This window comes from Crotalus tigris, unplaced genomic scaffold, assembly GCF_016545835.1.
Source record: "Crotalus tigris isolate CLP2741 ecotype Arizona unplaced genomic scaffold, ASM1654583v1 scf7180000017545.3456711, whole genome shotgun sequence".
Classification (NCBI taxonomy): domain Eukaryota; kingdom Metazoa; phylum Chordata; class Lepidosauria; order Squamata; family Viperidae; genus Crotalus; species Crotalus tigris.
This window is the reverse complement of record NW_024096464.1, coordinates 2,286,100-2,574,457: the sequence shown is the minus strand read 5'-3', so window position 1 is coordinate 2,574,457 and position 288,358 is coordinate 2,286,100. Positions and strand designations below refer to the sequence as shown.

The window sequence follows — 288,358 nt, the reverse complement described above, 5'->3', positions numbered from 1 at the left end:
TTCTTTTGCCACAAATTTCAGAGAAGATAAAAAGGACCTGTATGTATGTATGTATGTATGTATGTATGTATGTATGTATGTATTTATTTATTTGTTTGTTTATTTATTTATTTATTTATTTATTATGACCTTTAATGTTTTCACAAATAACTCAAGGTGGTGGACAACTCCAACACACTTTCTTCCTGTGAGGTGAGTTGGGCTGAGAGAGAGAATAACTCTCTCTCTCAGCTGGCTTTCTAGGACTAGAGCTCATGGTGTCTTGTGTTCTAGCTTTAACTACCAGACCAAACTGGCTCTCCTTCTCAAACATTGCTTTGGATAGACTGAGTGTTGCCACAGCAGCCTTGAGTGCTGGCTCAGAGCTTCCTGTGTGCTTTTTTCAATTGCCAAAATGTAAAAGGAATTTTTGGAAGGTGTATTTTGGCAGCTCTCCCACTGAGGTGAGAGTTGTGCTGCAATTAATTTACTTAGCTACAATTGCTTTGCTTCTTTACCTAAGAGTCAATTGAAGGGACTGTTTGCACAATCACAGTTGCCTTCGAACAACTTGGGCCAAGTGACTATAAAACTCTTCAAATCAGAACCTCATTGTATTCTTTCTTTTTATAGCATTACAATTGACTGAGGAAAATGGAAGATAAGCGACAAACATGTGGCCTGTTTTGTTTTAATTCATAACTAGAGCGCTCCCTGTCCTGAATGCATTGCTGCTGCTGGAATAATTCCCAAACTTCTACAAGGCTTGAAAGACCTGGGTAAACATTCAGTGTTAAAACGTATTTCAAAGATTTAAAAAAGTATTGTCCCAATAGTTTTATTGCAAGAGGGGTATGTACCCGTATTAACAAATGAGCAGCCTCAGTTAATACTAAGAAATTTGGGGCTTACAATGGTCTGAAATAAGGACGAAAATGGTTTAAACATTTTGAATGCATATGTTCAGCGACAGCAATCCTTGAACTGATTTTTTTTCTCCCTTACACTATTTATTATCTCAAAGTGTGAGATATTGAGCCCCAGTTCTCCTTTTACAGTCCATAAGAGATACCTAGAACAAAATAACTACACCTTCCATAAATCAAATAATGCAAGCAAAGCAAAGATTTCATTTATCTCAGTCACAGCATCAAGATCAGAGACACCTCTTCTAAAAACAGAAAAGATTAGAGCAGCAGAGATCTCCACTGGCTGAAAAAGGAGGTAGATCGGGGCAATTTTAAGACCTGTGGACTTTAACTTTCAGGGGAATTTTGGAAGTTGAAGTCTACAAGTCTTAAAGTTGCCAAGGTTGAACATCTCTGGGGTAGATGGACCTCCCACCTTACAGGGATGGGGCAAGAAAATGGCAAAACCTTTCCCCACTCCCCATCCCCCTGTATTTGAGTGAATATAATCCTACTCATGGGAATCTGCAACCCATTCTGGAGTACTATTATCTGAGCTAGAACACTTTAGGGACAGGATGGTTCTTTTCAAATCAGATTTCACTTACAAGTAGCCCTCGACGTGCGACCACAACTGAATCCAAAATTTCTGTTGTTACGCAAAATATTTATTGTGTTTTACCCCATTTTACAGCCTTTCTTGTCACAGTTGTTAAGTGAATCATTACAGTTGTTAAATTAGTAATATTGTTGTTAAGTGAATCTGGTTCCCCCCCCCCATTGACTTTGCTTGTCAGGACACAAAAGGTAATCACATGACCCCGGGACACGGCAACTGTCATAAAAATGAGCCAATTGCCAAGAGTCCAAATTTGGATCACATGACTATGAGATGCTGCAATGGTTGTAAGTGGGAAAAACAGTCATAAGCCATTTTTTTCAATGCTGTTGTAACTTTGAACGGTCACTAGATGAATGATTGTAAGTCAAAGACTACCTCTATTTCCTTTTTTAAAATAAAGCATAAGGCTGTATGTAAAGCAAATATAAATGTATTGGCTATTAAAAGACTCAAAAGAAGGCAAATTCCAGATTGCAGGCATAATAGAAGGCAGAAGTTGGAAAGTGAAAAAAAACAACTTTGTTTTCTTTTGAGTTCTTCTAATCTTTCATTTAACAGGATTGGATGTTGGAATTTTGACAACGTTGTGAAACTTAAGCCTTTTGTTTGCTGGTTGTTGACTTTCATTCATGATTTATATTTGGTGACAAAATTCTATAAGTGAACAGTGAGATGGAAGATGTGATTTATTTCTACATACTAACTCAAAAATTTTTTGTAGAATCCTGTGATTTTTCTTCTCAAGGTCTGGCTGCCAAATATGGAAAAAATGAACAAATGAGAAATGTTGCACACAAATAAACATTTCCTGTCTGGGTAAATTAAGCTGGGCCTGATTGAAAATCTATGTACAATAGCACATAATTCACAGATATTATTATCCATTTTTAAATATTTCTTGATAATGTAAATAAGCAGGTGAGTGGATTTACAGTATGTATGTATGTATGTATGGACCAATAGGTATATTTGGGCAGGTTAAATATATATATATATATATATATATACATATATATTGGTGATGGTTACATACAAATATATATATCCTAGGAAAAGATGCATACAAAATAAGTTTATGTTACATGCAACACTTGTATGTAACTTTTACGTATTTGATATATTATAAATTTGAACAGTATTTTCTCTTTAAAAAATTGGAAAAATGATGGACACAACTAAAATCTGAATGAATGCTGACATGGACTGGAGTTTTATACATCCATAGCATGTGACATTTGTGAAATGTGGAGTGTTTTTAAGGTAAGGCTTGGGGAAATTCTAAGGCAGGGGTTCTCAGCCTTGGCAACTTTAAGACTTGTGGACTTCAACTCCCAGAATTCAATTCTGGGAGTTGAAGTCCACAAGTCTTAAAGTTGCCAAGGTTGAGAACCCCTGCAAGAGATCTCATTAGACAGCAGTAGATGGGCTGATTTTAGCAACCTTGAAGTGAGTGGAGTAAGACATACTGCCATTGGAAGACGAAAGCCTCAATGGGACGAGTATATCCAGAATCTAACATTACTTGACAGTTCTACTGTTTGCACCTCAGTAAATAAGTTCCTTGAATTTCTAAAGCTATCTAGCAAATATGTGCACTGAACTCTTCCAGCATGCATTTAGTGGTTGTACAATTCTAATTCTGTATGTAGATTAACCAGCATGGAACTCCTAAAGGTACTCCAGAGAATCATCCACATCTGAATTTCTAATCTAACAACACTTGAGATGTTCCACAACATTTGTTTTCTAGGCTACACTTGCAAAATATTTGCCATTTGAAAAAAAACGTATTCATGTAAATTATACAGTACTAGAAAATGAAGCAGGAGGTAAAAAGTAACCTGCTTTGTTTTTTCCCTTAAACAACTCTCCATCTTTCTTGAGATCTTGAAAAACTGCTAGAAAAGGAAGACCAACCTGAATGTGGCATGGATTGACTACAAAAAGGATTTGACTCTCTGCCACATGACTGGATAATCAAATGCCTAGAAATAACAGGAGTCAGTAGAAACATCAGAAAATTTGTGCAAAGATCGATGGCACAATGGAAGACACAGTTGCAGATCAATGGTGAGAGACTGGGAGAGGTTAATATCAAGAGAGGAATATTTCAAGGAGATTCATTGTCACCATTACTATTTTTTATTGCACTGTTTCCTCTGTCAACCATACTGAATAACTCAGGACATGGCTATCAAACATCAAAAACATCTACTAGACTATCCCACCTCCTTTACATGGATGATCTGAAGCTGTATGGAAAAACATCATCTGAAATAGAATCGCTGCTCAACACTGTCCATATATATAGCCAAGATATTGTTTTGGAGTTTGGCTTGGACAAATGTGCCACACTTACTATCAAACAAGGAAAAATAGTGAAAACTGAAGGAATCAAGATGCCCCACGAAAATAACATTAAGAGTCTGGATGAGGAAGATTACTACAAATACTTGGGTATCCTTCAAGCTGACAATATCAAGCACACTGAAGTCAAGAAAAAGATTAGAAGTGAATACATCAAGAGAGTGAAGAAGATCTTAAAGTCCAAACTCAATGGAGGAAATACCATAAAGGCAATCAACACCTGGGCAATTCCAGTCATTAGGTACACAGCTGAATAGTGGACTGGACTCAAGCAGAACTAAAAGCAATGGATAGGAAGACCAGAAAAATAATGACAATGAATCATGCCCTTCATCCACGCAGTGAAATTGACAGACTTTATCTACCAAGGCAAATAGATGGGCGTGGAATGCTACAAATACATCAGATGGTTGAAGAAGAAAAAAATGGCTTTGGAAGAATATCTGAAGAACAATGATGAAGATGCACTGAAATTAGTATATCAGGAAGGCTTACTAACCACTGGAGAGACCAAACTGGCCTACAAGAAAGACCAAATGAAGAACAGAATAGAGGCATGGGACGACAAAGCACTACATGGCCAATACATTAAAAAAATAGCTGGGAAAGCAGATAATAACAAGACCTGGCAATGCCTAAGAGCAGGAAAATTGAAGAAAGAGACCGAGGGACTAATTCTGGCTGCACAAGACCAAGCCTTAAGGACAAATGCATATAAAGTCAAAATTGAGAAGACAGCAAGTGCCGCCTATGCAAAGAAGCTGAAGAAACAGTGGACCACCTGGTAAGCTGTTGCAAGAAGATTGCACAGACTGACTACAAGCAGTGGCATGACAAAGTAACAACAATGGTGCATTGGAAGATCTGCAAAAAATATCATTTGCCTGTAAGCAAAAACTGGTGGGATCATAAAATAGAGAAAGTCATAGAAAATGATAAAATTAAACTGCTCTGGGACTTCAGAATTCAAACAGACAAGCACCTGCAACATAACACCCCGGACTTAACAATTGTCAATAAGAAAGACAAAAAAGTCTGGATAGTGGACGTGACAGTGCCTGGAGACAGCTGAATAGAAGAGAAAGAACTGGAGAAGATAACAAAATACAAAGACCTACAAATAGAAATAGAAAGACTGTGGCAAAAGCAAGCAAGGGTAGTACCAATAGTAATAGCTCCTTGGGTGCAATCCCAAAACAACTGGATCACCACTTGAACACCATTGGCATTGACAAATTCGCTATTAGTCAATTGCAAAAGGCGGCCTTACTAGGAACTGCTTCCATCCTGCGACGATATCTGTAATACCATCAAACATCCACATCTGCCTATCCCAGGTCCTGGTAAGGACTCGATAGGTAGACAAAATGCCAAATCCAGTCTGAACATCTGGCTGACAGTGCGATGATCGATAATAATAATAATAATAATAATAATAATAATAATAATAATAATAAAGTTGGAAGGGACCTTGGAGGTCATCGAGTCCAACCCCCTGCTCAGGTAGGAAACCCTACACCATTTCAGACAAATGGCTGTCCAGTCTCTTCTTTAAAACGTCCAGTGTTGGAGCATTCACTGCTTCTGGAGGCAGGTTGTTCCACTGGTTAATTGTTCAAACTGTCAGGAAGTTTCTCCTTAGTTCTAGGTTGCTTCCCTACTTGATTAGTTTCCATCCATTGCTTCTTGTCCTGCGTTCAGGTGCCTTGGAGAATAGCTTGACTCTCTCTTCTTTGTGGCAGCCCCTGAGATATTGGAACACTGCTATCATGTCCCCCCTTGTCCGTCTCTTCATTAAACTAGACATACCCAATTCCAACAACTGTTCCTTATATGTTTTAGCCTCCAGTCCCCTAATCATCTTTGTTGCTCTTCTCTGTACTCTTTCTAGAGTCTCAGCATCTTTTTTACATCGTGGTGACCAAATTTGGATGCAGTATTCCAAGTGTGGCCTTACCAAGGCATTGTAAAGTGGTATTAATTCTTCATGTGATCTTGATTCTATCCCTCTGTTAATGCAGCCTAGCACTGTGTTGGCTTTTTTGGCAGCTGCAGCACACTGCTGGCTCATATTTAAGTGATTGTCCACTAGGACTCCGAGATCCCTCTCACAGTTACTACTATTGAGCAAGGTACCCCCTATACTATACCTGTACGTTTGGTTTTTCTTGCCTAAATGTAGAACCTTACTTTTTTCACCATTGAATTTCATTTTGTTAGATAGCGCCCAGTGTTCAAGTCTGTCCAGGTCCTCCTGTATCTTAAGCCTGTCTTCTAGAGTGTGGACAGGCTTAAGATACAGGAGGACCTGGACTTCAATGCCAATCATGAAATGAACCGAATGCAATACAGTGTTGCTATTGGAAAAGTTCTAAAAAAATCAGTATAGGTTTGGGGGTGATGCCAAATCATCCAAAATGTGATATAGGCGCTAAAATGTTAGGCATGCATGGTGGAAAGCTGGAATCATGGAGGAGGAAGAGAACTAGGGGGTGAGCTCGGCTTCAATAGGAGTATGCTATTATGCTCCGACAATAATTCCTTTTTTTTAAAGAAAAGTATTTAACTTAGATATATTTAAAATTCCAAATCCTGAATCACATTTTTCTATTAATATTCTTCCATTTGTAATATAGTATTTGTGCCTGAGATGTATAACACTGCATTATTCTACATTCAGCTGGGTCCATGCTTACAAATGCAATAACATGCACTTATGAATATGCAAGAGCCAGAAGTTACTTGAAGGCTTCCAAAATTAGTTGGTTTTTGAAAAATCTTCTAGACAGTCTTGAAAATTTCAGAATAACTTAATCCATCCTCTCCTGACTTTTGGTTAAACTAATTAGCTGGAAAGAATTCAAAAAGCAGATTGTAGTATGATTGTACCTATTGTTGGAAAATATAACTCTTTTAAAAGATGTTTTATGTTCTCAAATGGCTCAAAAAGGGGATGAAAAATAGATATCATGTGGTTATATCATCCTTCTGGAACAATTTGGCATATCACAAATGTCGTAGAAGTTAACTCAAGAACTGCTGATATCCTTCTAAGCCAGGGGTCTTCAAGCTTGGCAACTTTAAGACTTGTGAACAAGTCTTAAAGTTGCCAAGTTTGAAGACCCCTGTTCTAAGCGATTTTGGTGGTTTAATCACTGAACTCTGAATTCTTATGGGTTTTGCCTGCCAAGTTAATTGCTGTGTACTTTCTTGAAACTGATTTCCCAATCTGGTTCCTCTTCAGATGTGGGCACTTCATTTACCAGAATTGTCAGCAATAGTTAAACTAGTTGGGGAATTTTGGGTGTTGGTCTGTAGTCTGGAGCAAGGTAGGCAACCTTTTATGACTTGTGGACTTCAACTCCTAGAATTCCTGAGCCAGCCATAAAAGAGCCAAGGTTGCTTACCCCTGGTCTGGAGGAATCCAGAGTGGTTGAGGCTTTCTTGAAAAATCCATGTACTTAACCAAGGTATAGATTTTATATGTTTAGAGGTACAAAATGTTACACATTTCTTCTGCTTATCCTGGAAAATAAGAAATCGCATTTGTACAGATGGGCATTAGAATGATGAATTATTTAATGGAGTTATGGCGTGGGTGCTGTACTTTGCACCTGTTTAAAAATATGCTGGGTTTTGTGTATGTGTGCCTTTTTTTTTGTTCAGGCTAGATTGTCTTGTGGAAAATTCCTCTGGAAATACTAGCTGTTACCATGGAAACAAATTCTTTTACTACAGAGAAGCTGGTTTATGACTCACCAGTATCCTAAGTATTCATCATCCTAAAAAAGAAATTAAAAAGTAGATGCAGGGTGACTTGGCTCTACCATTACATGGAGCGTAAGTTGGTCATCTTGGATAACTGATAGTGGAGAGTAGCAGTGGTATTCCCTCAACAATTCTTATGAATTCTCTGTTGACCTCCTAGTTTGGAGGACTTAACAATATGAACTGCACACCTTATCTTAACCCTATGAACTCAAATGTTGCTACTAGGTGACGGGGAGGAGAAGATTGAAACAGCTATTATATGTCCCACAAAGTATATGAATTCCATGTTAATTCAGTGGTGTTCCTTGCCACTGAATAACCTCTACCTATTTACTCTTGCCCGGAGGGAATGAAAATTTACTTGCCTGAAATTATGCCTTTAAATTGCAGTGCTTACATCAGGAATGGACAGAACTGGGATATGGAAAGAAGACTGGAAATGTATTCTAAATTTCTATTCCTGCCTGTTCTGTTAGGTGGGATTTATCCATAGACAAATATAGGACAGAAACTTTTGTTGAAGGAAAAAATCTTCAACAGGGTCCAGTCCAAGCAGGGAATAAACAAAATGGAGACTGCTTTAGAAAGAAGGTTGTAGTTTATTGAAGAGGAGAGCCAGATAGAAAGATGGCTCTGGAAAAACTGACCACATGGAGCAGAGTGGTGGGCTTTTATACCTTCTGGGTTCCTGTTTGAGGCTTTGTATTTCCTGTGTCATGTACTTTGACCTGAGTCTGAGTGTGCCCTTTTGGTATTGGTGGGTTAATCCTATTATGTCTCCTATCCTTAGAATTTGGGTGGGGGTATGTAGATTTTAGGTGTCTTTGTCTTCTTAATTTCTAGCTTCCTGGCTTCAACCTTCCTAAATGGATTATTGAATTTGCATTTCTAAAAGCTGGCCTCTGCCCAGGGGCTGGAGCTGATTTCTGGAGGCTGGTTTCTGTCTTTTTTAAAAGATCTTCTCCATTATTCCTTTGGGGAAATATATTCTGCCTTTTTAATATCCCCCAAAATATTTCTTTCTCTGGATTCTTCTCACATTTTCATGTTTCATAATAATTCTGTGCAAATACTCCATTCTTCATGCATTGTTTCTCAAGTCAGATAAATAGTTTGAATTAACATCTCCAGGGAAAGATGCAGGCTAGAGTCTGTAAGATTTACAGAAGCTAAAATACATTCATCAGGAACTCATTCAGTCTCAATGTCATCTTTTAAAATCAGGCATAAAAAAAGGTTGCGTCTCAAAGGAGTCTTCAGGAAAATATGTTTGTGTTGCCTGACAGTTGAGGCGCTAATATCTTTGTTGAGACCTCGTGGGTGGTAACAGGCATGGCAAATGTCTAAAGCTGCTTTAGTTATTAAGAGCTGCTAGTACTGCACTTGTAGCAGCTGGCACATGTTAAAAGGGGCCTTCCAGCAGAAGATCCAACAGAACAAAGGATGCATCTTCTCAATCAAAGAATAACAAAGTGAAGAACCTTCACATTAAACAGCAGGTGATCTTTCTTACTAAATTGCATCCGCTTCTGCCACCTTTCTAGAGATAAGGTACAAACACTTGCTGCTTTGATGGTGGCTTGATGCCGGTGGGGTCAACATCAAATAATAGCACCCAAAAAAGGAAAAAAAAACTCTGGTAGAAACATTTTGGGGATGAATAAGAAGAAAAGAAAGGGAGGAGGGAAGAGGAGCTTCTACTTACTTCTTTTATAAAAGCTGCCTGGTTATGTCATCTTCATTGGCTTGTGGGGGCTTTTGCCTACATTTTTGAAAGAAATAGTGAGATGGAGAGAAGCCAGGAGCAGTCTTTATAACTGTGGAAGGCACAGGGAAATGTGGCATGGGAACGCAGCTGGATTGCTAAATCAGAAGAATATTAGATAAGTTTGGACTATCTCCCGAAGTACACAAATTGGACTTCGTGACTAGTTTCACAACTTTTTTGAAATATTGTTGTTTAACCTTGTGTGTGTGATCATCTTAGGGGGGGGGAGTTCATTCAGAACTCGAATAAGTATGTTAATTTGGCTGCATTTCAAAAACCTAAATAAATAAATAACAGAATAACTAAATAACAATATAATAGAATTGGAAGAGATCTTGGAGGTCTGCTAGTCTAGGGGTCCCCAACCCCTAGTCCATGGACCGGAACTGGTCCGCGGCATGCCAGAAACCAGTCCGCCCAAACAAGCAAAGCCCCATCTGTGGGATGCAGACAGTACATGAAACCAAGCCCCCTCTGGTCCACAGGAAAACCTCTCTCCACAAAACTGATCTCTGGTGCTCAAAAGGCTGGGGACCACTGTTCTAGTCCAATCCCTTTCTCATGCAGGAAACCCTATATCATTTCAGACAAATGGTTATCCAATCTCTTCCTAAAAACTTCCAGTGTTGGAGCACCCACAACCTTTGGAGGCAAGTCGATTAATTGTTCTAACTGTCGGGAAATTTCTCCTTAGTTCTAGGTTGCTTCTTTCTTTGATTCATTTTCATCCTTTGCTTCTTGTCCTGCCTTCAGATGCTTTGGAGAATAGATTGACCCCCTCTTCTTTGTAGCAACCCCTGAGATATTGGAACACTGTTATCATGTCCTTCTTTTCATTAAACTAGACATACCCAATTTCTCTAACCATTCTTCATATATTTTAGCCTCCAGTCCCCTAATCATCTTTGTTGTTCTTCTCTGCACTTGTTCTACAATCTCAACATCTTTTTGTATATTGTGGCAACCAAACTGGATGCAATATTCAAAGTCTGGTCATTATGAAGGGGTATTAACATCCATGTGATCTTGATTCTATCCCTCTGTTAACGCAGCCTAGGTGTCATGCCTCCATCCGAGCCTGACTCTGAGGATGACATGGAGTTCCCTGTTGAGGCCCAGGAGGGGGTGTCTGTGGCTTCGGAGGACTGTGGGGAGGAACAGGCTGAACCAGGCCAGGGCCCTTCAAGTTTGGAACAGGGAAGGCAGAGCTCAGACAAGGAGCAAGGCCCCTCCCCACCAGATCCCAGAGCAAGGAGAGCATAGAGGAGGAGGGAACAACGGAGGCAGGCTCACTTGCTCGGGAGAAGAGCATCACGCCCCACTTCACAAGGCACACCTGGGGAGTAGGTATTTAAGGAGACGCTGTGGGGTGGGGCATTTGCCGGGAACAAACATGAACTCTTGTGATGAGAACTCTTATTCCTGGACTCTTTGTATTTTGGATCAAGTTTGTTTCCTGCTGAGTTCTCTTTGCTGTCTTCAGTTTTGCAGTTTGCAGGTTACAGGCAAGCTGGACGTGGAAAAGATCATACTTTGTTATCTGTTTTACTTTAAAGAACTGTTTAACTCCATTGACTGTTTTATTGAACTTGTGCCAGCACATGTGGGGGCTGTTGGGTGAACATTGGCAGTGCTTACAAAGACAATTATTCTGACCAGCTAAGTGCTTTGCTTCTGTTCGGGGCCCTGGGTCATCACACTAGGACTGTGTTGGCCTTTTTGGCAGCTGCAGCATACTGCTGGCTCATATATAAGTGATTGTCCACTAAGACTCCAAGATCCGTCCCACAATTACTACTATTGACCCCGGTATCATCTAGTCTGTAACTGTGCATTTGGTATTTGTTGCCTAAATGTAGAACCTCACTTTTCTCACCACTGAATTTCATTTTGTTAGATAGGACCCAGTGTTCAAGTCTGTTAAGATCGTTCTGTAGCTTGAACCTATTTTCTGGCTTTTCCTGCCAGTTTCCTGTTGTCTGCAAATTTAATGAGTTCACCTTCTATCCCCTCATCTCAATCACTGATGAAGATATTGAAGAGTACTGGACCTAGGACAGAGTCTTAGGGTATCTCACTGCATATTTCCCTCCATATAGATGCAGTTCCATTGAGGATTACAGGTTGAGTGGAAGCTGGTCAATGGGCCATATGTCTTTTGCTTTTGTTGAACCTCTCAACAGCATTTAATATTATCAGTCATAATTAAAGACCGCTGAGCTTGTCAGCTGACAGCCCAAGTTTGAGACCCAAGCACTATGGGATAGGATGAGCTCCTGTTACTTGCCCCAGCTCCTACCCACCGAGCAGTTTGAAAGCATACAAATGCAAATAGATAAATAGGTACCACTTCAGGGGAAAGATAACAGTGTTCCGTGCAACTTTGCCATATAATCATACTGCCCATATGACCACAGAAAGTGTCTTCAGACAATGCTGGTTCCTTCAGCTAAGAAACTGAGATGAGCACTGCTCCTTAGAGTTGGACATGACTGGATAGTGGAATTATCAATATTCATTCTTTACAGATGAAGTTGGATTTTTTTTTGGTCCTGGACTGCTCTCTAAAATAATAAAAACATATTTAAGAGCGCTGAATAATTATCAGTCATAATTAAAGACTGATAAAGATTTGCTCAAATGAATGGCAATGCCAAAGCATTTTCCATATGCCTTGAGTGTTTCAGGAACGTAAGTTTCTCTGGGATTAGAACTACAGTAGTAAAACATCCCCATTAAGTGATACCCTATTACAGATCTTCCCTGAGAAGATCCCATCTGTATTGTTAATTTGCTTGATCAATGCCATCTGAAGCTTAATTTCAGTGACAGCCAATAAGAGCTGAGCCTCTCTGCAATAGAGATGAAAAGGGGGCTGTTTTACAAATTGGTTGCCATTGAACTGACAGTTTTATCAAACAAGTGGGAACAAAAAGTTTATCAAATAGCACTTCCTCAACTGCTGAGAGGGGAGAAGAACTTTTGCTACACTTTCCCTACAAAACAACCCCGACGGCCACTTTTAGGATTTTCTGTACGCACATTGGATTGCTAATAATTTTGTTTTGCTTCTAATTCATTCAAAAGGAGTGTCTTAATATATCCTAGCAACAAATGGAGGGTCTAAAATAGGCTGCCACTGCTGATGATTCATGGAGAAATGTACCACCAGCTACTAATGGAGCTTCTTGCCAGGGAGTCTCACACCTTGGACTTCAAGCAATGGAAATCTTGGAAGTTGTTCAGGTGGTGTAGAACAGAGTCTAAGGCTGGAGAGGCCATGCCCAGCCCTACTATTAGGCAGGTGGTCCCTTTTTGCAGCAGCATTAAAGGTTAAATACCAATTGTGCTGTAGTGGGAGGTGCCATTTGGTTTCTGGATTTGGGCCAGAGGTAACTGATTTGTGGAAGCTATTCAGGCCGGGCTTCAGATCTGATTCAAAGAAATGCGTTTAGCAGAATGCTGCTTTTATCGGTTAATTGCAGGTGCCAAGGTAAGAGCATATTGGGGCTGGCCCGGTTTTGCATTATTTGTACTGACATTTCCTTTCCGTTTAAAGTTACTCTTGAAGTTGTTTATTTCATATGGAGTTTCACAATGCAGCCCAATCTGCGTATAGGCTGAATTAAATCCCATTATGTAAATGGCACTTAGCCATCAGGTTGAATACGTTCCACAGAAGTTGAAGCCTTTGTCCTCACAAAACAGTTACTAAATTTACCACTATTATGTAATTTGTACACATTTATGTATGTCCCATTCAGCTTGGTTAAAACTATGCCTTGCCTTTGCTTTTCTCTCAGTTCACTCGTCTTCACTAGACATTGTTGTCACTTTCTATTTATTATCAACCTAATTTTATTATATCCTAATCCCAGAGAGGCTTTCCTATCTCCTTGGTTTTAGAATTGCTGTTTGCGAAGCTGCATGATGTTAGTGATTTGGAGAGATACATTCAAACTTAATGAAAATGGAGGTGTACCATAGAAAACGTGCAGTACCGAGAACATTCTGTGTAAGAAACAGGATGTGGGTTGAACAACCAGTTTCAGATCATCTGTGCGCAAAAGAAATGGTTTGGTGTGTGTTCCAATTGGTTGGTGTCTATGGAGATTCTCATAGATACCAGCTATGGCAGTGGTTCTCAACCTGTGGGTCGGGACCCCATTTGGGGTCGAACGACCATTTCACGGGGGTCGCCAAACAAGGCTGTCTGCCATTTTTTCCCCCTTTTCTTTGGCCACGCCCCTGGCACCCACTGTATAAGTGGTTGGGGGTCACCACAACATGGGGGTCACCACAACATGGGGAACTGTATTATGGGGTCGCGGCATTAGAAAGTTTGAGAACCACTGAGCTATGGAGAGCTGAAGAAGCTACTTGGATGAAAAGCAAAACGACTTCAAAGAGAAAAAAGTTGCCTTGTGAAAAAGTACCTTTGGGTTCCACTTGGTTGGGTTGAACTGAATCTGGAATGGAGCTGTTCTGGACCAAACATGGTCATTTTGGATCACACATATGCACTATAGGTTGTTTTATGTTTTGCCTGCTATAATTGGACGTTGTTCATATCTTGCAGTTGGGGAGTGATCTTTCAAATTTTCCTATGAATCCTATGACAGAAGTCATGTCTGCACAGCTATTGGCTTAGGCCAGTGTTTCCCAAACGTGACAATTTTAAGGCATGTGGACTTCAACTCCCAGAATTCCACAGCCAGCAATGCTGGCTGTGGAATTCTGGGAGTTGAAGTCCACATGCCTTAAAATTGTCAAGTTTGGGAAACACTGGCTTAGGCCATGGAAATGAGGGATCTTGGTAGGATTTCCCAGGAAAGTAGCAGGTTTTTAAGGAACACATGGCATTGCAAATGGCCTATTGTGGAACTAATTGCCACTAGACAAAGATGAAAAGAAAGTTGAGAGTGATCTGTGCTCACTCAGTGATCATTCAGTATTGAACTTAAACTACCGTTGGTGATGATGGCCAAATACTTAATTTTCTTCCACCTTAAGCAGCTTCCCTTGTCCCAATCTCATTTTAGTGGAATTTAATGTTCTAAAAAAAAAAAATGAGATTGGTTCAGCGTAGCATGTTGAGATGTAGTTTTAGATGGAAAGAGAGATTCCCCCCAGTTACTCCTATTTCCTTGCTTTCTCAAATCACCCTTTTTGAATTTAAATGTTTTCTCCATTCCCCAGAATACTTCCTCCCAAAAGCCCTTTTGGCTGATTTAGACAAACTATTGATTCCAAAAAGTTTGGATGCCCTTGTATTGATAGAGGCTGCCATAAAACAATCAGCTAGAACACCAATATCCCCAGGACAAAGGTTTGCCCTGAGTTCATGAAAAGCTAGACTAGGGCTACCAGATCTGGAAAGCAAAAATCCTGGTGATTAGTAGGTGGCAGGAAAGGGTTTGGCATCTGGCGTTTTCATCCAGAGAGGCTTGTTCTGAATCACATGGTTTCCTATGTCCAAACCAACCAAAATTCTTTTGAATTCTGGATTCCCAAAACCCAGAACAGGCATTTTGCTTTGTCCCGACTGCAACCCCTCCAGAATACAGGAACTGAACTCATAGCAGGCAGCATTCTGTTTTGAACTCGGAGAAAACACCTTTCTTTTCTGCAAAGGCCTCAGCAAAATGATTAGTGCTTTGTTACAAAAATAAATAAATAAATGAAGCAGACTCAATTGCTCCAATCACTGATTAACCAGAAGCTAAAGATGAAACAGACTTATTTTTGGTTGCTTCAGACAGCAGAGCTAAAAACTAATGTCTGGACATGGCAAGAAACCAAATTTCAAATAACCTTTAAGGAAAAAGAATCCCAAGGGTAAAAGCCTGCCCTGAAAGATGATGGAGTCCCTTTGCCAGAGGCATATGAACAGAAGCATAGATGATCATTTGAAGATGCAGTATTTGCAAGATTCATGTGGGCATTCTTCCTCTCCCTCCCTCCCTCCCCCCCTCTCTCTGATGATCAAAATCTTTGCCTTCCAGTGATAAAATACAATTCTCAGAGAATGATATTAATCATAGAAAATGCTGATCCAGGAAAAGGACTGAGAAATAATAAGGTAAGAAGTGCTGCAGCTCAGCCCATGGGAATTTAAAATTAATATCCTTGGCAAAACTGAAGAACTAGCTTAAAGAGTAAGTGAGCAGATCGCATAAGTTTCGATTTCGGTAAAGCCCTGATGAGTGTAGCTCTAATTTAATTGGTATTGTTGTTCTTTGAAGAGAACAAAGGACACTTCTCAATATGTTTTCACTTATTTGCACCTTAGGGCTTAGCAATATAGCCAGAAATTTATGACAGGAAGAAGGATAAGCTGTAAATAATGTTTGTGTCTGTCAAGCATGACACTAAAGAAGAGTGACATGCAAACATTCATACTGATACATAAACATATATTGGTAGAAAATGACGATCCAGTACAGTTTGCAACCACTACAGCAAAAAGTGCTGAACGTGTTTGACGTTGAATAGCCCTTTGAGGATAAAGCTATAGAGTTGACCAATATACTTCGATACCTCACTAGAAAATAATATTCTTATGTACAGTTAGACTGCACATCAAGAAAGACATTTTCTAAGGGACAATAGAAACTATGGACAGGAATTCTGTAATTCGATGGAATTAATTTTAATTTTAAATTGATGGCTTTTAACATTTTATTTGCTTTTAGCCAAATGTCTACTTACAATACCAATATTCAGAATACAAGAAGAATAAAATATAACACAATCACTTTAAACAGATTACAAATATAACATGTTTTTCAAAACATTAGATCAGGGGTTCCCAACTGGGGGTGCTCACACCCCCTGGGGGTGTGAGATGATATTCCAGGGGGTGCGAAAAATTAGGTTTAGAAGTTTCAAAATTATAGTGTATATGCATAATTTGTTGTCGTTGTTGCAGACTTTATGAAGTGCTTGATAACAATGAATCTTATTCATTTACAACTTTATCAATAATTTGACAACATAGGACCGCATCAGAAGTTTTATAACAATTAGGTTTGCCATCGCGGCTGCCGCAGCCGCTGGAAGACAAACTCTCTCTTCCATGTTTGGTTTTGCTCCGCTGGGGGACCCTGGAAAGGGTCAAAAGTCGCCCTGTAGGGGCGATGAGCAAGGAGGGGACCCCTGCTTAATCACAGGAGGGCAGCAGCCCTTCTGCTTGATCGGGGGCAGTCCTCCAAACTGGCGGAGGAAAGACTGGCCATAGTAATATGGCCCATCACTAGGCTGCAGACAGCCAAAGTCAAACTTACCACCAGGCACTTCGAAAGCAACATGGATGAAACTGGGTGAGATCCAGTCTTCTCTTTACCCTAAGTATTTTCTTTTTCTGTAGAAGCTGCCTGAAGTATCTTTCCCACTGTGAGGAGAGAGGGAAACGAATTTCTATCCTACTCTCTAAGAATAGCAATGACTAACTACCCAGGGGAATTAAAGCACTAAAAGAGTATCTTTAATCTAATTGGATTTATATGTTCCTGAAACTTGGGGACCAAATTTTTTCCTATTTTTATTGGAGACTTTTGCTTTTATCCAGTGCTTTTTTTGTAAAAAAAAAAAAAAAAAGGTGTCGGAACTCACACACATCATACAACCCACCTTGCCTACCCTACAAGGTTCCATCCAAAAAAGGTGCTGGAACTCTGTTCTGGGCGTTCTATGATAAAAAAAGCCCTGCTTTTATCTACAAAAAAGAAATAAAATTGGAAAAAGGATTATAAAAACTTTGGATTTAAAAAACTTTAAACGGCATCAGTGACATCTTGTGGCAAAGTTTGGTATTACAACTTGTAAGGTGGGGCTTGCATTCTATTAGCTGTCTTCCTTCTTTGACACCCCTATCCTCATCCCACAGACTTCATGGAGGAAAACCAGGAAAAGTTTGGTGGGAGGTGAAAATATTTCAGTGCTTTCATCGGAATAACATTTGCTGTTCACCTGGGAAAGAGAAACTGGTTACCTTGCATTTGTACTAATTAATTAAAACCCTTACTATTCTTGACCTGATCTTGTATCTGTCACATAATTGTAATAAGCAATGGGGGCAGGGGAGACTCTAACTCAGATATGACTTTATCAATACATTTTATAGACATGCTCTCTTGGATCAATTATAAAATAGATCTGTGTAGAACTTAGTCTGTACCAAATGTTAATACTGAATGCTATATTATTATAATAAGCTTGACTATATAAGCCATTCCTTTGAGATTCCTAACCAGAGAAATCATTCCCATTGCACATTGTTTTTTCTTTTTTCCTAATTAGTGTAACAAGCGAAGCTAACAGAACATATGATCCTAGCATAAGTTTGTCTATAGCAGGAGTGTCAAACTCAATTTCACTGAGGGCCGCATCAGCATTGCGGTTGCCCTCAGGGGGCAGGGTGGGTGTGGCCAAAGTGGGTGCAGCCTACTGGGTGAGCATGGATGGAGTGGGTGTGGCCTACTTGATGTTTGCATCAAGGGTGCCTGTGGGGGCCTGGGCAGGAGTGGGATAGATCTGAGGGTCTCTGGCAGAAGGGGGTTGGACCAGGGCAAGTGCCAAGGCATGGTCCACTGGAGGAGCCTCACTGTTCCTCTCAGGCCATGCAGGGGAGGGGGCTTATGGAGCTAAGACTGAATGCGTTTCAGCATAGATGGCCACCACAAAATTATACATTGGCTCCCGGCTGGCCTGGGCCAGGGCAAGGAGAGGGGGCCATTCCCTCACTGTTTCCAGGATGGCTTCACGGGCCACATGAAAACACTTTGTGGGCCGCATCCGGCCCCCGGGCCTTGTGTTTGACATGTCTGGTCTATAGCATTTATAGTATTAGTTTCATAAGGATCTATACATAATCCTCGAGTTACAACAATTCATTTAGTGACCATTCAAAGTTACAGTGGCGCTGAAAAAAGTCACTTAGGACTGTTTTTCACACTTAAGACCGTTGCACCAGCCCCATGGTCATCTGATCAAAATTCGGATGCTTAGCAATTGACTCATACTCATGTCGGTTGCAATGTCCCAAAGTCATTTGGCAACCTTCTGGCAAGCAAAGTCAATGGGGAAGCCAGATTCACTTAACAACTGTATTACTAAGTTAACAATTGCAGCGCTTCATTTAGCAACCATGGCAAGAAAGGTCGTAAAATGGGACAAAATTCACTTAACAAATGGCTCACTTTGGGACTGAATTATAGTCATAAGTCGAGGACTACCTGAACAATTGTACATATATCAATATTCAGTAAATGTGTATAGCAAATTAATTGTTTCTGCCCAAGATCACAGCAGAAGGGAAGTTAGAAGGAAAACAATTAACTTGAATTTAATTCCAATATGAGCACTATTTAGTTTATTTCCTTTTGGGGCAGGGGTATTTCTTTATTCTTTATCATAATCTGGATGGGAAGACAGTGATTGAATTACTTTTCTGATATTACACTATTGGTTAGTTGAATGTTCTCTGAATTTTGAAGTTAGCAGGACTGAAGTTACTAATTTCACACCAATTTGTGAAGAATTGTGGGGGAGTAGTGATGTGGATGTAGTGTTAACAGTTTCCCTAATTGTGAGCAATCTATGCTTGTGAGAGTTTTGTGTGTTTATTTGTGTCTGTATGCATGCATGCAGGAGGACGCATATGTGTTCTTTCAAGTCAGTTTTTCACTCCTGACAAGTCCCTAAAATTTTTTGGGCAAAGTTCTTTGGAACTGGGTTGTCATTGCCTGTTTCCTAGGGCTGAGAGAGAATAACTGGCCTAAAGTCACCCAGCTGGTTTTGTGCGTAGGGCAGGATAGAACCCATAGTTTCCCAGATGTCTTAACCACAATACTAGATGGCCCTCTTGTGGGAATTCAGACAGGCCTATAATAAGAACGTGCACTGCACAGTATTAGCAGCTTCTGGATAAGTGATTGAGCTTATCTCATTTAGAATGCAGGGATCCAATCTCTGCTGTAGAATAAGTCAAAGAGCCGTGACACAGAAACAACAACAAGAAGAAGAAATAATGAAGTTGCTTCCTCACTGGTGATTCAAAAGCATCTTCATAACATCATCCAGTCATAAAGGAAGTGAAATAAAATCTGTCTTCATTGAAGTTATTTTGACAGAAAACATTGGATGATTCTAGAAATAGTATAAAGTGCTAGTGGGGAAATAACCCTAATGACACTAGCAAAGGAGAAAAAGTAAACTTTTTTTTTTTTTTGAAGAGTCAGAAGTTTTGGAATGCATCTGGGTGGTGGAACTGTGGCATGAAAACCACTTTTGTGTGTATTGAGATAGAAACTCATGGAAACCATGAGTCATTCGTGGCTATTGTTGCTATTGTTAATTCCAGAGAATTAACTATACTTAAACAAGAATACCATCAAATCTTTGATCCAGACCAAGTAGTTTCCTCTAGAAAAGCAACTTTTAACGCCTCAACTCCCTCAGATTGAGAAGGAACCATTGCAAAATAGATCTGCCACCGAATGAGACTAACCAGAAACTCCTGGAATTTCTCTTTGCATAGCAAACATGTTCCTATAGATCAGGGCAAGCTGGCTGAGGAATTCTGGGAGTTGAAGTCCACAAGTCATAAAAGGGCCAAGTTTGAAGACCCCTGCTGTAGATATATAAACTGATCATGTAGCTGACAAGGTATGATGGTATTTGCATGGTTTCTGTAGCAGCAGATTGAAATTCATCACCTGCATTTTAAAGTGCTAAATTTAAGAGAATTATGGCAAATTTGAGAAGTAAATGAACTATTCCAGATGGAAGAGGGTTTTTTTTTCATGATAGCAGGATGATTCCCCTAGCCATCAAGAAGGTACAGGTAAAGTCTACACTTGAATTTTCATAGGAAAATTCAGTATAATTGCTGTTTAGAAAGATTGTTATAATTTTAGTAAATGAATGATACACTTTTTGTCATTTTTACAGCTCCGTGATTTATACTTAACTTTGTCTTCTTTTTCACGCCTGATGTGTGACAGCATGGCATCTTCCACATGAACAAACTTGTCCAAGTTGCAGAAAATGTGACAAATTTTACATGAATTTACCTGTCCTGTGCCAGAGGGAGAGCAAATGTATCCTGCAGGAGACAAATGAGTCAAGGGTCACTAAAAATTGTACAAGATGCTGGAAAAAGTAGCTGTTGAAATATGCAGAGCTACATATCCTAGTTTGGTGAGCATAGTATTTAGAATTGCTGTATCATGAGAAACACTCTTTTCAACTAAGGATGTTAATTAATGTCCACAATATAAAAGGTGTACTCCAATAAAATAAATATTGAAAATAAAATAAATATGCAATAAAATAAATTAATAAAATTATTACACAATAAGTTTAGTGAGCCATTTATTATATTACAATAAAAGTTGTACTATACAGAGCTATCTCTACAAATGCAGCTATTCACTATTGAAAGTTTGGGGCTTTTTTCCAATACAGGCAATTCTTGCTTACCAACTGCCTTGTGCAGAGACAGTTCAAAGTTACAACAGTGAAAAAAAACACCCAACTTTGCAACCAATTCTTGCATTTATAGCTGTCACAGCATCCTACAAACGTGATCGCCATCCACATGAATGCACGGCTATATTTAATGCTTGAAAGGGAAGTAATATAAGTCCATCATGGTCACATGATTTTCCACTTAGTGACTGAGTTTCCAGCCCCAATTATAGTTACTAAGTGAAGACTACCTGTAGTTTTTTTCTTACCATCCTGCTACAGCCACTGGTACGTCTCTATTATTTAATGATTTTCTTGAAAAGGATACAAGTAAAAGAGGGATTTCTACATGTTGTGAGGTTGCAATGTAAATCAACCCCCAGATAATATGATAATCTAGGATAGTGGGAACTAGAGCTGATGTTTTTAAACATTTTATTTAAAAGGTATTAGAAACCTTGTCTTATATATTTGATTTTTTTTCTTCTATTTTGGCATGTAAATATAATATAGTATAAAATTGCATATCATGTGCAAGTGGTTTTTGCTCTCAGTATGTAGTTAATACGAATGAAGGTGAATATATTTGTCCTGGGATAATGCTTTTGTACAATGTATTTGTAAAGATCACTTGGAGGTTGGAGATACTTCCTATATAATCTACTGAATCCTCTGCATGGATTGCTCCTTTGACTATATGGGTGGGGAGGAAGCTAACCACCAGATTGCAAGAACACAAACGAACTGTTAGACAAGAAGACAAGAACTCAACAGCCTCACACTGCAATGAACAAGGAGACACATTCAATTTTGCAGTTACTAAGATTGTTGGATGAGCAGACACAAAAACAGCCAGGGAAGTGATTGAAGCCTGGGAAACAGGCACCTTGTCAGACTATAGGAGTGCTGATTTACCACCAGCTTATCAAGTACTTAGAAGGTGGGGGTTGGGCAGCACAAACAAATGAACACTAATGACTTAAAAGCCAGCCATCAATACACCCCAATCAACATCTAAAAAGCCACTTACAACAGGCAAAATACATATCACACACAGAACAGCACATACTCTACTGGAGAGAAGTTCCCTGAAGATTGGCTCCAGCATAAGTCTGAAAGTTGGAAGACAAAACCTCTTGTCTTGGTGCCCGACCCAGATTGGATCATGCAATTAATAGCTGGAAGAAATGTTTTTATGCAAAGCTTTGCACTAGTAAATTGTTTTATTGTCTTCTTTTTATCCTGTTCCACGGTTTATCTTTTTATTGTTGCTCTTACGATTTCAAAGCAATGTTTTAGAGATTCTGAAAAATCAATATAAAAATATCTATACCAAGAAAGAAGTATTATACTGTAGCTTGATTTTATGAATGAACTGGAGGTAAATAAATCACCCATTATGGAGCAGATACAACTACAACTATTAATCCATAAACAACAGGTTTCTGGTCTTCGATTCTTGCCTATAATTAGATATAGGAAATTAAGAAGTTCTTTTGCACGGTATTTAATTCCTGCTTCCCAGAATGTAGTCTGAAAGTTTTACAAACAACTAAAGATACTGATCCTTTTCAAAAATTCATTTTTTTATTGACTGAGACATTTAGAAAAGCTACTGCAAAATTTCTATTGAGCAAGCACCTCATTTGATCTTTATAATTGTCCTTCTGATATGCTCAAGTCATCATACAAAAGGCAGAAGTAATGGGAGGAAACTTTAGAGAGAAATCTTTCTCTTCTGAAGTGGGGATCTTTTATAGTGGGAAGAACATGGAGAAAGTCCTCAAGACCTTTAATATAAGAGTGGGGGGGGAACCTCTGTTTCCATGGAGATTCATTAGTCAGAACTGAGTTAGATGGCCCATTGGTTCAGACTACCTCTTTCATATATAGTGATTTCATACGCATAGCAGTTTCAAGCTTGGCACAGAACTGTAAACAATTATTTCCTTGTTTTTTCCATCACCAACCCAACAGCCAAAGCACTAAAAGCTACAAGGGAAAAAAACAGGAACCTGAAATTATTGCTTCCGCCCACTTATATCTGGTTGCCAGTTATGTGTTGTAACAAGGTAGTTGAACAGCCACCATTCCTGGCCTTCTCATTACAATGACAATTGTAAACTCTGTGTGGATGAAGGCAGAGAGATGCTTAATTCCAAGACCCTTTATGAGAAACAGCAGTGGTTCTGAAACCTGGAATATCATTATTATTTTAAATCACTGCATGGATTCCTAGGTAATTCTTCCTTGCACTAATGAATTTCAGTCCCACTTCGTTTCTGCCTCTTTGGTACCCCTTAACATCTCTGCCTTAAATAGTTCTTCTTCCAAGTTTCCAATAGTTCTTCCAAGTCTCCAATTTCCCTGAACCATACATCTATGATTCCTAATTCTGGGCACTACTATATTTCCACCTCAATAGTCAGAATATTTATAAATATTTCATAACCGCAGTTTGATCAATGTCATGTGAAGCTGGGAATAGACTGGCAATCATAATGTTTAGTCTACTTTATAAATATTACTTTTGGTTCAGTGTGCATGTTAATTCAGGTTAGAACATGAAAAGCATCACACTCAGAATCTGTTGAAAGAATTGTGATTAATATAAGCACTGCTAGATGAAATGCCATTTCCCTTTTCTTGTCCTGATTATTTAGGGCTGCTGGAAACTTTTATGAGTTAATCTTAAATAATTTCTGAAGTAAATTTTTCAAGATTTCACAGAAAAAAAGCTGTAAAAGCTTTCAAAAATTGCAGATAGTTACCAATAATGTTAACTTGCACATTCCATATAAAAATAACATCTGTATATCTGTCTTGGCAAGCAGATTAATTTCAATTCATATATAGTTTCATGAGATGTAAGGTTACAATTACCTTTTCTGCTTGTTGTTACATACTTATTATCTAGCTCCTAAGACCTCATATTTTAAGTGTACAGAATAACTTAACGAAGATACTAATGAGGTTATTTAAAACAAAAGAGCAAAAGTAAGTAATTATTCTAAATTGTGTAGTCATTCAGAGAAAAAATATCAATGTTTCTTTCCTTTTCTCCCCACCTAGCTGACATATGCGGCATCCTTGTTCTCTTTGTCTAATTTTTAACACATTCTTTTGTAGCTAAGATTTTGCTATCAGTTTTAGAAAGATGCATGAGAAACAATAGTAATATTCTCCTTCCTTCCTTCCTTCCTTCCTTCCTTCCTTCCTTCCTTCCTTCCTTCCTTCCTTCCTTCTTCTAAAAGCTCTCAGAGCAACCTACAATAAAAACATAAATAACATCTTTAAGTTGAATTAAAGGAACATAACAAAACAATTAAATAATAATTGAGGACAGTAATTAAAAACAACAGAGACTATTAACTCTATTATTTTAGAAAATCTAAAATTATGTCAGCTAAGACATAGGAACTGGTAGCTAAGTGAGAAATTGCAGGACCACAATGGTGCTTTCTGGCAGAAAAGACACAAGATTATGTAATTTCACACCTTTGGCTTTTGCTTGCCTCCTAACCATTGTCCCATCATTTAGGCTTGAGTGTCTTGTACACATCAAAAGCAATGTTATTGCACCACAACCTGAGTCTGGAAACTGTAGACATGCTGCACAAGCAGTGTACTCTCTTGAAATCCATTTCTCTCCAATCTTTCTATTCTGCAAAGTGGGGCAGGGAGAAAAAAGCAATCAATTTCTGTAAGAGGCCTCCTTTGCCTGACCCTTTCCTTCTGTCGACATGGTTGTATTGCCCTGAAAGTATAAAAAAGCAGACAACTTATTCTTTCTTTCTCTCCAATCTCTCTGCCTTGAAGGGTGGTGTGTGTGTGTGTGTGTGTGTGTGTGGGTGGGTCAGGCAAAGGTAATAGGACCTATAGAAATCACTTCCTTTTTAGATCATACCTGCCTGGGAGCTACAGACATGTAATGGAAATGGCTTATAGTAATCTTTTGAAATATCTCCCTTTCCAATCTCTCTATTCTGTGGGAGAGGATGGGAGAAAAAAAGCACTATAGGCAATCTTTTTCTTGCCTTACCTTTCTCCCCACCCTGCAGAGCAGAGAGCTTGGAGAGGGATTTCAAGAAAGTAAGCTGTTTGCTTGTCTATGCATTGAGAGCAATGTAAACATGCCAGCCATAGAAAAGGGTCAGGCAAATCACCTACAGAAATTTGTTGCTTTTTTTCCCTCCCCTCCCACCTCACAGTGCAGCGAGATAGAAAAATAAGAGGTTTCAAGAGCGTATGATAAGTTGTTTGTGCAACTTGTCATGGCTCCAAGTCCTGGGCTGCCAGTATGATTGCATTGCTCTTGAAGTGTAGAAGAGCAAATCCCTTTCTCTCCAATCATTCTGATCTGCAACATGGAAAAAAAATGCATAGGTCAGGCACAGAACAATATACATTTACCGTAATGGCAATCACATACTGTAACTGAGGGATGTTGCAAGGATTATAAATGTTTGTAAATGGAATGTAAAGTTATTTTTTTCAGCATTTTCATGACTTTGATGGTCACTGAACAAAAATCAGCACTGCCTGTAAAGACACTGCAAGAGAGACCAAATGGAAAGTAAGCAGTCATACATACAACCATGATGGGATTCCATTGCCTGCTGAAGAATTTTAACCACTGAATAAATTTTTTTCCCTATGGGAGTAACATAAAAATAGTGCAATGGAATGCATAAATGACCTTGAGGAAAAGGGGGGGGAGAGATGCTGTGTAGGAAACAATCTGCCAAGAGAGGCAAGAGCCCCCAGTGGCTTAACAGTCAGAGAAAGAAGCTTGGGAAAGCCCACCCTAATGGAACAAGTAATTTAAAGTGGTGGCAGAATGTTTGTGCTTTCAGACTTGCAAGATTCTATTAACATAGGCTTACAATAAAGTAAAATTAGTTCAGATAATCCTGTTTCCTGTCTGGTTTACCTGGGATAGCTGACAAACAGCGACATGACTATGAAAAGTGTACCGTAAATAAAGTTGAAATATAATAGTTGCAGAATCTTAAGTTAAAGAGCTATTTATTTATTTTTTTTGCATATTTGTGGGCAGTGGGGACAGAAAGTGGGGAAATGCTTTGGGGGAATTTCTACCCTGGCAACATTTCATGCTGAATTACTTCCATGGCTGCTTTTTGAAAAGCCATAGCCCCCAATTAAGTGCGCATTAGGTCTCACCCACAGTCCATTATGATATGGTCAATGGGCTGTGACAAATTCCCTCTCAAGTTGAAAAAGAGCCTTATCTAGAGAAAGAATGAAAGATAAGAATCAAGTCTGCACAAAATGAAGCTTTTGGCTTTCTCTCAGCATTCCAGGCATGCCTCATTAGGTTGATTTAGAACCAGGTGTGTGTGTGTGTGTGTGTGTGTGTGTGTGTGTGTGTGTGTTTTAAAAATGCTGCCTCAACCATTTCCTTGTCCTTCCCTGAATCCTTGAAAATAAAGGGTGCAGCTACAAGTGTTTTGTCTAGCTTGTGAAGTCTTTCCAGTCTCTGGATATAGGCCATTTGGCATGCAGAGCCATTGCACAAAACATTATATAGGTCTGATCCAGATGGAAACTGGCACCATGTCAGATTCTTCTTTGCATCCCTCCCCTCAGTATCTTCCCAGAATTTCCCACTTAAGTTGGGTGCATTGCAGATTCTAAACCAACTGCAAATACCATTGGAGTGGATCCAGTCTAGGTGATTAGACCCTGGGATCTGGTGTGTTTGTTGAACTCTATAACATTTCTACTACTTTGGATAAAGTGTAACTTGTTTTTACTTTTTAAAAATGGTTTGGAGACTAGCCTTCCCTAAAGAGGCTTTAAGTCACAACTTCCATCATATTTCATCAATGGCCATGCTGGGTGATTTGAACATATGCCAAATGTTTAATGAAAATTAAAAGTGAGAAAAGGCTGATTGGAAGCTGCTCCTTGGGTAAAGATCTGTTCTAACCTACAGCCTACAGCAGGGGTCCCCAGTCTGTGGCCTATTGGGAACCAGTCCATGCAAGCAGTGAGTGAGTGAGCAAAGCTTCCTCTATGCAAGTGTGGGATCTAGTTTGCACACGTGAAACCATTCCCCCCTCCCGTCCGTGAAAGACAATTTCTTCCAAAACCAGTCCTTGGAGCCAGGAAGGTTGGGGACCGCTGGCCTTCAGTAAGATTACACAAAGTGGACAATTGAAGTATGAAAAGTTTTTCCCACTTCAGAAAGTCACTGCAGCTATGTTCTTACAACACAAGCACAAATAAGCCAACCAGAATTTAGCCTAGAGCAGGCATGTCAAACTTGCAACATCACGTGACGTTGCGTGATGTATCAGGACTTTTTCCCCATTGCCGGCAATGGGGTGGGTATGGTTTCGGCGTGACGCATCTGGCCCATGGGCCGGCAGTTTGACATGCCTGGCCTAGAGCATGGTGCAAGCTCATCTTGCACAACTCAGATTATGATTCAGTGTGTTGTGCAAATGGCTTGGATGAAAAAACTGTGAATAATTTAAGGATGGGGAAGCATGTTACATGAATATGGCCAATGATTAGCCCAAGGTCCTTTAGCACTACAGCATACATTTTGGGAGTTGAGAGAGAAAGTGTCTCTCCTACACTTGATGTAAATAGTAATAGCAACAACAGCAGAAGCAGCCTAGGTTCATGCATGTTATAGCCCAGGATGTTGTATGAATCCAGCTACTAACATGCAATAAATTGTGTTTATTTAACTTACAGGGATGAGAGAGAAAAAAGAAGAAGACAGAGAATAGAGTAAAGTTTTAATCTTCTGTGGTTCCATCTTGGAAAATGAAGATAAATTGCAAGTCCGTTTCAGGTAGACTGAGAAATTTGATTCGATCGTCATACTAGAAACATTCACTATCACCTTACAGAAATAACTTGAAGACTCTGATGAAGCAAGATATGGATGAGAATGAAAACAACTACCATGCATAATGAGGAGGACTTTCCCTGATTCTTTTTGATCTCTCTTAATACATCATGAAATGCATAGCAGGGTTTGCTGTTTGTCAAAAGGCACACAAATCCCCAGTGAAGCAGGCATGTTTCTGTAATCATTGCTAAGGAAAAGGGGAAGATCAAGCCTAGCAGTGTTGTGGTGTTGGTGTGTGAAAGCGATGTAGCCAATACAATGTGATAATTGCTCCAAGCTCACTTCCTTTGCCTCTGCTGGGAATGCACATAAACTCAAGGTCAAATCTTAGCAGCAAATCTCAGCCAAGCCTGGATTAATGGAGTAAAACTGAAAGTGGTTAGTTACTTTCTTCCTTTCAGTTCTTTCAGGTCGGCCACCTCTTGGGTGAAAATTCAACTCAGTCATGCTTTTTAAGTGTCAGTGCACATCAAAAGCCAGCAGCTCTATGAACGATGGCAGCAACCTCACTTGTTCTTTTGTGGCTTTAGAAATACAAGAAAAGAATTCTGGGTTGTGAGACATTTCCTGAAGATAATTTTTTCTTTGAGTGTGTGCCATTTAATAGAAATAAGTGAAACGTAGTTCATGGGAAGAGATTGAGGAGTGAAGAGCCCCGTCAAATGATGGCAAATCAATTCCCACCTACACTCTTCTGCTGTTTTTGTACAACACACGAAACCAAAATGTCTAATCTATGTGCATTGTATTTCTCTCCCCCACCCTCCACAGCCCCCGCTCCCATTGAATATGATTCTTGAACCAGAATGATAGGTTTACCATATTATTCAAATCTGGAGAATCTGTGTGAAAATTATGGAGACATGTGAAAATTATCAGAACGCTATAACACATTTACCTAAAACAGTGGTTCTCAACCTTTTTAATTCTGCAATCCCAACCGGTCGTAAGTCGAGGACTACCCAACCAGTCGTAAGTCAAGGACTACCCAACCGGTTGTAAGTCGAGGACTTTCCCTGCCCGGGAGTGCCCCGCATGCGTGGTCCGCCCCCTGCGCCGGCTGAGGCATAGCTGGCAAGCGGCAGAGACGGCGCAGGCCGACCACCGGCTGGGCCACCAGCTGGCCCAGCCCAAGGGAGGTAAGGCACCCGCCGGGCCCCACGCGCACCAGCAACCCTCCCTGCACCCGCCGGCCTCTCACCTCCCACCCCTGGTCCTCTTTTACTTACATTTTTGGTAGTTGTTCAGCAGGGAGGGGTGGAAACTTCCAGACAGCTCGCCTTCACTGCAGACAACTTGCAGCACCATTTGCAGAATGGGACTTTTGGCGGGCTCAGCAGGGCAGAGACAGCCTGGACAATTCCTATTAGCTTTTGAAAGCCAATAGAATTAGACTCTATTCAAGAGAGTCTATTCTATTGGCTTTCAAAAGCCAATAGAATAAAGGGAGTAGCACAGCTAAGGAAAAGGGGGAAAAATGGCGGACTGCATTGTTTGGTGACCCCATGAAATGGTCATTCAACCCCAAATGGGGTCCCGACCCACAGGTTGAGAACCGCTGACCTAAAAGGAAGACTCTTTTTTCCCTCAAATAATGGCTGAAACAATAAATCTGGAAGCAATTTTTATTTTTGCTTTGGGACCTTGCACATTAGATGGTTATTTGTGGTAAAGATGTTGAGTTTCTCATTTATATTTGAAGCAAGCAGGGATGTGACCTATGGGACAAAAAGGAAGTCTGTTTTCTAGTGAAGGCGGGACAAATGCACTTTTCACCACCCTCAGAGAACAATGCCTTGCAGCAGGCCATAACCTTTCTAGTCTGATAACGTTTGGGAGAAAGCAGCCACACAGAGTGGTCAGAGAAAATTATGAATTGCAGAGAAGAATGTCCCAAAAATGGGGAAAGAAAACAATGGTGATGATGGCATTATCCATTCAGTTGTACCTGGCTCTTGGCGATTCTATGGGCCAGGTGTCTCCATTTTTTTTGACTTTGCATTACTTCTTTGACTTGTTCTATGCTGTAGCTGGTCTCAACATTAATGGTGTCCAGCCACCGCGTTCTTTGGGGGCCTGGTTTCCTTTTACTGCTAACCTTTCCAAGCAAAATTGCTTTCTCCAGTGAATTTCCCTGCACGACACAGAAAACAAATGTGGGCATAAAATTTGCTTATCATTTTGGAAATCCTGATCTCTAGATATGTGCTCATATTTGGAAATAATTGCCACCCTGCATGCCCAAGCAGGAGGCAGCATTGGAGCAAACTTATTAGGACTTCAAAATTAAGCAGGCAGGGGATATCCACAGGGAGGAGCATAAAAAAAAGCCACACCATATAGTCCAAGCCTGTGAGGGAAGTTAGCCCCCCCCCAGAAGGAAATATTAAAAAGGAAAATATATTTTTCACCAAAAGGATTTTTTGAAAAGCAGAAACCAAACCTGGCCCCAAATTTCTTTGTCCCAAGGAAGAGCTAGCTTCATACAAATGTAAATGTAAAACCATCAGGAAGGTTGGAGCCAGGGAACTCAAGAAGACAAAGAAACTCTTAAGAGTCATTAGCCCAGCCCCAGGGAAGCAGGAGATGACTTTTGGGATATAATAGGACTAACCCATTACCATCAAGTATACCATAGAGGCACACCTAAACTCAGGTCAGAATACGTGACACAGGAAATAGCCTCAAAATTCATGCCACAGGAACAGGAAACTATTCCAAACAAAAGGCTAGAGGGGGGTATAAAAACCTACTACACCATGTGCTCAGCCCTTCTCTCCTCTGCTCTTTCCTGAAGAACCATCTTTCTGCTTCTTCAATAAACTGTAACCTTCTTCCCAAAGCAGTTGCCATGTTTGCTTATTTATTCCCGGCTTGGATGAACCAGGATGAAGACTTTACTTCTAACACCTGCTTTCTATATAATGTTCCTTTCCTTGTACTGTATAGAATTTGGGGGCATGGGGAGAATCATTGCTCCTTTCTCCTTACACTGTCACCAACAGCAAACTGACACTGAGTGCTTGGAAGGATCATCATGGTGATGCATCCTGGATTTATTTATTTTTTATTTACCAAATTTAGAAACCGTCCTTCTTCCTCACAGTGGGAGGGAAATGCCTTTGCCCAGCAGGTCTGCCAGGCACCCCCTGTGCTTTTGTTCTCATTCATTGCCAAGCAAAGACCTTTTGACTTCCCTGATTCATTCACTTGCTTTCGTTACAGCTTTTCCTTCTATCTTAACCCCCCTGTGGTCTTCTTTTTATATTTTTATATTTAAGGCTCAAGCATAAATATGTCTCCTCTTCTTATTCTACATTTTTTGGGGGGGTGGATTGGCAAGGAATGGGGAAGTCACAAGCTACCTGGAGGATTTTGGCCTTTAACTTCTGCAAACACGTTTTTAAAAAGAGGAACAAAATGGTGGAGTTCTTCGCACCTTTAGCTTTTTGGATGCTAGCTCAGAAAAAGATAAAAGGAAGATAAAGTGGAGACTGGAGTTCAAAACCAGACTTAGATAATCTGGTCAGTGAAATCACAAAGACTAAGAAGCTCTTTTATTCAGTACAACAGAAACTAGAAAAATAATTTAAAAGATGTTCCAATACTTTGTGGGTGCTGCTTCTGCTATGTGCTCCTTTTAAAGTTTCTCTTATGTCAGATAAAAAAAAAACATTTACATGGAGGGAAATGTGTAGTGGGGTGCCCCAGGGCTCTGTTCTGGGCCCAGTGCTCTTCAACATCTTCATCAATGATTTGGAAGAGGGGATAGATGGGGAACTCATCAGATTTGCAAGCTGGGACCTGGGATAGGCAGATGTGGATGTTTGATGGTATTACAGATATCTTCACAGGATGGATGCAGTTCCTAGTAAGGCCGCCTTTTGCAATTGACTAATGGCAAATTTGTCAATGCCAATGATGTTCAAGTGGTGCTCCAGTTGTTTTGGGATTGCACCCAAGGCGCTTCTTCTTCTTCTTCTTCTTCTTCTTCTTCTTCTTCTTCTTCTTCTTCTTCTTCTTCTTCTTCTTCTTCTTCTTCTTCTTCTTCTTCTTCTTATTATTATTATTATTATTATTATTATTATTATTATTATTAGGCTGCATTTCCTCTGAACAAATGGTTAATAACAAGATGCAATAATAGGAAATTTTGCAAATTGGGATGCTAAGAATACTCAGATGTAAAGACACCATAAATGATAAATCTTTATGACAAGAGACATGATGTTGTTGTTGTTGTTAATTGCGAAGTCGTGTCCGACCCATCGCGACCCCATGGACAACGTTCCTCCAGGTCTTCCTGTCCTCTACCATCTTCTGGAGTCCATTTAAGTTCTCACCTACTGCTTCAGTGACTCCATCCAGCCATCTCATTCTCTGTCGTCCCCTTCTTCTATTGCCCTCAATCTTTCCCAGCATTAGGCCCTTTTTCCAGTGAGTCCTTCCTTCTCATTAGGTGGCCAAAGTATTTGAGTTTCAACTTCAGGATCTGGCCTTCTAAAGAGCAGTCGGGGTTGATCTCTTCTAGGACTGACCGGTTTGAACGCCTTGCAGTCCAAGGGACTCGCAGGAGTCTTCTCCAGCACCATAGTTCAAAGGCCTCAATTCTTTGGCGCTCAGCCTTTCTTATGGTCCAACTTTCACAGCCATACATTGCAACTGGGAAAACCATGGCCTGGACTATACGCACTTTTGTTGGCAGGGTGATGTCTCTGCTTTTTAAAAGACATGATAATGTCATTAAAATAATTAGTTAAGTATAATTGGCCTCATAACATCAATCTGTTTAAGATTTCTTGTTAGACAAATACATTGTAATCTGCTTTTTTGATCACATTTAGCATAAACAAGACAGATTCTGGCAAGTAAAAATACTAACTGCTGAAAATGTAAAAATCAGCTGATGGTCACATGTTCACACTGCTCAGATTTCCTGGGAGCAAGACTGAAGCATGATGTTATAAAAAGGAGGATCTGATTTGGGTTTATCCTTTTTTTAAACTTGTATATCTTAATGTTCTTCATATTGCTCTCTCTTAAGCAAAGGAATGACTGGCCCCAACCAAAAGATTTGTGGTCCGATCAATGTGAGCAAAATATTTGAAGAATGAATTCTGAGTTTCAATTCATGTGGCTTATCTGAATGTTTAGCTTTTCAATCCTAGACGAATTGATAAATATATACATATGTGAACTGTAGAAGAACCGGAAGTCTACATTTAATAACTGAATAATTTTAAGCTTACTGGAATAATAGTTGTAATCATATTAGGGGACTGGAGGCTAAAACATATAAGGAATGGTTGCTGGAATTGGGTATGTCTAGTTTCATGAAGAGAAGGACAAGGGGGGACATGATAGCAGTGTTCCAATATCTCAGGGGCTGCCATAAAGAAGAGGGAGTCAAGCTATTCTTCAAAGCGCCTGAAGGCAGGACAAGAAGCAATGGATGAAAAGTAACCAAGGAGAGAAGCAACCTAGAACTAAGAAGAAACTTCCTGACAGAATAATTAACCAGTGGAACAACCTGCCTCCAGAAATAGTGAATGCTCCAACACTGGAAGTTTTTAAGAAGAGACTGGACAGCCATTTGTCTGAAATAGTATAGGGTTTCCTGCCTGAGCAGGGGGTTGGACTAGATGACCTCCAAGGTCCCTTCCAACACCATCATCGTCATCATTATTAATTATTATTATCTTCTGATTTTGGGGGGAGGGAAGGAGGGTTAAATATCTGGACTATTTATAATTTACCACCCAAGAGCTGTGGTGGTGCAGTGGTTAGAATGCAGTATTGCAGGCTGACTCTGCTCACTGCCTGACTGGCTCAAGGTTGACTCAGCCTTCCATCCTTCCGAGATTGGTAAAATGAGGACCCAGATTATAGCAGACAATATGCTGACTCTGTAATCCATTTAGAGAGGGCTGTAAAGCACTATGAAGCGGTACATAAGTCTAAGTGCTATTGCTGTTGCTGTTGCTATTGTATGACTGGCATAAGAAGTTGGAAATTACACAAAATGTCCCTCTCTGAATTCTTGGTGAACAGGAACTGAGCCTTGCCATGCATGTTCCAGTGTTCAAAATGTACTTCCCACAGATCAGGAGCTCTCCGTCCTCAGCACGATGTGATGTCCCATGAGGAATAGAATAGCGATCACCAGTCCCAGCAGTGCTAGCTAGCTTTTGTTGGCTAAGATTCAGGGACAAGTAGTCCCACTTCTGTCCTTGACAGAAGAAGATGATCCAGTGGGACAAGAAGAGCCTTTCTTCTCATCCATGTTCTTGTACATTTCTCGAGTCTTTGTGTTAGAAGGAAAGTATGCCACTATAAATTGCATTGTCCCTACATCACATGTTATCAATGAAGGTAGGCAGCGTAGTTGCCTTCCCACCGTTCTGTAAGGGATGATTTCTGAATAGCAAATGATGGGTTCCATGCTGTTCTTTCCTCTGTCTCCCAGCATCTCCCATCAATGGACAAAGAAACCACCACTCACTCTCCCTTGAGACGGACAGTCTTCTGAGATGATTTTATAGACAACCTCTAGATGGCAGCTTCTATTAAACTCTTTTACAGAGCTTAAGATTAGTACATCTAGTCAAGTCTCTCTCCCTGCCCCCCTCTGAAATCTGCCTGATTGATTTGAAATACAAAACAGAAAAACTAGAAGCAGAGAGCTGTTCATGTTATTATGCCCTCTGGATTTTTCTTTTTTTTCCCTCCTGTGCTGAATTTTCCTCAAGGATAATTTTTGCTCAAGCAAAGAGCCTCTTCACCCTTGTTCCCCATTTGTATATATATGTGAATGTTTGTGCTTTCCCTACTTTACAGGCTCTTCAGCAAATATGCATTCACACACATACTTACCACAAAATATACATAATACCAAGTAGCAATTAAATGATACTCCATTATGTATTCAAAATGGACAGGAAGAGTGTAGGTATGTACTTATGTTGTATATAGCATGTTTATATGTGTGTTATGTATGTGTACACTTTTGAGACCAGACAACAGAATTTCATTTTTAATGTGTGCCCGTGTGTCCAGAAAAAAAAAATACAATAAAGGTTATCTATCTATCTATCTATCTATCTATCTATCTATCTATCTATCTATCTATCTATCTATCTATCTATCTATCTCTATTGAATTTTAATGGTTCAATGTAAACAGAAAAAGATCAAGTCTTCATCCATTCTTGCAGCCAAACTAAATTTGCCATGGAATCCCTGAGCCAACATTCTGATGAAGGATATTTCCATAGTAGACTTAATGGATCAAAGGGAATTGAGCAGATAAGTTATAGATGCCAATATCACAATACCCTTATATATATCAAGGGTATAACTGCATCTGGAATATTATGTGCAGTTCTGGTTGCCATACTTCAAAAAGGAGCTACAGAAAGTTCAGAGGTTGGCAGCTAATATGCTCTAGGGGCTGGAGCAGTTTCCCTATGAAGAAAGGTTGTGAAATTTGAGGAGGGGGGGTTGCCTAGAAAGGAGGTAAATAAGAGGGGACACGGCTAAGGTATGCAAAATTATGTATGGTGGTCAAGCTATTTCTCCCTTCCCAAAATACTAGAACCAGAGGTTGCTTTATCAAATTGAATCTTGGAAGAATCAGGATAGACCAAATGAGTTGTTTTTTTAAAAAAGAAAAAATAGAATTCCTAGTTCACCGTTGATGTCACTACCATGATATGTAGTGCTGGCTACCAACTTGGTTGGTTCCAAAAAGAATTGGACCAATTCATGGAAGATATGGGAATCAATGGCTATTAGTTTGAAAACAGGGAAGGTGCCTCTGAAGATCATCTGTTAGGAGATTAAATGGGCCTCCTTGTGTGGTTGATTAGGCATCGTGAGAACAGCCAGCTGTACTAGATGGATCAGGGATTCAATCTGGAAAGACACTGCTTATGCTCTTCTGCTTTCCCTGTCCCAGTATGTCCCCAAAGTACACGAGATTGTCTGCCTAAGTGGTTCTGAGTGTGGAGGAAGAGCAAAAAAACATTATGAGTTCATGAGAAACTGTCTTCATGCTGTGGCAAGCCGAACAAGATCATAGTCAGAAAATAGCATTGCCCGAAAACTAAAAATAATAATAATCCACAAAATAAAGAAAACTCAAATGTATGATAGAAAATGAAAAAGCTATTTTAGTTCTCTGCATTGTGGTAATCATGTTTAAAATATCGTGAACATATGGTGAACCACTGAAGAGTGTTTGTATTAATTCAGTGGCCTTTTCTGCGTTTAAAACTATAGTTAAATATTATGTGGCATAAAAAATACAGCTGAATTAAGCAGCATTTCTTTCTGCTGAAATTTTCTAAAATAAAAATGAGATAATTTAATTCTACTACGCAAAAAAAAAAAATAACTTACGGGAATCTCTGTTACCTCCAAAATACATCAGTTCAGAAAATTTTTATAATTGAATCAACTGATAATATTTGAATATTTGCTATTAGTTTGTCATGTTATTTAAGTTTATAACCCATTTTTTCATTCTTAGACATTTAAGAGGAGGGGGTCAACCTATTTTCCAAAGCACCTGAAGGCCAGACAAGCAATAACAGATGGAAATTGATCAAGGAGGGATTCAACCTGGAAATAAGGAGAAATTTCCTGACAGTGAAAACAATCAACCAAAGGAACAGGCTGCCTTCAGTTGTTGGTGGTGCTTCATCAATGGAGGCTTTCAAGAAGAGACTGGACTGCCATCTGTCAGAATTGATGTAGGGACTCCTGCTTGAGCAGGGGGTTGGACTAGGTCAGTGATGGCGAACCTTTTAGAGACTGAGTGCCCAAACTGCAACCCAAAACCCACTTATGCATCGTCAAGTGCCGGGTGGGTGTGGCCCATTGGGTGGGCGTGGCCCATTGGGTGGGCATGGCTGCGGTGATAACAGCAGACTGGGTGGGACTAAAAAGTTCAATCAATCAATTCCAACTTTGCAAGATCTTTTTTTTTCCCACGAGAAGTTGAAATTGACTGATTGATTGAAGCTTTTTTTTTTTTGCACACGGCGGCGGAGGCCTAAAGCAAAAAGGTTTTATAAAACCCAGCTGAAGGCCTAGGACTGGGGCGACGGTGCGCGTGCCCACAGAGAGGGCTCTGAGTGCCGCCTCTGGCACCTGTGACATAGGTTCGCCACCACTGGACTAGGTGACCTAAAAGATCCCTTCCAACTCTGTTATTCTATTCTAAAACGCAAAATTAAAGTATCATCCAGTTAATTTTTTTGAAAATCTAAAGAACATCTAAAATTGACAATCTCACTCAAAAGATTTCTTTGTAACATTGTTATTATTGACATTGCAACACGTGGGGTAATAAGCAGATTTTTCTGACTTTTAGTGGAAGCTGGTTGGATATAAAGCCTGAGTCAGACAAGCAGGAATGAGCACTGCTCAGATACGACAGAGCCTTTGTATAAAGCTAGAGCAGGTGCCATTTGATCCCAAGGCTGAGAAGCGAACGGCCGAAAGGTTGTTGATCCAAAAAGGTAAGAGAAAAAGGCTTAAGATTAAAACTCTGAGGCTAGGGCTTTGATTCCTGTGTTCTGCATTAGGCAGATCTATATATAAGTTATTTCTTGTCTGCCATACTGAATTTTGAAAATTTCTAGTCTTAGCTTAGTCCTGAATACAAAATTAGGTTCTAAAAAGATTTAGGGTCACGACTTACTGTCTTGGAGTGTGACCTAACCCGTTGAATTTCACATGCAGTCTACAATGTTGTTGCTATGGAACTGGTACTATCTAAGTGATTGATCCCTGGACCCTCTGTAACAATTTTTTAAAAATTCATTACTTCAAGTTGCTATAAGGTGTAAAGTATTATGTATATTTTGTGCTGTGTAAATGGCAGCCAAGGGGAGCCTGTGTAAATGGCAGCCAAGGTCTCCAAATCTATGGAAGCTGTCTTTGATATGCAAATAGCAATTCCAGGAGGATTGTATTCATTGGGCTAGTACAGGGTGATAAAAATCTGAATTTCCTTTTCTTAGGGCTTCATACAACTACTATTTGCTCAACATTAAAAAATTTATGCCAATTTTAAATAGCGCAATTAAGATTATATATAGTTTCACCTCAAGTCACCAGGAAATTATGCCAGATATCTCAAATGAACTATCGCTTAGGAATATAAACCTGAAAAAAGATTAAAGAATATGATTTAAATATTAGAGGTTAATAATCAGCTAAAACAGTGTTACATTGCAAATTCAACACGCAAATGTTCAGCCAGTTGATCTTGTCAGCCTACAAAGGCGATTCTTCTGCCACTGGGAAACCCCAATGCCAGGTGGTTTGAACATATTGATGATGATAAAGGGATATTCTTGAGGAACTCATAGATCTACTAGATTCAATAGGCTTCTGAGTTTGCGCCACCCTTTTGAAACATTTCATAGAATCAGAGCTGGAAGGGATCTCAGAGGTCATTTGACGTGCAGGATCTGCTAAAGTTTCTGTTTGAAGCTCTCCAATGAAATGGAAGCTATCACATCATGAGACAACCAATTCCACTGGCTGACATGATTTTTTTTTTGGTCAAGAAATTGCATGTAATATATTATATGAATCTGCAATTTCAACTGCTCTTCAGGGTGATTGTGAATAATGATCGATATGATCATTTTTACATATCTGAAAAGTATTAGATTTTCCTCAGTCATTTATTTCTACATAAACATACCAATTCCTTGACCTGCTCCTCATAAGACTTAGTTTCTAGCTCTTTCCCATCTTGGTAGCCTTCCTCTGAACTTGCTCATTTATTTCTGTCCCTTTAGAATCAACTGGGGTGCACAGAAGTTGACACTGGGCCCAAACAAGGCTCAATAGGATGAGATATTGACTTCCCATGGACAGGATTCTGTGTTCTTGTTCATATGTCCCAAAGTAGCACGTGCCTTTTTAACAGTTGCATCACATATTAGCATCTCATGTTATATTACAACACCCAGATTCTTTCCCATAAGTACTACTGCCAGGCCTGATGTCCTTCATTGTATATTTATGTTTAGCTGCCCCCCCCCCAATGTAGGACTTCATTTTTTCTCTTGTTAAATTTCATTCCTTTTATTTGGCTCATTCTTTTAGAATCTTATGTTCTCTTCTTCTCTTTCCTGGGAATTTTGCACCATTTACAAATCACCTTCTCAACCTTTTCATCCAGTTTATTAATAAATAGCGGTCAGTTCTCTTCTGAGAAGACATAAAACACAAGTTCTATCCGCTAATTATTGTCCATTAACAAATCTCCTCCCCATCTTCTGCCCAACAAGCCTGTACCCCTTTGTCTTTCTTTTTTTTTCTGATGTATCCTCAAAAGCCTTTTGTTGTTATTGTTTTGGTAATTTCTTGCAAGTATCAGATCATTATGAACTCTAGACACTCTGGTACATGTCCTACAGTTTCTGGCAATGGTTTTGTATACTTCTTTGATTTTCTTTTTAGCATTTTAGAAAGCTCTTAAACAATAGTCTGTTTGAATGCAATTTATTTTTCCTTTTAGCAAGAATTGTTTGCAGTTGCCCCTTTCGAATAGCACTTCACAGTGTTTCTTATTTTCTAGGCACCTTCCACCTTCATGAGTTCAAACCAGTGGATCTGACCTATCTTCTATCTGAGTACATCAAATCCAGACTTCTGAAATCCTATGTATAGTACATAAAAGTAAAGTACACATAGTACTATATGTTAGCGGACCTGGACTTAATACTTGGATAGGAGATCCCCAAGAAATCTGTGTGCTACACATTGCAGTGAGAAGATATTTTTAAAAACAAAAACAAAAGCATTCAAGAAGAAGTGAGTAGCAAACAGTTTTAGTCTTATTGCCAAGAAAATTATATGGATATAACCATGAAGGAGATTGATTTGATTTGAAAGAGAGAGATTGGCTTTATAGTGAGCTTTGATTGGTTTGGTTTTAGTACAATATGTGGACTCATTCATTGTGGGTTTCAAATTATTTATGGTTTAGCATGATGTGTGGGTCAAGCTACTGTGATTTAGTTAACAAACCATGCTGGGTGATCGTCCTAGGAGCATATGCTTATCTTTAAATGGAAAAAATGCAAGACTGCCTCTGAAGATGGCATAGTCAGGCAGCAACTATTATAAATACTGAATTTGTTTTAAAAGGCATCTACCATATGATTAATTTATTTGTTGATGAAAAATTATTTCCTAGTGGAACCAGTTAATCTGCTGAACAGCTTGGTCTGTTCTGGTCCTTCAAGAGAATGATAGCCAGGGACAGGACAGGGGAAAAGAATGAAGTGCAGCACTTCCTGTTGGTGCTTCTAGCCAGGGCTTTTTTTGTCATAGAATGCCCAGAATGGAGTTCCGGCACCTTTTTTGAATGGAACCTTGTAGGGTAGGCAAGGTGGGTTGTTATGACGTGTGTGAGTTCCGGCACCGTTTTTTTTTTTTTTTTTTTTTTTTTTACAAAAAAAGCACTGCTTCTAGCTAACAGAGCCCTACTACTGAAGGGAAGAGACAATTTGGTCTAGTGGTTAAGGCACCAGGCTAGAAACCAGGAGATGGTGTGTTCCAGTCCTGCCTTAGCATAAAGCCGGCTTGGTGACTTTGGTCACTCAGTCCTAGAAAGGAGGCAATGGCAAATCACTTCTGATTCCTTCTGATACCTTACCAAGAAAGCTGCAGGGACCAAACCAGCAGTTGTCAGAAGTGAACACTGACTCAAAGGCATGAAAAACAATAACTACTGACATATCCCATACCTACATTTTCAATATATATAGCCTGCCTCCCACTGTGTGTCTAAAATGCAGCACAACTTCTGACCATAGAGATGATGATGATGATGATAATGATAATAATAATAGTTGTTATTGTTATTATTATTATTAATAATGACAAATTTGCCATTAGTTAATTGCAAAAGGCGGCCTTACTAGGAACTGCTTCCATCCTGTGACAATATCTGTAATACCATCAAACATCCACATCTGCCTATCCCAGGTCCTTGGTAAGGACTCAATAGGTAGACAAAAATGCCAAATCCAGTCTGAACATCTGGCTGATTGTGCGATGATCAATAATAACAGTAATAATAATAAAGTTGGAAGGGACCTTGGAGGTCATCTAGTCCAATCCCCTGCTCAGGCACAAAACCCTGACAACCCAAATGGCTGTCCAGTCTCTTCTTAAAAACCTCCAGTGTTGGAGCATTCACCGCTTCTGGAGGCAGGTTGTTCCATCGGATAATTGTTCTAACTGTCAGGAAGTTTCTCCTTAGTTCTAGGTTGTTTCTCTTCTTGATTAGTTTCCATCTGTTGCTTCTTGTCCTGCCTTCAGGCGCTTTGGAGAATAGCTTCACACCCTCTTCTTTGTGGCAGCCCCTGAGATATTGGAACACTGCTATCATGTCCCCCCTTGTCCTTCTCTTCATTAAACTACACATACCCAATTCCAGCAACCGTTCCTTATATGTTTTAGCCTCCAGTCCCCTAATCATCTTTGTTGCTCTTCTCTGTACTCTTTCTAGAGTCTCAGCATCTTTTTTACATTGTGGTGACCGAAACTGGATGTCGTATTGCAGGTGTGGCCTTACCAAGGCATTGTAAAGTGTATTAACACTTCACGTGATCTTGATTCTATCCCTCTGTTAATGCAGCCTAGTGCTGTGTTGGCCTTTTTGGCAGCTGCAGCACACTGCTTGCTCATATTTAAGTGATTGTCCACTAGAACTCTGAGATCCTTCTCATACTTACTACTATTGAGCAAGGTACCCCCTATACTATACCTGTACATTTGGTTTTTCTTCCCTAAATGTAGAACCTTACTTTTTTCACCATTGAATTTCATTTTGTTGGATAGTGCCCAGTGTTCAAGTCTGTCCTGATCCTCCTGTATCTTAAGCCTGTCTTCTGGAGTGTTGGCTACACACTTCCCTCCATGTAGATGCGGTTCCATTGAGGACCACACGCTGAGTATGGCCGGTCAGCCAGCTACGAATCCATCTGGTGGTGATGCTGTCTAATCCACATTTTTCTATCTTATCAAGTAGTAGATTATGATCTATTTTATCAAATGCCTTACTGAAGTCCAAGTAAATTATATCCACAGCATTCCTCTGATCCACTAATTTTGTCACTTGGTCAAAGAATGCAATAAGATTTGTCTGGTATGATCTGTTTTTGACAAACCCATATTGGCTTTTGGTAATGACTTTGTTTGCCTCTAGGTAATTGCTGATTCATTGTTTGATTATCTTTTCCAGAATCTTCCCAGGTATTGAGGTCAGGCTGATAGGTCTGTAATTTCCTGGATCCATTTTTCCCCTTTTTTGAAGATGGGAACTACATCAGTTCTTTTCCAGTCTTCTGGTAGTTCCCCAGTGCTCCAGGATCTTTGAAAAATATAGTTCAGTGGTTCTGAGATCACATCTGCCAGTTCCTTAAGAACCTTGGGGTGTAATCCATCTGGTCCTGGTGATTTGAACTCGTCTAGGCTGGACAGGTGCTCACTTACCATTTTCTTGCCTATCTTAACTTGTGTTTCTAATCTGTTTTTTATGGCACTATTTTTGATAGGTTGGTCTGTTTTTTCCCTTTGTGTAAAGACAGATGCAAAAAACGAGTTAAATAGTTCTGCTTTCTCCCTGTTGCTTGTCACCTTCTTGCCACTTTCACCCACTAATGGACCAATCATTTTTCACTTTTTCTTGTTTTTTACATGTTAAAAGAAGCTTTTTTTGTTATTTTTGACTTTGGTCGCAAGCCTTAGTTCATTTTGAGCCTTAGCTTTCCTCACTTCATCTTTGCAAGCTCAGGCTATTTGCTGATATTCTGCCTTAGTTATGTGCCCCTCTTTCCACTTTTTATACTTGTCCTTTTTATCTTTCAATTTATCAGAGAGTTCTTTATGCAGCCATGCTGGTTTCTTTTGAGAGCTGTTATTTTTCTTCTTTGTTGGTATTGTGCTAGACTGAGTGCAGTACTGCAGGCCACTTTAGCTGACTGTGTTCAGCAGGTCAGCGGTTCAAATCTCACCGGCTCAAGGTTGACTCAGCCTTCCATCCTTCCGGGGTAGGTAAAATGAGGACCCAGATTGTTGGGGGCAATGTAAATATATATATACATTGCTTACTGGTGTACACCGCTTAGAGAGTGCTTGCACTTAAAGCGGTATATAAGTCTCATAAATAAATAAATAAATCTCACTTTTCAAAATTTTCCAAGCTTCCTCCCCATGAGGATTCTCATCCATGGAATCCTTCCCAAGCCCTCTCTAAGTTTATTGAAATTAGCTCTCTTGAAGTCCAAGACTCTAGTTTGACTGTGTTCTATTGCTTGGGCTTCCATAATGTTGAATTCCAATATTGCATGATCACTCCCCCCCCCCTCCCAAGGTTCCTGTGGCTTCAACATCTTCTATCGTTTCAGATAAATTGCCCCACATCCTACCTCTTTTCAGGTAAATGATCTAAACTACAAATTTTTCACAGGGGATAAACAAGAGCACTTCCTTGGAGACAGCTCTATGAGGAAAATGTCTAAGGTAAAATTCTCGTGTTTGTGAGTGATATTTTTAAAAATATACTTCTGACGTTCTGCCTTTTGGAATTTCCTCATATCACTCTTTATTCTTCCAGGAAAAAAAAAATGGTGCTCGACACAGGAATGTGATTGTTTGCATGATGGGTTTTTGCTTTGTTAGATTACATCAGACTGCTCATTTCCAGGAACATCCTCCAACTCTTTAACTTTCTGTGGTTGTTGTGTCTCTGTGTTCCTACAGCAGGGCAAGGAGGAGAGCCCTCCTGTTCTCCCTTTGGTGACCCCCCTGCCTGTCACTGCCTTGCCTGATGAGGTAGGGAGGGTGATTCAGAGATTACATAACAGATCTCTGCCCTCCTACGCTAGGAAGCATGTATGTGCTAACAGCATAGAGAATTGAGGATTTGACATTTCAGATGGCAGGATTTTAGGCATCCCCAAAGGTTGGCAATAAACATTCAAATCCAGAAAGGAACAGAGGACAAATTTCTTATCAGCAAGGTACTTGCAGGTACTTACTCCTCTGAAAAATATCCATGTTTGTGACATGGTCTTTTTCCTCTATTATTTAATGAGAACGGTCATGATCTCAAGCAGTGTTTCTCAACCATGGCAACTTGAACAACACTTTTCTGCCTGGGGAATTTTGGAAGTTGAAGTCCACGCATCTTCAGGTTGCCAAGGTTGAGAAACCCTGATCTAAAGTCCAATTTTTGGAATAATTTCATCAGGTTTCTCTCATTCTTGGAACATTATGCCAGGCTCACTTATCATTTAGTATAGTCACAACTAGTTCATACACTATGCTAAGTCTCAAATCGTGGCTTAAATAAACTATCCCATGCATTCTGTCATACTGTTGAGGATGAAGGGGAGTTCAGTCTTAGAATCATAAGGATTTACAGGTTCCAGTCTGGGTCAGTCACTGGGACTAGAGTCTGAAAGCTGGAGCCCATCCTCTGGGAATTTCCCTCTCACCAGAACGTGTGAAGAAGACTAAACCTCTGGTCCTGGAGACTGACCGAGATTGGATCCTGCAACATATTCCTGGAACGTGTATATTTGCCTTCATTACTCAGGATTTGATTTGAAAAGTATGCAAAACCTCAATGGAAAGTCCAGTCCTTGGCCTTTGCTGAATCCAGTTCAAGAAGACATAGAATGGTCCAGGAGGAAATGTTAGAAATGACTGATTTGAGGCAAAGCAAAACCCTAAGTGGGGTTTTACAGCTAAATTGGGATGCTTTTTGAAAAATAGGATCGTAAACTGCTACTACTAATGAAATCATGCAGACCCCATTGGGACATCCTGCCATTACCAGCTACAGAAGGTGAGGATGTACAATCGCCATGTAAAATGTATCCAACCCTTGCATGGAGTCCACCTAACAACAGGCTGCAGAAATTGCTGCTATAGTCAGATGTGGTCCTTAGTATCTTATTCTCTGATAGACAATTGTTCCTTCATTCCTGTAACATTTGTTCAGTGTGGTTGGTATGTATATATTAACTTTTTCCACTGACAAGAATTATTGTTTGCACTGCTGAGCAAACCGTAATAACCAGTGCTTTTTTTCTAAAAAGAAAAAAAAAAGGTGCTGGAACTCACACACCTCATATAACCCGCCTTGCCTAGCCTATAAGATTCCATCCAAAAAAGGTGCCAGAACTCTGTTCTGGGCGTTCTATGAGAAAAAAAGCCCTGGTGATAACATTTGCTCCTTTTTTTACATGGCCAAATGCATAGTGTACCTGATCCACACAAATCCATCCAGATTGCAATTTCCAGTATGCCTCAGCAAGCCTTATGAGCCTATCAAAAGGAAATATTTCTCTGAAGCATCTACATTCTCCTCACTTTTCCTCAGAAGGAAACTCTTAGACAGGTTTGATTCACGTGTAATACTAATCACACCACTTTGTTTCCCATAGCACATTAAATCATAAACACAGATGGCTGAGTTCATACATAGGCTTAGCATGATGTGTAAAACCAATCAGTAAAGATTTACCCATTTAAATCATACATTTATGAACTATGTGAACCTAATTTACAGGTTAGCATAATACCGTACATAAGCCACAATAGTTGTTCTCTGAACAACGCTTGTATCCAGGCTTGTTGGCTGTTGACCTTCTCTTTCCATTCCATAAGATGCCAGATAATGGAGTCTATATGAAAGTTTTCTTTCCAGAGAAAGAAATATATTGGTGGGAACAATACACTGGAAAACTGGTGAGTCAAGAGAAAGGAAGGCAGCAACAACTTTCCAAACCCAGTCTCCCTGTCTGTTGACTTCTGTAATCCAAAAGACAGCCAGAATCTGTGCACCTGGCATGTACGTTTTTGTGGTTAACTACCTCCTTCACACCCAGCTATTTGGATGGGCTCCTAGAATAAGAAGTAAAGTAGACTTTATGAAGGAAAGGAGGGCTTGGAAGCACTTCGTCTGTTTTATGCAATTCTCTACAGACTGATAGTTCACTACCTGAATCAAATTGTTGATGATTCTGTGATTGAAAGTACACACTTCGTAGTTAAATTTGTTTGGGCAATTTATCTAAAAATATAATTACCTGTCCTACTCAGATTTACTTAACAGAACTCAGATGCCTTTTCTTTTTCAGGAAAAGCCATTCAGAAATGAAGTGATCTGGAACGGAAAATGTTGGCAAATTTTGATTTTTCCTAAGTTGCTTTTTTCTCTAAAAAGGTAACATCTCGTTTGAATCAAGCTTGACTTCTTGTGATTTTAGAGACTTGGCATATAAAAATATAGCTCATATTGGAATTATATACTTTTATTGGCAGGAATATAAAAATGACTTATTATCTTTTTTTTCAGGATTTTTGTTTACATTTCCCACTATAGCCTACAAACTGCTAGTAACCTATCCAAACATATTCTGGGCCCCACTTTGAATAATTTCTTTTTTATATATATATATACTTTGAATAATTTCTTGATCAGCCAGGGTCAAATAGATGCTCCATCTGGGTAGCATCTCAAATGCCTGTGGAACATCTTGTATTTCTTCCCTGGAGCATAATACTTGTCCTTGAAACAGTATTATTCACTGGTAATGTTTCCATAACATATTCAACTACAAACTTTGCTTTTGAATCAGCATATTGTAGTTCATAAATCATGATTTATAGCATAGCACATTGTGTAAAATCAAATAATCATTGTTTATTCAACCAAACAAGGTTTATATAAATTATGACTAAGTTGCATGACTTACACCTGTGTCACAAAAGCCTGCCTGATTTCTACAAAAGATTCCTCAGGACAAGAAGACATCCAGATCCTGCTCTACAAAAAGCCATTATTTTCTTTTGCTCTTTAAGATGCTGAGCCTGACACTATACTTCCAAAACCTGGCTAAGGATTTGCAGTTAGTTTATAAATGGTTTGGAGGAACAATCCAGTGAAAATGAATCAGAAAACATCTTTGCTTTGTAGGAGTGGAAAGGCAATTCATAGGATCTTGAAGCCCAAAGTCCATTTGTTCCACAACTTCATTATCCTTGCTGTTATAGCCCAGCTTTTTATATTCTGAGGTTTTGTTTTGAAGACCTCAAGGGGGGCTATATAAGGTGTCCTCTAATTTTATTTCCACAACAAGGTTATCCCCTGTGGCTGAAAACCATGTCTCATACTTTTATCAACACGTGGCTAAATGTTTGCAATACAAAAACAGAGAAACTGGCTCTGTGGTCAAATAGAGACTTGAATCTGGATATTCTTTGTCCAGGCTTGAGGTCATAATCTCTAAGATATATTGATGCTCATGGGAAAAGGGCAGAGAAAATACTGGGCAGAAGGAAGAAATAAGAATTATGCATCACAGAGAACTTCCAATTTTACAATGGAGCTTTGCATCGTTTGACAGCCTTCTTTCCATTTCTATCCTGCTGTTCTTTGCTTAGGAAGGAAGGCAAGCTGATGTGAATCTTTTTCACCTCGCTACCCAGCATTGGACTTTCAACTGCAGCTGTCCTTGTGATTAATTAACAGACTGATATAACACTATCATCAAAAATAAACTGAAATACTCCTCCACATTTTTCCTCTTTCATCCATCTGAAACATGTCATAAAAATAATTGGCACCAGAAATGAAATTCAACTGGAAGCTAATGGAAGTTCTCCTTTCCTTAAGACCCTTTCAACCAGCTCCTTTTCTATCTCTCTTCCCTGCCAATACAGTTAAAACTGTCAGACCTGACTAGAATAGCGCAGAGGGATTTTTATTTTTGTTTTTTGCCAAGGCAGCAGGATTAAGGCATCAGGGCAAAGAATGAGAGAATCAAGGCCTGCCAATCCCAAGGCTGTGAAGCAGCAAGAGCTATGAACAAGGATTTAGGAAATCTGGTTCGGATATATTTTGACCTTGCCTGTCCTCCAGGGAGCTTAGGAAGCCATGCCAATCTCTGCCCCTCCCAGCCAGAAACTTCATTTCAGGTTTACACAGTTTTATGGGGTATCCTAGACTGAAAGGCTGAGTTCACACATCCCACTAAGTAATAATGTTTTCTGTGTGTATGAATCCAGACACTGCCATTTGTCAATCATGGCTTATGGTTACTGTTGCGTCCTTGGCGGGAAAACAGACACGAGAAGCAGCTGGAGTTCTCAGTTTCTTTTATTCAGCGTTCAGCTTACAGGAAGATGGCTTCAGCCTCGCCCAAACGCCTCGCAGCCTCTTATATAGGCAACTCCCGGGTAAATGGGTTACTTTTCCCGCGCCAGCACCCGCGCATGCGCACGGCGCTGGCGACAGCCTGTCTGGTCCCGGGCAGCTTTGCACCTGCCCGGGACTGCCTGCAAACGCCCGAGCCGTTTGCAAAGGCTCGGGACATAACACCCCTTTCCCCCGGGCTAAAACTACTACCAACATACAACATTTATTTTATATGACATTTTGTTCCCCAGTGCTCCCACTGTTTACTGGCCTTTGCCTTGCCAGCAATGTTATGTAGTCTTCTAGGTACTTGGGAGATTTCTTTGCTCTCTGTGACCTTCTTAGCTGTGGATTACTGGCATAAGTCCCCTGACTGGAGGGAGGCGTGAGCCTGTTCTCTCTATTGTGTCCTGGTGTCTTCCAAGGACTGTGCCCCGATGCCTGGCCTGCTTGCTTGCCCACCGGGCTCGTCAGGCCAGGGCTTCTGTTACTTTGTGACCTGGTTGACCTACCTAGCTGTAGACCCTCAGGCCCCTTGAAGTGATAGCCGCTGCTGGGCGTCTCTGTAGAACCTCCTAGGTCAGTCCAAGACCTGTCAGGAGGCTGTCCATTCCCTGAACCCCATTCTGTGCTCGGGCTCGTGTGGGTTTCTGTACTTTCCCAAAACTCAGGTGTTCCCTGATTTGTGCTAGGGGTGTTGTAGTCGGGACTTGGTTCCTCGACTAACTCTGTGTATGTTTGACCCCCTGTAGGATTTGGGGTAAGGTCAGGCCAACCTTGGGAATTGTGTGCCAGTTCTCTTGCGGGGAATGATTTGTTGGGATGCCCCCGGGTATCCTCCGTTGCTGGAGTGCTGTGTGATGTGTGTGGAAAGTGAGTATGCCCCCGGGGTGACTCCCTGGCTGGAGTAGGCGTGGATGCCTGGTAGTTAGGTAAGCTCATGGAATTCCTGTTCGGAGCTCTCGCGGAACCCTGGGATGGGCCGTTTGTGGCTCCCTCAGTGGAGATGGGCAGCAGCTCGTGCCCTTCCCTTTGCTCCAAAGGGTCCCCCTCCCCCCCTGGAAAAGACCCAGGAGTCTCAGCAGAAAAGTCTCGCCTAGAGCGAAGTTGGTCGATGTGCCGACGCAGGACACGACCGTTGTCCAGGGCAACCTCGTAGGAGAGAGGACCTGTGATCCTGGACACAGAAGCGGGGACCCATGTATGACCAGGCCCGTAATTGCGAGCCCAAACCGGGGCACCCACAAGTAGTTGTCTAGGTGCCCTAGGATGTGAGGTAGATGAAGGCAGTCTGTCCGGATGCAACCGGTCAAGTCTAGTAGTAAGTTGGCGCCCCCAACGAAGTTCAGCTGGACTTCTCCCTGTAGAAGTGGACGGTGTGGTGCGATAAGAAAGGAGAAAGTCAGCCAACCTGTGATGCCAGTCCCCGTAGGTGAGTCTCTTCAAGGCGTCCTTTGCGATGCGCACCATGCGTTCAGCCATACCGTTGGTGGACGGGTGAAAAGGCGCAGACGTGGCATGACGAATCAGGTTTGCCTGTAAGAAAGCTTGGAATTCGGAGGAGGTGAATTGAGGGCCGTTGTCGGACACGATGACATCTGGCAGCCCGTGTGCAGCAAAAATCCCCCTCAGTACCTGAATAGTCTTTGCAGTGGTGGTGGATGAGACAGGCACAACCTCAAGCCATTTTGAATGGCTGTCAACAAGGACCAAGAAGAACTGGCCCTGAAAGGGCCCAGCGTAGTCAATGTGCACCCTAGACCATGGGGACTGTGTGTCCTCCCATCTATGCACAGGAGCTTGGGGCATCTCTGGGCGAGATCGTTGGCACAGGTGGCATGCGTGTACCTTAGCTTCAATATCTTTATCTAAACCAGGCCACCACAAGTGGCTTCGTGCAAGAGCCTTCATACGAACAATGCCAGGATGACCCTCGTGGAGGGATTCTAAGACCCTAGTCCTCATTGAGGTGGGAATGACAACTCTGTTTCCCCAAAGCAGACAACCCTGAGAAAGGGACAGTTCGTTCCTTTTGACCAGAAACTCTGAAACTCAGGACTAGGGCAGTGCTCAGGCCACCCGGACAGGACCCAGGAGCGGACACGTGAAAGTGTGTGATCTGTACCTGTTTCAGCGGTAACATCCCTGGCACTAAGAGGGAGCTCGGGCAAGGCTTGGATTGATAGAATGTTGACAGCTGGCGCGGGGTCAGCTTCTACTACTGGCAGAGGCAACCTACTGAGGCCATCAGCATGGCCCATTTCTTTCCCAGGCTTGTGGAGTAATGAAAAATCATATGCAGACAAGAAAATAGACCACCTAAGCATTCTAGGGGAAATGATGTGGGGAGTCTGCTTACGTGTGGTAAACAGTCCCAGCAGAGGCTTATGGTCAGTGAAGACCGTGAAATGCCTGCCATATAGAAAATCGTGGAATTTTTTAATTCCAGCAACAACAGCCAGAGCCTCCCTGTCTATCTGAGCGTAGTTGCGCTCGGCAGAAGACAGTGTTCTGGAGTAGTATGCAATAGGAACCTGAGTTCCATCAGACCTGAGGTGACTCAGGACAGCTCCAACCCCGTAGGGGGATGCATCACAAGCGATGCACACAGGAAGAGACTCGTTGAAATGTGCAAGAACACTGTTAGAAGTGAGCAAGGCCTTGACTTCTTTAAAGCAAGCCTCATGTGCTTGTGACCACAGCCACACAGCTTGTTTGTCTAGTAGCCTGTGAAGAGGCTCAGCTACACTAGCTTTATGTGGAAGAAAAGAATTGTAGAAATTCAGGAGGCCTAGGAAGGCCTGAAGTTCGGCCTTAGACTTTGGCCTGGGTGCTTGTAAAATAGCAGTTAGTTTGGATTCAGCAGGATGAATCCCAGCAGCATCAATTTTGAATCCCAGAAATTCAGTAGAAGGCACCCCGATCTTGCATTTGTCTTTTCTGAGCTTGAGGCCTGATTCCCTGAATCTTAACAGGACAGCCCTAAGTCTTTCAGCTAGAATGTGTGTGGAGTCTCCTGCAATCAAGACATCGTCAAAGTAGGGGCAGACCCCTGGTATACCTCGTAGTGTGTTTTCCATTACGCTTTGGAAAATCCCAGGAGCGACATTTACTCCAAACTGTAGCCTTTTTACTTTAAAGGCTCCCCTGTGGGTCACAATGGTCTGAGCTATGGCAGCATCATCATCAACAGGCAGCTGTTGATATGCTTGAGCTAGGTCAAGCTTTGCAAAAACACGCCCCCCCTTGAGAGAGGCCAGAATGTGACTGACCACAGGAACAGGATAGGCATGTTGCTCCAATGCCTTATTGAGTGTGCATTTGTAATCAGCACAAATGCGAATGTCCCCATTTGCCTTTAGAGGCGTGACAATGGGGGTCTCCCACGGGCTGGAATCAACAGGTTCTAGGATTCCCTGTTGGATTAGTTTGTCTAATTCAGTGTCAATCTTACTTCTTAAAGCAAAAGGGACCCTTCTTGCTTTAATCCTAATGGGAGTGACAGTGGGGTCTAGCTTTAAGGACACAGGTGGTCCTTTGAATGTGCCAAGCTGGGGGCTGAAAACATCTGCAAATTCTTTGCAGACTTCCTGTAGGTCGAGTGTTTGTAAGCTGTTGAGTCCTGTGACGTGTATCCCCAGGGCCTCAAACCAATCGAGTCCTATGAGACTCGTTCGTTCACCCCCCTACTACTAATAAGTCTAGTGGACCTTCAAAACTCTTGTATTGCACGTTAAGGGTGGCCTCCCCCTTAACACACACTCTTGAGTTCTGAAAATCTGTTAATACAATATAAGAAGGCCTTAACTTGGCCTTAGACCCACTACTGGAACAAATCTTCCTAAATGTATGCAATGAAATGATGGACAGGGCAGACCCTGTGTCTAGTTCCATAGATAATGGAACCCCTTGTAGCTTCACGTTGAGTGACAGCTTTTTCTTCATGGGCTTGTGTGTGCCTGTTCTACAGATGCTTCTTCGCGAAGCGCAAAAACCTACCCTATTCTGGCTGGGAATCTGGTACCTTTCAGGCGTTCTTCTTGGGGTTGTGCCTTTCGTCGGCTCAGACACACAGCTGCAATGTGCCCTTGTTTGCCGCATGCCCGGCAGGTAGCGGAGCGGAACTTGCAGTCGGTTCTCCTGTGGCGACCTCCACAGCCGATGCACTTGAGCGGAGCCGAAGAGCTTCCCTTCTGGTTCTCTTCCTTAGCGGGGTGTAGACGGTCGACTTCCTCGTCCGGATCCTCCTCGGAGTTTCGTCGGACGTCTTCCTGGTGCACGGACGCACCCTCTGCACTGTTTCTGATCGGCCGCATGTTTTTGATGGCGCCGCCTGCTGCTTCTTCTGCGGTGACTTCCCTTAAGGCATCTTGGAAGGATAATTCTTCCTTTGCGAAAAGTCTCTGTTGTAGCTCGCGATGCCTTAACCCGCACACGAATCGGTCCCTCAGTCGTTCCTCGAGGTCCTTGAACTCGCAGGGCTTGGCGGCCTTCCGTAGCGCGGCGATGTATTCCTTGGCTGTTTCACCTGACCGTTGATCCCTCTGCTCGAAGGTGTGGCGCCATGAGATAACGGACACCTTGGGGTGGAAGTGCTCTTTCAGCAGCTTCTTCAGGTCTGCGTAGCTTACAGACTCTACTGGAACAGGTGCTACGAGATTTTCTGCGATTTCGAAGGCGTCTTGGCCGCAAACGCAAAGCAGGGTGGCGGCCTTCAAGCTATCTTCCCTCACTTGGTTTGCCTTGAAGTAGTTCTCCATTCTGGATACGTAGGACTCCCACCGCTCTGGATGTGAGACGTCGAATTCCGAAAGCCTTCCGATTTTCGCCATCTTCTGATCTTCAGGAGACGGGTCTATCAGCCAGCCTACCCCCGAATGCGCACCGGATTGGCGGGTAGCTGCCGAGTCGACGCCGTTCCTCTTCCGCCGCTCAGGACTCCTCGGGTAAGCTTACACTTCTTCCTTTCCAGGTAGTGCAAGGTATCCCACCTTCGTCGCCAGTGTTGCATCCTTGGCGGGAAAACAGACACGAGAAGCAGCTGGAGTTCTCAGTTTCTTTTATTCAGCGTTCAGCTTACAGGAAGATGGCTTCAGCATCGCCCAAACGCCTCGCAGCCTCTTATATAGGCAACTCCCGGGTAAATGGGTTACTTTTCCCGCGCCAGCACCCGCGCATGCGCACGGCGCTGGCGACAGCCTGTCTGGTCCCGGGCAGCTTTGCACCTGCCCGGGACTGCCTGCAAACGCCCGAGCCGTTTGCAAAGGCTCGGGACATAACAGTTACTATGTTATTGTAATGTATTAATTGGATTTACACTTCATACTAAATCAGGGTTTTATTAACCACTTTTGTCCCAACAGCACAAAACTTATTTGCTCTGGATATTATGCTAAATATTATTTTCCTAATAATATTAGGAAGATGTGTATCACTTTAGCGACTCCTCCCAAATGTCATCTTAGTATGCTGATATGCTTCATAGAAAACACAACAAATAATAAGTCTAGTGATAGTGAGGGTCAAAAACAGTATAGTACCTTTATTGATCCCTTTTACACAATATAAACATAACCCAGCAATCAATTTCTCACATTGGTTAAGATGATACAATTAATCTTCTAGTGGCCACAGGTTTGGTCCTCAAAAGCAGACCGTCTCTTTCTGTCTCACTGCCTGATAATTACTTGCCTCTCCAGAAAGGATGGAAAATCCATGGTGGCATGACTGGACTCAGCAATATTGTAAGCAGACTTAGGCTATCTAATAGGATTTCGCTTCCACCATCTTTTTATATTGCCAGGGTAGATGAGGGAACAAAACATAAAAGAACCACAGAGATGGAGTGCCATTTTTGAAGGCCCGCTCTAGGGTTTTATCTCAGTCATGGCTATAGATGGGGGTGGTTAACCCTCCAATAGGTTATTTTGCACTGTTGGGCAGAGGGCTTAGTTGATCATAGAAAACTTATTTCATGAAGACTAAGACTGTTGAGGTAACTTCCAGGTAATTTGGCTGGATCAATTAATGTTTAAGGGTTGTATGATGAGCTTTTCCCTCTCTTCCTTCTCCCACAAGCCATTTAAGTGTGTTGCACAAATTGGGCCATTGTGTACCAGGTTGCTGATTAGCCACTTCTCTTTCTTTTCTTTTCTTTTTTTCCCCATCTGCCTTTATGGACTCTCACATCTGAATTAACTTTAATCTTTCTGTGTTAATCTCAAGACACATAGAGATATTTTTTTTTACAAAATAATGGTGTTCCAAAACAATTAGCAACTGACAATAGACCACAATTTTTTAGCAAAACTGTTCCAGACAAAATGAATGGAATCAGACATAAAATATTATCACTATACCACTCTTACAAAATGTATTGGCTGTAATGTTTGCTCAAAGTTTCAAGAATGCTTGGTAATCAATGCCTGAAGAAATCATACTGAATATAAAACTTTTGATTTTGCAAGATAATCAGAGCAACAAGAAATCAAATGTCAATAATGTTGCTCTGAGATCATACCTTAGGATTAGAATTGGACCTTCTGGAACTTAAGTTGACAAGAAAAGTTTGCAACACAAAACTGAAAAAAGCTGAGCAATCTTCTCAAAGTGAAACTTGACACCCTGTCCAGTTGAAGAGAACAGAGAGAAAGAAGATGTGTATGATATAGTTGGAGACTCAACTGTAATTCTTGAGTTTCCACTAGCAGCACCTACTTCTGAAGTAGACAACACAACTGAAGATTGCTCCATGGTTTCTGAGTATCATTGGACATGCTGAACATTTCTGTTTCCGCTGATAGACCTGATCCCATTCACACACCATCACATGGCTAGATTTGTAAATATCGTATGGCTGCCTCTTGATAAAAAAGGAGTATATTGCATTGGATTATTGTTATTACTAACTGAATAAGTATGCTTGTGATTATTTTGTTACTTGATCACCTTATGTTGTCATTCTTGCAGACCTACTGGAACTCTTCTAGAAATTTCATTAAAAGAAGCAGCAGAAAATTCCTGACTGTTTATTTGTTTTGTACAAAAGACACAGAAGCAAGCACTAAAAGTAAATCACAAAGAACCTGACAAGGTGGAAAAGAGATAAGCTGGAAGCAAATAGAAATTCAAAAGTCTAGATTTAGACTTTTGCCACTTAGATTTGTATATAATATTCAGGCTAAATTACTATTAATTAATTTATTGGTTTATTTTTGTACCTTTAGGTCAGTATTGACCTAGTGACTACCTGATCAAGTCCCTGCAATTTTCTTGATAAGGTTTTTCGGGAGTGGTTTGTCATTGCTGTCTTTCTAGGGCTGAGAGAGAGTGACTGGACCAAGGTCATCCCATAAGCATCACGCCCAAGGTGAAACTGGAATAGACAGTCTCCTGGTTTCCAGCCAGATGCCTTAACTACTACTGCAGACTGGTTCCCAAACTACCATTTACTCATGTATAATAAATAATTGAAAAAGTTATTGCGTTTACAACTGAGCTTGTTTAATTAAACCAATGTGATTGCAGAATGAGAATATTAATGAGAATAAATCTTAGAATCGTTCAGCTTGTTGTAGTTTCTGGCTTTCAGGTAGCAGAACTGTAACAAAATCCTGGAAAACTGGCAGTATTTCTTGGCAGTTCTAATGGAAGCCATACATTATGCTTTTCAGAGGAGTGGAAAATTCTAGCACACTTACTTCTTTGGCTGAACAGGGATCCAAAAGTGGAGGGAAGATCAAATATCAGCATTAGATTTTTCTGAAAGGGAAAACTAACCAGATTGGTTCTATTTCACTGATAGGGCACTCATAATAACCGAAACACGTAGCTGCAACTAATAAGTGCCTCTTATGCAAATCTTGCTCTTCTGTAGCTTCTGGTAGACTGACCTATCCAGATCCTAATCAAAAAAGGTTTGCATTTTCCCACTTTTCTGCCAGCAGCAGCTGCTAATAGGAAACAAGGACACAAAATGGCAAACGTCAAGATGACATTGTACCTAAGGAAGTTTTATTCAGTAATATGGGAGGATGAGAGAGTAGAATGTGCAGCTGCTTTTTTCTAGAATGATCTAGCATCATTTCATCAAGAAATTATCAGTTTTCTATATACAATGTTCCAAAAATTGACATCATGGCAATATTCTCTTTCTCTGATGAAATATTGGCCAAAAGACCTTCATGGAACTATTCAGCCCTTTCTGATCTGATTGTTTAGTTGCCTTCAGTTTAGTGAGTCAGATATGATGTTGGCCAGAATGACTTTAGTTATTGCAGACAATTAAATGTAGAGGCAAGATATGGGGAGAGATAGCATACTGAAGAGATTAGTGAAAAGGGGTGTGTCAATGAAGGCAAAGGGACCAGATGATTATTAACAAAATTATACAATTCCTATTCCAGTTAATGCAAGAAAAGAGTAAATAAGTACATAGCATAAAGTTGTTGCATTTACCAGAAAAATGGTCTAGCGAAATGTATGATCCAACAGAGAAACAGACAACAGATTAGAACACCCAGAAGCAATCAAGCTTTGATTAGATTCATACCTTGCAATAAACCTGGTTCATTTCATCAGGTTACAAAGGAAATCATGATTAGTGGGATGAATTATTAACCATAATGATTGTATTCACTCATTATAGTAAACTATAATGTGGTTTTAATTTAGACTTAGCATTTTGGGAATTCTAGTCATCAAGGCTTATTCAATAAACAATGCTTACAGAAAACTATGGGCTTAGCACAAAGTGTGAAAATTCTCCTTTATAAGTTTTTATATCACAGCAAGGGCAGTATAGACACATTTCCTCAGACAGATTTTCCAAAATTGAAAATTAAGACTCATCTACAGCCCAGCAACCATTAAGTGTTCCCCTGCTGCAGACTGCTACCTTCTAAGTAGCCTTTACTTGCAAGGAGATCAGTTTTTAGGCCCTCGTATGGATATTTCTTTGTGTGCCTTTCTACAGTTATACCTTCTGATATTTACAATTCTCTTATATTGTTCTGAGATTTACATTCTCCATCAGAAGCAAAGGGAGAGGAGTTCTGAAGAAAGTGACTTCAAAAACTGGAGGAACCAGGAGTTTCCTCATTAGTCTCAAGAATGCAAGAATAGCTTTTTTTTTTTCAAAAAATTTCTTGCTCCAGAAACTCCAGATCTTCCTAAGTGATGTCCTAAAAAGGGGTGTATGGCATGACCAACTAAAGAAGCAGTAATAGGCCTAGTTTGGACTGTCCAACCAAAGGGAAGGAACTAGAACTGATGTGTTTTCATCCTTTTTTTTTTAATTTAGAGCAGTCCTTTGTTCCATTTGACCATTGTTAACATTTCCCCAGTTAATAAAGTGAACTTCAGTCAGTAAACATGGAATATTATTATTTACTTTAGGAACTGCAAGTTGTAATATTGTTCTCTGTGCTTATGTAAGTGTAATAAAGCTTTTCTTGTATAACCAGAACTGTGTGTTGTGTTGTTGTGAGTACCTATAATGATAATGTAATTTAAGTATCTGATTTCAATAATGTGCTCTCTTTTTTTTTTACTAGGGAATGTGTATGTGCGTGTCTATATGTGTGTTTTGACAGATTATATTCATGTTTCTAGATGGAAGAAAGACTCCATAGTCTCTTCAAAACTAGTTTTTTTAATGGTAATAGTAGTTAATATTAATACAACAAACTATTTTTCACCATGCTAGTTTTGTCTTCAACATCTGTAATTTCACTACTTATTACTTTTGCAGTTTGACTATTTTTTTTTCATTATTTTTTCTGTCTTAATATGATTTCTTTTGCAGATCTGCTAATGCTGTGGAAACAAGATCAAAGTAGGTTGAGAAGAAAATGCAATCCCAAAAGTTTTATTAGAGGGGAAGTTCTGTAATAGTAATTTCAAACTGTTATACAGATGCACTTCATTAGTTATTCTTAAAGAAGAGCTGCTTTAGCAATCTGAAATGTCCAGAAAATCCAAACTTTACAAATGTTTTGAAGAAAAAATCCAAGCACTCTTTGCTACTGGCAGGAAGGGGATGGTGTTTGGACTCAGAGGAAGCAAAAATAACTAGCAAGCAAAAATGAGAATAGGCAGTTTTAGTCAAGATTACCAGAGAAAAGTTGGCATAGAAATTGAGAAACAAGACAAAGGGCTGTGAGATTAGCCTGCCCAGCAGAAAAATCTGAAGATCAAGGAAAAGATCAAAATTCTGCTATCCATGTGAGGTTGCCAGTTATATTTTAAGTGAAGATCTTAATTAACTCTTTGGGGACTTTTGTGATAATTGCACACTTAGCAACCACTTAAGATAGGCATAAAGATACAATAGCAGAAATATTACCATTGCAGTCGTGGAGATAGCTAATCATCAAATTGTGGAGCAGCAATCGTATTTCAAGGCTCCTTTAGAAATTAAATATGTCTGCTTTTTTTACCCTGTCCAGGAGAAATATTTATCTTGGTAAAACCATCCTCTCTCTGCATCTGTGTATGTGTAAAAGACAAATTATCTGTCTAGCTGAATCCTAAGTGGAACATCTCTGTGTTAGATAAATGAAGGCAATGAGTTGGTAGCGAAGGGGGAGAAAACATTCCAGAAAACCAGATCTGAAAAAGTTAATCAAAATTAAACCTGCCAAGTGGGCAGAGACCAGCAAAGGCCAGGAAACTCAAACTGAGCAGCCAATCAGGAGCAGGAAGTTGTCCTTCTTTCAGGTAAATGGATCCAGGAAATTACAGACCTATCAGCCTGACCTCAATACCTGGGAAGATTCTGGAAAAGATAATCAAACAATAAATCAGCGAACACCTAGAGGCAAACAAAGTCATTACTAAAAGCCAACATGGGTTTGTCAAAAACAGATCATGCCAGACAAACTTATTGCATTCTTTTGTTAGAAGTAAAGTCTTCATCCTGGTTCATCCAAGCCGGGAATAAATAAGCAAACATGGCGACTGCTTTGGGAAGAAGGTTACAGTTTATTGCAGAAAGATGGTTCTTCAGGAAAGTGCAGAGGAGAGAAGGAGAAGGGCTGAGCACATGGGGCAGTAGGCTTTTATACCCCCTCTAGCCTTGTTTGGAATAGTTTCCTGTTCCTGTGGCATGAACCTTGAGGCTGTTTCTGAGTGTTTGTCTAGGCCTTGATATATGTGGTTTAATTCTATTATCATATCCTGCTTCCCAGGTGATGGGGCTGACTCCTAGAGTTTGGGTGGGGTATGCAGATCTTCTCTTTTGTCTTCTTGATTGCTCTAGCTCCAACTTTCTGAGGGTTTTACATTTGCATTTGTATAGGGCTAAAGTCTTGCTTGGGGCAGAGAGATAGATTTGGGGCCAAGTTTGGTTTTAAAAAGTCCTTTTGAGGAAAAATATATTTTTCTGCCCTTTTTAATATTTCCTTCTGGGCTAACTTTCATCACTTTGACCAAGTGACAAAAGTAGTGGACCAGAGGAATGCTGTGGATATAATGTACTTGGACTTCAGTAAGGCATTTGATAAAGTAGACCATAACTTACTACTTGATAAGATAAAAAAATTGGGTTAGAGAGCATCACCACCAGATGGATTCGTAGTTGGCTGACCAGCCGTATTCAGCATGTGGTCCTCAATGGAATTGCATCTACATGGAGGGAAGTGTGTAGTGGGGTGCCCCAGGGCTCTGTTCTAGGCCCAGTATTCTTCAACATCTTCATCAATGATTTGGACGAGGGGATAGATGGGGAACTCATCAAATTTGTGGATGATACCAAGCTGGCAGGAATAGCCAACACTCCAGAAGACAGGCTTAAGGTACAAGAGGACCTGGACAGACTTGAACACCGGGCGCTATCTAACAAAATGAAATTCAATTGTGAAAAAAGTAAGGTTCTACAAGAAAAACAAGACAAGAAAAACCAAATATACAGGTATAGTATAGGGGGTACCTTGCTCAATAGTAGTAACTGTGAGAGGGATCAGCAAGTCCTAGTGGACAATCACCTACATATGAGCCAGCAGTGTGCTGCAGCTGCCAAAAAAGCCAACACAGTGCTGGGCTGCATTAACAGAGGAATAGAATCAAGATCACGTGAAGTATTAATACCACTTTACAATGCCTTGGTAAGGCCACACTTGGAATACTGCATCCAGTTTTGGTCACCGTGATGCAAAAAAGATGCTGAGACTCTAGAAAAAGTACAGAGAAGAGCAACAAAGATGATTAGGTGACTGGAGGCTAAAGCATATAAGGAACGACTGCTGGAATTGGTTATGTCTAGTTTAGTGAAGAGAAGGACGAGGGGGGACATGATAGCAGTGTTCCAATATCTCAGAGGCTGCCACAAAGAAGAGAGAGTCAAGCTATTTTCCAAGGCGCCTGAAGACAGGACAAGAAGCAATGGGTGGAAACTAATCAAGGAGAGAAGCAACCTAGAACTACGGAGAAACTTCCTGACAATTAGAACAATTAATCAGTGGAACAACCTGCCTCCAGAAGCGGTGAATGCTCCAACACTGGAGGTTTTTAAGAAGAGACTGGACAGCCATTTGTCCGAAATGGTATAGGGTTTCCTGCCTGACCAGGGGATTGGACTAGATGACCTCCAAGGTCCCTTCCAACTTTACTACTACTACTGCTACTACTACTATTATTATTATTATTATTATTATTGATCATCGCACAGTCAGCCAGATGTTCAGACTGGATTTGACATTTTGTCTACCTATCGAGTCCTTACCCAGGACCTGGGATAGGCAGATGTGGATGTTTGATGGTATTACAGATATCGTCGCAGGATGGAAGCAGTTCCTAGTAAGGCCGCCTTTTGCAATTGACTAATAGCGAATTTGTCAATGCCAATAGTGTTTAAGTGGTGCTCCAGTTGTTTTGGGATTGCACCCAAGGAGCCTATTACTATTGGTACTACCCTTGCTTGCTTTTGCCACAGTCTTTCTATTTCTATTTGTAGGTCTTTGTATTTTATCTTCTCCAGTTCTTTCTCGTCTATTCTGCTGTCTCCAGGCACTGCCACGTCCCACTATCCAGACTTTTTTGTCTTTCTTATCGACAATTGTTAAGTCTGGGGTGTTATGTTGCAGGTGCTTGTCTGTTTGAATTCTGAAGTCCCAGAGCAGTTTAATTTTATCATTTTCTATGACTTTCTCTATTTTATGATCCACCAGTTTTTGCTTACAGGCAAATGATATTTTTTGCAGATCTTCCAATGCACCATTGTTGATACTTTGTCATGCCGCTGCTTGTAGTCAGTCTGTGCAATCTTCTTGCAGCAGCTTACCAGGTGGTCCACTGTTTCTTCAGCTTCTTTGCATAGGCGGCACTTACTGTCTGTTGCTGTATTCTCAATTTTGACTTTGTATGCATTTGTCCTTAAGGCTTGGTCTTGTGCAGCCAGAATTAATCCCTCGGTCTCTTTCTTCAATTTTCCTGCTCTTAGCCATTGCCAAGTCTTGTTATTATCTGCTTTCCCAGCTATTTTTTTTAATGTATTGGCCATGTAGTGCTTTGTCTTCCCATGCCTCTATTCTGTTCTTCATTTGGTCTTTCATTATTATTATGGATCATCGCACAGTCAGCCAGATGTTCAGACTGGATTTGGCATTTTGTCTACCTATCGAGTCCTTACCCAGGACCTGGGATGATGATGATGATGATGATGATGATGATGATGATGATGATTATGATTATTATTATTATTATTATTATTTTAAAGATTGTAAATAGTACAGGACTGAACTGTTGATTTCTTGGTGTTCTCGGAATTTGTTTGTTTTCCTGAAAATGTTTTGTTACCAGGCTAGGTAATATTACTAGTGCATGGGAGAAGGGAGTCTGCTTGTTTATACAACCATATGTAATAGCATGCCCTGCCAGCTTTGGTTTGGGTGTAACTTCTTTTGATGGTTCCATGATTAGGATATTGTTTTTTCTCTGGTTGTTTATCTGGTACTGTTTCCTGCTTTTGTGGGTGTTGGCTATTGAGATGTTTGCTATATAATACTTTCCTATGGTGTTTATGGGTTAAAAATAATAGATGTGTGATTTTGGAATAACCTATAATGGTAACTATTTTACTTTGGGGTAATTTGTGTACCAAGGCAACCTGTAGTAATTGTGGACTTAAGATCTAGTCAACCATTTTAGACTGTAACTGAAGGAATAAGTAGAAATACATCAGAGTGGTTGAAGTGTCAAAAGTAAGGCTGGGTTAATTTTTTTAAAATATTAAAAGCAAGGTGGTTCCGTCTATACAACGGACATGTTATAGTGGCTAAACATAGGATGATAAAAGAAAGATTTGAGGCTAAACATAGGATGATAAAAGAAAGATTCGACTGTTGTGAGAAAAGTACCAGTCTAATAGGGATAATTTAAAATTAAATAATCATCAAGGTGCTACTTATAATTTGCTATGCTAAATCAGTGGTGAGATTGAGATCATTGACAAATTTGAAGAGCTTTTATACTAGCCGACCATGATCAAAATATTCTTTGATCTTCTAGCTTCTTGAAAGTTTCCATTCCTTTTATATAAGATAATGAAACTGTGTGTTGTAATGGTTAAGGCATTGGACTAGGCTAGGAAGATCCAGTATCAACTCTACTTTAGCCACTGAAAAGTCACCTTGGGTGATTTGGTCAATTTTCTCAGCCCAAATTAGCCCATAGGATTCTTGTTGAAGGAAAAGGTAGAGGAGAATATTCTTTCTACTAACTTGATCTCTTGGATGAAAAGTTTAATAGAAATCTCATAAATAAATTGTACTGGGGCTCTTATAATCCTGTGTCATTTTATAACTTTATCCTCTGCAGAATTGCTTTCATTATACTTTGGGACAGAAATCTAATTTTCTTTTTCCAATTAGGAATATTTTTAGAAGAGGTCTTTATTGGTTCCAGTCCAATTGCCTTGCTGTTCAGTGATCTGGAATCAATCAACAATTTGCATTTCCAGACTTGAGAAGGTAAAGCTAATTTATTTCCTGAGAGTCTTCAGCAGCCATAGTATAAAATAGGGACAAAACTGAAAAAGAATGGAGGTAACATTTTAATTTATTGACTATTACCATTAATAATTGTTTTTTTCCATTTATCTTTTTGCTGAATTCCCTGGACTCTCTGAATACAATGTTGTATCATAAAGTTTGAAAAGAAGAATTCCTGAGAAGTTTATAAGTGACACGTAGAGTTAGTGTGATATAGTGAGTTACAGTGCTGGATTAGGAACAAGAAGAACCAGATTCTAGTCATTCTCTCTCAGCCTACATGGGACCAGCATGGTGGATTAAAATCTATAACCTTCAATGAAGAAGCCTTCATCCTCCAAGGGATTTCACTTGACATAACAAGAACACAATGACATGACATGAATTAGAATGGAATGGAAGCAAGAACATTTTCACTGATCAGGTTTGGGAGATGCTAACGGAGTAATTTAATCTGACATGGATGGCATTATGTTTGTTGGTTGGCATGTAGAATGCTATTGCTTACACTGCTATTACTTACACTGCTATTTATTATCTCATTGCATTTATATTATTATGCTTTAGGTTTATTACTGTTTTGGGTGCTCTGTAAGCTAATTAGAATCAGGCATGATTGGAGTGACATATAAGCCAAATCAAACAAAACTAAATGAATAAATGATCTTCTGCTCCTGACATGCTCTGCATAGACATGTCTATGACAATCTAGGTCATAGCTGTGGAGCAAAAAGCAACTCTGAGAACTCTAAACCAAATATTTAATGTAGTATATATGTAATATACAGTTTCATTATACATTATTGCAGTGGTTCTCAACCTGTGGGTCGGGACCCCATTTGGGGTCAAATGACCATTTCACAGGGGTCGCCAAACAATGCAGTCTGCCATTTTTTTCCCCTTTTCCTTAGCTGTGTTACTCCCTTTTATTCTATTGGCTTTTGAAAGCCAATAGAATAGACCAGTGGTTCTCAACCTGTGGGTCGGGACCCCATTTGGAATCAAACGACCATTTCACGGGGGTCGCCAAACAACGCAGTCCGCCATTTTTCCCCCTTTTCTTTAGCTGTGCTACTCCCTTTTATTCTATTGGCTTCTTGAATAGAGTCTAATTCTATTGGCTTTCAAAAGCCAATAGGAATTGTCCAGGCTGTCTCTGCCCTGCTGAGCCTGCCAAAAGTCCCATTCTGCAAACGGTGCTGCACCAATTGAGTAGTCCTCGACTTACGATCGGTTGGGGGTCGCGGCATTAAAAAGGTTGAGAACCACTGCATTATTGCAATCCTGGTTTCTCTGATGCAAGTATAAATTCAGAACCAGTTGTTCTTGGGTACGTCAATTACATAAGAAAACTACACAGAGTTTACTTCTATTTGGCTAGTTGCAAGTAGCACATACAAAGGTCTATCTAAACACAAGTCTCAGATGGCTGCAGTATTTTGATTGAATTGTTTATTTAACCTACATTTATGCCATCTGATTTTTAAGGATGCAAATGCTATGCTTTTTTTTTTAGCATTTAGTTCTCTTTTAGAATCCTCTGGGTTTAACATTCAACTCACAACCAAAAGGCTGTGTAAGTATTATAGAAACAGGGCCACATAAATTGAGACAGGTTTGATACTGATCTGCTAGAGAGCACTCTGATCATTTCAAGCTCTTTCCTTTTTTTAATAATTAACACAACCTCATCCATAACACCTTTTCCATGAACCCATGTTTTTGTTTCTAGGGAGTTTTACCTTTGATCCACATCAATAGCCCCAAAGCAAATCCTTTAGCTAATAGCTATTCAAAGGACATTGTTGAGCATGTTTATTCAAAGGTAAGGCCTTCTGAATTCAGACTCTTATAGGCCTCATTCTCAATAACAATTCATCTGTTTGTAACCTAACTTCTAAATGTCAATGATGATTAAATATTAGTGTATGTTGTGGCAGAGAAGATATTACTTACAATGATTAAATGGAAAATGTACCTCGGGTAGCAATGCAGTATTTTAAAAAGTGTACATGACAGCTATGGGCACTTTTTAGTATCTTGGAGTTCATACCTATGAATTATACCCAGATGGCTTTGTATTGCACAGATGCATAGAGATATTTATACTTAGGGACTGACATCTATTATGGACTCACTGCATCATTATAAAAGCTATCCTAAAAATGATCCATTGTGTTTTCCTATAAGCAGATGTTAGTTAATTTCCTCAATGTTTTCTATGGCATATTTTAAGCTTAAAAGCACTGATTTGGTCGTAAAATTGCAAAACTGTTTTGGCCACTATATCCAATACCAACAGGGGGTGATGGCATGAACTTCGCCTGGTAACAACTTCAACTCCTCCTCCTCTGTTCTCCAGGATATTTTAATCATCCTTATCTGTGCAGAGATTTAAATAACAACCATTTTGTTTGAGTAGGCAAAAACAGACCAGCTTTTAGCACGAATAATCTGACAACCTTCACTAACTTCTGATTGGATTAGCACGCATCTATGGACCATTTGGGGCTTGTATGGATAGATTGTCTCCTCTCTGAGTGTTGCCTTCTAAAGCCATTCTGTTCTGGGCAATGGGAATGTCTGTCAAACCAAGGTCTTCCTTTCATCTACTGCAGTGGTTCTCAACCTGTGGGTCGGGACCCCATTTGGGGTCGAACGACCATTTCACGAGGGTCGCCAAACAACGCAGTCCGCCATTTTTCCCCCTTTTCCTTAGCTGTGCTACTCCCTTTTATTCTATTGGCTTTTGAATGCCAATAGAATGGACTCTCTTGAATAGAGTCTAATTCTATTGGCTTTCAAAAGCCAATAGGAATTGTCCAGGCTGTCTCTGCTCTGCTGAGCCCGCCAAAAGTCCCATTCTGCAAACGGTGCTGCACCAGTTGAGTAGTCCTCGACTTACAACCGGTTGGGGGTCAAATCATTAAAAAGGTTGAGAACCATTGATCTACTGCATCTCTGAGCTCATCCTTCACTCAGAGATCTGGTTCAACTTGAAAACCAATAAACAGTGGTGATTGGTGGGGGCATTTCATTGTGAAGTGGGGAAGAAAGATTTTTCCCTGCTGCTGCTTCATGGCCAATTTTCCCTGTGCCTGTCAGCTGTTGTTTTTTGGCATGAGTTTAGGGCTCTTTCTGGATAATGCTATGTTCAAAAGAACCCTTTTAGCTGATATAGTGAGGTTGGATTCCTTTTGAACACAGTCTTTCCGATTACTTGCGTAAAAGTGAGCTTTTAGTGATGATGATTAAATTTGCTCGCTTATGAAAAGTTTCCTACCCCATCTCCCTTCCCCATTAATAAGAGTTACAATGGATGTGTCCCCAGTCACCGATAGGGTTGGTGGGAAAGAAAAGAAGTAAACTCTGGAGGAATCCATAAACTCCCATCCTTAATGTGCCCTTGTACCCTTAAAAATGTTTAGCATCACCTGCATGCTTCCCAGCCATGGCATAATAGGGATTACCAGCGAGAACTGCATATATTATGTCTGCATTGTTGTCTACCAACTTAAGGACTGGTGGTAGAACTTTAACTTAGCAATAATGATGACTCCTCAGTCTTAGCTACCGCAAATTTACCCCAGATAGCTGTCTCTGTTCCTCATCAGTTTATCAATCCTGCTGAAATAAAAATATCCTTACCTCTACAGCATATTCTTTATTTAACAAACTAGTAACTATACCACAAAGGGAAATACAATTGGTTTGACATGTTCTTCAGAAGTCTGTCAATTACTTAATATTTCCAGGTTATAGCCTAGATTCTATATCTTTTCCAAGTACTGCTGAGATCTTTTTTCCCCAATTTGAAATGGGGAAAACAATTGTCCCCTTTCACTCTTTCAATACTTCTCTTGTTTTTTTTAAACCCTCATAGAATGAAAAAAAAGGCTTTGCGAAAACTATTGCATGTATTTGATGCACTTTATTCCACACTTGAATTCCTCTGGAGAGGCTTAATGTTTCAGAACTACCTCTTTACCTATCTCACAGTGCAACTTCCTTTCACTATTTGATCTATTTTGTTTTGCCAGATCTAGCATGGTTTCAGTCATGGAAGGAGATTAAGAAACAATAGAAAATAGGCAGGTGTGCTTTCCTTGCATTGAGTATTTTAGAGAGTCATTTTTGTGGTGCAAAGTGATTGAACTCTATTATTGTTCACACCCTATTTAATTACTGCAGTAAGTTAAATGCAAGCTTGATTCATTGCAACAATCCTATTGGATTCAGTTCACACAATTGGAATATACTGTTCAAGATGTTTTTCCAAGCCAAGGATAGTACTTATATAAGATGAAAGGGTAATGTCCTTGATAGCAAATAGCTGAGACAAGTTTGTTTATCATATTTCATTGCTATTGTAATGATCAGAGAAAAATGTTTTCATGTACTCAGCTTGATAAAGGATCTGAAGCAAAATTACCACAGTTTGATAGATCTTGTCTAATCCTGTTTAAGCCTGATCCATTTGCCCAGTCATTAAAATGTGCTATTTAAACAATGCCTGATATATTTCTGATGTGAACTTATTGAGTGATGAACAACATTCAGAAACTAAAAGTTTCCTGCGGTGAATAAATCCTGAAGTATATGTTGGTTTCATCCCACTATTTAATCAGCTTCCCCCCCACCCGCCCAATCTTCAAATCTGTTGGAATTGTAACTTCAAGAACCATCAGCAAGCATGGCTTACTGGCTGGGAATATGGATAATTGCAGTGTGATTGGAAAAGGCCAATTTAATAAACTTTTACACATGAAGCCACAACAATGTTCTCAGAAAGGAAAGGTGAAGATAATAGAAATGCTGAAAGATTTATGAATTATTATTGTGGATAGGAGAGGTCTGGGAAAGATCCAAATATCTGAAAGGACATAAATGCACCTACCAAGAACAGAGAGTATACAATATACAAAGATCATGGATGTAACTAAAGAAGAGAATATTCATATACTAGCTACAGGGGTAGGCAACCTTGGCTCTTTTATGACTCATGGACTCCAACTCCCAGCTTTGCTGGCTCAGGAATTCTGAGAGTTGAAGTCCACGAGTCATAAAAGAGCCAAGGTTGCTTACCCCTGTACTAGCACATCTAGCATTTTTTCCCCTGTGTTATCTCCTCTGCTGGCTATTAACAGACCTGGGTTTTAGTTTTGCTTTTTCTCACAATTGATATGACCTTTAGATAATCAATCAATGCTTCTTATGTGGACCATGTAAATCTTATTTTTAAATTGGAAATGTAAAATTTAAATGTCTGTGATAAACGAAGACTGGGGGGGGGGGAGAAAATGTCAGATAGGAAAAAAAAACCTAAACAGCTTTCAAAATAAATTATCACAATAGCTAGACAAAGATGGAAGGTAAAAGGCTTGAGCAACAGGAAAAAATATGACAATTACATCAAGTAAGAATGAATGCAAGAAAATATTTCAATCAAGGATGCCAACAAATAGAGGAAAATAAAAAGAAAAGAAAATGAGAGACACTTTTTTTCAGATAATGAGTAGAAAGGCTATACTGTAATGCTTTATAAATTATATTAAAGAATGACAGATTTAGAGAGAATAAATTTAGGGGCACATTGTCATAAAGTAAGCTACCAGAAACCAATGATCAAATAAGAAAATAATAGGCATAGATGAAATATCCATTTAATTGTTTAAAGGAGAAGAGTCGGTTAAAGCTTTACATCAGCCTGGAGGCTAGAAAAGATAGTACTAAATGGGAGTGGATAAGGGTGCCCCCTTCCCTTGGATCAGTGATGGCGAATCTTTTAGAGACCGAGTGCCTAAACTGCACCCAAAACCCACTTATGTATCATCGGATGCCTGGTGGGTGTGGCCCATTGGGTGGGTGTGGCCCATTGGATGTGCGTGGCTGTGGTGGTAACGGCAGACTGGGTGGGACTAAAAAGTTCAATCAATCAATTCCAACTTTGCGAGATCTTTTCTTTCCCCCGCGAGAAGTTGAAATTGATTGATTGAACCTTTTTTTTTTTGCACATGGCAGCAGAGGCCTAAAGCGAAAAGGTTTTATAAAATCCAGTTGAAGGCCTAGGACTGAGGCGACGGCACCCGTGCCCACAGAGAGGGCTCTGCATGCCACCTATGGCATGCATACCATAGGTTCACCGCCATGGCCTTGGACTCATGAATACATAAAGATGGGCAGGGTAATGGATAAATAAAGAGGGAATTAATCTGTCAACAGAAGTCAACAATAAAATTTAGACAAGAGTTTTAAAGGTAAAGATGACAAAGATTGGAGTTGGTAAAATAACGGACTTGCTTTTGGTAATGCATCGCTATACAAGCTAAATATTCAGCAAAAATGAGAGACAGCCAGAAAAAACAATCAGTCCTGGAAGAAATTAGGACTGAACACTCCCCCTGAGACAATGATTAGCAAACAGAAAATCACAAACTTGGAGTATGTGCTTTAAACAGATGAACAGATGGACTATGCTTGGCAAGTACATGCAGATGGATGAATGGGATGAATGAGATCAAAGAGATTACAGCACTGCCCTTAGAAGAGCTACGAGACAGTGCTGGTAAAAGGCTGACATGCAAAATTTGCCTGAGAGGTCCCACGGAGCTGAATCTGACTCAGGGGCACCTAACACCTAACTAGTTTCAAAAGGATATCTTCACTTTTTATCCCACTAAAAGTCCCTACAGTGCCTAAAGCAGAGGCTTAAGCTACACTTCTATATACTTATCTTCCTCACTTGGGATCATCTGTTTTATATTGGATGGGAAAGCTGGGAATTGTAAACTTAACACAGTGGACTGAACTGCTATATATATTCCCATGGGAATTTTTCTTCTCTTAGAGCTATATTTAACATAGTCTTAATTTCAAAATATGCTTTGTTGATCATGAAACTTGCTATTTATGAAACTTTGAGAAATCAGAATTTAATGCTATTTTTGAAGCACTTTCAGATCCTTGCTTAAAAACTGTTAGAGATGTATAGAATAATAATCATTATAAAAAAAAATAAAGATTTTTTTCCCCTAATGGGATCAACACAACAGGAGCTAAATCAACATGTGTTTGTGTGGGAGTAAATGACTCACTTGGACAGCTTAGAAACTTGCTGTTAACAGTATTGAAACATTCTTCAAAATAAAACCTGACAAATATCAAAAAGCAAAAGGACTGATGCAATTATAAATGATACATTTCATGTACAGATGCACATAGATCATCTTTGTACATCTAATGATACCTATTGCTCCAAACTGCACTTTAATGGGGATGGTGGAGGGCACATATTTATGCCAGTCCATTTTAACAGTATTCTGATTTTTTTCTTTAACTTAACTTGCAGCAGCTTAGCCGCTCCTCTTTATAGTTTCAGAAGATCAGCTGACCTTTTATTGCTTATTTCTCAGTTTCTCTTAATTTCTCAGTTTCCCTAGCAAAGATTAACAACAGCTCTATGGGCATCTAGTTAGATCTGCCTTGTGCTCTTTCTGCTCTTATCTCTTCTTATGTATTGCTTTATTTCACATTATTTTAACTTGCACAATGACCAAATGGGCTGTGGGAGAAAAAACAGACAAATGTATGCCTGCATATATCTAGTTGTGTTTGCGTACAAACATATCCATTGTGTTACGTGGACTTTGGAAAGAGTGCAGAGAAGAGCAACTATCGGTAAGATGATTAAGGGCCTGGAGACTAAAACATATGAAGAACATATGTTGCAGGAATTGGATATGTCTAGTCTAGAGAAAAGGAGTAGGGGTGGCATGATAGCAGTGTTCCAATGTTTGAGGGGTTGCCACAAAGAAGAGGAGGTCAACCAATTTTCCAAAGCACCAGAATGCAAGATAAGAAACAATGCATGGAAACTAATCAAGGAGAGAAGCAACCTAGAACTAAAGAGAAATTTCCTAACAGTGAGAACAATTAATCAGTGGAATGGCTTGCCTTCAGAAATTGTAGGTGCTTCATCAATGAAGGCTTGTAAAAAGAGACTGGACAGACATTTGTCTGAAATGGTATAGGGCAGTGATGGCGAACCTTTTAGAGACTGAGTGCCCCAAAACCGGCCTGCCCCCGCTCTGTCCCCCGCTCTGTCCCCCGCTCCACCCGCCCGCCACTCACCACAGATCATCCAGGCAGCCTTGCAGCACCATGGCGGCCACACCCTCTGCCTGCACCCTGCAGCATCTGCATGTGATGGGCGTGAGGGCGGAGTCTTGCCCCTGCTGTCCATGCAATGTGCTTGGCTGCGCTGTTCCGTGTGGGCTATCCTGGGGGAGCCTCTCCTCTGGGCAGACTGCTGGTGAGGTGGGGGTTGCGGGGAGAGGTGGGATTGGGGCAATGGCATGTATACCCACAGAGAGGGCTCCGAGTGCCACCAAAGGTTCGCCACCACTGGTATAGGGTCTCCTGCTTGAGTATGGAGTTGGACTAGACCAAGGTCCTTCCAACTCTATTACTCTGTATTCTGTAAACTTCTGGATAGATGTGGGAAACTCTCTGCCCCCTTCTTATAGCTGATCTACTAGTGGAACAATATGAGGAATAGTGAGAATTCTTGTGCCTCTTTTTTTGGATCATGGTGTACTTCCAGCAGGTTTATGACATTTTTCCTAATGTATTAATCTGCAATCTACAATGAAAATAGTTCATGGCAATTATTTATACAGAAGAACAGAGCAGACATGCCCAGAGATTTCATTATGATTAAAGTAATATTCTCCATGACAACGGATGTTATTTTCCTCCCTCAGACTACAGCAAAAATGACAAATAAAACCAGAGAATAGATAGTGAAATCTTCATCATCTTTCAGAGCATGCTGTTTATTTCCCAAAGCTTTCTTAGATAAATCAAAATGTGAGGTCACTAGCTAGCATATATCCCATACTACTAATAAAATCCATATCATGTTTTTATTGGATGTTGTTCCTCTAAATCTGAGACATGTTCGCTTTTTAGGATCTCAGTAAAGTGACTCAAAACGGAAAGCTATCTTTTTCCTGCCATCATAACCTTGTGTCTTTTCTCTATTTTGTATTACCAATTCATCCAGAAGGTTACATATTATTACTTTTCATATTGGCAACAGTATTCTAGGGACAATGCACTACCAGCAGTGTATTGTAAAATATTTTGTTCTTTTGAATTTAAAAAAAAAAGCCTGGAATAATGTTAATGCTCTATGTTCCTGTAGTCTAGGAATACACATGTATATTAACATATGCACCCCAATTTCAATGCATTAAATTGTAGAGTTAATATTACACAGACTGAAACTTTACTGAAAGGTATGAAGTGAACCAGAAACTGCACTGCTATGAATCTCTTACTTCAAAGAATTGCCGCAGCCTTGAAACCTACAATGTATCAATGTTCTCGCTGGTATGATTTGTCGAGACCACAGAGCCACAGACTGCAAGAAAATTACTTCGATCAGGGTTGTGGAAATGTTTTTAAACTGCAATAGGGAAAGCATGCAATGACAGACAGAAGATGACAATGGCTGATAGTTTGGGAGGAGACAGAGCTGATGCTTTCTGATCCGGTTTTTATTTTTAACATGTTATTTGACATATCAAGTATCAAAGAATTCTGCTGTCAATAATATTGCTTCCTTTTTTCCAAAAAGTAGATGTGTCAACATATTTTTCACCAGCAATATGGCATCCAAGCATGTCTAAAAGTATCCCGACCAGTTGCAAAAAGGTAACACCATATTCCAAGTCTTATTTATTTGTTTGTTTGTTTGTTTATTCATTAAATTCAGTAACTGTTTATATGAGAGACATATAAAAGGCCATAAAATCAGTTAACATAGGAACACAATTATTATTATTATTAAAAAAATCACAAAGGCTAAGAGAAGACAGCAGAGGTTAACAAGAATGGATTTATTATCAATGTATTATCAAAGCTATATGTCTTTTAAAAAAAAAAATCTGTCTCCAGTGATCTCCAGCATGAAATTTGCCTTTTTCACAAGGTCACCAAATTGTAGAAAGCTAAGTTGCTTTTCTTTTTTCTTTTTCAAAATGGTAGGCTCCTGGGAATGTTTCACAACAATTAAATAAGGATTGTATATTTCATACTAAAAAAATATTAATCTAAAAAAACACCCAGTAGTAACGTAATCTTTTATTTTTTTAGGAATAAAATGGAAGTGGAGAAATAAATAATGATAAAGAAAATGGTGTAAGAATATAAAAACAATGGCTATTGCTGATTCCAAAAGATGAGAGAGAGAGAGAGAAAGAGAGAGAGAGAGAGAGAGAGAGAGAGAGAGAGAGAGAGAGAGAGAGAGAGAGAGAGAGAGAGAGAGAGAGCAGGAAAGGAAAAAAAGGAATTGGGGGAATATAAATAAGGGACAAGAACTGGAAAGAAGAATACTGAAGGACCTCAGCTGCAAATATGTCCAATGAATTTACGTCTTTAAAAAAGAGGTGAAGATATTGAAGAAAATCTATTTTTAAAGCAACTTCTCTGTATTTTCGTTCAAAATCTCATTAGATTTAATGGCGTCTACTTTGTATCTGCACAGCCCTATCTTATTTTGTTTCTGCTTTACCCCATTGCAAAAGGTGTTTCAGCAAAAAATTCTCCTCGGGTGGCTTTTATTCCATAAACTTTCAAAAGCCTTCTAACAATGTTTCTTAATTAATTTAGAATTTACAACTGCTCTCCATTCTCTTCCCTGTTTGCCAGATTCTTGTTGTATCATTTCAAACTGTTCTCTATCAGGAACAAAGAGCCCCATCAAAACATTTGAGGAAAGAGCTTTTTTAACAAAAGATATTTAAGCACAAATATCAACCTGAGGTGTCTTTTAACAGTGTTTAAACAATGGTTTGTCTCTTGTTTGGATAATCTTCCATTCCATTGAAATGAAACAGCAGTAACTGAAAATTTATAGGCAAAAGACCTGATTTTGCAGTTTCTCATTTTAAGCTGTTTTTTATATCTCTTGGAGAATATGAAAACTCTCTGAGAATGTTTGGTTTCAAGAGAAATGAACATGTATCAAGTGGAAAAAGCACAAGCAAAAAACACATTCAGAATAACAAAAAGTAGCTACCATCTTCTTTAATCGTTCTTCATCTACAAAAAACTCTTTTCTGCAATTTGAAGAAATGACCATATCACTACATAAAGACATATATCTTTTGAAGGAAAAATCTTCATCAGGGTCCAGTCCAATCCGGGAATAATCAAAATGGAGACTGCTTTAGAAAGAAGGTTGCAGTTTATTGAAGAGGAGAGCCAGACAGAAAGATGGCTCTGGAAAAACTAACCACATGTAGCAGAGTGTGGTGGGTTTTCATGCCTTCTGGAACTCTTGAAATTGTTTCCTGTTTTTGTTTGAAGCTTTGTATTTCCTGTGTCATGTACTTTGACCTGAGTCTGAGTGTGCCCTTTTGGTATTAGTGGGTTAATCCTATTATGTCTCCTGTCCTTAGAATTTGGGTGGGGGTATGTAGATTTTAGATGTCTTTGTCTTCCTAATAGCTTCCTGGCTCCAACCTTCCTGAATGGATTATTACATCTGCATTTCTAAAAGCTTGCCTCTGCCTAGTTTCTGCTTAGGGAGAAAGGCTGGGGTTGGTTTCTGTCTTTTTAAAGATCTTCTCTATTATTCCTTTGGGGAGATATATTCTGCCTTTTAAATATTCCCCAAAATATTTCTTTCTCTGGATTCTTCCCACATATCCTTAATATACTTTCTAATGAATTTGTTTTCCAAGGGAGGTTAGTCCTTATTCTTTACTATATTTAAATAATATATGGTTGTATTCTATTTCCATTGAACATTATTGTTCACTGTTTTTTAAAAAATCCACTCCCATTTTGATTGTTTTGATATGTAAGCAGAATTTAATTTAACATAATTGATATGCTTTCTTGAGTTTCCAATGGACAGAGGATTGGTTTACAACTAAGAAATAGATGAATGGCAACACCATGAAAAACTTGATAAATATGTTTCTGTGTGGCCAAGTTTTAACTAATTGTTTAAGACCTTATACTGTTGTATATTGAATTATTCTAATATGTATTAGCTTTATATCTTCCCTCCCTCCCTCCCTTAGTTTATTTCTTGTTTTGTTTTCTGTACTACCTATTACTATGCTTGGCTATTATCTTGGTTTTATTCTTTTGTTATAGTTTAAAAATCTTTTTTAAAAAAATAAGTAAGTAAAGGTAAGTGAATAGGTATATGCTGACAGAAGGATCTTCGGTTGCAGATTAGAATCAAATTCCTTACATTCTATGTTAGCAGAGCTGTGTAGAATAAAAGCAAGCCCTTCAACTTTTAATGTTTCTATAACAATGCAAAATCCTTCTGGGCAAAAGAATCAGATGACATCAGAGGTCAATCCATATTCTCTAATCTAAATTGCATCAGCTGGTACTGTAGAAAGCTTTGAGCTTATCTATTGAAACAATTAGCTCATATCATTCCCATTTTCTAATTGTGGCCAATTTCCAATACTGTCCAGCATCCAGACCTACAGCTTGAAAATAAGTGACCTATATTTAAGGATCTCTGTACTGTTGTCTATATAAATATGGGCCTGAAACACTGTAATGGAGGGAAGCTGATATGAATTTTAGCAGAAGAAAGACCAGCCTAGGGACCTTTCAATTTGCGTCAGCGGTTCACTGAAAATAACAGTTTCCCATAGATGCTTTTTAATGAAAGAAAAGAAAGAAATACCAGTATCTTCATTTGCATTCAATAATGTGTACTTTATTTCTCAGGCCAGGTCAAATTAGTTCACGGACACTAGAATCTTTGCAGAAGAAACTTGCATATCAATCCAAATACTAAAAAGAATAAAAGAAGACTCTTTTTGCTATTTATGTAAGAGATGTCAATGTTGGAGAATTTATAAACATTTTTGTCAGATTTAATAATCTATCATTCAATATTAATCTGTGAGAAATAATATGTTCTAAAAATGCTCATTCTTATTTAGGATGACTAAATCTTATTTGGGAGACTACAACAGTAGGAATTGTTTATTCAATTAATGAGAAATTAGTCCCAGACTTCTGGAGAAAGAAATGGCAGATAAACTGGCTCTTCAAAACCTCTTCAGACAAGGAGAGGACTTGAGAATACCCACAACTGCCCCAGACAGCAGTCTTTGGTTGATTTAGAGCTGTGGCAGATGAGGGAATAGTTATTTTGCTCAAACCGAAGTCCATGCCTTTGAAAGGACATTAAGTTTGCATATTTCCTTTTTTAGTCATTTTTGGAAATGGTTTGTTAACTGTTTTTCAGCTATTAGGAACCTTTGGATCAACAGGTTTGACAGCATCGGGTGAGTTTTCTTCATAGTGAAAGTTTTAACTGCAAGTTTAAAAAAAGAAACTAAAAATATGTTTTTGGATTAAGCAGTGAAAGAGCGATTAAAACTTTGATTTTAGAAACTTACAAATGGACCAAGGTTCCAGATAAACTTGAAATAAGATTTTGGAATTAATCATAAAGAATTCTTTCTGAGGGAAAATGCTTTTGTTTTACATTTTATAAAAAAAACATAAGATTTTAAAAAGTGGACACTAGAGGGAATTAAAGATTGCAATTAAAGAATACATAAATTTATAATTATAGAATGAAGCAAAATATTCTAATGTTGGACATATTGAGGTATATTTTTAAAAAACGGATTTAGAAATTAATATTAATAATGTCAGCAGAGACAACTTACCCTATGGAAAGAGAGAGTTTTAAAAGGGTTGTGGAAGAGGAAGAAGTTTTACCTGACAAAATCAAGTTCTGAGTGTAAAGTGGATTTACAAATGACAGGCTACAAGAATTCATAAAAAAGACATTTCACTGTCTTTTTGTATTACATTTATACAAAGAAACCTGTTGATGTTTTAATAATTAGAAGGGATATACAAACAATGAACCAACAAAGTGACAGGGACAATTTTTCTAAAACAGATTTACAAAAAGAGGTTGTTAAAAATTTATTGTTACTTCTAGTATCCCTTGGTGGATTTTTGCTGATATCAGGACAGAAATGACAATGCTTCATGGATTTCTTTATAGACGGAAAATGGAATGAAAAGATCCTTTGTAGTATTTTAAGAGGAGGAGATAAATTACAAAAATTGTTTACACGTTGTAATGAAGGTGGGAAATCACTTGTTTATATATTTCTTTTATTTTCTTTTACAATATTCTTCCTTTCCTTTCCTTTCCTTTCCTTTCTTTTCCTTTCCTTTCCTTTCATTCCTTTCCCTTTCTTTCTTTTTTTCCCGTTTTTCTTTTGTGTACTTCTGATCTTTCTTTGATTTCTTCTTTTTTAGTTTATATTAGTTTTTACTCTTGCTATAATCTATAATAAAATTGCTACTATATCCACGTATACCGTTATACATATACACTTATGCATACACACAAGCACACACTAAGAAGTTACTCCATTGAATAGAAATAAGCATACGCCAGACTGAAATCAATTCCTTTTGACTTTAAAAGGAAATTGGAAAATCAGTCTAAAGTCCTTTAGATTACTTGCTGAGCACATACCAGCAGAAGTAATTAAAATGAGACGCAGTGACCAGTGATGTGTCTCCTAATCATGATACTGCAGACAGATGCACTGCTGCAAACATTACAGCTTAGGAAAGAAATTAAAAGACTTCATGTGGCTATTAAATACATAACAGTAAGAATCTGCACAGGAAAAGACAGTATAATTAATCCACACAATATATTTTGCATTGTAATATTTACAAATTTGCTTAATCAAATCTTAAACTGGGCTGAATTCAAACTTGGGAAGGGGAAGTTCTTCAGACAATGAACACTTCATCTTCATTTATTTATTTTTGCTTTTCTTAGTGAAGGAAAACTGTGAACAGTAGCAAACATTTTTGTTCTTATAAAATGCAGTGGCTACCCTCACTAAGAATCAGAATTGTGACATCACAATGCTAAGGTGACCAACTTTTTTACAATGAGTAGGAGGACACAAATAAATTGAAGAAAAAAAAGTGAGTCTAATGCGTGCGTGTGTGCCGTGTCATGTTTCGGTAAGAAGTAAACATAGCCATTTGCGCGCGGTGCACTCTCTCAAAACAATTCTCCTGTGCGGAGCGCATGCGTCTCATAATCGCGTCTCGCCGCACTGTACCAAGCCTTGATGAATCGTCATGTCAAATACAAATACGTCACATCACACGCAACAAATCGGATCGGCATCAATCGTATACGGAGATTTACAGATTAGACTTCAAATATCGAAAAGAAGGACATGTAGGAGGACATCTTTCAAGAGAGGACAGAACTTACAAAAGGAGGACTGTCCTCCCTAAAGGAGGACGGTTGGTCACCTTAACAATGCATGTTTTTTTTATTTCATTTAGGGACAATGGTAATCATCCAGAAGAAGGGCATTCTGGTTTAGTTTTGTAATGTCCTTGGCCCAATCTGACTGGTGATCTGATGGTTTTAATCAGGATATTTTCAGGTCGATAAAAAGCAGATGTGACTTGGTCATCAAAGCCCTGCTCCTTTTTATGTGTGTGCAGATGCCCTTGGCTATAACATAATGGTATTCTCCCTTATCCAGCTTCTTGCCTGAGATTATGTAGTCAGTAATAATACATATTTATAATAATATTAAAAAAGCAGAAAAGGAAGATTCTCAAATAATGCAAAAGGATAGGGAAAGTTGGCATCAGTGATCATTTTGGACTGTTGATAGCCTATTTTTTTCTGTGTGTTTTCCTTTTTCGACAGTTTAATGAAGTTTCATCTTAAAGCATGTTTGACTGACTAAAGCAAATGATATATTCTGGTATTTTGGATGCAAGGTACAAAAAGTACATTCTCCCTGTTTTGAGCTCTTGTTAAAAATCCAAGCTAATAGTTGATGAATGAATCAAGAGATTTGCAACCCTCCCCCAAAAGGAGTGGGGAATTGTAGCAAATTCTGTTTATCAAGTACAAATGGGCTTAGCTGAAACCAAAACATATCAAACTGCAGATGTTGCCCAGTGCTACAAACTGTATATACAATGGTGTACTAAGAATGAACAGATAATAAATATAAAAAAGTGAAGCATTTTCCAGTCTTTGTTAATCTTGCACCAACAATTCTGGAATGCTGTGAGGCATGCAATTATTTCAGCCATTCATTTTGATTATATACTGTATTAAGTTGATGATGAACATATTTGTACATTGGGAGGAGCTGCCATGAGCATAGGTGGACTTACAAATGAAATCTTTATTCTGCCTTATTATACAAACCCAGCAGCCCTGTGTTTTCACAGGTTGTCTTGACTAATAAAGAGTGAAAACTCCTACTTGCCAGAGGTTTTTATTACTGTTCCAATAATTACTATTCTCATATCTTACGAAACTGTTTGGATACAAAATGAGGAGGAAGGCATTGTCACTGATTATTCAGATGACTGGGAACACACAGTTCTGAAGAAGAATAGGAGATAGTGTTAGGAAAACTTAATGGAGGAAAATCTGTCAAGGACTAACAAACCTCAGGACTTAGTATTACCTCCCAGTTATGGAGAATTAGCGTCCATATATGTGTTAGAGGAGGACAATGGAGGGAAGGTGATCACTCCAACTCCTGATCTTTAGGAATCTCAGAGGTTTGGTTAGCTTGTGAAAAGGAAAATGCCAGACTAAGTTGGGTCTAGAATGGATACAGCTATATTCTTATCTTCCCAAGCAATTTGGTGTTTTATGTGTTGGTGTATATGGAAATTCTCAGTCATCCGGGTCATGGTTGTCCCAAAAGTGCTTTTTCAAGAGACAACTGGACTTCCTTGTTTTTCTTTGAAGAAATTTTGTTTCTCATCCAAGAAGCTTCTTCAGCTATGATTTATATTTTCAGATTATATGTACTGGTCTTCCTGAATTACTGGAGTGTTGGGTACTTCACTTTTGAGTCTTTGAAATTATAATAGACCTCCCAAGAGTTATTTAAGACCTGTTTTTGGAGTTACAATGGCTGCGCACACAGACACACACACACACACACACACACACACAATCACGTGATTGCATTTTGGGTGCTTAGTAATTGGCTCACTGTTAGGACATTTGCAGCATCCTGCAGCCATATGACCATGTTTTTAATTTTTTTTGTGTGTGCCTATTTCTGGCATTTTCTTCCAGTTTCTGCAGAAAAGCAACAACCACCTATTAAGGAAAATGGATTTCCATTGATAGTAATTTCAAATCTGGTCACATGATGCCCAACTTATGACCTCAATGACATACTACCACAATTCCAGGTTCAATTATGGCCATACGTTGAGGATTATTTATATTAATGTTAGACTACTAATTCTTTTAGCCCAGTGTGGATAACCTGCATATCCTGGGATGCTGAGCAAGAGGAGATAAGGGCAGCAGAGATGTTGGACTCATGAACGATCAACTCATGTTGATTGTTTATCAGAAACTGGTATTATAAAATGTAGCCTATTGAAAATCCAGCATGTAAAATTATCAACCATTAGTCAAAACAGATTGAACTTTGGTGGATAATGGTTCATAGCAGCCAAAGGTAAAAGGCAGAAAGTAATATGAGCTTAGTTGTTTTAGGTAAACTTTCAGTAGCAATACAGAAGAGCTGGTAATTTTACTTATTTTTTCACATTCTTTCCACAGTGAAAACAAAATTTGCCTCATGGCTATGAAGTATAATACCTACATTTTGCCTTGTAGGTAAATTCTTTTTCTGCTTCTCCATGTAAACCCAGGAATGGTATGAAGATAGCTTTCCAATTTCCATGATGTGGGCTTTGCCAATGTCAGAATCTATGAACAGAACTGAACATAGCACTTCAAAAAGGAAGTGAATGTAATCTAAAGCCACGAATCCATATGCACTCTGCTTTATAATTTATTTTAGTAATTGCAGCTACCATGGTTACCAACTGTGCACTTGGCTACTTTCAGTTGAGATTTGGTGTCATGATGCGTTGCATTGTCTAGATAAATCATGTGGGAGGCTTGTAGAGGTGACTAACCACCCACTGCAGAAGAAGCAAGTTTGCAGATGCTTTAGTAGGTCAGATGTTACATTTCTAGATCCTTTTAACATCTGATAGATCTGTAAAGATGCTCCAAACTAAGTGAACTGAGGATAATTGACAAATATAGGACATATTTTGACTCGAACCCTCGATGTATATACATTTTATATACATTTTAGTTGGGTTTTACAGTTTGATTGCGTTTGAATTAATTTATATCCATTTATTTCTATCCGTTGTATTCAATGATTTGTATTCATTTGCAGAATTAAAGGTATACATCCAGCGAATACTTGTAAAAAATAATGCAGGTAAAAATCTGGCACACATTTTCCATGTAAATTGCATGTTTTTTTTTTTCTTGGAACAAGCTACACATGCACATGGCTGCAACAGAACTGTTCTGAGAAATGAATCAATAGAAGTACATTTCCTATTAATCTACATACTTCAGTAGAAGTGCATTTCCTATTAATAGCTGAGCTTCACAATCCAGTATTTATAGTGCAGAAATATATATCTCATTGAGTTCCAAGATGATCCAGAAATGACAAAGGATTGACACCTAAGTCAATGGAATTCTATTGGTGTGATATTAATCTACTCTAACTACTCTATTGGTATGATATCAACCTACTCTAATAGTGCCTTTGACCTTTAAAGCCCTACTTGGCTTCTTGTCCCAAAGGTGCTTTTCAAAAGGCAACTGGACTTCCTTTGTTTTTTTCTTGAAAACATTTCACTTCCCATCCAAGAAGCTTCTTCAGTTCTTCAGCTTCTTCTTGAATGAGAAACAAAAAAGTTGGCAAGAAAAAACGAAGGTTGCCTTTTAAAAAGCACCTTTGGGACAACCATGACCTGGATGATTGAGAGTCTCCATAGAGACTTGGCTTCTTCTTCTAGTATGAACTGACCAACTTGAAAATCCCAGGAGAATCTCTAAAAATTCCTCAGTTGCAGGAAGCAAAGGAATGGGTTGTTTTTCAGTTAATATGCCAGCTCTTTGGAATACTCTTCCCCTATTCTCAGTGTATTAGCTTTTCAGAAATATTGAAGGCAGAACTATTTAGGTGAGCTTTTGAACTATGGATTCACATTCTATTTATTGGCTGTACTTTTGCCTGTTTTTGTGATGTGTAAACTATTATGTTATATGGTAGCTTAATCATTAGTTTTTTAAAATTTGAGTTATTGTTTTATACCAGAAACATCTTAATGTAATTGATGAGATTATAATCTGCCAGGTGTACAGGTACTTATGACCATAACTGAGCCCAAAATTTCTGTTAAGTGAGACATTTGTTAAGTGTGTTTTACCCCATTTTATGACCTATCTTGCCACTGTTGTTAAATGAATTGCTGCAGTTATTAAGTTAGATACATTGTTGTTAAGTGAATCTGGCTTCCCCATTAACTTTTTTTGTCAGAAGGTCGCAAAAGGGGATCTCATGATGCTGGGATATGGCAATTGGCATAAATATGAGTTAATTGCCAAGCATCTGAATTTTGATCACTTGACTATGGGGATGCTGCAATGATCATAAATGTGAATAATCACTTATAATCACAATAATCATAGTTACTTTTTTGAATGCCGTTGTAACTTTAAACGGTCACTAAATGAATTGTTGTAAGTCGAGGACCAGTGGTGGAATTCAGCCAGTTCGCACCACTTTGGCAGAACCAGTAGCTAATTTTTTGTTGCCCAGGCCCAGAATGGACTTCCAGAAGCGGCATCCAAACAGAGAACCAGTTGGTCACATATTTGAATCCCACCACCGTCGAGGAGTACCGTATTTTGATAGTAATGGCAAGAAATAAAATCAGTAAATAAGAATTATAGTTTGGTTTGCAATTCTGGAAGCTATAATACCAGAGAACCAAGGTTCAATTCCATAAATTATAATGTTACATAATATAAATTCAAGATGAAAGATTAAAAATGAAGTAGAATAGAATAGAATAGAATAGAATAGAATAGAATAGAATAGAATAGAATAGAATAATAACTTTATTGTCACTTTGAATGTACACTAATCGGCATACATTAAAATGAAATTTAGTTGCATACAGGTCTCAAAGGGTCACCACCTCTGATATACACTACATAAATATGACAAAAATAAATAAATAAATAAATAAATAAATAAATACAGAATTATGCATATACCTACATGTATTATATGACACAGAGAAACAACAGTCTAGTTCGGGTTATGTATACATGTGCATGGCGAGAAAAATGAATCTTGCGAGTTTACCAGACGGATGGCATAGGGAACAAAGCTGCATCAGAATCGGATAGTCCTGCTAGAAATACTTCAAAACCTCCTCCCGGAGGGGAGCAACAGAAACAGACCGTACAGTGGGTGTGTGGGGTCTCTAACAATGCTTTGAGCTCTAAGCATATTATGCAAGTAATCATGATTAGTTTCTAATCTGCTCAAAAATGAAGTGATACCTCGGAATAGCATTAATTATGAATACATTCCTGATCCAGTGATTTAGCCACCATTTAATGAGAACAAGTCAGATTGATGTTTTTTTTTCTTCTTTTGTGAATAATAGATTTTTAAAACTATAAAAATATGGAAGAAAAAATAGAAAAAGAAAGAGATAATAAAAGGGTAAAAGAAAAAAAAATGAGGAATAAAAAAAAACAACCCAAGAAAAAGAAAGACATTTAAAGCAATTTCTAATCTTCTTTGCAACCGTTACAAACATAGCAATTACCATTCCACTCTTCTATATTGTATATCACAGTTCCCTTCTTCCTATAAACAAAAGTTTTCAGGCAATAAATCCCAGAGTCAGTAGTTTACTTTATCTATTTTCAGCCAAAAGTCTATAAAGGGTTTCCAGGTTTTTTTTTTTAATATTTAAGTAAGTTTCCTTCTTAATCAAACAAGTCAATTTAGCCATTTCTGAAAACACAGCCATGACACAGTGTCATATACCAATGGCACATCACTTACAAAAAATTCTTTTAAATTGTAAGACAACGTGAATTTCAGACCTTTTAACCAAATTCTCTCCAATATGAATATTATAATCAAAAATTTTGGCCTATTTTACCATACAATCTTCAACTTGCTCTTCTTCCATTTAAAATCTCAGCAAAAATATATATTTTCACACTCACATGTTCATTATTTGTATATAATTCAGGTTCAAATTCTGTTTTATCACATTATATTCCTGGTACTTTTTATCTATATTATACCTTTTCTCTTAATTGTGCATATTAGAACCACTGAAAACTAAATACAATCAATTCTTCTCTTAAATTTACCTTAAGCCTCCCATTTTCCTGTGTTAGCAAGCTGATCATATCATAAGTAACCATGATTTCTGACCATGAATTTCTAAATCTAAAAGTCTCTTATTTCTTAGCAACAGCCATTCCTTCACCCAAACCAAGCACAGGCAGCAAAATATAATTTAAAATCAGGTAATCCCAATCTACCTCTTTTCTTTTTCTCTTGGAGAATCTTATATTTAACCCTTTTTCTCCTCTGCCTTATAAATCTAGATATGTTTTTGCCACAGTTTAAATGATATATCAGTTTTCAAAACAGGCGTTGTTTGAAATAAGAGCATTGTAACATATTCATTTTTACCACAGAAATTATTCCCAACAATTACATTGCAATTTTTCTCATCTTAATTTTATTCCATACTTTAATATGATTGTTTTGAAATAATATAAAAAGATACTTCTAAAATAAAACCAAATCATTAAAACTAAATCACTGGCAAATGCCATTAGTTTAAAAAATTCTTTTTTTTTTTTACTTTCACTACAGCAATTTTCTCAACTTGTCTTATGTCACAATTTCAAAACTTCAAGAGCCAGAAGGAGTAACAATGGAGAAACAAACTGATGACCTTATCCTACGTGCATGTAACCACAGCCCAAACATGTTGTTGTAACTAATTTTCTGTGATTTTCCTCATGTTGTTTTTATTGTATCTCCACCCCTTGCCCAGAGCAACATTACTTCACCTTTAGCTATTCTGGTGTTAAAATATCATTTTCATGAGACTTTTGTTGTGGCAACCTGGCTTAGAAATTTAAATCAAAGAGCAATATTCTCAATGCTCAGTGCTCAGATTGGTAATATTTATTAGAAAGAAGATTAAGGGTACAACACAAGAATTTCAGCAAATACTCTGTTTTCAGTGAGATCTTTCAGACTTGGCTTTTCTCCATATCAACTAGATTTCCAAGCTAATCCTCCATTTTGAAACCCTGAACAGCCCATGTAACAATTGATAATGGTTGGGGAGGTTTCAAGATGCAGAAAAAGAGTCTGCTACTTCACAGTACATACCCCACACTGCACAGGTGATCGGTCATTCAGCCTGTTTTTTAAGCACTGGTTTACCAGTTTTTTGGAAGAATACGAAAAACTACAATTAAAAATAATCTGATTTAAAAGGTACTAGGTTAGGGGTCTTCATACTTGGCCCTTTTATGACTTGTGGACTTCAACTCCCAGAATTCCTCAGCCAGGCATGCTGGCTAAGGAATTCTGGGAGTTGAAGTCCACAAGTCATAAAAGGGCCAAGTTTGAAGACCCCTGTAATAGGTGCTTGATTGCAAGCTGAAGCGGGTAAGTTTTCTCACTGCACTGAGGATGCTCCCTGTTGACTGGGTTACTTTTAGATACAAGCCGGGTGCTCAGATGTAAAAGCAATCATATATGATAATCTTTCAGGTTCAAAGAAGGTATACTGTTGTGCAATTCATCTGTACACGTGAAGGCGGCTCTTCAATTCTAATCTGGACACACAGAATCTACCACAATAGGATCACTAGAAGTCCATTTTCATAGTAACAGTGGATGTTATTCTGTGCCACTGCTCATGGTTTTCTACCAGTTTTTGACAGTGCCTGTCTTCAATGCCAGTGGAGGCTTCATAGCATAGGGCTTGCCAGCAGGTTCTTTCAAAAGCTGTAGCTTCTAGTTCCCTTGGCTGGATGTCACAGTGGTGTAGAGTTTCTTTTGCAGCATTTTTGCAGTGCTTTTGTGGTCTCTTTCCAGACTCCAGTACACTCTTGAGCAATTGGCAAGACACATGACGGTGATCCATTCTAATGATGTGGCTGACTCATCTCATCTGGGTTCTGATAATTAGGGGCTTAATGCCGCTAGACTGCACAATTCAAGACCTCCAGGTTGGACACACAGGCTTGCCAACAATGCTGCGGATGGAGTGGAGAGCATGCATGTGAAATTTCTCCAGTTTTTGGGTGCACCTTTGGTACAGAGTCCAGGGCTCACAACCATATAGAGCACGGGTATCAAACTTGATTGCATCATGTGACATATCATGACGTATCGCAATGTTTTTTGCCTCTGCGGAGCCAGGGTGGGCGTGGCCCGTATGTGATGCCTCCGGCCTGTGGGCCCCCAGTTTGACATTCCTGATATAGAGGGAAGGGATAACCACAGCTGTGTACATTTTTAACTTTGTGGAGTTACAAACATGCTGTGTTGCTTGAGCACTGTAGTGTGCATCTGCCTCAGTGCCCAGGGGGAAGCATCTTGATTTAGAAGGGCCATAAATGACATTATGGTGTTGAAGAACTCTCTGGTGGCATGCATGTTTGCACAATGCCTATCTGCTCAGCCTTCCTCTGCCACCACTGGTCCTGCATTAATCCCAGTTCTGTCTGTACTTTGGACTGCAAATGCTTAAATTTGTCTTTTTCTGAGACAGGTAATGGATCATTCAGGCCTTGTTCTTGGCCTGGGGGGAGGGGGCTGCTGAAGTGGTTTTGTGGTTTTCATCAAACCAGTTTTGATATGCCCAAGTTTTCAGTCTGAGTATAGTTGTTACAGTCTGCATGATGACATCTTTAAACTTCATCCACCACTCAGAACAGGTTTCTACAAGCCGTATATTGTCAGAGAGTTTTTCATTAAGTGCATTTGGAAATGTTGGTCTGGATCTTGTAGTCTGCTGATGTTGAATGATCTGTTGTGGTTGCTTACCATATAAAGGGGCTATGTGACTGGACCAGCCTGTGATTTGACCAGCACTCAGCACCTCACATGGTGTGGGTGATGGTGACATCTTTAAGATCATACTAGCATACGACGATATAGTCAAGTAGGTGCCAGTGTTCGGACCTTTTGTACTTGTTTGCATGTCTGCATGTAGTGTTAGTAGTGCTTGGTTGTGCTTGGCATAGTTGCTCAGAAACATCAAGACATTGTTATTTAGTTTCCTCATGCCAAAGAACTCAGTTCCAGTTGTCATTCTCTATTCTCATTCTAGTGCTGAAATCAATCAGAAGAATATATTTGTGACTGACGGGGGTTGTTCAAATAATCTGGTCCAGGTCTTTGTAGAAAGCTTTTTTGTCTTTGTCTAGACTTACAAAAGTTGTTGTGTTGGTGCTGACAATGGTGATATACCAGGATTGTTTGAGAGGAAAGTGGAATTTCATAATGGGTTCCTTTATTCCAGTAGATAGAGATGTTCTTCAGCATAGCAGTTTTTATTGCAAAATCTATTCCATGAGTCCTATTGTCAGTCTGTGGTTTCCTTCCCCCATCCCCCAAATGTGTGTCTACTCACTACTTCCTGTAATGAAACTTTAACTGTCAGTCTGGTGTCACTGAGTGCATCGTCAATGCTGTAACAGCAAAGTTTGGCTGTTATGAGTGCTGTTTGATATCTTGTCTCTATCCAGCAAGGTATGGCTGTTCCAGACTCCAAAGTTTTCTTTTATTCTCTTTTTTTTTAATTAGTCTTGACCGCTAAGGAGATGATCTGCTAGCTGCTGCTAGACAGATGTTGTTTAGATAGATGTTTAGGGTATGTTTTCTAACCCCCTGCCTCATGAGAGGATGGGCAGTGCTGTCCTAGAAATGCTGCCCAGTCACCCTGGAAACTGCTGGATATCTTTGTTGCCCTGGGGTACAGAAAACGAACAACTACTGGTTAATAGCCATCCGGTGTTCAAGATGAAGTTACAGGATAGATTTAGTATTATTTTAACAAGCTAGCTGTTTTATCTTATTTTGATACAATGCTAAACTGGGGTTTAAATGTAGCTCCATAAACAGTTGGCATGTCCTCAAAGGGCATGTGGAAAATCTCTTTCCTGTTCTTAAGCCAGCCTGAGGAATAGTTGCCAAATCTTTCCCTGGTTATCTACCCACAAATTGGATGTGGTCATGAATGTGGGTCAGTTGCTGAGCGCTTGAACCAGGTTGTAAATATCCCAATGGAGGCTACCATATTTCCAAATGGTTGCTAAGTGACCAATTATAAGTCAAAGACTATTTATATGCAACAGGCATCTGTCTCTAGCATGATCCAATATATAAAATTGATACCATGTTTCCCCAAAAATAAGACCTGGTCTTGATATACATATATTAAGGTACCTCCAAAAGAGGCACTGGGTCTTATTTTGGGGGGATGTCTTTTCCCCTGTCTCACTTTGCAGCAGCAACACTGACAGCCCCGCTCAGCCAACCCACTTCTTCTGCAGCCACTTGCCGCTGCTTACATGCATCACCCCCAGCATCCATTTTGCCATCAGAGGCCTTCAGGAAAGACCTCTGCAGTTGAGAATGGAGCTCCGTGTTGATGCGTGTGGCATCCCCCGGCCTCCATTTTGCCATTGGAGGCCTTCAGGAAAGGCCTCTGCAGCCAAGAACCGAGCTCCAGATTGACCCACGTGGAACTCCCAGCCTTCAGGGGGCACCACGCGTGTCAATCCGGAGCTCCATTCTCAGCTGCAGAGGCATTTTCTGAAGGCCTCTGATGGTGAAATGGAGGCTAAGGGTGATGTGCTTAAAGAAGTGGGATGGCAAGGCGAGGCAGGTGTCAGGGCATGGGAGGCTTGGCTGCAATGGTAAATGGGTGGGGGTGCGTGGGGCAGCTCTACCCCCATCCCTGCCCTAGCTTGATTTTTAGGCGTGCGCCTTGCCCCAAAGCTAGGTCATATTTTTGAGATAGGACTTATATTAGGCCCATCCCCAAAAATCAAGCAAGGGCTTATTTTCAGGGTAGATGTTATTTTCAGGGAAACACAGTAGTATTATAACTTTAGCATATTGTGCTCAGCAGCACATGGAAGCTGCAGTTTTCTGTCCCCCCTCCAAATTTGTCATTAAAAACAGTCATAGATAAAGCAGATTTAGAGGAAAAATAGCATCGGAAGGGGTTGGAATGCATACAGTGTGTTTCCATGAATTAAACATTTAAAAAAATAACAAGATATAATACGCACATAGATCCACCCCCAGATTAACTCATACTTCATCTGTGAAGCTTATCACATTGTCCTGGGCAAACCATAACTTTTCTTACAGAATTATTGTAAAGAAAATTTTAATTACCGGTAAATGTATGCACAGGTCTGGAAAGGCCTCCAGTATCAATACTTCCAGCAATGTGGCAATACAAAATCTAGGACTCAAGCCATCTGCACTGGCCATTGTCTAACCTGGTTTATAGTTAAGTTCCTAATCATACACCTAAAGCACTTCATACAAAGTGGTAATAGTAAGAGCATAGGTTTAGTGTTGGACACAATTCCCCAAAGAGGCTTGTGGATGAATTTCAAAAATTCAGCCTTAGAGATAATTGTGGAACTTCCTACTCCTGCAATCAGAAGTGGGCCCTTTTCGTCAATCTCAGCACTGGTTTTTGTTTTTTGTTTTTGGTATTTGTCATAGCCCTAGAAAAGAAAGGAACTGGTGCCCCAAAACCATCTGACCACCTGGGCTAAACCCAGCTGTAAGGACAGTTTAAACACCGGCCTAAGGAGATGCATCAGTGGCCAGCAACAGAATCTTAATACTTTTCAAATGTTTCTTCATACTTTTTAAACAGTCTTACTTTTAACACTGGTATGATGGGTCTTCATCATCAATTGCTTGAAGATTTCTTCACCTAGAAGACTTTCAAGCTTTCTTTACTTTTCCATGTAAGGCAAAAAGTACAGCAAACTGGTGCAATGAAATGGCGATAGTTTCCTTTTGTATGTTCCCAGTTCCTCAGAAATCCTATTAACTAATTCTCTTAATCGAACAGTGGTAATAGTGTCTACCCTCAGTCAGTGTCTTTGATCAACTCCTTGTTCAATTATTTTTAGTTTCCTCCCTACCCAATGATTGGAAGCTTCCCTCAGAAAAGGCTAGACTGCATCTCCACAGTGTAGCAACCAACCCACTTGCTGTTACACAATCACAGAGAAAACCTTATGGTCTCTGCTTCTTAAAAGGAGGCTCCTGTGAAAATACATGATGGTAAGGAGTCTTGTTAATTATGAATAGTACAGAGCCAAGGTCAACTTCCATCTTGTATTGCTAAGCCTCGACGAATATCATTACAAGCACTACATCATTTGAGGGTCCTCGTTACACACGTTCTGAGCATGATGATGGCTTTTGGTCTGTGTTGTCCTACAGAAAGTCAGGTTCATACTAAGGAAACTTATACAGGTTGTCCTTGACTTACGACCACAATTGAATCCCAATTTTCTAGTTGTTAAGTAAGACATTTGAGTTTTGCCCCATTTTATGACCTTTCTTGCCATAGTTGTTAAGTGAATCACTGCAGTTGTTAAGTTAGTAACATGGTTCTTAAGTGAATCTGGCTTCCCCTTGTCTTGTCTTTGCTTGACAGAAGGTCATAAAAGGTGATCTTATGACCCCGGGATACTGCAATTGTCATAATTATGAACAAGTTGCCAAGCATCTGAATTTTGATCACATGACCATGGGGATGCTGCCACAATCGTAAGTGTGAAAAATGGTCATAAGTCACTTTTTTCAGTGCTATTGTAACTTTAAATGGTCACTAAATGAACTGTTGTAAGTTGAGGACTACCTGTATGTTATATTCACAGAGGCTGCTAGCCTCCATACTGTCATGGTGGAGAAAGCATTTCTTATATTAGTCATGTTTGCTGCCCTGCACTTCCAACGTTCTTGGGGTGGAAAGCATTTGCCTTAGTTGCTGTCTTTTTCTAGGGATGCAATTTCACCAGCTACTGCCCTTTCTTGAGTACCACAAATGTCAATTTGGCTTCAGACAAATTGTTGTCTGAAGCCCATATACTAGGTGAATTTTCAATATCTTTCCTTTTTTAAAAAAAGTCCTAAAATTACAACACCTATAAGCAACAATTTCTTCCCTGGGTTGCTGTATGTGAAATGTAAATCGCTGTTCAATGACCAGGTAAGAAATGATCTTTCAGCAATTTTACAAATTCATCATACATTTTAGGCTTTGGTGAAGGAGGAACTCAGAATGCTTTTATTATAGTAAGTGCCTGGGCTACTGCAAAGAGAGACCACAGAATAGCTTGTTTTTTGTTTAGACTTTTTTTAAAACAACTTCAAGATAAAGAGAAAACTTCCCAGGAAGCAGGCTGACTAATATCAAAACTGTTATGTCCCGAGCCTTGCAAACGGCTCGGGCGTTTGCAGGCAGTCCCGGGCAGGTGCAAAGCTGCCCGGGACCAGACAGGCTGTCGCCAGCGCCGTGCGCATGCGCGGGTGCTGGCGCGGGAAAAGTATCACATTTACCCGGGAAGCGTCTATATAAGAAGCTGGGAGGTTGTGGGAGCTGCTGAAGCCATCTACTTGTAAGCTGAACGCTGAATAAAGGAAACTGAGAACTTCAACTGCTTCTCGTGTCTGCTTCCCGCCAAGGACTCAACACTGGTGACGAGGATGGGATGCCTTACACCGCCTGGAAAGGAAGAAGTGTAAGCTTACCCAAGTGAGTCCTGAGCGGCGGAATGGCGTCGACTCGGCAGCTACCCGCCAATCCAGTGCGCATTCGGGGGTAGGCTGGCTGATAGACCCGTCTCCTGAAGATGGCAAAAATCGGAAGGCTTTCGGAATTCGACGTCTCACATCCAGAGCGGTGGGAGTCATACATAGCCAGGGTGGAGAACTACTTCAAGGCAAACCAAGTGAGGGAAGAGAGCTTGAAGGCTGCCACCCTGCTTTGTGTTTGCGGTCAAGACGCCTTCGACATCGCAGAAAATCTTGCAGCACCTGTTCCAGTAGAGTCTGTCAGCTACGCAGATCTGAAGAAGCTACTGAAGGAGCACTTCCACCCCAAGATGTCCGTCATCGCATGGCGCCACACCTTCGAGCACAGGGATCAACGGCCCGGTGAGTCGGCCAAAGAATTCATCGCCGCATTACGGAAGGCCGCCAAGCACTGCGAGTTCAAAGACCTCGAAGAACGACTGAGGGACCGATTCGGGTGCGGGTTAAGGCATCGAGATCTACAACAAAGACTTTTCGCTAAAGAAGAATTGTCCTACCAAGATGCCTTAAGGGAAGTCACCGCAGAAGAAGCAGCAGGCGGCGCTGTCAAGAACATGCGGCCGATCAGAAACAGTCAAGAGGTTGCATCCGTGCACCAGGAAGACGTCCAAAGAAACTCCGAGGAGGATCCGGACGAGGAAGTCGACCGTCTCCACCCCACGACGGAAGAAAAACAGAAGGGAAGCTCTTCAGCTCCGCTCAAGTGCATCGGCTGTGGAGGTCGCCACAGGAGAACCGACTGCAAGTTCCGCTCCGCTACCTGCCGGGCATGCGGCAAACAAGGTCACATTGCAGCTGTGTGTCTGGGCCGACGAAAGGTACAACCTCAGGAAGAACTGCGCCTGAAAGGTACCAGATTCCCCAGCCAGAATAGGGTAGGGTTTTGCGCTTCGCGAAGAAGCATCCTTAGGACAGGCACACACAAGCCCATTAAGAAAAAGCTGTCACTCAAGGTGAAGCTACAAGGGGTTCCATTATCTATGGAACTAGACACAGGGTCTGCCCTTTCAATTATCTCCTTGCATACATTTAGGAAGATTTGTTCCGGTAGTGGAACTCAGGCCAAGTTAAGGCCTTCTGACATTGTGTTAACAGATTTTCAAAATTCAAGAGTGTGTGTTAAGGGGGAGGCCACCCTTAACGTGCAATACAAGAGTTTTGAAGGTCCACTAGACTTATTAGTAGTAGGGGGTGAACGAACGAGTCTCATAGGGCTCGATTGGTTTGAGGCCCTGGGGATACACGTCACAGGACTCAACAGTTTACAAACACTCGACCTATAGGAAGTCTGCAAAGAATTTGCAGATGTTTTCAGCCCCCAGCTGGGCACATTCAAAGGACACCCTGTGTCCTTAAAGCTAGACCCCACTGTCACTCCCATTAGAATTAAAGCAAGAAGGGTCCCTTTTGCTTTAAAGAGTAAAATTGACACTGAGTTAGACAAACTGATTCAACAGGGAATCCTAGAACCTGTTGATTCCAGTCCTTGGGAGACCCCCATTGTCACGCCTCTAAAGGCAAATGGGGACATTCGCATTTGTGCTGACTACAAATGCACTCTGAATAAGGCATTGCAGCAACATGCCTATCCTGTTCCTGTGGTCAGTCATATTCTGGCCTCCCTCAAGGGGGGGGCGCGTTTTTGCAAAGCTTGACCTAGCTCAAGCGTATCAACAGCTGCCTGTTGATGATGATGCTGCTATAGCTCAGACTATTGTGACCCACAGGGGAGCCTTTAAGGTAAAAAGGCTGCAGTTTGGAGTGAATGTCGCTCCTGGGATTTTCCAAAGCGTAATGGAAAACACACTACGGGGCATACCGGGGGTTTGCCCCTACTTTGATGATGTCTTAATTGCAGGAGACTCCACACACATTCTAGCTGAAAGGCTAAGGGCTGTTCTGTTAAGATTCAGGAAGTCAGGCCTCAAGCTCAAAAAAGACAAATGCAAGATTGGGGTGCCTTCTACTGAATTTCTGGGGTTCAAAATTGATGCTGCTGGGATTCACCCTGCTGAATCCAAACTAACAGCTATTTTAGAAGCACCTAGGCCAAAGTCCAAGGCCGAACTTCAGGCCTTCCTGGGCCTCCTGAATTTCTACAATTCTTTTCTTCCACATAAAGCTAGTGTAGCTGAGCCTCTTCACAGGCTACTAGACGAACAAGCAGTGTGGCAGTGGTCACAAACACATGAGGCTTGCTTTAACAAAGTCAAGGCCTTGCTCACTTCTAACAGTGTTCTTGCACATTTCAACAAATCTCTTCCTGTGTGCATCGCATGTGATGTGTCCCATTACGGGGTAGGAGCTGTCCTGAGCCACCTCAGGTCTGATGGAACTCAGGTTCCTGTTGCATATTACTCCAGAACATTGTCTCCTGCTGAGCACAACTATGCTCAGATAGACAGGGAGGCTCTGGCTGTTGTTGCTGGAATTAAACAATTCCACGATTTTCTATATGGCAGGCATTTCACGGTCTTTACTGACCATAAGCCTCTGCTGGGACTGTTTACCACACGTAAGCAGACTCCCCAAATCATTTCCCCTAGAATGCTTAGGTGGTCTATTTTTCTGTCTGCATATGATTTTTCTTTACTCCACAAGCCTGGGAAAGAAATGGGCCATGCTGATGGCCTCAGTAGATTGCCTCTGCCAGTAGTAGAAGCTGACCCTGCGCCAGCTGTCAACATTCTATCAATCCAAGCCTTGCCCGAGCTCCCTCTTAGTGCCAGGGATGTTGCCGCTGAAACAGGTACAGATCACACACTTTCACGTGTCCGTTCCTGGGTTTTGTCTGGTTGGCCTGAGCACTGCCCTAGTCCTGAGTTTCATAGTTTCTGGTCCAAAAAGAAACGAGCTGTCCCTTTCTCAGGGTTGTCTGCTTTGGGGAAACAGAGTTGTCATTCCCACCTCAATGAGGACTAGGGTCTTAGAATCCCTCCACGAGGGTCATCCTGGCATTGTTTCGTATGAAGGCTCTTGCACGCAGCCACTTGTGGTGGCCTGTTTTAGATAAAGATATTGAGGCTAAGGTGCATGCATGCCACCTGTGCCAACGATCTCGCCCAGAGATGCCCCAAGCTCCTGTGCATAAATGGGAGGAAACACAGTCCCCATGGTCTAGGGTGCACATTGACTACGCTGGGCCCTTTCAGGGCCAGTTCTTCTTGGTCCTTGTTGACAGCCATTCAAAATGGCTTGAGGTTGTACCTGTCTCATCCACCACCACTGCAAAGACTATTCAGGTACTGAGGGGGATTTTTGCTGCACACGGGCTTCCAGATGTCATTGTGTCTGACAACGGCCCTCAATTCACTTCCTCCGAATTCCAAGCTTTCTTACAGGCAAACATGATTCGTCATGCCACGTCTGCGCCCTTCCACCCGTCCACCAACGGTATGGCTGAATGTATGGTGCGCATCGCAAAGGACGCCTTGAAAAGACTCACCTACGGGGACTGGCATCACAGGTTGGCTGACTTTCTCCTTTCTTATCGCACCACACCGTCCACTTCTACAGGGAGAAGCCCAGCTGAACTTCGTTGGGGGCGTCAACTTACTACTAAACTTGACCGGTTGCATCCGGACAGACTGCCTTCATCTACCTCACATCCTAGGACACCTAGACAACTACTTGTGGGTGCCCCGGTTTGGGCTCGCAATTACGGGCCTGGTCATACCTGGGTCCCCGCTTCTATTTCCAGGGTCACAGGTCCTCTCTCCTACGAGGTTGCCCTGGACAACGGTCGTGTCCTGTGTCGGCACATCGACCAACTCCGCCCTAGGCGGGACTTTTCAGATAAGACTCCTGGGTCTTTTCCAGGGGGGAGGGGGACCCTTTGGAGCAAAGGGAAGGGCACGAGCTGCTGCCCATCTCCACTGATGGAGCCACAAACGGCCCATCCCAGGGTTCCGCGAGAGCTCCGAACAAGAATTCTATGAGCCTACCTAACTACCAGGCATCCACGCCTACTCCAGCCAGGGAGTCACCCCGGGGGCATACTCACTTTCCACACACATCACACAGCACTCCAGTCACGGAGGATACCCGGGGGCATCCCAACAAATCATTCCCCGCAAGAGAGCTGGCACACAATCCCCAAGGTTGGCCTGACCTTACCCCAAATTCTACAGGGGGTCAAACATACAGGGAGGTGGTCGAGGAACCAAGTCCCGACTACAACACCTCTAGCCCAAATCAGGGAGTAACTGAGTTTTGGGAAAGTACAGAAACCCACACAAGCCCAGACACAGAACGGGGTTCAGGGAATGGACAGCCTCCTGACAGGTCTTGGACGGACCTAGGAGGTTCAACAGAGACGCCCAGCAGTGGCTATCACTTCAAGGGGCCCGAGGGTCTACAGCTAGGCAGGTCAACCAGGTCACAAAGTGACAGAAGCCCTGGCCTGACGAGCCCGGTGGGCAAGCAAGCAGGCCAGGCATTGGGGCACAGTCCTTGGAAGGCACCAAGGCAAAATAAGGAGAACAGGCTCACATCTCCCTCCAGTCAGGGAACTCATGCTAGTAACCCAGAGCTGAGAAGGTCACAGAGAGCAAAGAAGTCTCCTAAATACTTAGAGGATTACATAACATTGATGGCTAAACAAAAGCCAGGTAACGATAGGAGCACTGAGAAGCAGAACACTGCATAAAATAAATGATTATATGTTGGTAGTAGTTTTAGCCCGGGGGAAAGGGGTATTATGTCCCGAGCCTTGCAAACGGCTTGGGCGTTTGCAGGCAGTCCCGGGCAGGTGCAAAGCTGCCCGGGATCAGACAGGCTGTCGCCAGCGCCGTGCGCATGCGCGGGTGCTGGCGCGGGAAAAGTATCACATTTACCCGGGAAGCGTCTATATAAGAAGCTGGGAGGTTTTGGGAGCTGCTGAAGCCATCTACTTGTAAGCTGAATGCTGAATAAAGGAAACTGAGAACTTCAACTGCTTCTCGTGTCTGCTTCCCGCCAAGGACTCAACAAAAACTCTTTAAAGTGTCCAAGTCTTAAAAAAAAAGAAGTCAGAATCTGTTCAGGTTTCAATTAGATTTTATTTTTGACCTTGTGCCAAAGCTTTGATGAATCCCCAACCAGTTTCTTGCTGATCTTTAGCAATAAATAGATCCCATCCTCATCACCAATGATCCTAGAGTGGGGTTTATGAACAGCTGTTAAGACTGCTGCTGACAAAATTAACAGATGGGATGGGTGACGTGGCAAAATTCAAGAAAGCAGCTACCGCTTTTTCAAAACTACATGTTACTAGCAAGCATAACTACCACTTGAATAAAAAGGTCCAATCTGAACATTTCAAATATTGAATATACTTTGCCAGTCCCTGCAAAAAATCCTTAGCTGATTAGATTGGCAGTTGAATGGTATGGGTTAATAAACAGTATACTTGCAGAGAACAACCAACTTATTTAGATGTATCAATAGAAGAGAATACATGTGGCTCAGGGATGAACTGTGAAGTCCTTGGTGCATTCTGAGTTGGTTGTTTGCTTGTTTCATTACCGGACTAGGTAACCCTAGTCCAGTGGTGGCGAACCTATGGCACGGGTGCCAGAGGCGGCACTCAGAGCCCTCTCTGTGGGCACGCATCCCATCACCTCAGTCCTAGGCCTTCAGCTGGGTTTTATAAAACCTTTTTGCTTTAGGCCTCTGCCGCCGTGTGCAAAAAAAAAAAGGTTCAATCAATCAGTCAATTTCAACTTCTCACGGGAAAAAAAGATCTTGCAAAACTGGAACTGATTAATTGAACATTTTAGTCCCACCCAGTCTGCCGTTACCACTGCAGCCATGTCCACCCAATGTGCCACACCCACCCGGCACTCGATGATGCATAAGTGGGTTTTGGGTTGTAGTTTGGGCACTTGGTCTCTAAAAGGTTCGCCATCACTGCCCTGTTCTGAAATGTTTGCAAGCTAACAACTGAGCTCAGAGAGGACTTCTCATTTAGATGTTGCAAAACAAAATACAAAACACACAGCAATGTATTCCAGCTCCTCTTCATTCTATTCTTTTATTTCATCTTCTATAAAGCAGCCTTGATGTCCGCATGTGCTACTAAACAAATAATCTGAGCTGGGTACTAGCCTTCTGTTTCCTTTTTGCTCAGTTTTTTTTTTTTTTTGCCAATAATATAGGTAGTCCTCAACTTACAACAATTCGTTTAGTGCCCGGCACTGAAAAAAGTGACTTACGACCGTTTTTCACACTTTATGACCGTTGCAGCATTTCTATGGTTACATGATCAAAATTCAGGTACTTGGCAACTGACTCATATTTATGATGGTTGCGATGTCCTGGGGTCACGTGATCACCTTTTGCCACCTTCTGACAAGCAAAGTCAAAGGGAGAATCTAGATTCACTTAACAACCATGTTACTAAATTAACAACTGCAGCGATTCACTTAACAATTGTAGCAAGAAAAGTTGTAAAAAAATCAGGCACAACTCACTTAATGGCCATATCACTTAGTGATGGAAGTTCTGGTCCTAACTGGTGGCAAGATGAGAATTACCTGTAAAGCAATCTTTGCTGCTGGTTTAGAAAAAGAGAAATAATGGTGGGGCACAGTTAGCACAGATAAGCAAGTGTTGGGGATGCAGTGGGCTGAGCACTAAACGAACTGTTGTAAATTGAGGACTACCTGTATTATTGGCAAAAAAGAAAAAAAAACATGTGTTGGGCTGCAAAAATACAGATGCCAATTTGATGGGAGCAGATAGATACAGAAAACCCTAATTTTTATCATCTTAGTGATAACTTAGTTGATTTTTGTACCTCTCTTCATTTGGAATTTTGAAGCATGCTGTGGACCCATTTTGTACATAGGCTGCCACAGATGAGTTATTATTCACAAATTGACTATAATAGTGACAATGGTAATAAAAAGCTATATCTCAGAAGACAATCTGAGACATTCTTGTTAATAAAGATGAAAACAAAAGCTTGTGCTTTGTTTTTAGTTATTACTTCATTAATGAATCTAAAACTGAATTAATGTGTCCCCAAGCATCAAGTTGTCTAGCCCTATTTTAAATTATTGGACACCAGGAAAAGTTTTAGATTTGTTTCCACTTTATCTGAAAAGATGCTTGCAGGGAGCCATGGTGGTACAGTGGTTAGAATTCAGCATTGTACTCTGCTCATTAACAGGAGTTTGATCCTGACCAGCTCAAGGTTGACTCAACCGTCCATCCTTCTTAGGTTGGTAAAATGAGGCCCAGATTGTTAGGAGCAATATGCTGACTCTGTGAACCACTTTGAGAGTGCTGTAAAGCATTGTGGGACAGTATATAAGTCTAAGTGCTATTGCTATTGCATGACTTCAGAGCAGACCTGCTGAAACCTATTTCCCCTTAATCAGTTTGTAAAGCATGGTGCTAATAAGCAACCTACCTCTTGCTTTGCTTGTTTTGTGGTTTGTAAAGGGTACAGCTGTCAGTCTGCTGACTTGCTTATAAAGGGTCAAGCATGTGAATGGATTTGTGAACCTTGCTAAAATGTGAAAGCAGTTATATAGTCTAGATGGGGGAGGGAGGTTATACTGCCTCTTGTAAGATTATTTCAGCTTTTTACAAATGAAAGTGCTATTGAGTGCCCACTTAGGCTATCTCTGTAAAGAATTGCTAGGTTTGATTTAATCTATCTCACAGGGAAGGTATGTATATATTGCCTTTATTATTTTTATAAATAAATCAAGACACGAACAGTTCTTATATTCTTTCCTCCTATTTCCCCCAACATAAACCCTGTGATAGAGACTAGACTGAGAGATGTGACTGGCCCAAAGTTGCCCAGCTGACTTTCGTGGCTAAGGTAGGACTAGAACTCAGAGCCTCTTGGTTTCTAGCCTGGTGCCTTAACCACTAGACCAAACTGGAGAATAATGAGATGACACAGTATGTATACCACCTAGAGCAGAGGTCCCCAACCTTTTGGGCACCAGGGACCGGTTCCGTAGGGAGAGGTTTTTCCACGGACCAGAGAGTGTGTGGTTTTGTGTGCTGCCTGCATCCCACGGATGGGGCTTTGCTTGTGTGTGCGGACTGGTTGCTGGCATGCCGCGGACTGGTACTTGCCCTTGGACCGGGGGTTGGGGACCCCTGAGCTAGAGCACATTAAGAAAAAGTGGGATATAAATCAAGCAATTAAATGCATAATCATGATTTACAGGTGGCCTACTGAAGTTAAAAACTAGAGGTCACTCTACTACAGTTTCACCCAGCGTATTATGGACAGCCTAAACTTGTGAGGATTTCATATAACTTCTCAATGTTATATGCTATGGGTTTTTTTTTTTTTTTTTACCCTTTTATGCTGAAATTCTCACCTTAGTTCATGGGGTAGGAACAATAGACACAGATCTAATCTATGGGTTCCCCCAACTCTATTTGGATTTGCTGAACATGACATAGCTAACCATTAACATTGTGCAATTCCATGAAGTCCGTTTTGTGATGCTCTTGTAAATGTTTCCAGAAATGAATGAATTTGTCTAATCTCTTTGAAAGTTTCTAAGATGGTGGCCATTGCTACAGTTCACAGTAACAAGCTTAACTAAGTGCTATTGGGGATTGTGTTTGCATTCCCATCTGATGACTCTGCAAACTTGTTTTGGCTTTTATTTGAGGTTTTATCTTTGTTTTGGGGGTTTTTTGGATACTGGATTTAGATGAAAGCACATAATTGGCTTAATTGATTATTATGTGGGGATTTTTTCTTTGTTTTGTTTTGTTTTGAATTTTTTATGATATGGTGCACCACCAGTCTCCTTTGAGATTTGGGGCAAGTTAAAAGCAGTGTTAAACTTACAAGAACAAATACATTGCTCTCTTTGATCTATTCTGAATCTTTATTGGATGATCCCAGTTTTAATTAATCAGAAACAGGAAGGAGGAAGTTTTTATTCACTTTAACAACTCCATGTTTTCTACATCTTTACATGTTCTCCTCCTATAAATTTTTGCAACCTTTCCTTATATGAGAGCTATTTCAGCTCTTTGATCATTCTAAAGGTGGCTTACTATGTTCTTTCTTGTTTATGGTTTAAACATTATCATGATGAATTTCTCTTTAGCATCACTAAAATTTTCCATAACATTTTGGGATATATTTGTTGCTTGAACCTGCAGTGTTGTTTACCACAGTTTCCCTTTCAGATTTTTACTGAGCCTAAACCAGGTTCTGACTAATGGCTTTAGTGAGCTTTACAACTGCCTGGAGGACAGCCATTTTAAGTTGTGGTTTTTAAAGCCTTTACAGTTTTTCTTGTGGGCTTTCATTCATTTTTCCTAAATTATGTGCTGAAGTAATTCAATTACCTTATGCAGTGTTCTTGAAATTATTTCATCTGGGGTTTTTGCATCTCATCAGAAAGATCTTTTTCCCGAATATAGTCAAACAGTAGGACTGATATGAGAAGAGGTAGTTCACGGAAAGCTGGTTATTTTATTCACTTCTTTAGATTGATATGGCCCCCTATTCAGATAGTTTAAAAATATTAGATAAGTCAAGAAAGACAGTATTAGGGGATCAGTAACCTGATGGCTATTCATTCTCTCTTAGATTGCAGTAATGAGCCTTAAATATCACTTGCTAGGGAACAAGAAGAAATGTCTTTTACTTTCACAGCTAATCTGGACTGTTCTAATGGATCAAGTTTGCCACTTCATATGTAGGTAGGCCTTCAGGCTGGTAGAAAAAGACTCTTCTAGTATTCTTTAGGCTTCCAGAAGACCTTGGGTCAGTGATGGCGAACCTTTTAAAGACCGAGTGCCCAAAAACTTGCCCTGCTCCCGCTCCACTCCCCTGCCCGCCCCGCTCTGCCCTCCCATCCCCCGCCCCGCCTGCCCACAGGACCACTTACTGCCTCCAGGGCCTGCCACAGATCGCCCAGGCAGCCCAGCAGCGCTATGGTGGCTACACCCTCTGCCCGCACCCTGCAGCATCAACTGCATGATGGGATGTGAGGGCAGAGTATTGTCTACATTGCCTGGCTGCCATGTCCTTGGCTGCGCTGCTCCATGTGGGCCACGCTCGAGGGCGAGTCTCCTTCAGGGGGGCTGCTGGAGAGGAAGGGGTTGTGGAGGGAGGCAAGGCTGGGGCAACGGCACGTGTGCCCACAGAGAGGGCTCCGAGTGCTGCCTCTGGCACCTGTGCCATAGGTTCGCCACCACTGCCTTGGGTTCTCCATTTCTGCCTACTACCCCCATACTAGGCCCTGTTCTAAATTTGATCATTTAAGATACTTAAAAATTAATTCTTAAACTCTTTGGGGCACAATAAATTTATTAACATGAATATACCTGTCAATTAAATTTATTTTTCATAATTATGTTACTCATCTGCCTAAATCAGATCTATAGCAACACTACAAATTTCTCAGTACAGGGCTAAACTTTGAGCTTCTTCTTTTTCTTTGCTTCTTTTTCTGTGACAAAACAGAAGCATCATCAGAAAAGTGGTAAAGGTGAGGAATAATGTCAGTCCAATTTGGCACACAAGACAAGAGTAAGTAAAAGCTTGGGAAATAGTCTCACTGAGTCATCTTGTCAATTTTCCTTTCTACAAGAAGAAAAAACTCTTATTTTTTTTTAAACAATTCCACAAGTTTATTTTCCAAAGAGCTTCTGGCAGGCTGTCACAAAAAGGAAAGACTATGATTAACTGAAATGTCATTAGCATGCTATTCTTTTCAAAGGTGCCATGAATGGGGATTAAGTAATGAAATTTTGTCAACAGGAGAACAGGAGTTCCAAGTAACCTCAGCAGATTTCTCTTTTTAATCCACAGGGAATGCTGGTGGTTGGGAGAAGTCAGATGCCTCTCTTTGGCAGTGTTTCTTCAAGCTTCTGCACCAAAGTGTGTCAGCAGTCGGTAAAGAGCTTTAACAGTTTTCTGCAGAAAATTTCAGAAATACTCATTTGGGCAATTAGATTGGATGCTGTGACAGTGTATTGTTTGCTTGTCTTTCCAGAAACTTTCAATTATTATATTTTATAAGGGAGTCCCTGTAAAGCTTGAAATCAAAAGAATAAGGCAGACTCTGTCCTGTGGGAAGTTAATGATGAATTCAAACACTTTTAATTATTTTTCATCATAGGAGGAAAAAAGCAAGTTACAGTTCAGTCCATTACACAATTGTGACTAGGAATAAGTTCAAGCCACATTGCTTTACAGCAGGATATTAGTTGTTCACTGTGATAACAGCATTTTGCCACATGCTGTCTATATCTAATTTGATTCCATGTTTGGTGATTGATTGTCCTGCTAAATGCACAAATCCTTATTTGTAGACTTTGAGACCAAAAGACACAGATTTTTTTTCTCCCTTAATAAGCAGAGTTGATACTGCCAGAACAGGACACTGGATTGGAAATCCATAGTTCTGCACAGAGAAAAGTGTCCAAATTCAACGGGCTAATTTATTACGTTCTGAAGAAAGTGTTTGGCCATTGACCGTTTAACCTCCATGTATATCATATATCAAGACTATTAAACACAGAATCTACCTAATTCAACTTTATCCTAATTGGTGCCCTCCAGATATACTGGGACTATAATTCTCTTTACATCTAGCCAAGTGCTTGGCTGAAATTGGAGGAGTTATACTCTGATCACATCTGGACAGCATGGAATTAGACTACACTAGGCTGAAAAGAAAAATTCTAAGGCATGGCGAAATCAGTATGGATCCTGCTTCATTAATCTTTGGAAGTTTGGGGGGAATGTGAATGAATACATGGGTTGAGATGACTATGATTCTGGGGCAACTGATCATATAGGGAAAACAACCAGTCACCCGAGGCCCAAGTTAAGAAAGACATGACATTTCAAGAAAATAAACCCTGAACTTGCCTTTGCAATTGTGGACAGGCAGCATCTGCATGAATCCAAGTAGGAGGTTTAGAAAAAACCAAAGGAAATAATTCTGCATACAGTGGCACATAATAATCTATAAAATTCATTACCAGCTAATGTGGATGATGGCCACTAACATCAGAGGAGTGGATACTATACATTCCTGAAGGACACGTCTATTGAAAAACTCAACATTATTGGTTTGGAGAAAGCATGCCATTAAATATCAGTTGAAATGGAACAACAGCAGGAAAGAATAGGTCTCCATATCCTACTATGATAACATGCCAGAGGTTTCTATTGGCCGCTATGAAGAACAAACTGTTGGATGAAGATAAGTCTTGGCCTAATCTAATGAGGGCTCTGTTCTGATGTCAGATACCTGCCTTCAGACTGCCAGCATTGTCTGGTCAACTTTAACTTTTGGTCAATATAAAGGTTTAATCCTAGATGACAGTATCATCAGTTCAATAGGTTATTTTCCTTGATGTAGAGCCCATGTGGATCAACATTTTAAGGCTTTCCCTGCACAGCACCTATTTTTGCTCTCAATTTTTCAGACTGCATTGTCTGTTCAACTTTAACTTTTTGCTCAATATAAAGATTTAATCCTAGAAGACAGTATCATCAGTTCAATATGTTATTTTTCTTGAAGTAGAGTCCATGTGGAACAACCTGATCCTTGCAAGGATCAACATTTTAAGGCTTTCCCTGCACGGCACCTATTTTTACTCTCAATTCTTATGGCAACCCTTAGTTACCTTTGCATTGTCTATCCACCAATTGTGAAGAACTGGATTTGTCCTGATTTTTATCCACCATGGAATAATTCCTTTCTCTTAGCTTGAAATTTACCTTAGGCTGAACTTTGCATCATGCCCCTGATTCATTGCCTGTGAACTGGATTGAATCAAGTATAGCTGGAAAAAAGTTTCATTGTGAATATAAAGATCACATAGCAGATTTGGGTTCTTTTTGAATTAAAATGCAGATTTGGGTCCTAATGCAGATTTGGCTTCTAGAGCACAGCTAAAAGGCTAGTCATATGACTTCAGTAAGGATTTGGTGATTTTTCTAACCAGCAATTTCTCCCTAACAATAGGTGTGGTGGGAGTGGTTTATTTATTTATTTTATTTATTTATTTGCATTGAGGCCATACTTTTTTCTTCTGAACTTTCTGGGGAAAATGCATCAACAAAGATGCCGGGTTTTTTTGTTTTTTTTTTAAACCTCTCCTCTTTCTCTCTTACATTTAGTTAGGTGTTAAGGAACAATATTGGTTCCTTTAACTTGCAGCTTTGGGGGCTTAGAAAAAAAACCAATTTGGCATTTTAATCAATACCATTTTGCCTTTTAAACTCAACCAACCATCCTACCCTTTATTTTCCCCAGCTTCTGCAAATCTCAGCCACTCTTGGGGAAGCGCTGGATGCCCCAGGGGATTGGAAATAGGCTGCTGGGGCCACATCTAGCTTGGAGGACATCATTGTGCTCCCTTGATGCAGAAGGAAGCCTCTATATGAGGCTTTGTGCTTAAACAACATTTTCATTCTGAGTCAGACCATTTGGTTCAGAACAACCTCTAGCAAAAGCTCCCTAAGGAATTAGATAGGGAACTCTCCCAGACCTAATTAAAAATTCTGGAGATTGATTGTGCAAAAATTTAAGCAGATGTGTTGCTTCCTAATGACGCTGTTCCTTATGTTCCTTATGTTTTCATAAGTGACCCTTTGGAGCCCAGTTTTCAATAGAGGCAGTGTGCTGCAATACAACCAATGGGATTATTTTATGCCCTAGGCTAGGTTCTCATTTTACTGTTTAAGGAAAGTATACACTCTTTTCTGTTTTGTTCCATTAAATTTGTTCAGGTGAGAGAAAGTTGTTTGGGTGGTAGAAAGGAAGCAGTCCCCATGAGGATTTATTTCATATGATTAAACCTAGCGGTGCCCTCCAAAATGCCTCCTTATTCCTTGTCTTGTAAGGAAGTGGGAGGAATGACTAAAATATGCATGTTGCTGAAAAGCCTCCACAGTTTTAAAGGACTTAGGGAACGGATTCCATTAGGACATCATGAAAAAAAGACCAAGATGTAAGCTGCTGAAGTTTGCAATAGGTTCTCATTACCTTTTGTTTTAGATCAGGGGTCCCCAACCCCCCTAGTCTGTGGACTAGTACCAGGCCACAGCATGCCAGCAACCAGTCCGTACAAACAAGTAAAGCCCCATCCACAAGATGCAGGCAGCACACAAAACCATGGAAAAACCTCTCTCCATGGAACCGGTCCCTGGTGCTCCAAGGGTTGGGGACCTCTGTTTTAGACTATTGCATGTGTTGAAGAAAAAGCACATTTCCAGATGCTCCTGGAAATGTTACAGTGTTGGCTAAGTTTTCTTAACAATGCTCTGTACTTTTAATAGCTCCACAACAGACCAAAATTCAATAGAACTTTCTCTTCAGTAGACCTGCAAGAAGACAAAGCTATATAAGATACCTACAGGTACTTTACAACAGTTCATTTAGTGATCATTTGAAGTTACAAAGGCACTGAAAAAAGTGACTTGTGACTCTTTTTCACATTTACGACCGTTGCTGCATCTCCATAGTCATGTGATCAAAATTCAGATGCTTGACTCATACTTATGACAATTGCAGGATCCCAGGTTAGGTGGTCACCTTTTGCGTCCTTCTGACAAGCAAAGTCTATGAGGAAGCCAGATTCATTTAACAACTGTGTTACTGTTTTAATACCTGCTATGATTCACTTAACAACTATGGTGAGAAAAGTCGTAAAAAGGGACTTAACAAATGTCTCACTTAACAACAAAAATTTGGGGCTCAATAGTGGTCATAAGTCAAGGATACCTGTATAAATAATGGTAGAAGCCATTAAAAAATTGGCACTTTTGATTTCTGGTGGCTCCTGATGTCTGGACCGCTGCAAATATCTGGTCCATTTCTCTGGCCTACTAATCCATGCAGAAGGATTTCTCAGGTTAGGAAATCTATTTGTATTTTAGCTGTTCTCAGTCCTATTCAAGCTTGATGCTTCCTGCTTATACTGCAAACATCTGGAATGAAGTGCTTCCAGTCTTGGGTTTCCAAACATTTCTAATAAAGAGGTTGTGGTGGGAACACTCAGTTGCAAACATCAAAGGGAAAATTTCATGCTGGCTGAGATTTTTGACTTAAGCAAGGCTTCGAGGAATGAAACTTTACAACACTTATTTATCTGTTTGTTTATTTACTAAGGCTTCTGTCTCCTAAAGCTATAATAGGCTGTAAGTCGCTTACAAAATCCTGCTCCCATAGCTAGAATGAAAATGAAATAACCCAATACTTAAATAGCCAGAAACTTTAAAATCACCATCCTGTGGGGGGTAAGATACATCTTTAAATTCCTAAATCCCTTCCTGAAGAGCTGTGTATTTATGGTTCTTCATAGCCCAATAAGGTGGAAGAGAACTTGTATCTGGGGTAAGCTGTTCCAAAGAAGAAGAGCCATCATCAAGAAGGCTTGTCTCTGGGTCCCTATAGATGGTACCCTGTGAAAGAAGAAATCCTTAGCATGCCCTTTCTTGCTAATTTTACTGGGTGCAGGTGCCATCTGGAAAAGGTAGTTTATAGGTATCTGGCCTCAAAGCATAAATTTAAAGGTGACAAATTCTACCCCAAAACTAAATTAGTGCAGCTTCTGAAATACTGATATTGGAAAGACAAATTTTGATGTGCCTTTAACTATATGTGACATGGTCAGCCAGGTCAGGTCATTGGCTAAGACTGTTCGGGATAATTTTTTTCTGGCAAATATAAAAACGTGAAAGCATAGGACAGGTATTCTCACAGAGGGGATTATTTGCCTGTTCACAAAATAGCAGCCATCAATGGACATGACCCATCACAAACTACTGTTTTATCAAACAAGAAATGTGTGAAATAGTGTAGATTACTGATGGTTGCTCTAGCCCACAGATCGGCAATCTGCGGCTCCGGAGCCGCATGCAGCTCTTTGAGCCTTCCCCTGCGGCTCCCAGCCTCCTCTGCCTTTGCAGAGAGAGACAGAGACAGAGACAGAGAGAGGTATTGCGCTTCCCTGCTTCTCTCTCTCTCTCTCTCTCTCTCTCTGTGTGTGTGTGTGTGTGTGTTTTTTGTGTGTGTGTGTGTGTATAAAAAAAAAGAGTGCACTCAGTGTTCTCTGAGGAGCTGAAAAGCTTACTGGGCGGAGCTCCCCCCTTTGCTGCATCTCTGCAGGAAGCAGGAAGGGCAGGAGAGAGCTAGCTAGCCCAGCTAGGCTGACTCAGGAATTCTGGGAGTTGAAGTCCATGAGTCATAAAAGAGCCGAGGTTGACTACCCTGATCTTGTTGGACAACAGCTTGAAGCTTGCCAGGTGAGCAGCAGATAGGAGAGGGGGGGAGAGAGAGAGAGAGAGGAAAGAGAGAGAGAGAAAGAAAGAGAGCGGGGGAAGAGGAATGGCAGACCAAGGGCAGATAGAGAGGGAGAGAGAGAGAGAGAGAGACCCTTTTGACATCTAAAATGAAGATAACACTGCATATATCCTTTTTTTACCTGTGTGTGTGTGTGTGTGTGTGTATACATATATATACACACACACATACATACACACACACAAACACACACACACAAACACACACACACCTATAATAAAGGTAAAAAAGGATATATGCAGTGTTATCTTCATTTTAGATATCAAAATGGTTTTGCGGCTCCCAGTGTTTTGTTTTTGGTGGGAAACGGGTCCAAGTGGCTCTTTAAGTGTTTTGGGTTGCCTACCCCTGCTCTAGCCTCTCAGTTTATATTCTATTACCATAACTGACTTTTTTCCTCAGACAAATGAGAACAATTATTTGGACTCAGTCAGGATTCAGGCCTGAGCATTCAGGTCTCAAATGGTAACACTAACTCTGTTGGAGAACCTTTATTGGGCCTGGATAGGGAGACTGCTCCCCTTTTGGTCCTATGAGATCTCTCTTTGGCATGGGTATCAAACTCGATTGCGTCACGTGATGTATTGTGACATATTGCAACATTATTTGCCTTTGTGGAGCCAGGGTGGGTATGGCCTGCATGTGACACATCTGGCCTGCAGGCCGCCAGTTTGACACCCCTGCTCTATGGCTTTTGATACCATCAACCATATACCTTTTTGGCCACCTGTGAAAGTTGAAATTGGAAGGTACCTTGTTACAGTGATTGTGTTCTTAAGAACTGGGTGGTTCCTGTTGATCATCATGGGTGAAGAATGGCCAAGCCCATGATTACTCCAATATGGGATACCACGGGGCTTGGCCTTCTTATCCATGCTATTTAACATCTGCATGAAGCTTCTGGAGAAGGTTTAGGATAAGTATCACCAACTTATGATGCCTAGTTATTCATTGCCACCCAAAACTAGCCCATAGATGCTGTAGAACTATTACCCTCGTTTCTGGAAATGCTAGGGACTGGGTGGGACAAAACAAGCTCAAGCCAAATCATACCAAAATGGAGTTGTTGCTTGTCTGGAAACTTTTGGGTTATATCTTTTTATCTAGTTATTACTCTTGATGGCACTATGCTTCCTTTGAAGCAGTTGGTCTAAGACAGGGGTAGGCAACCCAAAACACTTAAAGAGCCACTTGGACCCGTTTCCCACCAAAAACAAAACACTGGGAGCCGCAAAACCCTTTTGATATCTAAAATGAAGATAACACAGCATATATCCTTTTTTACCTTTATTATAGGTGTGTGTGTGTTTGTGTGTGTATGTATGTGTGTGTGTGTATATATGTATATGTATATATATGTATATGTATATATATATATACATACACATACACACACAGGTAAAAAAAGGATATATGCAGTGTTATCTTCATTTTAGATGTCAAAAGGGTCTCTCTCTCTGTGTGTCTCTCTCTCCCTCCCTCTCTATCTGCCCTTGGTCTGCCACTCCTCTTCCCCCGCTCTCTTTCTTTCTCTCTCTCTCTCTCTCTTTCCTCTCTCTCTCCCTCTCTCTCTCTCTCTCTCTCTTTCTCTCTTTCTCCCCCCCCTATCTGCTGCTCACCTGGCAAGCTTCAAACTGTTGTCCAACAAGCAACCTCGTCTCTTTTATGACTCATGGACTTCAACTCCCAGAATTCGTGAGACAGCTTAGCTGGGCTAGCTAGCTCTCTCCTGCCCTTCCTGCTTCCTGCTTCCTGCAGAGATGCAGCAAAGGGAGGAACTCCACCCAGTAAGCTTTTCAGCTCCTCGGAGAATACTGTGAGTGCACTCTCTTTTACACATACACACAGACACACACACACACACACACACACACACACACACACACACACACACACAAACATACACACAGAGAGAGAGAGAGAGAGAGAGAGAGAGAGAGAGAAGCAGGGACGCGCAATTGCCTCTCTCTGTCTGTCTCTCTCTGCAAAGGCAGAGGAGGCTGGGAGCCACAGGGGAAGGCTCAAAGAGCCGCATGCGGCTCCGGAGCCACAGGTTGCTGACCTGTGGTCTAAGATTTAAGATTCTCCTGGACTTGCAGTTTTTATTTTAATAACAAGTGGAGGCTGTGGCCAAGATAACTTTTGCCAAACTAGGCTAGTATATCAGTTGCAGCCCTTACTGGTTTCAGAAGGTCCTGGGAACCATGACTCATACCCTCATCATTGCACACTTAACAATACTTAAACCACTTTGCTGGAGACTGTCCTTGAAGATGACCCAGAAAGTACACTGCAATTTTACGAAGCAAAATGCAGCAGTCAGGCTGTTAGCAAATAATAGTTGCTACTGTAATATATTACCTGCTTTATGGTTCCTGCCTAGGTTTATAAACCCAACCTAAAGTATTATGTTTTATTGTTGAAGTTCGTTATGCTTTGTCTTCAAGGTGACTTAGGGAACATCTCCTCCACTTAATTCTGTCTCTCATGGACATGCTTCCAGGGAGGGGATACATAAATACTACCCTCAAGAGAGATCATGGGAAAGCAATTTTCCTCAGTGATGGTCCAATCTTGTAGAACATCTTGTCCCTAGAGGTTCTCCAGCTACTTTCTTTGCTGGCCTTTCATTAAGCTGTCAAAACAATTCTGTTGGAGCAGGCTTTGGGGAGATGATTTGGATCGATCGACTGATTGATGGGATTGTTGATATTTGTTTTTGGTTTTTATGGGTGAAGCTGGCTACTGCTTTTCTTAGTTGTAGTTTTGTACTTTGATATATTTATTGATGCACTGTGCCATTTTTTAAAAATTTGGTGCTGGGGTTTATATGAAATTCTCTTTCATGATAACTATAATGATTCAGAGACTTGGAAAATGTTGCTTTATGTAAACAAAGTATTTATCTGAATAAGACAGAATATTTATAGATAGATTGAAGGCTGCTATTTTGCTTTGCAGGATACTAACCAATTTCCTATTTATTTATTTATTTATTTATTTATCAGTAAAATAATCTGTAAAGAGTAAAATGTTAGGAAGCTTGGAAAACTGTGAGAGATTTCTTCAAGGAAATAGGCACCCAAAGGATGTTTCCCATTCCAAGGATATCCTGATAACTCACTTTTGTCTTTATTAGCAAATAACCAAAACTTGATATCAACCTTTCTTTTGAAACTACAACACTATAGGCAGCCTTCATTTAGGGACCACAATTAGCTCTGGCAACTTGGTCACTAAGCAAAGTAATTACTAAATGAAGCTGTGACTATGTTTATGATCTTATTTCAACTTTCCTTTGCTTTACGGACCTGCAAAAGTCATAAATATGAGGATTGTTGTAAAGTTGCTTTTTTTGTCACTGCCATAACTGTGAAAGGTTGCTAAACAAGGCAGTCACTTAATGAGGATTATTGTATTGGCATGTACAGCATGATAAATAACATGATTATTACTTTGAATAACAATATTCAAAATTAGAGTTGGAATTAGAAAGCTAGAAAGGTGATCATTACCAGACTAACTAACCCTCCCCCACTCCTTGAAGCTCAGGAAAAGAAGGGAATATGTTGGGTCAGAGTATACATTGGCATAGCAACATCTCTTTGGCCTGAACACTGTCCTCTATAACCCTATGCACATTCACTTCAAAGTTAATTCTTCATTAAATGTGCTTCTGGCATACTTACATAAGAAAAAGAATGCTCTGGATCTCCAGAAAGTTAATGCAGAATATAACTTCCAGACAGGAAATTGAAGAGTCTATGGGATAGTCCCAGCAAGTGATTAGATAAAGATCTCGCTGTTCCAGTACTACTGGTGTGTAAAAGCCTTTTAGGCATGCTTGAGTATGAATAGAATCTCAGGGTTTTTTTTTTTTAATTTCCTTGCCAGCTATCAATTTGTCTTTCTTCTTCTATGCCAAAATTAGAGCACAATTGTATATTCATTAGGAGTTCCTGTATCTGAATTATGTGTTGTTCTCTCGTGGATAGGCTGTTACAGAATAACTGAAAAGCCAGGTGTAGCTTTTTTAGACACACACACACACACACACACACACACACACACGAAGAGTATCATAATAATGAATCTTTTAGCCAAGCAAGTTCAATTCTAATAAAATATATAATAGTGTTGCCATGTGTGTTACCTCTGCATATCCAATTGATATTTAACAGGCAAATCTGATCCAAATGCCAACACCCAGATCATCTTTTCCAATGTCCAGCAACAGCTTTCTTGTTTATTGAAATGTGGCTGAAGAATCAAATCAATGATAAAAAATCTGGAACACAGGAGTGGATAAATTCCTTTCTATCCTTAGTGAAAGAAGTTTTAAATACATGTTTAAGGAGTTAAAATATATTTTTGGAATAAAGAACAAAAGGATGATTAAAATGTTGATTTTACAAAGTTACAAATGGACTAAGGATCCAGAAAAGTATCAAGTAAGTTTTTGGAATTAATTATGAGAATACTTCCCATGAAAATTATTTGTTTGGAATTCTTTTTTTAAAATGACAGGATGGGACTCTGATGGTTAGATTCTAGAATGAACTAGAAAGAATTAAAAATTACAATGAAAGGAGAAGAGCACTTAAATTTGACTTACTAATACAAAATGGAGCAAAATATTTTAACAAGGGACATACTGAAGTATACTTTTCAACAATGGACCCAAAAGTAAATTTTGAGAGTGTCTTCCTCTATAGATAAGATTGTTTTTCAAAGATGTTCTGGAGGAGAAAAAAAGTTTTACCTGAGAAGGTTGATCTGAAGGTGGATTTAAAAATGACAAACTATAAGGCTGATTTACAATCATGGATCAACAACAGGTGTTTGCTTTCTACAGGTAGTCCTTGTTTAACAATAATTTGTTCAGTGACCATTTGAAATTACAATGGCATTGAATAACGATAGCAATAGCACCTCTGTATGGGTTGCTCTTTCTTGACTGAGGAAAACAAAAGGATTAACAATTAAACTTTAAAACAGTTAAATTTTAATTGTACAAATTGTAAAATTATTATTATCCCTCTTGTGTTATGCAAGAGCTAAGTTGTATATGGAAACATTCACAAATCCTGTTCCACTACAGCATTAAAGACATATGTCTATACACAATGAGCAGGCTGGTTGAATTATATATTCATAATAGGAACTTTTTGCTCAGTCAGAATTTTCAATTAAAAATGTTCACAGGTTTGTATATGTGTGTCTGAAAATTTGCAACCAAATAAGAGGCATTCAAACCCATTCACCTATTTATTTAAATTTGTATGCTGCCTGGTTCCCAATGACTGTGCAACTCTTCAATGCATGTATCTATCCACAAGCCACAAGATTCAGACTAGTGCAAAAAAGACTCTCTCAGTCTTACGAGTGATTAGGGTTCCTGATTTTCTCACCAATTCTGCTGGCATAATTGTCAGAAGGCATAGCTTGTTAATATGAGTTTGCTTATCCTTTCATGAGTTCCGTAGTGTTATGCAGAATACAAAGTAGTATAAAATAGAGCAATTGGCTCCATACAGTGAAGAAGACATGAGTTTTAAACAACCTTCAAAGAGAATAAAAGTTTCCATTGCTTACATTTGCTCAAACTACATGCATATCATTTCAAAAGGACAGCAGCGATTAAAGCCAAGAGAAGCGATTATACCATATGGTTAGTTGTCACCAAATTTGTTATTCGTTAAAAAAAAATCAGGTTTAAATAGTGTATATCTGTGGTTATTCAACTGACCATGGCTTTATGTAATAGTAATGGGTTTTATGAGACAATTCACTCCCTTATTTTTTGGAAGGCAACAAGGGGAGAAAAAAGTGGGAAGAAGAGCGTGGAGCATAACAGAACTTTGTTTAAAGGTTACCACATGATAGCTTATAATCAACTTTTGATTTGATTCCATTACTCTCCCTACTTACTAAATATGCTATTTTTGAAATACTGGAGGAAGAGGACTGTGAAATAGCGTCATTCTGTGGGAAGATTATTTTTTTAATGAAATCTGTACATCATCTCTCATGAATTCAGAAAGAACAATTTAATTGCCCCAAATGCTGAAAAATATCTTGTTATAGAAATAAGCCATAAACATAGTAGAGGCGTCATATGCTGAAACAAATATTGAAGCAAATTATCCTTCCTCCTTTTTTGTCACCGATTTTGGTATTCTAAATTGACATTGGGCAATGAAATTTGATGAATGAAATGTTTATTTAGAACTGCTTCTGAAAGAGAGAATTTTGGAGAAATCCTCAGGGATGTGTCAGGCTTTTGAACTTATTTTGTTATAAGGGGTTAGAGTATATGAATGATCTCTCTTTCAGTTGTAAAAACAGCCTCCCAAAGTTCCATATTTAGTTAAATTCCAAAAGAAGGCATTGTAAGGTTCCCATACGGTGTTTTCAGTATAGGTAATTCTCAACTTACAACAGTGCGTTTAGTGACTATTTGAAGTTACAACGGCACTTTAAAAAGTGACTTATGATCATTTTTCGTATTACAATCATTTCAGCATCCCCATGGTCATGAGACCAACATTCAGACACTTGGCAACTGATTCATATTTATGATGGTTACAGTGTCCTTGGATCATGTAATCCCCTTTTGCAACCTTCTGACAAGCAAAGTCAATAGGGAAGCTAGATTCACTTAACAACAGTGTTACTAACTTAACATCTGCAGTGATTCACTTAACAACTGTGGCAAGAAAAGTCATAAAATGTAGCAAAACTCACTTAACAAATGTCTCACTTAGTAAACTACCTTTTGGGCTCAATTGTGGTTGTACTTCAAGGACTACCTGTATTAGTATAAATTCCCATCATTAAGGGGAAAGTCGTATACTTGGCAAATGATTAGAGAATTTCTCTGTCCTTCAGAGGAATCATCCACTCAGTTCTTCTGCTTTGGGGACAATACTGAAAGATCATTTGGATCTACCTCTGGTATTAATCATGCCTTACAGCATATGTAGAGTATAGACAAAGTTATTATTATCGTTTGTGATTAGGGTTAATAGAATCCTAGAAAAGCCTAACCAGTCTTACAGTAATCCAGTAGTTTTCTTTGGGAAGTCGGTAAATATGATCCTAGTATTTGTGGATCATTAGCAGCTATGGTGGTGCAGCGGTTAGAATGCAGTATTGCAGGCTAATTCAACTCACTGCCAGTTCAGTCCTCACTGGCTCAAAGTCGACTCAGCCTTCCATCCTTTGAGGTTGGTAAAATGAGGACCCAGATTTTTGAGAGCAATATGCTGACTCTGTAAACTTCTTAGAGAATACTGTAAAGCACTGTGGAGCGGTATATAAGTCTAAGTGCTATTGCTATTCCCCTAGGAATTCTTATTCAGGGACCCACTTCTTTTAATGTTGGCTATAACATATAGCTTATATATTATTAGGCAAGTATTAGGCAAACTGTTATTTGATAATACCTTTAAAATTGGTTGCTAGCACTTCGCGTTCACAGACTTTACTGTATAATAGGCATGGGAATGTTCATCAAGATTACACCATGTCTGACAAAAGATTTAATCTTTCATTACCAGCAGTCCCAATGAAACAGTAATAGAAGCATTCTAAGCATCCTCAGCATAAGAGCAATATTGCAGAGAGTTACACTGATTAATCAATAGGGAAGTTTTAGATGAGGAAACAGAAGTAGCAGACGCATTGGGGAAAAGTGGTTTTATGATGCTGGAGCTGCTGATTATAAAGTAAGCCAAGGTGAGCATAGTTGAACTTGTTTCTTGTACTCAAAAGCTGAATTAATGATGAGTAGGTAGGAGAAATTAATAGGAAATTATGTCACAAACTAAACTGCTGAAAAGTGGTTCCAAAGAGAATTGCTCCATTTAAAAGGAAGATTGGTTCTATCACTATTGCTTCCTTCCTTAATGAGCTGCAGACCAGATTGCTGTGGTTTCTTTGAGATTAGAATGCCTCAGGCCAAAGTCATGGCAGAAAAGAGATTTGTTGGCTAGAACCCCAAATAAAAATTGAGAGACATGAGAAAGAGAAGAAATCCTGGATAAGTATTTTGTGTAACTTGTGGTTTATGTATTCTTGTCTTATATAGCAACAAGGGAATGCAGTGGGCAGAAATAGTTCTGTTTATATTTTCTAGGCTGGACAGGAATTTTGCAAAAAAACTGGGAAGTGCAGAATTTTTTTTTCCCCCTTAACAAGGATATCCTGTGAACTTGCTTTTCTTCCTAGCCTTCTCAGTTGCTGGCTAAATTCTGTAGCTGCATAGTAGCAGAGTCAGACTGATGTCTCAGAACATTTATCAGAATATTTGATGACTTGTTTCTGAATGAGGATTTTGGCTTTAATGGAACAAAAATACCAAGATTGTAATTACAAAGTAGAGATGCATTATATTAATGATCCTAGCTGTTGACTAATTGTGTATATGTTTTATACAAGTGAACAATTCCCTATACAAAAGTGAGCTAAAGAAAAGCATTTCTGCTATTTGGAACACAAAACACCACAAGTCCAAGCAAAAGCTGACACCATCATTTTAACTCTGCATTAACTTTTAGAATAATTATGTAGCACTTTTAAAATTCCTTTTTCTCTTAATAATATTGTATAATACAGATTTAAATGCATAAATATTTATAGTTTATCTACTGATATCAGTAAATAAAACATTCCTATTTTATATGATTTTTAAAATTTCTTTTGCATATTGCTTTGCTTTTTTTTTTTTTTTTGCCATCCTAGATACAATAGCCATTTGGGAGCTGTGAAGCTTATTAAATAAATAATTCAATCTGGCATGATTGTCTGCTTGAACACATTGACAATTAATTTTCAAAAGGACACTGGTACCTCAGTACTCATTGATACTTTGTTCCAAAAGATGCAATGAATACTACAACCAATGGGTACTGAGAAGACCAACTGACTTACCACATGATCTGCTATTATGGTCAGAAGAAATAGCAAATCATGAGGCAGCCAACATCAGCATACATACATACATACAATCCAAAGTAGTCAAAATGGAAGGCCAAATCTGCAATAATGTTTTACTTTATTTTTTAAAATGTCCCTAATTATTCTGCTTATAGAATCCAAAGTTTGAAATTCTTCAAAATTTTGCTTCAGTTCTAGTAATAGTGTGGATCTAGTATGTCTAGTTTAATGAAGAGAAGGACGAGGGGGGACATGATAGCAGTGTTCCAATATCTCAGGGGCTGCCACAAAGAAGAGGGAGTCAAGCTATTCTCCAAGGCCCCTGAAGGCAGGACGAGAAGCAATGGATGGAAACTGATCAAGGAGAGAAGCAACTTAGAACTAAGGAGAAACTTCCTGACAGTTAGAACAATTAACCAGTGGAACAACCTGCCTCCAGAAGCGGTGAATGCTCCAACACTGGAAGTTTTTAAGAAGAAACTGGACAGCCATTTGTCAGAAATGGTATAGGGTTTCCTGCCTGAGCAGGGGGTTGGACTAGATGATCTCCAAGGTCCCTTCCAACTTTATTATTATTATTATTATTAGTTAACTTTTCATGGCTTCAAACTTCATGAGATATCCTTTGTACCTAAATGTGAGTTGGTATTAATTGTTGGTATTAATTTGTCAAGAAGGATTGATAAAAGTCCAGACTTGAAAGTAGCTCAGCTGCCAGTGTAAATCAGGTATAATTATTTAATGGAAAAAGTCAGCACTGAGAAATGTTACATTAAAGCAAAAAGCATCCAATCACCAACCAACTTTACAGAATTCAAATTCCCACACAGACTATAAATAAATACACCCATCTCGCTTCTGGACAGTTGTATGGATGAAACTTTGCTGGAATGCAGACAAAACACCTTAAACACTTATTATACTTTGGTGAAGGTCTTCCTGACCCTAGTAAACCCCAGACAAAGTATTATCAATCTTCTTGTTAAATAGAACAACAGGCTACTTCCCATAGGTCTGTTGCAGTATGCTATCCACACCTGTTGGAATAAGATTCAGTTGTTAATCCAATAAATTGATGGATAAGGATTGGGGAGAGAATAAAATTTTTGCCTAAAGCAGCAAAATGTGTTGGCTCAGTTCTGATATTGACAGAACTTGTGTTAAATATAAATATTTCCATTCTTGCCTCAACTATCATCTGAAAGATGCATTGCTTAAAGCAAATGCAACTAGTCCTTGACTTACAACCATTCATTTAGCAACTGTTTCAAGTTACAGTGGCACTGAAAAAGTGACTAACAACTAATCCTTGCACATTTGATTGTTGCAGTTTCACATGATTAAAATTTGGGTGCTTGGCAACCAGCATTGTTTATGACAGCTGCAATGTCTTGGGTCATGTGACCACCATCTGCAATCTTCCCAGCCATTTCCAACAAGGAAAATCAAAGGGAAAAGCTGGATTTGCTGAACAACCACAGAATTCACTTAACAATTGCAATGATTCACTTAACAATTGTGGCAAAAAAATCGTAAAATTAAACATTTCAGAGAAGTCTCAGTATATTTGAAGGGAAGCTCAGATTTTAGAAGTTATCTTTCTTTTAAAAAATGTTATTTTTTTCTCTAATGAAAGAAATGAACATGGGTGTAGCTTCCAACTGAAGTTTGTGGATTCTCTCCAATTTTCTATGCACATAGACAGGAAAAAAGGCAAAGGAATATATTGTAACATTTCTAATATGTATAACATGTGTTCAACAATAAACTAAACAAAATATTTGTTAGAGAATTTTAATTTCTCTATTGGTGAAAAATAAATCAGAAGCTCTCACAGTTGACTGCATTTAGCTGATTCAAAATAAATTCTTTATATTCATATAAAAATATTTACAATACCATACATTCTTCTTTACAGCAACATAGCTCAATTGAAGACTTCTTACAGAGAAATACAGAGACAAACCTGAGACTGGAAATCCAGTTCCTAACTCAATACCTTTTGCACAGACTCAGTAGCACTTTCTTCACATTGGCTGGCTGAATTACCACATGACTCTTCCTGCTCATGAATATTCCAACAATATTGCTCTAGATTTCTTCTTTAATATGCTATCTTTTATTCCCATTCTATTATACAACTGAGAAAATGTAGCTCTGTTGAAATCATATAAACAGAGTTTTCCAGCCCTCATTTTTTTTCAGTATTAGGAAAGCAATGAAATAATAATAAAATAACATTAAGTGTGTACATGGTGGTTTCTTTTAGCAATACATCACCACAAATAGGTCCTCTTATCTGTTTTTTTTTTAAAAAAAAACACCATAGAATGTGGAATTTCAGGGTAAGGTTATTAAGACAACGCTTGATCCCAGCAACTTGAATTAACAGAAATAATATTTGCATTCTCCACCTTACACATATAATAGCAACAAATGTAACTGAAATTATGAAATGCCTATAAAGGGATGCCTCTTTTCTGTAATCAAATGACTGTCATTTTTAAAACAAGTGAATCCATACTTCACAAACTGTATAATCTTTGGAGTTCTTCTGTGGCTAGAAAAAAGATTGCAATCATGAAGGATGAAATCTGAATTGGATTCTCCCTATTACCTTGTATCCAGACTCCAAGATTGAGGAAGTTCTGATGTCAAAAAGGGGACAGGGCAAGATTAGGTAGAAGAGGAGACAAGATTAGTTTTCCTCAATACTTCTAAACCTTAGGAATGCCTAGAATAAATTTCCTCTATCCAGTCTCCAGGACTGAGAGATAAAATATAGACGGGAGAACATTCCACATTTGATGTAAGGATTGCTCTAATAATATTCTCAGTATTCATTTGACATAACCCAGGTCTGGCAAATATTTTAGTGGAATAGATTATTACTGATATACTCACAGTACTTTCAGTTTCAGCAGATCAACCATAAAAAGAAATCAACACAGTTGTTTGAGCTCTAGTGCTTTACATTACATTACATGATCATTGGGCAGAATTCTCTCCATTTTCTTCCTCTAGCTTTGGAAGATTTAATAATAGCATAACTTATAGGAATTAAAAAAAAACTGCCAACTCCTGCAATTCACAAATTTGATTTTTTTAAAAAATGCCAACTTAGACTAATAGAATTGAAAAGGGCAAATCAGGCAACTGAGTCCAAACCCTGGCTCAGTGCATGAATCCATAATTAAAGGTTCCTAGACAGATTACTGCCTAGCCTCTGCTTCAAGGCTTGCTCTGCTGAACTGCCCTCATTATTGGATTTTTTAAAGCTTCAATGGGAATCTCTTCCTGTAATTGAAATCAATTGTTCTGTGCTCTATAGTTTTGAATGATAGAGAACATATCTTCTGCCATGTGACATATTTTAAAGTATTATATTTCTTGCATCTTCTCTTCTGCATGCCCAGCATCTTCATTTTTTTCTACATGAGACCCTGACCATCTTTATTATCTTTCTTTAGGCCTGTTCCAGGAGCTATGAATCATGCAACTCTGATATCCAGAACTGTATCTTCAACTTTAAAGTGAGTCTGACCAAAGCGGTAATTATTCCATTCAATTTGATAACTATATTTCACTTAATGCAGTATAAAGTGTGTTTCCTTTTTTGCAGCTATATCTCACACTTCTGACTCATAAGTCAATTTATTGCTATTACTCCAAGATTTTTCTCACAAGTACTATTACCAGGCTAGAGGTCCACTTCTATACTTGTGCATTTGTTAGCTGGTTCTTAAGCATGTAATTTTCTTAAATTTTATTGTATTTTCAGCTCACACTTTCAAATTTTCATTAAACTTTTGGTGCATTTGATTTTTGTTTCCTAAATGAATAACTTCCTTTATGTCCCTGTTAAATTTCATTCCGTTATTGTCAGTCCATTCTCCAGCTCATCATCTGTATTCATCTGCATGTCTGATAAGCATTCTTTTCATTGCTTCAATCCGATAATAATGCAGAGAATTTGAGACTGAGCCTGTAAAATTCCGTTCAGTATCTCTATGTCTGAAAACTATTGAAAAAGATGCAGTGGTTAGAATGCAGTACAGTACTGCAGGCTAACTCTTCTATCCTGACTGGCTCAAGGTTGACTCAGCCTTCCATCATGCCATGGTTGGTAAAATAAGGGCCCAGATTGTTGGGGACAATATGCTGACACTGTAAATTGCTTAGCGAGGGCTGTAAAGCACTGTGAAACAGTATATAAGTCTAAGACTACTGCTATTGCTGTTGAAGTTCATTCTGTTTGAGTACACTTTTTGAGTAAGCTATGCATCCTTTTCATTGTCATGATAGCCAGACTACAGGTTTGTTATTCAGAATGCATAGTGTAGGTGTTCAAATGCTTTGCCGAAATGTAAATAGATAAAGATAGATAGATATATGATAGACAGACAGACATAACACCCACAATCTAATAAGTTATCTGAACAGAAAATAAGATTACAGCAGTTTGACAAATCTAATTTTGACAATCTTGGCAAAAAAAGTATAAAATAAAATCCATTTTGCCGTAACCACATTATACATGATGTCACTGGGCTACGTTATTTGAGGGACTGCCTTTCCCTGATTATATTTGCCCACCCCTTCAGGTGTAAAAGAGAAAGCTGTGGGTCCTGCCCATTAAGAAATTATATCTGCCAGTTCCCAGGTAGAGAGATTGTTCTGCTTCAATGCTCACCTTGTAGAGTCTTCTCCCCTCACAACCCAAAGTGAGGTTAGGTCCATCCCTCTTCGCATTCCACAAGTCCTCAAGACCTGGCTATATTATCAGGTCTGGGGGTCTCAGGATCGCTTATTGTGGTTAATATCATTATCTCTTGTTTTGTGTACCTTTCTAATAGTTATTTTTTAATTGTGACTATTTTAATATATATATGGTTTTTTTAAATTAAGTATTGTATGCTTTGTGGTATGGGTAGCTGTCTTTCCATTTCCTTCCTCCAGTTATCTTATATTTAATCCATTTTCTAGGTCTAGGATTTTTCAAAGTTAATGCCGAAAGGTTCATCCTTAGTTTCTTCATCATTTTACAATACAATTCATCTCATCATGGATAGCTAAAATGTATTGTTAATAAACAAGTATTTCCTGATCACAGTCCTAGCATTTTTAAGCTTAGATCCTACCCTTTCATCCTGCTCTTCACAATTTTATAGTAAATCTTCTTGTTGCAAAAAAATAAATCATAGTGAAGAAAAATAGGAGCTGAATCATTCTGCTCTGGGTATTAATTCTTGCTCTCTTTCCTTTTCTTTCAAATATTTCCAAATAAGTCCTTTTTGTTGTTCTTAGCATCCTTTGCCAACTTCATCTCAGTCCGAATTTTCCATTTTCTCACTCCATTTTTATAGTTCTAGCACACCTTTATGTACTTTAGCTTTCTATTCCTTGTATGCATCCTTTTATTGCTTTCAGATCTTCACCAAGCTTTTTCTGTGGCAAGTGTTTTCTTCTGCAGTCCTTCATTTTTTTCATCCTCAATGGAATTGTTCTTAGAATAGGGTAATAAGTTTTTTTTATATTCTTTTTCAATGTTTTCAGTATTGTGTACATACTTCAGCATTCTTACTTCTATGTCTATGCTGTTCACATCTCTTTGTTATACTTTAGCTTCTCAGCCTTTCTATAGCTTAATACTGTACTATGACTGATTTAAACAGAATGAAAGGTGTTATGTATGAGAGCTGTCTTCTGCGAATGTTTACCTATTTTAGTATTTAATAATTCTAAAAGCAGTTTTCAGTTAACAGAACACCTTACAATGTTTCCTCAAAGTAACATATACTAGAAATATAACCTTTTAATTACATCTTAAATTTGTAGTATTATTTAGAGTATCTGGAGATTACTAAAATAAGAGAGCAAGATAAAAACGATTTGGGAAACTAATCTAATGAAATGGAACATAATACAACTTCTGCTCCTTTTGCCTGCAATGCAGTAAACCTGTTTGCTACCTTATTTCCCTAGATTTCTTACAGTACATTTGATCATTTAGCTTTACTTCCTAATGTATCTATTACTATTAATATTTTCACATATATTTATTTTTTGTAACCTTAATGTGAATAAGAGTGTATTAGAGAGGAAGCCAAAGGGCATTCTACTACCACAGATCTTCTGGTCTTTTTTAAAGAATATATATGACACACAGTGTCATTTATCCTTGTCCCATTCAAATAAAAATACTGAGTATCTACAATAGACACTTTATGTGAGTGAGCACTCTGGAAAATCAGGATCCGATCCTCAGTTGCCTGGAATCTTTTCCTGGGTAGAATGGTTTTTCTCTGGAGACATCCAGAGAGGAAGCAAAGGAGAATGAGGTTAGTATGGTGTCTGAATAAGACTACTTCTATAGTTACCTGAGTTTATTAAAAGGAACTAAATTCAATTAGATTTACTGCAATATAAGTACACATGACTTTCCATTTCCTTACAAGCTAGTGCAAATGCCTCAATGGACCAGATGATAACTAGATCTTCCCCCAATACTTTAGGGAACTCTTTCCCATTTTCTAACATCATCACACAGAATAAGCTGAAGTAAACAAATGAATCTCCATCTTAGCAGCTTCACTGAGAAATTATTGGGGTCAGCAACTCTTAGGGAGAGAGATTTTAGTCATGGAATCCCATCATACCCTATAACATGAAGATGTCTCCATATCTATTGTTGATCCGGTCATTATCAATTACCCCAGTCTTACTCTATATTAACTTATGCAGTCAATACTGTAATAAGTTCTGCTGATACCAACCCAGCCCAACATTTACTTCAAAAAGATCACCCATCTTTGTCTAAGTAAATATTGTTAGGAGTTTGGCTTTAAGTTGAATCAATAAAAATGTGAATTTCTTTTCTATGTAATGTAATACAATATATCAAATCTCTCAAATCTGTCTTCCTAACCAGGGATATAATGATTTCCCAAGCATTTACACTATGCTATTTTCACCTTTGAAAATATAATAGTTCTTTCATATAGTGCATTCACCAATGTTATAATTACTACAAAATTTGAGTGCATGAATGTCACTGTTTGAAAGGTGAGCTTCTTCTCCCTCTCATTTTGTTTTAATTTGTCTTTTAAACAAATCTTTAATGAATCCAATAACGCATAGGAAGACAGTATGGTGCCCATGGATACCAATATGCCATGCCCCGGATATCAGCTTTGGTTTCCAATGCTTCACCCATTCTTAAATTTTAAAAAATATGAATCTGTTACTGTGTGCTGTAAAGCATCAATCTATCATCATATTAAATGTCTTTTGATCTCAAAATTTTCCACTGGATCCTAGGTGGTCAGTTTGCCTTCTAGTGGGTCTTTTGCTCTGAGCCATGTGCAAAAAGGTATATATTTTTTGCCTAGGCAAATACCCCATAGCAGGCATTTTCTGAATGTATCAGCAAATGCTTTCAGTTTCAAGTATGAACTAATTTCCCAAAAGCTACTATAGCAAACATAATTACCCACATTCTTTTTAAAAGGGCAAACAAAAGCCCAAATGTTTTCCATACTTTTAAATGTCAAATGTCAAACAACCTGTAAGTGGTTGTTATAAATGCCAAACCAGGACGGTTGTATGACCTCATATTTGCATTTGATTCAATTTCAGGGACCTCAAAGTAGTGAGAGAGTATAATAGAAATTCTTGAAAATGTGAAAAGCGACACTGTTAAGAGCAAGACTTCATTTTTTAAAGTTCAGTAAAAATTGCATCTATTTAAAGTTATACAGTCCTTTCCTATATACAATTAGGTTGGAGCGAGCCCCATTTCTTTCTGTAGATCTTAAAACCTGGCCCGACTTGCTTGGAGCATTGAAGCTTGAAAAGCTCCTTGAATTCGACCGAGAAGTGCAAACCCTAAAATGTAAATCTGCAGATATCGACGAGCAAACGTAATTTTAACGACGTAATTTTAATTTCTTCCTCCGTACTTACTGCAGGAATCGCTGCATCCCCGAAGGCTTCAAAACACCTTCGGGTGTTAAGCTGTTAAGATCTCAGAGACTCCAGCTTTCAGTCCATCAAATTGCATTGATAAAAAGGAGGGGGGAGAGGGGGGAAAATGGGACAAGAATGTAATCCCCTTAATAGCAGGGGGACTTAGATCTTTTTTTTTCCACAGGCGACTTGGACGCCTGCAGTGACTACGCCGAAGAACCTGGGGAGTGAGGGGAACACCATCCTCCCTTTCTTTCCTCTGTCCTTGCCGTCGCAAGGACGCGGAGAGCGCCTCGACTTTCAGAGCCGAGAAAGGACACTCCGCCTCCCCCAATACACAACAACCTCACGGGCCCCTTTGCCTCCCTGCAGGCTTCGTCGTCCATCACTAGGCCAGCGTTTGGCAGTTACCATAGAAACGCCCCAGGCTCCTCCGCCTCCCGCTCGGCCTCTTTGGCGCGGCGAGTGGCGGGAGCAGAAACAGCACTCGCGGCTTCTCGCGAGACTTGGACGGCGAGCAGCCGGAGCAGGCAGGCTTGCTCGGTGAGCTCATCCCGGGCGCTGGGGAAAGAGCGAGCTGCGGCAGCTCCTGCAGGAGAAGAAGCGGCCGGAGGAACTTTGTTAGGTGAGTTTTAACTTGAGGAAGGGAGGGAGGCGACAGGAAGAGTGGGCCGCGGGGAAGTCTGAAAGCACGAGGGCGTCCCCCTCTCCTCACCTCTCTTTCTCCCCCAACCTGCGTGGACCTTGAAGGAGTCTGAACGTGACAGAAAGATCTCGGTACGCCTCCTCCGCGACCTCCCGCCCGGGTTTCCCCCTCAGCTTGCGCCGGTCCACAGCGGAAGGGAACTGATGGAAACGGTGTAAAAAAAAAACACGCCTCCTCTTTTCCTTTCCCCCCCCCCACTTCTCCCAAACCCCTCTCAGTCTTTTCGTCCTCCCTTCTGGTGCCGCTTCCCCGCTAATTGACTCCGGAGACCTTTGAGTTATACGTGCTGGCGCTCCCCCTTCTCTCTCCCCAGCCCACGTCCCCCCTGTTCTGCTGCTGCATGATGCGTCGTCCCCAGTATTCCCAAATTCATTAAGTGGGAGGTCCTGATTCTTTTATTTATTGGTCTGAGAAGAGAGGAAGAGCTCCTCCTCCTCCTCTTTTCAGCGCCCTCTCTCCAAATATTTCCTATATTCCCAAGCATGAGCTGCGCAGAAAGTCGGGGAGGTTTGCGTGCAAAAAGAGCTGATTTGCTTTCCCTGATCTTTTCCCCCCCAAGTTAACCAGGGAAAATAAAAGAACCTTCTGTACTGTATTCGGACAGATTTCCTTTCCCTAGCCTTCTTTCGGTGGCTTTTTGGATTCATCTCTTCCAGTGAAAACCGAGGACTCACATTTTCCCCACATATATTGAGCAAGTTGATTATTTTTCCTGCGGGCAAAGCTGAGGCGGCTGCACTGTGAAAAAAAGGAGGCTAGCTCTAATAGTAGATTTGTATATACAGTACATCTTTTTCTGTGCTAGAGAAATACAAAAATATATGGAATGGGAGGAGATGAATCAAAATGCTTGTGTGTGGGTATTTATTTGTAGAAAATAATTGCCACTGAACTCAGGCTAAATTCCCTTAACTCTGGATTAAAATACACAGTGCTCCATAAGAATGCTGCATCTATATCTAGCCTCAACACTTTTTCATTTATATTTAAAAGCGTTTCTTCATCCAGCTCCGAAGGTGCAAAGCAGTTTTGGTTCCCAGCTGTGCTGTACTTACTTTATTCCAAGCCAGTTTGGACACCATGATAATAATTAGTTAATTTAAAGGTAATGCCGCTGGGGATATTATACATGTGCATAATGTGGGAAAGGGAGTGGAAGACTAAAACATAGTCTTGAAGTTCAGAGAAGTGAATATGGAAAACTGGATCTTGTAGATCAGGTAGGAAGCTGTTATTTATGTTTCAGTTTAAAAAGCAGTGATTATAAGTGATGTAGATTTGCATTTTATTTTCTGTTTTAAATGCTCTTTTTTAGTAAAGCATAATTATACTTTTAAAGTTATTACATCTATAGCTATTAAAGACTTGTGAGTTGCAATTAATTGACTGCACTTTTTCAAAAATCAGAAAAGGTTTATAATAGAAAACATCTCTAATCTTGACTGATGTCAAGATGACTGATGTCACTTTTGTTAAGCATTTCAGCAATTTTGTTCATTTTGCAAAGTTCTGTTTAAAAATCTGCAGTGATTCCAAAAAATCAGTGGCTATTTTGCTGTTTTACTGAATTTTTGGTTTCGGTGATAATTGGACTTTAGTCTTTGTAGTATATGATTTATTTTCCAGTAAATAGGTTGAGTTTTGTTAGATTATGGTTGCCTAGATCTTAATGAATATTGATATGTTCTCAGATTAGTTCTTCCATGACAAAATAGCAACTTACTCTCATTCGGTATTTGAATTGTGTATGTGGTGTATGTTCAACTCTGTATGTGTAAATTTTAAATAAGTTTCATAAATGATTTTTCTTTTTAGCTTTTTAAATTATGCAGTACTTGTCTATAATTTTACTTGGAAATACAAATCAGTCTTATGGTTCTGGTTTATAAAGTTCTGTATTTGAGCTGTAAGGGAAATGTATATATAGCAGTTTTTATTGCTAAAGTATTTTGACTTTTTCATAAGCTGGGCTATCATAAGAATGAATTTCAGAACTCAACCTTGAACAACTAAGTAAAATTCCTTTGACTCAATAGAATGATAGTTAAACGTAAAGTTCAGGGGTCTGTTTCTATTTGAAAAGTTCACCTTTCACTTTGCATACAAATTATCAGAGATTATCATTTTAGAAAAAGTTAGAGTATAGTCGTTAATTAATATACACTGGATTAATTGGTAGGTAAAAATATTTTCCAAAGTTGTAATTGCTGGAATTTGTAGAGTTTTTACACTAAGCTAAACTTATAAAAATGTAAATTTCATATATTTGGGTTATTTTACTCATCCATTGAATTATATTATTGAAATAATTTTCAAAACTTGCAGGCAGGTATTATTACCTCTTATTGGCTTCATTTTTATATGTTAGCAGGAAAATGACCTAAGTAAGATTCTGCACATAATATTTCCTCTGACAGAATTGCAGAAACCTAATTTTTGCCAATTCCCTGTTTTGAAGTGTCACCTCACACACTAATCTGGACAGTTCTCTAAAGGGTCTGTATTATATCTGGGTTGAGGAAAGTTAAAGGGCTGTGAGAGAACAAGGGACTTGATGAAATTGCCACCAGTAGGAATGCTGCTGACTCAGAAGTATTGCATGGACTGAAGAGTTGCTCTGTTCTCAATGATCAAATGAGAGATCCAATCCAAGGTTTTTTATCTTAATCATCTAAACACTTGGATTTATTTCAATATAATTAAGCAGATTTGATAGAGAATAGTATTTTGATTTATTTAAGCAAATTTGGTAGAGAATAGTAATTTTGGTTTCATGTAAATTAGTAAGATTAGTATAGTGCAGGCATGTCAAACTTGCGACATCACGCAACGTATCTGGCCAGTTTTGCCATTGCTGGCAATGGGGTGGGCATGGCTTCCACGTGACGCATCCGGCCTGCGGGCTGGCAGTTTGACACCCCTGGTATAGTGGATCAAAAAATGTGCTTGAGATAAAACTTTTGGCTTTATTCATATAAATTTAAGGTAGAGAGATTGTTTACTAGCAGATGTAGATATAACTTTGGATTTAAAAGCTAGAATAAATCAAAACAGCTTGTGGAGTATTTCATTTTCTCATCTGAACACATAGCTCTGTACATATATATATATAGAGAGAGATGAACTTCTTCTAAAATAACTTGTATATATTGGTGTCCTCCAAATATGTTGGACTGCAGTTCCTGTGATCCACAACAAACAAACTAAACACTTTTCCTGGAGCTGATTTATTTATTTTGTTCATATGGCTGCTGATTCACCAATAACTCAGTCCCAGTCAGTGTAGCCAGTGATCATGTATGATGATGGGAACAGTAACGTAGCAAATGGGATGTTCATAAGTTTTCTTTACACCGAGGGGGAATTGCCTTGTAAAGTCTGGAAACTTAAACACATGAAATATTTTATAGATCTGTATTGATCTATTTAGTGGATGTGCATATGAGACATACATACCTTTTAAATAAATAATTTGCAGATAATTTGCCAAATTATGAATCATGTTTTAGGTTTCATTCAATGAGATTTTCCCTTTATTGTATTTTAACATTTGTGTAAGTTCAGCTGGAGGGTTTTCCTTTTGTTTTATATGTGAAGGACAAATTAGACAACTAAAATCAATTATTTACATCAGAAGTTGACAAAGTGTGGTATGGGGACCCTTGAGGGTCTCTGAGATCTCTTCAGGGGCCTGCAAAGTCAAATAAATACTTTAAAATTTCTCAGTTTTAATAACCTATATAATCCAAAGCTCCTTGGGGTCCTCAATCATATTTAAGAATGTGAAGGAATTCTGAGACCAAAATGTTTGAGAACAACTATTTAGCTAATCTGTAAGAGCTGAAAGAGGCAGAGAAGTTGATCCTGCTCAAATTACTTTTCCATTTTTCTTCATTTATAGTTTTGCAGTATTTCTTCTCTATGAAAGAAAGAGGTACAACTTTCTCCATATCAGTAGTTCAGTCTTTGCATAAGCGTTTGCTGCTTAATATTCACTGCTTACAGGATATTCAGGATTTCCCACTGAGATGTAGACATAAAAATGTCTTGTGTTATTTAAAATGTAAATCATAAAAGGTTGTTTCTTAATAACTATTTGTTTATTGTATTTATTGTGAACTCATAAATGGCTTAATGCAATAGCATACATAACTTTAAAGCAGACATCAAATTATTAAAATTAACAAATATATCTAATAATAAATACGTTCCACGTAATACTGTACAGTCATAACAACCATGTCTTGTAACAGCAAAGCAACTACATTCATCCCAGGCTCAGGAATATTTCTCTTCTTGCCTCGGGTCCCAAATGCATGAGTTGGAAAACCCATTTTTTCAGAAGTTTCCTAAATATTAAGAATGAGGATTCATATCTGGTAGGAAGGTATTGTAGAAGAGCTAAGCTGGTGCATAGAATGCACCTCTCTAATCCCTGCTTGTTTCACTTCATGATGGATGAAGTGCAACAAACAGTTGCAAGTATAATAAGCACTCTTAGCAAGCAGTTTCTGCAGGCCTACTTGGAGGTAGCCAGGCCCCACACCTTACAGCAGGGATCCCCAACCTTTCTGGGTTGGCCTGGTGGAAGAGGGAGGGGCAGGCACCTTACATGCTCATGAGCAAACGTGAATGTGGCCATATGTGCATGCACATGCAAACAGGTCGCAAGCATGTGCACCACACAAACGGGTCTGCAAGCATGCACATGAGACTCTCGGCAATAATGACACTGGTGTGAGGTTTGTGGCACCACTGCCACCAGGCTCGCAGCAATGCCGCCACCGGCATGATTGCGCCGCTGCCCTACCCTAGGCTTGCACCACGGCCCGCCTGCTTCCCTCTTGTGTAAGGTTTGTGGTAGTGCCACCACCTACCTGCGTGTGGAGCACCGCCACCCACCTGCCGCTGACAGTACTTCTGCCACCCGTGCAAGATTTGTGGCAATTCAGCCTGTGTGATACTAGTGGCGCTGCCGCCTGCACAACATTTGCGGCAACAATGGCATGGGGGGATGAGCATGCACACACACACGTATGCATTGCCCAGCTATTCACACAGCCTGATGGCCAAGAGGCCACAGCCTGGTAGGGGGCTGCGTCCCATAGGTTGGGGACCTCTGCCTTATAGGACTTGGTTTTATCGTGTCATAACATCTCTAAAACAATCTCTAATTAAATTTGAGGTCTTTGTGAGCAAAATGGGGAGGTTTGTACAGTAAATAGGAAAGTCATACTGTAAGTATGATTGCACATAATCACTAAAGTTTTATTTGTACCAAATTATGTATACGCTGCTGTGAATAAAATGAAATCCCTATTTTAAATAGCTTTTCTCTGGTTTTGTTCATTAACTGTTGCTCTTATACAACCCAAGGGGGGTTAACTTTTTCTGTATAAGTTCATTCCTTAGTTCATAATAAACTTGAATAGGGTGATCTATTGTTCTATTCTAGTTTTGAATTATTTTTAAGACTAACTTTATATTAAATAACATAACAGGTTGGGAGGAGATATGTGCCAGATTGTTCTGAGTTCTGTGTTTCCAAGGTGACGTGACTCAGTAGTTTTGCTTCTAAATGTGCTCTGTTAATTGATGTAGCATTCTCAGGTTTATATTCATGGGAGTTTCTAAGTAAATATCACAATAGTTATTAATTATTTAAATATCTTAATATTGAACCAGTTACTGTTTTATAACCAAGTAATGGTACAGTAGTGGGTATGAGAATTATTAGATTGCTCTGTAGTACTTTTACTGTTGCATAAGGTTTAAGCTTCAGCTGCATTGTGAAATAACTTCCTCTGCTGGTGCTACTCGGGTTCACAATAACCCATTCAGCAGGATAAATTATGCCAGTGGTGGCGAACCTATGGCACATGTGCCAGAGGCGGCACTCAGAGCCCTCTCTGTGGGCACACGTGCCATTGCCCCAGGTCGCCTCCCCCCACGACCCCCTCCTCCCAGCAGCCCCCCTGGAGGAGAGTCGCCCCTGAGAGTGGCCCACATGGAGCAGCGCAGACAAGGACATGGCAGCCAGGCAGCATAGACAAGACTCTGCCTTCATGTCCCATCATGCACAGTTGATGCTGTGGGGCGCAGGCAGAGAGTGTAGCCGCCATGGCACTGCTGGGCTACCTGGGTGATCTGGGGCGGGCCGTGGAGGCGGTGAGTGGCCCTGCAGGCAAGGGGGGCAGGGGCCGTGGTGGGGGAGGAGCGGGGGCGGGGCAGGTGGTGGAGCAGGGGCGGGGCCAGTTTTTGGGCACTCAGTCTCGTCATCACTGAATTATGCTAATAATGATGAAACCTGCAGTCAGTTTGTATAACATTAATGCTTTTCATAGATTTTATCTAGGCCGAATGCTATCCCTTATTTAGTGAAAGGAATGCTAGTGCCTGGTAAAATATTTACTTCAGTTTATTTATTTCAAATTATTTGTATGCAGAGTTCACAGATCAGTTTAAAATACTTGAAAAGTATATTAAAAAAGAAACTTAAAGCAGACTTCACAATAATAATAGCAGACAGATATATTAGTTTAAAAGTTTTGTGGCAGCATAACAACTAAGATTTGAATGCAAGGCAAATTAAATTGGGAGTATAAGTAGTCCTCGACTTATGACCTTAGGGAGTCTGGAATTTCCATCATAAATCATGAAGGTTATAAGTTGAGGTACTCATGTGATCAGATCCATTTTTTATGATAATCATTAAGCAAATGCTGTGGTCATTAAATGAACACGATGGTCATTAAGTGAATGCTGCGGGTAAGTGAGATCCATGTATTCTTATAAGCACTTTTTGTGGGAAACTGGCCAGAACACCTGGAAATTGGTAAAAAACTTTGTAAATTGTGAACATGTGACTGCAGAATGCTGCAACTGTCCATAAAGGTGAGAGGATTACCTAGCATTCAGAATACGATAATTGTGACGGGGTGTGTATGTGTATGTGTTTATGCAAGCAGCCTTTGGAACTTTGGAATCAAATGATAAGTAGTTTTGGGGAGATCTTGAATAGTCAACTAAGTAACCAGTTGTTAAGCGAGGACTAACTGTACAAATATATTTTGCCTGTTGTAAAAGAATAATGTTGATACCACATGGTCCTTACTAAGGAAGATATACCAGCATGAAAAAAAGATGATATAACTAGAAAATATTTCTGGCATGTATAGTAATATTGTGTATTTTGGATTTATGCTGATGATAGTTAAGTAGGACTACCATTATTATCCAAAAAGTATAAGTGATGACAGGGAAAAACTTTCTTTCTACTAGATGAAAAAGTGGCAGACCATTACTTTAGAAAATTTAAATGCAGTTCATTAGCTATTAATAAATTTAAAACAACCCATGATTTTTTTCTCTGTTTTCCTCTATATAGATAAATATTTGCATGTTGTTTTAACTTTGACCTCTTAAACTGTGGTTTATTGACTATAGTTTCAAAGGTAGAGCCAGTAGTTAACTCTGAATGTTTGTTGCTAAACAAGCATTATGACTTAATATTGTAAGAATTGCTCTGAAATCTTATTTAACTGAAATTAATTTTAAACAAAATTATATGAGGCATTTAGTTTACTAGTGCTGTTTTGCCAGGTGACTCAATAATGTCAAATCAGTTTTACAGTATAAATATTGAGTTTGCACTAGAAGATTTCAGCGTAAAATATATTGAACACATGGATCAATAGTCTGGAATGATTAAAAACACAATAGGGGCTGTGCAGTAATTTGGAAGTTTATTTGGAAAAGGTGCTTTGGAATGTTCAGAAAATTGAAAGCAGCATTGATATATAGCTATCTGTTTTCTGTCAGTAGGAGTATTAAACTCATCACTGTTTAAGTTAACCATTTTTTTAATACTATGATTTGTCTTCCCTTAGTATACAGCTGGAGAGGGATTTCCCTTAGGAGGGAGCTGAACGGAGTGGGGAGGGAGAATGGAGGAGAAATCCCCCCCCAGGGGGTTCGGGTAGGCTCCGGCTGTAGGGCTGAGCAGCTGGAGAGGGGTTTCCCTTAGGAGTGAGCTGAGACTTCAGCTATAACCGCAGGTCTGAGAGGAGGAAGACCCACCGCCCCAAGACTTCAACAGGTTATTTTACACAGCGCTGTGGTGTGAGATGAACAGAATCCACCAATATTTTAGCCTCTATTACCTGCCTTAGACCGGGAGCCAAATCTATCACATCCGCCTGGGCTGAAGACTGAGTCAAGAATGGGGAGTGGCTACCCCAGGACGGGCGTGACAAGTTGGCTGACCCGGTCTAATGGGCAGGAAGACAGAGTTAACCCATTGGTGGATTCTACGTCTCCGTGCTGAGAAAAGGCGTTCAGGTAAGCTAACGCCCCTTCTCTTCTACATGATAGCTTCCAGATAGTTTGAGCTGAGTGCTACTCCATGATCTAAAGACATCCAGTAAGTTTCCATGATTTTCTTAACCATCACCTGAATGGAACCCTCTTTAAATATTATATGTATTAAAAAAGAAGTAGGCAATTTCTGATAGTAAGAAACCACATAATGTTTTAAAATGGTGCAAATATTTTTTTAATAAAGAAAAATTGTTTTCATTGTTTTAAATCATAAGCCAATTTAGAGGTTACATTATATTTTCTAAATGTTTCTGATTGAATATAGGTGAAAAGATATTATTGATTTTTGAAAGTCATGTTGGGAGTGGGGTTGCAGAAAGAATGGAGGAGTTGATCAAAGGAATACAGGATTAATCACGTTTATTGTGCAGTTTATCGGTAAGTAAGTGCATCTGCTAATATCACTATGGATTTGGTTTAAATTACCCTCTAGAATATTTAATTTTACTTATTTAAATATTTACCAAGAATATTCTTCTTAATCTATTTAATTGGAAAAAAAGGAATGACATGGTGGCATAGAGGTGGAGCCCTGGCCTCACAATCAGGAGGCTGTTAGTTCGATCTTAGGTAGTGGTAGATATTTCTCTCTCTGGGCGCAAAGAGAAAATATCTACTGTGAACTCCATGTAGGCATCAGGAAGACCATTAAATACTCAGCTCTATTCAGTTGCCCCAACTTCACCCAGGGGTTGTTAAAAGAAAAACATTCTCAAGTTAAAATGAATAGCCCAAAAGATAAAAATATTTTCTCTACATCTGTGAAGGTACTCCTGCTGGTAGTTGCTAGGTACTAATTTAGTGATATACAGATTCAAATGATTAAGTGACTTCTTAAGTGACTTAAGAATAAGTGACATTATGTTTTTCTTTATGAGTAAACATATTTTCAATCTTAGAACTGAAATTGAGTACAGTTGACAGTGTAGAGGGACAGTTCTTGGATGCCCTTGTGATAGCTCCTGTTCTTCATCAGTTAAGATTAATCCTTGTATTATGTTTATAGGATGTTGGTAAGAAATTGAGAGTTTGAGTTTTTAATACCTATAATGTAACTGTATTATTGTATTTTTTTGGTTTCAAAATCTTAGTTTCTTCTAAAATTTAACTGCTTCAGAAAAAATGTATTTTTTGGTAATCTGTTCATCACCATGGAAATAGGATTCAGGAAAGTCAACGTATGTTCAGTGTCGCTCTCTAGTCCAGTGTTTAGAATTGTTGGTATATTAATTTGATCTATTTTTCCCATATTTTTATTTATAAACTTCTATTAGATAGTCCAGTTCTTGATTGTGTTCAAAACAGCTCACTAATATGTTCCATTTGACATCTTGTTGGGGATTTAAATTGATTCCCTCTTTTTTCAGAGAAGTTGTTGCAAAATAGTTATATAGCAAAATACATATATGAGAAAATGTTCAGTTTCTAAATATGGTGTAATAGATTATTTATTTCCACAGCAAAATTGTCTGTTTACATAAAGTCTCCAGAGTTCTTCATACATTGATGAATTCCAAATTTTTGGTATAAGATTTATTCACATTTTACCTTATTTATTTTCCCAACATCATATTAACAAACAAAAATGTTAAGGCAGAACAGAACAAGCAAAAGACAAGCCACAAACACATGTGTTAATATCCCCACACCATATTGCACATCCAGTATAGATATAAAGTATGGTTCTCCAATTTATATTTTTATTTAATAAATTTATATGCCACCTATATCACTATCAAGTGACTCTGGGCTTATATGGGTTCAAGTGACAATTATCTAATTAATGCACAATAGTATAATGCCCTTCTTGCCATCTGAGATCAATCTCCTTGCTGCTGCATTGTAAGGCTAGAAAAGGTGTCTCTATAAGTCCGTACTCTAATTATTTTCGTTCTGAAAAAAAAAAAAATTACATCTGGAATTACCGTATCTTTACCTTAATAAAATTTGCAAATGAGAACTCTGAGATTTGTGCTTGGGAAAGAATCTCAGTTTTGGCAGCTTCCAACAACCTGACAATACTGACAATAAATAAAAAATATGTTTTTCAAATACTAAGGGAATGCAAGTTCTTGCTTTTCACAGATTGACTGACCTTCATTCAATGTTTTTTTTTAATTCATTCAAGCTAAATATGTGCAAGTATATGAGGAATATATGTATTTCTAAAGACAAATGCAGCTTCTTTTTATATATTATATTACTCCTTGCTTTTTAATTGAAAGCTGGTAATATGACTCTAATCAACTATTTCTATCTCCGCCTTATTCCTTTCTAGATTTATGTCATAGAGTACATTTAGCTGACTAATGCATTTATCCTTGGAAATGGGGTGTGTGTTACATCCATTTGTCATGTGTAAACTGATGTGTAGACTTCCTTGCCAAAGGGCATAGTGTTATGCTGTAGCAAGAGTTATAGGATATTACCAAAACTGAAATGATTCTGTTCTCTAGAAAACATTGCAACAAAATTCATTGCATTGCTTCACGAACTATAAAGCCAAATAGCTGCAGAATATGCTCAAAACTGCTCATATTTATAATCTTTTTAGAAATTCAAGCTTTAATAAGTTTTTGAATGTTTATGTGAAAAGCTTTTCCTCTTCATGTCACACCATAGAATGTTCCTGGTATACAATATTGTGGAAAAAAAATACTGCATAGAATTGTACGGATGGTAGCATACTTTACATTTTGATGCAAAGATGTACATTATATCAGAGATGTTTCTTTGTTTTGCTTAATTCTTAATTTATTTAATTTGCTTAATTTTCTAGCGTTGGATGCTTATTTTTAAATGTTACATTTTTTATTTCTCTTGGAAGCTCATGAAGTTTATCCTCTCCAAATGATTAAATAGAAACACTATTTAAACATTAAATCAATTTTGATGGTGTATCTATACGTTTTGAAATATTATTACTATTGTTGTATTGGCTAGTTTGTACTTAATGAGTCATTTTAAATACCTAGGTTAATTCATTCAATCCAGTTTTAAATCTCTTCCTGATTACTTGTTTTTGATAAATGGCAAACAGAGATTTATTGGGTACCACTTCTTCAATGTATTGTAATTCAAATTCAAAAGAAAGCTTAGAGACCATCCTATGCCTATCTGGTTTTCCCTTTCTTTTCCAAAATATATATTTGCTATACTGTGATGAAAATGTCTTTAACATTTTGAGTTCACACATGTGCAGTAAAGATTGGGTAATAAGGCTCTATTTGTATTTTTGAATTATAAACTTCAGCCAATTAAGAATATTGTAGTGCACACAATTTTGAGTGTAGCTCAGTATGCCAGCTGTGCTGGTTCTTAGACTTCGGGTTCAGTTCAAGGTATTAGTTGTCACCTTTGAAGCCCTATATGTCAAGGGGCCAGGTTTCTTGTTGGACTGCTTTTCTCTTATGGTTTCTGACCATCATATCATCTCTGGGATGGTAGGTATGCTCTGGGATCCCTTCTTTGAAATATTGCTAATTATTAGGATCCAGAAGACCTGTTGTCTCTGTCAGTCTCTTATATTAATGCACTCATGTTTTAAAATATATATTGGACAATATATTGGGATTTTGGCGTTCTTAAAAGGAGGGGCAGAGAGCAGGAGGAGTCCTCTGAAAGGCCTCTGAGCTGTTGCTTCGATGGGTCTGAGCAGCAAAGACAGAAGCCGTGTCACCATTGGTGTCCTGGCTGGGTGGGGGGAACCAAGGTGGGAATCATGGCTGCCTGATTGGTGGGAATGGAGAGATGGAGCTTCTGACCTAAACTAGTGATTTCCACTGAAAGCTTAATGTTTGCTGATAAACTAGTATTTTCTCTTTTGACTTTTGTCTATCCTGGCTATTCAGGTTAGCCAAAGGTGAGTGGAGGTGGATCAAAATAATGTTGAAAATATTGCTGTATGTATACCTTAAGAAAGGTGTTTATTTGGTCAGCAACAACATTTGGGAAAATATAATACCAAAGGAAAATCAAGTAAAAATACTAGCATAACAAAAATAAAATAATAACTAAAACCCCTTCAGGATTGAAAAAGCAATAGCAGCAGCATTTTGGTACTGTAGACAAAATCACTTCCTTCCTAATTTAAAAAACCTTTAAAATTCTGGTTTTTGCTAAGAGAGCTATTCAACAATCCTAAAGAGTAAAAGGAAGCAAATTAGACTAGGTTACTGCATTTAAATACCTTGGTGTGGTTTTTAATTCTAAAGGCACCTGGAATGCACATCAGAAATATATAGTGCAGCTAGTTCTTAGGTCCACAAGTGCTCTTAAGCACTTCTTTTACACAAGAGGAAGCTAATTAATCCCTGAAGCATTAAAACGTTTTGAGGCCAAACCCACTGGCCCAAATCATTTATGGTGCACAAGTAGGAATTTATGCAAAGAAGGATGTACTGGAAACTATGCAAACATTTTTTTTTTTAGATCAATCCTTGCAACCACTCCAAAGCAAACACTCAGTTAAGACTGGAGTCAGGATATATGCAATCCTGGTAAGGGCATGGAAGAGGAGAATTAATTTGTGGCTGAAAATCTAATTCTTCCCAGACTGACCCCAATAGACAATTTTCCTTCTCCCTGTAAATAGGCCATACAGCAGAAGCTGGCATTATATGTGCTTTCTGTACTACTCCTACTTTCTTTAGGATATGACCAAAAAAACTGCTCACCTAAAAATTAAAAGACTATGGAGTTTCAGGCTGAAGTTAATAAGCTGCCCCAATGTGGCAGAAATTGGATTAATAAGGGCCCTTGGGAAACAATAAAATAGCTACAAAATGTAATTTTCCCCAAGCTGAAAATATCATTTTTCCAAGCCAGGCATAACATCTTAACCATCCACACTGCTGCAAGGCAGATACTCCAAAATCCCACTAACTAAGCATACCTGCCCATGTGGTGACAAGGAGATTGAAACAATTTTGCATGTATTATTACTTTTAGGTTTGCATCTTCCGTGCAAGCTATCTTGAATCCCTTTATCACTTGTGCAGTAGCCAAATTGACCATTTGAAATTACAACAGCACGTTACAACAACAGTGTGAAACATGACTAGTTTTCATACCTGTTGTAGCATCCCCACAGTCATGTGATTAAAATTTGGACACTTGGCAATTGGCTTGTATTTATGATGGTTGCAATGTCCCAGGGTCATGTAATCACCTTTTATGACCTTCTGACATGCAAAGTCAACGGGGAAGCCAAATTTACTTAACAGTTGTATTACTAATTAAACATCTGCAGTGATTCATTTAATGATTGTGGCAAGAAAGGTTGTAAAATGGGGCAAAATTCATTTAACAACTGTCTTGCTTGGCAGTGGAAATTTTGGGCTCGGCTGTGGTTGTAAATCAAGGACTATCTGTAGTTGAGAAAGAGACAAACTCTTAATTGCAGATATCTCTGTGACTGAAGTTGAAATTCTTGAGAGAAATTCATTCATCCAATTGTTTTTATTCATAAGCCTTCACCAGCCTTCACCACTATTCAATTCCATTTTAACCCATCTGAGAACAGCAAGAATCTGAGCTGAATGGCCAGATGCATAGGAAGGGCTATTATTTGTCTCTTCCTCCCACTTACTATATAACATTGCTTCCCATATAGAGAATGAGCAGGAGTGGAAAGAGACAGGAAAGTTATATAGGGGAATTTTTTATTTGATTCCCTCCACCACCACCCCGCCCAATCCTGTTCATACCTATGCTGTTTTACTGGTTTTGTGGCAGATTAATGTCAAAGGAGAAACAAAAGGAAAAAAACTGTAGACAAACCTGATTAGTAACATTGGGGATTGTAGATAATCTGCAGTACAAATTGCCTTGGGACACAAAGAACCAGGGCCATTAAAAAGGGAGCAAAACACTTAACTGGGCAGGAAATTATAATCTAAATACACACCTTGATTTCATGTTTTTGATAACTCTCTATTGGGAGGATATATTGAACCCAGAACTTTCCAAAATTCCTGTTCCTGTTGTAAATATATGTCCTCTGGCTTTGCTGAAAAACAAATGCTTCTGTACAAAACGAAACTCCTGTTGGCAATTCATGAATGGATAATGTAAGATGCCTTGATAGTTCTGAAGAGATTGATACATTGTACATAGTTGCAGGATAGGAGTGGAATTGGAAAAGAGCAACCTAGTTTCTTATTCAAGAAGAAAAGTTCTTAATAGAAAGTAATTTGCAGGCCCTGAGAAAGTAATTTGCAGGCCCTGTCTGTCTTCTTTGAGGTCTAACGTAGTGCAAGATGATTTGTGAAGGACAAATAAAATTATTGATAATTACAGATCATTCAGTTTGATGTTAATACTGGCTAAAACATTGGAACAGAATATTAAGCAGTTGTTTTGGGCAAGAATACATTGCTTTGCAGAAGTCAACATGGGTTTATCAAGAACAGTATTGAGTGGTCTGTTGCAGAACTCTGCTTTTGACCCATTGCTGTTTAACATTTTTATGAATGATTTGAATGAGAGGGTAAACAATATGATTATTGAATTTGTAGTTGATGTAGAGCAGTGGTGGCGAACCTATGGCACGGGTGCCACACCCCAATGTGCACAGTTGATGTTGTGGGGTGTGGGCAGAGGGCGTGGTCGCCATGGTGCTTCTGGACTGCCTGGGTGATCTGCGGCAGGCCCTGGAGGCGGTGAGTGGCCCTGCGGGCAGGCAGGGTGGGGCGGAGCGAGGGTGGGGCAGGGGGTGGAGCAGGGGCGGGACCAGTTTTTGGACACTCGATCTCTAAAAGGTTCGCCATCACTGATGTAGAGCATTGTAGGAAATTGTTAACAGTCTGAAAAAGGAGCAGAAATCAGCAATTTTAACATGGAGAGATCCAGGAAGTTCTATAGGAAGATTACAAAACATAAATATGAAATGCAAGGATGGCGGATACTTCACTGGCAGCAACATTATATATGATGTGTTTATTATTCCATTTTTATTTTTGGCTGATTCCAGGAAATGTGCATATCCAACGCTCCCACCTCCCAAAACCCTGTGAGATGGTTTGGCCTGAGAGATGGTGGCTGGTCCAAAGTCACCTAGCCAGCTTTCATGTCTAAGGAAAAATCAGAACTCAAGGTTTTCTGCTTTCTAGCCCAGTATCTTAGCTACTGTACCAGATTGACTGGTGTGTGGTGGATCACACACTGAACATGAGACAAGATAAAACTGCTATACAGCTGCAAAAAGCAAATGTAATTCTAGGGTTTATTGACAAAGGTGTAATGTCAGGATAAAGAACCACACCTAGAATATTGTGTTCACTTCACTTCATCTTAAGAAAAACAGTGATTAACTGGAGCATATCCAGAGGAGAATAGACAAGTTTTTAAGGCACTTGTAGGGAAAACTTAGGAGGAGTGATTGGAGGCACTAGATACAATTTGTTTAGCCTAGAGAAGAGAAAATTGTGGACATGATGTCTCAGTTTAAATTATTTAAAGGATTGTCATATAGCACAGTGGTTCTTAACCTTTTTGAATGAATCACCCCCCTGAGCCAATGAGGATGTTGTCATCGCCCCCCTCCCCCAACATAACCTCTCAATCACAACATAGGAAATAATTCTTCATTTTATGCAAATACTTGTTTTGTTTTCTTTAAAATTGTCATCAGGACATATTGATGCAAATAATTTATTTCCAGTCTTTTTCCCATATCTCAACTGTGTGAAAAATATTGGTGCCACCTGTCATTTTATTCCCAAATTTCATGATACATGTATTTCATTATTATCTTATTTATTCAAGACACTTAAATGTAATGACCACTGAAAACAAAATTCAGTTGCAAGAAAGTGAAATGCCCGAAAAGAAAAACAGTAATATTTAATGATTGAATTACAAGTGAAATTTAAGACACAAAAATAAATATAAAAAGGGTAGAGGCTGCTGCGCAACGCGCATGAAGATAAGCGATGCATATTCACATATGTACAGTGGGGCAAAAAAGTAGTCAGCCACCAATTGTGCAAGTTCTCCCACTTAAAAAAATGAGAGAGGCCTGTAATTGTCATCATAGGTAGACCTCAACTATGAGAGACAAAATGAGAAAACAAATCCAGACAATCACATTGTCTGATTTGGAAAGAATTTATTTGCAAATTATGGTGGAAAATAAGTACGTGGTCACCTACAAGCAAGCAAGATTTCTGGCTCTCACAGACCTGTAACTTCTTCTTTAAGAGGCTCCTCTGTCCTCCACTCATTACCTGTATTAATGGCACCTGTTTGAACTTGTTATCAGTATAAAAGACACCTGTCCACAACCTCAAACAGTCATACTCCAAACTCCACTATGGTGAAGACCAAAAAGCTGTCGAAGGACACCAGAAACAAAATTGTAGATCTGCACCAGGCTGGGAAGACTGAATCTGCAACAGGCAAGCAGCTTGGTGTGAAGAAATCAACTGTGGGAGCAATAATTAGAAAACGGAAGACATACAAGACCACTGATAATCTCCCTCGATCTGGGGCTCCATGCAAGATCTCACCCCGTGGGGTCAACATGATCACAAGAACGATGAGCAGAAATCCCAGAACTACACGGGGGGACCTAGTGAATGACCTGCAGAGAGCTGGGACCAACATGACAAGGCAACCATCAGTAACACACTATGCCGCCAGGGACTCAGATCCTGCAGTGCCAGACGTGTCTCCCTGCTTAAGCCAGTACATGTCCGGGCCCATCTGAAGTTTGCTAGAGAGCATTTGGATGATCTAGAAGAGGATTGGGAGAATGTCATATGGTCAGATGAAACCAAAGTAGAACTGTTTAGTAGAATCACAACTTGTCGTGTTTGGAGGAGAGAGAATGCTGAGTTGCATCCAAAGAACACCATACCTACTGTGAAGCATGGGGGTGGCAACATCATGCTTTGGGGCTGTTTCTCTGCAAAGGGACCAGGACGACTGATCCGTGTACAGGAAAGAATGAATGGGGCCATGTATCGTGAGATTTTGAATGCAAACCACCTTCCATCAGCAAGGGCATTGAAGATGAAACGTGGCTGGGTCTTTCAGCATGACAATGATCCCAAACACACCGCCCGGGCAACGAAGGAGTGGCTTCATAAGAAGCATTTCAAGGTCCTGGAGTGGCCTAGCCAGTCTCCAGATCTCAACCCCATAGAAAACCTTTGGGGGGAGTTGAAAGTCCGTGTTGCCCAGCGACAGCCCCAAAACATCACTGCTCTAGAGGAGATCTGCATGGAGGAATGGGCCAACATACCAGCAACAGTGTGTGCCAACCTTGTGAAGATTTACAGAAAACGTTTGACCTCTGTCATTGCCAACAAAGAATATATAACAAAGTATTGAGATGAACTTTTGATATTGACCAAATACTTATTTTCCACCATAATTTGCAAATAAATTCTTTCCAAATCAGACAATGTGATTGTCTGGATTTGTTTTCTCATTTTGTCTCTCATAGTTGAGGTCTACCTATGATAACAATTACAGGCCTCTCTCATCTTTTTAAGTGGGAGAACTTGCACAACTGGTGGCTGACTAAATACTTTTTTGCCCCACTGTACGGAGTTCTGTACTGAAGCTAGCTGGAGGAACATTTGAAAACACAATTCAATCCACTAATAGTGAGCGATCTGATGTTTTTGTATGACAGATATACAGCGATTCACTGTATGAAAAAGTCTCAAAAGTGTCCCCAAAACTTCTCGCTCCATTGGCCCCATATTGCCCCCTTTTTGTTCCTTCACCCCCATGTCGCCCCTTTTTGTTCCATCGCCCCCCTGAAAAATGAAATCGCCCCCTGGGGGGCAATATCGTCCAGGTTAAGAACCACTGATATAGCAGATGGAGCAGAATTGTTCCAGAAGTCAGGATAGGAAACAGTGGGTTCAAACTTAAAGGCTTCTGTTGTTAAATATATGAATTTGTTGTTAACATAATTCTTTTTCATCTTAGTGAACAAAGATGTTTGACTTTCACAAAGCAGAACAAATTTAACAGGCAATGTAAGATACTGCTTTTGACAGTTAACCTTGAATATGAAATCTCCCTATTTCAGTAGAATAAACATGTAAGATTTATCAAAGGAATTCCTTGAGAATCTTTGTTGTGTAAATTAGAAATACATGTTGAAAGTTCAGCCAAGTTAAAAATCTGTCTGATCACAAACTTGTTAAGGAGCAAATTATTTACTTTATCTTAATAAAACCTTAATAGAACATAATAGAATTATATAATAAATGCAAATATTCATGGAAGAATATACAGATTATTTGCATAACTTTTACAGCAATAGTTTAAAAGGGAAGTGAAATTAAAACATTAATTTAAACAAACCTAAGTGAGAAGAGATTTGAATTGGCATTTTGTGGTTCTTGCCTTACTGTACTTTCTAGTAAATATTCTTATTTTTTAAATTAAATGGTGAAATTGTTCAGCCTTCCATATATATAGTAAAGTTTGGTGTAAAGATTGTCCATCTTACTAAATCTGATGTGCCCCAAATACAATGACTATTCTGTCTAGCTTTTTGTGGATGAGAGATGCTGGGACGGCAATCATTCAGGGAGCTCTAAGTCAGGGAAGCTTGATAAGTCTGGAAATCTGTTCTTTTGTCCAGGTATCAATTACCTATCAGGTCTGATTACATAGATTGGATTAATGTAAAAACATTCAGAGCATACCTTAACAAAAGAATTTTAAAAATATATCATCTGCCTAATTCCTTTTGCTAATTACATTCCCTAAGTACTGCATTTTTAAAACACTTAGTTCTCTTTTATTTATGAATTTCAGTTCAGGATCCTCAATGGGAAAAAAAATAATGACAGATCACAGCAGTGTTTAAGTAGGATTTCAAAATGTGCTTCTTTAAAAAAGCCATCTAACTTGAACTCTGCCTCTTTTCCTTCTTCCTTCTTCTCCAAGTCTTTTGGTTATTTATGCTTATGAAATCTTGCAGATTGGAATGTATGAATTTGTTATTAACAACTAGCAGTCTGTTATCCTCTCATTAACTATCTCATGAGAATAAAATTCTGGTTCATCCATATATAACACCCATTATTGCAAGGAAATTATTTGTCAAATTTATATGGGTGCCCATCTCAACACAAAGTGGCTGGACAGTGTACCATAAAGCCAACAATTAAAACATTCTACAGAAACCCACTTAAAAAATTAAATAAAAATATTGTGAAAGGAAATGCATCAGAATAATGCAGGGTTTTTCTTCATAGGCTAATTTGTAGAAGTTAAGGCTTGCAAATTGGGAAGGGTATATGAAGCAACATTGCATGATCAAAGCAAATTATGGTCATGACCACAGGGGCTGCCACCAGTCGTCAAGGCAAGCCAGTTGTCAAGTGCCCAGAATATGCTCATATAATTGTAGAAGTGTGTGTGTGTGTGTGCGCGCGCGCGCGCGCGCTGACACAGCATTTTAAGACAGGTTGTTCTAGGCTTGTCATAATTTTAAACAGTTGTTAGGTGACCTGTTGTAAGTTGCGGACTACTTGTACTAGTTGTAGCACTGTGAATATCTGGAATCCCCACTCAAAGTTTTTTGAGTATCCAACTTGAGTACTTAAAGGACATATTGCATTATGGGGTGAGCTTAAGATTTCTTGTTTTTTGTAATATATTCAATTGTAAAAAAATGTGTAAGAGATGTCTCTTGTCAGTCTAGTTCAGACATGTCAAACTCGCGATGTCACGTGACGTTGCGCAACGTATCAGAGCTTTCCCCCCATTGCTGACAATGGGGGGGGGCGCAGTTTCCCGGTGATGGATCCGGTCCGCGGGCTGGCAGTTTGACACCCCTGGTCTAGTTTGTAAGTAATAGACCATTAGAAAAACTCACAACATTCTCATTATAGTGCTCTCAAGTTTCATTCCATAGAACTAAGATTTTTCATTGTTTTATATCTCCAGTTTGTCTTTGAATGTGGTCAGTCAATGGGCTTAAATCAATACAAATTCAAGAACAAAAAGAACAATTACATAATTTAAAATAGAAAAAAGTAAGAAATCTAAATCTCCCAGGGATTAAAATCAGGCTGCAGAATTCATCTTGTCCAGCTGAGAGAAAACAGATTTTGATAGGAAAATTAGTGCCTTCACTGCAGAAATACTTGCAGTGATCAGTTGTATAAAAGTAATTCCTCAGTGAATATTTGTACATTCATTTGGAGATTAAAGCAATATTTCCTTTATAGAAGTATTAAAAATGTGTAGGTGAATATATTTTTGTAATATGTGTATAGCAAAAGTGAACTTGGAATTTTTTGTAAAAGCGTTCTAATTTACATCTAGCTCCTTCCACAGCTATAGAATACATATTCAAATACAGAGTTTTATGCTCTATAATGAATAAGAGATTTCAATGTATCTAAATCACAATTTAGGGTACAGAATTATATTCATGGGATGAGAAGGTTGGAAGTGGTTAAATGTAAAAAAAAGTTTGTTTGCAATCAGAAGCCAAAGAATGCCACATGCTTTTGAAATAATCTTTTTCCCTCTGTCTCTGCCCTCTCCCTAATTGATTTATTCTGCAGGTGATATACCATGCTTAGATGCTGAAAAAATCAACTCTAAAATTATGTTTCTGTATGATTAAAACGTTATATTTGAAGGTAAGATTATAATATTTAAAACAGTATATAATTTAGCTTTTTATGTAATATAAACTTTTGATGTTTACAGCAGATTGCTGAATTCTTCAGTCTATTCCCAAGCTGAATGTTATCCGGTTCCCCAGACATGCTGATTACTATTCTTATGAAATACAACTATTTGGAGCTATGACTGTTCAGTGACAACCTGCGTTCCATAGCTGCAGTTTTTATAATAATTTTATTAAACTTATCAAAGTATGAAATAGAAATGAAAATGAAAACAGTGGGAAAATGGGGAAGGAAAAAGAGAAAAAACGAAGCATAGGGCAAAGGGGGGGGGAAGAAAAAAAACATTGACTTCCGATTCTTTTTAGTGCACTAGAATAAAAAAAATATTACAAAGTCAACTTTTACATACTTAATGTGTACTAGCCATTTCTATAACAACAAACTTATCTAATCAGCAAAATCCAAAATCAAAGTTTCATTTTTTCCATCTCAAGCACAAAATCCAGAAGTGGTTTCCAAGTAGAAACAAAGTTAGATATATTCTTTTCTTTGATTAGAGCAGTTAATTTAGCCATTTGTGCTAGTTCCATCCATTTCCAGCTATTTGTCTATTGTAGGAATTAGAATATCTTTCCATACAGCTTGCAGTTGTTAAGCTGAAGACTTAACAAAAGACGCTTGCTTTTCTTGATGAATAAATACAATTTTGAAAGAGATGAAGTACCGCTTGCTCTTGTTGACAGAGTATTTCCTTATTGCCTGGGTGTCAGTGATTAGAGGCCAGGGCCATTGAGAACAATAGGTTATGCTTATAGGGTAAGAGCCTTGGACATCTTTTTTTCTCCTTATAAATTTTTAACCTTCTCAAGGGGCAGGAGGGATATTTGTATATATATTAAAGAAAGATGAAATTTTATAAAGCAACTGGGTTAGTTTTAGTTTATAAAGCGTATGAAAAGTATGTTTAAAAGACTTTATATAGGCCTTGAAACATGTGTTTTGATTTTGTGTAGGGATATATTCTGGCAAACAAAAGTATAAAAGTGGTCCATCACAAAACTTGATTCGCTTGGCTAAACTAGTCCTCGATTTGCAACCACAATTGAGCCCAAAATTTCTACTGCTAAGCAAAACATTTGATAAGTGAATTTTGTCCCATTTTACAGCCTTTCTTGCCACAGTTGTGAAGTGAATGACTGCAGTTATTAAGTTGTTAGGTTAGTCAGTTGTTAAGTGAATCTGGCTTCCCCTTTGCTTATAAGAAGGTTGCAAAAGTTGATCGCATTACCTTGGGACAGTGCAACCGTCATAAATATAAGTCAGTTGCCAAGCGTTTGAACTGGGATCATGTGACCATGAGGTTGTGTGAAATGGTTGTGTGAAAACTGGTTGTCACTTTTTTCAATGCTATTGTAACTTTGAATGGTCACTAAATGAACTGTTGTAAGTCGAGGACTAGCTGTACTATTTTGCTGAGCAGGTCTTTGACTGGCACTTCAGAATTCCAAGGCTCCTTTCTTGAGGATGCTCCCTCACATAATGGATGCAAAAAAAAATAAAAAAATACATGTATTATCTGGCAACTAGTAGATTTCTTGTACAAAATAGGCAATAATGTTTCCTATGTACAGTATGAACTACAGCCTCTGCATGTGTGTATGTACGCATGCTTATTTGCATGTGTACTTATAATTTTTGTATTTTTTCTGGTAAAATGGGATGGCATGATGGCCCAGCAGTAAAGACGCTGGTCTGGTTGGCTGGGGAACTGACAGCTCGGATTCAAGACCCAAACATCACGTGATAGATAAGTTCCCGTCCTCGCCCTAGCTCCTGCCAACTTAGCAGTTTGAAAGCATGCAAAACTGCAATTTGATACATAGATACCACTTTGGTGAGAAGGTAGCAGCACTCCGTGATGTCATGTTAACCACATGACCACGGAAACATATTTGGACAATGCTGGCTCAGTGGCCCTTGAAACGGAGATGAGCACCCTCTCCCTACAGTCGGCAGTGAGTAGTGGAGTAATATCTGCAGGGACTCCTTTACCTTATTTTCTGCCAAAATAATTTAGCAGAAGCTAAAAATTATTATCCTTACCATTGTTGGCCCTCTGTAAGCATACCCTTTTAGTGACGTACCCTGTTTTCATCTCTCTAATTTTATTTTTAAATTGTTTCTAGGTTTCAGGAGTTGTTAGTCATTTTTTGGGGGGGGAGCTCTTTCCAACTTTGGCTTTAATATCTCCTTTTTAAAGACACTCCCATGAAAGATGAGCTCTGTTTTCTGTTAACATTTCTTACTATGAAATCATACTTATCATAGGTCTGAATATATTAAAATCAATTCTTTAAAGGCCAGAATGATTGCTTGATTATATTTCCTTCAGACTCTGAAAGAGAAAGTTTCCAGCAAGGTAAAAGAGGAATTTTAAAGAGAGGCCATACTTTGTAGACAGACAAATATAAAAGTAGTTGAAGTCTTCAATCACCACTACTTTCTGGTTTTAATACAGCCTGTACTGATGTTAACATAATATTTGTTAACATTTATTCTTTGAATTTTTTGTAGAAATATTGGTATTGTTAACATGCACTGGAAGTCCTCACTTAATGACCACAATTGGGACCACAACTCCATTGCTAAGCAACATGATCCTTTAGTGTGACGTGTGACCATAACTTGCAACTTATTGCCCTTCTCCATTGAATTGCTTGTCGTAAGCCAACTGTGAAGCTCACAAATATTGATCATGTTATGGAGAGAATGCCGCAATGGTTGTAAGTTAAAGAACTGGTCATAAAGCTACTTTTTCAGTGACAAATTTTGAAAAACAAGCTCAGATCTAATGACGTCACTTTAGCAGTTATCTTTATTGTACTTTTGAATTAGTCTGTTTTCTTAGAATAAGATTATCCAGATGAATCCTTAGGATTACAGTCTAATACCAAAGATTTTTGATTTCATAAAAGTTCAATTCCAGAAGAGGGACCATTGTATCAGGATAACCATTTGTGATCCTGATATTGAAATCTGTTCCTTATGTATACCATGTCATCTAGTTAACATAGATGACATAACCCTTCTCTAAAATGAAAAGCAATAGGTATATAGATTGGTACTTGTCACTGATAATTTTAGATTTCCAGAAGGAGATTTACAGAACGAAGAACTAAAAATTATTAGACTTAGGTAAGTTTTAAATTTTTAGATGGCATACTGTTTGGCGTAGAATATATTGTACTGTAAAAATGGAACATGATTAATTGTTTCTATGGACACTGCAAATAATATTCCAAGTAGAAGTAATATTGCATGTTGTTCATAAAACTAACTTGGCACTGCAGGTAGTTCTCATTTAATGGTGCTGATTGGGATCAGAAACTCAATTGTCAAGTGACATGGTTGCAAGTGGAAAAACCTCATGGATGCACTACTTAGCAATGGCAGTTCCTGCTGTCCCAGTTGCCATTGTTAAGTGAAGACTGTGTGGGCTGTTAAGCAATGACCTCGTGTGACTTGCAACTTCCTGCCATTTTCCCCACTGACTTTGCATGTTGGAAACCCACCGGGAAGGTCATATATTTTTGTGACCATGTGACTTTGGAACACTGCGACATTATAATTGTGAACTGGGCACTGAGCACTTGAATCATGATCACATAAATGTGGAGATGCTGCAATTGCTAAAAGTAAAAAGACTGGTTGTAATTATCATTCATTCAACACTGTCATAAGTTTGAATGACCAATATCCATTAAAAGAGGACCACGGTAGTGATGTTGATGTGAGTATACCATTATTTGATGCTAAATTTTCTTTTAAGCCTATAATTGTCAGTTATAGAAAGGATTGTTTTAATCACCAAGCAGTTTCCATAGCTTTTAGGTCTAACACATTAATCTTAAAGTTCCTTTTTTTGCTTACCATATTCAACAGAAAACCTGAGAATTCTTCACATAGAAGACTTAAGTCAGTTTTATTTTGGAGAATAAATAGTAATATTTTTCATATTATTTAACCTTATCCTTTCATGATCATAACAAATACATTCAGGTATTGCAGTGGATAGAAATAGTTTACACACTTTTGTTAAAATTCCAGGTTTTTGAGATGTAAAAAAAATCAGGTCAAGATAAACCATTTCAGATTTATTTAATTTTTTTTTGCAAAAAACTACATCAAGTCTGATAAAAGTGTTATGGTCTGATGAGACCAGCGTTGAATTTTTTTGGCCATAATTCCAAAAAGTATGTTTGGTGCAAAAACAACACTGCGCATCATCAAAAGTACACCATACCCACAGTGAAGCAAGGTGCTTGCAGCATTGTGCTTTGGGGCTGCTTTTCTTCAGCTGGAACTGGGCTTTAGTCAAGGTGGAGGGAATTATGAATCGTACCAAATATCAGTGTATTTTGGCACAAAACCTGTAAGCCTCAGCTAAAATGCTGAAGATGAAAAGGCATTTCACCTTTCAACACAGCAACAACCCAAAGCATACCTCCAAATCAACAAAAAATGACTACACCAAAAGAAGATCAAAATTTGGAATGGCCCAGCCAGAGCCTGGACCTGAATCTAATTGAAAATCTGTGGGATGACCTGAAGATTGCTATGCACAGGAGAGACCCTAGTAATCTGATAGATGATGATGATGATGATGATGATGATGATAATAATAATAGTAATAATAATAATAATAATAATAATAATAATAATAATAATAATAATAATAATAATAAAAATAAAGTTGGAATGGACCTTGGAGGTCATCTAGTCCAACTCCCTGCTCAGGCAGGAAACTTTATACCATTTTGGACAAATGGCTGTCCAGTCTCTTCTTAAAAACTTCCAGTGTTGGAGCATTCACCGCTTCTGGAGACAGGTTGTTCCACTGGTTAATTGTCCTCCTTAGTTCTAGGTTGCTTCTCTCCTTGATTAGTTTCCAATGAAGCGTTGTAAGTCAAGGAGTGTTTTGCAGGAAGACTGGGCAAAGATTCCCAAGGCAAGATGTGCCATGTTGATAAGTTCCTACCACAAAAGACTGAATGCTGTCATGCTTTAGTTTAAGGATGTGCATGCTTGTATAACCAGGTTATTGTATGTTTTCCCCCTAAATGATTTAAGTTTATTTTTCAGTTGAATTGTACAGTTTATTACATTAAAGATGGGAAAAATTCTAAAGTGATTTTATCTTGGTCTGATTTTTTCACATCTCAAAAAACTGGCATTTTGACGGGTTGTAGACTATTTATATCCATTGTAGCTGCACTGAAATTAAGAAATACTTTGATTTAGGGTGTAGCTCTGCAAATATTTGGGAGATTTGAGCACACAAAATTGGCAGATTCCTACAGAAGTTTAGTTTTATGCAATCTCTTAAATTTTGCACTGGGTTACATGAATGAGCCCATACAGTGCATGTAAGTCAATTCTAAGAGCTTCAGTAGTATTATACTCATATAAGATAAATATTCAAAAAAGCATATTATTCTGCAAAATATTACAAAATATGTTATAAACAAGATCCTTTATATATGGTCAAATAGCATTGTAAACTTTGTAATTTTGTAATTTTGCAACGTCATGTATACTCTTAATCTATTTCCTAGTCCTTGCATGTGGCTTCCACATCTTGATCCTGAAACAGTTTTATATCCCCATCATAAAAGTAGAATTTTTTTTCTGGAGCTAGTTAGCTGCATTCCTTTGTGTGCTTTGTCTTTTACATACACGTCTACACCCTGAGAATTCACAAAAATGAGCTCATGGTAGGACTGGGAGTGGAAAATTTGCCCTGCTGTTGTTTTGCCCTTTGGGAAAAAGAAAGCTAGAAGAATTTGAATGTGTTGGTTTTGTAATGAACAGAGTAGTCATGCCTCTTACAAGTACAATTGTGGGTCAGATTTTGTCCTTATTCATTCCGGATTTTTATGTCACATTGCAGTGTATTTGTGTTTAGATTTTTATTGAATATTATATGCCATCATTACATGCAGCAAATCCTTATGACACCTGCACAATCAGATTCCAGTTGCAATAATAAAGAGTGCTGTGTAGGATAAAAATAGAAGAGAAGCAGTGGAAATATTGCAGACATTTTATGAAATGTGTCACTCACCATTTAACAAATAACACCATTATTTTTGTATAAAATAATTGTTTGCACTATTTTATATCTTGCCTCTATTGTTTTTATAAATAACTAGTGAACATACCTAATATTCTTTCCTCCTATTTTTTCCACAACAAAAGTCACCCATGCAAAGTCATGGCTAAAACAGAACTAGAACTCACTGTCTCTTGATTTCTAATGGCGCCTTAACTTCTAGACCAAACTGGCTCTCTTAAGTCACATTTAAGACTCTTAATTAAACAGATTTGCTTCAACAAGTGGTACACTTTGAACACAGAATGGAGGATTATATTGTATGGCTCAGATCTGGAAATTTATTTTGTTAATGAATAGAATTCTCAGGAATGAAACAAAACTTCCCTTCGTTTTCCTTCTCCCCCTCCAAGTGCTCTTCCTGAATCTAGGAAATAATTTCAAAAATTGCTTGATGTTGCACAAGGAAATGCAGATGAATGGATGAATGGAAATTATACTAACTATGCAAATTAAGAAACAATTATTATTCAGACTATGCTTTCAGCAGGCCATTGCTGTGTATACTTTTTTCAGGACTGGAAAATTGCTCCTTGGGATTTTGTTTAAATCCTAAGTTAATTGATAATAATCTTTTGTTATGAGACACTTTTAATTGTAAGTTAGTATGTGTTACAATTGCTGTATAAAGTAGTTGAAACTGAAAGAAAGCATTTTTATTCAGATCCTTAATGAATCTGTCATATGTACCAGAACTCTTGCCTCAATTCATATAGTTCTTAATTGTAAATTAAATGTGGGGTCCTCATCTAGTGTGGTTTTCTTGAAGACATTTCATTACCAACTGGGTAACATCATCAGTGCTAGAAGAAAGTGGGGTTTGCTCGCTGTTTATGTACAAGTGGCCCTCTCAGAGCTGGTGAGAGTGTTCTTTGTGATTCCTTGATTAGGCTATTGTTTACTGTTATTTAGTATTAATCTTGGTGTTAACCTCTGCTTATATGGGTGTTGATTGCTGGCCAAGAGGGGTTTTGGTCTTTTTGTTTCCTAAATGAATAGTGTGAAATGCCAACTTCCTCCTTAAATCATTTGTAAGAATCCCTAAATTAAATTTTTATTAGCCACCAAATACTTGCAGTTTTTTGGAAGCCTTGACTAACCTAACTTTAAAATTTTCTTTAAGAAAGAGATGATGTCTAGGCCAGAAGTCCCCAACCTTTGGAGAGAGGTTTTTGTGCAGATCGGAGAGGGCATGGTTTTGTGTGCTGACTGCATCTCGCGAATGGGGCTTTACTTGTTTGTTTGGCCCGGCTGTTGTCATGCCGTGGCCCGGTACTGGTCCCCGGACCAGGGGTTGGGGACCCCTGGTCTAGGCCTTAGAGCTCAGTAGAAACTCCAGTAATAGTAGATCTCATCTATACAGGAAGCTGGCTGATATTAGTGCACCTATTCCACCTTTCCCTCTTGCTTGCTTAGACACAACAATATGAACCATACTTGATTTCAAGATGTGATTAATGCATTGAGATTATTATATGCACAGAGATGAAAAGATTCAATATTATCCACATAAGGCAATGGTTGATGAAATTGACGGATGTTGCTGAGATGTATTCTTTGATTAGAGAAAAGATACTATCTACATTTATTGGTGGCTATGTTTTATGGACATTTTGCATAAAAATGAAAAAAACCTTGAACATTATGGCTTTGATGATTAGGCAGGATATATTATAGAAAGAAAAGTCCTTGATCTCTCCTACTTTGGTTGTTTTTTTTTAAAAACAAGGTGTTACTGACATCCATGCTAGACGGGAATGGGGTTTGCTGTCATTTTATATATTAATGGCTTGCCCTGTCAGTCTTGATGGGAGTGATCTTGATAGCTCCTTGATTAGGCTGTTGTTTACTTTTTTTGTCTGAGTTGGTAATTCCTTGATTGTGGTGAGGTTTACTTCTTGACTGCTGGTTGTGCTATATTGGGTTGAGTGATCAGGCACTTTTTGATATAGTTGTATAAGTATCCATTTTGTTGGAAGATGTTATATAGATGATCCTTTTTCTGATGTTCAAGTTTGCTGCAGCTTGTCTAAATAATATTTTTACACAGCTTCTCTTGTGAGATGTTGGTGTTGCTTTGGTAGTGCAGCACTTGATTGATGTGGGTAGTTTTTCGATAGACTTGTGTTTCTAATTGGCCATTGCTGCTTTTGCTGATGAGGATATCCATCAAAGGGTAGTATGTTACTGTATTCCTTTTCTCTTGTGAATTTTATTTCTTTGAAGATATTGTTGATAATTTCATTTGGGTTCTCTAGTTGGTCCTTTTTTATTATGACAAAGGTGCCATCTACATATCAGATCCATACTTTGGATTGTATGTGTGCGAGTGGCATAGATTTTAGGCCAGAGGTCACCAACCTTTTCATGCTGGCCACCTGGAGGGAAAAGGAGCAGCTGGGAAATTTGTGCATGCACATGAGGAAACAGGGTGCTAACAGCCGCGTTTGCGCAGGTATTGGCTGCCGCCACTAGCCCCATGAGCATGCACAAACAGATCTGCAGACACTAGTGCGAGCGGAGGCATGTGCGCGCACACTGGCCAGCTTGTCCTGTGGCCTGGTAGCCAGTAGGCTGTGGCCCAGTAGTGGGCCACGGCCCATAGGTTGGGGACCGCTGTTCTAGGCATTGCATTTCAGTCTCTGCTATGAGTCCTGAAAGCAATGATCCCATGGATGTTCCTTTGATTTATTGATATATTTATCTATTGATCTAAAGGTAAGTTGTTAGAGAAAGATTGATAAGGTCCATGTTTCTAGGTATTTCAGTCTTGGTGTATTTGGTTAGGTTGGGTATGCTGTGAGGTAGTGCTATCAAGGATTCTTTGGCTAATTCTGGGTCTATGGGTGTAAAAAAGTGCTGTAACATCAAATGAAACCATGATTTCATTTTCATTTATTGTCATTTGTCTTTGTTTTTGATGAACTTTAGTGAGGGTTTGATGAAGTATTTGCTTCCGTTCACTTTTTTGTCAGTTCTTTGCTGCTGCAGATCACGCTAATATTTATTACACTTCTACCAATTTTTCTGGAAAAATGTGCCAAATCTTAGATGTCAACGCTGCAAATATTGTATATTCTTGCTTTTGACAATATGCAGAATTGTCTGGTATTTATGGGGTTAATACAGAGCAGAAGGGGGGTGGGGGTAAAGCCCTGGAAAGAAAGAGGAAGAAAACCTATGACCTTCACACTAATTGGATAATATGATATATGACGGCTAATTTAGGGAGGGAACATGCTGATAATTTAACTGCTCAGAGGAAGAGAACTTAGATCCTAGCATCCCTTCGTTGTGTCTATGCTGACATTTTGTAACAATAAAAGACTTTTACGAAAATAAATGCCTGGAAGTTCTTTGAAATGTTTCATTAGCCGGAAACTTAACATTAGAATTATGAGTGAAATTATGAGGGATGTAAGTTTTGATGTCTTCTAGTAATTCTTTGACTTTTTGTATTTATTGTGATCTGTCCTTGATATCTATGGCTCAGCCTATGTCTACTGGTAAGATGATGATAGTTTGGTCCTTCTTTAGGTTTTGAGGACTGCTTTTTCCTCTGTTTTGAGTTGGTTTTGTTCACATCTTCTGCTCTGTGTTACGATAGTTTGTCTTATGCTTTCTTGGTTCTCTGTAGGAAGTCCTATGGCTTTAGATGCTCTTTCTAAAACTGCGAAGAATTCTAGTTGATTAGCATAATTTGTGTTATAGTTGAGGCTTTCCTGTAGACTATTGTATTCTGTGATCCATAGTGTGTAGCTGGACATTGACCACCCATTCAGGCTAAGTGCCTCTTTGTTTCTGGGATTTAGTTTGAGTAGTTTGGTTTAATGTTTGGTTTTCCTTTTTCTGGCATGTCCCTGGGAAATAGTCTTGATGGTTGTTGTCAGCCTTGCTATGTTCTCCAGCACAGGAGATGGAGAATCCACCAATGGGTTTACTCTGTCTTCCTGCCTAATCAGATCAAGTCAGCCAAACCTGCTATGCCTGTCCTAGACTAGGTTGTCCCAGTCTCAACTTGATCTTGCCCAGGATAGACGTGCAAGTTTGGCTCATAGGCAGGTAGTTCAGAGTCCCTTTAATGGATTTTCCATAATACCATAGTCTCCTGAGCAGCGCTGGGATCAGTGCTGCTTCAGTTTGACTGCTAAACTCCTGAATCCCTTCTACTACTCAGGCAGAATGGAGGTTTCCGTTCTCCCTTTCCTCCCCACAGACAGCACTGGGCTCAGTGCTGTAACGATTCCCTTCCTCTTCCCTTCATCAGGGATCGGGTTTCCTTTCAAAGCCTCTCTTCGTTGGAGCTTGCAGCTGTGGCTCCGGCGACCGCACGTCAGCTGGATTAGCCATTTTTTCACTCATTCATGGAGCGATTCTTCTCTCCTTCGAATCAGACCTCCAGGGGCCTCTTTGCCTTTCGGACTCGGCGGCTGCCTTCTGGGCGGTCCCTGGCTTATCTGCTTCGCCAGAGGGCTCCTTAGGTAGAAGTGCAGACCAGTTTCACTCCTCTTATCTACCATTTGCTTGCGGGTATTTTCTTCATTGACGTGGCTGCCATTTTGCGGACCACGTGGCTGCCGAAGTTTTCCAGCCGAAGGACATGACCGGGGGGGGGGCTCTCTCCTCTGCTGCTTTCAGCTGCTCAGTTCCTTCAGGATCCTTGTGCAGTGGGATGGGCTGGCTCCGTATCTCCCCCGCATCTGACTGATATAACTTCTCATTTGGGGCAGGGGAGCTGAACTGGGCCGCCACCGCCATTTTGGGTGGCCTTCAGGGTCGTCTCACTGGCCTGCAGGCCTGTGTATTCTGTAACTCTGAAGGCTGCAAAAAGAAGAGGTTTTCTCCTGAAGGCCTCTGGGATCCCCTTAAAGGCATAGTGCTCATATCTTTTTCCTAAATTTTTTCTTTTTGTTTTTCCTTTTCCCTTTCCAGAGTGCAAGGGCCATTGGGTCCAAATTTAGGCCCCGATCTGGTGTCTCCCTACCTGGTCACCTCCTGGCGGGCTGTCCATAGGATTGTGGTCAGCACACGAGGGATCTTGCCGCCCCCACAAATCCGCTCACTGCGTAAACTGTGTTGCCAGTTATCACCTCGCTGGCCTGGCAACACCACGCATCCTACAAGCAGGCTGGCTGTCGTAACCTTGGTGACTTGTCGCGGCTGTAGATGCAACCGGTCATTGGAAGTACCACCGGTCTGGTGACCGGGGGGGTAGGGTGACCATTATCATCCCCTGCCCTTCAATCTTACCCACCAATTGACTCACTACCAGGGGTACCCTTCTGTGCACCTGAGTTTACCTTCACCAGGATGGAGGATAGCACGGCCTCCCAGACCAAGGATGCCTTACCTTCTTCCTTGGGCCGGAAACAGCACAGTCTTCCAACCAGGAGGCCGCAGGTAGGATCTCGGCCAAGGCGAAGGCCATCTCTGTGAGAAAGACCTCCAAATTGGTGGAGAAACAGGCCAGCAGGAGACACCAGGCTCTGGAGAAGGAATTCTCCAAAGCACAAAAACAGGCCAGGGCTGAGGTTGAACAAGCCGAGGCTCCTCTCTTTGATTTACCACTGGGTCCCTCTACCTCTGCCCAGGGGTCTAGTCACCAGGGGATTTTTCTCACCTCTCCCGCTCCACCTGGACCAGATCAGGATATCTACACCCCTCAATCACTACCGGTACCACGGGTCCAACGCCTGGTCCCAGAGGCTACCTTCACCCCCCACAGCTGCGGGACTCAGGGTAGCCGAGGCTGACACCTTCCCCCCTGGTAATCACCTTCAAGCTTTAATTGCTCAGGCAGTGGATCGGGCTCTTGCGGCCAGGTCGCAGGTGCCCAGGGCTGATTCAAGTATTTCCCTTCTGATTCCCCAGTCGGCAACTCCGGGATATCACTCCCTGTCCCAATCTTTATATAGCAGGGCCTCATCCCCTCCGGAGTATGATCAAGAATTAGATGCCCCATGGTTGGAAGAGAAGGATCCTCCGCTGGGTCCGCCACCGTTCGGCAGACTTTTTAACCCCTCTCTTTTTCTGCCCTTGCTTCGTAAGGCCAGTTGTACGGCACACATTGGTCCTGATTGGTCTACGCCAGCAGCAACAACTGCACCCGATTCAGACGCAGACCCTGTCTTCACCGAACTGGTAGTAACACAACACCATGTACCTTGTCCACCCCTATTCCTCAATGCGGTCTGGAAACAGTGGGTCTCCCCTGGCACCTTTCCCCTCCCCGGTGGGAATGATAAAAAACTGTTCAGCATTGCTCCAGATTTAGCAGATGCGCTGGAGGTGCCTATGATGGATGACCCCTTGGCCCCTCTCCTGTCCTCCACCACGATCTCAGGAGATATGTCTGAGGCGCTAAAGACGGAGGATCGGAGATGGGAACTAACGTTCCGCAGGACCCACCAGGTGGTGGCATGGGCTATTATTATTATGGGCTACTTCAGCATCCTTTTTTACCAGATCCTCTCTCCATCAGCTCCAAGCCAGGATTCCCCCGGAGGATGTTCGTACACATCAGGATCTGAGCAAGCTAGTGGCAGCAACGGAATATGCTTCCGATGCGATTCTACACACTGCCAGGTTTTCCTCCAGGGCCATGGCATCTAACGTGATGGCACGTCGCATGCTCTGGCTAAAGCACTGGCATGCTGACACTAAGTTCAAATGGTGGCTGGCAGCATCTCTGTACCAGGGTGGTAAAGTATTCGGGGAACCTTAGCACCATACCTGACCGAGAACAAGGACAAACGTAAGGTACTTAACCATCTCACCAGACGGGCCGACAGATGGGCCAACCCTTACACCCAGAGGCAGTCCTTTCAGTCAGGAGCTAGCCCCAGCTATACACAACCCCAACGTCCCTTCATGGCCAGGTAGGACCGCCTGGTCAACAGGTCAGGTTCCAGGCCCAGGCAACAGTTTCAGGGCAAACAGCCCTTTCGGGGGGGGGGAGATGTCCATTCCGACGGTCTAATTGACTCTCGGGCGGTCCCTTCCATAGGGGAAAGATTGTCCCTCTTTGCTCACCAGTGGGAAACCACCACCACAGACGCCTGGGTCCTAAACACCATTCATCACGGCCTGTCCCTGGAATTTATTTCCAGTCCACTGGGGCGTTTCATTTCTTGCCCTCAATCAAGAAATCCCACAAAGAGGGGACTCATGCAAGAGGCTATTCGTCACCTCCTGGACATAAGGGCCATAGAGCTGATGCCGGCAGGTCAGAGGGGTTGGGGGTTCTACTCCCTCCTCTTTGTGGTTCCCAAGGCCTCGGGGGAATGGAGAGCGATCCTAGACCTCAAGGGTCTGAATTACCATCTTGCGTATTGAAAATTTAAGATGCAAATGCTCCAGTCCATCGTGGGCAGCGTGAGAAGAGGAGACTTACTGACGTCCATAGACCTCACAGAAGCATATCTCCACATTCCCATCTCTCTCGACCACCACCAGTTTCTAAGATTCAATTATATGGGTCACCATTATCAATACAGGGCACTCCCGTTCAGCCTGTCTTCGGCTCTGAGAGTGTTTACCAAGATCCTGGCGGTACTAGCTGCTCACCTGAGACTGGTGCCGGTCTAATGCTACCTGGATGACATTATAATCCAGTCATCGTCAATCTCGGCCGCCCAGTCAGACCTCAGATTGGTGATAAAGGTCCTCCAGGACCATGGGTTCTCAGTAAACTTTCAAAAGAGCCAGACAGTTCCTGTGACCAGGCTATTACACCTAGGGGCTATCATAGACACGGTAGGATGCCGGGTCTGTCTGTCCCAGGAACGCCGGGACAGTATCTGGGAGTTGGTCCTCAAAATATGCAGGGACCAGACAGTGACGTTGGCCATCCTTTCCCAATGACTAGGGAAGATGATATCGGCCATAGCGATTGTTCCATGGGCCAGGCTACATTCCCGGAACCTCCAGTGGTTCCTCCTCCCCTTCCAAAGGCTGGGCACCAGCTCCTCCAACTGAAGAGTAAGAGTTCCTCCTCAGACCTTGCGGTCTCTCAAGTGGTGGCTCTCTCCAGCCATGGCCAGAGGGTCCTCCTTCAAAGAACCCGTTCGACTAACCCTCATGACCTATGCCAGTCTGTTCGGTTGGGGAGTGCACCTTCAGTTGCAGTGGGCTCAAGGTCGGACCTGAGGCATAACATCAACTGGTTAGAGCTCAGGGCCATACACCTTGCCTACCGTCACTTCGCAGCAGGGTCGCAAGGCATCACGTGCTGGTCCTCACGGACAATGTGGCAGCAAAGGCCCATGTGAACCGGCAGGGGGATACCCGATCCCGTATCCTCATGACCGAGGCCCAATTTTTGGGCTCCTGGCCTGAGACCAACCTTGCCTCCATCAGAGCCGACCACATCTCAGGGGAGGCGAACAGACAGGCAGACTTCCTGAGCAGGTCAACAGTGGACCACTCGGAATGGCACCTGCATCTGGATCTGTTCAGGGAGATCTCAGACAGGTTTGGCTTACCGATCTTGGACCTGTTTGCGAACACTCAACTACCGAGGTTCTTTTCCCGTTTTCCGCCCCTAGGGGCGGAAAGGGCGGATGCTCTTTGGAGTCCGTGGCCTGAGGGACTGCTTTACGCCTTTTCCCCTCTCCCTCTTATTCCGGCGGTCGTCCGCAAGCTCCTTCAGGAGAGAGTGGAGGTTCTTCTAGTGGCCCCGTACTGGCCGCAGAGACCGTGGTTTGCCGACCTCGTGAACCTTTCCATATCTCACCCATGGAGGATCCCTCTGGGTCGCGTTTCGCTCAGCCAGGTGGCCCTGCATCATCCGGATCCCCAGTGGCTCCAATTAGCCACCTGGCACTTGAGTGCAGGATCCTATTCCAGGAGTCCTGCTCACCAGGCATCATTTCCATGATCCAGGCCTCCCGACAGCCTGCTACCAAACGCATTTATGAAGCCATGTGGAAGAATTTCTGTCTGTGGTGCCCAAAACACCACCTGACTACATCGGATTTGACGATTCCAAGGATCTTGGACTTCCTACTAGACGGGCTAGAGAGGGTTTAGCACCAAACACGATACGCAGACAGGTTGCAGCTCTCTCCACCCTACTTATCTGTGACCAAGTAGTATCCCCGGGGGAAATCCCATTGATACGTTCGTTCATCATGGGTGCCACAAACATGAAGCCCCCTGTGGTGCATAGGTATCCCTCTTGGGAACTGCTGCGGATCCTACAGGCCCTCACCAGGCTGCCTTTTGAGCCTCTTAGGACATGTGCTCTGCGCCTCTTGTCTCTCAAGGTCGCCTTCCTGGTGGCAATCACTTCTGCACAACGGATATCTTGAGTTGGCGGCACTTTCCATCAGGGATGACTTATGCATCTTTCACTGGGACCGGGTAGTCCTTCGTTTAGATCCTACCTTTGTCCCTATGGTTAACTCTCTATTCCACAGGGCTCAGGAAATCGTACTTCCAGATTTCTGCCCTAATCCATCTCATGATCTGGAATGGCAGTGGCACCTTCTGGACATTCATAGGGCACTCCGTTGTTACATCAAACGGACGGCTGCCTTCCGCAATTCTGAGGCCCTCTTCATTTCCTTCCATCCTTCCTCCAGGGGTCAGAAGGTGTCTGCTTCCACGATTGGCAGGTGGATCAGGGCTTGCATTGCGGGGGCGTACCAATCCGATTCCTTGCCAGTTCCGCATCGTGTCATGGCCCACTCAACACGCAGTGCAGCTACCTCTGCAGCATGGGCCACTCAGGCATCCATTGAGGACATTTGTAGGGCGGCTATGTGGTCTTCACCCTCGCCCTTCATCCAACACTACAAACTTGGCAGGAGAGTTCTCCAACAGGTTGTACCTCGAAGCGTCACACCGGACCTGGCTGCTTCCCTCCCACAGGAACAGTAGGCTTTGGTATGTTCCATTCCAGTTTATGCCTTAAAGACAGATAATGAGACAATATAAAGCTTAGCATTTAACTGAGTAAGCTATGATATGCCTCATCTGACTTCAAACTTATTTATAAAATACTTTTCTTAAACATTGAAACATTGTGTGAAATACAAATTCAAACAAATTAAGACAGATTTTCCGTAGTTCAAGGCTGAATATCAGTTGAACCCTTTAACTGAGACATAGCAAGATACTTACTTTTTAATTATCTGATGGATCTTGCGTTTACCAGGAGTTTAACTAAGTCTCTATAATTTTATTTACTTAGTTGCTTACTAATTGAGGATTACATGCTGCTCCAGTCCAACAGAACTCTTGGAAGTCTCCCTTCCAAAACTGTGATTTTGTGAATTTATGTGTACTCTGGAAATCCATGTGGAATCAGCAGTACAGAAATCCATGGAGTTTACCACATTTTATTAGTGGTAAAAAATGTAATTTTTAAGTATCCTGAAAGTTCTTGGCACATGTAATGGTTTCATACAAAAGGCGAGGCATTTGGTATTAATTCTTTTTCTCTCTCTTTAGGCATAGTTTTTTATAAAGTAAAATCTGTTCAGAATATATTCCATAACTCAAAATAGTGAGGTTTAATAAGTTAATTTTAATATTTTGACCAGCATATTTAAATAAATTAGTGACTTGAAATTGTACTAGCGTGCTATCTGTTAAATGTGAGAATCCATAGGTTAATTGCTATGTAAGTAATAGTTATGAGAATTACATAAGTGCATATTTTTGTAATGCCTGAAGCACTTAGTAGAACCCTGGAGTTTTAGGCATTATCTATGTCTGTCTCTTGGTATCCTCTGAAGGAAAAGTAAAGGTACTGAATTGCTGATTCAGCAAAGGCGTTAGTAATGGCTAATTAGCCTAATCTGAATCTTGGTAAATTAGAGGTACTTAGAGCAACATAAAGATTAATTTTGGAGAGGCTAGATTCTTGATTCCTCCTCCAAAGTTTGTAAAAATTTATGCCGAAGTGCCAGAAAAAATAGGAAACTACTTAATACCTTATATTAAAGCAAACAATCCTAGATAAATGCAAGATGTACAGTACCATTTTCTATGATTCAGACTTTGTATATTTTTTCTGTACTTTGGCAATATTTTCTCTTTGTTTCCTTTTACTTTATAATCTGTGGACATACAGGAGATGTTTGTGACTGCATAGTGGATTCTGCAACATTTGTTTATCTGCTTGAATATATGAGATTGTATATGTGTGCAGAAGTTTTGGAATTGTGTAGAGCAGAGGTCCCCAACCTTTTGAGCACCAGGGACCAGTACCGTGATGAAAGGTTTTTCCGTGGATTCGAGGGTGCATATTTTGTGTTGCTGCCTGCATCCCGCAGATGGGGCTTTGCTTGTTTATGTGGACCATTTGCTGACATGCTGCAGCCTGGTACTGGTCCATGGACCAGGGGTTGGGGACCCCTGCTGTAGAGTATACCTCCTTGACAACCAATCACTGTTGGCCCTGTTCCCCTGGAGGGGCAACGTGTGTGCACATTCTCTTTCTTCTCTGTCATTGAATTGTTTGCACAGATCCACTACATGGGAAATAGTGTAAGGATGTTTCATTGACATAGTGCAGTGAATATTATGGCTGGTTTCAAAGGACAAATAGTTGTCTCATTAATGATTTGTATTTGGCTAGAATATGCAGATATATTTTTCCTAACTTATTTAGTGTATTGTATTTTCAAATCCATATCTTCCATTTTTTTCAGTCAGCTTCCCTATTACCTCACAGGGAAGGTTTGGGGAGTTCTCTGGGTGACACAGCAGTTCAGGAAGAATGAAATACATGTCCTTATTGTCTTATGTTATGTGTTGTGGTGTACAGTGATGACGTCTACTAAAGGTATGTCAGTTATTCCTCTTCACCATCAGTTATAACTGAAGGATAGAATCGATAATATGCAACCTGTTTTGTTTTAGTATTAAGTTCTAAAACAAGTTCCGGGTTTTGGCATCATGTCACCTTTTAGATTAAAAAAAAACACGTAATAAAAATTTGAATTTGTAATCAAAATTAATTTAAAATACTATTATATTTCTTTTTCACTGCACTTTTTAAAATTGTATTTTATATTAATAAGAATATATTAAAATACATTTTTTGAATTTCTCAAATTAATTTGACAAGTGCAGTTTAATTTGATGGCTTTAATATTGACATATTTTACAATTTAAGGGTCATTGCAAGCAAGGATTATTTGTTAAAGTTGAGTGCCTAATAAATCTAAAGATAGAAAAAGATGATATAATATAATGGGAACAGAAGGATAAGACTGAGGACTGTTATAGTCTATTTGAGGCAAAGGAGATAAATTTGCTTCTCACAAATGATGAAAAGGAGAATAAACACAATTATATGTTCATTTATTCTTAAGCCTAGGTTATGAAATAATAGTGAATGAAAATATATGTGCTGTATTTGTCCTTCCAGTGAAAATATTGTCTTTACATAAGAATTACCTTTCCTTTTTAGAAGTTATATTAATGATAGAAGGTTCAAAATTTGATAAATCTCTCGGATGTTATAACAACATTTCTTTAGGAGTTATTTAAGTTGAAAGAAAATTTTCCTCAGGACTATTTAAGGAGATATTTTAAAGCAAATATTGAGATGCTGAAAAGGGCAGTTCAATGTTAGGTTATAGTAATAGAAACATTTCATCCAAATCATAGGAGTTAATACTTTATCATACTCTGTAGAGGTTAAGTTGTACTAAGAGTATTGTGTCTAGTTCTGAGCATCATTCTTTAAAAGGGTTATAAAGAGTTGGAGCAGATAATTCACAGCAGAATAATAAGAGATTTAGAAATCAAAGCCTGTTGGGAACATTTAAAGGCACCAAGCTTGTTTAGCATGCAGAAGAAGAAATTAAGGGAGGATATTGTCCAGTCTGTATAAATTTAAAAGACTGTCAAATGCAAAAGTTTCTTTCTTAAACTCAACACCATTACACCAACAGGTTGAAATTTTAAAAAAGGAAAATCGTTATTAGGGGGGTTGTCTTGGCATAAGAACTATTAAGTAGTAGAAGAGTTTGCTTATAATAGTGATATGCCTCCTCTTGCTGTAGAATTTATTTCTGTCAAAGATTATACAGAATTATATAGCTGATACAGAAATATCAAGATAAAATATGATTATAAATAAATAAAAGGGGAAGAAAGAGAACCTCATATGTGGATAAGTAATATCATAGGCATATATATAAGTAATATCATAATCATATATCCCAGTTGCAATGTATGGCTGTGAAAGTTGGACCATAAGAAAGGCTGAGCACCGAAGAATTGAGGCCTTTGAACTATGGTGCTGGAGAAGACTCCTGCGAGTCCCCTGGACTGCAAGGCGTTCAAACCGGTCAGTCCTAGAGGAGATCAACCCTGACTGCTTTTTAGAAGGCCAGATCCTGAAGTTGAAACTCAAATACTTTGGCCACCTACTGAGAAGGAAGGACTCACTGGAGAAGGGCCTAATGCTGGGAAAGATTGAGGGCAATAGAAGAAGGGGACGACAGAGAATGAGATGGCTGGATGGAGTCACTGAAGCAGTAGGTGTGAACTTAAATGGACTCCAGAAGATGGTAGAGGACAGGAAGACCTGGAGGAACGTTGTCCATGGGGTCGCGATGGGTCAGACACAACTTCGCAATTAACAACAACAACAAATATCATAGGCTAGTATTGTTTTAATAGGTGCAATACAACAGTGATAATAATTTTGTAATTCTCTTACTGACCTCCAGTAGTAGGAGTTGGACTGATCTAATCTTCCTATATTCTGTCAGGTCTGTTAAATACAAGGAGAATTACAAGTTCAGGACATGGAATCATGTAGAAAGGGCTGTTGCATGGGCTAAATCTTTGTTTCTTCAAATTTAGATACGATATTTAGTCCAAAATGGTAAAATTGTATTTTCCTGCTAGTACTGCTGAAAGTCTATATTGAAGTGAGCTAGAGAGGAAGCTCTATTTTGGCTCTATAAGGTTGTATGAGAAATTTGCCTGAATAAAAAGTTACACTTAACAAATATTTTTCTAAAGGAGAATACTCCAGATTGAATAATAGTTGTTAAGTATTTAGTAATTTGAATATCTACGTCACTGCTTTGTATATTAGAGACCAAAGAACATTATTTCTCTATATAGTAAAGTTTATGTTTGAAATCTAAGCATGAGTTTAGATAAGTACCATGAATTATGATTTCGCTTTCCTAGTGCTTACTGGCTCAGGTGGCTGCAGTTAGGTATTGGGAAAAGAAAGAATGGACGTTGATTAAGCTCTCACTTTTCACAGTTTGAATTCAGGTGAAGGGAAATACCACCTGGGTTTCGAAAGAGGTTTTATGGCTCTGAAGTGGCCAATTTCTTTCTTCCTTTGACAGCTTTCCCCTCCTTTCCTTGAAATGACATTTAAAGCATTCTGGAAGAAATGTGGGAGTACTGTTTAAGATTTATTTTATGTAAGAAAGATTTTGATCTTATTTTTAAAGCTGAAATATTCTGCACATTAACTGTATTTTTGTCTCATACTGAATCGGAACAGAAATATTGAATGCTGCTATAATGGTATCATATCAGCTGGCATAGTAAGATAGGAGAGAGAGAGAGATATGTCAAACTTGTGACGTCATGTGACGTCGCACAACGTATTGGGACAGTTTTGCCATTGCCGGCAATGAGGTGGGCGTGGCTTTCGTGTGATGTACCCGGCCATAGGCTGGCAGTTTGACCCCCTGCTCTAAGCAAACCCTGCAGTTTCTGATTCCTGTCACATCTTCTCTGTCGCTTCAGATATGGCAGGAGAGGCATGTTGCAGGTTCTATCTAATAGACAATGTCACCTAATGGAACCCAGGAGGGAGAGCTTTTCTGCCGCTGTGCTCACCCTGTAGAACAGGGGTAGTCAACCTTGGCTCTTTTATGACTTGTGGACTTCAACTCCCAGAATTCCTGAGCCTGCTAAGCTGGCTTTGGAATTCTGGGAATTGAAGTCCACGAGTTATAAAAGAGCCAAGGTTGACTACCCCTGCTGTAGGACATCATTCCCTTCAGAGTCAGGCTGGCCCCAACCTTGATGGCTTTCCAAAAAGGCCTGAAGTCCTGGCTTTGCCATTTGGTTCAGACCAGATAGTGGTGGTGTGAAATGTATAGCAGGGTTGTACAGATTCTGCATTGACTGTGTGCTCTTGTATGGTTTTTGAATTATTTTTATTACTTTAATGTTTTTAAGTTTTATATGGTTATTTTTACCTTTTGGATTTTTTGGTATTGTTTATGTTTTAATTTTGTAAGCCACCCAGAGACATGTATGTGAGTTTGGGTGACTATATAAATTGAATAAGTAAATAAAGTGGTTTCACCACATTGTACCATTGGTAATTCTTTTAACAACAAAGATTTGAAGAAAAATTAATGTTTACAGAAAGATTAAGAAATGTAATTGTCTGGATTCCCTCAGTAGCAATGCAAAAAATCTTAAGTAGAATTCCAAGGACATAAAAGCTCAGATAATCTAGGTTTGTGGGACAAAGCTATAAAGCCAGTGTGAAAGAATTCCAGTGACCCTTGTGTATCAAACGTATATACTACTTACAGTAAAATCAAGGTTCAAAATTCCTTTTCCTTTTTCTCCATTGAAGTGATGCAGTCAGATTAGATGTCTCTCTCTTTTGGATCTGAGCCCATTTCCACTGGCCTCTTGTTTTTCAATGGAGAAATCTGGGGCCAAACTGTTTACTTTTCCATAGGTGAGAACTATCCATCCCCCCCCCCTCTCTCTCTCTCACACACACACACACACACTTCTGTACTGCCCATCTCCTTCAGAGAGGGACAATGTATTCATTGCAGACTAATCTGTCTGCAATGAATACACAGTTATTTTATCCATCCATTCCTTTGAAATTTCTGATACATCAGTGTATTCCAAAGGGTTTGGGCCCTCTGAAGCAGAACTGGAAGAAAAGGGTGGGGGAACAGCCTGCTCCACAGATGGAAGTGAGATCATATATTATTGGATGTAGCTCAATCTGTTAAGTAATTTAAAAAAATGCTAGCTTTTTAAAGCATTTTACTTGAAATCTGTTGAATTAAATTGTTTCACCTTCGTGGTTGTACTACTTTTTTTAAAGTGCTTTTGAATCAGTGACTGCCTAGATTAGTTCCTACAGTTTACTTGATAGCATTTTCAGAAGTGGTTTTTCAATGCTTCTTGACCTAGGGCTGAGAAAAAGTGATTGGCCCAAAGTCTCTGGCTTTGTTCCTAAAGCAGGACTAGGTTGTATTAATCATTCTTTGTAAATTATATTCCGATGAGAAGAAAACCACAGACTGTAGTTTTTTGCTGCTGATTCAAATAATTCCCATATATCCCCTGCATGTGCAAATAATTTCAAGATGCTCCTGCCCTGTGGAACAACCTCCCTCATGAGTTCTGATAGCATTTTTCTTCCCTGCCCCATCTTTGGGCTTCTACAAGGCTATGAAGAGTTGGTTCTTTACCCAAGCCATGACACTGGAGGCCAGTAGATTTAGGGAGGAGCATGGGTTTTGGTGTACCATGAAAAGGGTGGGAGGGAAGGAAGAGAAGAAGGAAGGAAGGATAAAAAGGAAAGGACATTAAAGGAAGTTATTTTCCTATGTAGCTTCTCATTTTAAACAATCAAAAAAGTTAACATTAAAATTCATTATAATGGATGCAAGAAAATTGGACATTTCAGTTTGTTGTTTTATTTTTCTCCAACCTAAAAATGCCATACCTGTGACTAACAAAAATAAATCTGATAAAAGTATTTGAATCCATCCTTAAAACAGCTAATAAAATTATTAATCCTTCATAAATTCTGTCAGGCCTTTCACAACTGAATTTTTCTTCACCACAAATATAAAATCTTGAATAACAGAAAAGTTTTTTTTCTTTAATGGATGTGTAAGAAATTTCAATACCTGGCTGTTCCTGCTTCTCTTAATTCCAGTATAAGACAAAGTCACTTTAGGATTTGTCTGTAGATTTCTTTTTTAATCATATTTTAAATTTGTCTTTTTATAAAACCATAGGAATGCATAACCTTGTCAACTAATGTTCAGTTTTCATTTTCTACTGGTTAATCTGGCCTATGTTAAACAATTTTTCAGACCATCTGATAAATTTTACACTTAGTATCTATTAGCAGACAAAGATTCCAAGTTATATAGTTGTAGCTCTCCCCCCAGCTACAGTGTTTTCTCATATTCATGTAATTGAGTCCTGAAATAGCACTTGAGTTGAATTCAGGACAATATTTAAAAATTTGAAGTGTGTTCTTTTATACTGCTATCTTTTATTATTAATCTGTGTTAAAATGCTGACAGCATTTTAGTTGCACTGTGATCTAAGACAATAATGAGGTTTCCATTCATTGTTTGTTGGTTTCTACACAGCTTAAATTTATGAGCAGAATGTGAGCCTTTCACATCATTCATTCATGCATTCGCAGAATGTTCCTACAAATTGTAGACTGTTGCTGAGTTGTGGTAGCCATGGGTAATAATCCCTCCAATGCCATTCCAGTGTTATTTGTCTTTAGCAGATCCTTCAAGTTTTGCGAGATTCGGGTATAATTGCCATCCTTCAAATTCTATCTGGTTTGTCTTTTGAGTTCATTTGGTGTTGCTTTCCAGCCAAGTACATGTTGCCTTTTCCACTGTCACCTCTATAGGCATGCTACATCCATTCAAAACAATGAAAATGTGATTGCCACCTTTTATTCTCAATTATGGAGTGTTGATCACATGGCTATTGAATCCTCATCCATCATAACTCACACAGGAGATGCCAAGGATTGTCTTTAAACAACTCTTCTGAAACACTTTCAACTTCTGCAGGTCCTGAGCAAACAATGTCCATTTTCTGCTGCATTTAACAACCCTGGCACGACAGCTATATGAAATATTTGAACCTTTATTTTGAAGCCAAAGTTTTTCTTCTTTCAGAGCCACCATTGTAAGTTGGCAATATCCATTTGTATACAGCCAGTGCATGCAAAGAAATGTATTTAAATTCATTCACTTGTATAGTTGGCACACATCTGAGGGCAATGTTAATTGGCATCAGTTCACATGGGCTTGGTTTTTTTCCCACTTTACCCATAGTCCATTCTCTGCTCTTTTGTTTATAACGTTTACTAATCCCTGCCTCTTCAACTCTAATTCCTCATTGGAAACAATATCATTGGTGTATTATCATTTGAAGTTTAACTCATCTGCATTGCACTGAATTCCTGTATATCCAGATAAGCTTTTGCCCATTATCCAGACCACATTGAACAACAATGTTTATACTGGTAGTACATACCCTGTTTTGACTATAAGGGTCTGGATTTATATTCATATACTTCAAACCTGCAAGGGATGCTGTCACAAAGGATAGTAATGACTAGGACAATTTTGTTGGGTATGCTAATCACTAAAAGAGCCTTTCATTTAGAGCCCTGGTGGATGCTACCAAAGGCATTCTTGAAATTAATAAACTAATTAATGAAGCTTTCCACTCTTATATATAGTAAAAGTGGTATGAGAGTGAAAATCTGTCTACATAGCTATGGCATGATCTAAAGCTGCATTGTTCTTCCTATAGAAGATTTTTATATTGGTTATAGGTGTACTCTGCTGATCTACGCAAGAAACCTTCTAGCTATAAACATGAGGCTGATTCCATGATAGCTTTCATATGGTATATTATTCTTTGCAAACGTGTTCACAGTAACAAGAAGTTTCCAATTGAATTAAGCCTATTTTTTCTATATGATATAGGTATGTGAATATAATCAACTATTACAGACCCTTCTGCTTTCAATGTCTGCATAGTGACTTGGTCATGTTTTGCTGTGTTACTCTGTTTAAGTTAGCAGCAATTTCTGTTTTGCTCAGCTAAGCTTTACATATAATATTAGAAGATGGTCCTGGATCATCTAACTCCTTATCTACTGCTGCTGGTAGCTTATAATGTAACAGTAAATAAAAAATGTTATTTACAGCAGTGCAGCTCTGACTGTCGTTTTAATATCTCACCCTATTGCATTATGGATGCTCATGCTGGGTCAGCTGTGCTTGCTTGACAGTGCTTTGAAGGTTGAAAAGAATGTCCATTGGTTACTGCCCAATTACTATTTCTACCTCTGCAGCTATGCCATCTCAAACGAGTGTATGTCATCCAGTAGCTCAAGCTTGTGCAATATCCTGGTAGCTGCCAACACTGCAACAAAGGTGCCCATGTCAGTACTTTTCACTAGTGCCTGGTAGCTGTCAACACTGGTATTTTTGGCTGCTCCAGGCATGGTAATATTATTCAGAATTTGTTTGGGACAGATTACCATGATTACCAACCAATAAATCTTATACCACTGAGTGCATTGTTAGCTGTAGGTTTAACCAATCACACATTGTCATCCCTCACGTGTTATGATTTGATTATGGTTGGGAAATCTTCAAATTGAACTAGAGTACCTTTCAATACCTTTCGCTAATAGCTTTTTGCAATTTTGTATAAATAAGGCACACTTTTTATTGAATATGGAAAATAGAAACAACATTTATAGCATTTGTCCAATTCTTTTCTAATTAGGTTTCCACCAACACTCATTGTTATGTTTTATTTTATTTATTTGGCATATGGCAGTGATGGCGAACCTTTTAGAGACTGAGTGCCCAAAAACTGGCCCCGCCCCTGCTCCACCCTCCTGCCCACTCCCGTTCTGCCCCCATCCCCCACCCCGCCTGTCCACAGGACTACTCACTGCCTCCAGGGCCCGCCACAGATCGCCCAGGCAGCCCAGCAGTGCTATGGCGGCCACAACCTCTGCCCGCACCCTGCAGCATCTGCATGATGGGGTGTGAAGGCAGAGTCTTGTCTATGCTGCCTGGCTACCATGTCCTTAGCTGCGCTGCTCCATGTGGGCCACACTTGAGAGCGAGTCTCCTTCAGGGGGGCTGCTGGAGAGGAGGGGGTCACGGGGAGGCAAGGCTGGGGCAATGGCAAGTGTGCCCACACAGAGGGATCAATTACAGTGCTGAAGGGTTAGGGAAAAAACATAACTGATTTATATGTAATGGAAATGTATTAGGTATAATATGGAGAAAAAGATCTGGATTGTGTTTTTAACCATTTCTGATAGTAACTATATCTTGTGATAATCTAATGTAGCTGAATAGTAGAAGATTCCAGACAAATTAAAAAAAAAGTACTTCATAAAACAGAATTAAAACTGGAAGAAGTTATTAGAAGGTTTCATGATACAGCCAACTAGGGTGAAAAGAATTACTTAAATTTTGAGAAGGGTATCAGTAGTTGTAAGTTTTTCTAAGTGTATATTACTTATAGAATCAGACAAAATGTGTTTCTCTATTACCAGCTGCACTCAATGTCTGCCAACAAGAATGGCTTGTGGATAACTAAGATTATTTTTGGGATCAGGTTTGTTTATATATATATGTGTGTGAGGCAAATTGCTATGAGCTCTTGAAGTTCATATCTGTTGTTGGATTGGGAGAGTTTTGCTGGCATCCATAGTGTCAGGCAGCTGTTTCTTTTGCCATAGAAGAAATTTAGTTTAACTGTTTGAAGACATACAATGAGGAAAAAAAAGATGACAGTGTTTTTGAGTTTTCAGTAGAATGTCATCTTGAACCACTCAGTCATATTTAATTAAATATTAAGTAATCAGTTACTTAATAAGCTTCCTATATTTGAAGTGTGAAGCCTGTTATTTACTAATGTGCAAATATTGCTGAAAAGATAAGAAAAAATTACATGGTTGTCATTTGGGATATTTAAAATATTGTTCTTCAACAGATTAATTCATTTTGTCTTTATGATATATCTTGTACATCAGTCTTCACTTTTATTTTAAGCATTCCAAATTTCCTTCCACATTATCTGGCCTTAATTATCTTGTTAGATTTTCATTTATTTTTTAAAATGTATAACGATGAATTTAGCACATGCAGTAAAGTAGTAAATAATTTATTCTATTTTACCCATCTCTTCAAACAGAAATGTTGTACAACAGGTTATGCAAGTCTATTATAGTTAATAAAGCATATTTATATGCACATACTATGGAGTTGACTATTGAAACAGACATGTTTCTTGAGCTTCATTTGCACATCAAGGTATAATGATTATCTGCAGATAGGTTAAGCTTTGTTCTTTCTCTCTTTGAAAATAAGTTGTATGCAGTTTCAGTTTCTGAATTGCTGGGAACACAAAATAAAGTACTGTATGATTACAACACATGTAATAAATGTAAAACAATCCTCTGTACATTACAAAATATATTTTTGATTCTTCAGTAAATGAACAATTAACCACCTTATATTTTTCCTGTGGGACTAAAATCTTATATATTGTGGTGCACCAGAATTTATGCAATAATAAATGGGTTAATCTTTAAGATCTATAAAGATTATTTTTTGTAGAAGACTAATATGATTATTTCTATTGAAACTAACATATCTTTTGTTTAACATATATAATTTATTTATTTTTATTTATCAAATTTTGAAACTGCCCATCTTCCTCACAGAGGGTAGCGCACAAATAAAAGGTTGAAACACAAAAACAATATATAAAATTTTAAAAGAGACAAGAATGATTAATTTTAAAAGTTAGTTAAAAGAAAGGGAGAGGGTTTTCTGAGAGCTAACCTGCCTCACAGCTGCTGCTCTTTTGTGAGCCTCAAACAAGGCCATAAAGACACACCTTTCCAAAAAGCCAGCAGAGTGAGGGCATGCCTTACCTCTGAGGGGAGAATGTTCTAGAGCAGGGGTGTCAAACTGCCGGCCTGCGAGCCGGTTTCATCATATCGAAGCCGCGCCTACCCCATCGCTGGCAATACAAAAAGAGTCGTGATACATCGCAACATGTCATGTGATGTGGCAAGTTTGACACCCCTGTTATATAGGATGGAGGCAATGGCAGAGAAAGTTCTCTTCTTGGACCCTGCCAGTGTGAATTCGTTAACATACCTTCCCTGCCTGATTGGGTGTGACAGGCTGATGCAATGGGACAAAAGATGGTTCCATTGGTAACATGGCCCATGCCTTGTAGGGCTTTTAAAGTCATAACCAACATCTTGAATTGGATTTGGAAGCAAACTGGCACCCAGTGCAGCTTGCACAGCAAAAGTATTACATGCACTGTTTTTTTGGGTACCTAGACTTGCACCTACGATCACATTCTGTACCAGCTGAAACTTTTGGATATTTTTCAAGGGTAGTCCCATGTAGAATGCATTGTAATAGTCAAAACGGGAGATGACCAGGCCATGAGTGACCAAATGGAGGGACTCCCTATCCAGGAAAGGACGGAACTGGTGCACAATATTAGATTTAGAAATGTTTTCCAAAATTATAATATATTGTACAGATCTGAATCTTAATCTTGGAGGTCAAAACAAAACAACACTGCATTTACAATTCATAAAATTTCATTTCTCCTGTCTTTCAGAAAAGAAATTCAAACCTATCTACAAAATATTTTCTCCCTGTCATTACCTTAACAAGTAACTTAATCTGTGCCTGAGTACTGTTAATTATCTTTATTATGGATTGGCATCATCTTTGAAATAAGTACTAGCAGGAATATTGCATCACTTTAGAAGTCATAGACGTTTATGTTTCTTGATTATTTTTTTCAGTTGTAAAGTCAAAAGTGGCTTTTATTACTTCCTAAATCAATACCCATAATCCAAAATTTTTGGATCTGATCAGTGAGTGAGAGGAAGAGGATTAGTTCTTTTGTCCCATATTATCATCATCTCTTTAGTTTCGGGCCAGAACTTTACATAACAAAGCGTTTAGAAACTTTTGGCTTTTAAATGAGTTAGGCTGCAACAGTATAACTCAGTCCTAAAGTCGTCTTGATTCTACTGAATATTCTATAATAATTGCTTTAAAGACCCTTTTTAAGTTCTCATATAGTTGATTCAAAATACAAAGAGATATAATGGTAGATTGAAAAGGTGCTTATCTTTATGAATAGCTACTTGCTGTTTATTTTGTGTTACAGAGTGTACCTGAAAATTGCTTGATTATTCTTTTCGACCTGAGAAATGCTTTGACAATATTCTGTATTGGTCTTCAAATTTAATACTGTCTTTTTTCAGCAAGCAGGCAAGAATGAGCCTGCTTATATTTATCTTATGAGGTAACATAACATTTCAAATAATAATATATTAGTAGCAACTGTTGCAACATTTTTAGGATACCTGAAAGTATTTTTTCCTGCTTACAGATTTATCCAGTATTTTGGATTCTTGCAAGAAGAAACTAGGCAGATATTAAAGTAGCCAGGAAGTGATGATCATTATTTTATGTTTAATTAATTCAATATTCTCTTTTAAATAAAAGTTGTTGTAAGCTGAAAAGTAACAACCGTGAGCATTGTATTGATTTTTATTATTAAACTAGTGTTTCTGTTGATTTAGAGTTAACCATGTTACCATATATAATGGTATCTTGGTGCTCAACTGCTTTGAAATTTGGTACTCAACGCATTTTGGCATGAAAAGTTTATCCCAATACTTGTTATTTGTTTGCTACTTGACATGCAAGCTAGAACTTGTCGCTGTCAGCTGCCTCATGACTCTCTGCCCTTTCCTGTTTGTTTGGTACTTGTTGTTTTTACTACTCATCTTGCCTCCCAGACCCAATTAATGATGGTTATCCAGGTACCACAGTATTGGTTTACATTGTGGAATCTAAATTATAATAAGCACTTTTGGAGTTAGATATAATTCATTATAAAGTTTTTTTTTAAAAAAAACTTCCATTAAGGGACTGGTTGACAGTAGACTATGGCAGTAGTTTTTAAAATAATTATGAAATGAAGATATTCCTATTGCGTCATAAGTGAATAAAAATCTGTTTTCATATTTGTGCTTTCAGTTTTTCTCGTGCAATTTGAAATAACTTCTTTGTTTCAGTTTTTAGGCTGGTAAGTACAAAAATAAATTGGCAAATTAAACTCTTATTTGGGATTTGCATATTTTTACATACTATTAAGCTGTGCATGGTCTTTGTTTCAAATGCATACAAAAATGACTCAGCGCAAATAAGTTGTGCTATACAAATACAGATTGAATAAACGATTTTCAATTTTGTATTATGCTTATTAAATAAATGTTACTGACTAATTGTATACACAACTGAGATTTTAGCAAAATTAAAAATAAATTTATATATACCGTAAATGCCGGCGTACAAGGCGACCCGGCGTATAAGACGACCCCCATCTTTATAGCCGAGCCGCATTCCTAGAACGTCGTCTTATACGCCGGAAACTACCAGTATTTCCGGCGTATAAGACGACTCGGCGTATAAGACGACCCCCGTCTTTGGCGCTGATTTCAGCGCTCGCGGAAGTCGCCTTATACGCCGGCATTTATGGTAAAGTTATATAATAACTTTTCCAGTATGTACTTAACAATAATTATTCGACTCATGCAGGCTTTAAAAAAACATTCTTAAAACTATTGTTTGCCATCTATACTTTACTGTCTGTGTCCCTTGAAAAAGGCTTAAACCTTGTTTGTGTGTTTTTGCTCAGTTTAAGCTGGTGTGTCAACACTATTTTTATTTAGAATAGATTTAGCTATGATGACATGCCACTTATTTCTAGATCAATGGTTCTCAACCTTTTTAATGCCGCGACCCCAACCGGTCGTACGTTGAGGACTATCCAACCGGTCGTAAGTCCAGGACTACCCAACCAGTCGTAAGTCAAGGACTTTCCCTACCCGGGAGTGCCACACATGCGTGGTGCTGTCCCCTACGCCGGCCGAGGCGTAGCTGGCAAGCGGCAGAGACGGCGCAGGCCAACCACCGGCTGGGCCACCAGCTGGCCCAGCCCAAGGCAGGTAAGGCACCCGCCAGGCCCCACGCGCGCCAGCAACCCTCCCTGCGCCCGCCAGCCTCCCACCTCCCACCCCTGGCCCTCTTTTACTTACATTTTTAGTAGTTGCTCAGCAGGGAGGGTGTGGAAACTTCCAGACAGCTCACCTTCGCTGCAGACAACTTGCAGCACCGTTTGCAGAATGGGACTTTTGGCAGGCTCAGCAGACAGCCCGGACAATTCCTATAGGCTTTTGAAAGCCAATAGAATTAGACTCTATTCAAGAGAGTCTATTCTATTGGCTTTCAAAAGCCAATAGAATAAAAGGGAGTAGCACAGCTAAGGAAAAGGGGAAAAAATAGCGGACTGCGTTGTTTGGTGACCCCCGTGAAATGGTCGTTCGACCCCAAATGGGGTCCCGACCCACAGGTTGAGAACCGCTGTTCTAGATTGAATTATTGGAGTCAGTCTGCACCTTAAAATCTGATGGACAAATCTCTTCTCTTTGTCCCTTTTGTATGATGTTGTCAAATTTGTTACTGTCCTGTCAGATATCTTTCAAGCACTAAAAGATACTTAACCGAGCCTAGAGTAATGTCCAGTCACATTGCCTCAAAAAGGATAAAATGCTAAATAGCAGCATTGCTCAGAACTTTTGTGCTTTGTTTTGAGTGTAGATCACTCACAATGGTTTATCTTCAAACTATTTTGTATACCTCTAGTTGTCAACATTTCTGGCCATCTGATTGCTTCAGAGCTTTTAAAATAGACATCTGTTCTATAAGGACATTACATTTACAGTTTTATGTGTTTGTTATATAACCTATTTTCTTGGTATTTTTTTTTTAAATATGTTATGTAGACCCAAAGTGAGTGTAGTCCTGAATTTAATGGAGCCTCTGCATCAAATGACTATTAGGCAGAATAAGTTATAGGCATGCGTTAAAAACCACTACCGTGTTTTCCTGAAAATAAAACCCGGTCTTAATTTTTTTGCCTCCCAAAGAGGCACCAGTTCTTATTTTGGGGGCGTGTCTTTTCTATTCACCTTGCCGCCACGGCACCGACAGCCCCCCCCCCCAGCTGGCCAACTTATGCAGCTGAAGGAGCAGCTTCATTCTGCAGCTGAGAATAGATCTCCGGCCTGCATTTCTCAGTCAGAGGCCTTTCCGGAAAGGCCTGTGCAGCTGAGAATTGAGCTACCATAGTTCAGTTCTCAGCTGCAGAGGCTTTCCAGAAAGGCCAAACTTCAAAATGCAGGCCAGGGCTCCATTCTCAGCTGCAGAATGAAGCTGCTCCTTCGGCCGCAGAAGAAGTGGGCCAGCGAGGCAAGTGTTGATTCATGGGAGGCCTGGCTGCAATGGTAAGGTCCTTCCCAGTATCCCCGCCCTAGCTTGATTTTTAGGCATGCACCTCGCCCCAAAACTATGGCTTATTTTTAGGGTAGAGCTTATATTAGGCTCACCCTCAAAAATCAAACTAGGACTTATTTTCATGGTAGGTCTTACTTTCGGGGAAACATGGTACGTTGCTCAGTTTCCCTGCCTTGTGCATTAGGATTGCAATTGTCTTGAAACAATCCCACATAGATTCATCTCCCCAGCAATTTGAACATGTGAAACACTTGTATAATTTTATGCAGTGCTTTTTTTCTATGAGAAAACGGAGTTCCGGCACCTTTTTTGGATGGAACCTTGTAGGGTAGGCAAGGCGGATTGTATGATGTTTGAGTTCCGTAACTTTTTTTTTTTTTTTTAGAAAAAAAGCACTGATCTTATTTATATTCTGTGTGTACTGGTCATAGACCACACTCCAAAAATGTACAGGAACAGGACAGAAAATAGTATTATTACTATTACAGCATGCTAACATCTCTCTTCTTTTGTTCCCATTCAGATATAAATGGTCACTGTCTGCAGTGAATATTGTTTCTGTTCATGGAGTTAGTTTGCTAATTAAGGTTCTTATTTTCCAAGTCCTATCAATGATGAGCCTTTATAAGGAAGTGAAGGTCTTCATTGCAAACAGTCAGCATCATGAGTGGGGCAAGCCAGTATGTGGAATCCTATTCTCTATTCTCTAGTTGGGTAATGAAACATCTGTAAGCAAATCACTAAGCTCAGACAGCATCCGAGACTCCACAGATCAACCCTGAGCTATATAGATTCTCTTCTCTCAGGCCCAGTATGCTTTTCTCCATTGACATATGATTCAACACATTTCTAAATAAAATGTGACTTCTCCCCATTAAGAGATAAAAAGGTAAGGGAAGAAGCTTCTTCCTTTTCTTTTGAGTAAATATGGTACCGTATTTTTCCGTGTATAAGACGCTATTTTTTTCCCTGCAAACACCCTGTTCAAAAATCAGGTGCGTCTTATACACCGAAAAATAATGGTAACCTCCACAGCCCAGGGCATGCCTGTGTGGGCTGCCATGCTGCCTGGTGCAGGTATTAAGCCCCTGTGGGCTTGCCACTAACGGGAGGGGGGAGGGGCAAGATTGTCGGCCAGCTGAACTTCCGAATTGCTGGCTCAGCTGTTCGATGCTCTGCTTAACAGCTGATTGGCGCGGAGAAACTCGCCTGCCAGAGCATCTTATATAAGGGTGCGTCTTATAGATGGTAAAATACAGTATCTTGCATTCATTTTCATTGCTAGCTGCATCAAGTGATGGAGAAAGCACTAGAACACTGGGATTGAAATATACGTATAAATATACCAATTTAGTTTACTGTTAAATTATTTTCACAAATTTCTTAATGTTTTATTTTTTTAATTTTCATACTTTTGTTGCCTTTAAAGGCAAAAAGTAAAGAGATAGTTTTCGTATCTGTAATTCAATATCTAAATATTATTTTAAATAAAAATAATAAAATTTGAAGAAACCAATCCTTAATCCTTCAAAGTGTATTTATAGTTATTTGTGTGCATGCATGCTACATAATCGAAATCTTCGTAATAATAATGTTCTTCAAAATAATGAAGAATAGGAAAGTCTCTTTATTCTTCTTTTAGCAGCTTCCCTGGTTCTTGGATATTTTTACCAGTTTATCCAGCAGTACATATGGTAAGGGAGAAAGAGAAGCTTCTGATAGAATAGAATTCTTCATTAATGTTCAGGTTTCTTATAATTTTCCCTAAAGTAATCTCCTTTAAATTGTTGTATTACATTAGTGACAGAAGTAGGACAGCAATCTTTGGATTTATGAATTACTTTAGCTTAGCCTAAATGAAAATGTATGAACTTCTCTGACATATATTAATAAGAGATTGAGAATATTCTGAATGACTTCTGCAAAAAGCCAGAATGTAAAAGGTTTTTGGAATAGAATATCTTAAAACTGTGATGCTAACAGTGCAAATATTAATTTAGGGAAAATTGAAATTCTTGGAATTCTAATAATAGTGTTATCAGTCTAGGCATTTGTTGTTGCATTTATGCTAACTCTTGTAACATGTGGAAGTCTAATACATTCAAACCATTGAGAAATGTATAAACAGTCAAGTTTAAATTAATAGCATACTGTATGTTATTTTCTTAACCCCTGATGAGTTACTGAAACTCTTCCTTTCTCCCGTAAAGGGAAGATTAGAGCTTAAATTGTGTGTGTGGTGGCGTACTTTTTGAAAATATTTCTCGTAAAAGGATTTGTGGTAATTGCAGTTTTGGAACAATGGATTGAGTTACATAATATGAATTGTAATATTTGAGATTGCAATAATTTAATTCCTAGATATTTAAATATAGGTTAATACTTTTATAGTTAATGTCAGACATCTTAGTGTAATGATATGATATCTGTCAATGAAGTAATTCTGCTCCTTGCAGTTTTAGAAATTAGGTTAATTTCATAAATAAAAAATACCAAGAATATTTGCATGGGCTGCAAATAAGTGATGTCAGGAATCTGTTTGTGGAGAAATAGGCTTAGTCTGAATCCTAAACTTTACATATGTTTCTCCTGAATATATATGATAGTAAAATAACTGTTATACATTAAAATGCTCCCAATAAATTCTTCATCGTCAAATATAAAGTGTCCCTATCACCTTTTAACTCTGCCTGTATTGTTGCAGGGGAATCCATAATATGAGGGCAGTTCAGAAATAAGCCTCTGTTTGAGCTGAACCCGCCTAAGCATGTGTAGAGGCAGTGGCGAGACATGGTGCCTGGCGTCCCGTGTGACTGTTTTGCCCCACAGGATGACCGCGTTCTGAGCGCTTCCCTTTCATCCGGGACACCAGGCATCATGTGCTTGCTGCCTCCTTTACACACAGCCAGGCAGGTTTGGCTTCTGGCTAGTTCACCTCACCCAGCCCAAGCTCTCTGTGCAGTGAGGAGAGCATGCCGCTACCTGCTGAAAGCAGGCAGGCTGGGGGCTGGGTGGTATAGTGCAGGTAACACGGACTTTCATGCTGCTTGTGGCGTCCCCTCCCCCGGAGCCCACTGATGTGTGAAGTGGGTGAGGGCCATTTGCTGGTCTCCTTCAGGGGAGACCCTTCCCCAGTTGCGTTTTTACCTGTTTTTCTCCCTCATTGCAAATGTCCCTCCCTCGTTGCAAATACCTCATTGCCACTCTGCTCTTAAGGCTGTGAGGCTCTTGTCCAGAAATTCACAGTGGCCTTTCAAGCCATGGCCACCGGCAGCACAGCCTCCAGCCATGCTGGTAGCCTCTCCCCTCCCCTTGTCCCTTCCTGGGCAGGCAGGCAGACAGGCAGAAAGGAAGGAAGGGAAGGAGGGAAAATGAGAGGGAGGGAGGAAAGGAAGGAAGAAACAATGGGAAGGAGGGTGGGAAGGAAGGAAGGGACAATGAGAGGGAAGGAAGGAGGGAAGATACAATGGGAGGAAAGGAAGGAAGGGACAATGAGAGGGAGGGAGGGAAGGAAGGAAGGAAGGAGATTGGAATGAGAGGGAGGAAGGTCTGAGGGAAGTCCTGCCTTAGCACTTGGCCACCAGCAGCCCTGCTGCCCTTTCGCCATCCCTTGCCCCCTCCTCCTGGCCTACCCTGGTGGTCTCCCATCCTATCACGAAGGATGCTTTGGTTACAAAGCCGGGTCTCCTCTCATGGAGAGGAAGTGGGCCTCCTTCTGACCCACGCACTTTGCCCTCCTGCACCCACCATGAGCAACCTTGCCAAGGAGAGTGGGCACATCAGCAGCAGCAGCCTTGACAAGGTAAGCACAGCCAGGTGCCCCCTCAGGGAAGTGGGGCTCGAGTGGGTTGGGCTGCAGGGTCCTAGTGTCCTGGGAGCTTAAGGGCCAGGCTGGGCGCTTGCCTTCCGCTACCCAGGGCTCCGGGCAGCCCATGCCACTGTCTGGAAGTCTCCTATGCAGCCCAAGAGGGATGGTGAGGCTCCTCCAGTGGAGTGTGCCTCTGTAAAAAGTGGCCAGGACAGAAGAAGAAAGATGTGCTCTCCTCATCCGATGTAGGAAATGCAAACGCAGGTTTGCACGCTTCACTAAGGAAGACGTGTGGAGAGACCAATTTAGTTATCTGCACCCCCAGATACTTAATACTGTTGACCACCTCTACAGCTGCATCCTTGATACTGAGTGGAGTATGACTATGCCATCTCTTTCTGAAATCTACAATCTACAAATCTACAATGATGTCCTTTGTTTTATCAACATTTAGAACCAGGTTACTTTTATTGCACCAGTCCACCAGAGACTTCACCTCTTCCCTATAAGCCTCTTCATTGTCATCCCAGATGAGACCCACCACTGCCATGTCATCTGCATACTTCACAGTATATTCGTAGCAGATTTGGCACAGCAGTCGTGGGTCATCAAGGTGAACAGTAGCGGATTCAGGACACAGCCCTGTGGAGAATCTGTACTCAAGGAGATGGAATTGGAAACTTTCTTTCCAGCTTGCACAACCTGGGGCCTATCAATAAGGAAATCAAGTATCCAATTACATAAAGGAGTTTTAAAACCTAATAGGCCCAGTTTGTTCACTAGATGCTGAGGGATGATTGTGTTGAATGCTGAACTAAAATCCACAAACAGCATTCTCACATGAGTATTCTTTCCCTTCAGGTGCGCCAAGCTAAGATGTAGTACACAGGAAAGTGCATCTTCTACAGAGTGGGTTTTCCAATAGGCAAACTAATGAGTCAAATGTAGGGGGAAGGCATGAAACCATGTAGTCTATTACCAGTCTCTCAAAACACTTCATCATAATGGAAGTGAGTACAACTGGATGGTAATCATTAAGGCATGTGATTTTAGTTTTGGGGGGCATTGGTAGAATGAGTGCAGTCTTAAAACATGATGGAACCATGGCCTGATGCAATGAGAAACTGAAGATGTCTGTGAGAACAGTGGCCAGCTGGTCAGCACACTCCTTAGGTACTCATCTAGGGATATTATCAGGACCCACAGCTTTCCGAGTGTTGACTTTCCGCAGGACCTTCTGAACAGCAGTTGTATCAAACCTGAGCATCTGCTCATCAGGGAGGGGAACAACCTTGCTGGAACATTGTTTGTGGCCTCAAGCCATCCAAAAAACATATTTAGCTTGTTTAGAGAGTCTGTGTCACCCTTACATGTCAGTTAAGCTGCTTTATAATCAGTAATTACCTGAATGCCTTGCCACATATCTCTCAGGCCCATAGGATCTTGAAAGAAATTCTGCACTTTCTGACTATAGGCCCGCTTTGCTGATTTTATAGCACGCCTCAAATCAGCTCTTGCTATTCTAAGTGCTGCCGCATCACCTGATTTGAAAGCTGTGTGTCTCACCTTCAACATTGCGCGGACCTCCTGTGACATCCAAGGTTTCTCATTTGCTCACATGATAATAGACTTAAGGACACGGACATCCTCCATACACTTTTGGATATAAGCAGATATAGTAGAAGCATACTCGTTCACATCAGTATGTTGTCCATTCGTTGCAGCACCTTGAAATATGTTCCAATTTGTGCACCCAAAACAGTCTCCCAGGTGGGAGATTTTTTTTTGCAGAAGAAATTTCAAACCTTGTAAGACGTTATGACAAGTGCCTCAATTTGAATGGCGATTATGTCGAAAAGTAATGTAATGTTGTAGTTTTCTAATGTGTATAATAGAAGTTCTGTATCTGTGAGTGTCTGTCATTGATAACCAAATGGAGGTTTATTTCCTAATTGCCCTGTCATGTCTCCAAAATCAAAAACAAAAAACCCCCTCCACGTGGCTAAATCTTAGTGCTATCATTTTCATCCATGTTAAATGTTCTGGTTGGGGTGTGAGTTAAGTGTGGAAATGGGAGTGATTTGTTTCTCTGAGGTCTCTTGCCCTTGTCTCCATTTTTATTCTTCAAAAGAAACCTTCAATACTGATTACTGCAAATCTGTTGTTTTGCCATCAGGTTTCAGTGGCATTTTTAGGGGTTACCTATCCTGCATATGATTTTTATTTACATTTAAATGTAATACTCTAGGCAGAATCCATTATCCAAGCTTGCTAAATCTGTTTCATAAGGGAGTGAGAGAAGCTATAACAGAGATCAGTTTTCTTTCTTTTTGCCTCTCTCTACTCCTACATTATTATGTTTTTTATCCAGTACTTCTAGTAGTTTTTATTGCTTCCTCTGCAGTGTAGGCGGTCTTCCATGTCATATTTGAACTTTGCCAGAAATTTAAACCTTTTTTGCACAGTAGATCTGTAATTTAAAATTAATGAAAAAGGAAATAGAGGAGCTGTGTGCAGAATTGTGATGCATTTCAGTTTTACCTGAAGAATTATAATGTGCAGCTCTGAGTAAAGAAAAGAAACCAATTTTAAAGTATCTAATGCAGATATATATTATCATAAGCTTGTGAAAAAATAAGCAGACTTATTATTCCACCCATGATTTTTGACAAAAATGTAAGCAAAGATAATATTTCAGATTTTTTGCTTCAAATTTTTTAAATTATGTCCAGCAGCCAAATATTTATCAAATTAAATTAAGCTACAGTTCATTTGCAAAATCAAAAATCTATAACCTGTTATAATGTCATAGCATATTAATTCCATAAATATAATGGTATTTGTAATTTCCCTCTTTGGTTTCTCTGCACAGTAGCTATCTGTTATGATCATAGATTAGGGGTTTTGATAGGGTTTTACAAATCATGGCATATAAAACAGTTGGGTTCTTGCCATAACTTAAAGTTCTCTTCTAATCATTGCAGAGATAGCAATAAGAACTTTTACTGGTCTGCAGTCTTTTTTTGGTGGGGCTAGGCTTATATGTCCATTGGTGGTTACTTTTGAAAGTGCCAAGATTGTGACAGCAAAACTGCGTTGTCTAAAATCAACCTTATTTTTAATTACCTCAACAAGAGGAATGTAGTTAAGTTATGCTCATATTAGGTCAGACATGTCACAAGGCCCGGGGGACCAGATATGGCCCGCAAAGTGGTTTCATGTGGCCTGTGAAGCCATCCTGGAAACAGTGAGGGAACGGCCCCCGTTGCCTTGGCCCTGGCCCAGGCCGGCTGGGAGCCAATGTACAATTTTGTGGTGGCCATCTATGCTGAAACACATTCAGTCTTAGCTCCACAAGGCCGTCTGGAAACAGTGAGGAACCAGCCCCTGCCGCGTCGGCCCCAACCCCTGGGTGCATGCTGGGGAAGTGTCACCCTTTGTGAGGAATGAAGAAATGCACCATCATCTGGAAGTGGCCAGCAAATGGCCCTCGCCTACTTCACATATCTGGCTTGATGGGCTCTGGGGGAGGGGTTTCGGCAGGCAGTGGGGCACTCTCCTCACAGCGCCAAGAGGCTGAGCTGGGCGGCGCAAATCCAAAAAGAAACATGAGGCCGCCCAGCTCCCAGCATGCCTGATTTCAGCAGGCAGCGGGGCACTCTCCTCACAGTGCCAAGAGCTGAGCCAGGTGGCATGAATCTGATGAGAATTGCAATGCTGCCTAGCCCCCAGCCTGCCCAGTTTCAGCAGGCAGCAAGGTGCAAAGTTGGCGAGCTTCGCACCGCCTGGCTCAACCTCTCGGCCCTGTGAGGAGAGCGCCTGCCAAAACCACGCCCACCCAGTAGGCCACACCCACTCCATCCATGCCCACCCAGTTTGCTGCACCAACCCTGGCCACACACCCCCGCCCCCCCCGAGGGCAACCGCAATGCTGATGCGGCCCTCAATGAATGAGTTTGACACCCCTGTATTACGTCTTTGACAGGAAAGTGCTATCAGTTACATGGATTCTTCATTACTGTAACTGAAAGTTCATCCATGAAAAAAATATTTCATAGGGAAACAGCAGCTGATGATGTTTAGTTTATTGACTATATATCTGAAGGGAAGACTTGGAATATTTTATTACCTGTGCTTAAATTGATACATACTGTAATCTCTGATTGGCCATAGTAGACCTTGCAAAGTTTCACTCTTGCAATGAATGATATTCCCCTAAGATGCAGCACATTAGAAATACTATTAGTATTCATAACCTCTCTATTCTTTGTCACAACAGTAGCACAATTCATCTAAATCTTCAGCTTGGCCCAACTGTTCAGAGTATGCCTAGCCTTGCCAGTTTTTCCAGTTGGAAGCATTACAACAATCTTGCTTCTGTTACAGAATCTCACATTGTAATTGGGATAATTTGGTATTGTTAAGAAATACTCTGGCCTGTCTTTCCTAGAAAACTGTTTTGTTTATGGTAGAGCTTCTTTCTCCAGTGCCTTTGATATTGATCAAGACCTGAACACCATAACTAGAATAATTGTTTGTGGTAATGATGTCAAGACTGTCTTAGTTGCAATGTTCTCTGATGTCTGAAATGTTTTACTGGCCTCAACCAGCTCACTGAGTCAGCTCATCTATCCCACTTTGTTTTTCAGTTCACCTGCAGTCTCCTCTCTGAGGATCATGTTGTAGTCAGGGTCCAAATCTCCCTTTGCTCAAAGGAATATATATCATACATGGAGCAGATTATGTCATGGGCTTGGTCTGGAGATCACACAGACTGTTTAAGATTCAGTTGGTGCAGCATCTGTTTTAATTATGCAAATTCCAATGTTGTCATTTTTCCTTAAGATTATTATTACAGATAAAATGTATATGCTTCATTTAGAGATTCTAAACAGTTTACAATTAGTACAGCCATAGTAAAATAATAACAAAAAAATAAAGCCCACATGCAATAGTTGGTATCATCTTCCATTCCTGAAAATTAACACAAGCTCCCTCATAAAAACCCACTGACTCAGAGCTTTGAATTAATAGACTTAGTTCCCCAAAGGTTGTGCAGAACAACATTTTTAAAATTACCCTCATGGAACAACGAAGGAGCTTCTGAATGTTGTTGGAAATATTAACTTCAGAGGCACAATATTCCAAAGAGTGGAGGCCATCACAGAGAAGGCACATTTTCAGATCCTTACCCCATCCATTTCTCAGTATGCCTAGCAACATTGCCTTCTCTGATGCTTGATAGGCAAATAATACATGGAGTAGAAGTTCTCGAAGTATCTTGCACCCAGTCCATGTAGACTTTTATAAATAATCAGCATTTTGAGCTGTGCCCTGTAATAAATTGATAATCAGTAAAATGCTTGCATCAAAGATATATCTTATCTATACTGGCCATCATCTATGGGGTAGGGTGCTGCATTTTGCAGCAACTCTAGGTAATCTTCGACTTACAACAGTTCATCTAATGACCATTACAAGTTACAACGACACTGAAAAAAGTGAGTTATGACCATTTTTCATACTTACAACCATGGTCACATGATCAAAATTCAGATGCTTGGCAACTGACTAATATTTATGATGGTTGCACTGTCCCGGGGTTGTGTGATCACCTTTTGTGACCTTCTGACAAAGTCAGTGGGGAAGCCAGGTTCATTTAACAACCATGTCACTAACTTAATGGCTGCAGCAATTCATTTAACAACTGTGGCAGCAAAGGTCGTAAAATGGGGCAAAATTTACTTAACAAATGTCTCACTTAGCAACAAACATTTTGGGCAGTATTGTGGTGGTAAGTTACCTGGCCTAAAATTCTGCTGTTGTGCTTTCTCTTTCAGAATCATAAATCACTAAGCCTGCCTGTCTGAGAATCAGCATTTCCTTTCTGCAGTATTCAGAACTGAAGAGAAAGGGGGAACCATCTTGCATGTCCTCTGCTGTTGGATGGGGTAAGTTGCTTGCCCAAATCCTAGGCTCTGGGAAATTCAGAGTAGACTATTTAGCTGACATGTAATGAATTCACAATTGATTATTCAACTAACTTTAGTTTACAGGTAGGCCGACAGGTTTTTTTATTTTTTTATTTTAAGCAAGTTGCATGCTCTGTCTTTATTAAAATCAATCATAAAATTGTGTCTGGGAAATCCAATTTTGTTTTTCTTATATATCTTTGTTAGACCAGAGATGTAGCCCATTTAGTTTCCCTGTTCGCTATAAATAATATGCATCATCCAGTTTTCAGATGATTTATAAATACTACTTTTCATGCAACATTTGGCCACATGTAACTCACAAGGGCAGAGGAAGAATTTATGACATACTCATTTTGCATTTCTGCAGTGACTGAAAAGTCCGTCCCCTGTATTCTTGTGCACTTCACTGCATCTTCCTTTTCTGGCCCTCCCTGGTCTCGTACACATGCCCTCCTTCCTTAGGCCTCCCTGCACTTGCATGCACCCATGCCTGCAGCACCTCCTCCCCCAACTATGTACAGCCTAGCCTGTGCCAGCCTTACCAGGGCCTCCCCTACCCCCAACAGTAATTCCACAGCCTTTACTTGGGACTCCCATTGCTTCCTGCTCAATAACCCATGTGTCTTGTGATTATGACATCAGCCAGGGCTGCTTGGATTGCCAGTGCTAAGTGATGCACTCACATGAGTTTGTATTTTTTGACTTCATCACTCAGCAGTAGCAATCTTAGTCATTTCTGCTGTTGTAACTCAAGAACCACCTGCATAGGTTTCATTTCCTTTTGTCATGCTTTCATTCAGTTTGTTTTTCTGTTATTAGTGTAAGATCTCACTGCAAGGGAAATATGTTCTTATCCTGAGAATATCTACAGGTTTAGTGAAAAATATTGGTAAGGGGCCTCTCATTTATAAAGCAGTCCAATTTAGTGTGTGTAACAATATGTACTGCATGAGAGTAGAACTAGGTCTATCTAAAGCTATACTAATAAATAGATCTTTCTTTTCCACTGGTACTCAAATATGTCTATAAAGTGTGTTGGGTAACATCCTCAGTCCTCCTTAGCCATGTGGGTTTAAGGGTTAATTATTCTCCCCCCCCCTTTTGTGCTAGTTTGTTCTAAGTCATTCTTTAGACCAGGAAAGCTAATACAGAACTTCCTTTCTGCTTGTAGCTGGTGTCCAAGCTTATAATACATCCCGTGCATTTCTGATAGGCTATTTGCTTCCTGTCTTGCTTCCTGCTCACCAAGTTTTCATCTTTCTATGCCTCCTTTTGTTCTTTTGTTTGCCTAGAAAATATTGTCTTCCTGTTTAAGTTGAAGTATAAATTTGCCTAGCAATTAAGAGAGGAGCAGTTCCAGGTATATGCGTTTTTAAAATGTATATCTAGATTTATAGTTTAACATATCCAACTTGTGAATTGTTATTTCCACTGATAATGAAAAATTTGGGTCTCAGTTGTTTCATTTCTTCTATGTAGTATACCGTCCTTCTTTCAGTGCTCTACAGAATGTAAAAGTTTTAGTGTTTATTAACTTTTCATGCTTTACTTGTATCTTAACTTTCATTGTCCAATAAAGCTCTATTCATATGGTGCATTTAAGTATTTCGCTAAATACAGTAGCTAAAGTATAAATACATTATACTTTCATTTCATTTCAAATAAGGTATTAAAATGCAGATTTGCTTCAATCAGTGCATGAAAGTGAGATACAGATATTAATTACAAATTATATCAGCATTTAACTTAGTCTCTTCATTTTTTCCTTTCCTGGCACTTTCCAAAATGACAGCAAGGAGAGTGACAGAAAAAAGGCCCTTACATTTTAAAATACACAATGAAAATGTCATTAGTCTTCTGTTGATATAAATTATGTGGCAGTAATCATGACTACAATCCAACTAATATTATCATGGAAAAAAGTGGATAGCATTGACAATGTCAAATGTCCTAAAAACATTTATGTGTACATAGCCTGAAATTGATAATGGCTAAATGTTATATCTGGGCTAATTTAAATCTATAAAAGGCTTAATTTATTTATAAATAGTTTTTGCTTCTGAATAACTATTTAGGATATTCTGTAATGAGTAGGTGAATATTAGTAGATCAGGAACAGAGACATTAATCCTTTGGTATTTGTATTCTGAAAATAAAATATAAAAGTGTTTGATTTTTTAAAAAAGGGAAACAAATTGAAAGATCATATTTATAGAAAAAATAAAAAAGAATTTTAAGATAAAGTTGGAATATCCTGCATCTTTATTAAACTAATGTCTGTGTAAACTAGTAACTTTCTTCTTTTAAATTTTAGTTTCAATTCATAATGTTTAATTCTAGACTCTTAACTCAAAGGATAAAAGGAAATAAGCAAAATTAAATATTTTTAAAACATAATTAAAATTATTCTGAATATAATTTTTGTCAGAAGTACAGATTTAAAACCAAAAGACATTAAATGTCAGATTAAGATTACCATTGTTTCTCATCCCTATATATATTGATAGTGGTTGTTCAGAATTTGGAATCTAACTTCTTTGCTGGTTATTTCTTTATTTATGGCTGGCATATTGAAACCTTATAACTCTGAATAGCATACAAAAATCAACAAGAAACACAAAACATATAGGAAAACAATGGATAACATTAAAGTCAAACTAATACAATAAAATGACCTGTACTAAAATATATTACAACACATATGCTTAAGACTCTGCTCATGATGACACAATACTTAAGGAAAAAGCCAGGCCTTGATTGCCTTTCTAAAGGCCTGTAGGGTCTTCCATGTTCATCATTCATACCTGGACTAAATAGAGTGTTATAATAATTAAATAGTAAACTGGAACAAAGTAGTGGAATAAATGAATCTGGTAATCTGATAATACTCAATATGAACAATATATTTTAAAAGGGATTTAAAGAAATATTTCAGAAATAATTTCATTATTTAAAAATAATTTCATTATTTTGTATTCATGACATTTTAGACATAGTAATTCTTGAGGCTCTGTACAAAGTAATCCTATATTAAGGCAGAAGTTTATAGAGCAAACCTACACTGCATTCAGAAAGTATTCTGAAGTATTCAGAAAGACCCCCTTCACTTTTGTCAATTTTTTATGCTGCAGCCTGATTTACAGTTATTGAAATTCCATTTTTTCCCTCATTAATCTACACTCAGTACCTCATAATGACAAAATAAAAACAGAATTTTAGAAATGTCTGTAAATTTATTAAAAAGAAAAAAACTTAAATATAACAGCATAACAAAATTGACAGAAGTGAAGGGGGTCTGAATATTTTCTGAATGCACTGTATATAAGAATAGTATTTTCAAGTTTTACAATAAAGTAGTAGATCATGAAGATCTCAGGAAAGGAGAATAAAAAACCCCCAAAATATCAGGAAAGAGGTGAGGAATACTGGCAAAGTTTCACTTTAAAATCACTATAAAAGGAAAATAAGATAGCTCTTATTTGAAAGACAAGAATGTTTATACTGTATAATAAATGATACATAGAGCAAGACAAAAGATGAAAGATGAAAGAAAGTACATTAAATTGGATATTAAGCAATCCACACTTTATTAAGCTTCCGTTCCTATGGATTTCTCTACTCATCAAATCCAGTTGAGAAGTATGTCTCCCAGGATCCTGGAGCGTATTTGGGAATCTTCTAGAATTGTTGCTAGGAAGAAAGGTCACTTAATCCTCTAGCTCCTCTAGTGGTTCTCAATTTTTATTCACCAACCCTTTTAAATACCTTTTGTGGCCACAGACCATGACCACAGGCCATCAAGACTTAACTCAATATTTAATCATAACATTTCTTGAAGCCTTCGTGGACCACCTGTGATGACATTGCTGTCAGGTTGAGAACCATTGTTCTAGCCTAAGCAGTACAGTGGATTGGATTGCAACTAGTTCAGTTAGCAATTCAATAAACATAGTGTTGTCAAAACAGTATAGGAAATATACAATGGTTCATTAATAATATTCTCTCAGTTTTATTAGAATGTTACTATTACTATGTACTGTCTCCTTGCTAATAAAATTCATCAGGTTATTTTTTCTTTTATTAAAAAATTATTCAGGTAGTTTTATATTTTTCTACTGATTTCATACCAAGACCTAATTATCACAGATAGCATTGCCAGGTTTGTTCAGTGGCTTGCAACATAGAAAAAGGCTTCATAAAAATTGTAAAATATTTAAATATTTAAAATAAGCAGAATTTTAGTAAGTAGAAATAAGGGTTAAAACGATAAGGGAAATGTTAACACTGAAATATTAACTAATTCATACATAATACTTAATAATGTAACATTCATTTGTTTAATTTATATGCTGTGGATCTCATGGTGGAAGGGACTCATTTAGTATGTTTAATTTAATTTTATATTGCTTTTTTAAGTAAAATTAGTCATCCTTCCATTTGTGGAAAGCTGCTTATCCAAGAGAGGAATTGTAATGGTAGAAAACATCTTGTTTATTGATGCTTTCCTCCCTGTGCAGCTTCCTAGGCAAACTGCACATAGAATAGTTAGTAGTTAATGCATTGGACAAAGACTGGGGAGACTCTTAGCCAGGTTTGGATGCCCACTGGGGAACTTTGTACATGTCACTCTCTCTTAGATGCACCTATCTCACAGGGCTGTTAGTATGGGAAAAATAATACGTGGGCTATATTTGTCACCTTGAGCTCCTGAATGAAAGGGGAAATATAAATTTAATACCCATTTAAATAGAGGAGATGGGATTGAAAAAATAAGGCAAGATAGGAATGGCTGAAAATTAAAGTTCACTTTAATTCTACTTAGGGAATGCTATTGCAAGTAGCATTTTTTTTTTCACTTTTCAATACATGAAAAATGTGATAGATTACTGTGGCTAAATTTCAGACCAAAATCAGCAGTGTTTTAAAAACTGTACTCTGAAAATTTGAAAAACTTTTGAGAGACATAACAGAAAAACAAAATTGAAAGGGACCTTGAAGGTCTCCTTGTCCAACCCCCTCCTCAAGCAGGAGACCCTATACTATTCCAGACAAATGGCTGTCCAGTCTCCTCTTAAAAACTTCTAGTGATGTAGCACCAACAACCTCTGGAGGCAAGCCTTCCATTGATTAGTTGTTCTTACTGTAAAAAAAAAAAAAAATCTCCTTAGTTCTAGTATATGTCCTTGATATGTTATCCATCTTAGTTTGAATTGATGGAATAATTTACTGCATGAAACTTTTCATGTCAGTACTGATAGCAGAAGTGAAACCAGAATGTTATAAATAATTAATGAGTTTGTCTAAACCCCACCCCACAAAAGATATATAGCTTAAATAAAAAAGGAGATAATTTATTTAATTTCAAATAGATATCAGTATCTGCTTAATATGACTGAGATTGGGAAATTGGGAAATAAAATTAAACATTGTTTTTAAAATCCCCTTCAGAGTTTTGTTTTGCAGTATAAAGTTTAGATGAAACTTAAATTTAGATATCTCAAAATGTAGTTTCATTGTCCCTGAGAAGAATGAATACCTCAGTTATGCCTTCTGAAATATCACTTCTCCCTGTGCTTGAGGGCTGCATCAGCATTGTGGTATCCCTCAGGGGGCCGGGTGGGTGCGGCCTCCTGGGTGGGCATGGATGGAGTGGGTATGGCCTACTGGGTGGGCATGACCAGCTCTATATTGTTCGCGTCAAAGGTGCCTGTGGGGGCCTGGGCAGGAGTGGGACAGATCTGGGGGTCTCTGGCAGAAGGGGGTGGGACTGGGGTAAGCGCCAAGGCATGGCCCATTTCTTCATTCCTCACAAAGGGTGACACCTCCCCAGCATGCAGTCAGGGGGCGGGGCTGACACAACAGGGGCTGGTTCCTCACTGTTTTCAGACAGCCTTGTGGAGCTAAGACTGAATGCGTTTCAGCATAGATGGCCACCACAAAATGGTATATTGGCTCCCAGCCGGCCTGGGCCAAGGCAGTGGGGGCCATTCTCTCACTGTTTCCAGGATGGTTTTGTGGGCCACATGAAACCATTTCGCGCGCCACATCCGGCCCCTGGGCCTTGTGTTTGACATGTCTGCTATAAAGCCACAACAACATTCAATATATTATATATCGGGGGGAAATCTGTCTTAAAAAGTAACTGTCTTAAAAAGATAAAAATGTTTATTATACTGATAAGAGAAATTCAGATGATATTTATAAGTAGAGAAATATTGGAAAAAAGGTCTAGAAGAAATGTAAAGGATATTACTTTGTGTGATTTAACTTATTGTTTATAGAAACTAACAATCGCTCAACATTTTAAAACAGAAAAGTCAAAATAACTTTCCCACCGGTGTAGGAAAATTTAGCATCTGGAAAGAATTGTCTGGGCAGATTAAGTGTTATTGGATACTAGCAATGCTTTAGTTTTCATCTAACATGTTGCGTCAAAGAATTTGTGTACAAGATGTTATTTAAAAAAACATAAATGCATTTTATCTTTTACAACGGTTTAACAAAAATTGTATTTTGATAGACATCTGGTTAGTGACTCATGCAACCTTGGAATTAAAGGAATAGATGTTGATGAAAAGTAGCACCAAAGAACTTTTCTGTGGGGTATCAGCACAAATAGCCTGATCTACTTCCTGGTACTGTACAATTTATATGATCCAGATGCTTATGTAGATATTTTCTCTATTTCCTCTTCTGATAGAGTTCCAGCTCTTTGAAATGTTTTCTGCTAAGAGCTTGTTAATAGTGTTGGGTTGTGTTTTGGTAAACTGAGGTGAAAACAGAAAATCTTTGAAAAATATCTATAAATGGGATACTTACAGAGATTGAATGTCTTGCTTACGGAAGTGGTCTGAGTTAGGAACATTTGTGAAAGCATTGCTTGCTTTAATGCTAACTTCCAAATGGCTCTAATAATCATTTTATATGTCTACACTTTACAAATTAAGATATGGGGAAAACATTTTCCAAAAATACTATGAAGCATATTCTAAAAAAAATAACTGCATTTTATCCTTCATACTGATATGGCAACTAATATTTTCCCCAAGATCTCTGGATTTCCCCAAGGAAATGTGCTCTTAGTTATGCTTGGATCTGTTCATATAAAAAAATAACACAGTCCAGCTCACTTGTAAATTATTCTAAAACGAAAGAATAATTTGACTCTAGGAAAAGTCTCCAACTGCTAAGAAGTGAGGAATTGGTTTAAGCCAGTTCTGGATAAATAACTTCAGTCTGTATATCTGGCTGCAGTTAACTGGCTTGGGACTTTGCCAGTGGGGGAACGTCTGTCTGTACATCACTTTCTGTATATATGCTGAACATCAGTTATGTATTCTTTTTAACACATAAGAAAAAAATACTGTATACCCAAAGCCTACATAGTCTTAAAGCTTCATACATAGTTTATACATTGATTTGAACTGTTTGAAAAAATTATCTGACTCCTCCTCCTCCATTCCCCTTTGAATTCTTGGAAAGTAGTACAATGAAATGATAAAAAAGCTTGCATTTAAGGAAAGAGCATTTAAACAAACACACAATCTGAATAAAAGCATTCCCAAAAGGGACTTCAGAGGCAGTTTTTAGGATCTGTTGAAATCAGATCCTTATGTCATTAACAGTTGGGATGCTATTCCAGAGAACCAGCACTGCAACAAAGGGCCCTGGGTCCATTTAGATGACACTGTTTAATTAATGGAACTCAAGCATGTCAACCCTATCTAATGGTTACCGGATGACAGAAACTACAAAAGACAGATAGCCCCTCAGGTAGCCAAGCTCTATGCTATGAAATGGTTTATAGGGAAACTTCATCTGGAAGCCACCTGGTAACCAGTGCTACTCACAAAGCAAAGTTATTATTGGAAGTATAGTCAGAAATAGGGACCATTTGGACCTCTTCCTTCAAGTTGATAGGCAGGGTTTCCTTGCTTTTTTCTCTCTCCTTTCTTGTTCTCATTTTGAGTATGATTAAGTTTCGTAGAATGTGGATGATAGATGAACAAATAATACATTTTCCCCAATCAAGAAAAAAAAAATTTTCATCTTTGGTGCTCTGTTTCAAGCCAGCAAATCAAAACCTTTCTTAGTTATCTTTGGTGAAACAGTAGAGGTGGAATTAGTTGTAGCACTGTAAAAATGAGGTTGCATGGAGGAAATGAAAGATAATTTCTATTTATTCTGGCTTCTTATTGTGTGGTTAGAAGAAAACCCAAAGCCTATCTAATATCTTTTGAAAGATTTATTTCTGAAATTATTCTTAGTTAACAGTAATTAATCTACGTGTGTAGTGTGTATATGTATAAAAGTAAAGCTTTTGGAATAGATGTAACTTTGAAAATGGAATATTAATTCCATTTTAGATCATTAGTTTTGTTAAGATACCATTTCCTGTAATCAAAATAATTTATATGTATCCCTTAGAGCAATATTAATTTATTTAGTTTTTGAGATAAATATCTATCTGTATTAGAAATGAAAGTGAGCATTAAATCAAAAGGAAATCAGAGGAGTGCAACCCATCACATTTAAAATATATTTGTCAATTTAGGATTCTCAGTTGCTCCTAGATCTGAGCCTTGTGACATTTTTATTTTCTCTTCTACATTTTAAAATAGCACTAAGTTGACTGATGGATATTTCTAGTAGATTAAAAGCCATCTGGGTTTCAGTACATTCCAATTGATTCATTAATCTGCAAAATATCATTTACGTGAATCTGTTAGTACTTATCCCATCTGCTATTTTGTTGTTCACTTCTGAGTCTTTGAACAAAACAGAAAATTAAATATTTTAGGGTATAGTGCTGAACTCTTCTATTTGGAAGGAACCTTTGTGTTTGATCAAGAGTATTTGTTTTAACTATAGCACTGTTTCCCATTTTTCTTTCTATGGTGACTTCTAAAACAAAGGCTCACGAAAGCATAAAAATGCATAAAAGCCCAATATCTATTAACATAACCAAGTTTTAAATGTGAAGAAGAACATCTTCATAGCTGCCTCTCCAAATCTGTATTGAAACCTTCTGTGTAAAAACAATAATATACATTTAATTGTGTGGCACTGATAGTCCTAGGGGATATATTTCATACGGACTTTTCTATCTACAGACACAAAATGCAGAATCAAAGGTAAAGCCTTTGAAACTGTGTTAACGAGAAACAGCAAATACATGAACAGCAAATTTAACAAATAATTAAGGGCAAATTTCTGTAAAATGAAAACCCATTTTTTTCCTTCCAGGATGAGGAAGAACATTCTCTGCCAAGTTCTAATGAGCAGTTTATTATTTTTCCTGGGGGAACAGAAGATTGATAGGGTGTTCTAACCAATGTCATATTTATTAAATATTAAAAGAAATCTGCATTTCTGTTCACATAGAACTTATGCATTCTGTACACCTTCTAATAAATTTCCTCTGAAATGTGACTTTTGTATGCAAATTTTTTTAGAAAATGATTGAGCCAAGAAATATTTTGAACTATAAGTTAGTAAATTATATGTCTACAGGTAGTCCTTGACTTACAACAGTTTATTTAGTGACCATTCAAAGTTACAACGACACTGAAAGAAGTGGCTTATGACAGTTTTTCACAGTTAACGACCTTTGCAGCATCCCTATGATCACATGATCAAAATTCAGATGCTTGGCAACTGGTTTGTATTTATGACCGTTGCTGTGTCCCAAGGTCATGTGACCACCTTTTGTGAACTTTTGACAAGCAAAGTCAATGGGGAAGCCAGATTCACTTAACAGCCGGGTAATTGATTTATCAACTGCAATGATTCACTTAATAACTGAGGTAAGAAAGGTTGTAAAATGGGGCAAAAACACCTAACAAATATTTCACTTAACAACAGAAGTTTGGGGCTCAATTGTCTATTAAGATTCTCAGTCATCCAGGTCTTGATTGTCCCAAAGGTGCTTTTTCAAGAGGTAACTGGATTTTCTTATTTTTCTGTGAAGACTTTGAAAACAACTACTTCATAAACGCTTGGAACAGTATAGGAGAACAAACCCATCAGGACAAGATTCAGCAGTCCATCTGCATTTAAAAGACAAAGGCCACTCTTGAAAACAGTAACGTCCACATTTTGGACAGAGAGGACTGCTGGTTTGAAAGAAGGGTCAAAGAGGCCATCTATGTCAAAATGGAACAGCCCTCTCTCAACAGAGGGGGAGGGATATGACATCATCTATCTCCAGTCTACAACACAGTCCTTTCAGTAGTTCCATGAATGTTCCAACCCATCTGCACTACTCACATGACCTTGAGGACACAGATAAACTTCCAAGTGGCCTCAATGACTCTCTAAAAGAATGCAAATGATCAGCTGTCTGCAAGGAATATAAATCCTTCCATTCCCTACCATCCAGTCAGAGTTGAAGAAGCTTCTTGGATGAGAAGTGAAACATCATCAAAGAAAAACAAGAAAGTACAGTTGCCTTTTGGGCTCAATTTTGATCATAAGTCAAGCATTGCCTATATTTAAATTAATTTCTTTATTATATACCGTAAATGCCGGCGTATAAGACGACTTCTGCGAGCGCTGAAATCGGCGCCAAAGACGGGGGTCGTCTTATACGCCGAGTCGTCTTATACGCCGGAAATACTGGTAGTTTCCGGCGTATAAGACGACGTTCTAGGAATGCGGCCCAGCTATAAAGACGGGGGTCGTCTTATACGCCAGGTCGCCTTGTACGCCGGCATTTACGGTATGCTTTAAAAATGTGTAGATATCAATTGTGTTTTTTAAAAGTTTGAATTTTATAAAAGTAGCAAGAATTGCTGAAACAATAACATTTTCAAATAGGAAGGTGGTACATTTAATAATGAAGTTTGTAACAGCCTTCCCTTGTGTATTACAATATTAACACTTTTAGAAAACTGTAGCAATTATTGTCAGCCATTACAAAAGAACCCAAAACAAAACAGCTATAATATTTATTATTTACTGTACAGATATTTAGTGTGTCATGAAATGGAAGCATTGTTGCACATAAGCTTGCTGTATTTTGAAATGCAATTGTAGGACAAATATTTGATCCAAGAGCCAATAGGAAAAGAAGAAATGTTTTCTAATACAACCAAAACCTTTACTGTATATTGGATTAAAATAACTGGCTGAAGTAATGCTGTTATTTTATAATTTTGTATTGCATTTTTAACCTATATTAAAGGCTTATTATTAGAAATATACCTCAGATTAATGATATTTGATAGATGTACATATAATACATCTTTCATTTAGTTGGTACGTGATCCCTAAGTCCTGAGCCCTCAAAACAAGAAAAGTAAAATAAAAATGATAGCTTTTTAAAAATCCATGTCACATATAAAACTGACACCTCATCAAGTGTTCAATGGGTGTAGCTTAATATTAGAATGATTTAGAAAGCCAAATTTATAATATTTTCTTATAATCTAAGCTGTACAAATGCAAGAGAAGGGCTTCTTTTAATATTATAAAGGTGCCTAAAACAGAATGTACAAACCCCACTAGTTTAAAATAAATAAAATAATGACAGGCTTATGATCTTCTTTGTTTCTTTCCCTCATACCTATATAAATGATTGCAGGAGAGATAAATAATACTATTTGTTTATTCCAGACAACAAGATTAGGTAAGATGCAGGCTCAAATGCATGTGTAAAATTCGGCTAATATTAGAAGGTTGACTACTTTCATTTTGATCTGCAGATCATTCATTGTAGAATAATGCCATAATTCTGTTTTTCAAGATTGTACATAATGTTATTACACATATTTTGAGAAAGGCCAAAAATCTATTGCAAACAGTTGTTGATTTTAACATTTGCATCTTGACAAAACAAACTTCATACTGTGTCTTAAAATTATTTTTTCTCAATGTATATCAGATAAATATGAAAATTTCCAGTCTGCTGAATTGTAGTTTAACATTTTCCTCAGACTGAAGCATATATAATCACAAGACAAGATCTATTTCCATACTGTGATTAAAAATTATTGTTTGATACAGAGCATTAACCATAGATTTCTTTGAGGTTTAATTGAATTTCTTCAGTTACCCTGTCTGGGTAATTGAGATGCTACACCAGATGAAGTGCTGTGTTAATTCCTTTAAAAGGAGTTCGGAGGATATTGTAATAGCATCAAGCAATAAGACTAAGGGATCTTTAATAACTAAATTTGCTGTGCTGACACAACAACTACAGCTGCATTTTTCTCTTTATCACATTACTTCAGAGTAAACTGAACTTTATTTTTGTACAGTATTTTATACTGTTGCATATAATTTTTTATATAAAAGGAATACTTAGATACAAATAAATATATAGCTCATTCCATATATTTAGAGTGATTCATATGTAGTTATCATGGTAGTCCTTAACCCGTAAGGGTAGTATTATCATCATATTCATATAGAATGTTGCTCTAAGAGGTGAGTTTCTGCAAGATTTTATATATTAGAAGATTCTGTAGCTAATTGTATTGGAATGTTCTGCATATATTGTAAGCTTAAACCTATTTCTGTAATAAAGCACTTGAAAGGAGGAAGAGCTAGAAGCAAAATCCAGTCATCTGAAAGCAACCGTTGTATTATTTTCTGTTTTAATTGGTTATGTTCCATCAAGTCTTATTAATTCTTAGCAACTACATAGATATTTTTTGTTAAAGACAGTTTGTCCCAAACTTGATCTTTCAGGTCTTCCAATGATTACTAATAATGGAGCTTAGGTGATACCAGAATAGCCACATGCAATTATTGACGTTCATATCATCTGCCCCATCAGGCATGAGTCTATTCTTTATTGAAGTCGTTGTATCTGCCATGTGATAAAAAGTGTCAATCCAAAAAATGTGGTATAGTGATTAGGATTTTGAACTAGAAGCAGGGAGATCCAAAACACACTCATGTCTACCTTACAGGATTACTGCATAGCTAAAATTGAATGGAGAATTATAAGCATCATGAGGGTTATGAAATCTGAATATAGATCTTACAAATAAACAAAATAATTATATTATTTTAGTACTTAGAAAATAAAAATGGAAGGTTTTTTGTTTTAAAAATGGTTCATTTTACTGAATTGAAATATTGGATGTTAGAATTTAAATTAGCTCCAATCTTATTGGTTTGAACAGGTTGTCTCTATTCTCAGCAAGTGAGTCTCTGTATGTTTTACGAGTCAGTTTAGTATTAATGCAGAATGTTTGCTCTTAAAGTTCTTTTATTCTTGACCTTCAAGTTACTTCATGCTTATGAAGGCAATATATTTTGTACTTATATGTGCACTAAATATAGTATGCAATTAGATCCAATTAGATGGAAATACATTAGCTTCAATAGAATAGGGAGGAACACTTTCTCTTTCCTACTGCCCTCTGCCCCCATGTTCTAGAGGATTGGGAGACCTTCTAGGGGAGATTTAGAATACTGTATAACAGTGAATTGTATTAGTGTATTTAATGAAAACAAAACCTGGTTTTTAGTTTTGCTTGATTTTCTATTGCAGATACATATGATTACTCGAGAACACTGCAAAGATTTGAGTTATGCAATCTTCTTTGTTCAAAATCTTCATTAAGCAAAGACTTGTAGATCTGCCAAGTAGTTGTCTATAGATATATAAGTTAATTAAGTATTACATTATTGTTCTAACTGTTAGATAGGCTGGCTTTTAAATGCTGTTCTTTAGTCATTATTTGGCTCCAGTGTGGTACCCTGTAAGAGTTTATATTCTCTTGCCCAGAATGAATAGCACACCACTAATTGTTTTAGTAACATAATAGATGTGTTGCAATTAATTCAGAGTTTGTTCTATTTACACTTCCTTCTGCATTATTTTGAACCCCTGGATATATTTGTATATCTTGCTCAATCATTAAATAAGTCAAAATATCTCCCCTTCTTCTGATCTACGTTGCTAACTCATTAGATCACAATTTCACCTTTCAGGTTCAGGATGCTCTACTTCAGCGGTTCTCAACTTATGGGTCGCGACCCCATTTGGGGTCGAACGACCATTTTACGGGGGTCACCAAACAATGCGATCCGCCATTTTTCCCCTTCAGGGGGCGGCGCCGCGCATGTGCGGCACGTCCGTGTGACCAGGGGTCACCGTATAAAAAGGTTGAGAACCGCTGCTCTACTTGGATTTGTGCAGCATATATAGCTTATTCTCTGGTCTGTCCACATTTGATCATAATTCTAAACCAGATTTAATATCCTGGCCACCTAAAACAGTGTTTTTGTTTCTTAGATTCTAATCACTTACTCTATCAATAGGTTTGGATCCCACCAAGGTAGAAATGAAAATCTCACCTTTTCTATATATATGAAATCTGTTGCTATATTTATTGGTTACAATAAGTTTTTAAAAAGATTATAATTGCAACAGGATTGTTGACAACTATATTTATTGCTATAAGTGCAATATGGAATAAGATACAATCTAATCACCAGGAAATATATAAAAATTCAGACTTGGTAGTGAGAGATCTATGAGTGCACTAGAGGGGGAAAAAAAAGAGTATTTCTCCCAGTAACAGATTGCAGTGAAGCATGTGATTGATTCAGTCAAAATAAAATCTCTGTACAAACAATAACTAATAACTACCCAAATCCTGCACTACTGCAATCAGCAGAAACACCATTCCTATGTATGTTTGCCAATTACTCCCAAAAATAAGCTTCATTTTGTCCACTTCATCCCTGCCATGCCTACTTTTGTAGATTTCAGTTATGTCCCATTTCCTTTGCTTCCTATCTTCACTAAAAAGCCCCAAATGCCACAACTTTTCTTCTTAGGGAAGCTGCTTCTTGATTATCTTAAGTGCCTCCCTCAAAGCCTCTTTTAGCTCCACTTTACTTTTTTTTAAGGTGCATGCACTCTTCCAGATGCAGTTGCATCATTTATTTATATAAGGAAATTATTATATTGATATCTCTACTTTCAGTATTGTTTCTTATTATCCCTAAAGTGCTCTTTTCTTTTTGTGCAGTAAGTGCATCCTGTTTTGGCGTCTTAATTGAATTGTTCATCATTACTATTTTTACTCACAGCTAGTTTTGAGCTCATTGTTTTGTATCAGTACTTAGGAATATTTTTGTCAGTATGCATTACTTTAATTTGCTCACATTGAGTGATACCCTCCATTTTGATGCCCATTCCCTTAATATGCAGAAACCTTTTTGGAGCTCATTGTAGTCCTTTATTGTTTTTAACACTCTGAAAAATGTTATAGTCATCAGCAAATTTGACTACTCTGCAAGTCATACACAATTCCAGATCATATATCATATACCATCATATGATCATATATAAATACGTTAAAAAGCCCCAGTTCTAGGATAGAAACTGGGGAAGAGCACAAATTACATTCTTCACTGCAGAGCAAAAACTGGCATTAAAAGTCTGGCAAATACATTTTGAGTCCCCTTCTAAGTTGTGGTAAGGAGAGAGAGCTTGCTTAAACTTGTGTAAATTACTTTGGCCCCCACTATGGAGAGAGTTAAATAGTTTTTAATTCTCAAATGGATCTTTTTGGGAATCTACAAAGGTGCCAATAACTTTATAGATTCCAACAAATGTTGCTGGTACAGTGTGGGATAAACTGTTGAATTGTATTCAGAAGGTAACCAGAAAGCAGTAAAGGAGTTTTAATCTAACAGTAATGCAAGACAGAAGAAATCCCATTCACTGCTAGTGTTTTTATAACAGGTTCATTAGAGTATATACATGGATAAAAATAAAAGTCTAATGTAAACTAAGGAAAATATAAAAAGAAGAGAAAATAAAAAAGTACAAAGAGATAGAAGTAAATAAAAAATAAAAAATGTATAAAAGATGACATCTCCTCCTTGCATAAACAATTTCAGTAACTTAATATCCTCTCTAGTATTTCAGTAAAAAAATTCTCCCTTATCAATAATCAAATTATAAAAAACTAATCAGCAAAAGTCTATTAAGAACTACCAAAAAAGAGTAACATACATATATTTAACCTTAAATAAATTTAATTTGTAATTAATTTATCGTTTTCTCTAAGAAATACAACAAAAGTAATCTCTTCCCCACTTATAAACAGATCTTTAAAATGTCATCATTCCTGCTCTAAAAGAAAACCTCTTAATAATAGCTATCAGAAACTACAACATATAAATTAATCCTGAGTCCACTTGAAATTCCTTCTCTTTGCTTTTCTTGATCATTAATCTTGTCAAGTAATGTCCCATAAGTTGATTTCTTGTCATTTTCTTTTTGTCTCTTCTCTGGAACAGCTTCATTAGTTTAACATATTCCTTTTGTAGATCCAAAATAAGATTTTCCAATTCACTCTTCTGATTTATTATTTGTATAATCCCTTTAATAATTAAGTCATCAGCTGGTTTCATTTGTAAATCTTTTTCCATGTCACTTCTTGCATTCTTGCATTTTAAAGTGTATTTTCAGATTCATAGCATATATTTCCATATCACTTTTATAAACTGGCATTTTAAAAACAAACAAACAAAAACACCCAAATCCACATTCAAATCAGGCTGTTTTGTTCAATAAAACTTATTGTCTTTGTATCTGTTCTGTTATAATATCTGACACTCTTGTACATAATTTCTGAATATGTTGTTCCCAGACTGCTAATTTCTTCTATAGTCAAATAGCATTGTTCTGTTGCAGTAATGGGTCTCTTCTCCTTTAATTGTAATCCTTAGCTCTTTCTTATTCCATCTAGCCAATCTTCAAAATCTTTTTCTTATCATCTGTTTACTTTCCAATCATGGAGGATTTCTCGCAATTTCTTTCAAAATCTTTATATTTTCTTTATAATTTTTTTAAATAACCCACAGGAAATGTTCTTTTAAGTCCATCAGCTTAACTTTCCAAAATCTAGTTCCCCTTTTGCTCTTAATTTTTGTTTCCAAAAATTTATTTTTCTTTTTAATCCTTAAACATGCATAAACTTTTTTTTAATGGAGATTTTCCTGGGGTAATAAAACTTGCCTTTTGGAAGGTTCTTAACATCTGGAAAATCATTAATAAGCAACTTCCTAAACTGGTTAACAGAGGAAGTAGCCGGACTCTCAAACTCTTTGGAAATCACTACTTTATGATCTCTTCTCAAGAAGGCTCTACATGGAGCAAACTTGTGGATGATCCTTGTCCTCTCCATCAAAGAGAAATTCCTAGGAGCTGATTCATTCACACGGGGTTCCTCTCTTTTGTCACAGTCTTTGTTTCTGCAATAATGGACCTGTTTTCTGTCCACTCTTGCTGTCCCCAGAAATCCCATTCTTGTGTTGATGCATTTTGAGATGGCTGCAATTTTCAGTGGTAACCCTCCAAAGAATATATTGCAATAATTCAGCTGTGATCAAAATTCTCTCTCTTTGCATAGAAATATACTTGCTTTAACAGCCACTGATAAAAGTTCTTTTATCTATATGCTGACTCCGTAAACTGCTTAGAGAGAGCTATAAAGCACTGTGAAGCAGTATATAACTTTAAGTGCTATTGCTATCGCTATCATCAATATATTTATGACAGCAGGGCAATTCAGTAACGATAAACCGTAAACCGAAGCTTACTAACCGTCTATTTTAAAGAATAACCCAGCTCTCTGTTAGACTCCCTATCCACCCAGTAGGGTGCAACGCAGTTGTTTCTGCTTCTTTGGTATAAATGTATGTATTCCCTGAGGTGGCTGCTCAGTTTGGCAATAGTAAAGATATAAGGACAAACAAGTAACTAAAAAAGAAGTCCTGAGAACTATTGTTTAAATTCACATACTCAACAAATCATGCTTAAGGCAGAAAACCACTTCTTTCTCCCCTTTGTTCATCTGTAGCTGGCCAGTTGCGTTTGATAATGTTAGAGACCCCATTGAGATAAGCAGCCTCTTGGGATGGGCTATGAGGCGTTACTAACCATGTTCCATTGAGCAGTTGCGTGATGTTTCTCCTCATGTTGAGTAAGACTAACTGCTGAGTTTTATCAGGTGTTCTACTGACTCCCCCCTCAGCAGCAGTGATGATGTCCATTATTTCTTTATGCTTTGTGCATTGGAGCTTTGTGTGGCCAACACACATGATGAAACTTAGTGCATTCTGATATAATCCCATATATTTCCTGGAGAAGGCCTAAGAGATGTACTGGAAAGCAGACAGTGTATCATTTGTCAGGCATTCACAATAGTTTTCTTGGGAATATAGCCATTGACTGTTGCCCCATTGTTGTCATAAAAATATAGCAGTTGCTTTTCTCTGAAAATTCTCTTGACATTTATTTCATTCATTTCAGATGCCTTCTTTTTATAGATAGGTATTTAGTTGCCAAATAGCATTTGTTTCTCTGCTAAAGAAAAGTACAGTTTGACAGATGGTATATCTTAAATGAGAATTCTGATCAATGAAATAGTCTTGTGATACTTTAAGCACATATTTGTTAAGTTTCTCTGATGAAGAACTTGAACGTTGATATGCCGATCATTGATGATTGGTCCAATTAATGAAGTATGATGATTAAGAGAATAGGTATACAAAATACATTACCTTTTACAGCTAAACAGAGTGGCACAATATTCTATAGCTACCATTTGCTCATCTCTGAAGACAAAGAAATTTCTCATGGTCAGGGCTATATTTTCCCTAATTCTTTGCTATAACTATTAGGAACAGTATATACTACCAAAATTAGTAAATATGCTTCATATGCACAATCACACAATTTAGTTTTTCTTAACATAGACTGTAGATTGACTTTGTTATAAATTGGGTATAGGTGCAGAGCAGCATAATCCATAATGAAAACAGAAATGTATAACTTTGTTGTTACTGCAAAATTAAGAATATGCAATTGTTTTATTAGGACTGAAAATTGTCTTTGATTATGAATACTGACTGAGATAATGTTATCCTTGATTTTGGCTAAATAAAGATGGCCAGGACAAAAAAATAAATTTAATTTTAATTAAAGTTATTAATTTTAGTTAAAATATAAATTAAATCGCATTTAGGAACTTCTCAAATAATAAGTGCACCTGCTGTCACATTAAAAAAATAATTTGTTGACCATTTTGAAAGGAGTGACTATATCCAAGTATCTGGGAAGTTATATGAAAGCACGTTCATTTAGTTCCTTTGCTTATTCTCTGTGATGTAGCTCTATAACAGTGGTTCTCAACCTGTGGGTCGGGACCCCATTTGGGGTCGAACGACCATTTCACGGGGGTCGCCAGACAACGCAGTCCTCCATTCCCCCCCCTTTTCCTTAGCTGTGCTACTCCCTTTTATTCTATTGGCTTTTGAAAGCCAATAGAATAGACTCTCTTGAATAGAGTCTAATTCTATTGGCTTTCAAAAGCCAATAGGAATTGTCCAGGCTATCTCTGCCCTGCTGAGCCCGCCAAAAGTCCTATTCTGCAAAAGGTGCTGCACCAGTTGAGTAGTCCTCGACTTACGACTGGTTGAGTAGTCCTCGACTTACGATCGGTTGGGGTCGCGGCATTAAAAAGGTTGAGAACCACTGCTCTATAAAGATAAAGTGCGGTATCACCTAAGAAGAACAAATTTAGCAAGCTCTAGACATCTCCCATATATTTGTAGATATCAGTGGATGGACAAATGTATAAAAACATGTTATTTTTATACATAGTATTAGAATGCATAGTATTAGAATTGAGTGGTATTCTGTCACTTGCATACTTAAGTTGCACCCTTCCCAGCTTCTCTGGCTGTCAGGTAGGATAGGAGAGGCTAGATTTTGGAGAATGTTGATTGTTTTGAGGAAGGACCAGTGCCTCCTGTCTTGAAGGAAGCAGTAGCACACCTCATCTTGGAGATGACTTCTCTCAACCCAGCCGTTTTAGACAACGTTCATCCAGTCTCCAAAGTCTCGCTTTTAGAAAAAGTTGTAGGGAAAATGAATTCCATTCCAAAGGTTCCTAGATGAAATTGATTATCTGGATTCCAACAATCTGATCATGAGGCAGAAATAGCATTGGTTGCTCAGGTTGATTGCCTTTACATGATGTTGATAGGGGACCCATTTCCTTCTTCATCCTTTAGATCCCCCAGTGACATTTGAAATCATCAACCATGGTATCCTGATCCTAATGTTTGTAAACATTGTGAGTAGGAGTTCCATTTTATGGTCATTGCACTTTATCTGAATAAATAATTGCAGGAAATAATCATAGGGAAAAACACTCAAGTATGCAACCGCACCTACAAGGGGTGCCACAGGGCATGGGGGTTCTCCATACTACATGTAACACTCTCATGTAATCATGAGTTACAGTAATAAAACCATGCAGGTCTGAAAACATTTCTCCCCTCCTTTTTTAAAAAAAATTCTCCAGAAAACTAGGAATGACACTATTTCAGAGTAATATAATTTTGAAATTGCTGCTCTGGGATCCTTGTGATTACTTAAAAAGCTCTTTGTGGTGCAGCATCTTTGTGGATATGTCAGGTACCTCTTTTCAAAATAATCACAGCCTGTTCAATCCAGTTGTTTTGAGAAGACTTGCTGAGAGTTTTCTATTTTGGAAGTTATGGTATGAATGAAGTGGCAAGAATGCTCTTCCCCTGAAATTGAACAGCATCTTTTCCTCTCATGGAAAATGGTTAAAACCTCATTATTTCATCAGTAAATACTTGTTAAAATATTGCATACTTATCCCCTTGAGTCGGTTCTCTCCTACTGGCTTTTTTGTAAGGTCTTAAAGTTGTGATTTTTCCACTGGTTTTGGCAATCCAGATATCAGTAGAGCCTGTAATGTAGTTTTGTTGATTGTGTTGACTATTTTTTATAACTTGATTGCTGATTGTATTGTATGTTTTTTATTTTTTTTATATTTATGATTTTATATTGTTCCTTGTTTCTATATAGTCTTAAGTGTAAACTTCCCAGAGCTATGTATTTGAGATGTGCAGTGATATAAATTGAATGAATAAATAAATATATATTAATTCAAGTTTTAATGTGAACTAGGGAACTTTATATAAAGCCTTTTAGATATTGAGTTCTCAGCATTCCTCAACTTTAGGATTATGTTGCTTCATTGTGTCACTGTTGTGTATTTATTTATTAAAGCTACCTCAGTATTTCTTTTGAAGCACAAATGGGGAATATAAATTATCTGAATTGAGGTGCAAATGTTTTTTGGCCTTGTCCTTTAGGTAGTATCCCAGGGGTTACATTCCAGAAAGTGAGACAAGACAGAACCAAATTTTATTATGTTTATATTTAAACTGAATTAATTAAGTGTAATTTGTAAGGACCATCTATATAATTAGAGAGCTGTGATAGTCATAAGGAGTCTGGTAGCATTTTTTTTCAAACTAACACATTTTATTAAAAACATAAGCTTTCATGAACTAAAGCTAACTTCATCACATGTAGGCCTATACCAGGCAACCAAGTGGGCCACGTGCGGCCCTGGACAGCTAGTAATGCAGCCCACAAGATCCCCCCAACATAAAGGAATTTTGTTATCTATACACATTAACTATATAATATATTTTATATATGGCCCAAGACAATCCCTCTTCACTCAGTGCAGCCCAAGCAAGCCAAAAGGTTGCACATGCCTGGGCTAAATTGATGCAGGATTTAAATTGTGATTGGGGAAAGAAAACAAAACAGGGTAGTTACGTTGTTGGAGGTTACATGTGAGACAGCTTACAAGTATATTATCAATTAACAATTACAGTATATTAAATCCCATTGTGTTTAAGACCTTATGGGACAGCCTGAAACCTTTTGATGTACGTGATCTCAGGAACATATCATAAAAAGACATATCACAAAAACAAGTATTTATAATTTCTTTACCTTAATTTGAATATTTTTCCTGTCCATAGGATTTTTCTGTTAGAAATGGGACCCTTAGCACACTCAGGCTCCCAGGCACGTAGCCAGGTCTTCAAGGCTTTACGAAAAGACCAACGTTCTAATCGGAGTCATCCGAATTGTAGTCATCTGAATCGCTGAAGTGAGAATGTCTCAAAGGGCAAATGCTGTGGCAGAAAAGGCATAGTCTAGTCCCCATTCCTTCCCCTTTATGGATTACTGCCTTGTCGTGGCGAAGGGGCTTGTGTAACTCAATGAAGCTATAAGCTATGCCGTGCAGGGCCACCCAAGACGGACAAGTCATAGCATTCCTTATCCTGCCAAACTGGATTGGACAGTCCTGGGAGATGAAAATCTCAAGTAACCCAGCCCCAAGCCATGAAAGCTTTAAAGATGACAATCAGCATATTGAATTGCACCCAGAAATATACTAGCAACCACAAAGGAGTGGTGTTACATGTGTTGAGTACCCAACTTCATTTACTACTTTCTCCTCTATCTTCTGCAGCAGCTGAAGCTTACAAAGGCCTTTCAAAGTAAGCCCCATATACTGCACATTGCAGTAATCCATAGGGGATGTCACAGGAGCATGACTGCCTGCGAGCAGAACTATTCAATCTGGGAATAGGTGCAATTGGCACACAACTCAAAGTGTGCAAGGCCCTCTTAACCTTGGCTGCTACCTGCTCTTTCAGCAGAGCTGTGAGTCCAAGAGGACTCTCAGATTGCACACTAGGTCCATCTGAGGCAATTTCATCCCATCCGGGAACAAAGGTGGAAAAATCTTGACACTGGAAGGCTCAAATACCCACAGCCAGTCAGTCTTGCTTGGGTTGAGCCAAAGCCCACTGCACCCTATCCGGGCCCTTACAATCTACAGCAGTGATTCTCAACCTTTCTAATGCCGTGACCCCATAATACAGTTCCCCATGTTGTGGTGACCCCCAAGTGGGTGTGGCCACCAATAAGAGGGAGTAGGACAGCTTAGGGAAAAGGGAAAAAATGGCGGACAGCATGGTTTGGTGACCCCCGTGAAATGGTCATTCGACCCCAAATGGGGTCCTGACCCACAGGTTGAGAACCACTGATCTACAGGCACTAGGATAGGACATCCATGACATCAACTCAAACCGTTGGATCAGTCTCATGTAGATTTGAAGAAGAAAAAGAGGTTCAAGCCCAGTAGCACTCCACAAAGTAGGAGCTGGCTGGCTGGACTCCTCCTCCCCTATTAACACTGACCAGAACAGACCACAGAGAAGGAGGAAACCGCCACTTCACAGTGCCGCACAAGATAATCCAGCATGATACTATGATCTGTGGTATTGATGACTGCTGAGAGGTCAGGAAAACCAAGGATAGGTACACTACTTCCATTCTGCTTCCACCCAGAAGTCATTTAAGAGTACAATCAATGTGGTCTCAGTCCCATATTCCAGCCTGAATCCTGCTGGATGAAAAATTTCCAAATTAGTTGGGTTGAGTTTCTCTTCCCTGAGGCAGTCTAAACACTTGCCTTTGATATTTTTTAAGAGGAAGTTATTCTTTCTATACAGTAGTGGCCAAAATTGTGGAAACCTTTTGGGAAAAGTGTGCAATAGAAATGCCACCTTTGGTTAAGTTTCCACCAATTTTTCTTCTAATTTCTTTATAACTGTAGCCTTGTTCCACTTAATAATACTATTTTACATCGCTTTCTGGGCAACCAGTCAGCTCTTTGCACCATTACTTTAATTTTATTACGTTTTACAAGCTCACTAAATGAAAGAAAAAAAAACCCAACTAACTTGATAGTGATCACATAACATATTGACAAATGTCCTCCTCTCAGCTTCAATACATGACATCAATAACTGAATCCTACTGTGATCTGATTTGTTCATTGCCAAAACAAAATGACACCTGATTGGCTCTCTAAACACTCATGCTAGAACTAAGGAGAAATTTCCCAACAGTTAGAATAATTAACCAGTGGAACAACCTGCCTCCAGAAGCGGTGAATGCTCCAACACTGGAAGTTTTAAAGAAGAGACTGGACAGCCATTGGTATAGGGTTTCCTGCCTGAGCAGGGGGTTGGACTAGATGACCTCCATGGTCCCTTCCAACTTTATTATTATTATTATTATCGATCATCGCACAGTCAGCCAGATGTTCAGACTGGATTTGGCATTTTGTCTACTTATCGAGTCCTTTCCCAGGACCTGGGATAGGCAGATGTGGATGTTTGATGGTATTACAGGTATCGTCGCAGGATGGAAGCAGTTCTTAGTAAGGCCACCTTTTGCAATTGACTAATGGCAAATTTGTCAATGCCAATGGTGTTCAAGTGGTGCTCCAGTTGTTTTGGGATTATTATTTTGGGATTATTATTATTATTATTATTATTATTATTATTATTATTATTATTATTATTATTGACAATCAGATGAAGGAAAGCTACCTGATATCAACCTAGGCAAGTTGTGCTTCCTTTTTCTGGTTATTTGGCTATAACTTTTCATAGAATACAATACAGATAATTGAACAAAGTATGTTGCATTACATTCTTGATTGAATTATCTTTCCATTGATACATAATTTTATGGCACTACTCCAAAATTAAAAGTGGTGTTATTAGCCATCAAACCTGAAAAATACACTTTTCCCAAAAGATTCCCACAATTTTGGCCACTAGTGTAGATTACAGGTAACCCTTGATTTATCACTGGTCTCTTGACCTACTCAGAGCTATTTCTGACCTGTTTTCAAAATTATACGGCCACACATATCACATGATTACATTTTGGCACTTAACAACCAGCTCACATCACCACAATTTGTGACTTTTTTGCCAATTTCTGGAGTTTATTTTCGATTTCTGGCAAAAAGCAACTACTAAGAAAAATGTATGGATTCACTTAATGACCATGGTGTTCACCTAATGACCATGCTAAAAAGGGTCCTAGCTTTAAATCCAGCCACAGGATGCCTTGCTCTATGACCACAATGATTTATAGCAGTAATTCCAGACTCTATTACGGTCATAAATCAAGGATTACCCGTGTGTGCGCGCGCGCGCGTGTGTGTGTGTGTGTGTGTGTGTGTGTGTGTGTGCTAGTTTCTAAATGCTAAAGCTAAATTTGTTGAGAGGCCACAAAACTATCATAAATACCTCCCTACTACTTACCATTTACATTTTGTTAGTTTATAATTATATATGAGAAATAATTTAGGTTTCTTCATAATCTATTATTATTTCTATATAATAATACAGTCTGTTGAGTGCTGCAAGGCAATATAACACTCCTCTTTTATTCTGTATTCATTTGAATTTTAGTTTAAATCGGAATAAAATCTGAAATAAAATCTAGGCTCATCAACCAGAAGGTTGATTAATTTCACCTTCTGTCAAACACCACATTGCTTAGGCAGCTCACTTGAAATGCAAATCTTGATTTATTTTTAGCAAACAATTAATCTCTCACAGGAGAATGTGGGTGTAATTGTCGAATCTAGCAAAGAACTGCTATTAAGCCAACTGCCGTAGCAGGTGTTTGGTGGAATCTCCTTCAGTTTTTACCAATGAGTGCTAGTTTTTCATTGTTAAAAGAAGCAGAATAAAGTTACTCTTAAAAAATGTGTTTCCTATGTTCTCCTCCTCCTCCCCCCTTATTTTTTGTGTCATTTTGAAGTTGCTCTTTTTACCTTCTGATCTTAAAACATATTGTTTCTTCAAATGCCACCTGAAATGCTCTCTTGATTCTATTTCAGATTTCTTGTTTAAACTAAATAAGTAAGTAAATAACTAGTAATTGAGTTTGATTAAAGAACTTGGGTGACCTATACTAATTTTAAACTTTTCTAGTGTGTCACTGGTAGAACAATCCAGTTACATTGTCTTTTTTATGTTGAAACTGAATTCATTCCTGGCTTCTTAACGTACTTTTGAAAGAGAGTTTTGCATAGCTCATACTTATCTTAAATGTGTATTATGTTTATGTATGCATTAACTATATATAGATTGTTCAGAATTTCATTGGGTTAATGTTCTGAGTCAAAATACTCTGTTTCAGCAGAAAAAGATAAATAAACATCCAATCTCCACAAATAAAACTGCTGCAAGAAATATCACCACTATAAAATTTTGGTCCTGCTATAGAAGTTGTACTTAAACTAAATGTCAATGAGCTCCCCTTGATTTTGTAAGGGGTATCACTGTGTATGCGTGTTTTGCAATAGTGTGTAGCAATTTGTTTTCCTATACCACCATCCATGGTACTTGGAGAAAGCTTATAACCTTTTAGAATCATTTGTATTTGTGCAACGCTATGACTGACACTGTGATCAGAATTTCATCTAACTCCTACTGCTGGATAAAGAGATTTGGGTTAAATAAACGACCCATAAAACAGTGTATTGTGTCACGTGCTGCTGAACATATTGTTGAAAAAAGTATGCGAAGCCCTAGGATAAGCAAACTAATTAAGGGAGTATGTTCCAATCAATAAGATAACTCAGGTTGATGACCCTTCTCTATAAAAATGTATGTTGGTTGCCACCATCGAAGTCTGTTTGACTTTACTTGATTAAAAGAGATGTCTACTGACTTCAGAAAAATGGCTGTCAAATATTAGATAGAGCTGTAAAATCATTGCTAATGGCCTTCCATCATTCCATAGTTAGACAACAGCATTATTATTCTTTCCAAGTTTGGCCATCCGTTGTACATCACTCCAAGGACAAGTAATACAAGACTCCCAAAGATCATAAATAGATAATAGCAAAGGATCTGCAGACCAGATTGAGGAGAGTCTGAAATGGAGGAAGCTTCCCATTGGGAACAGCCTGTCCACTTATCTGAACTCTGTGTGTGAAATATTATATTTGTAGAAAACAAGACACTAAATTGCAGCAAAACAACTTCAACTGAACTATATAGAAAAGAAAAGTCACTTAGCTTAATAAAATTTAGCAAATACAATATAAGGCAGCTGGTCACCTGGCTGATAAATGGTTTTCACTGACGAAAGTATCTCGCTAAAATGAAATATTTCATGATGCTAAGAATATGCTTGCATGTATAATCTAGTTCTTTAATTATACTTCGATTTGATATATTATTACAAAAGTGAGAAATATTGTTCTTTGTTCAAAAGCTCTGCAAGTATTATGATCCATAAATGGCTTTATTTAATTGCAAACATCCCTAGCCTTAAATTACATCCTTTTACTGTAGTTCTATATAAAATGACTGTTTCATATTTCTCAAAATATATGAGTGATCCATTTTTAAACTCACTACCAAAATCAAAATATGCCCTTTGCAGAGAGATTTAAGCGCTACAGAAACAATGAACTTTTGCTTTAAAATGCATTTATGAAACTACTGATTAGGCCTCAATTCATTACATATGACCAATGAATTATTACTAACTACATTAACTGGGAGCAGCAGTTCACATTCAAAAATACCTTTTCACTATTATTAGTGATATGTATTGATTAAATGAATTAAATAATTTGTAAAACTTTTGAAATTACCTGGACTCCTATAATAGTATGACCCAGAATGTGGTCGAAGCTTCATCTCTAATCCCTATTAATAGATATTTTTTGTTAAACAGAAAGCATACCACTGTCCTGAAGCACATCTTTACTAAATATATTGAACTAATATTGTTGGAAAACATTATGTTTAGTAACTAGTGTTGACTTCTTCTCTACAGCTAGGATTCAACTAGATATTTTTTAGACCTGATGGTCAATCCATATTGGCTTAGAGATATTTTGGGCAATTCCTTTTACAGAATTATTTCAACTCATTGGTAGTTTGGGGATATCTTGCATTAACTGCTCACTTCAGGTCATGTCACAACCATTCAGATTTGTTACGGACGGAATTCTGAGTCAGTCATTCCAAAATTAAAAAAAATCTTCTGCTTCAGCCATTCTTTTGTAACCGTTCTTACTTGTATCTTTAGGATTGTTGTTGTGCTGCATGAACCACATTTATTTAGCTTCAATTTACTAAGAGATACTCTTTACGTTTCTCTTGCAGAATTTACTGATACAATCCAAATCATTGTTCTCTCAATGACTGTGACCTCAAAGCATGCCACTTATGCTCTACAGCAGGGCTTTTCAACCTTTTCACCCATTGTACCACTTTTAGGATATGGCAATATCCGAATACCACCAGTCGCCTAGCAAGGTGTCAAAAACCTGATGACCAAAAAAAAGGTGATAAAGTACAGGTAGTCCTCGACTTACAACAGTTTGCTTAGTGACTGTTCGAAGTTACAATGGCACTGAAAAAAGTGCCCCCCCCCCAAGCCACAGCCGAGCAAGACACCTGCTTGCCCACCCGGCGGTGCTCTTCCTCCTGTCCGAGGTTTTCATTGTTGTGAGTATTTCTGTTGACTATTGGCAGCGGGGGTGGGGTGGGGGGTGTTGGTTTTTATTCCCCCCATATGCTGGGTGGTTGCAGCAGGTTTTGGTCACTTCACATGACCCTGGGACACTATGACCATCATAAATATGAATCAGTTGCCAAGCATCTGAATGTAAATCACAAGACCCTGGAGATGCTGCAACATTCCAGGTGATCGGCGCTTCTTCTAGGCTCAGCAGAAGTGCCAGGATCAGAGCTGCTTTCCAGCTGATTGATGCTTCTTCAGGGCTCAGCAGAAGCACCAGGATCAGCGCTGAGCTCCAGCTGGAGCCTGGCGCTGATTCTGGTGCTTCCACTGAGCTCTGACAGCCCCGAAGAAGCACCGGTCAGCTGGAAAGCGGCACTGATCCTGGTGCTTCCGCTGAGTCCTGACAGCCCTGCAGCTCCAGCCATCTCTCGCTCAGGCTTGTGCGGTGCTGCCACTGGTTCAGCTCATTCCCCTCCCCTGCTACTACTTTTCTAGGATGGTCGTGTACCACCTGCCAGGTGCCAATGTACCACAGGTGGTACCCATACCACTGGTTGAAAAACCCTGCTATATGCAATGCCCTGTGAATTGTGGTGCTTTTGTTTCCATATAATTAGAAAACTCCAAAACCAGTTTTGAGGACAATCAACCCCATTTTCTTATTTTGTGTTAATAAATTTTATACAGATTTAATTTTTGTATTAATATGAGTGTCTTTGTACATAGAATAGAAGTAGAGTAGAGTAGAGTAGAGTAGAGTAGAGTAGAGTAGAGTAGAGTAGAAATTTATAATTTCTTGGTTTCTAGACTGAGGAATTAAAAACAAACTATCACTTTATGATGTTATTTGGAGTCTGCAAATCAATCATAAGTTTTTACATAGCTCTTCAGTTTTATATTTACCTTGTATTCCACTAAAAGTATTGCATCAATCAATCAATGATACCATTTTCATAATATAAACTGCAGTAAATTTCTTTACAGTGTTCAAAGTGTTATGAGACATATGTTGCACTGCAAATAGCTGATAGTAGTAGTCTTAAACTTGGATGATTTTATTCTGCTTTGCTTCTTTGCTTTTAACATTTATCAAGAGCGACCCTAGTCTTAGATACATTAAAACTTTCAATATATTATACTAAAGGTTAGGTTCACAAGTCAGTATTTCCATGATAGTTTAAATGCCTTTGGTACAGTAGTATTCAGCTGGAACTTAGAACTTTATTATGACATTCATTTTCATGTTTGCATTTTTTAAAATTCAAACAATGCATGCTATTTTAATCTTAAAATCCAGAATAAACGAATACTTGATATAGCTAATCAAACGTGACTAAAATTCTTTTTAACTAAAGATTCTTCAAAAATATTTGTTTCTTCTCTTGTTTGTTTAGCCAGTGCTATTTCTCGCAAAATGATCCAAAGAAAGACACATTTATATTTTATTTTAGTTTTGCTATAACAAAATCTGATAGCTAACACTGAAGATCACTTTATTTCTTGGGTTTCACCATTTTTGTGTGTTGGGGAAATGGACTGTAAAGCTCCATTAGCAAAAAATATTTCTGTTCTTAATGTTTCCAATATCCTCAGAAAAGTACAACCAGAATGAGTAACTAAAGAGCACACTCCCCCTTTACTATTCTTGTGCTACAGATGTCTCACAGGTTTCAAGTAAAGAAAGTCAGCATTTTTACAGGTAAAAAAATATGCAGCAACCTGTTTCTGGCTGCCTGTTAGCTGAACATTTTGTTTGAGGAGATAAGAAAAGGTGTCCTGGATCACACCAGAGATGTTTGTAGCCCAGCATGCAGTTCCATAATTCCTCAGATAAATTATAGCAGCTTATTAGTTTTTTATATTTAGAGGAAATAAGACTGTGAATTCATTCAGAATTACCTTTATTTTATTTTATTTTTTAAAAAGAACAATAGTGTTCCCAGACTGAAGGCAAAGGATCTAGTATTTGCCTATAAAACAGGAATCAGTATATAGAATTGCAGAATTCATCTGTTCTCAGTGTCACTTATGCCATAGCATCCATTACTTAATCATTGGAGTCCATTTCTTTAGGATATCCTGTATGAATCATCTGTATTCATGTCCGTATGTATAGTATGTATGTGAATGTGTGTATGAGTATGTATACACATGCAAGCACACAGTATTCTATACACTTTACTATTGGCCATTTCACTGAATATTCATTAAATATTTATTTATTTGATGCAGTTTTATACTGCCCCAGTCACATGAATCAGTATATCCAACAGCATAAACATTAAAAGTGATGCCAAATTGTCTATGCCCATACCATAATGTAATATAAATAAAAGTGACATTTAATGAAAAATAATAATAATAAAACTAAAGTCCATTTAGATGGAAAATGGAATGGGGGAATTAAATATATTTCTGCGGCAGCATATTCCATGGTATCAAAGTACAGCGAAGAAAAAAGTTATTTGATCCCCTGCTGATTTTGTACATTTGGCCAGTGACAAAGAAATGATCAGTCTATAATTGTAACGGTAGGTTTATTTTAACAGTGAGAGACAGAATAACAACAAAAAAATCCAGAAAAACGCATTTCAAAAAAGTTATAAATTGATTTGCATTTTAATGTGTGAAATAAGCGTTTGACCCCTTCACAAAACATGACTTAGTATTTGGTGGCAAAACCCTTGTTGGCAATCACAGAGGTCAGATGTTTCTTGTAATTGGCCACCAGATTTGCACACATCTCAGGAGGGATTTTGTCCCACTCCTCTTTGCAGATCCTCTCCAAGTCATTAAGAGTGCGAGGCTGACATTTGACAGCTTGAACCTTCAGCTCCTTCCCACAGATTTTCTATGGTGTTAAGGTCTGGATACTGGCTAGGCCACTCCAGGACCTTAATATGCTTCTTTTTGAGCCACTTCTTTGTTGCCTTGGCTGTGTGTTTTTGGTCATTGTCATGCTGAAATACCCATTCATGACCCATTTTCAATGTCCTGAGGGAAGGAGGTTCTCGCCCAAGATTTGACGGTGCACAGCCCTGTCAATCATTCCTTTGATGCAGTGAAGTTGTCCTGTCCTTGGCAGAAAAACACCCCCAAAGCATAATGTTTCAACCTCCATGTTTGATGGTGGAGATGGTGTTCTTGGGGTCATAGGTTGCATTCCTCCTCCAAACACGGCGAGTTGAGGTGATGCCAAAGAGCTTGATTTTGGTCTCAACTGCCTACAACACTTTCACCCAGTTCTCTGAATCATTCAGATGTTCATTTGCAAACTTCAGATGGGCCTGTACATATGCTTTCTTGAGCAGGGGGACCTGCGCTGCAGGATTTCAGTCCTTCATGGCGTAGTGTATTACCAATTGTTTTCTTGGCGACTATGGTCCCAGCTGCCTTGAGATCATTGACAAGTTCCTCCCGTGTAGTTCTGGGCTGATTCCTCACCATTCTCATGTTCATTGAAACTCCACAAGGTGAGATCTTGCATGGAGCCCCCGACTGAGGAAGACTGACAGTTATTTTGTGTTTCTTTCATTTGTGAATGATCCCACCAACTGTTGTTAGCTTTTCACCAAACTGCTTGGTCATAGTCTTATAGCAGGGGTGTCAAACTGCCGGCCCACGGGCCAGATGTGTCATGCCAAAATCGTGCCCACCCCACTACTGGCAATGGAAAAAAAGTCCCAATATGTTGCGACACATCACGCGACGTTGAGAATTTGACACCCCTGTCTTATAGCCCATTCTAGCCTTGTGAAGGTCTACAGTCTTGTCCCTGACATCCTTGGACAGCTCTTTTGTCTTGGCCATGGTGGAGAATTTGGAATCTGATTGATTGATTGCTTGCTTCTGTGGACAAGTGTCTTTTATACAGGTAACAAGCTGAGATTTGGAGCACTCCCTTTAAGAGAGTGCTCCTAATCTCAGCTTGTTATCTGTATAAAAGACACCTGGGAGCCAGAAATCTTGCTGAATAATAGAGGATCAAATACTTATTGTTATTCTGTCTCTCACTGTTAAAATAAACCTACCATTACAAATATAGAATGATGATTTCTTTGTCAGTGGGCAAACATACAAAATCAGCAGGAGATAAAATATTTTTCCCCTCACTTTAGCCATAGAGAAGGCTTTTCTTATCCATATACCTCTTAGTTTTGCATGTTGATGGGCCATGCACAAGCACCCAGATGATCTAACACATGGGTCCCCAACCCCCAGTCCATGGACTGGCACCAGGCCGCGGTATACCAACAACCGGGCCACACAAATGAGTGAAGCCTCACCCACTGGATGCAGGTAGTACACGAAACCATGTCCACTCTGGTCTGTGGAAAAATCTTTCTCCATACAACCGATCCCTGGTATCCAAAAGGTTGGGTGCCTTTGATCTAACAGGATAGGCAGATTCATTTTGAACAAAGTACTCCTTCATTAAATCCTAACATAACTTTGGAATTGGAAATAGCCTCTTGTAGTTTAACTTCTATATTTACATTTAAAATGAAGCTGAGTAAAAGTGAAACCATACAAACATGCACGGACATGTTACTATACTTTGTATCTACCTACTTATAGGAAGGAATTTTTAAAAAGAATAGGTGTTCCATTCAGAGAGGCAGAATTGATGCTTTGGCAGTGGAAAAGAAACATCAAAGGAGCACTTTTAATAGCATACAGATAAATGAACTGGGAAACAGAAAGAATTTTTGTCATCAACTAGGGAAAACCAAAAGAATTTAAATGAAATTTCAATTACTATTTTCGTCTTTCTAATTTTTCTCTATTTTTAGTTCCTAAAATTTGCTATATCCATGTCAGAGAAATGATGAAAAATGTGCATGTCTGTCTGTCTGTCTGTCTGTCTGTCTACCTACCTATTACCTACCTATCAATGTGAGATACATATATATGCATTATGTTCATAATAATGGTCATTGTCTAATTTGGAACTGGCTATTCTGAGCTTTCCAGAAGAGAAATAATATCCATTATTAAATGGTATTACTGTAATAAATGGAAGATGGGGATCTTTCTGTAACTGGGCTTTCGTATTTTCTACGTATGAAAGAAAAATGTGAGATAGGTGATAAGTATCCCATCATAAAGAAGCTTTTCCTTTTGACTCTTGAAAGTTCTGTTTAATTTATCAACACCAAAGTTCCTCATACAGGTAAGATTTTAGGCCAGATTTTCAGATGTTCTTAGGACTATAGTAACACAATGTGCTTGCATTTACAACCATCACGGTATCCCATGGTCATGTAATTGCCATTTTCTTGCTTCAAAACTTGTTTTCAACAGTTGAAGCAAAATCAATGAGAAGCTGGGAGTAAAATCACAAGGCACAGTCATGTAATGTCTCATTTAATTATCTGTGGTTACTCACTGAATGACTGAATGGGAAATGATATTGTAAATTCTCAACAGTTATTTGATGTTTCGCTTAGCAACCATATCACTTAGCGATGGAGTCCTTTAGCGGACTCCTGTAAAGGAGGACTGCCTCTAGTGTCACTTATAATAAAACAAAACTTTTGCTAACTTAAGTTTTAAAAATCTGAATTGTGTAGCAGAAATTAATAGCTTTTCTGAAAGTAAAAATTAAAATTTTGGAGCTTTCTTATTCGCTGTTTCAAGCTGAGAGTAAACTGGCTTCTTAGTTAAAGATGGATTGTTTGATTAACTTGATAACAATCTAGCTGTTGCCAGAGTAGATATGATATGATACAATGAAAATTTGAAAGTATGTGAATATTGCATCACACTTTAAGACCTATGGGCCTACAACAAAAATATTGCAGCAATTATGAGTCTTGTCTGTCCTCTGCTACCCTTTTCTGCAGTATGCTAATTTTAGAATTCTCCATTAAGATGGGGTGAACATTAGAGGCAGAAAATGTTCTTCCTAGAGTTTTAATTACTATGGAAGAAGCCAGTTGTTACTTATGGGAAGAGACTCACACAAATGCTAGTTTCCCTAGATCTGCCAGAATCTTTGATTTGTACACAATGCTGCTTCGTCAACATGGTGCTAGTTCAGCAGCATCTTTGCATACGTAGACTTGGTAGGTATTTGAAGGCCATTTGTTCTGTAATTGGTTGGTTGTCTGAATAGGAGCCTCTCTCTCTCTCTCTTTTGTATTAAAGGGTGTATACAGCACTATAGGATTTTATGCTGACATCCTCTTGTCTTTGTCTACTCCCTGCCAGGGTGCATTTGTGGAGGTGGTGTTTTGTTGTTAAAGCTCTTTAAAAGAACAATATAGCATTTTATGTTCAATTTAGGAGCAGTGTGATGAAGGAAAAGGTTGTGTTCTTTTAGTTTTAATTTCAGCATCTGTGAAAATTAGAATTAAACAGATAAACAGAATTAAACAGATACCTTGTTTCTTACAGTCGTATTTTAATGTACAAGAAATCTTGAGTACAGAAAACTTATTCCAGTGATGGTGAATCTTTTAGAGACCAAGTGCCCCAAAATTGGCCCCACCCCTACCCTTCCCCCGCTCCACCCCCCCCATCCCCTGCCCCACCTGCCCGCAGATCGCCCAGGCAGCCCAGCAGCTCTATGGCGGTCACGCCCTCTGCCCGCGCCCTGCAACATCAACTGTGCACGATGGGTTATGAGGGCAGAGTCTTGTCTATGCTGCCTGGCTGCCATGTCCTTGGATGCGCTGCTCTGTGTGGGCCACGCTCAGGGGGGGGTGCTGAAGAGATGGGGTCACAGGGGGAGGCGAGGCTGGGGCAACAGCATGTGTGCCCACAGACAGGGCTCCGAGTGCCACCTCTGGCACCTGTGCCATAGGTTTGCCACCACTGACTTATGCCATAGTTCCGATACATGAGACCAATTAGAACAGAACTGCGAGTTTCCCCCCTCCCATCTTGTGGCAACCAGAAACGAGGAAAATGGCTTCGGCCAGGTCTGTTGCAAGGTGACAACTTATTCCTCTATGGAAAGACATAACAAGATTTTTAAAAGTTTTCTCTTTCAGACATTTTTTTTAGATCAGTATAACTATGGATAAAAATAGAAACACTTCGAATACTTTCATTTGCTGCTTGATTTCAGCCATGTGTTACACCCCAACCTGTTCTAGAATATATCCAGGCCTTAGGAGCCAGTCTATAGGATGTTCATGAAGCCACCCACACTGGTAAAGAGATAAGAAGAACTCGGTTACACATACAAAATGCATTTCTACGGATGCAAGCCTAGAAAATAATTCTGATTTTTTTTATTCTTAACAGTGTTTTTTAGAATGCATGTTTGTATCTGAAACATCAGTGGAAGTTAATCAGTAATTCATATTACTGCCCCACATCATTGCACAAGCAAGCGAAACATCAGACATGTATGCTGTTTTACTAATGAGAGCCTTTATATATATATATATATATATATATTTGGCTATCCAGAATTGCAATAAATGGGGGATAGAGGTGGTTGGTGAGTTTTAAAGTATTAAAATTAAAGGCAAAGGCATTCCATATCTAGTTCTAATTTTCCCTTTTCCAGGAAACCATTACCTAACAGCAAAAGGACGAACAGGAAGTCTGGCTTCTTTCTGAAATGTCTCCATGTCAGATGGGGGAAAGGTTGCAATTTTAAGACAGGTGCTTGAGTCTGCTTTCCCTCCCCTCCCTCCCAGTACCCATTTGATGATTCTTGGTAACACAGAGAGATGAGAGGGACAAATTAAGAAGCCATTGAAGTCATCTTCCTGAGGATGATTCTAAACCTAGAGCTAACCCACAGAATTCCATTTAGAAATGGCATTGGTAGAAATTCATCTTATTTTGAGTACAATCCCAGCTAATCAAGCTTACAGCCTCTATATCAGTGATGGCGAACCTTTTAGAGACCGAGTGCCCAAAAATTGGCCCTGCCCCCAATCCACCCCCTGCCATGCCCCCACCCCACTTGCCCGCAGGGCCATTCACCGCCTCCAGGCCCGCCGCAGATCGCCCAGCAGCGCCATGGCGGCCACACCCTCTGCCCACGTCCCCCAGCATCAACTGTGCAATTCTGGATAGCCAAAAAAAAAAAAAAATTATAAAGGCTCTCATTAGTAAAGCAACATACATGAGGGCAGAGTCTTGTCTACGCTGTCTGGCTGCCATGTCCTTGGCTGCACTGCTCCGCGTGGATCATGCTCGGGGGCGACTCTCCTCCAGGGGGGCTGCTGGTGAGGAAGGGGTTGTGGGGGAGGCAAAGCTGGGACAACGGCACATGTGCCCACAGAGAGGGCTCCGAGTGCTGCCTCTGGCACCCGTGCCATAGGTTCGCCACCACTGCTCTATATCTTCTTATATAGTATTTAAGTTCAAAAAGTTCATTAATTTCTCAAAGGCAATAATTGCCTTTTTTTAAAAAATGTAATTATTTGTCATGTTTATAAGAAAGCGTCTTTAGGGTAACAGGGAGATTTTTGTTGAGTTTATACGAGAAAGATTCTATCTCTTTGTCTGCCATCAGCCTCTATTTACATTTTTTAAATTTTTGCAAGTTTTTCTTAACATGTAATTTGACTCTGAGGGAGCTTTTTCGCTGTCATTAGCTAACTGCTCACTGAACTTGTATATATTTTTCTTGTATTTAATTCATACATAATAATTACGAAAACCAAATATTAAATAGATATTAATAAATATTAATTTATTAATAAAACATACAAAACAGAACAAACAAAATAAAGAATAAAATGATAAATTGTAAAAGTAGCAGTAAGAAATTAGCAATCTCATATTAACATTAAAGATTATTAATAATGAAAAGACCTGAAAGAATAAAAATGACTGTGTCTAGTGCTGATGACACGTTGCTCAACAATGGCTGTACCATACCAGATTCCAAAGTTAGGAGAACTGGCCCTAAAGCAGGCCTTTTATATTCCCATGTTGCTTCAACAGCCTCCTCTCTCCTCCTCCACAATCTATTTAAAAATAACATCTGATATGGGGATGGTATAAAAGGGGGAAAGTAAAAAATAAATAAATGGGGAAGTGCATTATGAAAAAATTGACTTGCACAGCATTACTTTAGGATGTGGTTCATTCATACTAAGCTATCTGTTATATTTGAAATGGTAGCACACTTTCTATAACTATCTAGTTTAAATATTAAAAAAATAGAATTCTTTATTGGCCAAGTGTCTCCGGTGCATAAGCTCTCAATGTACATACAGGTAATAGTGATAATCGTGATCATATACAATATGAAACTACATTATCTTAAGTTGTGATATACAACACTTCATCATAAATCATAAGATGCAACACTTAGTGATAGTCATAGAGCAGGAGTCCTCAACTTTGGCAACTTTAAGACTTGTGGACTTCAACTCCCAGAATTCCTCAGCCAGCAAAGCTGATTGAGGAATTCTGGGAGTTGAAGTCCACAAGTCTTAAAGTTGCCAAGATTGAGAACTCCTGTCAAAGAGTACTAGCTAAGCAAACAACATAATCATACTAGGATACTTACAACCCGATAAATTGTAAGATATAAGCAGCAAAGTTATAGTCATAAGAAGATAAAGATAGGTTATAGGAAAGATGAACAGTATCATAGTAATACAGCTTTATTAAAAATACATTTTCTTTATAAAGACTGTAAGATATCAGCTATCTTCTACATTTTCACTATATATATGGCAAAATATACTGAGAAAGTAGTATACTTCTTTTCTATTTTTTATAACTTATTTTATGCAATGATTAATTGTTCTATGTATTTCTTTATTTACCTTAGGTTTAAAGTGAATATTGAAGCTTTGGCCCTCAGTATTTTTGATTTTGGGAAAGATGACTGCTTGATAAAATGGATAAATTTCAATTCCGAAGAAGTGAAAAGTGACTGAAGAACAGCATCTTTAGACCATTTGCCACTAAATTAAATGATCACAACTGTGATCTCATGCACCCGTTATACTTTCTGGAGGATCTTCTCCAAAATAGAGTTTTACATTTAAAAGGCAGCAATGAGTGTATTTTCCTTTGGAGCTTACTGAGACTAAACACACTTTCCAATAATGACCAGCTTGAAACGGTCCCAGACTGAAAGGGCTGTTGCCACCGGAATATCAGATGTTACCCCTAAGATACATTCAGATGACTTTTATATGAGACGCTTTAGGTCACAGAATGGTAGCTTGGGATCTTCAGTGATGGCTCCAGTGGGCCCTCCACGCAATGAAGGATCACATCATCTTACTTCCACACCTGGAGTTCCTAAAATGGGAGTTAGAGCAAGGATTGCAGACTGGCCTCCAAGGAAGGAGAATGTCAAAGAAAACAGTAGATCAAGTCAAGAAATGGATACGTCAAGCTGTCTGGATAGTATGTCCTCAAAAAGTAGCCCGGGTAGTCAGGGAAGTTCAATTAATTTGAACAGTAGTGATTCTGTCATGTTAAAGAGTATCCAAAACACACTTAAAAGCAAAGCAAGACAATCTGAGAACTTAGATTCTAGATTTCTTACACCTGATGGTTACCACAGCTCCCCAAGAAAAGCTCTTCGTAGAATAAGACAGCGTAGTAATAGTGACATCACCCTAAGTGAGCTTGATGTGGATAGTTATGATGAATGCATCTCACCCAGTTACAAATCAGGACCATCACTGCACAGAGAATATGGCAGCACCTCCTCAATAGATAAGCAGGGTACCTCAGGGGAAGGTTTTTTTGACTTGTTAAAAGATTATAAAGATGAAAAGTCTAATCAAAGAGGTTCAGCCTCCAGCAAATTCGGTGAACTCCTTATAGCTAGTGGAAGTAAAGGTTCAGGATTTTCTTTGGATGTCATAGATGGACCCATTACTCACAGAGAGAACCTTCGATTCTTTAAAGAAAGGGAGAAACCACTGAAGAGGCGTTCAAAATCAGAGACAGGAGATTCTTCTATTTTTCGCAAGCTGCGTAATGCCAAAGGTGAGGGAGATCTTGGAAAGACTTCAGATCTAGAAGACAGCAGATCAGAGGATAGTGTCAAGCCTTGGATTTGCCCCAAATGTTTTGCTCATTATGATGTTCAGAGTATATTATTTGATTTAAATGAAGTGGCAGTTAACCGGAATAATGTTATAAAAAGAAGGAACACAACTACTGGAGCTTCTGCTGCTGCGGTTGCATCGTTAGCTTCTGGACCATTATCCCATTCTGCAAGTTTTAATTCCCCTATGGGTAGTACAGAAGAACTGAATTCCAAAGGAACTTTAAATGTGGACCAGGGAGATGACAAAAGCAATGATCTTGTGTTGAGTTGTCCGTATTTTCGTAATGAGATCGGTGGGGAAGGAGAAAGAAATATCAGTCTCACCAAATCTAACTCTGGATCCTTTAGTGGCTGTGAAAGTGCCTCTTTTGAGTCTACTCTTAGCTCTCATTGCACAAATGCGGGAGTGGCAGTACTTGAAGCACCCAAGGAAAATCTGGTGTTGCACTTGGACAGAGCTAAGAGGTACATTGTTGAACATGTGGATCTCGGTGCATATTACTATCGGAAATTCTTCTATCAGAAAGGTGAGTCGTTATTAACTACTTTGGAAATGTTGCTGTGTGCTCAACATTCACCTAAGAACTGCTTTGATGCACAGTGTTTATTTATCTACTAAGGGCTGTACAAATCTTCTGTGGCATGTTGTGCTTTGGCAAAGATTTGAGAGAAGCATAGTAGGCTGCTCATTTCTTTAAAAGGAAAAGGAAAAGAAAAGCAGTTAAACTTCACAAGCCTCACTAGCATTTTCAAGTCTTTCCAGACTTTTGAAAATGCCCATTGAGGCACATAGTAACTCATTAAGTCAAATCATGCCACCTCTTTCCAATGTAAAGTTCTTTATCAGAGTAAATCCTTACACAGATCTATTATATGCTACTTGTAGTTTATGACACATATTACAAATTTGGCATTTCTTATTTTAATACTGAGCAAGAAGTACTGCAATATTATTTATGGCAGAGCTAGAAGGACTTGTTTTCCTTATAGGCTTGCATTCTTTCTCATCTTTCTCTTTTCCAGAAGCTTTCACTGTGAAAGCTTTCTGCTGTGAAGTTATTATGTAGCTTGGACTGGGAATTGTACTTAACTTTAACTATGGTTAATATAATTTGAGGCTAGCCTCAGAAACAACTGTTTAAAGATGATGTGTTTTAAAGTGGCTTGTTAATAACGGCCACAACTCTTGATCTGGATTTAAATAAAAGCAGAAGCCTTTTAGTTCTTGAACCACATGGGAAGGGAAAGAGAGATTTTATTTATTTATTTATTTATTCATTCATTCATCAGATTCATATGGCTGCCCATCTCATAAACAAGTGACTCTGGGTAGCGCACAGCAAGCTAAAAAAATATTCAAAATGATTTTTAATATTACAATCATTAAAAGCTTAACATTATAAATAGTCCTTGACTTATAATAGCAATCGGGATGGAAATTTCTGTCACTAAGCACTTCATTATGTGAGGCAACTTCCTCTTAGCTTCCCACAACCAAAATCAGTGAGGAAGCTGGTTGGAAGTTGCAAGTCCCAGGCCCACAAGATAGTGTGGGTGCTGGGGGGGTGGGGGGGGAGGGAGGGAGAGACAAGGTGGGTGGGTCTGAGTGTGGGAGACAGTTGGCAAGGATGCATGAGAGATGCTCTGCAGATAGGCAAGGGTGTGTGAAATATACTTCATAGGTTGGGGAGAATGTGTGAAGATATGCAAGGGGATCTGCACAGTTCAGGGAGATAGGGTTCCACAAATGTGTGAACACAGAGGGGCATTGAGAGATTGTTTAGATAGGGAAGACTTACCCCAATGATTCACCCTTTGACTTTCTGGGGAAGGCAGCATGGAAAGTTGCAAAAGGCGATCATTTGATCACAGCACTCTTGGCAATTGATCATAGTTGTGAACAGGTTGACAATCATTCAGATTATGATCACATGACTACAGAGGTGCTGGGGCAGCCAAAACTCTTGACAATTGTAACCACCATCGATTCAATGCTGTTGTAAATTTGGACAATCATTGAATAAATGGTCCTAGTCAAGGACTATTTGTATAAAAAACATGTACGATTTTAAGAAGAGTTTGTGTCATTCAGTGTGATAATGAAATATACATCTTTGAGAAGGACTGCAAATACCTGTAGATTTAAACTTGTGAAACAGACTTCTATTTTTTCATTTAAAAAAAAAGCAGTTGTACATACATTACTCTTATTGTTCTAGGAACAGAACTTGCTCTTATTATTATATAAACAGAGTATCATCAACATTATTCTCTATCTGTAGTGTAAAATGTCTTTTGAGTTTACTTTATAGTCCTAGTGACTATAAGACATATCCATTTATTTTTTAACAAAAATATGGGAACTCTTTGCTGCTACCTACTTGTGAGATTATGTTTTCAATGTTCCATTGTGATCAGTAGTCTGGTGTTTCTTATTTTTTACCCATAAAACTATCAATTAGGTCTGACCAGTTTAGTTTTTCAAGTCAAAATGAGTTGGACCTGAATCGAATTCCATCTGAAATGGAACTATTTTGGTAGTTGTCAAATAATGATAGTTCATTGCCTTTGGTTTGAATGTTTTATTATATGTTTTATTTTAAGTGTTTTATGTTTTATTATACTGTATGCATACCTAGGAATGTTTGGCTTGGTATATTAAAAAAGGAAGAATAAAAGGAAAGATGGTTTTAGATTAGAGTATTTTCGAATGAACATACTTGAAAAAACAATATACCATGGAATTTTACAATGGAACATGAAGCCAGTTGATCATAATTGTAGATATTTCTGAGTTTGATACAATTGAAGTAAAAAAATCTCTAGATGGTGCTCAGGTTTAATTCTGATTGCCTGATCCACATGTTAATATGTTATGTTTTTGTGTCTATGCTTAGTTGGAACTTGTGTTCAAAGCAAAATTGTTCTGTCTGAACTAATTTTAAAACCTAGAAATATTGTGATAACAATATGTATCCTTCTTTTATGAAACATAATTATCCTTTCATTTGTCCACCTCCATCCCCAAATACGTGTTTGATTTTAATTGCACAAGAACACTGGAACTACTTTGGGGCAGATGAAAACCTTGGTCCCGTAGCTGTCAGCATCAGAAGAGAAAAACCTGAGGAAATAAAAGAAAATGGTTCCCAGTTTAGCTACCGCATTATTTTCAGAACCAGTGAGGTAAGCGATGCCTGGGCTGTAAAGAAATAAGAAATTTGATTTCTGTGCTGGACTTCTTATAAAATCACATGCCTAAACATTGGGAGGATAATTGCTGTCAGTAAATTAATATTATGCAAACTGTTGTGCATTTTATAAAACTCAGAGAAGATTTATTAAAGAGAGGTGGTTCCTATACAAAGCATTTTCTCAATTTATACAGCATTGGAATTAAATATCCCAAGATTCTTGTCATCCAACATGCTCTTATACATGGTTATTTTATGTTTTGAGGAAAAAGAATAAGAAATAACCTAATTAAAAATCCAATGAATTGTTTTTCTAACAGTACTCAGCAGAAATCTCACACAGGTGATGTGAAGTGGCAGCCTTTGAATGGGGGGGAGGTAATCATAAACTATGTTATCCTATGATGATAGCTGTGGATATATACACTGGAAAAATAAGGGCAGTTTTTACATAATGTAAGGCAGGGGTGTCAAACTCAATTTCACTGAGGGCCAGATCAGGGTTGTGGTTGACCTCGGGGGGTCTGGGGGGCGTGGTCAGGGGTGTGGTCAGGGTGGGTGTGGCCAGCTCAACATTGCTTGTGTTGGGGGGCACCTGTGTGGTCTGGGCGGGGCTGGGGGGATCCAGCCTAGTCCTCAAGCTCCCAGGGCACTGGGACCCCACAGCCCAGCCCAGCCCTGCTATCCCAAGAGGGCACCCTGCTGCGCTTATCTCCTCCTCGAAGCTGCTGCTGCTGTTCTTGCTCTCCTTGGCCATGATGTGTATGGGAGGGCAAAGTATGTGAGTCAGAGGAAGGCCCACTCTCTCTTCATATGAGGAAACCTGGCTTTGTAATTAAAGTATCCTCAGCAATAGGATGGGAGACCATCAGGAGAGATCAAGATGAGGAGACAAGGGGATAGCAAAAGGGCAGCAGGGCTGCTGATGGCCAAATGCTAAGACAGCACTTCCCTCAGACCTTCCCTCTCATTGTAATCCCCTCCCTCCCTCCCTTCCTTCTTCCCCTTTCTTCTTTTTCCCTCCCTCTTTATTCTCCTTTCTTCCTTCTTCCTTCCCCCTCTTTCCTTCTTTTTCCTTTCTTATTCTCTTCTCCTCTTTCCTTTTTTCTTTGTCTTTCCTCTTTCCTTTCTCCTTTCCTGTCCCTTCTTGGATGCTCAACTTGCAAAAGGGGAAACATTTCTCCATGCCTTCTTGCCTTGTGATCAAATGCCACTTTTCCTAGTAGTTTGTGGCCACTTAAAAGATGGAGAACAAACCAGGCTCAGTTTATCTCGTGCTTACTTTTAGTGGGGGTGCCGGCAGACAACAGTACAGCAAAACTGTCAAAATGGTGGCTGTGATATTTAATAAGAGCTTCTCTGTTTTTTATGTGGGACAGCTTTATCTTTTATGAGCAGAGGTAGGTTAGTTGTTTTTCTATTAATACATAATCCTTAAAAGGGCTCTCCTGTAAGGAACCTGCCTTGGTCTAATTCAGACTGGAAAAATGAGCAAATATTTGCCCAGCACCTAAGAAAGTTTGCTTAACACTTTAGGACACAAACCTAAAGTCTTATGAAAATGTTGTTTTGTTTTTGTTATTTTGTGTCTTTCCTTTATGCAAATATAAAAAGGTGTACCATTACTACAGCTTAATATGTTCTGCATTAAGGACAGTGCTGTTTGATGGCAAGAATGCTTAAGTCATGATTATGAAGAATAAAGGCCCAGCACCGGATCTATATGAGCTGGGCAGATGCTGCAGGGCATGCCTGGGCATGCACCAGACGTCCCAGGGCCTCCCCCCAAGGCATCCCATGTTCTGCTTAACACCCTGTGTAATTGCTTAATGACTGCAAAAGGGAGAACAGGGATTGTGATCATTGAGCGAGCCAATCACACGGGTTCTTCCCTTAACAACGGCCATGACTTTTTATCATAATCCTGGACTCAGTGGTGGATATAAGTCAAAGACTACTTTTATTATCACTAAGCAGAAAAAAAAAGCAAATGTGCATCTTAATTAGTAATACATTTTTTAATTGTCCTATCCCATTTAAGTTGATACTTTGTGGGAGAATTAAAAAAAAACTATTACTATTGCTAATACTGTGTATTATTAACACATTTTCCTCACAACTTGGTATATAATTTTTTTTTTTTTTATTTCTAGCTTACAACACTAAGAGGTACTGTCTTGGAAGATGCAATACCTTCAACTGCAAAGCATTGCACAGCCAGAGGGTTGCCCTTGAAAGAAGTCCTAGAACATGTGGTTCCTGAACTAAACATCCATTGCCTGAGGTTGGCTTTCAATACACCTAAAGTCACAGAGCAGCTTATGAAACTTGACGAACAAGGGGTAAGATTTAAACTGCACGTATTTGGTTTTTAGTTGTTTAGTCTTATAATAACAAATTGTTGGGGGTTTTTTGTTTAGCTTAAAAATGTTATATAAGGCCATCATATATTGATGTTAAAGAATAAGACATTTCAGGAATTAGTTTGCTCTCAAATAACTTAATCAGATACATAGAGGAGCTAAATATTCTAAGATAGAGATAAAGATACAAGTCGTTTTAAACAAATAACGTATTTTAATTATATTATCAACTAGCTGTACCTGGTCACGTGTTGCTGTGGCTCAGTCTAGTGAAATGGAAAGGAAAGAAAAGAGAAAGCGCATGTAGCGTGTGTTGCTTTTACGTCCAACAGGTGGCGCTGTTTTTGAAAAAAAGCATGTTTTACCTGTCACAGGTGTGACATCTATATAATATAGGTATATAAAAACACGCGCGTATTTGAATGTAACGTTGTGTCAAAATTTCAAAGCAATCGGTGAAGAACTTTCGGAGATTTAAGATTTTCAACAAACGAACATTTACATTTCTATTTAAACAGATTAAAAAGTATTTTCTTCATACATTGCTGCAAGACATTGCATAGGAAACTGATTCAAAGTTATGCCTTTCTACCTATGACATTTGAGCTACTATCGCAATATATTTTAACAATGAACTTCATTAGGTTCTTAGTACTGCTTGTAAAACATTAATTTAAAGTTGTAATTCTATCATATTAATCAAAGCTCTGCAGTTAATGCATTCAATTCAGGTATTTTGGGATAAAACTAATGACATAGATGTGTTCTCTGCCTTTGTGCTGTGTTGAATTAACCCTTTCAGGAGATGAACAGGAACAATGTTATCATTTTGATTAGCTTGTTGTTTTCAACAGCCTTTGTTTTAATCAATTTTAGAATCTATCTGAGCTGCCAGAAAAATTAGAGCTGCATAATTATTTCAGAATCTCTTTCTTTCCAAAAAGTTTTCTTCATAAAACAGTGCTAACATACTATTTTGGCTTATGGAATATTACATGAGACCATTTTGGTTTTTATGCTAATTTTAGAAATAGGGGAGACTATCCAGATTTTTGGACTTAAGAATCACTAGCATTCTCAATATGTGATCATCAGTTTAAGAGTAGATGAAAATGAAAAAGTTGAAGCTTGTCCAATATATGATGCAAGTGTTATTATTGAGAACCTGAGGCAATTTGGGAGATGTTAATATAGTATGTTCCTTGAAAAAATAAGTTGTACTGGGAATGCTTCTTTCTCTAGCACAGGTATATGGGGAAAAAAAATCAAGAGATTTTTTTCCTCATTTTTGAGATCCTCTGTTTGAAAACAAATTTTTAAAATGTTTACTTATTTTCCTTTTTTATAAGCAATATATGACATCTTTAACTCATTGGCTCTATGAGCTTTTTGTGTATGGCCAAAAGGCCAATCAAAACTTCAAGCCTTGTAAAGTTGGGAGAGGCATCCTGTCATAGTGAGTAGATTTTAGGCATCTCGGGGTTGTGCATTCTGAAATTGAAGACAGAACAGATTTTATTACAATATATTGTATCTTGGTCCCTGACAAGTTGATGACTAGGGTTCTGAAGAGTATTCAGAATGGGGAACAATATTTGGCTCTGCCAGAACATTAGAAACCTATTTTAACAGGAATTCACTGAGTTTCTCTGCATACACACATAGACCACAAGCACACATACTTAATCTACTGTGACTTTTCCAAATGTTTTTCCCCATTTTAACTGAATGTCTGTTTTAGATATAAATATATTTTCTTTTTGTTCCGTAAAGTTCAGCTTCTTTTCTGTGCCTTTATCCTTCTAAAGGTGTTTTTTCAAAAGGCAACTGGATTTCCTTGTTTTTCTTGGAAGTTGTTTTGCTTCTCATCCAAGAAGCATCTTTGAAAGAAGCTTCTTGGATGAGAAGCGAAACATCTTCCAAGAAAAACAAGGAAATCCAGTTGCCTCTTGAAAAAACACCTTTGGAACAACTATGACCTGGATGACTGAGAATCTCCTTAGACTTTATCCTTCTAGTTCTGTCAATATAGCATAATAATACTAAATAGCATAATAATAATTGAAGCAGATATAATAAAGTGATCATAAATAAACCAGGTGCTTTTGTGAGAACTCAGCGGTTAGTGAGAAGGTAGTAGTACATTGGCTAATCTATTTTCCATATTACAGTTTTTGGTAGCTTTTTAATGATGAAAAGATTACCTGATGAAAAGATTTCTTTACACTGTCATTTGTTACTCACTTCAATTGTAAGCATTATTTTAGTAAATTTTATGTAGTAATATAGTTAGATGAGGAAAACTTGATTATTTAATTACCTTAAATTACATACTTTAACATATAAGCTGTTTATAAATTGACATTTCAAGAATTCTTGCCATCGATTTGACAGGATCAGATTAATGGTCATCTTGTTTTGTGTATTTAACTTCAAATTTATCTTTTAACAAAAATTATTATAAATTCTGAAATAAATAAAGCAATGTTTTCAAACCTAGGATTTAAAGTAGTGAGGCTACAAACTTTTTTCTTTTGTATTTTTCTTTTTTGTGTGTGAAATTTGGAATTGGGAATGCCAATGGTCTCTGAATTATTTTGTGGAGCAATTTGAAATACAGCATAGTAAATATATAGAACCTTGTCATTTTTGTTTTTTTCACTCAGCTTTCTTATTACGGAAAACAGAGATAAATTTTGAAAGGAATAGCTTTGTACTTCTTGATGCAGCACAGATAATACAAGAATGCAAACTTGTGCTTCTATTTGTATTTACAGTTAAGCTATCAGCTGAAAGTGGGAATCATGTACTGCAAGTCTGGACAAAGCACAGAAGAGGAAATGTACAATAATGAATCAGCAGGCCCAGCCTTTGAAGAATTTCTTCAGTTGTTGGGAGAACGGGTTAGACTTAAAGGGTTTGAAAAGTATCGTGCCCAGCTAGACACAAAGAGTAAGACTGCATTTGTTTTGTTCAGAATAATGAAAATAATGAGTATGAAAATAAGGAGAGCAAAGCAGTAGTCCCTGGGAAGCACTAGCCACCCCCTAGCACAATGCTGGAGCCAACTCAGGAAACATCAGGCACACCAGCCCAGTCCCAGCCACACTCATCATCACCACCCTGTACTCCATGGTCCCTGCTGTCCTGTGCTTTACCCCCCCAGCTGACCTTCACCATGTTCTTATTCCTGCTGCTTACAAGGATGCCCACCCTGGCTCTTCACAAGGCAGCTGCTGGCCAAGAGAGGCCATCTTTCCTAGGCCTTGCAAGGAAACCGCTATGTGCAACCCTGGGAAGAAAGCCTTGTGTGGTTTGCAGCTGTCTCACTGAGGACTAGGCCAGGCATGCTTGGTCAGCAGTGTGAGTAAGAAGATGATGAAGATAAACTATGGCAGCAAGGTGCCAAAAGAGCAAAATCAGGGAGATAGGCGGGTGGGAAAGCATCCTGTGGTTGTAAATGTGGACAGGTTGCCAAGTGCCTGAATTTTGGTCATGTGCTCATGGAGGTGCTTCAATAGCTATAGCTTTGGGGACTGGTTGTATATCCCTTCATTCAGCATCTCCATAATTTTAAACAGTCATTGAACAAATGAGTGTAAATCAAGGACTACCTGTATCTCATTTTCCAAGCAAGGTCTATTTTGAGGTTTTCATGTGTTCACTAATTCTCAAGAGATAATCATGAAGGTGTTTCCTAAAATGACTTCATAAATCTCACCAAATATATCACTCAAAGATATTCTGGACATATACTCATTGTTAGATAAATTACTAAATTTAAATGTTGACCCATACTTAAAAATAAAAAAAATCTAGTAAAATACATGTGAATATATAGCTATAAAATGATAACATATTAATCATTCCAAATAAAACTATATCTGTAGTTTGCATTTATTTCCAGTTATCAATATTTTATTTCATAAAAAAGATTGATGGAATTTTAGTTTCCTTTCCCTTTGTCATGGAAAGTATGGTTCGCTTCTGATAGCAAAGTTTTTAAAGTCTGGATACCAGACAGTATTAACATAGGTGCATTGAGAAGAAGTATCAAATTCTCATTACTAGCATTTATTGCAAAGAGGACAACTTAGAAAACATGCTAAACCTGGTTTGAATATGTGAATTTACCTATGATATTGATGGCATACAGATATGGTAATTTATCTGTAACACTAATGATAGGATGAAGTAAATCTAAATAAATCATCTCAATTTAAAAAATAGTTTATTATACAGAACAAAAGGTTAATGTTGAAATGACACCTGCAAAGACATAACACTAGTTTAGTTCTATTTTATAATGATAATAGGTAAGCATATAATATTTATTGTAAGAAAAGTACTGCAAAAACCTCTGCATTATATAGTTATATGGTTTCTAGCATATCCACCTTTGAGTATCTTTTTCGTTTTTCTGGCAACCCTTAGAATTTATAATGTGTATAAAACATAATATATTAAAATATATAAAATTAAAAATAAGTAATACTTCTATTTCTTATTTTGCTTTAGAATAAACATTACATGGATTTTGTGCTTAAATGTATCTTTACAATCTTGTGAATTGTGTTATTTATAATAATAATAAATTAGACCTTTTCTTTATATTATTTATTTGCAGCTGATTCAACTGGTACCCACTCTCTTTATACAACATATAAAGACTATGAAATCATGTTTCATGTTTCTACAATGTTGCCATATACACCCAACAACAAACAACAGGTAGGAACTACTTGAATAATCAGAATAATTAATTGCTTATTTCAGACTTTACATTAAATTACTTTTTTGCCCAACTCGACTAACTGAAACAAATATTTGGCTCTCTTGTATCTCATAATTTATTCTGTGATGAAGCCATGAAAAGGAGGTGGGAACTATTTTTTTCTGTTTTCAGTACATTCCGTTTTTATCACTGATTAGACAGATTTCATTTATACTAGTGTATCTCTTTAAAATATCTAAATAAATAAGCAAATCTGAATGGGCAACAAAAATGGCACCATAGGATAAAACTAATTTGGGGATTAAAAGAAAGAGTGTGTAGAACTTTTTACCCCAGTGTAGATGTTTTGGAGATTTTTTTCCCCTTTACTTCAATCACCTAAGCTGAAGTTTATCTCATTCTGGAAAACCATATTTACAGAAATGTTGGATGTTCGTGCTATTTAAAATTTGATTTTGATTTTTAAGTTCATATCCATCCAATATATTTACTACTGACATTGTACTGTAAGAATAAAATGTGGCCTGGAGCATATTCAGAGTAACAGTGGAATAACACTGACAGAATAGCAACCTTCTCCATGTGGATATCTGCACTAGTAATTGGATATTTTTGTGAGACCTACTGCTCTTTGCAAGTATTACCAAACTAGGCCTCAGGATAATCAGCATATGGTAGTTTAATTTGTTTGCAGACTGTTTATCTGATGGAGCCAGGGTGGGGCTCATATTGTTGTTCCACCATAAAAAACTATGAATGATATGCTGATTCTCCATGGCAGTATTTATGAAATCTCTGACAGGATATGCTCCAAATTCCATATGTTTCTACTTTCTGCAGTGTCCTGTCATATATGCTGTGGCTTCAATCCAAAGTATTTTTAGCAGAGAAAAGGAGATGGAGAGAAAGAGACAAAGAGACTATTTTGTGAAATGTTATACAATTGAAAGCAAAAGCCAGAAAATTTACAATTTTAGAAACACAATTTATAAAGCATAGTTTTACAGTAGTGCAAAAGTTTGATAAAATATGGATTATGCATAGTAGTGAGCCATAAAAATGTATTAAGGAGCTAGGACCAAGATTTATGGAAGATTTTATGTAAAAGAAGACTTTTTCTAGGATTGAAGTACTATTTTGTCAACAGTTCTGAGGGGTGGAAAGAACTTTCTAACTGCAGAAAAGTAGTTAGCCAAAGAAATCATCTTTGCCCGGTCACACTTGTCATCTTGACAAAAATTGACCTTCCCCCGCTCTCCTTTGGATATTTTTTGAAATGCTTAACATGTTATTTGGACTGAATTGAGAAAAATACATATTTTACAGATATATATCTGGATTTTGAAAAAGTTTTGTAACGGGTTTAACTTTGTTCACATCTAATAGTTTGGATTTCATGTTAAATCAAACATATCTTTTGTTGTAAATATAAGAAACTTGACGGTTTTTTCTCCTGAGAAATATTTTTTGAAAATATAACTGGAATTGAAAAGCACAAAGAAAATTAATTAAATTGATAAGTCTGCCAAAATTAAATCATAATTTTAATATATTGAACAGTATTGCCTAGATTAAAAACGTCACCATTTTGTAAAGATTTAGAATAAATAAATAAATAGACAAAGACATAATAACAACATTTTTATGATTGTAAATTTAATTTTAGAAACAAAATCTACTCATGGAAAGACATTTCTTTGCATTAAGGTAGATCTTTAATGGTTGTTATGGAAACTGCAAGTACTAATTTATATTAATGTTTTATATTGATACATTCTTCATTATTTATTTTAGGAACAATTTTAAAAAAACCATCAGGCGTTTTTACATTTTAAAACATGAACTAATGCAAACAATTACATTCTATAACAATATTAATGCTTTTAATTCTCATGGATTTCTTGTCTTCATGACCAAAGCTGTTAAGAAAACGACACATTGGGAATGATATTGTGACAATAGTTTTCCAAGAACCTGGAGCCGAATCCTTCAGCCCAAAGAATATCCGTTCTCACTTTCAGCACGTCTTTGTCATTGTCCGAGTGCACAATCCTTGTACTGACAACGTTTGTTACAGGTAACTATTACAGTGCTTATGATGGTTTTGCATGACAGAGGATAACTTTTTACCTTTTATTAACCACCTAGAATCATATAGATAGTGAGATCGGCAAATGTGATAAATAACTGCAGGTAATCCTTGACTACAATTGAGCTCCACATTTTTATTCCTAAGCAAGGCAGTTGCTGAGTGAATTGTGTGTCATTTTATGACCTTTTTTGGCACAGTTGCTAAGCAGATCACTGTGAGTGTTAGGTGAATCGTGCAGTTGTTAAGGAAATCTGCCCTCCCCCATTGATTTTGCTTGTCGGTAGCTGGCAGGGCAGTGCAACTGTCATAAATACATGCCAGTTGCCAAGCACCCTAATTTTGATCATGTGACCATGGGGATGCTGCAGTGGTCATAAGTGTGCAAAACAATCACAAGCCATTTTTTGTCGTAACTTTGAATGGTCACAAGACAAATGGCTGTAAGCTGAGGATTACTTGCATTAAGCTGCAATATTTGATCAGAGCCTTTTCTAATTTATTTTATTACTTCTCAGTAAAATATTTTAGATGCAATTAGAAGTAAATGGAACTCTGAGAACTGTTTAGTATTTCTGTTTTTCCTATCAAAAATGATCATATGTGAGTTAAATAGTTTGAAACTAGAGATAGTGGCTTTGCAGAGCAGAATGAAAACCAAATGTATTTTATATACTAGATTTGTAGTGATTATCCCACAATGTTTATATGCAGTGAAATTTCTTTTGAATGCTCATTTAGTAAGCAGAATGTCTATTTCTGAAAGATGGCTATATTTTGCTTCCCCTGGCAAATATCCAAGACATATAAATTAAACCTTTCAACATTAGTGATTGAGAAATAGAATACTGAGGATATAATTCTCTCTAATGTATTAGAAATATAAATATTGGTTATTTGTTTCATATGTTCTTCTTCTTAAATAACTCCATGTGTTTCTATATAAAGAAATAGTAGTACAAAAAAGAATATTTCAGAAATATATAATTAACAATGAATTATTATTAACAGTTGTTTGGAAAACTTAAATTGGTAAGACCCTTAAAATGGAAAGAAGAGACTATGATTGTATTATCTGTTTGGGGGATAGGGCTTAAACAATAATGTTACATCACCTTGATCTCACTATAGATAATCTTCGTAAATATAATTAATATTCTTTCTTCATAGACGCATTTCATAGTCTTACTGCCTTCCCATTCTTCCCTTCCCCTTTTTGTCCAGTATAATAATAATAATAATAATAATAACAACAACAACAACAACAACAACAACAACAACAACATGACTGGATAATCAAGTGCCTAGAAATAACAGGAGTCAGTAGAAACATCAGAAAATTTGTGCAAAGATCGATGGCACAATGGAAGACACAGTTGCAGATCAATGGTGAGAGACTGGGAGAGGTTAATATCAAGAGAGGAATATTTCAAGAAGATTCATTGTCACCATTACTATTTGTTATTGCACTGTTTCCTCTGTCAACAATACTGAATAACTCAGGACATGGCTATCAAACATCAAAAATATCTACCAGACTATCCCATCTCCTTTACATGGATGATCTGAAGCTGTATAGAAAAACATCATCTGAAATAGAATCGCTGCTCAATACTGTCCGTATATATAGCCAAGATATTTTTATGGAGTTTGGCTTGGACAAATGTTTCACACTTACTATCAAACAAGGAAAAGTAGTGAAAACTGAAGGAATCAAGATGCCCCACGGAAATAACATTAAGAGTCTGGATGAGGAAGATTACTACAAATACTTGGGTATCCTTCAAGCTGACAACATCAAGCACACTGAAGTCAAGAAAAAGATTAGAGGTGAATACATCAAGAGAGTGAAGAAGATTTTAAAGTCCAAACTCAATGGAGGAAATACCATAAAGGCAATCAACACCTGGGCAATCCCAGTCATTAGGTCACAGCTGGAATAGTGGACTGGACGCAAGCAGAACTAAAAGCAATGGATAGGCAGACCAGAAAAATAATGACAATGAATCATGCCCTTCATCCACGCAGTGACATTGATAGACTTTATCTACCAAGGCAAATAGGTGGCGTGGAATGCTACAAGTACATCAGATGGTTGAAGAAGAAAAAATGGCTTTGGAAGAATATCTGAAGAACAATGATGAAGATGCACTGAAATTAGTATATCAGGAAGGCTTACTGACTACTGGAGAGACCAAACTGGCCTACAAGAAAGACCAATGAAGAACAGAATAGAGGCATGGGAAGACAAAGCACTACATGGCCAATACATGAAAAAAAATAGCTGGGAAAGCAGATAATAACAAGACCTGGCAATGGCTAAGAGCAGGAAAATTGAAGAAAGAGACCGAGGGACTAATTCTGGCTGCACAATACCAAGCCTTAAGGACAAATGCATACAAAGTCAAAATTGAGAAGACAGCAACAGACAGTAAGTTCCGCCTATGCAAAGAAGCTGAAGAAACAGTGGACCACTTGGTAAGCTGTTGCAAGAAGATTGCACAGACTGACTACAAGCAGCGGCATGACAAAGTAGCAACAATGGTGCATTGGAAGATCTGCAAAAAATATCATTTGCCTGTACGCAAAAACTGGTGGGATCATAAAATAGAGACAGTCATAGAAAATGATAAAATTAAACTGCTCTGGGACTTCAGAATTCAAACAGACAAGCACCTGCAACATAACATCCCAGACTTAACAATTGTCGATAAGAAAGACAAAAAAGTTTGGATAGTGGATGTGGCAGTGCCTGGAGATAGCAGAATAGAAGAGAAAGAACTGGAGAAGATAACAAAATACAAAGACCTACAAATAGAAATAGAAAGACTGTGGCAAAAGCAAGCAATGGTAGTACCAATAGTCATAGGCTCCTTGGGTGCAATCCCAAAACAACTGGAGCACCACTTGAACACCATTGGCATTGACAAATTCGCTATTAGTCAATTGCAAAAGGCTGCCTTACTAGTAACTGCTTCCATCCTGCGACGATATCTGTAATACCATCAAACATCCACATCTGCCTATCCCAGGTCCTGGGTAAGGACTCGATAGGTAGACCAAATGCCAAATCCAGTCTGAACATCTGGCTGACTGTGCGATGATCGATAATAATAATAATAATAATAATAATAATAATAATAATAATAATAATAATAGTAAAGTTGGAAGGGACCTTGGAGGTCATCTAGTCCAACCCCCTGCTCGGGCAGGAAACCCTACACCATTTCGGACAAATTGCTGTCCAGTCTCTTCTTAAAAACTTCCAGTGTTGGAGCATTTACTGCTTCTGGAGGCAAGCTGTTCCACTGATTAATTGTTCTCACTGTCAGGAAGTTTCTCCTTAGTTCTAGGTTGCTTCTCTCCTTGATCAATTTCCATCTGTTGCTTCTTGTCCTGCCTTCAGGCGCCTTGGAGAATAGCTTGACTCCCTCTTCTTTGTGGCAGTCCCCGAGATATTGGAACACTGCTATCATGTCTCCCCTCGTCCTTCTCTTTGTTAAACTAGACATACCCAATTCCAGCAACTGTTCCTTATATGTTCTAGCCTCCAGTCCCCTAATCATCTTTGTTGCTCTTCTCTGTACTCTTTCCAGAATCAGAACCCATATCATTTACAATATTTTTGAAGTGTCTCCCTAATATAATAATAAAAAAAATACCTATGGAGATAATGTTGACCTTTTTTTAGTACAGTTGTTTGGGATAAGTAGGAGCCCAGTGGCATCCACCAGTACACATTTTGGGCTGGGTGGGGAGCAGGGAGCTTGAAAGGAAAGCAACAGACTATGATGGGAGGGGTGATGTAATTAGCAGCTGAACAATGTTGTCAGATTCTCAAAATACTAGGGTGAAGTGAGTGTGGCATGGACTCTTCTATTGACACTTTGAGCTAAAACAAAATCTGAGCAGTGGAAACCTCTTGTCACTCAAGATTTTCATAAATTCCAATGTGAAAAGGTTGGTTAAAAAAAAAGATTGGATCCTGCTAAATAACCAGTGCAATGGTTCACATTCATTAACGTTCTATTGTGGTTCTACTACTTTACATTTTTCAAAAAGATGCTTTGCATTATTGCACTTTCCATATAATTCTCGCTTCCACCAATAAATTCATCTATTACTCCTCTGTTTCTTTTCTCTTTGGTTAAGGAGCAATAGAAGTAGCATTCCCAGTAAGCGTTTAAAAATAATCTCCTGGCTAAGCAGCAAGTGCTTGTTTCTTTGTAACTCTGGGAGGGAATAGTTAAAAATTTGAGCAATTCAAGGCATTTCTTTTGTGTTTTCAGGACATGTGGAGGTGGGTGTTAACAAACATATATTGCAGAGAGCAGAATAAAAAATTGAATTTTGCAAACTGTTAATGTTTGAATGTTTTATTGCCAAGTAACTTCACTTGAAAAAATGTAATTTATAGTTTGGAGGTTTGGAGAAGAATAAAGATGTATGTAATATGCTATTGACAATAAATATATTTATCTTATGTAAATGTATAGGATTTTCTGCTTGAGCAGGGGGTTGGACTAGATGACCTTCAAGGTCCCTTCCAACGTTATGATGATGATGATGATGATGATGATGATGCAAAAGTAATTGATATAGAGTACTCAAATAGATATACAGTATAGTGCAGAAATTTTTAAAAAAACAGATTAATTAATCACTGATTTTTTATGTCATGAGGAATCTTGCAGTTGTTACAGAGTCTCCTCTCTGTAGAACTGGATTGTCTAAAGACAAAATATATAGCACATTGAAATGTATAATGTTTCTGCGTATTGTTTTAAATCACATTTGTATATATTTTTCAGTGTTGCTGTGACACGATCAAGAGATGTGCCCTCATTTGGACCTCCAATTCCTAAAGGCATCACCTTTCCTAAATCAAACGTATTCAGGGACTTCTTACTGGCCAAAGTGATCAATGCTGAGAATGCAGCTCATAAATCAGAAAAATTCCGTGCTATGGCTACTAGAACCCGTCAGGAATACTTGAAAGATTTGGCAGAAAAGAATGTGACAAATACACCTATTGATCCTTCTGGCAAATTCCCTTTTATCTCACTTGCTTCTAAGAAGAAGGAGAAATCTAAACCTCATCCAGGAGTAGAACTCCATAGTTCTGGCGCTGTTGTTTGGATTCTCCATGCTAAAGACTATAGCAAGGGTGTAGATATAGAATGTCTTTTGGGCATTTCTAATGAATTTGTTGTTGTAATTGAACAAGATACAAGAAGTGTTGTATTCAATTGCTCCTGCAGAGATGTAATAGGGTGGACTTCAACAGATACAAGTGTCAAAATTTTCTATGAAAGAGGAGAATGTGTTTCTGTGGAAAGTTTCAGAAACCCTGAAGATATCAAGGAGATTGTCAAAAGACTAGAGGTTAGAATTCCTTATTTTCCCCTTACCTTCCTTCCTCAAGCATAAATACATATAGAAATGCTTTAATTTCTCTCTTGGATCTGAGCAATAAACTAGCAAAATAAAATGGATATAGGAGATGACCAGAGGTCAAATGCATCATTAGTTTGGAATCGCTATGTCCCTGTAAGAGACCTAAATCCAACTCCTCTTGAGGTCCATTGACTCTTCTCTGATGCTAATTCATCTTGATTATTAGTAGATCAGACTCTTGTGTAGGTAGCATGAAATAAACTTCTAGTACTTTTGAACTCTATCCTGGTTGCTGATTTCTTATACCTGACATTGGTCCACCCACTTGTTAGATTATTTTTTAAAATCTTTTGTCCTATCCAATTAGAGTAATAAAACACCTTGTTGCTTATTCATCTACTTTTTGTCCAGATTAAGGTCTGGCTAGTGTATTTAATATAATAGTATTTACACTTTTGCTGCAGAAATGTTATTTGCGAAATCAAAACAATATTTTCCATGTCATGAGAAAATATTTTTTCAGCATTCAAAAATATTATTAAGACCCATCTTTTAAGAACAGGATTTAAAATAGTAAAACAAAGAGTTCCTTACCAACAGAATTTATAAAGAATGTCAAGTCAATATAAGATTTAATAATTAAACGACTTTTGTCAATTTGTAAATGACTTAGTCTACAAATCCTCAATTACTGTGAGTATTGTTTCATAAATTGCTACATTTAAAGTTTGTGTAGTATTCATAATTTTCAGCTAGTATTGGAATATAGCTAGTGATTTATACAAGATCAAACTAAGCTGGAGATTATTACTCAGTAGTAATCCAGCTATCTTCCTCAGAGGTATATAGTATAATTGCTGTATGAATAAGGAATGACAGCTTCACACTCTGTTTTAAAGATCTAGCCTGTTTATTTGTGTCTCCTACTGAATACAGTTCATTGTACTAAACTGTTCCCATTACATCTCCACATCTCTGTCTTCCGATTCTCAGCTCGTGACCAAGGGATGTGAATCAGTGGAAATGACTTTACGACGGAATGGATTGGGTCAGCTTGGCTTCCATGTGAACTATGAAGGAATTGTGGCAGATGTTGAACCGTATGGCTATGCTTGGCAGGCAGGATTACGACAAGGCAGCAGATTAGTGGAAATTTGCACTGTGGCTGTCGCTACCCTAAGCCATGAGCAAATGATTGATCTCCTGAGAACCTCAGTTACTGTGAAGGTTGTCATTATCCCACCTCATGAAGATTGTACTCCACGAAGGTATTTGGAAACCAGTGAATTAATTAATATCTCTCACTGATTAAAAGAGAATCAGTTTGTTAAGGAATCAGGCTAGAAACTAGGGGACTGTAAGTTCTAGTCCCACTTTAGGTACAAAGCCAGTGAAGTGATCTTCGGCTAGTCACGCTCAGCCCTAGAAAGCAGCCATGTGTCTATTATCTATTATTATGTGTCTATTATCTACATATCTGTTATCTTTGTCTGTGAATCCTGTCTAAAGGTACAACCATTTGAAATTACAGCAGGCTGAAAAAGGGTGCTATATAGCTTATAAAGCACTTCCAGTCATCATAAAAATCCCCTCCCGCCCATCAGTTCCATGATCAAAATTGGGGGATTGGCAACCTGTTCATACTTACAATTTGTGGCCAAGCCACCCACGATTATGTGATCACCATTTATAATCTATCGCAGTAGTTCTCAACCTTTCTAATGCCGTGACCCCATAATACAGTTCCCCATGTGGTGGTGACCCCCAAGTAGGTGTGGCCACCAATAAGAGGGAGTAGGACAGCTAGGGAAAAGGGAAAAAAATGGTGGACAGCGTGGTTTGGCGACCCCCATGAAATGGTCGTTCGACCCCAAATGGGGTCCCGACACACAGGTTGAGAACCACTGATCTATCGCTTTTCCCAGAAAACCTATAGGGATGCTGGCTGGGAACATTACAAGCTGCTGCTGCTGCTGCCTGCCCGTAGTACTCCCTCTCATCTCTGGGGGGTTGGCTTAAAGAGCTTCCTGCCAAGGAAAACCAAACTCCTTTGGCAGGAGGAGGCACAGGGTGGAGGCACCTTACTCAATTCCATTGAACGCAGTCCCTTCTGCACATGAAAGGGAGCTGACCTCCTTTGGAAGAGTGGGTCTGAAGAGCTAAGAGTTGTTCCTGCACTCCGCTGAAGGCATTTCCTTCCAAGCACAGAGGAGAGCTCCTGTTTAAATCTTGATGATTTAAGCTCCATGTCTGCATCCCGCAGAAGGAGTTCCCTTCTGCACATGAACGGGAGCTGACATCCTTCGGTAGGCAGCTCTTTCAGCCAGCCCCTAGAGATGAGAGGGAGCCAAAATCCAAGCAGATGGGAGGGGAAGGCCCAGATCAGGATGGAGCAAGTGTCTCTTTGCTCAGGGCATGAAAAACCTGCTTGGAGTTTGGCAGGAAGGATTTTCAGTTCTTGAGTGGAGAGGCAGTGTAATAAGTTAAGACACGTGGGGTATTCAGATATAGTGAAGGCCCTGGGAGGCCTGGTACAGACCATGCATAAATGTTTCTCCCTCAGGGGTTGGAAATCCTGCTTGGATTTTGGCACGGAGGATTTGCGGCTCCTAAACGGACCTCAAGAGTCTCCCCCACCCCCCTAGAAGTGCCCCATAGTTCTTATCTGGACTCTGTCCGCTTAACAACATCGCCCAGCCAGTGACTGCTTAACATGTGCAACTGGAAGTGCCGGGATTGCAATCATTGAGTAAAGCAATCGCATGGGCAGTCATGTGATAATTTGCTCAACAGCCGTTTCACGCAACTACTGAGATTCTGGTCCCAGCTGTGGTTGCATTATCTCCATGTGTCTGTCTATCAGTTCTCTATGTGTCTATCATATCTATATATGAGTCATCAATCGACACATACTTTGTTTAACCATATTTTTCAATCCTCCAGAAGTTTTTCAGAAATTCATCGCATGCCAGTAATGGAATACAAAATGAATGATGGTGGAGTTCCATATGAGTTCAAATTCCCATTCAGAAATAACAACAAGTGGCAGAGAAATGCTAACAAGGGACAAGCCTCTCATGTTCAGCAAATGCCATCCCAGATGCAAAGTCCGATTACCACTAGGGTTGCCTCAGGGAAAGGTGAAGGAAAAATGCCTCCTCCGGATCGGGCCGCCAACATTCCACGCAGTATTTCTAGTGATGGCCGTCCACTGGAGAGTAGAAGGTAAGTTTCTAACTTGGGGGTGTTCTTTTTGCAGTGCAAGTAACAGACGTTTTAAATCCAAAATACAAGTAGTCCTCAATTAACGACTACTTGATTGGGATCAGAATTTCTATTGCTAAAGTTGTTAAGTGAGTTGCACCCTATTTTACAACTTTTTGCCATGGTTGTTCAAACAAATTGCTGGAGTTCTCAAGTTGATTATGCGGTCATTAAGCAGTGGCTTCCCCCATTGACTTTTGCTTGTTGGAAACTGGGAAGCTGGGAAGGGGCTCATAGTCTTCGTAAATACATGCTGGTTGCTAAGCGCCTAAGTTTTGATAATTGAAGATTCTGCAATGGTTGTAAGTGCAAGGACTGATTGTAGCTTTTTCCACTTTAAACAGTCACTAAGTAAATGGTTTTAAGTCGAGGACTACTTGTATAAAGGGAATGTTAAATTGGTAGTTCTTAAAAGGAAGCAGACACAAAGCTATCACTTCATTTTTAATATAAATTTTATATATTAAAAAAATATATTCGGAATCTTTGAAAAAGGCATTAAATTAACTGTGAATAATTGCATTTGTATTCTTTAAATAATTCTGGTTCTGGTTCTGACTTATTCTCAGTTACTTTTTATAGAAAGTGTAATTACTAACATACTGCTTGCCTTTGATCTTCCTAGGACCTTCTTTCCCCCATCTTCCCTACCCATGCCCACTATGGGTATCTTCACCTTCACGTGTGGCATATCCATTTGCCCAATCTCTGACAATAAAACTGTGTTATCTACTTGAGCACCCATAAAGCACTTATTTTGGACCTTACTAGAATTCACTTTTTTAGTTGAAGAAAGTTTGTAAAATCTGGAGTGTGCGTTCTTTCATTTCTTCTATTATAGTTAGTTTAACATGTAAAAAAAAGTGAACATGTTTATTCATTCCATATTTTTTTTTAAATTGCCATAATATAAAGCAAGTATAATTTGAAAGTTATTAGTATTTCTTCACTGCTCTAGATGTAAAAATAAGAAAGAGGGAAAATCAAGCCAATATAGTAAGTTAGGTTTTATATTTATGATCAATTAATATTTGGTGTTATTTATTTTTCATACATATTATGAACTGAACCTTTAGAAAGGTTGTCTAAAAATATGAGTGTTAAGTCCAATTCATTTGATACTGAGGTACACAGTTTTATATATATTTTGGCTGTCATGTTTTGTGTCAAAATTCAGCAAAATCGGGCTCTTGTAGAAGTCATTTTGATGTGATGGATTGTCTCTCCAACCACCATTCTTTTTAAAACAATAGACCTTAGAATTGAAAATAATCACTTTTTTAAAAATCTAGGTCAAAGGATATCACAGCAAATACATTTCATGGTAATTTTTTTCTGATAGGCTAGTAGATTGTGGTTCACTTATTGCTCCATTGTTTGTTTACTTGTTTTTCACATGTACTAGAAATGTTGGCAGTTTATAGTTAGTTGTAATTTGTTGGTTGACTGATTTAATTTAGGATAACGAAGTGATTATGTGGGAATGATGCCCGCTACAATGCATCCTGAGTTAGGAATAGACTGCACTGAAGAAAAATGGAATCAATAATGCTTTGTACTAGTAGAAAATGCTTAGGTTTGCCAAGGTGACATTTGTTTTTGTCAGTGCACTACATTTCAAATCTTGGGGAAATAGGGGTTAGTGAGACATAGAATATGAAGTTACAGAATATGTAAGGAACTGAAAATAAAAACACTACATAATATAGGAGAACTGAAGAATGCCCAATCACCAAGAAAGAGTACCAACAGATAACCAGACAGTAGAGATGCTGTCAAGGAACGAGTACAGAAGATGTTATGTAATCAGCAAATGACAAAGCTCAGAGAGCACCCAGGACTCCAAAGTAAAAGCTTAAATAAATTTATGTTTGTGAAGGATATTAACCAAAAGGATTTTGGTAGATATATTAAAGGAAAACCCAAATAAAATAATCAGTATATCCGCTGTTCATTGGAGATGGTAAAATGTTAGCAGGGAAGAGACATACCAACTCAACTCCTACTTTTGGTCATTAATAACCAAATATTCTACCAAAAATCTAAAGAACAGGGCAAAAGGGAAAACAAAACCTTACATAAATGATAGTGACCGATGGCTAAAAATTGGCAAATTAAGAGCACGTGGGCTGGTTGGATAGCCACCACCAGGGTCCTTAGCTTCAATTGTAGGCTGCATATCCATCTTCCTATCTCATGAACCCATAGTCTTCCCAGGACTTTCCTTTCTCTACCTTTACTTAACATATAACAATGTCATTTGCTCCAATTGTAGCATAAGGAGTGGTAGAGAAAGAAAGGCTTCAGGAAGATTGGGTAGCAGGCCAACACACAGTGGGTCATGTGAAATACAGTGAGTCAGAGGACTAAGAATTCAAGCCTTACCCTATTCACCCAGTAAGATCTCTGGATTTAATCTTGACTGAAATGAGGAACTACCAAAATGCTGCTGCCAAATTATAGCTCATCCTGAACTGTTTGACAGTACTTCTGAACTGAAATTTGGTGGTACTTAAAAGTTTGTGAACCATTTGGAATTTTCAATATTTCTGTATAAACATGATCTAAAACATCTGTTTTCCAGATATGAATTAGTCTCCTTAGTAATTAAATGAACAAGAATTGTGTTTTTGATTCATTGGTTTTATTGAGTTCTCTTTATTTAGTTTCAGAATCTGTGTGGAGAACAGATTGTGCTTTACATTGTATTTACTGTATGCAGAAATAACATTCAAATGGATTCATAAAGTGGGAAACCACTTTTAAGGCATCACTATGTGTTTTGGTTTTGAAACAAAACAACTTTTTTACAGTAGGGACGCCCTATTGCACAATAATCAGTCTGACATCAATGCCAGAGAACATTCTATAATATCAAGAAATTGGTTTGTAGGCATCTTGAAAGCAATGAAGCAAATACCAATAGGCAGTAAGTATTTGTCAAGAATGAATCTTGCTGAGATTAATCTTATTTCATTTTCTAATCAGGTAACTTCCTTAAGAAATCACAGTTTACTGAATGAATGAACAGGAAAAGCAAACAGAAGTTTGGCAGGGAGTAAGCTGAGCAGAGGAAAGAGGCAGAAAAGAGAACAAGAATCAAGAAGATGGAAAGTCTAATAAATAATTGCCACTGCTAATAACTGCTGCTATTGTATTGTGTAAAAACATAACATTGTGGATTGGGAAGGATTGTCTAATTCAATTCTCTACCATATTCAGGAAAAGCAGTTACATAAACCATGAGAAAGGTTGTCCAGCTTCTTAAAAATTCCAAAGATGGGGAATTCTATAGGTTGACTATTCTGCTGGTATATAGATCTTACCAGGGCTTTTTTTGTCATAGAACAGCCAGAACGGAGTTCCAGCACCTTTTTTGGATGGAACCTCGTAGGGTAGGCAAGGCGGGTTGTATGATGTGTGTGAGTTCCGGCACTTTTTTTTTTTTTTTTTTTTTAAAGAAAAAAAGCACTGGATCTTACCATTTATAAATGAAGTGTGTGATTGGAGCGTTGTTTGTTGGTGATCTAGTTGAGGCAGCTTTGGGAACACATGACACAAAGAGTTCGCTGAATAAACAAACAGGAGTTCAATAGCGAAGTTCAAGGGTGAGGAAATTCTTTTTGTTGTTTATCAGAGGAACATACTAGAGGAAAACTGTTCTTGTAAACTGTAAGAGACACGCTATGTTTGTTTTTCTTTCTGATGATGACATAAGCTATTTATGTAACAAATGCAGTCCGACTGCCCTCCTGAAAGGGAAGGTGAAGGATATAAAGGCAAAAGTGCTTATTGAGCTTATCCAGAAAGATGAGTTACTTGAATTAGAAACAGGAAGTGGTTTTGGAGGTAGAGTGGGAGCAAGGAACCTCCAAAACATAAGAAAAAGTCACGTGGAGAAATAGAGGAATGTGAGAGAAAGGCCCAAGTCTGTAAAGAAAAGCTTTTATACTGGTTGTGATCTTTGAAAAATCATGAATCTGAATCAAGTTGCCAGAGGATCAAAGAAAAGGCAAACCTATTTTTATTTTCAGAAAGGGGAATAAATTGGACCCAGAGAATTTCAAGCCAATTATCTTAATGTCAATAACAAGCCAAATTTTGGAATGCTTTATTAAGCAGTTTGTGAACTTTTCCAAAACAATGCATTGCTTTGCAGGAGCAAGCATGGGTTTTATCAAGCATAATTTCTGCCAAATCAACATGATTACTCTTTTTAATAGAATGATAGTTTAGTTGACTACAGATAAAGGGTATGGTGGATAAAGGGTACCTTGATTTTAAAATACTAGTTAGCATTCCCCCCTACACCACTCCAAGATTTTAGCAAAGAAGATGGCAAAATATGGACTAAGCTATGCTACCATTAGATGGATAGAGGTGGTTAAACAATAATATCTAATCCGTATACATCTGTGGCTCCATGTCAAAATAGGAGAAAGTATGAGTGTCATGTTTTTTCATATTTGTAGATTACACAAAAATGGAGGATATTATCAAATTTCAGGAGGATGTTAAGCTGTAAGAGTAAGCATAAATCAGCAAAATGAATTTCAACAAGGACAGATGCAGAGCCCTACACTCAAACAGGGAAAAAAAATCAAAACACTGAATATAGAATATAGGGACGGCGGGGAACTGTACTGGCAGCAATATGCACAAAAGGGATCTGGATGTTTTGCTAGATCACAGACTGGGCAAATCTGCAAGAAAAACAATTCTGCATTAGGAGGTGGTGAATTCTCTTTTGCTGTAAATGTTCAAATGGGCGGGATGGCCAACTTTTGAGGATGCTATGGTAACAGATCCCTGCATCTACATGAATTCCAACCCCTTACATTCTGTAATTATTTATGTTTCGTTATACTGTACAAGTAAAACATGACCCTTGTGGCTTCCAGCTAAACATGCCATAACAGCACTAAATTTATAGTCTACTCCTTTGGAAATATTGTTTGATACTTTGTTAACTCACTTCTGCTCATGCTGTTAGCCAGCTAATTTTGTAATTTTAATACAACAACCATGAAGATAGTTGGAAATCAACAATATTATACAGTGGAGGCAAAGGTAGAGAACAAAAGCATTCTGCCAACCCAGAAGCAACAACAGATATAAACATTTTAAGAAATCCAATGAGACGACTTGCAAGAAATATATGCTATAAAACGTCAGCATGAATTGCAGAATAATTTATTTTGGATATAAGTATATTTGTCCTACTTTTAAAAACTTTTTAAAAAATGGAGAAATGATCTAAACTGACTCATTTCCAATTATTGAATCTCACAATTGCTGAAATTATAACCTTGCCTCAACACCGAGGTGGCGCAGCAGTTAGAGTGCAGTACTGCAGGCCACTTTAGCTGACTGTGTTCAGCAGGTCAGCGGTTCAAATCTCACCAGCTCAAGGTTGACTCAGCCTTCCATCCTTCCGGGGTAGGTAAAATAAGGACCCAGATGTTGGGGGCAATGTAAATATATATATACATTGCTTACTGGTGTACACTGCTTAGAGAGTGCTTGTACTTAAAGCGGTATATAAGTCTCATAAATAAATAAATAAACACACAGTCAAAATTTATTCTTTTGCACCTAGAATTGCAACAAAGGTACCTGGTTGACACCTAGGATGCTGGTAGAAACCCGTGTCAACCATCAGCGCCAGCCAATTTGAATGTTCAATTGACTGAGGTTCATGTCTAATGAATAAAATATAATAATAGAATTGGAAAGGACCTTGGAAGTCTTCTGGTCCAACCCCCTGCTCAGGCAGGAAACCCTGTACCATTTGAGACAAATGGTTGTACAGTCTCTTCTTGGAGCATTCACAACTTCTGGAGGCAGGTTGTTCCACTGATTAATTGTTCTAACTGTCAGGAAATTTCTCTTTAGTTCTAGGTTGCTTCTCTCTTTGATTAGTTTCCATCCATTGCTTCTTGTCCTGCCTTCAGGTGCTTTGGAAAATAGCTTGACTCCCTCTTCTTTGTGGCAATCCCTGAGATACTAGAACACTGCTATCATGTCACCCCTAGTCCTTCTCTTTATTAAACTAAACATACCCAATTCCAGCAACCGCTTCTTATATGTTTTAGCCTCCAGTCCCCTAATCATCTTTGTTGCTCTTCTCTGTACTCTTTCTAGAGTCTCAGCATCTTTTTTTACATCGTGGTGACCAAAACTGGATGCAGTATTCCAAGTGTGGCCTTACTAAGGCATTGTGAAGCGGTATTAATACTTCATGAGATCTTGATTCTATCACTCTGTTAATGCAGCCTAGCACTGTGTTGGCTTTTTTGGCAGCTGCAGCACACTGCTGGCTCATTTTTAAGTGATTGTCCACTAGGACTCCCATTGATGAAGATGTTGAAAAGCACTGAGCCCAGAACAGAGCCCTGGGGCACCCACTACACACTTCCCTCCGTGTAGATGCGGTTCCATTGAGGACCACACTCTAAGTACGGCCGGTCAGCCAACTAATGAAAAGATAATCCATATCTGATTATCTTTACAAATTTTTGAATTCTGATATGTTACACCATTTTGATCATAGGGATCATATGCCAAAGTCAATTCTAACCTTTTTTTAGTCAAACAGTATCTGCCATACAATCTTTTTCTAATATGCTATATTTGATTTAAACAAATAGCATCAGTGATATAATTTATCATGTAGCTGATTAAGAAAGGGATGAATCTGTATGAAGGTGAACCTAAACATGAATTCCAGAAGACAGCAGTAAAGTGCAGCGGTCCCCAACCTTTTTGGCACTAGGGACGGGTTTCATGGAATACAGTTTTTCCATGGAATGGGGAGGGGTCGTCTCGGTTTCATTCGCTCACCTGCTGCTTATCTCCAGCTGTGTTGCCTGGTACCAGTGTGTGGCCTGGGGTTGGAGAGCCTGGTAAGTATATGGGTTGGTTGTAAGTTTTTACAGTAACACTATAAAGCTATTGAGATACTTTTTTATACTATAAGGCATTACATTTGCTAATGCCTTTGAACACTATTGCAATAATGTATCCCCCATATTTCTTTTGTTATGGGTGCAAGAGACAATTTTTGTTGATGTATACAGTAGCCACAGTAATTGCCTCAGTTACATGTCATACTGTTGCTTGTACTGGGTCAGAAGGTTAGGCAAATTCTGATGAGATGAGTTGTTTATCCTGGGTATTATCTATTATTGTTTGTAGGTGTTGGTTTTAATCTTTGTCCCTGCACCCCGATGAGCCACTGTTGTGAGAAGGGTGGTAATAGAAATTATGTACAATCAGTCAATCAATCAATCCACTTATTGAACTTCTATCTGCATATACACTAGTGACCTGTGTTCATCCTTCATGTGTACTCTCCAGTGGTGTTCCTTCCTGCCACAATTAACACACACACACACACACACACACACACACAAAACATACCAGTACATACACACACCCTCCTCTCCCTCTCTATCTGCATCTATCTATCTGCTATTTTCATGCTGGTATGGAAAATTTTCTTTCTTACATTTTAATGTGCATGAAGAGGAGCCTTAAGAATTTCTGAGACAAGGAGATACTTAATATTAAAGGCATGATACTATATAGACCAAGGATATGGAGTAGAATTTCAATTAACAGGAGAAGGGAAAAAAATCACAACATGCCAGTAGTGAACATGAGAAATATCACCTTTTATTTCAGCACCTACTGAAGTGTTTTTACGTTGAGCATTCCTTGAATGATTTTGTAATTTTTGTTTTCCTACCACTGACTTTTTAAATAAATGTTTTATATAGTATAATTTCTTTTTATCATTATATGGTAATAATTTTTGTATTAGTAAGTGGTACAGAAATATATTTAATAAATAATAATATGATGATGATTATATGAACATGTGCCATGAAGTCAGTGTCAACTCTTAGATATATATTTTTTTCCATGAGGATTCCAGTAACCAAAATTATACAAAATTATTATTACTCTGTTATTTTGCATGAACACTGAGAGCTTCTGCCCTGGAGACAAATTCCTTGTGTATCTGATCATACTTGGCCAAATATAATGTTCTGTTCCGTTCCGTTCTATTCTACCTTCTACTTCAGGTTTGTCAAAGATGTACCTTTCATCACTGTAATTAAATCAATCCACCTTGCAACTGGCTACTCTTTTCTCTTTCATTCTACTTTTCCCAGAAACTTTTCCAAAAAGCTAGGTCTTTGCATATCATGTTTCCAAACTGTAATTTAGTGGGAATTCTGAAGTGATTTGTTTGAGATCTATTTGTTTATATTTCTGCTATCCATAGTATTGTCAGGAGTCTTCTCCAACACCAAAGTTCAAAAGGAAGAAAACTCTTCCTATCCTGCTTCAACTTTCACTTCCATAGATCATCATAGGGCAGGGGTAGACAACCTTGGCTCTTTTATGACTCGTGGACTTCGGGCTCAGGAATTCTGGGAGTTGAAGTCCACGAGTCATAAAAGAACCAAAGTTGCCTACCCCTGTCATAAGGGAAACCATTGCTTGTACCATTCTGATCTTTTGTGATTAAGGCATATCACATAATCTGAATATCTTTTCCAGTATCATATTCGTTATTCTAACGAGTGCTACTCTAGTATATTACTTGACTGCTGGTTCTTTTACTGTTGAGAGTCAATTGTAAATGGCAGAAGGTACTTATTACTTCAATATCTTCATGGCCAGTTCTAAGTCTGGTTGCTGTTGTCATTAGTTTGATCCTCATATTTAATCTTGGTTATATTTTTCACTGCTCCTTGATTATCATTATAAGAACTTCCAGATCATTTGCATTTTCAGGTATCAGAATGGTATCATCAGCATAGCACAGGTTATTGCTGTTTCTTCCTCCGATTTCAAAATCACATTCATCATCTTCTAATCTAGCTTCCCTCAGCTCATGTTCAGTGTATAGTTTTTGCTAATCAGAAGATACGGTTTCAACATGTTCTATCCAAATTTTGAGTTTCTGACTTTTATATGCTTTACATGAGGACAGTGAGATGTTTTGGGATTCTCATTTTTCTAAACACATCCTGCAACTTGATATGATCAACACAATCAAAGGCCTTTCTATAATCAGTCAACTACATATTTGATAGTCTTTGGCTTTTTCAATTATTTAGGGTACATCAGAAATAATGTCTCGTATTGCATGGCCTTTTCAAAAATCAGCTTCAACATCTGGCAGGTCCCTTTCCAAGCAGGGCACTAATCTGTGCTGGATGATTATAGGCATTATTTCCCTAGCTTATGAAATCAAATAATGTACCCAAAGAACAGTGATGAGGGGAAATTAACACTTGGGTCGTGTATTACTCTGCTGCCTCTTTCATGGAGCTCTCCAAAATGTACATCCTCTTTTTACTGATTTGAGTTAGAATATTCACAGATTCTCAGCAGTACACAATTTAGGAATGTAAACATTTTATGAACTGCAAATTTTTTTCTGGATATTTATTGAATGTGGAGAAAGGTGGTTTATATTACAGATTTAGCCATAGATTTTGCTTGCTTGTCAGACTTCTTCAGTGTTGCAGGTTTTTTTTTTTTTTCGCTTGTTTGCTTTGCTTTTATTACTTTTTATAAAAAAAATTAAATGTGCAAATCAAAAATAGAAGTGTTTTTTTTTTTAAGGAGGCGATAGTTCAGGAATGCTCAGAGTATAAATAAGTCTATTGATTATGCTGTATTACATGCATTTAAATTTTTTTTAACATATTTGTTTAACAAGTATAATGAATGTAATGGCTAGGACACAAGCATAGAAAACAAGAGACTGTGAGTTTTAATCCTGCCTTAGGTATAAAATCTGGCTAGGCCAGTTTTCATCAGCCCAATTCTTCTCACAGTGTTGTTGTTGTGAGGATAAGAGGTGGAAGGAATATTAGGTATGTTCACTCCCTTGAGTTGTTTATAAAAATATAAAGACCGGATATAAAATAAATAAATAAATAATCTAGTAACTATTAAGACGTTTCTTAGCTTTATAATAAAATAAACTTTAAAATGCCAATATTGTATGTCCTTTTAGGAAACAGCTCAATTAAAACGCATTTTTTAAAATGTTATAAATCACTTGTTTATTTGAAACTTGGTTAAAACAGGTTCTGTTTTCATACTCTTGCATGCAAAAAGCAATTCAGCAAGTTTATTTTTGCCATCCTTGGATGCATTTTCCCCCTGTGTTCCTGCAGTCAGCTTCAGAGGGAGTAGATTTATAAAATAAAGTGGATACTGTTCTACAGCTAGTTTTATTTTTATTGTTGTGATGAATTGATGCTGCTGATGTGGCAGTTCACGTAAAATGTTACCTTTTTGATGATTATTTAATAATGCAGAATTTGAAATTGTATTGAACAGATTATCTCCTGGTTCTGATGTCTATGTCACAGTGTCATCCATTGCCTTAGCAAGATCACAGCATTGTCGTAACTCTCCAAGCAATTTATCATCTTCAAGTGAAACTGGCTCTGGTGGAGGGACATACAGGCAAAAATCTATGCCTGAAGGGTAGGCCACATATGTGTTTATGACTTTATGCTTAGGGCTTATCCTTTTTTTAATGTGAGCTTTGGTGGCTTTGTTTGAGAATCTGAAGAGGAAAAAAATAAGGATACCTGGTCGTATAATAAGTGCTCCTAATGTCATGACTTCTCTGTGTCTCAAACACAAAAAATAGGTAAAATTAAAGCCTAGTATTCTGGTGTCTTAATTAAACAGTTTCTTGTATTGCCACATCTGAGGTAGCATCTTGAAAAACTATAATATCAGTTCTGTGCTGAAAAGTTAAATAAAACATTGCACATTAAAACTTTGCTTAAGAATGTTTGACTGCTTGTGCTCAGTGTGTTCACACTGACACAGAAAAGATATATTCTGGACAATCATATCAGTGTGTTTAATTACCCAAGTTGTCTATTTATTTTGAACAGGATGCTATAACTTAATCAGTCATCTTCTTGTCATCTCCCTCTTCAGATATTGCAGATATAACTGGCAGTGTTACATATCTTCATTCTTGGCATCTGTCATACTCTCGATTAAGCTCAGAGACTGCAAGTGAATATAAGAAGCCAGTTTAAACCAAAAGCATTTGTTCCCATATTGTGTTACTGGGCAGATTAGAAGTGTAGTGGGTAACAAAATGTTTTATTAATTATGAATGGTAGCCTCTTAACAAAAATAGGAAAAAACAAGCATACGTGACAGCTACTGTGACTGATAAAAAAAGTCATAATATTCTTGACTTATAGAATTAAATTCCTACCTATAATTATTCAGAACCAATAGGTTTCTCACAACCTGTCAGCATCAAAATTTTACTGTACGACTGTATGGTATCCTTGTACTTGAATATTATATTCAGTGTCTTAAAAATCTTGTTATCCTTTAAAAAGCCAACACAAGTAATTAAGAATTTGAAATAATTTCTTCATAAGAAAAGGTTACAATCCTGGGGCTTTTTGATTAGGACAAATGGTTATAATGACAAGATAGCATTGAGTGGAAGAAGTGGTAAATAATAATAGATTCTAAAGCTAAATGATAATAAAATAAGAGAGATAAGATAATAGAGATATCACCCCCCCCAAAAAAAACCCCTTCTTTTCATAACAATTTCAACTTAGGAATTTATGTTCTTATGAAAAGACAAATTGAGGATAAGACTCAATAACTACTAGTCACAATAGTTGCATGTAGCCTCCAGATCCAAGGCAATTTGACCTGAAATAATGGTTGTTGTTACTGAATGGTAGGAAAGCATATGACTCTCATGACCATTGTTGAGTTGAATAGCATTCTTATTTTCCTAAGACTGTTCAGGTAACCAAGATATTCCTTTGATGACACCTTGTTTAATCTTTGCTCATCTGACCAACACATTCTTCACTGTCATTTTTGTCTTTAGTCTACTTCTGTCAACTAACTTTCATCCTCTGTCTAATGTCTAGTAACTATTGCTGAAGCTATGATGAATCTTAGGGTAGTATATGACCTTTGCAAATCAATGATACAATTGACTGTAGCTAATTATTTTGGAATGGTTGAACTAATTGTAATCTAATACTTAGAAAACATCTTTGAATGGTATTTCCCATGTGCACAATGGAATAATTGAGATTCTTTTACACAGATTTGGAATGAGTAGAAGATCTCCTGCCTCCATTGATAGGCAGAACACAGATACCAGTGGCAGTGGCAAATCCACCCCGAGTTGGCAGAGAAGTGAGGATAGTATTGTTGATCAGATGGGTGAGTATTTCTTTCTTGCATATATTCTATTTCTTGTACCCCAAGGTGATTATGACAACCCATTCCTATGCAATAAGTATTTATCTTTTTTGTTTTTATTAATCAGAATGAATTATTGTAACATGTATCCAATATTAGATGGCACTTACCGTATATTCCGGCGTATAAGACGACTGGGTGTATAAGACGACCCCCAACTTTTCCAGTTAAAATATAGAGTTTGGGCTATACTCGCTGTATAAGACTACCCCTCTTCCATGAGGGAGGGGGAAAGGGAGCACAATTTCTGAGTTCTCATTGGCCACCTGTAAGTCCAAATGAGTAGCTCAGGGTGTGTGCGTGCACGTGTAGGCATGCGTGTGACTCCTCGGGTCCCTTCCATTGCCCCCCCCCCCCAGTAGCAAGCTTTGGCTTGGAGCAAGCAGGCTGCACACAGGGATCTCCTCCTCTCAGTCTTCCACCCTGCGAATCCTCCACAGCCTCTCCAAGCTGAGTGAGCAGAAAGCCTGCCTGTTTGTCAAAGGCTCTGCCTTGTCAATCGCACACACACCTTGATGAAAATTGCCCTGCCTGCAGAAGGACTTCTCAGCAGTTTTTTAAAGCAACACTACGAAGAATGAAATTGGAGACAGCCAGAATGTTTAGGGAAGAAGGAAAGGAAGCAGTTAATAAGCCAAGTAAGAAAGGCATTCGCCCTTCGAAAACTTGCATTTCCACAAATGTGATAAGTTGCCCCCTTTTCAGGTAATGGGGGGGGAGTAAATGCTTTCCTTTTAATTTGTTATTAAAACTCAGTGCACTACAGTACTTATAGATGGGAGCCAGATTGACCAGCCAGGATCTGTCATAAATAACACCACAAATGCACCATGCAAGTTTATTTAGGCGGGGAGGGGGGGGGGGAAACTGCTTGCATAAGCTCGGTGGAAGTCGACAGGCGAAAGGATTGTGTAGCTGTTTTCTGTCCCCACTCCATTCCTGCTTCGTAAATCCGAGAGGAATTTAGCTGACACCCCTCCCCTTCCAGACCCATAAGCTCCGCCTCCCCCAAGCTAGTCTCACCGGCAGCGAGAGGTAAACGCTGAAAAGCCTGCATGAAGAAGCACTGAGAAGTGCCTCGAATGGACGCAGATGCTTAGGTTTGTTTTCATTATATAAAAAAAACCACCCTACAACTCTTTTCCCCCCTTCCCCATTACATGGGCCATCCCTTTCTACTTCCTTCTGGAGGGGTGGGCAAGGAATTGGGATGCAAAAGGGAGGGAAGAAGAGAAGAGACGGTTTGCAATGTAGCATTATAGAATGGGGATTAAACCTCCAAGAAATCTTACTGTCACGACAGCCAGATAATGCCTATCGTACTCCCAGTATAGAGGCTGGAAAGAGATATCTTTAGTTGATCGGCTGGTTTTAATAATAACCCTAGGACTCTTTTCGAGTGAGAGAGAGGGGGGGGAGAGAAAACTTGCTGAGTAAATATTTTTCCGGCGTATAAGACGACCCCCGACTTTTGCGAAGATTTTAAGTGTTTAGAAAGTCGTCTTATACGCCGGAATATACGGTATTTATTAGAAATAAAATGCCTGTGGGGAATAGATACATCATAATAGCCCAGTGCTTTCTCAGAAAGTTGTACCATAGACATACTTGGCTTTATTAATGTTTATTAATAATGTTTATTAATATTATTTTAGCCTGTGTACTTTTTTCCGAGTATAGCATCTGGTTCATCAGCTTATTTTAATTTTCATTGTGCTCCTTTCTGACAGAAAGGGGTATTCAGATAATTGTTTGATATGCTGATGATAATGCACAAATGTAAAAATGCAGTAAAGTATAACTGAAATCTGTATTTAGTCAAGATATTTTCTCCCACTAATGAGTATGTCATTAGTTAAGATTTTAACTGTAAGAAATTTCCTGAGCCATGCAAATCCTCAGCATTCAGCTGATATTTATTGTTGAATCTTTGTATGGAGTTCTCAGCATACAGGCCTGGTTCTATAGCTGCTGTGCTTGAATCTATTATGTTAGATTCCACTGAGATTTTTGAAATGATAGCAATTTAATATCCTCCAATTAGACCAGTGGTGCATTGTGACAAATTTGAGCAAAGAAGCCAGCTAAGCCAAGCTAAGAGCATGGCTCCTTGGTAGGCTGTATAATGGAAGTAAAATATTTTTTCTAGAAGAACTGATGTATAATCACTTAGTCTTAATTGTTGGGGGCAATATGCTGATTCTGTAAACCACTTAGAAAAGCTGTAAAGCACTTTGAAGTGGTCTATAAGTCTAAGTGCTATTGCTATATTGCCGTGGTGGCGAACCCGTGGCACGCGTGCCACAGGTGGCACGCAGAGCCCTCTCTTGGGCATGCGCGCCGTCACCCCAGTCCTAGGCCTTCAGCTGGGTTTTATAAAACCTTTTCGCTTTAGGCCTCCACCGCCGTGTGCAAAAAAAAAAAAAGTTCGATCAATCAATTTCAACTTCTTGCAGAAAAAAAAGATCTCGCAAAGTTGGAATTGATTGATTGAACTTCTTAGTCCCATCCAGTCTGCCATTATCACCACAGGCACGCCCACCAAATGGGCCACGCCCACCCAATTGGCCACACCTACCCAATAGGTCACGCCCACACAGCACCCGACGATACATAAGTGGGTTTTGGTTGCAGTTTGGGCACTCGGTCTCTAAAAGGTTCGCCATCTCTGCTATATTGGATACTTGAGTAAAAAACAACAACAAAGACGTTTGGAAACAGATTTGCGGAGTAGAAATTGGCACAGGTCAAGCTCAGTTTCTCTTAACGACTTGGAAGACCAAATGTGGGAAAAGAAACGTTCTGCTACAATTTTACCTTGAAAAGCAAACATTTTATATAATGTTACATTGAAAAGCAAAAAGATATTACAGTATAATTTTCTCAGGAAAACAGAAACATTTTTCTTGTCCTATCCTGTTTGACAATAATCTTGAAAGTAATCCATTGTCCTGGGCAAGCTGAGTGATAGAAAATGGCATAATGAAAGAAACTGAAACAGCTCCAGTTATGTTTATGCTTATAGTCGATAGCTACTATATTCATGAGGAGGATTTAGGACAGAGTGAAATATTTAGTTATCGCTTGGCGGCTGGGAAGAATTTTGAAAATAAAATACAATATCGAGTTTCAAAATGTATACTTTTTGTATTCATATTAAATCCATCTAGTGATTCCTCATCTCCCTCCCAGAACTACTTAGAAAGAAAGAAAAAAACCCTGTGGATTATACAGTTTCCATTTGGAGAAACTATTTTAATCACAACTGCTTTTTCATTTTTTTATTGTGATGGCAAAATTTGTGATTTTCCAGAATGACTTTGCAGTTCACATATTCTATGTTGTTGTTTTCACTTAATTACCATAAAGTTCTGTTTTAAAAAGTACAACATTCAAATACCATTTTTAATTAAAAACTAAAGAAAAGATAAGTGATTTGGTGTTAAAAAAAACTGAGTACAGCATTACCTATCAGCCTCTCTTAAAAATAGGTTTGTTTTTTTTTTTTTTTGTTTTAAGACAAGTACCATTTTACACAAACCCAAATAATTGTATTTTTATAATTGTGAGTTATATTCAGCTGATAAAAAGAGAGAATCTTGCTAACAGAAGTTTATTTGATTGAACAGTATTCAGACAAGAATCCATGTTGGGCAACTTTCCTCTCCCCCCCCTTCATCTCTTAATCTGCCCCCTTCTATTAAAATACATAAAGTGGAAAGTAAAAAGGTTGCAAAAAATAAGTGTTGAAAATTCCCTCCCTTGCTGTTCCATTAAAACAAGCTTCTGCTAAGGAAAAATGATCCACAAGTGGAAAGACACTAAATAGATACAGCCTGATATAGCAAAGATTTTATTCTTCAGCTTTAAGTCAGCAACATTAGAAAACAGATGTTGTATTCTGCTTCTGCTTCTTATAGACCAGGGGTGGGCAACCTTGGCTCTTTTATGACTCGCGGACTTCAACTCCCAGAATTCCTGAGCCAGTTTCCCTTTTTTTTTTAAATGCCAGGCAATAGTTTTTTGTAAGTCTCTTGAATGAAAAACACCATTATTGTATGCTATATTACAGAAGCAACATGCCACCTGCCTGCAGTGTCCAAAGTGCTGCCATCCTTCAGAGAAAGTCCAACAGGAAGATTGATGAGGCAGGATCCAGTAGTTCACCTATCTCCAAATAAGCAGGGCCACGTAAGTTCACCTTCCGTTTTTATTCAAGATGTCTTAAATAAAGTGATTGAAAGATAAAAGTGTCTGTTAAAAAATTGTACTTTCCCCCAAACGATATCTGCTTTTCAGAATACAGATGTGCAAACTATTTATAATAATCTCATTATTTTGAAACTTGAGTATAAGATGCATTAATGAAAATACTTCCCCGCCAACTGAAGCAGAATTTTGCTTCAAACTATAATGTGATATATACTCTGATCTGCAAACCGTCCTTTCAGGAAAAAAAAAATCTTCCACAGAGCAAATTTTTTAGGATCTATCAACATTTGTACGGGAAAATAATTCTTATAGCAATCTTTAGTTCTCTATTAATATAACTAGCCCTTGTTTGACTGGGACTGGCAATGCCTTTCTAAGCAAAACGTTTGTTAAGTGAAACATCACTTGACTACTCCTCTTAGTGACGATAGTTCGGGAAACACCATGGCAAGAAGGTTGCTTAGAGTAATAATGATGGTGATGGTGGTGGTGATGATGATGATGATGGAAGGGACCTTGGAAATCATCTAGTTCAACCCCCTGCTCAGGCAGGAAGCCCTATACCATTTAAGACAAATGGCTGTCCAGTCTCTTCTTAAAAACTTCCCGTGTTGAAGCATTCACAGCTTCTGGAGGCAGGTTGTTCCGCTATTACAACTCCTTAAAGTATGGGGAGATAATTTAAAATCTATGCAGATTTGTAAGACTTCAGAGTAGATTCTAAATGTAGAGTTCATAGGTTACATATAAGAAATGATACCATCACTTAACTTGAGATTACAGGTAGTCCTCGACTTACAACCACAATTGCTAAGTGAGACAATTATTAAGTACTTTCCCCCCATTTTACGATCTTTCTTGCCACAGCTGTTAAGTGAATCGCTGTAGTTGTTAAATTAGTAACACTGTTGTTAAGTGGATGTGGCTTCCCCATTGATTTTGCTTGCCAAGAGGTTACAGAAGGTGATCACATGACCCCAGGACACTGCAACTCTCACAAATATGAGTATTTGCCAAGTGTCTGAATTTTATTCACATGACCGTGGGGATGCTGCCATGGTCGTAAGTGTGAAAAACAGTCATGTCACTTTTTTCAGTGTCGTTGTAAATTCAAATGGTCACTGAACAAACTTTTGTAAGTTGAGGACTACCTGTATATAAAATTCTCCTGAAATCTTTTTTTCTAATATTTAACTGATCATTTTGTACTTTTTAAGCATATTATGAAAAGTAACACATTTAAAGAGTATATTAAATTTGCATGGCGATAAATTTAAATGAAACACCTCAGAGATCTTTCATTGTAGTCTTTTATGACAGTGTTTCCCAAACTTGACAATTTTAAGCCAGCGTTGCTGGCTGTGGAATTCTGGGAGTTGAAGTCCTCATGCCTTAAAATTGTCAAGTTTGGGAAACACTGTTTTAAGAGATGTTACAGGTTGATACTTCTCCAGAATCCACGTTGGGCAACTTTCCTATCCCCTCTTCATCTCTTAATCCGCCCCTTTCTATTAAAATACATAAAATGGAAAGTAAAAAGGTTGCAAAAAATAAGTGGTACATAGAGAGGGACTTTTCTCATTTTATGTTTGTAGACAGTTATGTGTATTTTCCCTTATATAATTTCAGTAATGAGCAGTTCATTCCACTTTATATTATTTCATTCCAAAATGTTGAATTTAATTCAGAATCTTGTCTGTGTGTAGTCCGACAGCCACTACTCCAGCCACTCGAGCAGTAATACGCTGTCCAGCAATGCTTCCAGTGTTCATAGCGATGAGAAGTGGTATGACAGTGGAGATAGGACTGAATCGGAGCTGAATAGTTACAACTACCTTCAAGGCACTTCTGCCGATAGTGGCATCGATACCACTTCATACGGTCCCAGCCATAATAGTTCAACCTCTCTGGGCAACTCGGCAACATCTCCCCGATCAGGACTTATAAAAGAAAAAGTGGCATCGCTTTGGCACAGTTCCAGTGAAGTGGTCTCCATTGCAGATCGGACTTTAGAAAAAGACAGCCACATGATGGACAGAAAAACAGAATCTTCACTGAGCTTGGACATCCATACCAAAAGTCAACCAGCCTCCAATCCTTTAACAAGAGAAAACAGTGCTTTTAGCCTTAGTGATGCTGGTTCCCATGCAAGGTAATCTTTTTTTTTTTTTAATTATGTATCTGAAGGCTCTCGCTAGATATTTCTAGCAGTTTTTAGAAAATAACTATGCACATTGCTTAGAAGCTTAGCAGTTTGAAGAAGAGATACTGTGCAGAGTGTTTGAAAATGCAAACACGTTTGCTCTTTCTTTTAGTGGATGGAGAATCAGTCCATTTATCATAGGAGTTCTTAAAACAGAAGTGTCTACATCATTGTATGAAATTCATATAGTCCGCTTTTGGAATGGCTGGCTATAATAAATCTATATAATAATAGTAATACATGCATATATTAAATATTACATTTATGTGGTAACATTGTATAATAATAAATCTTCCTTTGAAGTGTAAATTTCATGGGTGGGTCTTGGCATTAATACGGAAGTGGTTCAACATAGCCTTTTTCTCAAATATTTTAAATTTTCCAATCTAGCCTACATCTCTGGGAATTTTGGTGACCTTCCACCTGAGGGGAAGTGCTTAGTTTTTTGAGCTCAATTCGATGCTACATAATTACTTTTTAATAATAATTTTATATTTGGAATACTATACAATAGGCAATCACAATTTACTTTTCAGATTACTTGTGAATTATTGACAGGCTGTCTAGGAACTCCTATAGAAAATGATTGAACAGAATGGCTGAGCATACAGGAATTCAGCTGTTACACTTGAGATTGTAGAAGACATTAGTAATAGTTAATGTGTATACTAATTGAGAGCACATAATACTATGAATAAAGACGCTCCCAAGTCTAAACTATTCTGAATTAATTGTGTTGCTGATTTAAAATTAAAAATTTAATTAATGTCAGATGAAAGCTTTTCCAGAATAGTTTAGAATAAAAGGCATCCTGATCCCTTCAGTCTTGGTAAAAGAAATAAGCCCTTTGTTTTGTTTTGGATCACTTTTGCGAAGTGGAAAGAACTAGTAGTGTTTCATTGCATACCAAACTGTGAGTGATCTCAATGTCAAATTTGGTTTATGGCTAGCTTCTTTAAAACATTACACCTGCAAATCATGATGGTATTGCAAAAACTATTTTGTCTGCTACTTTTAGCTGGACTTCGCTTCTCAAATTCTTGTGACAAAATTACAATTGCTGACTTTGCGACTTTTCCTAATACTTGGAGAACTTTGCTAATGTAGTTAGTAACTCATTTTATATTAAAAATCAGTATTTTAAAAGAATGTGTATACTGATAACTGCAATGAATGAGGATTTTAAATTATAAAACCCATTAGGTGCACAAGATTTCCAAATCGTATTTTTCCTCTGGTCAAACTGTAATATCTCTATTCCACCATTAAGTTTAAATTAAGATATTCAGTAAGTTATAGGCATAACAAGTTTATAGCTGTTAAAATTGCCAGACTCTCAACTGGGTCAACCTGAAAGTTCTAATTCTGTGCTGGACTATAACATTGTCAACGTATCTGGGTTTGTACCATGTTGGAGCTGGAAGCTAAAATGAATTTGCTTTTTGTTTACCAAATAATTTGTTTTGATTACCAAATTGAAAATACCCAAGAAAGGTTACATTAAAAATAAAAATAATCAAGATACACAGTATAAAAATATGTAACTTCATAAGAAGGTTCTAATGCACAGTTTTGTCCATTGTGAAAACAAAATACTAGATTTGATAGTTTCAAAATCCATGGCATGAAAATAAGTAATTTATTGTGAGTAATGTGGCAATGTTAAGTCATCTGCTGGTATTTAGAAGATACTTGAAACTTGCATGTTAGAGGATAATATGTATTTTATTGATGCAAAAATGCTAGTTTGTAGGGAAGCAGAAGCTGAATTGTTGTATTAAATGTTGTAGCATATTTCTACAGTCATGAGTCATGGAATTTATGAAGGATTAATACAATTTACTAAGCATTATTAGTTTTTTAAAAATCTTATTATAATTTTTTGACATGTTAGGAGTTTCTTGCCTGTTAAATTCAGTGTGTAGAACTAAACAATCTGATAAAATGGGCATACAAAATCTCTTAGCATTGATCCTTGCTTTGTTAGAACCCTATTACATTATAAAAAGAAACACTTTTATAGATGTTGGAAGAAGCTTCAGTAATTTCAACAATTGGACCCGACTGATCTCCTAGAAGTTATCTATTCCAAAGAAAAATGTCTCATCTGTTATATCACTGCCAATAATATAATTAGTGTTTCTCTTAAAATATTGTCTTTTATCCAAAGAAGGATAAAATATGTCTTTTCATAGAACATCTACCCTAAGTGAAAATGAGCGATTCTTTTCCCTTCTTGTAACTTTTTCATCTTTCCTCAAAATCTGCTTTGGAAAATGGTCAATTTGTGCAAGATGCACAACAGCAAATTAGAAAAGCAAATAGAAAGTTCTGTGACAAGGTTAGGATTTCTTCTCATGTGAAATTGACATCCTTCTTAAATTAGAAGTAGTCCTCATATAGTGACCACAATTGAGACCAGTAACTCAGTTGTTAAGTGAAGCTATTGCTAAGCGAAACTGCAAGTATGCTCGTGATCTTTCAACTTTCCTTTGCTTTACAAATCCGTGAAGGTCATAAATCAAAGGACTGGGTGCACAGTTACTTTTTCATCGCAATTGTAATTGTGTAGGGTTGCTAAATGAGGCAATCACTAAAGAAGAACTATCTATATCAGGGGTCCCCAACCCAGCAATCGGGCCACACAAACAAGCAAAGGCCCATCCGCGGGATGCAGACAACACACAAAATCACACCCCCTCCGGTCCATGGAAAAACCTCTCTCCACAGAACTGGTCCCCGGTGCCGAAAAGGTTGGGGACCTCTGATCTATATCATTCTTTTGCCAACCAATGACACTATTGTCTATTTACATATAATTAGGAATGCCATTCAGGGAAAAAAAAAAACCTTCTCTCTCTCTCTCTCTCTCTCTCTCTCTCTCTCTCTCTCTCTCTCTCTCTCTCTCTGTGTGTGTGTGTGTGTGTGTGTAAAAATCATTTCATATTTTGTCAATCTTGCACATAAGTAGTTTCCACGTAGTGCTGCTAGACCAGTGGTTCTCAACCTGTGGGTCGGGACCCCATTGGGGTTGAACGACCATTTCACGGGGGTCGCCAAACAACGCAGTCCGCCATTTTTTCCCCCTTTTCCTTAGCTGTGCTCCTCCCTTTTATTCTATTGGCTGTTGAAAGCCAATAGAATAGACTTTCTTGAATAGAGTCTAATTCTATTGGCTTTCAAAAGCCAATAGGAATTGTCCAGGCTGTCTCTGTCCTGCTGAGCCCGCCAAAAGTCCCATTCTGCAAACGGTGCTGCACCAGTTGAGTAATCCTCGACTTACGACCAGTTGGGGGGTCGCGGCATTAAAAAGGTTGAGAACCACTGTGCTAGACGATCATAATTTGCTTCTCTCATTAAGATTGCTCTAAGAATAGATGAGGAGTAGCTGTGTTTGTGGTAGTAAAGGCCAGGTTTATTCTTCTGTTTAAATAGGTTGAATCCTTTATTCTAAGGTAGTGAAAGGAAAGCATATAAGTAACAATGGTATTCTGTGTTACAGAGGGCAATTTTGAAATTAATTGTGTGTAATGTAAAGTTATGCAGTTAAGTCAGTTTTGTCTTTCTTATGCTTCTTTCCCAGTACCATGGGTTCCCGACACTCTGCCAGCTCCATTGTTTTCACCAGTGCCAGAAGTTCACCTAAAGAAGAGCTTCATTCTGCCACTTCCCCACAGTTAGCACCTTCTTTCTCCTCTTCTTCCTCAAACTCTTCTGGTCCTAGAACTTTCTACCCACGTCAGGGTGCTACTAGCAAGTACCTGATTGGATGGAAAAAACCTGAAGGGACAATAAACTCTGTGGGGTTTATGGATTCAAGAAAGTAAGAGCATTTTGGTTCTATTTTAATGGGTGTTTAATGGGTGAAAAGGCCTCTTTGTATTTTTTTCTTTTAAGAGGATTAAAAGGAGTGGCAATTTAAACCAAATGAAGGGCTTTTTAGAAGAAAACCTCCCAAGAGATTTATTGTCTGCTTTTCATTGAACTACAACTCAAATCACTGAATTAAAACCATTTAATTAATTCAATGTACTTAGAAAATGTTCCTTCTCCTTAGTCACTCATTTCCTTATGGCAAGCATTTTTTTAATTATCTCAAAATACTAAAACACTCCAGTCAATGTATATTATTATTCTTCCCTCACCCCATCCCACCCCTCCAATTTTAAAATCACATTGCAAAAGCTTTAAAAGGTAAGATCTCAGATTATCTTGAGAGGAATACTTTTCCACAGGATTTTTTTCCCCCTAAACTAAGTGAAATTAAAAACATTTTAAAACATGATTAGTTGGGCTCTATAAATCCTGGTTTGGATTGCCAGGAAGAAAAGGCCACCATTTATTCTTTCTATTCAGAAACCTTGGAACAGATGTAGAAATCATCTAATTTGTTCTAGGTTGTATAGAAATTAATAAAAGGGGAGAGGGGGGGAGACGCCAATGCTTTTTCCTCCAAACCACAGCACAATTAGAACTACGGGGAGAGAATCTTTGACCTGGCCCATGTCAGAAATAGCAAATGGATATGTAAAGCTCTTTTTGTTAACATGAAGTAGAACTATCCTACTTAATGCTAATAATCCTTTGATTAAAATACAAAGGGTAAGGCAAGCAAAGTAGATCAAAGCGTTGATGTCTGACAACCAACTTTAAAAATATTCAAATGAGCTACATGTGTTACAGTAACATTCTCCACTTACTCTTTTAGTTTTTATACAGAAAACTTGTTTTATGTCAGAGTAGTGCAATTTTGTTTAAAGCCAAGTTTCTTACTTAAGAACTTAGATCAGTGGTTCTCAACCTGTGGGTCGGGACCCCATTTGGGGTCGAACGACCATTTCATGGGGGTCGCCAAACAAGGCTGTCCGCCATTTTTTCCCCTTTTCTTTGGCCACGCCCCTGGCACCCGGTGATGTATAAGTGGTTGGGGGTCACCACAACATGGGGAACTGTATTATGGGGTCACGGCATTAGAAAGGTTAGAACCACTGACTTAGATACATTTAATCAAACTGATAAAGTTAATCATAGATCGTTATCAAAACTATAGTTAAGAGGAAAGGAATAAATTTGATCTAGATAGAAGTGTGCATGAAAATCCTTTGTCTTTGAAACAAGGGGAAAAATCACTGTGTTCTGGTGGTTCTGCCAGACTGTTTCAGATCACTGTTTGGCAAAACTGAAATCCATCTAGTTTAACAGTTCCTGACTTTTGGAGAAAACATATTTATCCAGCAGATAAATATGATAAGGCTGGTGCACATCATCCCTTCTATTCTTTTCTCTTCACTGCAATGTCAAGAGTGTTGCATTTTGGCAAAACTTTCTCTCCAATTTTCCTGGCTTTTCCTTCCTCCGCTCAGGCACCACCCCTGCCACTACCTGTATTGCAGCCAAGCATACGCCACTGACCAACCTTTCAGCCCTGCCAGGTAGCCCAAACAGGAAATACAACTAGATGAACTAATTCTACTTTATTGTAAGCCTACATTAACAGAATCTTGCAAGTCTGAAACTACAAACTTCCTGCTGTCGCCTTTCGTTGCTTAATATATTAGGGCGAGTCCTTCTTAAGTTTCTTTCTCTGATCACTAAGCCACTGGGAGCTCCAGCCTTGTTTCCTAGGTAGTATCTCTTTCCCATTACATTGCCTGTCTCCTGCAGTTTCTTTCCATCATCTTCCTCTCTCTGCTTCCTCTCAGCTGCTGATGCTTTTTGCTCCCCCCACCCTTGAAAAATCACTTCTGTTTGGATCAGTCTTGTTTTATCTGCACATTTCATTCAGTGCACAGACCAGAACTCCCAAAACATGTCCAATTAAGTTTGAGCGTGAGCCCACTTCAAGCCACTTCTTCCATACATGGAAGAATATACACAGAGAGCAATTTTGCACAGCCTCAGTTCTAGGTGGCCACAATAATAATACAGATGGTGTCTAAGTCCTGATTTCCAGGAAGCCTGTGGTTGGAATAATTACTTAAACTAGGGCCAGACCTGAACATGATGAGCGATATAAAATAGGTAGCAAGAAAATTTCTGACAAAGTGGTCTTTGCTATGTGTGCATATCATACATTTTCACTCTAGTGTTGGAAAGACAAAGACTGCAAGGTGAAAGGGACCATATTGTAGATAAGAATGTGTTGGGGGAAAATAGGAGGAGATCCTTTTCCTTCTCTTTACGATGCTCTGCCTTTTAAGGACCATTTAAATGCGCCCCATCTTAAAATGGCAGGAAACTATCCATTGTTTTTCACAGCTGTTGGTACAGGGATTCCCAACAGCCACAAAAAGGGGACTTGAGAATCACAGGACGCCTTGGAGCCACGCTAAATTTCAGTGTCCTTAAGTGTTGAAGGTATTGTGAAAGCCTTCTGATTGGTGGTGGCGAGACTAGGGTTGCTGTCATTATCATGAGTTTATTTCTTGTAATATTTGTCCTTGTTTATTTATTAATACTAAGTTATTAAAAATAGTTATTAATACTAAATAAAACTCAGTTTTTCCAGCTGTCTAAAACATCCACGTTTCATTTAAACTTTCTCTAAACCAACAGATGCATTTTGTTTGTTTGTGTGTTTTGTAAAGATGTGTTTTCTTTTCCTTTTTAAGGCGACATCAGAGTGATGGTAATGAAATGGCACATCCTAGGTTGCGTGCATCAGCCAGAGACCTTCGGGCCTCACCAAAGCGAGCGTCTAAATCAAATATTGAAGAAGAGTTGAAGAAGTTAATAGACCTGGACAGCCCAACGCCTGACTCTCAGAAAAACTTTAAGGTATGGCTTTCAGAATTATAAGATGGACTTGTGCTGAGAAATGCATTCAAAGATAAGCTGGTAGTTGTATAGTTCATTGGAGATATGATTAAAATCATAGATGAATTCACATACTCAGCAATATGAAATGTTATAAATGGTTTTCCAGATTTTTGGGCGGCTACATATATTAACTAAGTCTGCTCAGAACACATCTTGGATTCTATATTTTGGGGCGGTTACATATATTAACTAAGTCTGCTCAGAACACATCTTGGATTCTATGGAAGTACTTAAAACAGTTGTAATGAATAGCACTTGAAGAAAATACCCAGATTTCTGAGATCTCTGCATTGAAAACCACTGGATTAACCCTTTGTGCTCATCAGACTAAATGGTTTCCACAGCAACCATGCAAAGGAGGGCGCATGAAACTTCTTTCTTTGCTTGTCAAAATCCCAAATGGTTTATTAAAACTTGTAAGGATGAACAAGTGGGTAAAGATTATTTTTCAAAGTTGTCTTTAAAGCTGATGTGAAAAAAAAATTACTGTAAGCAAGGATTTCACCATCCCTCCCACGGTCTTTTTACTAGCTTTATGAATATTCCTTTCATGATTTATCAAACAAGTTGTTACTCTTCCAAAAAATCCCTCTTAAGTTAAATGATTGATTATTGCAGTTACTGGCTGGTAAATGTCTGTTGTGAAATTTTTTATAATCAATATAATCCTCTCTATTTAGATGATAGATGATTGCCATTCCATTAAACAAATGCTCTGCCAAATGTATGACACAATTACTATTGCTAGCCTTTCTTTAAATATGCCTCCTCTTAATAATTAAGGATAGGTCCTTGAAAAAAGGTTAGCTGTCCTCTGCAGAGCGTATTGGGTTTTTTTTTCCCCTTTTCATTTCCTTTTCCCCCTTTACTCTCATTTAGCTTTTACTCTTTCCCAAAAGGAAAATAGGGTGATAGTAGTCAAGTTTTTTTTAAAACTAGAGAAGTTTAATTGAGGCACTGGGCAGGGTCTCCTCATCTTCTGTTGGCAGATTCTCTAGAAAAGAAGAAAAATGACCAAGGAAGAAATATTTTTGCAGCTGACAAAAAAAAACTTTATGAAGTTCCTTTACTCTCCCTATTTTTATGTTTTAACTCAGCCATATTTTAGTAGATAAGAACTCTTATGACATGTGTACAATATGATGCACTGATTGTTTACCAGATTCCGATATTGCCCATTTTATTTTCGCTGAACACATATAGTTGAAACGGGAGTCTCAGTCCTTATTTTTAGACAAGATAAAGTACACACACACAAACACAGACACACATATGGCTTAGTTTTCCTTTCTTTAAAACAAAATCTCTCCTTTCTTAGAAAATCCTGTTAGTTTTATTCCATCATATTTCAGTGCTTTCAGAACATTATTTGAAAGTGAAGCATATACTTTTGAACACGTTTTCTATTGGCAAATTATTTAGTGAGTATCTGATTTTGAGGTTAATTCTTATTGCAGACTTAATCAGTGAATGTCTAGGTGAACATACTTCCTAGTTATGAAACAATATTTGGAACTGATGATTGAGAAACTTTGGTAATGTACTCAGATATAAATGTTCACATCATTATGTAACATGCAAGGGCTAATTGCAAAAAGCTTCTGCTACAGCAAATATCAAGTTTTTATTATATTTTAGGGGATCTTTTAAATCATGATATTTTGTACCAATAATGACCACTGTATTCTGTGGGATTTCAGTATACAGACCACACTGAAAACATTTGAATCATAGCAATAAAAACAAATATTTTGAAGTCTATTTATGTATTTGTTTTTCTTATTGTAAAGAAATGATTGATAAGAAAGTATGGAGTAGTGCTATTCTAGCCATTGTCTAAGGAATGTAGTACATTTTATTTATTTATTTATATTTTCTATTTCTTAATTGCCTATTTCCCTCACTGAGGGCCTCTGGGCAATGTATAATATAATCAATAAAATTAACATTAAATAGAATTAATTTTAAAATTAGAAAAATAAAATAAAATTTCAAAAGGTGAAAAACTCCAAGATGGGAAGTTGTTAATAGAGGCAAGGGGCGTTCTCATGGGGCTAGCCACCCCCATAATTGTGTGGGCCTCCGTGCAAAGCCTCACAACCAAGCACATAAAAATATTTTAAGGCTTTGAATATCTGATGTCTCACCCCTGTATGAACTTATTCAAGAATAGACTACAACTGAATTAAATAAATGAATAAGATTTAGGACCCGCTGAAATTATTTTGTATGCCACGGTGCATAAATACAACAATGAATGTTGTATTTCTGTACTTTTTCATCTTAAAAGTAAACCTCATTGAATTCAATACAACATTTTTAATGTACATTCAGATTCTACATTTCTTTGAATTCAGGTCTAAAATGATGTGAAATGTGGGAACATGATAATACTACTTTTCTTAGCTTGTTAAAGCAGCCATGTTTTTTCCCCTGGGATCGAATAGCTACCATGTGATTCCTGGAAAAGACAGATGTGCTTTAAAGAGTTATAGATACTATCTTCATACCGTAGTGTGAATTTTAGTAAGAATTCTGATTTTAATGACAAAATCTAATACAAACTAAACTTAGAAGAGAAGAGAAAGGATAAAAGTGCAAGGAGAAAGAAAAGAGAAAATGAAAAGAAAAAAAGAAAAACTACGATAAAGAATGAGAAAAATATGTAAAGAAGTAAAATATGTAAAGAAGTAACTTCCAACCTTCATCACAACATGTATAAAGAAATTTAGTGACTCTTTACTCCCTCTAAGTTTACAAATAATTATCTCCTCATCCTCTAGTCTAGGCCATCCTTTATCTATAGACAAATCTATATAGAATCATCTTTTCAGTCCTGGTGTCAGCAGAAAGTCCATAAAACATTGCCAGGAGTAACAACATAGATTGTTTTAACCTTGTTCAAATACACCAATTTTATATCCCTTCTTTTTACTTCTAACAGTCTTAATCGCAGGAGTTGATTTCTCTTCTTCTCTCCTTTGTTCTTTGTTCCCTCACCCCTGTTCAAGGCTTTAATAAGCCTTTTTTTTTTGGTAATTCAATATGAAAACAAATGTCCAGGTCCCTCTCTTGGTTTATCATTTCTATTTTCCTTTTGAATTTTAGGACATCAGCCAATTTCTTTCGTAGATCAGTGAAATATACCTTTCCCAGTCATTCTCTTGGCCTGTCAGTTGTAAATCTGACTTTGATACCTATACACCTGTAATTTATTCAGTAATATCTTTGTTACATAAACTGCCGATAGAAACAGGCATAATTACTGACATGGTTGATAGTGTGGCTATTACTTTCTAATGCTTTTCTTCAAAAGTGTCTTTCAGTATTTTCATTATTATAATGTTTTTTGTTTTATAAGCTTGCATTTTTTCCCCCACCTAAATCTTTAGTCCCATCTAGGGTAAAGTTTTCAAATCATGACATTGCTTATCTCTGTATGCATTTCTTCAAAAAAGCACCCACAGCACATCTATTTCCTACAAGAAGTTGTTCTTTATAATTAATTCCAAAGTCTTATTGTAAGTTTAGTATTCCAAATTTATCTGGAGTCTTAGCCTGTATGTAACTTTCTAAGAACAAAATCTTGTTTAGCTTCCTCTGTTTATTTCAATTTCTTTAAGTTTTTAAGCTAATAATTAATTTTTCTTTTGTTCAGAGTTGAAGATAAATCCATCCAATAAAGACTTTTCAAACCTGACATTCTGAAGGTCCCTAACAGTTTTAAAATGGTTAATAGACAATTTCTAAAAATGATTAGAAAGTGAAATTTGTGAACCCAGTGTCCTTTAAAAGTTTGTGCTACAGTTACAAGCAAGATGGCTAATTCCTTCATCTTCTGATGTTCACACCTGAGGAAAAGGGTTGTCGTGCACTCTTGTCTCAAGGAGCAGCCATCTGACACACATGTGGATGATACCCTGTGCTCTCCTTGTCTGGAGGGGTTCCAAGGAACCAATCTGCTCACTGGTTCCTTGATCTTTGTTGTGGTTGTTGGCTCCACTTTCACTGAGCGATGTTCAATTCATCATACCTCCTCCAGAAGTGATATTTATTATTAACTTCTGATAAAAAATAATGATTAAAAATCAAGTCAAATAAATAACACTATAATCCTAAGGAAGCTGAATAAGGAAAATATCTCAAAACTTACATGCACCCAAGCATGTCTACAGCTTAGGCCAGGGGTAGGCAACCTTGGCTTTTTTATGACTCGTGGACTTCAACTCCCAGAATTCCTGAGCCAGCATGGCTGGCTCAGGAATTCTGGGAATTGAAGTCCACGAGTCATAAAAGAGCCAAGGTTGCCTACCCCTGGCTTAGGCTGAAAGAGTTGTCACAGCATACCCAAATCATTGGAGTTCGATGAAAAAGACAGTTCAACTCATTAATTTGATTGTGTGGTCACAATTTAATTAAACTTAATTTTGAAACTGAAGGTCCAGCCTTTGCTGCACTATCATATAATGCTACCTTTTTTTATTTAAAAAAAATGAGATAATTACCAGAATGAATTGTTATTATCTCACAGCGTACTGTCACGGACAGAACATTGTCAGGTAAAGGAAGAGGAAGCTGTGTCAGCATTTAGGTGTAGAGATACCCAATTAATTGTTGTTGTTGTTTTTTTAAATGTCAGACTTACCCAACAAGTATCGGTGCACAAGCGTAAACCTGTTTCCATAAAGGGAGTGTCCTCCTACCCTTTAAGGATTCTGAGGCTTCTAAAATGCTTCTAGTTTGGGAAATGCCATACAATAATAAAGCTCTCTCTTTTATTTATGCAGCCCCGGTTAGTTTTCAGGAGATTAGGATACCATATTGTTGTCAGCATGAGAATAGCACTTTAAAAAACCGTAGTTTTACAGTTTTCCAATATGTTGATAAGAGACTTTTCTAGACTTTTTCTACAGCGCAGAATAACAAGAATGCTCACAGCAAGCGTTTAATTGCTGCAGATTAACTGTGCCCCTAGAAATCATCGGAACCCAACCCATGATATTATTAAAGAGTGGCTCATTTTTAAAGGGAGGGTTACGCATTCTTGACTGGTGTTCTTCTTCTTTCAGTCTTCATTCCCTAGCACTCCTATTTCAAGGCGTGCCTTGCAGCGAACTCTGTCAGACGAGAGTATTTATAGCAGTCAAAGAGAACATTTCTTCCCCTCACGAGCTTCTCTTCTGGACCAAGCTCTTCCAAACGATGTTCTTTTCACCAGTACATACCCTTCTCTCCCCAAGTCATTACCACTAAGGAGGCCATCATACACATTGGGAATGAAATCCTTACATGGTAAGTGAAATGCTGCATCTAAACTAACTATGTATGTTTTAGTCTTGTTTACATTACCCTTCTCTCCCCAAGTCATTACCACTAAGGAGGCCATCATACACATTGGGAATGAAATCTTTACATGGTAAGTGAAATGCTGCATCTAAACTAACTATGTATGTTTTAGTCTTGTTTACATAATTATTGTTATTGTTATTGTTACCGGTTGCTGCCCTTTACTTGTAATTCTCAAGGTGGTGTACATAATGCTTCAACATCCTATTTTCCCACAGCTACTCTGTGAGGTGGATTGAACTGAAAGAAAGGGACTAGCCTATTGGCTTTCATGTCTAAGGTTAAGACAGTATTTGTAAGCTGCATTTATATTTATGGACAATACATTTGGCATTGTTCGTTGCTTGTATAACTTTGGAATGTAAAATAGTGTAGTCTACTGAGTTCCCTTTAATTGTTAACATTTTAACTAATTTGGAATATTGGATACACTTTTTCAAAGGAATGCTGCTTGATATATTATTTTTAAGAAGAGACTGGACAGCCATTTATCTGAAATGGTATAGCCGGGGTTGGACTAGATGACCTCCAAGGTCCCCTCCAACTCTATTATTATTGTTGTTGTTATTATTATTATTATTGTTGTTGTTGTTGTTACTCTTGTGCTCTTTATTTTTAGAGCCCTTTGGAGCCATGTCCCACTGAAACAATTTGATCCAGCAATTGGAAAAAAACTGTTTTATCTGAAAGTGCTAAATATATACAGTAACTTTGACATAGCCTTGCTTGAATTATCACACATACTTGAATCATAAATAAACTCGCCAATTGTTATTAATCTTTTAATAATAAATGGGATGCATTATAGTAAGGTTATGTGGTAACATTTTTAGAATAACAAAACAAACGTGGCACATAATTTTAACCAGCCATTGAGGAAAAAAGGCTGGGGAGAAAGAGGGGCTGAAAAAGGGAGCCTTTTGAACTCACAGCTAAAGTAAACTGTACATTTTCTGAAAACGATTCACATGTTTGGTGACTATAGTAAGCAGAAGTCAAAAAGACCAGTTATGCATCATGGTCAGTCATTCTCTCTCAGCTCAATCACCTCACAGGGTTGTTGTGGGGTAAATAGGAGGAGAAAAGAGTATTATGTTCGCTGCCTTCAGTTATTTATAAAAATAATAAAGGCAGGATAAAAATCAAATAAATAAAGAAAACTTAGGATTTAAAAAATTGCTGGTTTTTTTTCTGATTGGCAGAATTGGGGAATATATCCTTGAGGGGTAATTCTTCATCGGTAGCAGGCAAGGCCAACTTTGAAGATTTGTTTCATTCCATTCAGTCTTGGTTCTGTCTCCAAATGAAGAACTGGGTTATTTGTGTTTAATATGTGTCTTAAATGCTTCTTTCTTTCTTTCTTTCTTTCTTTCTTTCTTTCTTTCTTTCTTTCTTTCTTTCTTTCTTTCTTTCTTTCTTTCTTTCTTCTCCTCCTCCTCCTCCTCCTCCCCCACCCCTTCTGGTTTAGGAGAGTTCTCTGCCTCTGACAGCTCCCTCACTGATGTCCAGGAGCAGGGGAGGCAGCCAATGGCAGATCCAGGGCTCATGCCCTTGCCTGATTCAGCTTCAGATTTAGATTGGTCAAATTTGGTAGACGCTGCCAAGGCCTTTGAAGGTAAGAGTTTGCAGTTCATTGTTAATGATGCGCACATACCAATTTACAAGTCTTTATCCGATGTTTATATCATTGCTTTGTATCTTAAGGCTCTGAGATCCACATTCATTTTCATTGATGTCCAATTGTTGAAATACTGTTTGCTTTCTTTTGTTTATATGCTTCAATTATTATTAGTGTTACTGAATTCAGTCTCTGTTGTTTCACTATAAATACTACAATTGCATTTATAGAAATGCACAGTTGCAAAACATAACTTTTCCCACCAGGTCAGAAAGATTAAAAGGTGTCATGACACCAGTAAGGTTAGCGAAAATGTTTTAAAATGTCTCAAATAACTGTTGGAAATGTAAACAAAAGCCAGGTACTTACTACCATATCTGGTGGGTATGTCCTAGTGCAAAGAAATTTTGGTCTAAGATTCATATATGGCTGGAAAAGATGACTAAAATGCAGATGGAATTTCAGCCAGAATTGTTTTTGTTAGGAATACTAGGATCTAATTATGGGAAAGACAATGAGTATTTAATATTACATATATTGATAGCTGCGAGAATAGCATTTGCCCAACATTGGAAAAATGAAAATGTACCATCGGATGAGATCATAATTAGGAAAATTCTAGAATGTGCAGACTAACCTTAGAGATTAAAGAGAAAGAAGACTCAGTTTATTTTAAAACATGGGAAATTTTTTTTATCAACGGTTAGCAAAAGGAGTTAACGAAAAATGATTCTGAAATTTATTAAGATGATTGATGCTTATTGATTAATTGATACGCTTTATAATTATTGTTATTTTTGTTGACTACAGCTACTTATTATTATATTATCTATTTCCACTGAATACTTGTACCCGGATGATAGTTTGTTTGCTAAAGCTTGGAATGTCATTGGGGGCAACCCCATTATTGTATCTACCCCCATCCCAATCCCTTCCCTGAGCACTACCCTGAATCCCATTACCTATACCGATTGTTTTTTCCCCATACCTTCATAAAACTTAATAAAATACTTATAAAAAAAGAAAGATTAAAAGGAACACAGAATTTTAGGCTATATTTTGGTCACTGCTAAAATGTGTCACCAAAGTCATTTGAGAATACAGGTAGTTCTTGACTTACAAACATTCATTTAGTTATAATGGCACTGAAAAAAGTGACTTATGACAGTTTTTCATATTTATGGTCATTTCAGCATCTCCATGATCACATAATCAAACTTTGAATGCTTGACAACTGGCATGCATTTATGACGGTTGCAGTGTCCTGGGGTCATGTGATCACCTTTTGGACCTTCTGACAATCAAAATCAGTGGGGAAGCCAGAGTCACTTAGCAAGCATGTTATTAACTTAATAACTGTACAGGGGGAAATACACTGGGCTGTTTGCATAGCAAACTCAGGGATGCCAAGACTACATTGCTTTTGATGTGTATTCCCCATTGTGTCCCTGATTACTCTCTTGTAATCCCTTCCTCTCCAATTAATGTAAGAGAAAACATTAATCTCTTCTTGCTAATTAATCCTCTGTGTGTGTGTGTGTGTGTGTGTGTGTGAGAGAGAGAGAGAGAGAGAGAGAGAGAGAGAGAGAGAGAGAGAGCATTCTGAAAGGCAGTGGGAAAAAGGAATGCACACTCATGGTCATGTGATTTCCCACTTAGCAGCCGAGCTGCCAATCTTAATTGTGGTCACTAAAGGAAGACTACATATACGTTCATTAGATTCTAGAAATTACCTGACCTTACTGAGGAGAACAGATTATATAGTATAACTCAATGGCAAAAGTGTAAGAAAGGAAAGTTACCAAAGGTAGATCTTCAACTGCTGTTACTGATTTTAATTTTACTGTGATATATATTTTACTGTAATACTAATGAAAAGAAACTTAGAATATGTGTTTGTCTTTTTCTTTCCAGTCCAGCGAGCATCCTTTTTTGGAAGTAATGATGAAAACCATAGGCCCATCAGTGTTGCCTCCAGCAATGATCAGACTGAAGACCAGCTTCCTGCGCAGATGAAGCCTTACACTGGGTAAGTGATCTGCTGAACCATCATGACTCTGTTAAGAAGCTGGGGAAATTGTTGTGCGGTAGAATCTGTAAAACTTACAAATTTAGAATATATGCAATCTGACCTATGGAAAACTGAAAATGTGACTTCAGGATCAGGAAGTGGTTTACTACATTTCTGGATATTATTTTAAGTAATAACATTATCTAAGAATATGACGTTTATTTCATTTAGTGATTGTGTAATTAATAGAAAAAAAGAGACATATGTTCTAGGCAAATTGGATTTTGTTGTAATATTTACAACAAAGTACATTTACTGCTTTTAAGTCTTAAAAAGGTATAATATCAACTCTAGAAAAATTGAGCTGAAAATTATAAGTTACCTGAAAGTACTGAAGTTATTGTCATCTTATGCCGTATATTTTTGAAATTCCTACAATTAATTGTGGAAAATAGAATATGAAATCAGTAATTGCTTCCACTGAGTAAGTGCTAATTCTTCTTGTTATCTGAACATTGATTAAAGATGAAGTAAGTTTACCACTGAACTAAATTCTGCATTCACGCCATAAAAGGATTGGAGAACTAGGAGACTGCTCACATTCTGTAAGCAGAATTTGCTGAATGAAAATGTAATATAACCATTCCTGACATGACTCAGCAGGTTGAAAATATTCATTGCTATACCATGTGATGATGAATATAAATGTTTATGGGTTTTTTTAAAAAAAAATAAAAGTTAAAAAAATGAAATGAAGTATTTTGTTAAATTAGCTTTGTGTGCATGTGTATTCTGACAAACAACTACTAAAGAAATTTTCTCAAAATTTCAATAGAATATATTAAAATTAGAACAATTAAATATTAGACTCTCTCTAATAAGCCTTTTCATGGCTTATTTGTCATGATGCAATTCTAAATTATAATTAAAAAATAAAAGTACTGCATAAAATAATTAAGAAATAAATATTAAGAAAACTTAGCAATTCGGTTTTTGTTTCCTTCTCCTTGCAGTAAAGAATCTCCTCCTCTTGCTTCTAAAGTGAACCAGCTGGAGAGTATGCTAAGAATATTGCAGGAAGATTTAAAGAAGGTAATTATATTTGTTTCAGTATCAGCTTGTATTAAATATTCAGTTTGGCTTTCTCTCAGTTGGTCACGTGATAAATTTGCTAGTCATTTAAGAATGACCATTAAGTCTTGAAGATATTACTGTAAACTATAGGTGTTCCAAACACTGTAGTTATTTTACAAAGTAAGTGGTGTCCAGTCCAGTAACGTTTGTAACGATTTGATGAATCCTTTGTGTATTGCATGAAGATAATTGTATAATAACCATTTTCCCTCCATAATAATAATAATAATAATAATAATAATAATAATTGTAGTAGTAATAGTAGTAGTAATAGTAGTAGTAGTAATAATAACAACAACAATAGTAGTAGTAATAATAATAATAATAATAAAGTTGGAAGGGAACTTGGAGGTCATCAAGTCCAACCCCCTGCTCAGGCAGGAAACCCTACACCATTTCGGACAAATGGCTGTCCAGTCTCTTCTTAAAAACTTCCAGTGTTGGAGCATTCACAGCTTCTGGAGGCAGGATGTTTCATTGGTTAATTGTTCTAACTGTCGGGAAGTTTCTCCTTAGTTCTAGGTTGCTTTTGTTATTTTCTCCAGTTTTTCATCAATTTAGCTGTATCCAGGGATGAGTGAAACCATCCTTTCTTTTTTCTAACAGTAACATTTGATACATTATATTTTAAATGAATTTTGAAATCTTACATTTCAATTCTCCTCACTTTTCAGTACAAAGTTCCAGTAGATTTTGCAAACTATAAAGCTGAATGTCTGCATAAATTTCAGTGAACAATTTTTCCACCCTGTAATGCACGGGTTCCCAACCGGGAGTGCTCGCATGATCAGTTTGGAATATCTTTGTAAGAAACATTTGAGTTTATGGTGCCAGTAATATTTACAGTGTAAAATCCACTTGTGATATCTTGTGTTTTTATTCTTCTCCCAGGAAAAAGAAGACAAAGCCAGTCTTCAGGCTGAAGTACAACATTTACGGGAGGATAACTTACGGTTACAAGAGGAATCGCACAATGCCTCTGAAAAACTGAAGAAATTCACTGAATGGGTTTTCAACACAATTGATATGAGTTAATAGCACATATGAAACAAACGCATTGGCAAAAAATATCTCTGGAGTGGGACGTAGCTTTAACACCATCCCAAATTATACAAACCCAGTCAGAGCACTTTCATATGTTTCATATTAGGGGTACCTTTTTTGGTTTTCCTTCGTTTCATTTTAACATATCTGCAAGCACCCAGAATTATTGCAGATCAACTATCAGTGAATGCCTTTTATAGGAAAAGAAGAAAAAAATAATTTTAAGGGAAATAAAAATTTAACTACTAAAATGTGAATGTCTTTAGATTTTTTGCACATTCTCTGTACCTGTTCTGTATAAAATTACTTGGAAAGTGGACCAGAATAACTGTCCATTTGCCTCTAATTCTATTCATTACTTTGTATAAGTTTCAGATTAATCTGCTTCATTCTGCTTTAGTAAATATTTCAACAAGACTTATTTTTTCCAATGCTTAAGAGGTTGTTAACTGTCTTGTGTGTCTCTTAAGAATGCTATCTCCACACCTGTTGTACAGAATCATTTCCCAGAGAATATCAGAATGTGTACACACATCCCATTTGTGTATAAATTGTAGCTAGCACAAAGCTATGGATATGTCAAGCTATCCACTTCTTTTTTGCACATCTATATAAATTTGATGCTCCCAAATGAAACAGCTTGAGATAAACATTGTCAAGTAGATATATTAAACGCATATTTCTTCTCTGGAAAAGAGAAAAAAAATGCTAGTATTGTAATAATTATTCTGCCTTTTACCAGCCAGGAATATTTCTTTCAGTGGTCCCTTCTAATGATTGAATTAATTTTTCATAAATACTTAATTCCTGCTGTCTGAGAAATTATTAATAGCTTTCAGTGGCTGCTATCTCTTAGCACCTTTACTTTTATAGAGATATTTTATATATATGCACACACAGATTAAGAAGTTAAAAATGCAAATCTATATCTTTTATTCTGTTTGGCATAAATATGGCATAAACTAATTTTCAGTAGTTTTCCAGTTAATGCCTCAAATGAAGTAATAATTGGACAACTGTTATTAAAACATGCAAAGTTCCTTCTTTCCCAAATTTATCTTGATTATCATATTTTGGATTTTTCATTAAAACTGACTATTGTTAAGTATGTGTGGTGGGAGGCTAACTTACCATAAAATGTCACACCTGCAGGACTCTTTAATATTAGGGTGGGGAGGGAAACATGTGTATGCTGCAGCCTGTTAAACAGTGTTTCAAGTGACATATGGTGAATTTTAGTTTGTGATCTCCACTGCATGCAACTGTGATAATTGCTCCTTGCACATTTCCACACTTAGTAAGAACAGACCATGTCTGTCAGCCTCATAAACTCCTTTTTCCTTTGTTCCGGCTACCATTCTTTGCTGGAACTATTCTTAACTGCTGCCATTGAGTCTTCCTATCCTTCTTTGATATGCATTTTCATAATTCTTAATAATTTACAAATCCACATGGTTTGCTTTGACCTAAAGCTTAATGTGTGGGGATAATCCCATTGGGATGTATTTCTGATGATATCTGGGCCATCAAAGAAGATTGATTTGAAAAGTATTTCTGGAGTGCTTCTGCTAGAATATATTTAAGTTGGGTTTTTTTCCCCTCCCCTCCAAGTAACTTGTATGAAGGAGATCTATATAATGCCTGAGGAAATTTGTAAATGGGAAATATTGCTAACAACTCTAAGCATCCTGACTTTTTTTCCCCGTTCTCTAGTTTTTTTTTAATATTGGGACTTGGGGCAGACTATTTATTAGAGTTTTGCAACAGAGTTCTTGTATGAAGCCGCTAAATGGCTACTTGTAAAAAAATTCTGACAATAAAATTCATTTTAAAAACTCTTCTAGAAATAATGTTTTGTTTGTTTTCATTCTTCAAATACTGATTCCTTCTATGCCATTGACATCGAAAACCACAAATGCAAAAATTAAAAACCATTGAGAGATTTTTTAAATATTTGCATCAAATCATAAAGTTGGATAGGCCCATTTATCCCATCATGCATTACTAAAATACATTACTATAATCTGAATTAACACCTCTCAACAAATATATCTCTAGTTTTGTTTGAACACATTCATTGAAGAAGACCCCAGTATCTCTCTAGATAATTGCTCCCCCTATCAAGCTTTCTTTTAGTTAAAAATCTGTTAAAAAAAGGTTCTTAACTAAAATTTAAATTTTCCATTTTGTGCTGCACATTCTAGAATGTTGGAAGTCCTGGTTTTGACTTATTTGACATTCTTTTAGCTATTTGAAGAGTAATATATATTCCCTCCTGGTCATCTCATGGCTAACAATGCTTAACTACTTTAATGTTTCTTCATATAACTTAATTTCTTGTCTCCGATTTTCTTCATTGCCTTTCTTTAAATCTGCTCCACTTTCTCTGAATCCTTCCATGAGGGGTTGTCCAAAAGTAGACACAATACCTGATGGGGAGTCGGCTAATGGAGTGTGAGGTGG

The 288,358-nt window shown here is 38.5% G+C and overlaps 1 protein-coding gene across 5 annotated transcripts; it reads left to right on the top strand.

The window, feature by feature from the left end:
• Window positions 1-125,555: 125,555 nt before the first annotated feature.
• SIPA1L1 (signal induced proliferation associated 1 like 1) lies at window positions 125,556-287,738 on the top strand. 5 transcript variants are annotated; one of them, XM_039334169.1, is made up of 24 exons: window positions 125,568-125,700; window positions 146,709-146,786; window positions 164,610-164,743; window positions 188,790-188,900; window positions 226,922-228,690; window positions 231,219-231,349; window positions 233,511-233,699; window positions 236,498-236,672; window positions 238,348-238,451; window positions 240,375-240,532; window positions 245,356-245,929; window positions 246,935-247,209; window positions 248,885-249,166; window positions 259,577-259,726; window positions 261,351-261,469; window positions 265,581-265,699; window positions 267,427-267,872; window positions 271,507-271,746; window positions 274,535-274,700; window positions 279,812-280,034; window positions 281,557-281,703; window positions 283,621-283,735; window positions 284,731-284,809; window positions 285,743-287,738. In XM_039334169.1, the coding sequence occupies exons 5-24, from the start codon at window positions 227,202-227,204 to the stop codon at window positions 285,884-285,886; spliced, it is 5,325 nt and encodes a 1,774-aa protein (XP_039190103.1). In that variant the 5' UTR covers window positions 125,568-125,700; window positions 146,709-146,786; window positions 164,610-164,743; window positions 188,790-188,900; window positions 226,922-227,201; the 3' UTR covers window positions 285,887-287,738. The 5 variants fall into 5 exon arrangements, with proteins under 5 accessions (XP_039190111.1, XP_039190103.1, XP_039190121.1 ...); XM_039334187.1 differs by lacking the exon at window positions 164,610-164,743 and having other exon boundaries at window positions 248,888-249,166; XM_039334162.1 differs by lacking the exon at window positions 164,610-164,743.
• The last annotated feature ends 620 nt before the right edge of the window (window positions 287,739-288,358 follow it).

Coding starts and splice junctions, on each gene's coding strand:
- SIPA1L1 (XM_039334177.1), top strand. CDS start 227,202: ATGACCAGCTTGAAACGGTCCCAGACTGAAAGGGCTGTTGCCACCGGA. Junction 238,452..240,374: donor CACCCAACAACAAACAACAG/GTAGGAACTACT, acceptor TCATGACCAAAG/CTGTTAAGAAAACGACACAT. Junction 271,747..274,534: donor GGGTTTATGGATTCAAGAAA/GTAAGAGCATTT, acceptor TTCCTTTTTAAG/GCGACATCAGAGTGATGGTA.